General features: G+C 47.8%; 1 protein-coding gene across 8 annotated transcripts; it reads left to right on the top strand.

Annotated features, from left to right (window-relative positions):
* The first annotated feature begins 26,710 nt into the window (after nucleotides 1-26,710).
* Nucleotides 26,711-218,513, top strand: LOC119953177 (zinc finger protein 462-like). Of its 8 annotated transcripts, none has more exons than XM_038777146.1 (15): nucleotides 26,711-26,846; nucleotides 29,076-29,232; nucleotides 29,339-29,405; nucleotides 47,856-48,008; nucleotides 49,311-49,537; nucleotides 67,280-70,569; nucleotides 98,089-98,291; nucleotides 108,462-108,508; nucleotides 110,053-110,226; nucleotides 129,800-130,028; nucleotides 192,511-192,767; nucleotides 198,955-199,178; nucleotides 207,928-208,042; nucleotides 209,441-209,559; nucleotides 216,626-218,512. In XM_038777146.1, exons 5-15 carry the CDS (start codon nucleotides 49,348-49,350, stop codon nucleotides 216,635-216,637), a joined length of 4,860 nt encoding a protein of 1,619 aa, XP_038633074.1. In that variant the 5' UTR covers nucleotides 26,711-26,846; nucleotides 29,076-29,232; nucleotides 29,339-29,405; nucleotides 47,856-48,008; nucleotides 49,311-49,347; the 3' UTR covers nucleotides 216,638-218,512. The 8 variants fall into 8 exon arrangements, with proteins under 8 accessions (XP_038633074.1, XP_038633073.1, XP_038633071.1 ...); XM_038777145.1 differs by having other exon boundaries at nucleotides 26,711-26,857; nucleotides 29,076-29,213; XM_038777143.1 differs by having other exon boundaries at nucleotides 26,711-26,857.
* Nucleotides 218,514-245,751: the final 27,238 nt, after the last annotated feature.

Below are 245,751 nucleotides of genomic sequence, written 5' to 3'. Positions count from 1 at the left end.
GGGCTTTTCACCCACGCTGGAGACGCAGGGGGCGGGGTCGGTATTGGGGGAATGGGTGTGTATCACTGGGGAGAGTAATTGAGGTGGCGGGAGCAGCCGGGGTCAGCAGGAGTCGGCTGACTTACGGAAGTACAATGACTGGAGTTACGCAGCTAGGGGGAGGGGTGGGAAGGTTTTGGGGGGGGGCAAAGAGGGGGGAATACCGGGTTGCTGCTGGAATGGCCAAGAAGGAGCTGGAGCGTGTAGAGGGGGTCGGGATGGGGGTCTGTCGCTGTGGGGAACAGGCTGAGCGGGGGGCGCGGGCACGTGGCGGATTACGGAAGGGTGATGGCTAGTCGACGGGGGAGGGGGGCAGGTGGCCCTCCAATCCGACTGATCACCTCGAATGTGAGGGGACTGAATGGGCCGGTCAAACGGTCCCGCGTGTTCGCGCACCTGAGGGGTCTGAAGGCGGACGTGGCTATACTTCTGGAGACGCACCTGGGGGTGGCGGATCAGGTTAGGTTGAGGAAGGAGTGGGTGGGCCAAGTGTTTCATTCGGGGCTGGATGCGAAAAACCGGGGGGTGGCGATCCTGGTGGGGAAGAGGGTGTCGTTTGAGGCGTCGAGTGTGCTGGCAGACAGCGGCGGGAGGTACATGATGGTGAGCGGCAAGCTACAAGGGGAGCGGGTGGTGCTGGTCAATGTATACGCCCCGAATTGGGATGATGCGGGTTTCATGCGGCGCATGTTGGGCCGGATTCCAGATTTGGAGGCGGGGGGCCTGGTAAATGGGGGGGGGATTTCAACACGGTGCTGGATCCGCCACTGGATCGATCCAGTTCCAGGACGGGTAGGAGGCCTGCGGCGGCTAAGGAGCTGAGGGGGTTTATGGACCAGTTGGGAGGGGTGGATCCATGGAGGTTTGCGAGGCCGAGGGCCAGGGAATTTTCATACTTCTCCCATGTGCATAAGGCCTACTCCCGGATCAATTTTTTTTGTTTTGAGTAGGGCGCTGATTGCGAGGGTAGTAGACGCTGAGTGCTCGGCGATAGCCATTTCTGACCATGCCCCGCATTGGATGGACCTCGAGCTGGGGGAGGAGAGGGACCAGGGCCCATTGTGGCGCTTGGAGGTGGGGCTGCTGGCGGACGAGGCGGTGAGGGGGCGGGTTCGAGGATGTATCGAGAGGTATCTAGAGGCGAACGATAATGGGGAGGTCTGAGTGGGGACGATCTGGGAGGCGCTGAAGGCAGTGGTTCGGGGAGAGGGGAGCAGAGAGAAAGGGAGAGATTGGTGAGGGTGGACAGGAGGTACGCGGGGGCCCCGGCGGAGGGATTGCTGAGGGAGCGGCGCAGCCTTCATGCTGAGTTCGACTTGTTGACCACCAGAAAGGCGGAGGCTCAATGGAGAAAGGGTCAGGGTGCGGTGTACGAGTGTGGGGAGAAGGCAAGTAGGATGCTGGCACACCAGCTCCGTAAGCGGGATGCGGCTAGGGAGATTGGTGGTGTTAAGGATCAGGGAGGAAATGTGGTGCGGAGGGGGGTAGACATTAATGGGGTCTTCAGGGATTTTTATGAGAGACTATATCGGTCCGAACCTCCGGCGGAGGAGGGCGGGATGGGGCGCTTTTTAGACCGGCTGAGATTTCCGAGGGTGGAGGAGGGACGGGTGGAGGGTCGGGGGGCGCCAGTTGAGCTCGAGGAGCTGGTTAAAGGGATAGGGAACATGCAGTCGGGGAAGGCACCGGGCCGGATGGGTTCCCGGTTGAATTTTACAAGACGTATGCAGACCTGCTGGGCCCCCTGTTGGTTAGGACCTTTAACGAGGCAAGGGGGGGGGGGGGGGCTTTGCTCCCGACAATGTCTCGGGCACTGATCTCCTTGATTCTTAAGTGAGACAAGGATCCCATGCAGTGTGGGTCATACAGGCCGAATGTGGACGCCAAGTTGTTGGCAAAGATCTTAGCCACGAGGATTGAGAACTGTGTGCCGCAGGTTATTCACGAGGATCAAACAGGGTTTGTGAAGGGGAGGCAGCTGAACACTAATATACGGAGGTTCTTGAACGTTATAATGATGCCAGCGGTGGAAGGGAAGGCGAAGATAGTGGTGGCGCTAGATGCGGAGAAGGCCTTTGATAGGGTCGAGTGGGGGTACTTGTGGGAGGTGCTGGAAAGGTTCGGGTTTGGGGAGGGGTTTGTCAGTTGGGTGAGGCTGTTGTATGAGGCCCCGATGACGAGTGTGGCCACAAATAAGAGGAGGTCGGAGTATTTTCGACTATACCGAGGGTCGAAGCAGGGGTGTCCCCTGTCCCCCCTACTTTTTGCGCTGGCAATTGAACCCCTGGCTATGGCGCTGAGGGAGCCTCGGGGGATTGGAGGTGGCTGATCCGGGGTGGGGAGGAGCACCGAGTGTCGCTCTATGCGGACGACCTATTGTTGTATGTGGCGGACCCGGTGGAGGGAATGCCGGTGGTGATGGGGATTCTCCGGGAATTTCTCAGGGTATAAGCTTAACTTTGGGAAAAGCAAGCTGTTTGTGGTCCACTCGGGGGACCAGGAGGGGGGGATTGGGAGGCTCCCGCTGAAAAGGGCAGGGGGGAGCTTCAGGTACTTGGGGGTCCAGGTGGCCAGGAGCTGGGGGGCCTTGCACAAGCTTAACCTCACAAGGCTGGTGGAGCAAATGGAGGAGGAGTTTAAGAGGTGGGACATGCTGCCGCTGTCTCTGGCGGGTAGGGTGCAGTCAGTCAAGGTGACGGTGCTCCCGAGGTTTCTATTCCTGTTCCAGTGCCTCCCCATCCTTATCGTGAAGGCCTTTTTCAGGCGGGTTAACAGGAGCATTACGGGATTTGTGTGGGCGCACGGGACCCCGAGGGTGAGAAGGGTGTTTCTGGAGCGGGCAGGAATGGGGGGGGGGGGGGGGGGCTGGTGCTGCCCAACCTCTGTGGGTATTATTGGGCTGCCAACGCAGCGATGGTGCGTAAATGGGTAATGGACAGGTAGGGGGCAGCATGGAAGAGGATGGAGATGGCATCCTGTGTGGGCACGGACCTAGGAGCGCTGGTAACGGAACCGCTGCCGCTCCCTCCAACGAGGTATACCACGAGCCTGGTGGTGGCAGCTACCCTCAAGATTTAGGGGCAATGGAGGCGGCACAGGGGGGAGGTGGGGGCCTCGATGGGGTCCCCGATACGGGGGAACCACCGGTTTGTTCCGGGGAGAATTGATGGCGGGTTCCTGATTTGGCACAGGGCAGGCGTCAGGAGGCTTGGGGACCTGTTCATAGATGGGAAGTTCGCGAGTCTGGGTGAGCTGGAAGGGAAGTTTGGGCTCCCCCCGGGAACACCTTTAGGTACATGCAAGTAAGGGTGTTTGTCAGGCGGCAGATGGCGGGGTTCCCTATGCTACCGCCGCGTGGGGTTCAGGACAGGGTGCTCTCGGGGGTGTGGGTTGGAGAGGGGAGGATCTCGGAAGCATACCAGGTGATGCAGGTGGTAGATGAGGCCTCGGTGGAGGAGCTGAAAGGTAAATGGGAGGATGAGCTGGGTGAGGAGATTGAGGAGGGGACATGGGCGGATGCCCTGGAAAGGGTGAACTCCTCCTCTTCATGTGTGAGGCTTAGCCTCATACAGTTTAAGGTGCTGCATAGGGCTCATATGACCGGGACAAGGATGAGTCGGTTTTTTGGGAGTGAGGACAGGTGTGTTAAATGCTCTGGGGGCCCAGCAAACCATGTCCATATGTTCTGGGCATGCCCAGTGCTGGGGGAATTTTGGAAGGGTGTGGCAAGGACGGTATCGAGGGTGGTAGGATCCAGGGTCAATCCAGGCTGGGGACTCGCAATATTTGGGGTTGCAGTGGAGCCAGGAGTGCAGGAGGCGAAAGAGGCCGGTGTTCTGGCCTTTGCGTCCCTAGTAGCTTGGCGGAGGATTCTTCTTCAGTGGAAGGATGCGAGGCCCCCAAGCGTGGAGGCCTGGGTCAACGATATGGCGCGGTTTTATTGAATTGGAGAAGGTGAAATTTGCCCTAAGGGGGTCAGTGCAGGGGTTTTTCAGGAGATGGCAACCATTCCTAGATCTCCTGGCAGAACGGTAAAATCAAAAGGTCAGCAGCAGCAGCAACCCGGCGGGGGGGGGGCTCTTTGTTTTTGTTTTGGGTTGAATCTTCGCTAACGACGGGCGTTTATTTTTGTTTCTCTTTTGTGAAATAAATTTTGGCCTGAAGCCAAACCGCCCAAGGATCTCAAAGAGGTACCTCCACTCAACCTTATCAAAAGCCTTCTCTGCGTCCATCGGTCCCAATTCCATCAAACTACACCAATTTCCTCCAAAGCAATCACCCATAATCTGGGCAAAAAGGGCCAAAAACAAAGCACCCTGGCAGGAACCACCGTGTGTGCAACTGCTCACCACATAGCCACACCGTAAATCCTTGTCTTAGTTAATGAGCCTCTAATTGCAACACCACGCAATGCAGAAATACTCCAGGGGGGGTCTGTTGTAATTTCTCTGTGGTAGGATCTTCTATTAGCTGTTCGACTACAGTAGGTATCACTACCATCTGGGATCCTGCAATATCATTCCCTTGAATGCCTGCAATGGGAAAGGTTTCTACTACGTCTACCACTAGCTCCCTTCAAGCTACTCTGTAAACTTATTTTTACTGAAGGAATTTCTTTCCTTTCTCCGAGAATGTTGCTGCTCAGCACCGATTCTTTTACTATCCTTTTGGACAATAAATGTCTTTATCCCAAAAGCACAAAAAAAATCTCGGCTTCTCATTGAATTTTGGTAGAGCTTGTACACATTTGAAACATCTCCCCACTAGGTTCCCTTCTAAAACCACCATCCTCCTCCTACTGCTGCCTGTGTGTGAAGTTGGAAGTCTCTCTCTTTCCTCCCGTGATGCTTTCTCCACTTCCCCTTTAAACTCCCTCTCTTCCCGTTCCGTTGAAACACTCCTTTTTCCTCCATCTTTAATTTATTTTCTATGTAACATCGTAATTGAAGCTTTGCTAATTCAAAATCCTCACTTCTCTAAATTTTTGGTCCAGCTTTTTGGGCTCGCCGCTACAGGGTGTGTTTAGTTTTGTTTTAGATTTGGAGAAGCTGCAGTCACAACAAGATGTGTATGAATCTCTGCAAGCTTATGAATGTTCGTTTGGTGATTTCAACGTGGTAACTGTTCTTAGTAGTGAAGTTAAACCTGATGTCTTTCTGTACAAAGGATTATTTCTGTCTTATGGATGTTGCAAGGCAAGATTAAGAGTTACTTAGAGAGTAGTGTATTCTTTGGGGGATTTATTGGTGTTGATAGTTGATAAGATGTTTACTGTGGGTTTATAAAGTGTTAACTGGTTTCATAAATAAACATTGTTTTAATTTAAAAGTACTGTAGATTTCTGTTGCATCACACTTGCAGAGTGGGACCGTGTGCTCCCCATAACGACAATGTATTAAAAGTTGTGGGTCAGGTGAACTCCATGATACACTTTGGGGTTTTCTAAACCCTGGCCCAGAACAAATTGGGGGCTCGAGTGGGATAAAAGTCTATCTATTAGGTTGGCTTTGTGAACTTAAAGACAGTGAGGGGTGAGCATATTGTGGTTACTTTTCAGGTGCGGTATCCAGTTTAAGTAGGGAGTGTGTTGTGGACAATGGCTCTTTCAGAGGCTCTGATGTTTTTGGGGGTGGAGACGGTCACATGCAGTGTCTTACAGACAGAGACTAAAAACAGGCTTTTAGATTGGGCAAAAACATTGCATTTAACATTACCTGATAAAATGCGAAAGGATGAGGTAATTATGGAAGTGGTTAAGCGTTTAAAATTGCCTGAGATACAGTCTGACTCTTTAGAAATGGCAAAAATTCAGTTACAAATTAAACACAAGGAACATGAGAAAGAATTAAAGCAGCTTGAATACAAAAGAGATAGAGAGGAAAAAGAGAAAGAAAGCAGAACAAAAAGAAAGAGAAAGGGAGATACACTTCAGGGAAAAAGAAATAGAGAGAAAGAGAGAGAGAGGAAAAAGAGAGTTTGAACTTCGGAAAATGGCCATGAAACATGACAGTCAGTTAAAATTTGCGGATGTAAAGGGAAACGTACAGTTTGAGGACAGTGATGACGATAAAAAGAAACAGCGTCAAAGTCGAAGGCTTGATGGGGATCTATTTAAATATGTCCAAGTATTGCCAAGGTTTGATGAGAAGGAGGTAGAAGCCTCTTTCATTTCATTTGAGAAGATAGCTAAACAAATGAAATGGCTACTGGAGATGTGGGTATTACTGATTCAAACAAAGTTGGTCGGTAGAGCTAGTGAAGTGTTTGCATCACTATCAGAGGAGGTATCGGAGTTGTATGAGGAGGTGAAAAAAATCCATCTTAGGTGCCTGAAGCCTACAGGCAAAGGTTTAGAAATTTAAGAAAATAATTTGGTTAAACATAGATGCAGTTTGAAAGGATCAAACAGAATTATTTTGATAGGTGGATAAGGGCCTTGAAAATAGACCAAACGAATGAAGCTCTCAGAGAAATTATACTTTTGGAGGAGTTTAAAAATTCACTTCCTGATGTAGTGAGAACTCATGTGGAAGAGCAAAAGGGTTAAAACTGCGAGGTTAGCAGCAGAAATGGCAGATGATTATGAATTAGTACATAAATCAAAGCTTGTTTTCCAACATCAGTTTCAGCCTGTGAGGGATAGAAACTGGGTAAAGAGAAATACTCAAGTGGTAGAGGCAAAGGTGATCTGATGGGAGATAATAAGGAGAGTGTACCTCAGATTAAAAAAAGAAATCCAGGAGGGTGGAAAAGAAATGAAAAGTTTCAAATGTTTTCACTGTAATAAACTAGGCCATGTAAAGTCACTGTGTTGGTGGTTGAAGAAAAGCACTGGGAAGGCTGATGTGGTGAAACAGGATAAGACAGTGGGGTTTGTTAAAGTGGTAAATGAAAGCCCAAGTGAGGCGAAGGAGGTGCAAAAGATTGTACATCCTGATCAAGAGGTGATTGAGAAGAAGGTGCCAGATCTCTTTAAAGAATTTACTTGTGAGGGCAAAGTTTACTTATGTGTACCAGAAGGAGCAGGTTAAGAAGTCACAATTTTAAGAGATACGGGACCTAGTCAATCTTTAATGGTAAGAGATGACGAGTTATGTGGTTTGGGAAGAATGTTGCCAGAAAAGATGGGAATATGTGGAATTCAGGGTGAGAAGAGTAGTATTTCATTATATAAGGTAAGGTTAGAAATTCCAGTGACGAGTGGTGAAGTGGTAGTAGGAGTAATAGAGAAGCTATCTTGTCCAGGAATACAGTTTATCTTGGGTAATGATACAGCTGGATCGCAGGTGGGAGCGATGCCTACTGTGGTTGTTAAGCCAGTGGAAAATCAGACAACTGAAGTGTTGAAAGACGAATATCCTGGGATTTTTCCGGATTGTGTAGTAACAAGGTCGCAAAGTCACAGGTTAAGACAAGAGGAGAAATCAAAGAGTGAAGATGAAGTTGAAGTGCAATTATCAGAAACCATTTTTGATCAGATGGTTGAAAAAGAACAAGAACAGGTGGAGGATGAGGCGGATAGTTTTAGTTCAGGAAAATTGGCGTAGATACAACAGAAAGATATAGAAATAAAACAGATGTATCAAAAAGCATACACGGAAGAGGAATCCGTGTGTATACCGGAGTGTTATTACCGTAAAAATGATGAATTGATGAGGAAATGGAGACCTTTACATATGCAGGCGGATGAAAAGTGGGCAGAAGTTCATCAAGTAGTATTGCTTGCCGGTAGGGTATAGAAAGGAGGTGTTGCGAGTTGCACACGAGGTACCAGTGGGAAGTCATTTGGGAGTAAGGAAAACTCAAGCTAAAATACAAAAACATTTTTATTGGCTGGCCTGGACTACATAAAGATATAGTTAAATTTTGTCTATCATGTCACATGTCAAGCAGTGATAAAACCAGCGCCCTTAATACCCATTTCAGCATTTGAGGAACCTTTTACAAGGTCTTAATTGATTGCGTAGGATCGCTTCCTAAAACGAAAAGTGGGAATCAATATATTTGACTATAATGGATGTGTCTTCTAGGTTTCCAGAGGCCATTCCAGTACGTAATATTACAGCTAAAAAGATTGTGGAGGAGTTACTTAAATTCTTTACTAGATATGGACTACCCACAGAAATACAAATCGGATCAAGGATCAAATTATACCTTCAGGTTACTCAAAGAAGTTATGAATAGCTTAGGAATAAAACAATTTAAATCAACTGCGTACCACCCAGGATCGCAGGGAGCATTAGAAAGGTGGCATCAGACATTAAAGACAATGTTGAGGGCTTGTTGTCACGATTATCCAGAGGATTGGGATAAAGGAATTCCATTCATACTGTTTGCAATTAGGGATGCACCTAATGAGTCAACCAAATTCAGTCCTTTTGAACTAATTTTTGGCCATGAGGTAAGAGGACCACTTAAATTGATTAAGGAAAAATTGGTGAGTGAGAAATCGGAATTACATTTTTGGAATACGTGTCAAATTTTAGGGAACGATTAACTGGAGCAGGTGAATTGGCTAGACAACATTTAAAAGTTGCACAAAATGTGATGAAATGGGTAGCGGACAAGAAATCTAAAGTTCGTAGTTTTGCCAGTGGAGATAAAGTTTTAGTATTGTTACAGTGGTAGATGAACCTTTAAAAGCAAGGTTTTTCATAGGATTTACAGTGCAGAAGGAGGCCATTCGGCCCATCGAGTCTGCACCGGCTCTTGGAAGAGCACCCTACCCAAGCCCATACCTCCACCCTATCCCTATAACCCAGTAACCCCACCTAACACTAAGGGCAATTTGGACCCTGAGGGCAATTTAGCCTGGCCAATTCACCTAACCTGCACATCTTTGGACTGTGGGAGGAAACCGGAGCACCCGGTGGAAACCCACGCACACACGGGGAGAACGTGCAGACTCCACACAGACAGTGACCCAAGCCGGGATTCGAACCTGGGACCCTGGAGCTGTGAAGCATTTGTGCTAACCACTAAAGGAAATTAAGTGAGGTGAATTATGTGGTAAAAACGCCAGACAGAAGGAAAACTCACCGAGAGTGTCATGTGAATATGCTTAAAAGGTACTTTGAAAGGGAAGGAGAGCAAAAGGGGGAGGTTTTAATGATTCTAACTCAAAGTGACGAACCAAATCCAGATTTGAATTTGACACGAAATGAAATGAAAATCGCTTATTGTCACGAGTAAGCTTCAATGAAGTTACTGTGAAAAGCCCCTATACCTCAAATGAAAGTGAAAAATGAAAATACCTCAAATTAAATTGGAAAACGAGGATGTTCTTAAAAATTAGGATAAATTGTTGAGTTATCTTCCAGAGGAAAAACGGACTGACCTGAAAGAGTTATTGATATCACATGGGCAAGTTTGTGGAGATAAGTTGGGAAGCACTAAAATGGCTATACATGATGTAGATAATGCTATTCCAATCAAACAACATCTATGTAGACTTAACCCTTTAAAATTGGCACAGGTTAACAAAGAGATTGCAAACATGCTTAAAAATGGCATAATTGAAGTGGGTTGCAGCCAATGGAGCTCAGCCATAGTGATGGTACCAAAACCAGACGGTACCCAACAGTTGTATGTAGACGATAGAAAGGTGAATGCAGTTACAAGAATTGGCTCTTATCCTATGCCACATTTGGAGGATTGCATTGAGAAAGTGGGACAATCAGCTTTTATTACCAAACTGGATTTCCTTAAAGCTACTGCAGGTACCTTTCTCCGAAAGGGCGAAGGGGATTTCAGCTTTTGTGAATCCAGATGGATTCTACCAATTCAAAGTTATGCCATTTGGCATGAAAAACGCCCCAGCCACATTTCAATGGTTAACTAACAAAGTCATTTCATGATTACCCAATTGTGCCAGACATGGAAAGAACATTTAAAAGTTATTCGATCGATTTTAGGAGGCGGGTTTGGTGGTAAACCTAGCCAAAAGTGAATTTGGAAAAGCCCAAGTCACTTTCCTTGGCCATACAATCGGAGAGGGTTGAATGGTCCCACGGGATGTGAAAACAAAAGTTATTGGGGAGTTTCCAATACCCTCAACACGAAGTGAAGTAATTCGATTTCTTGGCATGAGTGGATTTAATCGAACATTTGTACCAAATTTTAGCAGTGTGGTTGCTCCACTGATGGACTTGCTGAAGAAACGTTGAAAATTTAAGTGGACAGCGGAGTGTCACCAGGCATTTGACTGCTTGAAAGTTGTGATAACCAATGCTCCTGTGTTGGAGAATTACAAGGGACTCTGTGATCAGATTGAACTAAAGTATCTGACTTTAACATGAGATGCAGAGGCGTAGAGAAATGGATGGATCGAGCAGAGACCTTCTTAGCCAAAGAGACTGTCAATCGAGAAGGATTCCAGCTGGAGGAAGAAGAACAAGAATGGACTATGTTATTATTAAATGTTTGCGTGTTTTGTTCTGTTAAAAAAAAATGTATATTCATTGTCCATATTTCTTAAAGGAAAATGAAAAAGTGAAAAATGAAACCATCTTGAAGTTGATGGTATATCTTTTTTCCTTGGGGGGTGTCATGTGAGAGTACCTTTAAGAAATGGGGGTTTATAAAATAGCTGTAGTGGATGTACCTTTAAGAAATGGGTGATTATCAGTGATGTTAGAGTGTGGGTGGAGCTGGGCTGTCTGTCTGCTTTTACTTTCACTTTGGGCTCGCAGCTACAGGGTGTGTTTAGTTTCGTTTTAGATTTGGAGAAGCTGCAGTCACAGCAAGATGTGTATGAATCTCTGCAAGCTTATGAATGTTCATTTGGTGATTTCAACGTGGTAACTGTTCTTAGTAGTGAAGTTAAACCTGATGTCTTTCTGTACAAAGGATTATTTCTGTCTTATGGATGTTGCAAGGCAAGATTAAGAGTTACTTAGAGAGTAGTGTATTCTTTGGGGGATTTATTGGTGTTGATAGTTGTTATGGTATCTACTGTGGGTTTATAAAGTGTTAACTGGTTTCATAAATAAACATTGTTTTAATTTAAAAGTACTGTAGATTTCTGTTGCATCACACCTGCAGAGTGGGCCCGTGTGCTCCCCAGAACCACAATCTATTAAAGGTTGTGGGTCAGGTGAACTCCATGATACACTTTGGGGTTCTCTAAACCCTGGCACACATTTAAACTTGCTGAAGTAGAAGTAAAGTCGCCGTAGTCCCAGATAACCACAGGGGGACCTTTGAGGGGGAGAGCGGTCTGGTGGTGGTTGAACCCGATGGTCACCACACCTCAGGAAGGGGCAAGGTTGAGAAGGCAGGGCCTCTATGAATATCCTCAGCTGGTACAGGAATTGAACGTGTGCTGTTGGCCTCACTTTGCATCACAAACCAGTAGTCCAGCCAACTGAGCTAAACTTGATCAAGCTAGATCAAGAGCCACTGTCTGTAGCCTCTTACTTAATATAACACATTCTTACTTGGATCCATTTGCTTCTCACTCTTGTTGCATTCAAAGTCAAAAATACTCTACAGCAAAGGAACAAAACCTTTATTTAATTTTTTGAAGATTTTTATTCAACGCTTTTTCAACATTTTCACAATACAACACCCAAACAGCCCCAAGCAACCCCCAAACAAACAAGACATTCCCCCCACCTCTCTCCCCTCCAACAATCAACAGTAACCAATTCCCGAAAATGCATAATAAACAAACTCCAACAATTGTTGAACCCCTCCTTCATCCCCCTCAGTTTGAACATTACCTTCTCTTGGGTCAAAACCTCCAGTAAATCCTCCCGCCATGCCGAGGCGCAGGGTGGAAAGGCTGACCCCCACCCCAACAAAACCAGCTTTTGAGCAATCAATCAGGCGAAGGCTAAGATATCTGCCCTGGCACCCGCCTGCAGCTCGAGAAGGTCTGACACCCGAATATGGCTTCTCGGGGACCAGACTTCACATCCACATGGAAGACCCCTGAAATTGTCCTGAATACCGACCTCAAAAATTTTTCTAGTTTTGGATAGGACCAAAACATGTGAATATGATTCGCAGGACCCCTCCCACAACGCTCACGCTCCACCCTCTCGAACAGCCGGCTCAACTTTGATTTAGTGAGGTGTGCCTGTACACTACCTTCAGCTGCATCAGCCCCAACCTCGCACAAGAAGTCTAGGCAGTCACCCTTGGTAGCACCTCACACCACAGTCCCTCTTCTAGGACCATCCCCAGCTACTCTTCCCATTTCATCTTAATCCCCATCCTCTTCCAGGATCCTCCTGTAAATTGCTGATAAGATTCCCTTCTCCAGTCCCCCCGCTGACAACACTTCCTCCAAAAACGAAGGGGCCAGCGCCACCGGGAACATTGGGAATACCTTCCTTGCGCAGTCCCGCACCTGCAAGTACCTAACCTCTCTCTCTATCAATCCATATTTCTTTCCCAACTCTCCTAGACTCATGAATCGTCCCCCAAGGAACAAATCCTTCATTTCACTGATACCCTTCTCTTCCCAACCCCCAAACCATCCATCCTTCCTGGCCTGAACCTGCAATTGTCCCTAATCGGCATCCCTCCTGACCCAGTCCTCAATTTAAAGTGTAGCCTAAACTGTCCCCAAATCATCAGTGTGGTCACCACCACCCGACTCCCTCAAGTACTTTCCTGGGGCTCAGGAGCGGTGCCATTGCCAACGCCTACAAACCCGACCCCCTGCAAGAGCCCGCTCCCATCCTTACCCACGGAGTCCTCTCCTCTTTGCACCATCCTCTCACCTTCTCAGCATTTGCCACACAGTAATAGTAAAGTACGTTCAGGAGGCCTAGTCCCCCTTACACCTTCCCCTCTGTAATATCACCTTTCTAATCCTGGGAACCCCCCCACCCCAAACATACATACACACACACACACACAATGAACGAGGGCATCAACTTATCCCTTCCCTTGAGGAACGATTTAGGTAGAAAGACCGGCAGACACTGGAACAGAAACAGAAACCGCGGTAAAACATTCATTTTGACAGCCTGTACCCGGCCTGCCAATGATAAAGGGAATCTCCCACCATGCAAAATCAGCCTTCACCCTCCCAATCAAACTGGTAAAATTAAACTTCCTAAGCCCTGCCCAGTCCTGAGCCACTTGCACCTCCAGATACTTAAAGTGAGACGTCGCCAAGCGGAATGACAATCCTCCCACCACCATTCACACTCCCAGTGGGGAGACTATGAAACCCTCACTTTTCCCTAGGTTTAACCTGTTCCCCAAGAACTTCCCAAACCAGCAAAGCAGCTCCATTATACCCCTCATTGATACCTTCAGCTCCGAGACGTATAGGAGCAGATCATCTGCATATAGGGACACCCTATGTTCTACCCCGCTTCTCGCCATCCCCTTCCACAACCCCAAGTTCCGTGGAGCAATGGCCAAGGGTTCTATATCCAATGCAAACAGAAAGGGGGGATCGTAGGGCACCCTGCCTCGTATCCCGATGCAACGCAAAGTATCTCGAGTTTGAATTATTCGTACGCACACTTGCCTTTGATTCCTTACATAGCAGCCGCACCTATGGCCCAAGCCCAAACCTCTCCAGTACCGCCATCAGATAACCCCATTCTAACCGATTGAATGCCTTCTCTGCATCCAGAGCCACCACCACTTACATATATATCGCTTTCCTCTGTTGGGGAGAGGACCAGATTCAGCAGCTTCTTCACAGTCAAAAACAACTGCCTTCCCTTAATGAACCCTGTCTGGTCCTCTCTCAACCTCGGGTACTCTAACCCATCCAAGAACTCCCTCACCTCCCGTTCAAATACTTAATTGATCTGTCCGGAGCCGCCACCAACTTCCCTGCCTTATTCCGTATCCACAATATCTCCCTATCCGCTGCCTTCCTTCGAAGTTGACCAGCCACTGCCCTTTTTACTTTCTTAGCTGAAGTACCGCTTTCCCCGTAGACAGCTTATCGAACCTCGCTTTAAAAAAATATTTAGATTAGCCAATTATTTTTTCCAATTAAGGGGCAATTTAGTGTGGCCAATCCACCTACTCTGCACATTTTTTTTTTGAGTTGTGGGGGCGAAACTCACGCAGACACGGGGAGAATGTGCAAACTCCACACGGACAGTGACCCAGAGCCGGGATCGAACCTGGGACCTCAGCGCCGTGAGGCGGTTGTGCTAATCACTAGGCCACCGTGCTGCCCTCAGGACATACCACTTATTACAAAATATATCCACGACCGGGTTTATCAAAGTGCGGGTCGCAACTTGTGTGGGTTGCATGTGGATGATGGGAGGGTCGCGGAGCGATTGGTTGCGTCGTTCCCACAGTGGTCTCGATCGTGGGAGAAGCATCCAATAGCCACTACCTTTTAAATTGGGAATGCCGCTGCTGCCAGAAGCAACAGCAGTGAGCGGGTCTCACACCCTGCAGCCACATTTGCCATCAAGCCCCCTCTATGTACGCACGTTTGACACCAAATCATGGAGGAGAGCCGTCTCAATTTCCTAGCTGCGAGCAAGCAAGGCAAGAGGACTGTGAAGATAAATTGCATCCTTAAAAGTAAGAGACAGCCAGAGACTCAAATAGCCAGTGCACGTTCTGGACAGGATCTCACAACAGAATCTGCTGGAGAGAGTTGCTCAGGAGTGTCCAGGGCAGGACAGCAGTGCTTGTGTTAGTTACATACAGAGCTCCAGGGCCTCTGGTTAACAGCCTACAAAGAAGAAACCTAACTTGGGAACAAAGCAGTGCAAAGATGATTTCTTGAGGTACAGTTTTGTCAACTGTGCCAATGCAAATCAGGATGTAAAGCCCATGTGTGTTATATGCAGACAAGTACTGGCAAATGGGAGGAGAAATTTCAAATTTTGAAAGAGAAGTGGTTGGTGAAAAATGACTTTTGAGGTCGAGACCCCAGACTCAATTATTAACTTACAGCTGACTCCAAATTAAAGGACTACGGTGCTGAAGCTGGCATTTTATACAAAATTCAAGGAAATGTTGGCACTGCTGATGTTTGAGGACTTGATGGTAAGGGGAGGTTTGTCAGAGACAATGAGGCAGGCATCCATCTCATTGTTACTCAAAAAGGAGAAGAATCCGGTGGAGTGTGGGTCGTACAGGCCCATTTCTCTTAGTGATCATGGACGTTAAGGTACTGCCAAAGGTGTTGGAGGTGAGGTTGGAGGAGAGCCTACAAAGGTGGTGAGGGAGGATCAGATGGGGTAAGTCAAGGGCAGGCAGCTGTCATCGAACTTGTGGCGGCTGCTCAATATGGTGCATTATCCGGCAGAGGGAAGGGAGCTGGAGGTAGCATTAGGTGCAGAGAAGCGTTTGAAAGTGGAGTGGTTATTTGTTTGCGGTGCATGGACCCAACAGCATGTGTGCGGATGAATGATACGAATTTGGGGTACATTCACTATTTTGGGGAACAAGGCAGGGATGCCCCATGTCCCTTCCGCTGTTCGCATTGGCAATTGAGCCCTTGGTTATTGCGCTGGGTAGTTCAAATTTATGGAAGGGGATAACTGGGGGGGGGGTTGGAGCACAGATGTCTCTGTACGCGGACGATCTGCTGCTGTACATCTCGGACCCGGACCCGTTGGTGAGGGACATAATGGGGTTGCTAGGGGCGGCACGGCGGTTAGCACTGCTACCTCACAGCACTGAGGACCCGGCCCCGGTCCCAGGTCATTGTCCTTGTGGAGTTTGCACATTGTCCTCATGATTGCATGGGTTTCACCCCCACACCACAAAAAGATGTGCAAGTTGGTGGATTGTCCATGCTAAATTGCCCCTTAATTGGAGAAAAAAATATTTGGTATTCTAAATTTATAAAACAAAATAATGGGTTGCTCAGGAAATTTGGGGTGTTTTCAGGGTATAAGCTAAATTTAGAGAAGAGTTTTGTGGTGTCTTCTCCAGGTGCAGGGGCAGGAGTGGAAGGGTTGCAATTCCGGGTGGTGACAACTCATTTTAAGTATTTGGGGGTGCAGGTGGCATGGGACTGGGGACAACTTTTTAAGCTTAATTTCATGAGCCTGGTGGGGTGGGTGAAGGAGGACGTGGTGCTGGCAGGTCGGGTGCAGGCAGGTCAGGTGCAGGCAGTAAAGTTGAATATTTTTCCATGGTCCCAGTTTCTGTTTCAGTGTCTGCCAGTCTTTTCGCCAAAGTATTTATTTCAGGGCGTGGCCAGGCTGGTTTTGCTGTTTGTGTGTAGAGGTAAGGTAGCCAGGATAAGGAAGGCGGTGCTCAACATTCTGGTTCCAGCCATTCTGATTCAGGAATGGAACATTTACTTCCTGAATATGTTGATGTTGCTTTTTGTAGTACAAGGGTCTGGCACATAGAGGGCGCGAGTCTCTGGGAAGATTCCAAGTGTGCTAGCGAGTGGTAAACGGCACGGGTTTCCCGGCGCTCGGCCCAGCGAGGCTGGCCACGCTATTCAACATTAATTGATCCACTTAACGAGGTCGCATGGGCTTCTTGCCCCAAATGACAGCTTGCCAGCTGATACGCCGGGACCTCGCTCGCTAGCCTCCCGCTAACAATTTCGAGCAGCACTTAAGCTGCACTTGCTCAGCCAACCCCAGCCAGCCCGCAACAATGGTGCCGAGGGGACCAGTCCCAAGATTCGGGGATGCTGACCTGGGGAGACCCCTGGATGCGGTGGAGGCCAGGAAGGATGTCCTGTTCCCCCGAGAGTCCCGGAGGGTGAGCCACAAGGCAGCCAGTGCTGCCTGGGACGAGGTGGCAGCAGCAGTCAGCTCGAGCAGTCTGATCAGGACTGGCCTCCAGACGTGGAATAAGGTTAACAATCTAGATCAGGCAGCACGAGTGAGTAGATACCAACGCCCCCCCCCCCCCCAAACAAGCATCCACCCCCAACCCGGTCACCCACGTGGAGGCTGGCAGATGCCGCAGAGGTGAGGAACCACCAGGCTTCACCCAGAGGACCTGTCAAACACAAGTACTGATTGTCTTACTGACTGACCCATCCCTCCCACTGACCAGATGTCCATTCTCCTGCAGGTCCTCCAGCCGACAGTGCCAGCCCTCCTGGGTGGCACCCTCTCCTGACTCCGAGGAGAACACTTCCATGGCAGCACGTACCAGGCTGACCTTGATGCGGTTCTGCGGGACATGTGCTGCTCTCAAATGGGCATGGCTGAGCTTGTCCCCAGTCGCAGGTGGGCATTGCTGAGACGCTACAGAGAATGTGCGAGTCACTGAGGAGCATCGCTGAGGGCGTCCACACGATGGTGCAGACATTGGGGAACCATCGGGGCTGGCAGAGCCACATGATCCAGGGCCAGCTGGGGATCAAACCCCTGCCCTTCTGTCCCAAGGTGAACCTAGGGCCCTATGGAACCGATGGGGAGGAGGGGGTGCTGAGTGCCAACCAGCTCTCCCGGGTTTCATCCCTCTGATGAGGCCGTGTCTCAGGGTCAGCACACAGGACAGAGCAGCATGGCTGTGCATGTGCCGTCAACAGTTGAGCCAGGGCCCTCTGGCACCAGAGCCCCCAGAGGTCGCCTACCAGAGGCACTGAAGGCCACGGGACGAGGTTAGCAGCTGGCTGCCTCCTCCTCAGATCTGCATCCTGAGGAGACACCTAGATGTAGTGGTAGAGCTAGGAAGGCCAAGCACATCGAAGATCACTGAGGGCACCGGGGGAGGGGGGGACCTGTATTAAACAATAAACACCTGTGCACAACCAATAGGAAACCTTTGTCACTTTTGTCCGCAATATATCACCATGTGCAGGTGATGGGTGTGAGCGAGCACTCAGCAGACAGGAAAGGGTCAGACTATGGCACAGATTGAGGAGCACCAACGCCCAGAACCCTGGAGTGATGTGGCACATACCCTGAGAAGGTGGGAAATGGGGGTGGTGGGGAGATAAGGATGCCACGTCCTAGATGAAGTGGGCGAGTATGAGGGCCTCCCTGGCCCTCCAGGCTTGCCGGACGCTCACTGCTTCCGCCTGTCCTGCAGCCTCCAGCAGTGCATCAGGTTTCTCCCCGGCCTCATGCTCCAGTCCCTGCTGGTCTCACATCTCCTCACCTTCTCGTCCTCCTGCTCGGAGGTGGCTACATGTCACCAACCTCCACCATCTCGCCCCGCAGCTGTGCGAGGTTGTGGAGAGCACAGCAGACCACAACAAATTGGGAGCGGTCGAGGCATCGGAACCGCATCTTGAGGAGTCCGATGCACCGCTCTTCACAGCCCAGGTGGCCACATGGGCCTCGTTGAACCGGATCTCCACTGCCGTCTCCGGCCTCAGTACTGGCGTCATTAGCCATGTCCTCAGCGGATACCCCTTATCCCCAAGAGCCAGCCGCCCATCCTGGGATGCTCCTCGAAAAGGGCAGGGATGACCGATTGCCCCAGGATGTAGCCGTTGTGCACATTCCCCGGAAAGTGTGCACACACATGCATTATCTTCACCTGGTGGTTACAGACGAGTTGTATTTTCAGGGAGTGGAACCCCTTTCTGTTAACATAGGGCACCCCCAGATGGCCCGGTGAGCGCAGGGAAACATGCGTGGCATCTATGACCCCCTGGACCTGGGGCATCCCGGTGATGGTGGAGAAACCTGCTGCCCGGGCATCTTGCTGGGCTTGATCCACGTCAAAGATGATGTAGTTTTCCGCCGGGCATACAAAGGTATCCGTGACCTGTCGGATGCACCTGTGGGCTGTGGCCTGCGAGATACCACACAGGTCCCCGCCCGAGCCCTGGAATGATCCCGTGGCGTAAACGTCCAGGGCTGCAGTCACATCGACGCCTTGCTCCTCCACGTGGTAACAAGTCCCCGAGGTTATGGCACAGGTGCCGCACCATCTCCTTGTTGGGGCGGAGCCTCCTTCGGCACGTGCTGTCCATCATTTGTTCAAAGGACCAACGACGCCTGTACAGCCTAGGCCGTCGCGGATCTCCTCCTCTGGGTCCCTCCCTCACCTGATGTGCGGCCGGGTCCTCAGGAGTGAAGCGGGGTCCGGTATATGGGCCGCTGCCTCGACCATCTGCAAACGCTGCTGTTGTCTCCTTCTCCGGCGCCTGGCCGCATTGCGTAGCACCAGCATCAGGTAGCGACCTCTGCATCCAACATCCCTGCCATAGCGGTCAATATCTATAAGGAATTGGGAGAGGGTGAAAGGGCTGACAAACAGCAGTGGCTCCCACACTGGACTCTCCAGTCCTCTACTGATCCCCAACCCGAAACTGCCTGCTCACCTACTCCCGGCCACAGCCGGCCCCCCTCACCGGGCCCCAGACCCTTTATTCTGGACACCCGTTCACAAGGTCAACCTGACCGGGCGCTGGACCCCTCCCCGTGGCACTTACCCACTCCGGCTGTGGACATATGCCCCGGAGCTGTGTCCCATCACTTGGGTGTTTGGATGTTGGCTGTTGCGTGTGTGGGGTTGCCTCCTGCAGTGTTCAGGTGCACTGTCCAGACATTGCGGACTGATTGGGATGCTAGGCAATGACTCCCGTATGCTACATGGCCCGCTCACCTACGGGTATACACTTGGGTTGTGCGAAGTGCTCACTTAACCATGATTGCCAATTCCCTCGAGGCTATAGCCTTCAGCTGCACGGCCAGAAGCCTCGGCAGTCGGTGGGGGTTATGGATGGTCGGTGGAACAGACGGGCAGGGACAAGGGTTGCCCCTGGAATAGGTGCACATGATCCAGGGGGGTTGGCATGGTGGTGCCGCGTGCAGTTGTCACCCCCAGGTAAGGCGCCACAGGTAAGGTGGAAGGACAATTTAGGAGGGTAAAGGGGGCAGTCTATGAATATAGGGAAAAAAACAGCAGGATGAGGAAACTGGAGGCAGCGAGAGAGGTTGGGAAAGTAAGAGATAGAGGGGGGAAAGTGGTTTTGGATCTGGTGGGGGGTGAATGATGTGTTTCGGGAATTTTACAGTGGATTGTAGAAATCGGAATCCCCAGCTGGGGAGGAGGGTATGAAGCGATTTCTGGGGGGGGGGCTGGAGTTTCCGAGGATTGATGAGGAGTTGGTGGACGGTTTGGGAGACCCAATTGGGTTGGGGGGAGTTTATAGATGGATTGGGGGTGATGCAATCGGGTAAGGCCCTGGGGCATGATGGATACCCGGTTGAGTTCTATAAAAAGTTTTCCGGGCTGTTGAGGCCGCTCCTGGTAAAGGCTTTTAATGAGTCCAAGGAGCTGGGAGTACTCCCCCCAACGCTATCGCAGGCATCAATTTCCTTTATTTTGAAGCGGGATAAGGATCCGGAGAGTTGTGGGTTGTTTAGGCCAATCTCCCTGTTGAATGTGGATGCGAAATTGCTGGCAAAGATCTTGGCCATGCGCATAGAGGATTGTGTTCCGGGGGTAATAGGGGAGGACCAGATGGGATTTGTGAAGGGCCGACACCTGACATCCAACATTAGGCGGCTCCTAAATGTAATAATGATGCCTGCGGAGATGCGCGAGGTCGAGGTGGTGGTGGCCATGGACACAGAAAAGGCCTTTGATCGGGTGGAGTGGAAGTACCTGTGGGATGTCTTGGGAAGATTTGGGATCGGGCAGGGGTTTGTGGATTGGGTCTGGTTGTTATATCAGGCACCTGGGGTGAATGTAAGAACATAAGAACTAGGAGCAGGAGTAGGCCATCTGGCCCCTCGAGCCTGCTCCGCCATTCAATTAGATCATGGCTGATCTTTTGTGGACTCAGCTCCACTTTCCAGCCCGAACACCATAACCCTTAATCCCTTTATTCTTCAAAAAACTATCTATCTTTACCTTAAAAACATGTAATGAAGGAGCCTCAACTGCTTCACTGGGCAAGGAATTCCATAGATTCACAACCCTTTGGGTGAAGAAGTTCCTCCTAAACTCAGTCCTAAATCTACTTCCCCTTATTTTAAGGCTATGTCCCCTAGTTCTGCTGTCACCCGCCAGTGGAAACAACCTGCCCGCATCTATCCTATCTATTCCCTTCATAATTTTAAATGTTTCTATAAGATCCCCCCTCATCCTTCTAAATTCCAACGAGTACAGTCCCAGTCTACTCAACCTCTCCTCATAATCCAACCCCTTCAGCTCTGGGATTAACCTAGTGAATCTCCTCTGCACACCCTCCAGTGCCAGTACGTCCTTTCTCAAGTAAGGAGACCAAAACTGAACACAATACTCCAGGTGTGGCTGCACTAACACCTTATACAATTGCAACATAACCTCCCTAGTCTTAAACTCCATCCCTCTAGCAATGAAGGACAAAATTCCATTTGCCTTCTTAATCACCTGTTGCACTTGTAAACCAATCTTCTGTGACTCATGCACTAGCACACCCAAGTCTCTCTGAACAGCGGCATGCTTTAATATTTTATCGTTTAAATAATAATCCCGTTTGCTGTTATTCCTACCAAAATGGATAACCTCACATTTGTCAACATTGTATTCCATCTGCCAGACCCTAGCCCATTCACTTAACCTATCCAAATCCCTCTGCAGACTTCCAGTATCCTCTGCACTTTTCGCTTTACCACTCATCTTAGTGTCATCTGCAAACTTGGACACATTGCCCTTGGTCCCCAACTCCAAATCATCTATGTAAATTGTGAACAATTGTGGGCCCAACACGGATCCCTGAGGGACACCACTAGCTACTGATTGCCAACCAGAGAAACACCCATTTATCCCAACTCTTTGCTTTCTATTAATTAACCAATCCTCTATCCATGCTTTACCCTTAATGCCATGCATCTTTATCTTATGCAGCAACCTTTTGTGTGGCACCTTGTCAAAGGCTTTCTGGAAATACAGATATACCACATCCATCGGCTCCCCGTTATCTACTGCACTGGTAATGTCCTCAAAAAATTCCACTAAATTAGTTAGGCATGACCTGCCCTTTACGAACCCATGCTGCGTCTGCCCAATGGGACAATTTCTATCCAGATGCCTCGCAATTTCTTCCTTGATGATAGATTCCAGCATCTTCCCTACTACTGAAGTTAAGCTCACTGGCCTATAATTTCCTGCTTTCTGCCTGCCTCCTTTTTTAAACAGTGGCGTCATGTTTGCTAATTTCCAATCCACTGGGACCACCCCAGAGTCTAGTGAAGGACGTCTAAGGACGGAGTGGGTTCAATCAGAGTATTTTAGTCTGTGTCAGGGGATGCCACTCACCCCACCACTGTTTGCTCTGGCCATAGAGCCTCTGGCTATGGCGCTGAGGGCATCGAACATTTGGCGGGGGATAGTGAGGGGGTGGGGGGTGGAACATAGAGTCTCACTCAATGCAGAAATGCAGATGATTTACTCCTTTATATAACAGATGGGAATACTGAAGGAATTTGGCCGGTTCTCAGGTTACAAACTGAATATGGGCAAGAGTGAGGTTTTTGCGATCCAGGCAAGGGGCAGGAGAGGAGACTGAGGGAGATTCTGTTCAAAGTGGTGGGTTTTAGGTACCTGGGGATTCAGCTGGCAAGGGACTGGTGTCAGCTGCATAAACTAAATTTGGGCAGGGTGATTTGAGCAAATGAAAGGGGGCCTCAATAGGTGGGACGTGCTCCCGTGGTCATTGGCGGGGAGGGGACAGTCTGTGAAAATGACAGTCCTCCCGAGATTGCTGTTTGTGTTTCAGTGACTCCCAATCTTCATCCTCAAGGCATTTTTTTGGAAGATGAACGCAGTGATCTCGGATTTTAATTGGGCCGGGAAATCTCCGAGGGTGAAGAAGGTCCTTCTTGAGCGGGGGCGCGGGGAGGCGGGGCTTGGCCTTATCAACTATTACTGGGCGGCCAATATTTCGCTGATCAGGAAATGGGTAGTGGGGGAGGGGTCAGTGTGGGAGCGAGTGGGGGGGGGGGCGGCATCTTGCAAGGGCACGAGTCTGAAGGCTCTGTTAACGGCACCTCTGCTGTTCCCGCTGGCTCTGTACTCCACTAGCCCTGAAAATGTTGGGGCAATGGAGGCAACACATGAGACAGGAGGTATGGTCACCAATCTGTGATAATCACACGTTTGCTCCAGGGCGGCTGGACGGGGGGTTTAGGAGGTGTCAGCAGGCAGGGATCGAGAAATTTGGGGATCTCTTCATTCAGGAGGGTTTCCCAAGCCTGGCGGAGTTTCAGTTACCGGGTGGGAACGGATTCTGGTACCTGCTGTACGGGATTTTGTCCGGAGGCAAGTTTAAAGCTTCCCTTGCCTCCTTCTAAGGAGACCACAGGATAAGGTGATGTCTAAAACAGGGGTTGGGCAGGGGAGGGTCTCGGAAATATATAAGGAACTGATGGAGTGGGAAGGGGTCCAAATCGGGGAGGTGAAGAGGAAGTGAGAGGAAGAGTTGGGAGAGGAGTTGGAAGTCGGGCTATGAGAGAAGGCCCCGAGGAGAGTTAATGCATCTTCATCGTGTGCCAGGCTCAGCCTGATCCAGTTCAAGGTCTGCAGGGCTCATATGACTGTGACCCGGATGAGTAGGTTTTTTGAGGAGGTGGAGAACAGGTGTCGGCGAAGTGGGGGAAGTCCTGCGAACCATGTACGTATGTTTTGGGCTTGTCCGAAGCCGAGGGGATTTTGGTAGGGATTCTCAGAAGTCACGTCAGAACTGAGGGTGAGTCCGAGTCTAGAGGTGGCAATATTTGGAGTGTCGGAAGATCCGGGAGCCCGGGGTTGGGGGGGGGGAGGGGGGGAAAGAGAGGCCGATGTTTTGGCCTTTGCCTCCCTGGTGGCCCGGAGAAAGATTTTGCTGGGATGGAGGGACTCGGAGCCTCCAAAGTCGGGGGTGTGGGTCAGAGACATGTCAGGATTTCTTAGGCTAGAGAAGATAATGTCTGCTTTAAAGGGGTTCATTACAGGGGTTCGCTCGGAGGTGGCAGCTGCACATCGACTTCTTTGAGGAAAACTGACCGTCAGCGGCGGGGGGGGGGATATTTTCTAACAAAAAATTGGAGAACATGTCCCCAACTTGCCACATGCGCACCCACTGCCATTTATTCCAAGGCATTGAGAAAAATGACAATATTTACATCAGGATCCCAATGTCCAAAACTCCCGAGAGAAAGAAAAGACAGGAAACTACAAGCCAATTATCCTGATATCAGTTAACATAAAAATACTGGAATTTATTGTTAAGGAAGACTCAACAATGAACTTATAAAGCAATAGTATGATCAGACAAAATCACAAGATTTTATGAAAGGGAAATTCTGTTTTATAAATTTACTAGGGTTTTCTGAATATTTGACAGGTAGAATATATAAAGGGGAACCAGCAGAACATAGAAAATACAGCACAGGCCTTCGGCCCACGATGTTGTGCCGAACTTTTGTACTAGATTAAGAACAAATCAATCTACACCCCAGCATTCTACCGTAATCCATGTACCTATTCAATAGCCTAACTGTACTTCAGTACATGTGACAATAAATATCAATCAAACAATCAATTATCAAGACACCGCAACCACTCAGCCAATCTCAGGCAGCATTCTCAGAAGTCTGAAGCCGAAGCAATGTCACCAGAGTTTTGGTCTACATATAACCCATATTAAACTTGAATCGAACACCTGATTTCCAGTTTAATTTCAACTTTGTAACTGCCAGCATGGAAATGTCTCATATTTACCAACACCCAGAAAATTACACCAATACAGAGTACGTAACAGTGTGGCAGATGTTATATGTTGTGAGTGTGAGATTATTAACTTTGATATTAAGAATAAAAAACAGAATCTTTTTTGATGTGTCTCCTACTTGTGGATTTGGCATTCATCGCTCTCAGAGATAAGTTGGCACGCTGCAAAGATGATGTTGTATGTGTTGCTCCTGGTGCTGTCGGAGTTGTGCTTGATGCTGCTAATTTTGTTTCGCTTGCGTTGCACTGCTTGTTAGTGATTCTGCTCATGTTGTCTCTCTGGTTAGTGATGTTGCTGGTTTTGTGATGATGATTTTTTTCTGCTATCCAACAGGTCGAATGCAAACTCTGTTCTTTTTCATTTTCTTACCAGTTTCTCAAGGATGTATGTATAACCTTGGAATCTAAGCTTCACCAACAATTTTTGCTGGGTTCTAGGTTTTCATGATTGGATCCTTTACATGTAGTTTGTCCTTTCAACCATCAGGCAGGGATTTAGTGTACTTGTTGGAGATGTTGTTTTACTTCCTTGTGGTCACTTGGAGAGAGTATTTTGCTTGGCTGAGTTGTATTGTGCTTTCTTCCATTCATCAAATCTGCAAGTGATTTCATGTCATCCCCGAGAGATGCTATCGGAGTGACAATAATCAAGGTTTGGGTCTTCCTTTGTTTCCCGGAATTTTGCGAGGGTTCTCTTGATCGTCTGCACATGTCTTTCCATAAACAAGTGTCCCAGTGAGTAATATTGTGACAAGATGTTGAATCCATACTGTTCAGCAAATTCCTTAAATTCCCTGAAGGTGAATTGGGTTCCGTTGTCACATATTATTCTTTCAGGAATCTTTCTTTCAGGAAATAGAACTCATGTTGCTGAGATGATTGCTGTAGCTCTCAAAACTTTCAACGTTTGAATACAAGGGCATTTTGAGTAGTAGTCTGCAACCATGAGATAATATTTTTGATTGTGTGTGAATAAACCGGCTCGCTCAGTATGCCATGGTCTGGGTGGTACTTCAGTAGCTATAATCTCCTCTTTCTGCTGTATATTTCTGTGGTTCTGGCATACATTGGATGTAGACATCATTATTTCAATGGCATTGTAGATGCCTATCCAGTTATACACATCTGATCTAGCTGAACTTGCACTTCTCTAGTCCAATGTTGCCTTCCTGTATCTTTTCGAGAAGTTCTTCTTGAAAGTTGTTCTTGCATTGTTTTGGGTATTATTATTATGGATCCAGTTAGCAGAACACCATCTTCATTGGTGCTACAATGGACCAATGCTACATTGCTGTCCTAGGACCACTTGCGAAGTGTATTTATAAATTTTCATTGCTGGTTTCATCTCTAATTTGACTCAGTTTTGGTGTTTCTGTCGTTCGATCCATGCAAGAGATATTTCCTTCTGTCTGTAAACTCATCAACAGCTCTTGCACATCTTTCTCTCTATCCAGTGTGCATTATTTTGTGCAGTTTAAACTCTGCTGCCTTCCTCATGATTCAACTTAAGGCTAACTGTATGGTCAATGTCTTCATCTGTCTACTCATGGCTTCATATGCCCTGGTAGTGTCTATAGTCTATGATATTGTGAGCTTGTCCTTTCAAAACAGTTATGTTTGTACTTCAGAGTGTGTAGAACTCCAGATGAGCTGATCTAGCAGCCTTTCATCGGTGTTGTTGTACCCATGTTTTCCGGCTGCATTTTTCAGTCTTGTTATGAAATTGTCAACAGACTCACCTGATTCCTGCCTCAGGCCTTGAAAATCCTGTCAATAGATCTGATGATTTGTCTTTAGCTGGAGATGTAGAGTCAGAGCAAGTTTACAAATGGCACAAAGAGTTAATTTGGCCCATCCTGTCTCTGCCAGCTGAAAAACGACCTACCCAGTCTAATCCCACGTTCTAGGAGTTGGTCAGGAGCCCTGCGGAATTTCATGAGTTTAAATGGTTTAAACAGTAATTACAACCATCATGTACCAATTGCCTCTCACTGAACTTTCCCGCCTTCCAACCCCGCTGAGTCCCGCCCACAATACTAATTGGCGCAGTGCCCTGACAGAGCCCCAGCTCTGCCAGCCCCGATTGGCCAAGGCGTCTGTCAATCTTGGTGGGAGGCAGCGAGGGAGCAACGGCAGTTTGTGTCCTCGAGAGGAAAATTCGTGGTGAAGGCCCGAGAGGAAATGTGCCGAGTGCCCAGGAGCTAAATGTCGATACTCCTGAGCTGACTGTAAGTCTGAGGTAAAAAAAAATTGCAGGAAGGGGTCAGGCGGGCTTTCAGCAGCACGGCCACCCTCAACAGTTGAGTTTTAACCCGGAGTTCTCGTGGCGGCGGTGGTGGGATGAACCTTCCAGAAGGTTGGCTGCACCCTCTATTTGTTTAATTGTTAAATCAGTGTCTGATAACGCACCTATTTCCACCCACCAACTTCCACCCCATCTAGAATAAAGTTTGTCGCGGTCGGCGCGGGGGGAGTAAATTGGACAACATTGAGTTATACTCTGCCTTTTTTTTGTACCTGACTTTTATTTAAACCGACCTTCCATGGTTAAGTCAAGATTCTACTGCGGTCAATTGACCGCAACGTCTGGGTCACGAGCAATGTTGGAGAGTTTGTTGGAGGAATTACCACCTAGCACTCAGGTGGAGCTACACTAACACTGAAACATGTCAACAATCGCCAGCTGACTGGGGTTCGGTCACTTTCTGAGCAGGTTGCTCCAACAGCGGGACAGACCGACACAAAACAAGTGAGCGAGGAAGGAAGAAACTGGAATAATTAAAAGCGGAACAGGGGTCATTTGAAAATACAATCAAAGAGCTGGAAGACCAGAATACACTCATTAAGTTAACAATAATCATGCACCCTAGCAGAAAGCGCACTCTCTGTTATTTTATATGTTCAAAGTGGACAGAATGCAGAGCCACTTTAATTTGATGCCTTACAGTGCAAGTCTGTAATTTTAAATTTTTCGAAGTTGGTGAGATTACAGAAGTAGGCACAATCCTACATTTCAACAATCAAATTGCGTATCATATGTTGTCTGTCCTCCAAAGATTTAACCATTCAATTATTTGACCTAAACAACATCAAGCATGTTCACAGGGTACCCATATTTATAGTTTATGCAGGCAGTAGATGGCAGATATGAACTTATTCTCAATAGGTGGAAACAGTTGATCCCACAAATAATATTAAAAGGGTATTTGGCAGGTGCTTTAGGATGAGGCTCTAAAACCAAGGGCATTGGACAAAGTGCTGCTTCTATTTCAAAGCTGACAAAGTAAAAGAAGATTTAATTTTTTTTGAAATTCTAATGATCGAATTTCTTCTGCTCAAAATATTAAACCTAAAAATGTTTAACACCATGATGCAAGCTATTTACTGCTTGGATTAATTGCCCACGTTATTTGATTAGGATAGAACGTGCAATACCTATTTTCAAATGGCTACGCTCAGCTCATGGGCATATTCTCTCAAAGAAATAATGATATTGTGATTTAATGGAAAAAGTTCGAAGTTATTTTGGGCATGATTGGCGGGGTATTTCCCAGTGGCCGTGTTGGTACGATTGCGGCCTGCATTTAACGGCACTTTGTGTCGAAAATGAACCCCTTTGGGCAGCACGGTAGCATTGTGGATAGTACAATCGCTTCACAGCTCCAGGGTCCCAGGTTCGATTCCGGCTTGGGTCACTATCTGCGGAGTCTGCACATCCTCCCCTTGTGTGCGTGGGTTTCCTCCGGGTGCTCCGGTTTCCTCCCACAGTCCAAAGATGTGCAGGTTAGGTGGATTGGACATGATAAATTGCCCTTAGTGTCCAAAATTGCCCTTAGTGTTGGGTGGGGTTACTGGGTTATGGGGATAGGGTGGAGGTGTTAACCTTGGGTAGGGTGCTCTTTCCAGGAGCCGGTACAGACTTGATGGGCCGAATGGCCTCCTTCTGCACTGTAAATTCTATGATCTATGAACATGACTGGATGTCTTGCCATCTGATTCGCCAGTTCATGGCTCAGCAACTCGCCACTAACGAGGGGAGCTGTGTTTAAACGTTCCCACACATTCCCAGTCAACACACGATTGCCAGTGTGTAGACCTGCTCCTCGCTTCGGTGATGCTGACTTGGCAAGGCTTCTGGATGCTGTGGATGTGAGACGAGACATCCTGTTCCCCTGAGGTGGTCGGAAGGCCAGCTGCAGGGCCACTAATATCGCATGGGAGGCAATGGCAGCGGCTGTCAGTGTGGGCAGCTTGACCAGGAGGACCGCTGTATACTGTATAAGAAGTATAAGAATTGATGTCCACATCCCGGTCTTCGTGCTTGTTCCTCAGCAACCCTAGTACTCACCAGCACAACCTCTTCATGTCCAGTTCCCGTGTCCGTACATGTCATCTGCCATGGACCACCCTGATTCATCAAGCGTGCAGCTCATAATACCCTCTCTCTGTTCCCACAGGATAAGTTGGCCCATAATAGGTGTGAAAGGGCCAAGACTGGTGGAGGAGTACCACAGACCAGAGTCATCACACCTTCTGAGGAGCAGACCCTGGAGATTACGGGGTTGACCAGGCAGAGAGCCGTCAGCGACTGCGAGGTTGGGCTGCGCTGCAGAGGTGAGGATCCACTGGCCGCCCAGCCAGATGACCTGTCTCCAGTGAGTTGTTCATGTCAGACAAAATATCATGCCTTCTCACTGACTACATGTCTGTTTTCTCGCAGAATCTCCATCTGATGGGGCTGGACCACCCAGAGTCATCTTGTCCCCTTGCCACCCAAGATACCACTGGTGAGGCATCACAGCTATCACCCCTACATAGATGCTCACTTCGATGGATGACATTAATGGACAGGTGTCTGGGCACAATCTGGTGAACACCACACAGTAACTGATTCACATCGGGTGGAGGCAGGAACAGCCAAGGGAGTCAGCAGTTATGGGTCTGCTGGAACCCAGGACTGAGTGGAATCTCGGTCAGATGCCAAGCCTCTGGACAAGGTTATTCCAGAGTTGAAGCAGATGCTTGGGCACGGCCATGAGATTTAGGAAGGGATGTCAGTGACATTATTGGAAGAGTCGCAAAGGCTTCGCATCCAGGAGATGATGCCAACGATGCGTGATACTGAGGCCAATACTGCTAGAATGGCAATTGCAGTTGAACGTCTGCAGCACAATGTCAGTGTCTTGAGTGGTGGTGACCAAGGTGTGGCTCAGTTTGTGATTTTTGAGCAAAGTTATAGAGTAGGCAGTCAGGCTTTTTTTTAACCTTCTCAAATCTGATTTTCTTTAATCTGAATCTTTCTTTGCCTCATTGACTCAGTTTATACTTTCATGAAAGCCCCCATATAATATGTTATTTAAATTTTCTTTAGTTTATTTTCTTAGTCCTGGCTTTGTCACAACACTCTGAGGTGAGAGGACACATAGGCCACTTTGGTTTGGGAGGTAGGGTGGCTGGGCAGGCCAGGACCACTTGGAAGGGTGTTTTGGGTTGAGAAGGGGAGAGAACTGTGCAGTTCAAGCATATGTCGCCTTTGTCTGGAGAGACTGTGTTGAGTCGAAGAGCAGAGCATGTTGAGACCATGTTGCCTTTGTGAGGCAAGATTTGGGTTGAGCCCAGGAAAGATATGAGCAGAACTGATGGGTGTGTGGCTCAGCTTGGCGGCACAGTGGTTAGCACTGCTGCCTCACAGTGCCAGGGACCTGGGTTCGATTTTGGCCTAGGTGTGTGTGAATTTAGCATTTTCTCCCAGTGTCTGCATGGGTTTCCTCTGGGTGCTTCGATTTCCTCCCTTCGATTTCCAAAGATGTGCAGGTTAGGTGGATTGGCCATGATAAATTGCCCTTTAGTGTGCAGGGATGTGCAGGTTTAGGTGGGGTTATGGGGAGGGGGCGTAGGTAAGGTTCTCTTTTGGAAGGTCGGTAGGCTGAATGGCTTCCTACACTGTAGGGATGCTACGGTTCAATGGAATGAAATTTGGGATTGGAAAAATAATGAGAAGCCTGGAATCTGTGACCATGGGAGAACGTAAAACAGTAAAAATAAGTAGGATAAAGGAAGTATGGACAAAAGATCATTTAAAATGGTTATATAGGAAAGCAGTAATTGTCCCTTCTGCTGATGAACACATGGTTTTTCAAACATTGGTGGTTGGTTCACATCGATCAGTCAGAAGTGCTGAAAACACCCACTAGATCTAAACTTCATTGGTGCTGTTGTGTTGCATGTAGATTCAATGCTGTTTAAATTTTGAAAAGAGAGCATGTAATGTTTGTTGCATTATTCTTTTATAATAATAATCTTTATTAGTGTCACAAGTAGGCTTACATTAACACTGCAATGAGGTTACTCTGAAAATCCCCCAGTTGCCACACCCTGATGCCTGTTCAGGTACACTGAGGGAGAATTCAGGATGTCCAATTCACCAAGCAAGCACGTCTTTCGGGATTTGTGGGAGAAAACCAGAGCACCCGGAGGAAACCCACGCAGGCACGGGGAGAATATGTAGACTCCGCACAGCCAGTGACCCAAGTTGGGAATCGAACCTGGGATCTTGCCGCTGTTAAACAACAGTGCTAACCACCATGCTACCATACTTTGTGGGACTGTCACTTAAAGATCATCATGTTAATTTTTAGGCATATAAAGCAGTGAAAGGCAATCTGAAGGAGGGGGGGTTGTGGATGAGCAATAAGTGCAAGGCCAACTAATGAAGCCCACACCCCATGAATGAATTTTTCAGGAAAATGTGGTCAGTAAGGGGCTGAAGACTGGGCAGGCATGATGAGTGCTGGTAGTCTAAAGGAGCAGCCATGAGAGTGGGGAAAGCATGGGGGTATTTTGGTGTGGAGTGCAGCATCTTGATATTTGGGGATGGTTGGGGAAGGATTGTTGACAAGTGGTCATGTGCTTTTATTTCAAAAATAATCTTAGTAGCTGTGCAAATATGATGGGCATTTCAATAACACCTGGTAGGACCGTTTAATTGGCAAAGATTTTAATATTGAAACATCATCTAATAGTGCCCCAGGGAATCGTTCGAGAACTATTTATTATTACACTGGAATTAGCATTCGAAATGGCATTGTTTTCAATGGAATCTGGACTGTGCGCAAGACTTTTAATTTGCTGGTGGGCTTCTTCTGGCACATGGTAATTTGAAGGCTTCACTTTCTCATGCTTTTCATTATCCTATTTTTTTTTTTGACTGTGTATGCTTCTGTTTCTTCTTCCCAAACTTTTTTCCAAATTAATTTTATTTCCCTTTTAATGAAGGACAGTGGGTAGCAGGGTGTGGCAATTAAATTAGTTTTTTTTTGAGTTTTTTATTTAACACAAATTTGTAACATTTACAGAGAGAAAAATGGCCCTGTGCAAAGAGCCTTAACATAGTGAAAACGAACAGTGGGAAAGAATAAACATGTTAATAAGGCACTTCCCCTGCCAGCTCTGTTTGCCCATGCCACACGTGTTCAACTAAACTAACGTGGCCCTAACCCTCTTTTTCCTGCCCCCCCGAGGCCTGACCTGCCAGGTCAGCCCTGCGCTTGGCCCTAGCCCGCCCCGCCCCACCTCCGAGGCTCCCTGACCTACGCTAGCTACGCTGACCCCTGCCCTTGGCGCCTGCCTGTCTCATGTCCGAGCGCTCGGGCCCTCCCCCCACACACCAGCGACCCATTAACCTAATTGTATCCCACCGTGCCCTTTCAAGTCCCTTAACCAGCCCCTAGCCCACCCCCCTATCAGAGGCCCCGATCTCCCGCCAAAAGGTACCAAGTGCAGGGCCCCCTTTGCAGGGCCCCCCCCCCTCCCCCTCCCCCCTCCCCCCTCCCCCCTCCCCCTGTTGCAATCCCCCCAAAACACCCTAAACAGTGCGCCCTCCAGCCCCCACTCTCTGTCCAGGCTGAAAACAATCTTGAATAAAACATTACAGTACAGGATAGTTTAACAAACCGCCGCCACACAAAAGCTCTGAGAGCCCAGAGTCATTTAGTTCCAGTCCAGCTTCTTTTAATAAAAGTCCACACCTAATCAGAGCAAATTAGGTTAACAGACCGCCGCCACTGTACAGCACTGAAAGAACTAAGTGCCCATTAGTTCAAATCCAGTTTCTTATCTTTAATAAAAGTCCAAATCTGTTCTGGTGTCTCAAAGTAGTAGTGGAGTTCCTCAAACGTAACCCAAAGCTTTGCAGGATACAGCATTCAAAACCTCACCACCTTTTTGTAGAGGGCTGCCTTTACCTTGATGAATCCTGCACGCCTCTTGGCCAGCTCTGTTCCCAAGTCCTGATAAATGCGCACCTCTAAGTTCTCCCATCTGCTGCTCCTCTCCGCCTTGGCCCATCGCAGCACACGTTCCCTGTCAGCAAGCCGGTGAAAGCGGACCATCAAGGCCCTTGGTCGGTCGCCCGTCCTGGGCTTCCTTGCGGGGGCTCTATGTGCCCCATCCAACTCCAGGGGTTGAGGGAAGGCCTCTGGTCCCATCACTGCCTCAAGCATACCCGTCACGTATGCACCCACATCCGACCCCTCGCAGCCCTCAGGGAGGCCAATGATCCTTAAATTCTGCTTCCTGGCTCTGTTCCCCAGCTCTTCAAGCTGCTCCTGCATCCTCCTCTGTCGGGCATTCAGCTCCTCCACTTCGTGCTTCAGCTCCGTTATCGTGCCCGCCTGGCTGGAGAGCTTCGCCTCGACCTCCCTGAGCGCCTTCCCTTGGGCCGCCTGTGTCTCGGCCATTCGGTCCATCACCGCTCTCATCGGGTCCAGCGTGTCCCTCCTCAGCTCGGCGAAGCAGTTCTTGAAGAACTCCATCTGTTCCTCACTTGGCCAGTGAGCCTCCGCTCCCCGGTCCCTGCCGTCCGTCATGCTTGGCCGCCCGGTCTGGGGTCCCCGCTGCTCCCGCTTCGATCCTTGCTGCTCCACACCACCACTTCTAGTCCAGCTGCCCATACCCCGGAAAGGAAGCCTCTTCCCTATCGTCTCCTCCACCGATTCAGGCTGCCAGGTCCCAAAAAAGTCTGTTTAAAAAAGGTCCGTTTGCCCATCGCGGGCGGGAGCGATCCGACCTGCGACCTGCCTCCTCGAGGGCGCCACCGGAAGACCTCATTAAATTAGAAGATTAATAGTTGACCAAGAGATTGGAAAGTTAAGGATTTCTAAAGACAAAAGAGAGGAATTGAAGTATGAGAGAAAACTGGCACAAAATATAAAAGCAGACAATAAAAGCTTCTACAAGTACATCAAAAGGAAGAGTAATGACAGCGAGGTTGGTCCCTTAATAATGGGAAATAAGGAAATAGTTGAGACTTTGAGCAAGTATTTTGTATCTATTTTCACATCCAGAAGAGAGACACAACATCCAAAGAATAGTAGAAAAGCAGGGCGCAAAAGGGAGAGAAAGTTAAAGCAAACAAAATCACTATATTAAAAAGTACTGGGAAAACTAATGGGACGAAAGGCTGACAAGACCCTGGACCTAATGAACTGCATCCTGGAGTCTGAAAGGAAATAGTTCTGGAGAGAATGGATGCAGCACGGTAGGATAAGTGGATAGCACTGTGGCTTCACAGCGCCAGGGTCCCAGGTTCAATTCCCTGCTGGATCACTCTGTGCGGAGTATGCACGTTCTGCCCGTGTCTGCGTGGGTTTCCTGAGTGCTCTGGTTTCCTCCCACTGTCCAAAGACATGCAGGTTAGGTCGATTGGCCATGATAAATTGCCCTTAGAGACCAAAAAGGTTAGATGGGGATAGGGTGGAAGTGAGGGCTTAAGTGGGTCAGTGCAGATTTGATGGGCCGAATGGTCTCCTTCTGCACATATAGACTGTCTATATGTGTGTAATCTTCCAAAATTCTCAATTTTGAAAAGATCCCTGCAGTTTGGAAAGCTGCAAATGTGCCATGACTATTGAAGAGTGGAGGGAGGGGCCTGGAACAAAATGGCACTGTAAGCAACCACCTCGAACAAGCCCTGGGCGAAGGCATCTCCTGCGTGGCAGGTGCACAGGTGGCAGCCATGTTGGATGCCCCCTAGATGAAGGGAAACTCCAGAGCGCAGGGGCCTGACCGCATGGGGAGAGCAGTAACCATTTTTAATGACCCGCTAACAAAGAGAAACCTAGATTGCAGGGGTGTGCCCACCAGGTGAGTATGGTTAAGCCCACTGGAGCGGAGGGACAAACTCCCCAACCCCAACAGGATAGGCACCTGGAATGTCAGAGGACTTAACGGCAGGGGACTCTGAGATGAAGCAGTTCCTCAATGGACTGGACCTGCCAGTTGTGGGGGAAGACGGGAAACGGAGCCTGGAAGCACCGCTAGAATTGGGAGAGGTCATGAGAGTATTGGCTCCATGCAGCCGGGGAAGGTGCTGGGACTGGACGGTTTCCCGGCAGACCTCTACAAACAATTTGCGACAGCACTGGCCCCGCACCTGTGGGAGATGTTCAGACTCGCTGGCAAGGGGCACACTGCTGCCTACGCAGGCACAAGTATCAATCTCGCTAATACCTAAAAAAAAAAAATGACAAAGACCCAACAGAGTGTGTTTCATACAGGCCCATCTTGCGACTAAATGTAGACGCCAAAATATTGGCCAAAATCTAGTTAAGAGGCTAGAGAACTGTGTACCAGAGGTGGTCGCAGAAGACCAAACGGGCTTTGTCAAAGGTAGACAACTAACATCAAATATGATCATGGATCTGAGTAGGAAGAGGTACTGGGTAGTCGGTGATCATGACCCCATCTGGGGAGAGAACACCTGAGGTGATCGTCTCCCTAGATGCAGAAAAGACCTTCGACAGAGTCAAATGGAAGTACCTCATAGAGGTGCTGGAACGGTTCGGGCTTGGAACAGAATTCACCGCCTGGGTGAAACAACTGTATAACGCCCCCATGGCAAGCGTACAGACAAATACCACCAGCTCCCAAGTACTTCCAGCTGCACAGGGGCAAGAAAGAGGGCTGCCCGTTATCCCCGCTGCTGCTTGTCCTAGCGATTGAGCCGCTAGCGATCATGTTCAGTTCAGAACAGCAGAGAACTGGAAGGAGATCTGAAGATGAGGCAGAGAGCATAGAGTCTCGCTGTATGCGGATGGTCTGCTCCGCTACATCTCGGACCCACAAAGCAGTGTGAAAGGAATCATCACGCTCCTGAAAGAGTTTGGTGCCTTCTCAGGCTACAAACTCAACATGAGCCAAAGCGAGATCTTCCTGGTGGACCCGCAAGGGGGAGGGGCAGAGCTGATCCGGCCCAAATTCCGCTACCTGGGGATCCAAATCGCCCATGACTGGACAGGTGTCCACAAATGGAACCTGACCAGTCTGACGGAGGAAGTGAAAAAGGATTTGCAGAGATGGAACACACTCCCACTCTCCCTGGTGGGGAGAGTGCAGATGATCAAAATGAACTTACTGTCCAGGTACTTCCAACTCTGATCTATTCCGATCTATATCCCCAAGCCCTTTTTCACCTCGCTGGACGAACTCATTATGGCGTTCATGTGGGTGGGCTGAGGGAGAACGCAAGGATCCCAAAGAAGGTCCTATAGAAAAGAAAACAAAATCCAGGGAGGAGGGGACTAGCCCACCCAAACCTGTGATGCTACCACCGGGCAGCCACAGCAGAAAGAATCTTGTGAAAGTTGGGGAGGGCCCGGGGAAAGAAGAGCAAAACCAAACCCAGCGGGAGAGATGGGGGCAGCAGGGAGTGGAGGGTGGGAACAACAATGGGGGGAACCAAGAGGAAGAAAACAAAGGGGAACACAGACGGGAAAGGAAACAAGGAGCCACAGCAAACGCAGCAAGGAGGAAAGAAAGCAAGAACGAAAAGAAGAAACTCTAAACTCGTGTAAATAACAAAAAGACGACCAAAATGTAAATAACATTAGGGACCCCCCCTTGCAAAAGTCTTACCATTTTGTATTTATATTGTACTATGTATAACAAAAGCCCAATAAAAAAACATTTAAAAAATGGAGGGAGGAAGCAGATATTTATAGGAAAACACTATTCATGATTTAGGAAGTAGTAGCAGGGTCCTTAAAAAAAATTACAATACCATCGGCAGAGTCAGCATGGTTTTGTGAAAGCCAAATCATGTTTGACAAATTTGTTAGAGTTCTTAGGATTTAACAAGTGCAGGGTTGATAAAGAGGAACCAATGGACGTTGTGTATTTGGATTTCTAAAAGGCATTTTATAAAGTGCCAGATAAAAGTTTACCACAAGATAAGGGTGACGTATTAGCATGTAGAGGATTGGATACTAACGGATAAAAATGGGTAATTTTCATATTGGCAAACTAACTAGTGGAGTGCTGCATGATCATCAGTGCTGGGGCCTCATCTGTTAATGACTTGGTTATTGTAGCTGTTACAATACAAAGATAGGTAGGAAAACGTGAGGAAGGTGCAAGGAGTCTGCATATATGGGTAGGTTACTAGAGTAGGCAAACATTTGACATAGAGTATAATGGGTGAAATGTGAGGTGAACTTTGGGACGAATACAAAAGCAAAATATATGATTTGAATGGAGCGACACTGTTGACTGCATTACTGAGGGATCTGGGTGTCCTTGTACATGAATGACAAAACATTAGCAGGCAGGTATAGAAGGGAATTATGAAGGCAAATGGAATGGCACAACAGTACATGAGATTGGTGAGGTTGCACCTGGACAGTTTTTGGTCTCCCTAATTAAAGAAGGATGTAGTTTTGCTGGAGGAAGTTCAGAGAGGGTGGGGGGTGGGGGGGTCTAGAACTGGGGGTGCTGTTTCAAAACAAAGGGTCTCCCATTTGAAATGGAAATGAGGAATTTCTTTTCTCAGGGTGGTGGTTGGAATTCTCTTGGGACCACAAGTCGTAGGAGCAGGAGTAGGCCAATTGGTCTATTGAGCCTGCTCCGCAATTCAGTGAGATCATGACTGATCTGATGTGATCTGCATCAAATCCACTTTTCCCGCCTTGTATTCATAACCTTTGATTCGCATACTAAGCGGCAGCGGCCAGGACCGAAGCGGGGCCCAGCCTGCGGAACGGAGGGCGAGGAGGAGCGACCAGCGACCTAACCACCCCCACCGGGATAGCCCGACAGTTTCGTTTGGGGTGGGGGGGGGGGGGGGGGCTTCCCTCCTCTTGCCGCTGCGGAGAGAAAGGCCCCGACTTCATTACCCTGTGGGAGCCCCCCTCCATGCAACCGCTCCACTCGCCGACCGGAAGCTCTCCTCTGGAGGTATTTTCTTATGAGAGATTGAGGAATTGGCGCCTGTGCTCATTGGAGTTTAGAAGAATGAGAGATTACCTTCTCAAGACAAATAGGATTTGACAGAGTAGTTGCGAGAAGTGATTTTCCCTTGTGGGAGTGTGTACCCGAGGTGGTCACAGAGGACCAGACTGGCTTTGTGACAGCTTACCTCGAACATTAGGTGCCTGCTGAACGTGATAATGACCCCCTCCGGGGAGAGAACACAAGAGGTGATCGTCTCCCTGGACGCAGAAAAGGCCTTTGACAGAGTTGAATGGAAATACCTCATAGAGGTACTGGAGCGGTTCGGGCTTGGAACAGGGTTCACCTCTTGGGTAAAGCTCCTATACAACGCTCCCATGGCGAACGTACGGACCAACAATACCAACTCCCAATACTTCCAGCTGCACAGGGGCACCAGACAAGGATGCCCACTGTCCCCGCTGCTGTTCGCACTAGCAATCGAACCGCTAGCATTCGCGCTCAGGGCAGCAAAACATTGGAGGGGGATCCGAAGGGGAGGCAGAGAGCACAGAGTCTCACTCTATGCAGATGATCTGCTCCTCTACATCTCGGACCCACAGAGCAGCATGGATGGAATCATTGCGTTCTGAAAGAGTTTGGAGCCTTCTCGGGCTACAAACTCAACATGAGCAAAAGCGAGATCTTCCCAGTACACCCGCAAGAGGGGGAGGGGGCAGCACTAAAGGGGCTGCCGTTCAAACAAGCTCGACACAAATTCTGCTACCTGGGGGATCCAAATAGCCCATGACTGGAAAGGGATCCACAAATGGAACCTCACCAGTCTGACGGAGGAAGTAAAAAAAGGACCTGCAAAGATGGAACACACTCCCACACTCCCTCGCGGGGAGAGTCCAGATGATCAAAATGAATGTATTGCCCAGGTTCCTGATCCATTCCGATCTACATCCCCAAGGCCTTTTTCAAAGCGCTGGACAAACTAATCATGGTGTTCGTATGGGGGGGGTAAAAATGCTAGGATCCCAAAGAAGGTCCTACAAAAAACAGGGCCCCAAAAAACTAGGCCCCCCAAACCTACAATTCTACCACTGGGCGGCAACAGCCGAGCGAGTAATGGGATGGATCCAGGAGCCAGAGGCCGAGTGGGTGCGCGCGGAGGAGGCCTCCTGCGTGGGGACCTCCCTCCGGGCCCTCGTCACGGCAGCACTCCCATCCCCACCCAAAAAACACTCCAGCAGCCCAGTGGTGACAGCCGCCCTCCAATCCTGGAACCAACTGCGGCAGCAATTTGGCCTGACCAAAATGTCGGACAAGGCTCCCATCTGCAACAACCATAGGTTCACACCAGCACTGACTGACGCCACCTTCAAAAGGTGGAGGCAGGACGGAGGGACACTGACAGTCAGGGACCTATACACGGACGGCAGGATCGCAACACTGGACGAACTGACAGAGAAATTTCGGCTAGCCAGGGGGAACGAGCTACGGTATCTGCAGCTCAAAAACTTCTTACGAAAGGAGACAAGGACGTACCCACAACCGCCACGACAGACACTACTGGAAGACCTACTGGATGCAAGTATCCTAGATTAAAGGGAACTGTAGCGACATGTATGGCCGACTGGTAGAAAGGGCCGACACCGTACTGGACGCAACAAGAAAGAAATGGGAGGAGGACCTGGGGATTGAGATAGGGTGGGGACTCTGGAGCGAGGCACTGCATAGGGTCAACTCCACTGCCGCGTGCGCAAGGCTCAGCCTGACGCAACTAAAAGTGGCACATAGAGCCCACTTAACAAGAACCCGTATGAGTAGGTTCTTCCCGGAGGTGGAGGACAGATGTGAACGGTGCCAAAGAGGCCCGGCCAAACACGCCCACATGTTCTGGTCTTGCCCCAGACTGTACAGCCTTGTGGAGTACTGTACAGCCTTCTTCGAGGCTATGTCCAAAGTGGTGGGAGTGAGGGTGGAGCCATGCCCGATCGTGGCGGTCTTCGGGGTTTCAGACCAGCCAGATCTATTCCTGGGGAGGAGGGTGGACGCCCTTGCCTTTGCCTCCCTGATCGCCCGCCGTAGAATCCTGTTTGGCTGGCTGTCAGCAGCACCACCCAGGAGCTTCGTTCCTGACCGGTGTGACGGGTGAAAGGGGGCGCAGGAAACCTGTAAGCGCAGGGCGTGGAGTGTCGGGTGTGGTGTGAGGGGTACCTCGACAGTAGTGGTGGTGGTAGATCCTGCAGGCGCCAGGTGCAGGAGGGAAATGGTGTCCTGCCGGCCGTCGGGGTGCTCGATAAATGCGTAGTGGGGGTTTGAATGTAGTAGTAGGACCCTCTGTACCAGCGGGTCCATTTTATGTGTCCGGACGTGCTTCCAGAGGAGAACAGGGCCTGGTGTCCTCAACCAGGATGGAAGCGAGGCCCCCGTGGTAGTGCCCCTGGGGAACAAACAATCACTCGTGAGGAGTCTGATTGGTGGCCATACACAGGAGGGACTTAATTGCATGGAGCGCGTCGGGGAGGACCTCCTGCCAGTGGGAGTTCATGAGATTCCTGGACCGTAGGGTCAGTAGGACGGTCTTCCAGACCGTCGTGTTCTCCCTCTCCACCTGCCTGTTACCCCTGAGGTTATAGCTGGTAGTCCTGCTCGAGGCGATGCCCTTGTCGGGCAGGTACTGACGCAGCTCGTCACTCATGAAGGACGAACCCCTGTCGCTGTGGACATAGTTAGGGAAACCGAACAGGGTGAAGACACTGTGCAGTGCTCTGATGACTGTATGGGAGGTCATATCGGGGCACGGGATGGCAAACGGGAAGCGAGAGAATTTGTCTATGTTAAGGAAGTACATATTACGGTTGGTCGAGGGAAGGGGCCCTTTGAAATCGATACTCAGTCGTTCAAAGGGCAGTGCGGTTTACACTCCGCGCAGATCGGGCAATTCCTGGTGACAGCTTTTACCTCCTCGGTGGCGAAAGGCAGATTGCGGGCCTTGATGCAGTGGGCGAGCCGGGTGACCCCCGGGTGGCAGAGGTCATTGTGGATAGCCTGTAATCGGTCGTCTTGCGCACTGGGGGCTCGTTGAGCTTCCCCGGACGGTATACAATGTCATAATTATAGGAGGAGAGTTCAATCCTCCACCTCAAGATTTTGTCATTTTTCATTTTGCCCCGTTGCAAGTTGTCGAATATAAAGGCAACCGATCTCTGGTCGGTGATGAGGTAAACCTCCTACCTGCGAGGTAGTGCCTCCACTGCCCTCCATGCCCTTGTCGAGCAGGTACTGACGCAGCTCGTCACTCATGAAGGACAAGTACGAGCTCCTGAGGTTACACTGAAAATCGAGTCCGAGTAGGAGAGGGGCGCAGCCGTCTAGGAGGACATACAATTGGAAGTTGGACTAGTTGGCGCCCTGTATCGTTAGTGTCGCAACCGTGCGCCCTTTTATCTGAACCGAGTGCGACTCTGAGGCGAGGGAGATAGTTTGCCGTGCTGGAAATATAGGGAGCGAACAGCGTCTTACCAGGTCTGGTAATCAAGCCATCCACAATGGCTTGAGCTTCTTATTCGACTGAGGAGTGTCGACGTTCCGAAGCGGAGAGGGTTCAGGAGAAGAAAGCTACTGGCCTCCCTGCCTGGTTCAGAGTGGCGGCGAGAGCGACCTCTGAGGCATCGCTGTGCGGAAAACGCATTTCTCCTTATTGTATGTGAGGTTGAGTTTTTGGGCGGTTTGGAGAAATCGGTGGATGTTGGCGTCGTGGTCCTGCTGGTCATGGCCGCAGATGGTGACGTTATCCAAGTACGGAAACGTGGACCGCAGCCAATACTGGTCCACCATTCGGTCCATTGCTCGTTGGAACACCGAGACCCCATTCGTGACGCCAAAGGGGACCCGGAGGAAATGGAAGAGCCAGCCGTCTGCCTCGAACGCCGTGTAGTGGCGGTCCTCCGGGCGGATTGGGAGCTGGTGGTATGCAGACTTCCGATCCACCGTGGAGACGATGCAGTACTGGCCGATCTGATTGACCATGTCTGGTATGCGGGGGAGGGGGTACGCATCGAGGTGTGTGAAATGGTTAATGGTCTGCCTGTAATCAACCACCATCAGGAACTTTTCTCCGGTCTTGACGACCACCACCTGAGCTCTCCAGGGGCTATTACTGGCCTCTATGACTTGCTCACGTAAGAGACGCTGGACTTCGGATCTAATAAATACCCTGTCCTGCAGGCTATACAGCCTGCTGCGAGTGGCCACAGGTTTGCAGTTAGCAGTGAGGTTAGCGAAGAGTGGAGGGGGGTTGATTTTTAGAGTTGCTAAACTGCATATAGTGAGAGGGGGCAGGGGTCCGCCGAAGCTGAGTGTTAGGCTCCTGAGGTTACACTGAAAATCGAGTCCGGGTAGGAGTGGGGCGCAGCCGTCTAGGAGGACATACAGTTGGAACTTGGAGTAGTTGGCGCCCTGTATCGTTAGTGTCGCAACCGTGCGCCCTTGTATCTGGACCGAGTGCGACTCCGAGGCGAGGGAGATAGTTTGCTGTGCTGGAAATATAGGGAGCGAACAGCGTCTTACCAGGTCTGGATGAACGAAGCTCTCGGTGCTCCCGGAGTCGAAGAGGCACGGTGTCTTGTATCCGTTGACTTGAACGGACATTATGGAGCTTCTGAGGTGCAAAGTGACTGCGTTGAGTTGCGGGTAGTCGGTGGCTTGATCAGCGGTGCTGGAGCAGCCCTGTGATGTCCGCGGAGGTCGTAGTCGTCGATTTGCATATCGGGTGATGGCCAAGATGGCGGTCCCCGTTGATCGCACGTGGCGGGCGGCGAGGAAGCTGGCATCCAAGATGGCCGCCCCGTTGATCGCACGTGGCGAGCGGCGAGGAAGATGGCGCCCAAGATGGCGGCCTCATGAATCGCACATGGCCGGCCACGTGGGGGAGGATTGCCAAGACGGCGGCCCCCATGAGTCGCACATGTCGTGTGGAGGCGGAGTCGGCAGACACGCTGCCACATTGCGGGGTCTGCGGGCCTGTGAGTTGGAGGGGCGATTGTTCTGGATAGCGTTCGAGTTTGAGGATTTGGTTTTAGCCAGGCATACCTTCGCAAAGTGTCCTTTTCGTCCGTAAGTCGATTAAATTGATGCGACCATCAATTCACTCAAGATACGAGTAGAAGTAAACTGTGGCTTTAATCGACTTACAACTGAGCCTGCCTGCGACCAGATGAACTGAGGGTAGGCTCGCAAGATCGCAGCACTTTATACTTCCGGTTGTGGGAGGAGCCATGGGCGGAGCCAAGGGTGGAGCCCTGTATATGCTCATCATCTCCCCCTGTGGGCAGAGCCGCGCAACGGCTCACAGATGGAGCCCACAGGGACACTGATACACAGTGTGAATTATACATTCACATTATTACATTAACACTGCAGTGAAGTTACTGTCAAAATCCCATAGTCGCCACATTCCGGCGCCTGCTCGGGTACACGAAGGAGAATTCAGAATGTCCAAATTACCTAATAGCATGTCTTTCGGCACATGTGGGAGGAAACCGGAGTACCCGTGTGAAACCCATGCAAACATGGGGAGAACTTTCAGACTCCGCGCAGACAGTGACCCAAGCCGGGAATCGAACCTGGGAACCTGGCGCTGTCAGTCATAGAATTTATGATGCAGAAGGAGGCCATTCGGCCCATCGAGTCTGCACCGGCCCTTGCCTCCACCCCACCCCAGTAACCCCCAACTAACCTTTTTGGACACTTAAGGGTAATTTAGCATGGCCAGTCCATCTAACCTGCACATCTTTGTACTGTGGGAGGAAACCGGAGCACCCGGAGGAAACCCATGCAGACACGGTGTTTGGTGTAAAGAAATCCTGTGGCACAGAGCAGAGACTGGAAGAATTCCCACAATACCGGGTCAAAGTCAAAAGGTCCACCCAGAATCACCAGTCTCCAGAGCACAGCTCCCCCACCAGGCGAGTGATGAAGTGATCACCTGATGAAGGAGGTGCACTCTAAAAGCCAGTGACTCCAAACAAACCCGCTGGACTCCAACCCGGCGCTGCAAGACCTATGGCCAGAGCCGGCTCAAGGTACCGGCAACTCGGGCAGTCGCCTGGGGCGCCATGTGCTAGGGGGCGCCATTCAGTGGCCGAAAGGTTGTAAGATTCTAAGGACGATCTGCGCATTTGCAACATGTTGCCTCCGCTTGATGGCAGCTACGTATGCTCAGTAGCTGCCCACGCGCAGCCCGGAGTCACGTGGAGTGCTCCTTCAGCCACGGCCCCGCCCCCTGTGCGGCCGCCTGCCGGTCTGGTTCAGCCGCTGGCGGCTGCTCAGTGTCTGTGTGAGGCAGTGGCTGCACGGAGGGTCCTCGGCGGGAGGAGGGCCGCCGAGGGGAGCAGGAAAAGGCTATCCGCAGCGGGGAAAGGTGATGGAGCGCAGCGCTGGAGGCCTTTAAAATTGGCACTTGTAAGGGCGCCGAAGTTCAGCTTGCCCGGGGCGCCAGCAACCCTAGGGCCGCTACTGCCTATGGCTTCTCTATGGTGAAGCCATAGTGCTAACCACTATGATACAGTGCTGCCCCATGGCGGTATCAGTAGAAGTGACCACTGAACAGTCCTTGTGGGGACAAGGTTCCATCTTCAGATTGAAGATCTACCCTCCATCGTGTTGTGTGGCACTACCCCCATGCTAAATGGGATAGATTTCGAACAGACTGGGCATCCCTGAGGTGCTGTGGGCCATCAGCAGCAGGATTGTATTCCACCACAATCTGCAACCTCGTGGCCCAACATATTCCCCACTCTACTATTACCACCAAGCCAGGGGATCAACTCTAGTTCAATGAAGTGTGAAAGAGAGCATGCAGGAGCAACATCAGGCACACAGAAAAATGAGGTGTCAACCTGGTAAAGCTACAACACAGGACTACTTGTGTGCCAAACAACATAAGCAGCAAGTAATAGACTAAGAGTTAAGCGATTCCACAACGTATGCATCAGATCTAACCTATGTAGTCCTGCCACATCCAGCCGTGAATGGTGGTGGACAATTAAACAAGTCCTTGAAAGAGACGTTCCACAAATATCCCCATCCTCAATGATGGAGGAGCCCGGCACGTTTGTGCAAAAGACAAGGCTGAGGCATTTGCAACAATCTTCAGCCAGAAGTGCTGAGTGATCTACAGTGGCCAGCACTGTTGCTTCACAGCGCCAGGGTCCCACGTTCAATTCCTGGCTTGGGTCACTGTCTTGGGGGGGGGGGGAGAGAAAGAGAGAGTCTGCACATTCTCCCCATGTCTGCGTGTGTTTCTTCCGGGTACTCTGGTTTCCTCCCACAAGTCACAAAAAACGTGCTTGTTTGGTGAATTGGACATTCTGAATTCTCCCTTTGTGTACCCGAACAGGCGGCGGAGCGTGGTGACTAGGGGATTTTCACAGTAATTTCATTGCAGTGTTAATGTAAGCCTACTTGTAACACTAATAAAGATATATATTATCTTGGTCTCCTCCAGAGGTCCCAGCATCACAGATGTCAGCCTTCGGCCAATATGATTCACTCCACGTGAAATGATCATGCCCAAAGCCTGTCCACCATCTGCAAAGCACAAGTCAGGAGTGTAATGGAATATTCACCACTTGCCTGGATGAGTGGAGCTCCAACAACGCTCTAAGCTCAACACCATCCAGGACAAAGCAGCCCCTTCCACAAACATTCAAATCCTCCACCACCATTGAACAGTGGCAGCCATGTGTACCATCTACAAGATGTACGGCAATAATTCACCAAGGTTCCTCAGAAACACCTTCTAAACCCACAACCATCTAGAAGGGCAAGAGCAGCAGATACCTGGGATCCCCACCACGAGGAGGTTCCCCTCCAAGTCACCCACCAACCTGACTTGGAAATATATTGCCGTTTCTTCATTGTCACTAGGTAAACATCCTGGAACACCCTAACAGCACAGTGGGTGTACCTAAAACCTCAGGGACGGCAGCGGTTCAAGAAGGCAAGTCGCCACCATCTTCTGTAGGGCAACTAGGGATGGGCAATAAATACTGGTCTAAGCAGCGACACACACATCCCGTAAATTAATTTAAAAAAATTTAAGACCTGAAGAATTCTCGCAGAGGGTGATTAATTTGTGGAACTCGCTGCCCCATTGTGGTGGAGTCTGAATCATTAATTTTTTTCAAAAGGAGATACATACATTTATGATTTTTTAAAAAGGCTTAAAGGGACTTGGGGAACAGATAGGAAAGTGGATTTGAGATCAGCAAGAGATCAGCCATGATCTGACAGAATGGTGGAACAGGCTCAAAGGGTTGAATTACCTAATTCCTATTTTCAAATTATCTGCAAACAGCCTGTTTTCTTTCCTTCTAGCTACTTCACATGCCCTGTTTATTTTTAAACTTTGTGACCGGTTATATCTAGACATTGAAGGAGTGTTCTAACCCCTAGTAAAAGACTACATTTGACGACCTCTGCCATGTGGAGACCCATTTAATCAATTTATCTGAATTGACCGGCAGCTTAACTGTTCTGAATTACTAACCCTTTCAACGTTTTTTGTATCATCTATGATATATGGTTCATTTAAACTCTTGTGTAGATAATGATGAAGTGAACAGAACCAGTAAAGACCCCTTGCACAATTCTGCTTTTAACTAGGCATCCATTAAATTTGGGTCGTTAGTAACAATCCTGTATCGATGATTTCAGTTGGCTATATATCCAGCCTAGCAACTGGAATAATTTAATGAGTACACATTTTTGAATAGACATTTGATATTTTATTAAAAATGCGGAAACCACTGGACAGCACAGTGGCGCAGTGGGTTGCCGCACAGCGCCGAGGTCCCAGGTTCGATCCCGGCTCTGGGTCACTGTCCGTGTGGAGTTTGCACATTCTCCCCGTGTTTGCGTGGGTTTCGCCCCACAACACAAAAGATGTGCAAGTAGGTGGATTGGCCACACTAAATTGCCCCTTAATTGGGAAAAAATGAATTGGGCACTCTAAATTTATTCAAAAAACCAAGACATGCAATGTGAACTGTTCCATTTTCATCATTATTCCAGCCACTTCCTGAAATTATCCTTAAATTATTGAAGCAGGACCGACTTCTCATAAAATGATGGTCCAATTCTTTCGATCTCCAGATTGTCGTACCCTGGAGGTACACCCCAATGTGCACTGGGGACCCCTCTGAAGCCTGCAAACATTCACTACACTGAAATAGCCAATGAAATTTGGACATCAGTGGGCTTATGGAACCCTTTGAAACTCTTAAATTGAAATAAAAAACTTTGGATTATTCCGCCACATTTAGCAGAATAGTTATCCAGGAAGGTTAGAAGGATTAAAACCAGTTCTAGCTTCTTGTTAACCATACTATTGACCCTCTTGACTTCCCACTGTACTTCTCTTTCTTCTCTCTCCCCCCCCCCCCCCGCGTGCCAACCACATGACTAACCCACCTTACCCCCTCACCCACTTTCCTTTCACACCTACTTTACCTTCTCAAAAAAGTAACAGTACATCTGTTTTAACTGTTGCTGTTTTCAGCGCTTCCTGTTGGATTGTTTTTCTTTATTTAAGGATTGCCATGCAATTATTTAGATTATATGTTTCACATAGTAATTTTCTGATGCAGTGTGTCAGCTCCAGGGTCCCAGGTTCGATTCCCGGCTGGGTCACTGTCTGTGCGGAGTCTGCACGTCCTCCCCGTGTGTGCGTGGGTTTCCTCCGGGTGCTCCGGTTTCCTCCCACAGTCCAAAGATGCGCGGGTTAGGTCGATTGGCCATGCTAAATTGCCCGTAGTGTCCTAAAAAGTAAGGTTAAGGGGGGGGGGGTTGTTGGGCTACGGGTCTAGGGTGGATACGTGGGTTTAAGTAGGGTGATCATTGCTCGGCACAACATCGAGGGCCGAAGGGCCTGTTCTGTGCTGTACTGTTCTATGTTCTAAATGTCCCTTGTAGTACTGCTAAATGTTTGATTTTGTTTCTCCCTCCCTGACTTTGCTTAGGTCCCACAGTTTGCTGCATTTAGCTTGTAGAAACTGGCTGCTTTCCATGACAATGGAGACACAAAAGATGGTACAGGAAAATGTCTGTTATCCTGCATGTACCGGGAATGAGAGGTGCCAGTTAAGCAAATATGCTGGTTATCTGAAATCAAGGTGAGTTCTGTGCCTTCATCCAATGGGAAAGTGCTCTCTGTTCATCTTGGAGCTGAGGGGCACGATCGAATGGCCTCGTCATGCCTGACCCTGTGATGCAATAAGGTTGTTAAATTGCACTAGAGGCCTCTTGTGAGATCCGCGATGGTCAGAACGCCCCGTGAAATCTAACGAGATCTCTCAAGATGTTGAGGCGCAATCCAGATTTACATATCTAAGTAAGCAGTTCGGCTCACTTAAATATGTCTGCGGCCAATTCTCCCAGTGCCAGGGAACTAATGCCCGCGCCTCGGAGACCTTGCCATGGTATCATTAGCACTGGTCCACAGAAGCATGGACCAGGCTTAACAGCAACTGGGAGGGTCCGGGTGGCCAGATCTGGGCAGGTGGTACCTTGGCAAAATGCCATCTGGGCACTGCGGCAGTGCCACCCTGGCACTTCCAGTGGACGGGTGGCGCTGGCAGGGGCACTGCCTGGGGATGCCCTGCCCTTATGAGGTAGGGTGAGAGAGGGCAAGGTGGGGTGAGGGGGGACAAGAGGATCTTCTAACCAGTAAGTTGGGGCGTTGGGATGTCAGGAGACTGGTGGGGGGGGGTCGAGATATCGGGGTGGCATTTAAAAATGGAAATTAATGTAAGTGCAGACTTGTTAGGTTCTTAATTTACATCCTTTTTGCCAATAGCACAAAACAATTTATCTTTTGCCATGACAGACTCAAGGTTACAGGAAGGGATAAAAATGGCAAAATTGCATCCTCCTCTGCTAATGTGTACTCTTTTACAGTTCGGCTGAAATATTTCACTGCATCAGAAACGGGAAGCTTTTAAGCTTCATGCCTCAGCTGGGACTAGCACTGATACTAGCACTGGGTGCCCAAAGTGAAAGGGCCTCCACTCGGCATCCCTCAAGTTGAGCATAGAATTCACAAAACAGGAGAATTATCCTCAGCATGTCCTTGCATTCCCCATAAGAGTCCATACCCAGAGCTATAATGCTCTCCTGCGTTTAATCTACTGCAAGGGTATAGAATTAATTTTCTTGTTTATTCCATTCTTTGGTTCCTCGTTGCTTGTTAAGGCACTTATCAAAGTGCTACAATGCTGGTTGGCATGGCCTAGTGACTATCTACCATTGGATTTTTCACTCCTTTTCACTACACCAATGGCATGGCTGAGGTTGGAAATTTATGGGCAAGTATTGAATTTGCATCAGGCACTTCGGTATCCTGCTGCCTCATCTGTGTGTTGCCTCAATGTACATATTTAAAGGAATAGAAGGGTAACGTTGATTTTCTCTTTCAGAATTATTTTCTCTAAACGCTGATCAATTGCAATAGAGATGTTCCATTGTAATTACTGTGACTTATGGACTATGTGTGTTGATGAGCTAGACATTCATATTCTGGAGACTCATGCTGACTTTCAGTCTTCTAACAGTCCTGCAAAATCATCTAATCAGATTTTTCCAGTTTTATCATGCCCTGACTTGCAGTCGACTCAGCCTGACATGCAAACATCTGTGAATTCTGGTAAGAGTTAATGTAAAAATGTTGATATTTTGTTTTTATGGCCAGTTTCTGCATGTAGCTGTACATCTTTTGTGGAATTGTAACTGCTACTGTGTATGCAAGCAGTGAAATCCATAGCGCTCTTTAGGCAACACTGCTCAATAGATACATTTGATTCATCTATAGTTGACTGTTACAATGGAGTGCTTAATTTGCACCCAAATAAAAGAGAACACTTGGAGATGACCAACAGAATGGAAATTGGGTGAAAACAGACACTGACCTATCTTCAGAATGTTGGAAGAGTAGCTATGTGATTATTCTAGTATACCAAAGCAGTCAATAACAAAGAGGATTTTTAATAATAATTCAGGTGAAGTAACAACCATGTTCATTTTTTGAATGCATTGGAGAACGACTTCTTCCTTGGCAGTGGTTTTCCTTCGATACCTTGGACACTATTCAAATATGAATCTTGAAATCGTCTGAATGCAGGCTTTAAAAAAAAAAAATTATTGGATTACCCAATTCATTTTTTCCAATTAAGGGGAAATTTAGCGTGTTCAAGCTACCTACCTTGCACATCTTTGGGTTGTGAGGGCGAAAGCCACGCAAACACAGGGAGAATGTGCAAACTCCACACGGACAGTGACCCAGAGCCGGGATCGAACCTGGCACCTTGGCACTGTGAGACAGCAGTGCTACCACTGCGCCACCGTGCTACCCTTAATGCAGGCTTTTTGACAGTGTGGAAAATATTATGCCTCAGCACAAAATTGTCCTGATCTGACATTTGCGCTTGTTTTTCCATTCTTTTACATCGATTCAGGAACGTGAATTTTGGTGAACTAAAGGGTCTAAGCCTGTTCTTTTGGCCCCTTCATGCTGGTTTGCTGAGATCAGCTAGTTTACCAGAAACTGGGGTTTGAAAACATATTCTTACCTGGGTAACTTAATCATTGGTTAACTCAGCTGAGCCATTGAGGAGCATTTGATGATTAATAGAAGAACATTTGAAGAGCAGAATCATCCCCAGAAATTATTTTTATACCATGTAATTTGATAACTAAACATTATATTCCAAGAATCTCCCGAGTTTAGTTCATAAATCCGCTGAGTTAATTGGACACTGGTGGTAGAATTACAGGTGACGTTGTGTTTGGGATGCAAAAGGAAAATTGACCAAGATGCTGATTGTTACCAAAATTAAGGCAAAATATTGTGGATGCTGGACGTCTGAAAAAGAAACAAATGCTGGAAAAGTTCAGCAGATCTGGCAGCATCTGTAGAGAGAGAAACAGAGTCAGTGTTTTGACTCCAATATGATTTCACTTCCAAAGAAGCACTTTTGTTTTTATAATGCTGATTGTTACCTTCTGCCTGTTGTTAAGAAATGCATGCATGTATCTGGCTCTGACACTCGTGTCATGGGCCAGGGTTTAGAGAACCCTAAAGTGTATCATGGAGTTCACCTGACCCACAACCTTTAATAGATTGTGGTTCTGGGGAGCACACGGGCCCACTCGGCAGGTGTGATGCAACAGAAATCTACAGTACTTTTAAATTAAAACAATGTTTATTTATGAAACTAGTTAACACTTTATAAACCCACAGTAAACATCTTCACAACTATCAACACCAATAAATCCCCCACAGAATACAGTACTCTCTAAGTAACTCTTAACATTTCCTTGCAACATCCATAAGACAAAAATAATCCTTTGTACAGAAAGACATCAGGTTTAACTTCACTACTAAGAACAGTTACCAGTTTGAAATCACCAAATGAACATTCATAAGCTTGCAGAGATTCATACACATCTTGCTGTGACTGCAGCTTCTCCAAATCTAAAATGAAACTAAACACACCCTGTAGCTGCAAGCCCAAAGTAAAAATAAGATAGCCCAGCTCCACCCACACTCTGACATCACTGATAAACACTCATTTCTTAAAGGTACACCCACTACAGCTATTTTATAACCCCCATTTCTTAAAGGTACTCTCACATGACACTCGCCACATTCAATAAAGCATTGCCCTGACTAATTCATTCATACAAAATGGTCAGGAATGAGCTGCTGGCATGTGTGAAAATATTTCCCAGTAGAAGGCACTGTTTTGGAGATGAACAAAGATACTTAGAAATGAGAATTTGTGTGAGCATTTGGGTTACTTAAAAATTTTAAATTTTATATTGCCTTACTCAAATTAGTTGGAGAAAAATAAATGTTATTTCAATCGATTTGGTTGGTTTATGCCTTCTGTAGCTAGATGGCTCCTAATATAGTCTGCAATCCAGACATAACTACCTCATATTGTAGAGCAAATTCTTTGAGTAATCTCAGCTAGGCCAACTAAGGAGAAATAAACCTAAAATGAACCAAGAAAGTAAGATTTTATTTTCTAATTTCTAGTAAAGTCATTGGAAACATATTGTCAATTCAGTTAATACTGGTGAGTGTCTTCAGGTTTTAGTTTTTAACCAAAAAATCTCCTACATCTATAACATAATCCTTTGAGCCCTATTTTATAAGAGAAATCTTAAGGTGAAAAGCCACGTGTTTCTGGCTATGTTCATGGAGTATTTGGATTGGAATGACTTTCATGGCGAAGGGCAAAAATAAAACCCAAATGAAAATAAACACTTTTACCCTGTTAAAAACAGTTCAACCAAGAAATTCTACAATATCCATTTGGCTCACAGTACTTAGATCACATTAGAAATGTTATAATGAGATGAGCTCAGTGTCTTGTTGTTTTCTTGGGTCATGAAACAGTTGTGTATTATGTTTTGTAATCCTGCTTTTGAACACCTGTGTTTTCTCAGTTTGTATAATCACAAATTGTACAGCACAGAAGGAGACCACCTGGTTTATCATGTCTATGCTGGCTCTCAGTAGGTGCAATTTACCTGCCGTCTCCCTATAGCCCTGTGCATTCTTCCTTTTTGGATAATCCGGTTTTCTCTTCAGTTCCTCAATTAAACCCTCTTTCCTTGATCTTTCCTCCAATGGCAACTGTTTTTCCCTATCTACTCTGTCCAGAACCCTCATGATTTTGAATACCTCTATCAAATCTATCTCAAAACAGTTCCAGCCTTTCCAATCCATCTACATAACTGATGTTCCTCATCCCCGGTAACGTTCTCGTGAATTTTTTCTGCACTCTCTGCAATACCTTCACAATGGTGGAAGGACAAAAATCAAGGATTGGCTAGATCCCAGAATCCGAGGAATGCAGAAATCTCACCGGCTACTGGGTTGAAAGAGGCTACAGAGACAGGAAAGGGCAAGATGATGTAGGTGGAATAGGGACTTCTTTCATCTACTTTATGCATCAATTTGTATCTCTGGGAATGGTGCACCTCCCTTTCAATAAATTTTAAAATGGCTTAATTAACACGTTGCTTTATTTGCTCCATGTTCCAGAAATCAATTTAATTTTTGGCACCCAGAACATAATGGTAATGCTATTGTTTTTGATACTATTGCTCAGACTTTAGCTGGTGTCAAGTACTGAATAAAATACAAAGACTGTCAATTTGGAATAATTTTTCAACTCGAGTGAAAGGAATAATTTACAGCTGTTGCCCCAATTTGTAACATGAGCCCTCTTCTTCACCAACATTGTACTCTCTCTTCCCCCACCCGTATTACCTTGTATGCTCCCCAGAACCAAATGAGCCCTCACCTATCAACTGAAAGGGGTTGTACTCCTCCAACATTCAATTGGTTTTCTGTACCGATTCTCTGTGCCTCTTTTATTCTGGCCAAGATCTTGAGTTACAGGCAGACACGGGTTGTTCCCACAAACTGTGGCTCACAAATTCTATGATGATTCCAGGTATGGCTGCAAATCTAGTGTGCGACAATAGCCATGTTGCTGCTAGAAACGTCAAGAGATAATTGAAGTAATGCTTCTGCTGCCTGGACTGTGCTGGCAAAGTTTGCAGTGCAGTCCTGAACGGGTTCTCCAAGTTTGTGAAAACTGAATATATACCTATTGCAATTCAAAGAAAGCTGTCCTAAATACGGATTTTAAAATCTGCCTGTAGAATCCCACATCCTGGCTGGTGCTTCTGAAACTTTTTTTCTCCCCCAGCTTTGTATTTGGTTTTGTATTGTTATTGGTCTGGCTGTGTCTTGTTTCTTTCTCTTCTACTCCCACTCCCTTCCCAGAACCATGACAGAATCAACCTTCCCCATAACTTACACCCCATGAGTCTTCACATACAATGGGTCATCCTCCGCCACTACTGCTGCCACCAAAAACAGTTTCATGTCACTGTTTACCTCTGTTCAATCAGTAAGGGTAACGTAAACCAAACAGATCCTTGCTATTTTAATGTTGACACCCCACTCACTATGACCTGGTCATGTTCCTCCTATACTGTTCTAATGTAGTTCAATGCAAGCTAGAAGAAGAGCATCTCATCTTTTGATATAGGCACTTTACAGCTCTCCAGCCTTAGCATTGAGCTTAATGGTTAGATGTCTATAACCATTTACCTCCTCTGGACCCACATTTTGTTTCCGTGTTTGTCCTGTTATCAACTCCTTTGTCTTGCACAATCATCCCTCTTGCCAGTTAATCACTTCCTGCTTCCACCCTATTACAGACATTTTCTTTTTATTATTTCTCCATCCTATTTTCCTGTAACTATTTGTTTAAAAACTGTTCTATGCCAGAACCTTCCACTTTTGCTGAAAGATCAACAACCTTTAAAAATGTTTCTAATTAAGGGGCAATTTAGCGTGGCAATCCACCTACATCTTTGGGCTGTGGGACTGAGACGCGCGTGAAAAATCAAAAACCTCAAAAGATTAATTCATTTTTTTCTCCAGACTGTTCCTAACCTATCAAATGTTCCAACATGTTCTTATAATTTCAGATTTCCAACATCTGTGGTATTTTACTTTTTATGTTAGTGTGTGTGTGTGTGTGTGTGTGTGTGTGTGTGTGTGTCTCCTTCCTAGAATTAGATTTACACTAATTTCTGCTGCCGACTGGAGAGGCATCGGGAACAGTTCATACGCATTCAGCTTGGACTGTGACTGCCACCGTGTGTGCAATTGTTCTTGATGCCTTTCTGACTGGCAGGAGTTGGTGATTTTAAAATATTTAAGAGGGGTCGCTCATGGAGCTGTCTTTAGGGACGACACGGTGCAGCATAGATGGATTGGCCATGTTAAATTGCCCCTTAATTGGGAACAAAAAATAATTGGGTACTCTAAATTTACTTTTTTTAAAAGGTGCTGTCTTTAGACCCAATGTCACCTTTACTGCTTTGTTAAAAGGATGAAGTTAATTGAACAAGTTGGGAAAGTGCAGGTTTTTCCTATATAATTCAGCTAGCTCAGTTGATTGATAATACAATTCTTAATCACAGGGTAATGGTTTCAAGCCCCACAATGGGTTTCTTTTCTTAATTCTTAATTCTCCTAAGACTTATTCTTATTTTTTCCTCCAGGAACCTGTTAAATATGTATTTTATTCCCAGCATCTTGCATTTGCTTACAGAATACTATTTAGAAAGCAGTGTTGCTTTTCTTAATAGTTTACAAGACTTACTTGAATTAAAACTCTTCATCGTAAAGCTCCAAAATGAGGTCTATGATAATTTGTTAAATTTTGACCACTGAAGAAAAATATATTAGAATGCACAGTTACTGAATGAAATACATTAGTTCTTTCACTGAAGGGTAAAAACTATTTGTTGCGTTTTGATAGTCCCTCAATTTTAGGTAAGTAAGTAAACTTATCTAACAATCTGATAAAATTTCACGGTGAAGCAATTTTGAAATAAACATTAAGAAAATTAACAATTACCTCACGGTAGCATGGTGGTTAGCATCAATGCTTCACAGCTCCAGGGTCCCAGGTTCGATTCCCGGCTGGGTCACTGTCTGTGTGGAGTCTGCACGTCCTCCCCGTGTGTGCGTGGGTTTCCTCCGGGTGCTCCGGTTTCCTCCCACAGTCCAAAGATGTGCGGGTTAGGTGGATTGGCCATGCTAAATTGCCCGTAGTGTAAGGTTAATGGGGGGATTGTTGGGTTACGGGTATACGGGTTACGTGGGTTTAAGTGGGGTGATCATTGTTCGGCACAACATCGAGGGCCGAAGGGCCTGTTCTGTGCTGTACTGTTCTATGTTCTATGTTCTATGTTAATTGGGTGTAAATAGAGATGGGTGTCAATTACAAGGGGTCACTATTTCAAGGTGAGAGGGGGAAAGTTTAAGGGAGATGTGCGTGGCACTTTTTTACGCAGAGGGTGGTGGGTGCCTGGAACGCTTTGCCAGTGGATGTGGTAGAGGCGGGCACGATAGCATCATTTAAGATGCATCTGGACAGATATATGAATGGGCGGGGAACAGAGGGAAGTAGATCCTTGGAAAATAGGCGACAGGTTTAGATAAAGGATCTGGATCAACGCAGGCTGGGAGGGCCGAAGGGCCTCTTCCTGTGCTGTAATTTTCTTTGTTCTTCTATTTAATGGTCGCGTTGCGCTTAAGTGAGAGCACAACGAGGGCGTTAAATCGTAAGACAGGCCAAAATAGAGAAACTTGCCAGGCAGCGATCTGTTTGCGATCTAACTAGCCTGCTCCCGTTGGCGAAATCAGGATCCCACCGCAGCGTGTTGAGAAACTAATAACCACTACTTAAGCCCAATCTCCATACAATTAACGGAAGCGATCCCCTAATCTAAGCTCTCTTTCTCCAGCAAAGGGGACCAGCAACGTTGCGTGCAGGTGCCTGGTGTACACGGTCTGGGGTCCGGTGAGCATGGGTGTGTGTGCCGGGGGTTTGGGGGGAGGAGCAGTGGGGGGGACTGGCGGGTCCCTCTGGTTGTCAGCCTCTCACCCCCTCCAATTCCTTACTGTTATTGCATGGGATGGAGGTTATCTTGGACCCCGCAGAACGTGCCCAAGTGGTACCGGCCAGGTGGCCAGATGCCGGAGGAGGCAGCAGCATTGACAGAGGCTTGTGGCAGTGCCCCATGTGTAGGGCCCCACCCCATAACCTGAGGACCCAACGCCCATTAGGCCAGGAGGGACGCTGCGGGGGGCGGCCTGCATTGGCCCACGGTGCACAGGCATCACTGGTCTTTCGAACCGATGACGGACAGGCTGCAGGAGGCTCTGTCTCAAACCAATGACGATGCAGCACCTGTGCCATGTCCTCGCAGACAAGGCACCACGTGGAGAAGGAGTATACCCGCTCCCGATGGGTGTAAAGGTCATCGCAGCTCTGAACTTCTATGCCTCAGGATCATTCCAAAGCTCGAACGGGGACTTGTGCAGCATTTCACAACCTGCAGCCCACCAGTGCATCCATGAAATGATGGAAGCCCTGTTTGTCAAGGCAGAAAACTAAACTTTGACATGGACCAGGCCCAACAAGATGTCTGGGCAGCAGGAGGCCCTCATTCTTGCCTATTTCACATAAGACATGGCTTGGTCCGTCATTCCCCCGATTTGTCACTACTCCCCCCCCCCCCCCCCCAGAATCTGTGTGACATTACTCCATGGCACTATCAGCGGATCATGGCCGAGAGCAGAAGATGATGATAACCCACAGAGAGCTGAGCACTGCTCCTCAATCAATGCCATCGTCTGAGCCCTGCCTGTCTGCTGAGTGCTTGCTCACATCTATCACCTGCACATGTTGAGAGGGGTCTGGGGAGGAGGGAGGGGAGGCGGGGAGAAAAGAGGAGTCCAGGAACAGATTTTAATGATTTACAGAAGTGCCCCACTGCCCCACCCCGGTGCCCATTCGGTGATCCTCAACGTGCTTAGTCTTCCTTGCGTGTCCCCAGGATGCACATCAGAGGCAGCCTGCTGCTTACCTATCCCATAGCATACAATGCCAGTGGCTGGTGTCCTCTGGGCCAGAGGGCCCCAGCACAATTTCAGGCAGCACATGCTCTGCCATACCACGCTGTACCGAGTGCTGACTGCGAGAAGCACTGTTGTCAAGGGGGTGGAACTCTGGGGAGCTGGTGGCCACCATAGCCACACGATAGGATCGCACCAGGTTGACACATGCAGTTCCTCGGCTATGCCCACCTGGGACTGGGACATGCTCCACAGCGCCCCATCAAGGACCACCTGGTACTGGGTGACGTCCGCCAGCGACTAGGACATGCTGTTGAAGCGCTCAGCAATGGCCACCACTGACTGAACCCACGCCGTAGACACCTGCACTCATGCTACCAACGTGCACCAGACTCTCGACTGTGGTCGCCACCCCAGCAGTGTTGGGCACAGTGCCACGCTACAATCGGCAATGGACCTGCTGGAGTGTCGATGGCGTCCCCCTCTGAATCTCATGGCTGCACCCTATCATCTGCACCAGCTCTGGCGAAACCTGTTCCAGAGGCTCCGCTCTGACTGGGACACAGCTGAGTCCTGGGATCCAGCATATTGCTGTCTTGCCTCCGCCGTTGGAAAATCAGCAGCTGTGTGGTGCTCACCAGAATGTGCCCCAGATTCCTGACCACTACTGTTGACCACCGAGGTGTGTGTCTCTGTACTGGTGGAGGGTGGGGATAATAATCTTTATTAGTGTCACAAGTCAGCTTACATTAACACTGCAAAAAAGTTACTGTGAAATTCCCTTGTCGCCACATTCCGGCGCCTGTTCGGGTATACTGAGGGAGAATTCGGAATGTGCAATTCACGTAACAAGCACGTCTTTCGGGACTTGTGGGGGGAAATCGGAGCACCCGGAGGAAACCCACGCAGACACTGGGAGAACGTGCAGACTCCGCATAGGCAGTGACCCAAGCCGGGAATCGAATCCGGTTCCTGGCGCCGTGAAGCAACAGTGCTGCCCTGATAGCTGTGTCATGAGAACGGTGGCGTCCTGGGAGCTCTGCTCCAGAGGTGTTCTCTTGGGGGGGGGGGGGGGGGGGGGTCAGAGGGCTGTGCTGGTTTCTCAATCACATAGGAGCATCAGTGCCAGTGTTAGAGATGGATTCTAATCGAAAATATGAATGGGGCTGGTTTAGCGCAGTGACCTAAATAGCTGGCTTGTAATGCAGAACAAGGCAGCAGCGCGGGTTTAGTTCTCATATTGGCCTCCCCGAACAGGTGCCGGAATGTGGCGACTAGGGGCTTTTCAGAGTAACTTCATTGCAGTGTCAATGTAAGCCTACTTGTGACAATAAAGATTATTATTGTAACATCCAGTGCAGATCCATGAGTATCCCTCACTCCTATGCAACCACATCCTGTTCATAGAAAATAGGAATAGGAGGCCATTTGGCCCTTCAAGCCTACTCTGCCATTCATTACGATCATGGATGATCATCCAACTCAGCAGCCTGATCCTACCTTCCCCCATTTCCTTTAATCCCCTTCACCCCAACTGCTATATCTAACTGCTGCTTAATATTTTGACCCCAACTACTTACTGCGGCACCAAATTCCACAGGTTGACCACTCTCTGGGTGAAGAAATTTCTCCTCGTCTCTGTCTTAAGTGGTCTCAGACTGGTCTCAGACAATCCTCAGACTTTGACTTCTGGTTCTGGACACTTCACCATCGGGGACATCCTTCTTGCATCTACCCTGTCTAGCCAGTGCCAACAGCTGCAAAGCCTGTGGATTAATGGACATGTGGTCAGTGGGAGGGATGTATCAGTCTGAATGGCATTAACAATTTCGGTTTGACAGGCCATCTGGTTGAGGGCCGGTGAAGCATCACCTCAGCACCATGTGCCAGTCTCTACGGTGGTCAGTGCTCTGTCCTTGGCCACCAAGATAAGTGGAAGAAAGTGTAGAGGGGGCAGTGGGAGTCTGGAATTTGCTGCCCAGGTTGGTGATGGAGGCAGAAACCCAAAACTCTTGTTAAAAAGTACCTGGATCTGCACCTTAAATGCTGTAAGCTACAGGGCTATGGACTGGTGCAACAGGTGGTATTAGAAAGGGCACCTGGGTGCCCTAGGGCTGGCATGGAAAAGATGAGCTGAATGGCCTCCTTTGCTGCAAAATTTCTATGCTTCTAAAAGCATCTCCCACTTTAAAAAGTCATGAGCTCTGACATTGCTTCTTGGCATTTCAAGGAGTGTTCTCCCTATAGTGTTGTGGCATAAATAAATGCAACCAGATTTAACTGTTGACAAGAACAAAGAACAGCATCGGAGCAGGCTCTTCGGCCCTCCAAGCCTGAGCCCATCACGATGCCTCTCTGAACTAAAACCTTTTGCACTACCGGGGACCGTATCCCTCTATCCCCATCCTATTCATGTATTCGTCATGACATCGCTATTGTATCTGCTTCCACCCCCACCCCCCAACTCCGTAGCAGTGCATTTGAGGCACTCGCCACCCTCTGTGTAAAAAAATATTTGAATCGCGCATCCCCTCTAAACTTCCCACTCGCACCTTAGACCTATGTCCCTGAGTAATCGACTTTTGCACCCTGGGGGAAATAGTGTCTGTCTGTCTAATCTGTCCATGTCACTCATAATTTTGTAAACCTCGATCAGGTCACCCCTTAACTTCTGTAGTTCCAGTGAAAAAAGTCCGAGTCCCAGCTCTGATCCCTGTGGAACACCACTAGACACAGCGTTCTAGTCAGAAGAGCACCCTTCCACCTCTACCCTCTCTTCTATGACCTAGCCAGTTTTTTATCCATCTTGCCAGCTCACCTCTGATCCCGTGTGACTTCACCTTTTGTACCATTCTGCCATGAGGGATCTTGTCAAGGCTTTACTGAAGTCCATGTAGAACAACAGGGCAGCACGGTAGCATGGTGGTTAGCATAAATGCTTCACAGCTCCAGGGTCCCAAGTTCAGTTCCCGGCTGGGTCACTGTCTGTGCGGAGTCTGCACGTCCTCCCCGTGTGTGCGTGGGTTTCCTCCGGGTGCTCCGGTTTCCTCCCACAGTCCAAAGATGTGCGGGTTAGGTGGATTGGCCATGCTAAATTGCCCGTAGTGTCCTAAAAAGTAAGGTTAAGGGCGGGGGGGGGGGGGGGGGGGGGGGGGTTGGGTTACGGGTATAGGGTGGATACGTGGGTTTGAGTAGGGTGATCATTGCTCGGCACAACATCGAGGGCCGAAGGGCCTGTTCTGTGCTGTACTGTTCTATGTTCTAACATCCACTGCCCTAGCCTCATCAATCATCTTTGCAACTTCCTCAAATAACTCAAAAGAAACAACAAAGAAAATTACACCACAGGAACAGTCCCTTCGGTCCTCCAAGCCTGCACCAACCAAGCTGCCTTTCTGAACTAAAACACCCTACCCTTCCGGCGACCATTTCCCTCTACTCCCATCCTATTCATTTATTTGTCAAGACATCCCTTAAAAGTCATTATCATATCTGCTTCCACTACCTTCCCCGGCAGCGAGTTCCAGACTTCCACCACCCTTTAAACCTTGCCCCTCGCACCTTAAACCTATGCCTCCTATTAATTTACTCTTCCACCCTGGGAAAAAGCTTCTGACTATCTACTCTGTTCATGCCCCTCATTATCTTGTACACTTCTGTCGGGTCGCCCCTCAACCTCTGTCATTCCAGTGCGAACCAACCAAGTTTCTCCAACCTCTCTTCATAGCTAATGCACTTCATACCAGGCTACATCCTGGTCAACCTTTTCTGTACCCTCTCCAAAGCCTCCACATCCTGCTGGTAGTGTGGCGACCAAGATTTAACATTCTGGCTTCAACTAATTGATAATTCACTCAATTCGGCCAAACTGTCTATCAATTTTAAGAGATATATGCATTTAAATATCTTGGTTCCACTTTCCCATAGCATTGCTTGCCAATTTTCCAAATTAGCCACACCTGCATCTATCATTAATTAGAAAAACACAGTATTCGCTAAGAAATTATATCTCTAGACTGGCTGTTTCCATAGAAAACTGCCCAGTTTTTACCATACAATGTGGCCTTTTAGCTAGTTGACGTCAATGATCTCGCAGTCTCAAGCGGCCTGCAAAATGTGAAACCTTAAGAAAGAAATTAAAGACTGTTATCTGGATTAACTCTTAGTGGGTTCCCAGCTATTTGTTGCACTGAAGTAATGAAATGAAAATCGCTTATTGTCACAAGTAGGCTTCAAATGAAGTTACTGTGAAAAGCCCCTAGTCGCCACATTCCGGCGCCTGTTCGGGGAGGCTGTTACGGGAATCGAACCATGTTGCTGGCCTGCCTTGGTCTTCTTTCAAAGCCAGCGATTTAGCCCTGTGCTTAATATGATTATAGTTAATTATTCTTAATGAGTTCTCAATTAAACCTCTATCATCTCCCCTTACTTTTATGGTTATAGCTGATTAGAAAATTCAATTTCTATCACCCTCATAATCTTGTACACTTCTATCAGGTCACCCCTCAACCTCTCATTCCAGTGAGAACCAACCAAGTTTCTCCAACCTCTCTTCATAACTAATGCCCTTCATACCAGGCTACATCCTGGTAATTCTTTTCTGTACCTTCTCCAAAGCCTCCACATCCTGCTGCCAGTGTGGTGACCAGAATTGAACACTCTATTCCAAGTGCGGCCTAGCTAAGGTTGTATAATGCTGCAACATGACTTGCCAATTTTTAAATTCAATACCCTGGCCAATGAAGGCAAGCATGCTGTATACCTTCTTGACTACCTTCTCCACCTGCGTTGCCACTTTCAGTGACCTCTGTATCTGTACAGCCAGATTCCTCTGCCTAGCAATACTCTTGAGAGTTCTGCCATTTATTATTTCCCATCTGTATTAGACCTTCCAAAGTGCATTACCTCACATTTGTCCGGATTAAACGTCATCTACCATCTCTCCGCCCAAGTTTCCAACCAATCTATATCCTGCTGTGTCCATGGTCCTCATCGCTATCTGCAATTCCACCAACCTTTGTGTCGTCTGCAAATTTTCTAATCAAACGAGTTACATTTTCCTCCAAATTATTTATATATTAGAAACAGCAAATGTCCCAGCACTGATCCTTGAGGAACGCCACTAGTCACAGCCCTCCATTCAGAAACACGCCCTTCCACTCTTCTATGACCGAACCAGTTCTGTATCCATCTTGCCAGCTCACCTCTGATCCCGTGCGACTTCACCTTCTGTACCAGTCTGCCATGAGGGAGCTTGTCAAAGGTTTTACTGAAGTCCATGTAGACAACGTCCACTATCCTTCCCTCATCAATCATCTTTGTCACTTCCTCTCAAAACTTGATCAAGTTAGTGAAGCAAGACCTCCCCTTCTCAAAACCATGTTGCCTCTCGCTTATACGTCCACTTATTTCCAAATGGGAGTAAGTCCTGTCTCGAAGAATCCTCTCCAATAATTTCCCTGCCACTGACGTAAGACTCACCGGCCTGTAATTACCTGGATTATCCTTGCTATCCTTCTTAAATAAAGGAACAACATTGGCTATTCTCCAATCCTCTGGGACCTCCTGTAGCCAGTGAGGATACAAAGATTTCTCTCAAGGCCCCAGCAATTTCCTTCCTTGCCTCTCAGTATTCTGGGGAATATCCCATCAGGTCCTGGGGACTTGTCGATCTTAATGTTTTTCAAGACCCCCAATACCTCCTTTTTGATCTCAACATGACCCAAACTATCTATACAGCCTTCCCCAGACTCATCATCCACCAAATCCTTCTCGTTGGTGAATACTGATGCAAAGTACTCATTTAATACCTTGCTCGTTTCCTCTGGCTTCATGCATAGATTACCTCCCCTGTCCTTGTGTGGGCCAACCCTCTCGCTCTTTATATATGTATAAAAAGCCTTGGGAATTTTCCTTCATCCTGCCGGCCAATTACTTTTCATGACCCCTTTTAGCCCTCCTGACTCCTTGCTTAAGTTTCTTTCTACTTTCCTTGTATTCCACACTTTCTTTGTGTGTTCCCAGCCTCCTAGCCTTGACAAATGCTTCAATTTTTCTTTTTGACTGGGCTTACAATATCTCCCAATATCCCCCCCACCCCCCCCCCCCAAATACCCGGTCCAGTACGGCCCCTTCCCTAGTTGGAATATCTACATACTTTTTCAAGAAGCCCTCCTGGGTGCTCCTTACAATGCCCCATCCACATCCCTAGCACTAAGTGAGTCCCAGTCAATATAGGGGAAGTTAAAATCACCCACCACAGCAGCCCTGTTACTTTTACAACATACCAAAATCTGCCTAATAAAATATATTGACTTAATTTCAGAGCAAAATAATAATTTGATCTCTGAGTCTGTAGGTTGACTACATTCCAGACGGGATTTAATGTTGGTTTGACCTGCAGTAAACTTAATTGCACTGTTTCTTTTATCGAAATGTGTGCATGGGATGTGGGCTTTGCTGGCTCGGCCAGCATTTGTTCCCCTAAATGCCCTTGGGAAGGTGGTGGTGAGCTGCCTTTTTGAGCTGCTGCAGGAACTCCCTCGTGCTGTTGGGAAGGGTGTTCAGGAATTTGCCCCAGTGACAATAAAGGAATACAATATATTTCCAAATCAGGATGGTGTTGACTTGGAGGGCAACTTGCAGTAGTGGTGTTCCCATGAATCTGCTGCCCCTAGCTTGTAGAGATCACTGGTTTGGAATGTGCTGTTGAAGGAGCCTTGGTGAGTTGCTTCAGTGCATCTTATAGATGTTACACACTGCTGCTACTGTGCCTCGGTGGTGGAGGTAGTGGATGCAGAAGGTGCTGGAAAGGGTGGCAAACAAGCTGGCTGCATTGTCCTTCGTTGTATTGAGCTTCTTGTGTTGTTGGGGCAGCATTCATCCAGGAGAGTGGAAGGTATTCTATCACAATCCTGACTAGACCATTGTAAATAGTGGTCAGACTTTGTGGAGTCAGGATGCTGAGATTGGAAGAATTGAGCAATGCTAATGCCATTGAATGTGAAACAAAAATGGTTAGATTCTCTCTTGTTGCAGATGGCCATTGCCTGGCACTTGTGTGGCGCAGATGTTACCTGCCACTTATCTGCAGGTCTTGCTGCGTATAGGCATGGACTATTTCGATGTCTGAGTTGCGGTGAATGTGCGAACATCCCCACTTCTGACCTCCTGGAGGGAAGGTCATTGAAGCAGCTGAAGATGGTTGGGCGTAAGACACTACACTGAGGAACTCCTGCAGTGATGTCCTAGGACTGAGATGATTGGAGTCCAACAACCACAGCCATCTCCTTTGTGGTAGCTATGACTCCAATGAGTGGAGAAACGTTCCAATGATTCCCATAGACTCCAGACTTGCTAAGTTGTCTTGGTATTGCGCTCTGTCAAAAGTTACCTTGATATCAAAGTCTGTCACTCTCCCCTTTTCTCTTCAGTTGTTTTGCCCATGTTTGGACCAAGGTTATAGTCCGACCATGCGCTGAGAGTCCTTGGCAGGACCCAAACTGAGCGTTATTGCTGAGTAAGTGCTCCTTCACAATACTGTTGATTATATCTTCCATCACTTTGTTGATGATTGAGAGTAGACTGAGAGGGCAGTACTTGACCACATTGGATTTATCCTGCTTTTTGTGTATAGGATGTACCTGGATAATTTTCCACATTGCTGGATAGGTGCCAGTGTTGTAGTTGTACTGGACCTTGGCTGTAATGCTGGTGTCTGGACATGGTATGGAATGATTCATTGAATATAACGTTGTCAGGCAGCTGCTTGACTAGTCTGTGGGACTACTCTCCGAAGTTTGGCATCAATCCTCAGATGGTAATAAGGAGGTCAATGGGCTGGGATTGCTGTTGTTTCCATTGCCTAGTCAGTGCTGGTTTCATTCCTTTTACACTTTATATTGGTTTGATACAACTGAGTGGCCTTTAAGAGGATATTTAGAGTCAAACACATGGGCCGGGATTCTCCCTTCTGGGGACTAAGTCCCCACGCCGGCAGGAAAAGCGGGGCCAACCACTCCGGCGTCAACAATCTCCAAAAGTAAGGAATTCTCCTTACTTTCGGAGGCTAGGTGGACGCTGGAGATGTTTGGCGCCGCTCCAGTCGGCGCCGAAGTTCGCGCATGCACGGACCGGCCGGTGTATTTCTGTGCATGCGTGGGGTTCTCTTGTCTGCGCTGGCCCCTGGGCAATATGGCGGAGCCCTACAGGGGCCTGGTGCGGAGGAAAGAAGTGCCCCCATGAAACAAGCCCACCCGCAGATCGGTGGGCCCCGAACGCGGGCCAGGCCACCATGGGGGTGCCCCCTGAGGACCGCCGCCCCCCGCGCGCGAGCGCCCCCACCCCCCACCCCCCACCCCCCACACTCACCTGCCAGGTCCCGCTGTGTGTGAGGTGAGTAATTCACGCCGGCGGGACTGGCCAAAAATGGACTGCCGCTCGGCCCATCGAGACCTGGAGAATCGCCGGGCCGGGGGGGGGGGGGGGGCTGCAAAAAAGCGCTGGAGAATAGGGCAGCCGGTGGCGGGGCAGGATTCGCGCCTCCCCTGGGAATTCTCCAACCCGGCAGGGGGTCGGAGAATCCCAGCCATGTTGTCGGTTTGGGATCATGTGTAGGCCAAACGAGTTAAAGATGTCAGATTTCCTTTCCTCTGGGAAATGAATGAACCAGATGGGTTTTTGCAATAATCAACAATAGTTATGTGGTCACTATTACGAGCTTTTAATTCTGGTTCCACAGTCCAAAGATGTGCAGGTTAGGTGGATTGGCCATGATAAATTCCCCTTAGTGTCCAAAATTGCCCTTCGTGTTGGGTGGGGTTGCTGGGTTATGGGGATAGGGTGGAGGTGTTAACCTTGGGTAGGGTGCTCTTTCCGGGGGCTGGTGCAGACTCGATGGGCCGAATGGCCTCCTTCTGCACTGTAAATTCTATGTAAATCTATGTAAGAGCCAAGCGGGCCCAAAATATTAACTCTGTCCTTACAATGCTGCCAGACTAGCTATGTTTTTCCAGCATCCTTTGTTGTTTCCCAGAACATTAGCCTGAGCTTCTTTATTAATAGCCTTGTGGCATTTCTACAACGCAACTGCCTCCACCTTAAGGCCATTATATCAAAAAGAATCCAAATCCTGTCACAATAAAGGAGAAAAGTCTCTGTTCTCTCTGCTCCATGATACACCTACTAATTTAAAATCCTTTGTTTTTTATTACACATTTGTTTGCAAGGATGTTACAGAATTGAGGCATTACACATCACTGGAAAGATTGTACAATTTAGAGCTGTTCTTTTTAGAAAAGAGAAGTCTTCGAAGCAATCTTATGAATCGGTAGAAAAGGGTATATGATGTGGAGAGAATATTTTAACTTAAGGGAGATTCCAAAACTAGTCCATAAATAGAAGATACTAATAAATCTAGTAGGGAAAAAGGCGAAATTACTTGGAGGTGCTGAAGGTGTTCATTACCCCAGGAAGTGGTTGAAGCATATGCTTCAAAAGTAAGGTGGAGCAGTACATGAGAAAAACAAAGTAGACAAATTGAAAGGCTGAAATGGGAAGAGAGTCAGGCGGAGTATAAACACCAGTTAATACGGTAGAGTCGCCAAAGGTTGCTTTCCTCTTTGAGGGGGCGAGCTGACTGGTGGTGATTTAACCTGAGGATCATCACACCTCAGGCAAGGTTGAGACCTCAACCGATATGGAAATTGAACACGCACTGCTGAGCTCGCTCTGCCAGCTGTCTAACCAACTGAGCTAAAATGGTCCTGGTTTACTGGAACTATAGCCCCCATCACAGAAGCTACTTGCTCTTGTCCAGGGGACATGACTCGTCAGTGTCATGTTTGTATAGACTGATTGAACCAACTGCTCTGTTTATGTGCTGTACATTCTATATAGTTTATTGTGACATTTCTCCTCTGTGTGCAGGACAAGACTTAAGATTTCAGAATGAGAATGCCTTCAATGAGGATTTGATCCCCAGCAGTCACCATGTTCAATTGCTTGACCATTTGCAGATCAGTGATGAGAATTGCTGTGATCAGTATGGATACAAAACGTTCAAGGAAAGTATGAGTCCCTTTTGTGAAACTATTGAGAAATTAGGAATAACAGAAGAATCAAATAAACAAGTTGCCCTTTCCAATTGTAATTTAAATGCCAATGTGAAATTTGCCAGCAAGCAGGTGGTTGATGTGTATGATATTGCACATGATAACGAATGCAATAAACACCAGTTTTCCACCAAGAAGTCAGAATTGGATCATCACCTGCTAATGGACACCATGAACACTGCTTCATACAGTGCTGAGGAACTGGAAATTAAAGGCCTGGGACCTGAAAAACTTAACAAAACTATTTTAGGAGTAAGTAAAGAAACTAAATTAGCTGAAGATTTGTTGTTTCTTACTTCAGATGGAGGTCAGAATAATATATCAAAACAGATCAATTCTTATAGACAAACCAAAGATGGGACAGAACTAGAAGTAGATGGAAAATTAGTTACAAAGACTGATAAAATGTCAAGCTTGTGGTGTGAATATCACACGTTTAGTAAACAGTGCTTTGAAGATCACACACAAAAACTGCACAGTGACTATGAATTTGCCAAACAAACTCCAACCACAGTGGGGCTGCCGTACTCAGGATGTGATGCAAATGATGTGAATTTTCAAGTTGATTCAACTAATTATGATCCTCTGATCAGAGAGACAATAGTGGGAAAAAGTGATCCAATTAGACCTGAATGTGAAAATCCTGTCACAAATATCACAGGCATCCCAAAAATAGCTGGTTGCGAGTCTTCAGAGAACGCGCCACAGGAATCTGGCCAAAAAATGAGAAGAACATTAAAACTTAAAAAAAGGAGAACTGTATTCTATATAAAACGACTATGTCTGTTTCATTGTATTATTTGTCCATTTCACACTTTGTATCATCGTTGTGTCTTACGCCATGTCAGAAATGTGCACCTCCACCCGAGTGGAAGACGTAAAGTTAAACGTTGTGTTAGTTTTTCCAGTGACTTAAGAACATTGAAACTTTGTAAAGGGGAATACACTTTTAAAAAGTTCAATTTGAACAACAGTGTGTTGCCTTTAAAAATAAATTACTTTCCTACAGTAAAACCAGATACTGGTGTAAGAAGTGAAGATGTAAATTTGGTACCCTCTATTACAAAACCATTGTTCTGCTTTAGTCAATTGGATATTACTGAATCAGAAAGTTGCTTAAGCAAGCAACACATCGATTCACACTGTGAAGCATCATTGGTACAGCAGATTAGTGATCAAATCCAATTGTCAGTCCCTTGTCTTCTGGTTAATGACTCAAATACTAATGCAAGTTCAAAAATGTTTAAAGAGACGATTGGTGTCTCTTCATGTTTCTCAACCTTAATGACTCCTTACAAGAAGGCAGCTTACGGTGATCTGAATATTAAAGCTCTGCCGCCTTCTAGTAAATGCCTATCATTGGAAGCCATTGTGAAAAACCTGAAAAGTCGCATGATATCGGCAATCAAATGCAGGCCAGCAGTTGCTTTGCTCAACGATCGAACTGCAAAGCCTAAACGAAGCATTCCATTTTGTAGAACAACAGAGGAGCAGCGTACTAAGTGGGCGATGGAGGCATATAGCTTCTTAAAACAGCAGAAGATTGAAAGAGCAGCAGAGTTTTCCTTGTGTGGTGGTGATGATTCTCTCCTTGGTGCGATTGCTGAAATTGAGGTGGTGCTATCTGATACAGATGATGATAACTATTCACAGGTTTACAGAAATTATGGTACTTTGTATGAAAACTTGGCAAAAGCAGCAGAAGACAAAAGCAAAATTCTGTGTCCGACATCAAGTGCAAGAAAGAAACCACAAATTGTTTGTACTGGGGTGTATAGATGTGATTTGTGTCCTTTTTCAAATGCTAACATTATGTCTGTCCTTTCACACTACCACAGACAACACCCTGAAGAGAATATGTCATGCAACAGGATCAGGAAATACAGCCAAAATATGAACTTGCATAGAGAGATAGATTTGCCTTCGCCCATACGCACCTTGTTTTTGTTTGATTCTGAATCTACTGATCCAGTTGTACCTTGCTTTGGTGAATCTAATGAAATGTGTTTCTGTGAATATTGTTCATACAGCGGAGACTGGGTTTCTTTATTTGAGCATTGCCAAAAAACTCATGCATCTATAAAAATAGACGAAACTTGTGACCAGAAAAAATCACCGAGGAAAATTTTCAACAATATGCAAGTCAGGGCACCACTAGAATCCACTTCCACTTCAACCTTCAGTAGTGAACCACAGGTGGTGTTTCAGTGCCAGGTCTGTAATTTTACCTGCTCATCAAGACGAGTTATTTGTAGACATTATTGCATCAGGCAGAGCATTACTTGTGCGCAAGTTGAAGACTCCGATATTGTTTACAAATGTGCCTTGTGTATGTTTACTCATTTAACTCAGCAAGGACTCATTAATCACTATCTCATCTACCATGATATTGAACCGCCGTGTAGCTCGCATGGCATGAAGACAGGCCATAATGAACTTGTTTCACTAGCATCCAACGATGATGATCTGAAAGCTGGTATGGAAAAACAGAAATGCATGCTTTGTTCATTTAAGGCTATTACTCAAAAAGAACTTTTGTTCCATTATAAATTGCGACATCCCAGATTTTATTCCCAAAATAGGTGCACTATTGAGTGTAAAAATAATGCCAACTTGCATGTAACTAACCTAGACCCGCAATTTTATGAAATAAAAAAATTCAGAGAGAATGGAAGTGAATGTGTAAATGCTATGTTGGAGTGGGGAGTGAGTACAGCAAGTGTGGTTAATACAAAGGAACCGTTAACCTTTAATGACAGCAATGAACTGGAATTCATCATCTGTAAAGGAAATCAAAGCTCAGTAACAGCTATGCCAGTCAGACAGCACTTGAGAAATCAGAACAACAGCCCAAACTATTGTGAACGGAAAATGAACAATTCTTTCACCATGGCTATAAATTCAATAAATGTAACAAGTTTGCCACACAAACAATTTTCTCTGTCGACAAGTGGTAGTCGGTGCTTGGAATATAACCTCATAATGCCAGAAAAGCAAAATGTTGACAACAGTGACTTTTTCTGTGAATTTGGCGACCCTTTGAATACAAGGACAGACCAGGAATGTATATTCAGTGCTGAAGATGACTGGCATCAAGGAGACCTGGTATGGTTGGCTGATTCTTAATTTCACTTTTTTGTTGTAACATAGAGATTGGAGATAGTGAGGAATAAATTTATTCTGTTTGAAACTTAAAAGTAACTCCCTCTACTTAATGCTCCCATTTAGTGCCTTGCCTAAGTCAAGCTTAGCTTCAATGTTTTAGTCCATTTTTGATTAATTTTGTTTGTATGAAAAATATTATGATCGGGGCAATTTGATGTGAAATATTTATTTCTTCAGATAATGTAAAAGACCTTGTTAACTTTGGATGATATTAATTCAGGATATATGTGTAATTTAACTTGTTTCGGACAAAGTAAATTTCCAAAGTTATTTCTCCTTTATGTTTTTGTTGTAACTGCAATTGTTTATTTTGCATAAGCCAAATTGTTTTAATTCCAGATTTCTGCAGAAATTTGTTAATTAAACAAATTAACTTGAATTTTTTACATTCCATATATGGTACGTTATGCAGGCAGCAAAATCTAAGGTGGCATCCGCTCAAAAAAAATTTCTTAATTTGAATCATTCTGATCTCATGGAAAATCTTTTCCACGTGAATTATGTTCTTTATACACCTCATCACTGGAATCTGACGCAGGTGTCACAAACCACGCTGATGTTGTGCGAGGGTATCCCAACTCGGAATATCAGTTTGTGGGGATGTATAGTTTTGTTTTTGCAATGGTGTGCAGAGTCAAGTGAAACCCCCTTTGAGAATAAGCAGCCCAATTGTGTAAGAATTAATAACTGCTATTTATTAAATTATAGAAAAGACAAATACACATGAACAGGACTATACTACACTAAGACAATTAAGTATATGAATTACTAAAACACACAGATTATGTAGAATGTACCCTTTGTTCCAAAATATACCTATGATCCCTAAACTCCTTAAGTTCTCCCCTTTCCTTAAATAACATCCAAATCAAATAGATATATTTGTCAAAACCAGCTTATAGTTACCATACATTACAGGGTATAATCAAGTGTGGGACATGTCTTGTCCTGGTCCAGCGAAGATATTTAAATCACCTTTACAATGGTTCCTGCACCACCTCGGTTCTAAGACTTCAAGCTGTTGGATGTAAAACTGGCCTCCAGGCTGCTATATGTAAAATGGCACCCCTGCTTCTGAGGGTGCTGACAATTATACCATCATTCCCTTTTGATTCTGCATTCTGTGTATTTGGCTGTCTGCCCCTCTCACAAAAGCAATAAATTAACTTTGTGCATACCTTTTAAAAAAAAATGAAATAAATAAATAAATAAATTTGAGTACCCAATTGTTTTTTTCCAATGAAGAGGCAATTTAGCATGGCCAATCTACCTGCCCTGCACATCTTTGGGTTGTAGGAGTGAGACCCACAGACACGGGAGAATTGTGCAAATGCCACACAGACAGTGACCCGGGGGATGTGATCAAACCCGTGTCCTCGGCGCTGTGAGGCAGCAGTGCTGACCAAACTTGTGCATACCTAAATGATCTCCCAATTTCTAAATAAGTTGTTTCTACTAATAGGCGATTCACACCTGATTCTAGCTAGATGTCTGCTAATCTTGTTACTGGTAAAGACTCCTCTCAGCCGGTCTTTTGAATACTGGCTACTGTTGTCACTAGGAAGATTTCTACTTGTTTCTGGGACGATTGCATCCTATTATGTCTTGTTAAATTCACGTTACTGCTGTTAAGAGGCAAATTCATTACATGGCAGATTGCACAATAAAGCTCGGATACTTGTAGATTAACATTTTATTTACTGAATTTTTAAAAAATTCTAACCTTTAATGACATTTTTTTGGGAATTTAACTCCTTTTATCAGTCTGCTTTGTCAGTGCATGTTTAACATTGACAGCGAACATCAAGCCGTTGTGTGGAGATGCTACTTGCTCCTTCTGTAAGTAGTGCTGTAACATATTTGCTGTGTTAAAGATGGCAAACTGATGCTGAATGGTTACTGTTTTAAATGATAGTCATGACTTTAGAGTTTGGCCATTGATTGCCCTTAAATCTTTAAAAATGTTTTCTGATTTTGCTTTGTTTTTCAAATATAGCATATGGTGATCTCCGGTAAGACCAGCCTTTATTGCCCATCCCTCATTACTCTTGGGGTGTTGGTGAGCCACCTTGAATAGCTGCAGTCCGTATGGTGTAGGTGCACCTCTGTGCTGTTTGGAGGGACTCCCAGAATGTACTCTGGCATGGTAAAGGAATGGCAATATATTTACAAGTCAGAATGGTGTGTGACTTGGAGGGGAACTTGCAAGTGTCGTGCTTCTCATGTGCCTGTTGCCCTTGGCCTTCTAGGTGGTACAGGTTATGGGATTAGAAGGTGATGTTGATGAAGCTTGAGTGAGTTGCTGCAGTACATCGCATAAATAATAGACATTGCCAAACTGTGGTGGAGGGAATGAATGTTAAAAGTGATGGGTGGGGTGTAAATCAAGCAGGCTGCTTTGTGTTAGGTGATATCAACTTTCTTGAGCTTTGATGGAGCTGCACTCATTCAGGCAAGCGGGGAGTATTTGATCACACTCTTGACTTGGTAAGAAGTCTTACAACACCAGGTTAAAGTCCAACAGGTTTGTTTCAAACACGAGCTTTCGGAGCACGGCTCCTTCTTCAGGTGACCTGAAGAAGGAGCCGTGCTCCGAAAGCTCGTGTTTGAAACAAACCTGTTGGACTTTAACCTGGTGTTGTAAGACTTCTTACTGTGCTCACCCCAGTCCAACGCCGGCATCTCCACATCATGACTCTTGACTTGAACCTTGGAGATGATGAACAAGTTTTGGAGTCGGGATGGATTACTTATTGAAAAATTCTCAGCCTCTGACCTGCTCTTGTAGCCACAGTATTTATATCACTGGCCCAATTTCTGGATGTTTTTGGTGAGGGAATCAGCAATGGTAATATGCTTGACTGTCAAGGGCAGTATATTAGATTCTATCTTGTTGGTGATGATCATTGCCTGACAGTTCTGTGGTGCAAACCTTACTTGCTACTCATCAGCCCAAGCCTGAATGTTGTCCAGGTTTTGCTATATATATGCTGGCAAGGACTGGATTGGGAAAATCAAATTGGCAGAGCTAGCCACGAGGAAGAATTCGTAGTGTATTTGGGGCAGTTTCCTAGAACAATATGCTGTGAACCCAAACGAGGATCAGCCTATTTTGGATAATTTAATGTGTAATGAAGCAGGTTTAATAAAAAATCAGTAACAAATCCCCTAGGAAACAGTAACCATAACGTGGTAGAATTTAGCATTCAGTTTGACAGTGAGAAACTTGGGTCAGAAACGATTGTGCTATATTTAAATAAGGGCAATTACAAAAGAATGAGGGCAGAGTTGGCTGGAGTGGCCTGGGAAAGGAGTTTAGCAAAAAAAAGGCGGTTGATCAGCAATGGGAGACGTTTGTGAAAATGGTTTATGACTTCAACAAACAGATATCCCAGTGAAGAAGAAGGATTCTAGAAAGGGGATAAATTAATCATGGTTAACTAAGGACGTTGAGGATAGTATTAAACTGAAAGAAAAAAACGTACAAAGTGGTAAACCAGAAGGCTTGGAAAGTTTTAAAAAGCAACAAAATATGACCAAAAAATAATAGAATATAAAACTATGATTGTAAATAATATAAAAACAAACAGCAAGAGCTTCTTTAAATATATAAAAAAGGAAGCGAGAGGCCAAATTGAACATAGGCTCCTTAGAGAATGAGAAGAGGAAAATAATAATGGGAAACCAGGAAATGGCAGAGGAGTTAAATAAATATCTCTGATCTTTGTGGTGGAAGACACTAACAACATTCCAAAATGCTAAATAATCAAAGGGCAAAAGGAAGGAAAAAATAAATACAATAACTATCACTAGAGGAAAAAGGCCTCGAGGAAAATGGGGCTAAAGGCCAATAAGTCCCCTGGACCTGATGGGTTACATCCTGGGAAATTAAAGGAAGTAGCTACAGAGAAATTGGATGCACTGGTAGTAATCTTCCAAGAATCCTTAAATTCTGGAAAAGTGCCAGAGGATTGGAAAAGTGCTGAAGTGATTCGCTTATTCAAAAAGGAAGGGAGGCAAACTGGTAACCATAGGCCAGTAGCTTAACTCCTGTCGTTGGGAAAATGTTAGAATTGATTATAAAGGATGTAATAGTAGAGCATGAGAACTGCAAAATATAAGCAGGCAGATTCCGCATAGTTTCATACATGGCAAATAATACCTGACAATTTATTAGAATTCTTTGAGGTGGCGGCGTTATGTAAAGACACCAGTCTGGGAGCATTGGTAACGACGTCTCTGCCGTTCTCGCCGGCCCGATACTCCATAAGCCAGGTGGTAGTGGCGGCTCTGAGGATCTGGGGGCAATGGAGGAGATAAAAGAGTGGAGGGAGCATCGATTTGGACACAGATTTATAACAACCACAGATTTGTACCGGGTAGGCTAGTTGGCGGGCTCCAGAGGTGGCAGGGCGCAGGAATCAGAAGGATGGGAGTTTCTCAGCTTGAAAGCTTTGGAGGATAAATTTAAATTGCCAGCAGGGAATGGTTTTAGGTATTTGCAGGTGCGAGACTTCCTGAGAAAGCAGGTGCCGGCCTTTCTGCTGCTGCCGCCACGGGGGATAGAGGATAGAGTAATTTCCAGTACTTGGGTGGGGAAGGGCATGGTATCGGATATTTATCAGGAGCTTTCGGAGGCAGAGGAAACTCCGGTGGAGTTTGCCTTAAGGGCAAGTGGGAGGACGAGCTAGGTGGAGAGATAGAGGAGGGTCTATGGGCGGATGTCCTAAGCAGGGTGATGCACGATCAATTGCACGAAAGACTCGGATTGGTACAACTGTGGCTTTATTACAGTCAGATGCGTGGCCTCCTACTGGAGAAGGACACGCATGTTTATACGGCTCCTTGTGGGCGGAGCTAGCCGGCAGGGGCTACCGGCAAACCTGTAGTGCAGGTCCTACCGTACATCCCCTAATGCAGGTGCACAGTGGTTCACCGCATTCACCCCCTGTTAAAAATGAGTCCGGCGGGGGTGGCATGGAACTATATACAGATTTACAAATAATTTACAGTGGGGAGGTGAAAAAAATATGTCCATTTTGGTAGTCCGGTGCCCGCCCGAGGTTAAGTCGGTCCGGTGGTTTGACGGTTCGCTGGGAGTGACGTAATGGTGGTGGCGATGACGGTGCTGGTGTCACCGACATCGGTACTGGCAGTGTTGGTGCTGGCCAGTAGTCTGATGACTCCGGGAGTGTGCCGAAATCTTCCTCGTCCTCTAGCGTGGGCAGGGGAAGGAGGGATGGACCTGGTGGGGCTAATGTTGGGAGCACCAGGAGAGGGGAGGGTGGCGCGTGGGTGGGGAAGTGTGTGGGAGTGGAACCTGAGGGAGCCAGGTCCCTGAGTGAGACCATATCCTGGCAGCCGTCGGGCAACTCCACATAGGCATACTGGGGGTTGGCGTGGAGTAAGTGTACCCTGTTCATCAAGGGATCCGCCTTGTGGAGTCAGACATGCCTACGTAGAAGGACCGGTCCTGGAGCTGCGAGCCAAGTTGGGAGCGACACCCCGGATGTGGACTTCCTGGGGAAGGTAAAAACACGTTCATGGGGTGTGTTATTTGTGCCGGTGCACAGTAGAGACCAAATGGAGTGTAGTGCATCAGGCAGGACCTCCTGCCAGCGAGAGGCTGGGAGGTTCTGGACTGTAGGGCCAGCTGGACGGCCCTCCAAACAGTTCCGTTCTCCCTCTCTACCTGCCCGTTTCCCAGGGGGTTGTAGCTAGTCGTCCTGCTGGAGGCGATACCCCTGCTGAGCAGGAACTGACAGCTCATCGCTCATGAATGAGGATCCCATGTCACTGTGGATGTAGTTGGGGAAACGAAACTAAGCGAAGATGGTGTTGAGAGCCTTGATGACGGTGGCAGATGTCATATCGGGCATGGAATGGCGAAGGGGAACCTGGAGAATTCATCGACCACACTGAGGATATATGTGTTGCGGTCGGTGGAGGGGAGGAACCCTTTGAAATCCACGCTGAGGCGTTCAAAGGGGCGGGACGCTTTCACCAGGCGTGTGCGGTCCGGCTGGTAGAAGTGCGGCTTGCACTCCGCAGAGACCTGGCAGTCTCTGGTGACTGTCCGTACGTCCTCGATGGAGGAGGGCAGATTGCGGGCTTTGACGAGGTGGCACAATCGAGTGACCCCTGGGTGACAAAGGCTGTCGTGCAGGGTCCGGAGTTGGTCTACTTGTGCGCTGGCACATGTACCTCGCGAGTGGGCGTCTGGGGGCTCATTGAGCTTGCCGGGGCGATACAAAATCTCGTAATTATAGGTGGAGAGCTCTATTCTCCACCGCAAGATTTTATCATTTTTGATCTTGCCCCGCTGCGTGTTGTTGAACATGAAAGCTACTGACCGTTGGTCAGTGAGGAGAGTGAATCTCCTGTCAGCCAGGTAATGCCTCCAGTGCCGCACAGCTTCAAAGATAGCCTGGGCCTCTTTTTCAACGGTTGAGTGCCGAATTTCAGAGGTATGAAGGGTGTGGGAAAAGAATGCCACGGGTCTGCCTGCCTGGTTTAGAGTGGCGGCGAGGGCGACATCTGAAGCGTCGCTTTCTACTTGAAAGGGCAGTGTCTCATCTACTGCGTGCATCCCGGCCTTGGCTATGTCTGCTCTAATACGGGCAAATGCATGTTGTGCCTCGGCCGTGTGGGGAAATTGGGTGGACTGTATGAGTGGGCGGGCCTTGTCTGCGTAGTTTGGGACCCACTGGGCGTAGTAGGAGAAGAACCCAAGGCAGCGTTTGAGGGCCTTGGGGCAGTGGGGGAGGGGGAGCTCCATGAGGGGACGCATGCGGTCGGGATCGGGCCCCAGGAGTCCATTTTGGACTACATAGCCGAGGATGGCTAGAAGGGTCGTGCGGAACACACACTTGTTGTATGTAAGATTGAGGAGAGTGGTGGTCCGGAGAAATTTAGAGAGGTTGGCGTCGTGGTCCTGCTGGTCATGGTCGCAGATGGTGACGTTGTCCAGGTACGGAAACGTGGCCTGCAGACCGTACCGGTCGACCATTCGGTCCATCTCCCTTTGGAAGACCGAGACCCCGTTAGTGACGCCAAAGGGAACCCTAAGAAATTGATAGAGCAGACCGTCCGCCTCGAAGGCAGTGTATGGACGGTCCGATTTACAAATGGGGAGCTGGTGGCAGATGGATTTTGGGTCAATTGTTGAGAAGACTGCAATCTGATTGACCATATCAGATATGCATGGGAGGGGGTACGCGTCAAGCTGCGTGTACCGATTGATGGTCTGGCTGCAGTCCACAACCATTCTGTGTTTCTCCCCAGTTTTAAGCACTACCAATTGGGCTCTCCAGGGGCTATTGCTGGCCTCGATGATACCCTCCCGAAACAGCTGCTGGACCTAGGACCTGATGAAGGCCTTGTCCTGGGCGCTGTACCGTCTGCTCCTGGTGGCGACGGGCTTGCAATCCGCAGTTAGATTGGCAAAGACGGAGGGGGGGTCAACCTTGAGGGTCGTGAGGCTGCAAACGGTGAGTGGAGGTAGGGGCCTGCCGAATTTGAGGATGAGGCTCTGGAGATTACACTGAAATTCCAGACCCAGCAATAGTGCAGCGCAGGGGTTGGGGAGGACGTAGAGGTGGAAACCGCTGAATTGTACGCCCTGGACAGTGAGACTGACACAGAACCCTCGGATCAAGACAGAATGGGATCCGGAGGCCAGGGAGATTTGTTGATTGGCGGGGTGGACCGCGAGGGAGCAGCGCCTTACCGTGTCTGGGTGAATTAAGCTTTCGGTGCTCCCGGAGTCCATCAGGCAAGAGGTTGCGTGGCCGTTGATTTTCACAACCTGGCCACCGCTTCGACAACAGTGAGGAAGGGACTGGTCCAGTGTCATTGAGGCGAGTTGCAGGTGGTCATACGAGGATTCAGATGGGGAGCGCGGCGACCCGGATCCAGCGTTCCAATCCCGTGGGGGAGACAAAATGGCGGCGTCCGGAGAACCTGTTGGGAACAAGATGGCGGCGACCATGGAGCGCATGTTGTGGGGCGGGGCAAGATGGCGTCGCCGACGGGCCGCACATGGACCTGGAGGGAGAAGATGGCGGTGCCCACTGGTCACACGTGGCCCCGGGGGGAGAAGATGGCGGCGGCCATTGTGCGTTCGGCCGGGGGGATTACGGGCGCGATAGCAGCGACTGCGCGGGCCTGGCACACAGCTGCGAAGTGGCCCTTTTTACCACAGGATGTGCAAGTGGCGGGGCGGGCTGGGCAGCGTTGGCGGGGGTGCTTCTGCTGGCCGCAGAAGTTGCAGCGGGGACCCCCAGGGTGCGTGGCGTGGCGGGCAGCACAGGTGTATTGATAAGGACGGGCCCCAACCGGGGGGGTCATTTGCGGGGTGCAGGAGGGGTGGGCCGCGCGGCGAGCCGGGGAGGCTTGGACGTTTCGAGATGCGACCGTCACGGAGAGCGCTAAAGTTTTCGTCTCCGTTAGGTCGGGCGTGGCCCTTTCCAACAGTCGTCGGATGGGGTCCGACGCAATCCCCGTTACGAATGCGTCACGCATGAGGAGATTGGAATGTTCAGTGGCTGTGACGGCCTGACAGTCACAGTCCCGTACGAGTGGGATAAGAGCCTGCCAGAAGTCTTCGATCGACTCACCAGGTAGTTGTACGTGAGTGGCGAGTACATGCCTTGCGAAGAGTGTGTTGTCTTCTGAGCGTAGTTCTCTTAGTGGCATTGCTTCCGCGTAACTTGGGGCGTCCTGGATCAACGGGAACATGCTGGAGATCAGTCTGGAGTATAGAACTTGGATTTTCTGAGCTTCCGTCGGCGTGGGGGTTGCAGCATTGATGTAGGCCTCAAAACAAGCCAGCCAGTGATTAATGTCCTTTCTGGCGTCGGGTGAGTGTGGATCCAGCTGCAGGCGATCTGGTTTGATCCTGATGTCAATAATGTAGAAAAATCTGACTGTAATAAATTGATGCACGATCAATTGCACGAAAGACTCAGATTGGTACAACTGTGGCTTTATTACAGTCAGATGCGTGGCCTCCTGTGGTGAATTATAAACACTAATAATCCACACTGTATTGTATAACCTGTGTTGAGCCTGTACCTTGTATTAGATCATGTGAGGTTGCGCGGCTCTACCCATAGGGGGAGATGAGGAGCTTGTACTGGGCTCCGCCCATGGCTCCTCCCCCACAATGGTTGTATAAAGCTTGGTAGTCGGAGCCTGCCTGCCAGTTCATCTAGAGTTCATCTCGTCACAGGCAGGCTCTGTTGTAAGACGATTAAAACCACTGTTCGCTTCTAACCACGTGTCGTGTGAATTGATGGTCTCATCAATTTAATCGTCTTAAGAAACAGTAAGGATTGACCATGGAATCAGGCCTCAAACCTGATCGACTGGAACTCAACACACAGGATGCAGAGGCGAAATAAATCTTTTCACACTGGCTCCGATGTTTTAAGGCCTACCTGGCTGAAGCAAGCACTACAGAAACTAAGGAGGAGCAGAAACTCAGCCTACTGCACGCAAGGGTGAGCCATCGTATATCTACTCAGTTAAATTGTACCGCCTCATGTACAGAGGCCCTGGCCCTACTCGACAGAATGTACGTGAGGCCCGTCAAGGAGGTCTAGGCGCGCCACATTTTTACTACTCGCCGCTAGCGCCCCACAGAATCGCATGAAGAATTCCTAAGAGACTTAAAAACCTTATCCCGGGACTGTAATTACTAAGCTGTAAATGCTGCAGAACATAGGGAACTCTTCTGTCCGCGATGTATTTGTTGCAGGCTTCAGATCCAATTACGTGCGCCAGTGGTTGCTTGAGAAGGGGGCCCAAAACTTAGAAGACACTGTAGAACTCGCCACTACTATGGAGGTCTCGTTCCGCAGCCTCACCTCGTTCCCGCGGACTCCGCGACCCTGTCATGGGCCCCCGACCAGTGACTATCCCAGGCCTGCGCCGCGCGGCCACCCAGCCACTATGCTACTCCAGCCTGCCACTTTTGTAGCCAGCCCCAGCACCCGCAGCAGCACTGCCCGTCCCGCAACGCGACCTGCAGCAGCTGCGGTCGCAAAGGACACCATGCCAGAGTATGTCTGGCGAAGAAAGGTCCAGCCTCGAACCCTCCCGCAGCCCAGAGCACTTGCTCCCTGAATTCGCAGGCCCCGTAACGCTGCGGCTTGTACGCCGACTCCACCCCCAACCGCCACGTGCGACCCATGGGGGCCGCCATCTTGGAAAACCCCCACCACGCGGCCGGCCACGTGCGACTCATGGGGGATGCCATCTTGGATGCCATCTTCCTCGCCGCCCACCATGTGTGATCCGCGGGGGCGGCCATCTTGGGCTTCATCCTCTCCAAACTCAGCAACCCAAATCGAAGACTGCGACCTCAGCGGGCATTCATCACGGGGCCACTTCAGCACAGCTGATCGAGCCGCCGACTACCCACAACTCAGCGCGGTCACGTTGGACCAGTCGCGTCCGAAACACCTCCGCAACTCCATGATGACCGTTAAAATCAACGGGTACAGTACACCGTGCCTCTTCGACTCCGGGAGCACCGAGAGCTTCGTACACCCAGATCTGGTAAGACGCTGTTCGCTCCCTGTTTTTCCTGCACGGCAAACTATCTCCCTCGCTTCAGGTTCCCACTCTGTCCATATCCAAGGATGCTTCGTCGCGACTTTAACGATCCAAGGCGCGAGTTACTCTAATTTTCAACTATACGTCCTGCCCGAACTCTGCGCCCCATTCTTACTGGGACTCGACTTCCAGTGTAACCTCAAAAGTCTCATCCTCAGCTTTGGCGGACCCCTACCCCCACTCACCATCTGCAGCCTAGCCACGCTGCGAATCTCCCCCCCTCCACTCTTTGCCAATCTCACTCCGGACTGCAAACCTGTAGCCACTCGCAGCAGGCGGTACAGCCTGCAGGACAGGGTGTTTATCAGAACCGAGGTCCGGAGGCTCCTCCGTGAGGGGATCATAGAGGCCAGTAACAGCCCTTGGAGAGCTCAGGTGGTGGTCGTCAAGACCGGGGAAAAATTCCGCATGGTCGTGGACTATAGTCAGACCATTAATCGGTTTACGCTCCTCGATGCCTACCCCCTCCCCAGGATTGCAGACATGGTGAATCAGATCGCCCACTATCGTATTTTCTCCACGGTGGATCTGAAGTCTGCATACCACCAGCTCCCAATCCGCCCGGTGGACTGCCACTACACGGCGTTCAAGGCCGATGGCCGCCTCTTCCATTTCCTCCGGGTTCCCTTTGGCGTCACGAACGGGGTCTCGGTGTTCCAACGAGCAATGGACCGAATGGTGCACCAGTACGGGCTGCGGGCCACGTTTCCGTATTTGGATAACGTTACCATCTGTGGCTATGAACAGCAGGACCACGATGCCAACCTCCATCCATTTCTCCAGACGGCCCAAAAACTCAACCTCACTTACATAATGGAGAAATGCGTTTTCCGCACGACCAGGCTAGCCATCCTCAGCTATGTCGTGGAAAACCGTATGTGCCCCCTCTTCGAACTCCCTCATTGTCCCAGAGCCCTCAAACTGTGCCTGGCATTCTTTTCATATCATGCAGGGTGAGGGGCAGCAGGGTAGCAAAGGGGCAGCAGGGTAGCATGGTGGTTAGCATAAATGCTTCACAGCTCCAGGGTCCCAGGTTCGATTCCCGGCTGGGTCACTGTCTGTGTGGAGTCTGCACGTCCTCCCCCTGTGTGCGTGGGTTTCCTCCGGGTGCTCCGGTTTCCTCCCACAGTCCAAAGATGTGCGGGTTAGGTGGATTGGCCATGCTAAATTGCCCGTAGTGTCCTAATAAAAGTAAGGTTAGGGGGGGGGGGGGGGGGGGGGGGGGGGGTTGTTGGGTTACGGGTATAGGGTGGATACGTGGGTTTGAGTAGGGTGATCATGGCTCGGCACAACATTGAGGGCCGAAGGGCCTGTTCTGTGCTGTACTGTTCTATGTTCTATGCCCAGTGGGTCCTTCAATATGCGGACAAAGCCCGCCCACTATTTAAGGCCACACTTTTCCCCCCTGTCGGCTGAGGCTCGCCAGGCCTTCAACTGCATCAAGGAGGACATTGCCAAAGCGGCCATGCGGGCGGTGGATGAATCCGTCCCTTTTCAGGTTGAGAGCAATGCCTCAGAGGTCGCTCTTGCAGCCACATTGAATCAGGCAGGGAGACCAGTCGCATTTTTCTCCCGAATCCTCTCCGCTTCAGAACTTCGACACTCCTCGGTCGAAAAGGAAACACAAGCCATTGTGGAGGCTGTCCGTCACTGGAGGCACTACCTCGCAGGTAGAAGGTTCACCCTCATCACCGACCAAAGATTGGTTGCCTTCATGTTTGACAACACTCAAAGGGGCAAAATTAAAAATGATAAAATCCTGAGGTGGAGGATCGAACTCTCCACCTACAAATACGATATCATGTATTGACCGGGGAAGCTCAAAGAGCCCCCAGATGCCCTGTCCCGCGGCACGTGCGCCAGCAAGCAGAGCGACCGCCTGAAAGCCATCCACAGGGGCTGGTTTAGCTCACTGAGCTAAATCGCTGGCTTTTAAAGCAGGCCAGCACTGTTCGATTCCCGTACAAGCCTCCCCGAACAGGCGCCGGCATGTGGCGACTAGGGGCTTTTCACAGTAACTTCATTGAAGCCTACTCGTGACAATAAGCGATTTTCATTTTTTTCAATGACCTCTGCCACCCGGGGGTCACCCGGCTCGCCCACTACGTCAAAGCCCGAAATCTACCTTTCTCCACTGAGGAGGTAAAAGCCATCACCAAGGATTGCCCGATCTGTGCGGAGTGCAAACCGAACTTCTATAGACCAGACAGGGCCCACCTGGTCAAGGCTTCTCGGCCCTTTGAACGCCTTGCCATCGATTTCAAAGGGCCACTTCCCTCGAATAATCGGAATATGTACTTCCTGAATGTCATCGACGAGTTCTCCCGCTTCCCTTTTGCTATCCCGTGCCCCGATATGACCTCCCACACAGTCATTAGGGCCCTGCATAGTATCTTCACCCTGTTTGGTTTCCCCAGCTACGTACACAGCGACCGGGGTTCGTCCTTCATGAGTGACGAGCTGCATCAGTACCTGCTCGACAAGGGCATCGCCTCGAGCAGGACTGCCAGCTATAACCCCAGGGGGAACGGGCAGGTGGAGAGGGAGAATGCGACGGTCTGGAGGACCGTGCTACTGACCCTCCGGTCCAGGGATCTCCCAGTTTCCCATTGGCACAAAGTCCTCCCCGAATCGCTCCACGCTATTAGGTCCCTCCTATGTACCGCCACCAACCAGACCCCTCACGAGCGGCTCTTTGTTTTTCCCAGGGGCACTACCACGGGGGCTTCGTTCCCAGCATGGTTGAAGACACCGGAAGCATGTCAGGGCACGCAAAACTGACCCACTCATAGAGAAAGTGCTTCTACTACACTCAAACCCCCAATACGCCTTCGTAGAGTACCCTGATGTTGTCAGGACACTGTATCCCTCCGGGACCTAGCGCCGGCAGGATCGAATCCCACCAATACCACCGCCGAGGTACCCCTCACACTACATCCCACCCAACTCGTCGCGTCCCGCACTTAACGGGTCGCTACACTTGTTCCGCGCACCCGCGCCCACAAGCTTCCAGCGCCCCCAGTCGAACCAGACGGGCACGAAGCTCGGACAAATTCGCCCCCGGAGTCTACCATCGTACCCCAACCAACCGTGATCGTCCAGCCACCAGAAGAGGCTGCATCCCCGGTGCTCCACCGATCACAACGGACAACTCGACAACCGGACAGACTCAATTTGTAAGCCATCACCCCCACCGGACTTGATTTTTTCACAGGGGGTGAATGTGGTGAATTATAAACACTAATAATCCACACTGTATTGTACAACATGTGTTGAGCCTGTACCTTGTACTAGATCATGTGTAGTTGCGCGGCTCTACCCATAGGGGGAGATGAGGAGCTTGAACTGGGCTCCACCCTTGGCTCCATCCATGGCTCCTCCCCCTAACCGGAGGTATAAAGGTTGCTGTTGTGAGCCTGCCTGCCAGTTCATCTAGAGTTCATCTCGTCACAGGCAGGCTCTGTTGTAAGACGATTAAAACCACTTTGCTTCTAACCACGTGTCGCACGAATTGATGGTCTCATCACCTCCTACTACAGCTGGCTAAATGGCTGATCAGGAGAAGGACACACATATTTATATGGCTCCTTGTGGGCGGAGCCAGCTGTCAGGGTCTACCGGCGAACCTGTAGTGCAGGTCCTACCGTACATTCCTTAATACAGGTGCACAGTTGTTCACCACACAGGGTTAATACCTCCTCATTGTGCGCCAGGCTTAGCCTGATACAATTTAAGGTAGTCTACCGGGCACACATGACAGTGGCTCGGATGAGCAAGTTTTTCGGGGAGAGGATAGGTGCGCAGGAAGCCCAGTAAATCTTGTCCACATGTTTTGGGCATGTCCGAAGCTTAAAGGGTTTTGGCAGGGTTTTGCTAAGGCAATTCCCACGGTGCTAAAACCACGGGTGGTGCCGAGTCTGGAGGTGGCGATCTTTGGAGTGTCGGAAGATCTGGGAATGTAAGGGGGCGAAAGAGGCCGACGCTCTGACCTTTGCCTCCCTGGTAGCCCAGAGACGGATCTTGTTCATGTGGAGGGACTCGAAGCCCCTGAGTGTAGAGACCTGGGTTAGTGATATGGCTGGGTTTCTCAGTCTCTGGAAAATAAAATTCGCATTAAGACGGTCAATGTTGCCGTTCTCCCAGAGGTGGCAGCCGTTCGTCGAGTTTCGCGGGGAAAATTAAAATGTCAGCAGATGCAGTATTCCAAGGAGTGGGGGGGGGGGTGGGGGGAGGATTGCTGTTGTTCGGTTGACGTGTGTGAAGATTGGCCTTTTTGGGGGGGGGGGGGGAGGAATGTTCAGTTTGCCATGTGGATGTTTTTGTTAATGTTGTAAAAAATTTCAAATACCTCAATACAAATATTGTTTAAAAAAAAAAAGAATTTGAGGTGCCATCAAGCAAGATAGCTGAAGGGAAACCAGCAGATGCAATATACTTGATTTTCAAAAAAGCTTTCCATAAGGTACTGCACAAAAGGCTACTTAATAAGATAAGAGTCCATGGTGTTGGGGCTAGTATATTTGCATGGACAGAGGATTTGCTAACTGATAGAATCATATAATTTACAGTGCAGAAGGAGGCCATTCGGCCCATCGAGTCTGCACCGGCCCTTAAAAAGAGCAACCCACTCAAGTCCAAGTGTCTACCCTATTCCTGCAACCCAGCAACCCCCACTTAACCTTTTTGGACACTTAAGGGCAATTTAGCTTGGCCAATCCACCTAACCCGCACATCTTTGGATTGTGGGAGGAAACCTGTAATTAGTGGCGTGCCACAGTGATCTGTGCTGGGGCAACATATATTATTTACAACATATATCAATGACTTTGATGCGAATGTGTTCTTGCTAAGTTTGCAGATGGCGCACAAGGGTGGCACAGTGGCTAGCATTGCTGCCTCAGCGCCAGGGACCTGGGTTCAATTCCGACCTCTGGTGATTCCGTGGAGTTTGCAAATTCTCCCATGTGTGTGAGGGTTCCCTCCGAATGCTCCGGTTTCCTCCCACAGTCCAAAGATGTGCAGGTTAGGTGAATTGGCCATGCTAAATTGCCCCTCCCTGTGTCTGTGTGGTTTCCTCCGGGTGTTCTTTCCTCTCACAGTCCAAAGATGTGCAGGTTACATGGATTGGTCATGCTAAAATGCCCCTAAGTGTCCAATTGTTCGGTGGGGTTTAGGGGATAGGGTGGGGATTAGACCTCTTTCGGAGGGTTGGTGCAGACCCGATGGGCTGAATGGCGTTGTGCACTGTAGGGATTCTATGATTGACACAGCAAGAGGTGAGGATAACAGAAGGGGACATAGACCAGGTTAAAAACTTGTCAGGTGGCATATAATGTAAGAAATTGTAAAGTTATGGACTTTGGTCGGAAGAATAAAGAGCTGAATATTATTTAAACAGAGGAAGATTGCAGCACCGAGGAATTTGGGAGTCCTTGTGCATAAATCACAAAAAGCTAGCATACAAGTTCAGGTAATCGGGAAGGCAAATTGAATGTTGGCCTTTATTTCAAACGGGATGGAGTATAAAAATAGGCAAGTCTATACAAGGCACTAGTTAGATCCCACCTGGTCCCAATATCTAAAGAAAGACATACTGGCATTGGAGACAGTCCAGAGAACGTTCACGAGGTTGACCCTGGGCACGGAGGTATTTTCAGATGATGAGTGGTTAAGTAGGTTGGACTTGTGCTTATTGGGAGTTTGGAAGAATGAGAGGCGACCTTGAGACGGGACTTGACAGGGTAGATGCTGGGGATTGTTTCCCATTTGAGGAGCATCTCAGACCATTTAAAACAGGGATGAGAAGGAATTTCTTCTCTGATGGAAGTACATCTGGAATTATTTATCAGAGCTGTAGAGGCTGGGCAGTTGAGTATGGTCAAGGCGGAGTTAGGCAGAATCAGTAAGGGAATCGAGGGTTATGGGAATAAAGTAGGAAAGTGAAGTTAAGGATTATATGATATCAGTCATAATCTCATTGAATGGCGCAGTAGACTCAATGGGCTGAATTACCTACATCTGCTCCTATGCCTTCTGGTCTTATTGTTAGGACACAGTCTGGATCACAGTCCACAAACTAATAGCTTCAGTCTTCCCAATATTTAATTGGAGGAAATTTCTGCTCACCCAAGACTTAATTTCGTGGAGGTGACGAGAGAGAGGTGTTGGTGAGTCAGAGCTGGGTGTTGTCAGTGTAGATGTGAAAATAACACATTTTTTCAGATGATGTCAGTGAGGCGTAGTACATAAAGGAGGGGCCCAAGGATAGATCTGGGGTGGAGGGGGACGACGACGACAGCACCAATGGTATGGAAGCAGGAAGAGAAGCCATTGCATGTGATTTTCTGACTATGATTGGATATATAAGGATGGAACCAGGTGATGTAGTATAAGGTGTTAACTGTCTGCTATGCTAATGGATGCAGTGTACATCATTGCAGGAAATGTTGAAATGTCACATGATCTTGTTCTCGCTTGATGAACCTTTGACAAGATGAAGGTGAAGTAAGTAATTTCTTAATGAAGTTAACGTTTTCCTTACCGCAACAAGACCAAGAATATTATATGGTGGCAGTGAGTGTAAGAACAAGCATGAAAAAGTCTCCATCTTTACTGGAAAATTGTCCTGCATACCCTACAGGAAGCAGGACTTGCACTTGACCACAAATGTGAATTCTCACAGCCAACTGGAAGTTTCTTTGAGCATATTGTGGATGCATCCTGTGTCAGAGTTGATCCATAGAAGGCAAGAGCGATCAATCAGCTTTCAGCTCCTCCGAATGTGACTTGAGTTCAGAAATTCCTGGGTTCTTGTCCAACCTAGCTGTCATCAATGAACCTCTGTATATCAACAGGTCAACGTATGGAGCTGGGAGGAGGTTGAGTAAAAGGTTGAGGCTTTTAGAAAAAAGATCTATATCTTATAATGAATCCTTCATTATCTGAGGGGCCGCAAGTTGTACTGAACGCACTAGAATCATAAGTTAACAACTCCATGTCTTGAGATGGAGAAAAGGATATTGATGAAGTAGCTGAAGATATTTGGACTGTAGATACTGCCCTGAGGAACACCAGCGTGCTGGGGCTGAAGTAGTTGACCTCCAACATTTACAACCGTCTTCCTTTATGTGAGGTAAACTTCCATATGGTGGCTCTGGTAACCATTGACTTCAATTTTACTAAAGCTCTTATGGGGAGGCAATGGCATAGTGGTATGGTCGCTGGACTACTAATCCAGAGACCCAGAGTCGTGCTCTGGGGACCTGGGTTCGAATCCCACCATGGCAGATGGTGAAATTTGAATTCAGTAAAAAGACATCTGGAATCCAAAGATGATTGTTGATTGTCGTTAAAACCCACCTGGTTCATTAATGTCCTTTAGGGAACAAATCTGTCGTCCTTTCATGGTCTGTCATCCTTACCTGGTCTGGACATGACTCTGGGATGGGTCCAAACATCTCATGAATAAATTAGAAAAAAAGGCACCCATGTTGGTATTCAATTCTACATGTTTGGAACAAGGCTGCAATGGCTCCAGGAGCCAAGAGGTTTGGTGGTTGCAACCATTTCAGTCTTGTCTTTTGCATTGACACTCAAGACCCATCATTGAGGATAAGGAAGTTTATGTAATTTCCTCTTCCTCGAGTTATTGTAGGTTGTGGCTGGTTTAGCACCGGGCTAAATTGCTGGCTTTTAAAGCAGACCAGCAGCACGGTTCAATTCCCATACCAGCCTCCCCGAACAGGTGCCGGAATGTGGCGACTAGGGGCTTTTCACAGTAACTTCATTTGAAGCCTACTTGTGCCAAGTGATTTTCATTTTCAAATCTATCTGGATGAAGTGACATTAGAACAAGAGGGGGAAGTGAGGCTTTCATGGACCATCCAAGAGGAAGAAGTAACCAATGATGGCAGCTGGGTGGTGTCATAATATACACACAAGTATATGATGGTGCATAGACACACACTGACTGACACACAGAAAGACCAGTCAACACACAGAATACAGCAGCCAATCACCAGACAGGGCACGGTCACCATAAAGCCAGAGGGCACTAGTTTTCCCGCTCATTCGGGATGCAATCTCTGAGACGGACAGCCCGCAGTCAGTAGCACGAACATCTACCATGTGCTAGCAGTATAGGCTGGTCAGGTTAGCCATAGGTCTTCAATCAACCTAACATAGTGTCGACCCACAGTGCAAGTATGTCTAACAGCTCATAGTTAAATAAAATAGAGTTATACTATTACAAGTGTTGGTAGTCTGTCTCTTCTACTGCTCTGGTAAAGGTAGTCATCACAGACCCAGCATACCCAACACATCAGGTGGGTTCGGGGATAGGTAGTGGGGACTGCTGCAGTGGAAAAATAAGTCACAAAACAGCAGGCTATGTTTGGAATGGGCTTGGGGCACTCAAATGACAGAGCAAACGAAGCTTGTGTGATTGGAGCAGAGGAGCCATTGAGAGCCGCGTTTTTCTTACAGTTTCCAGCCCAAATACAGCCTGAAGACACCTTCACTCTGATTTCCGCCAAACCAATGGTGAAAAATGAACAGATCGGAGAGCGTATAGAGTTAAGGATAGAGAGTGGGAAGGAAAGACAGAGTATTAACAATATGAAGGAGGCTGAAAGGTGAGGGAGTAATTGTTTCCTTTGACAATTCCACCTCAGATTGGCTGGTGCTTAATTTAAAAGAAACAGAGTTCAGTGAGTTGCAGCCTCCTGCAGACAAAGCCAGTTTGAAGAGAACCTTTGGAACCTTGCGGTCACAATTGAGTAATCAAGTGGCTGGAATAGGATCTTAGTTTCTGCCAGAGAAAGTATTTGCTCTTAATTTAATCATGGATTCTTGCCACTTGTCAAGGGTAAACTCTGTCACAGACATTCGGCATACAAACTGCTAGTGGTCCTATGGAACCCTAAAATTGAATGCTTCATCAAGGTTTATCAAGATGAAATCAATTACAAGAGGATTGAGAGAAAAACAAGTAATATCTTGGCAGGAATCAAATTAGATTGCATAGAGCATGTTTGAACCAGTAAAATGATTGAGATGTTGAGAGTTCTATATGAGAGGAGTAAAGAACATTTTCTTTGTAGATTCTGAGTAGGCCATTTGACCCTTCGAGCCTGCTTGGAAATTCATTGTGATCATGGCTGATCGTTCAATTTAGTAACCTATTCCGACTTTCACCCTCCCCCATATCATTTGATCCCTTTCGACCCAAGAGATACATCTAATTCCTTGAAACCATACAATGTTTTGGTCTCAACTGCTTTCTGTGGTGAAGAATTCCACAGGCCCACTATTCTCTGGTTGAAGAAATTTCTCATCTCAGTCCTAAGTAGCTACCCTGTATCCTCAAATATGACCCCTGGTTCTGGACCCACACCTGCCATCGGGGACATCCTGCATCTACCCTGTCTAGTTTCTATGTGATTTTTCCCCACCCCCCTTCATTCTTCTAAACTCAAGTGAATGTACTAACACAGGGGCAGGAATGGTTGTTAGATGCTCCGGGGTTTAGATATTTTAAGAAGAATAGGAAGGGAGGTAAAAGAGGAGGGGGAGAGACACTGTTAATTAGTGAGTGCGTCACAGCTGCAGAAAAGGAGGGAATTGAGGCGGGTTTGTCTACTGAGTCAGTAAGGGTGGAAGTCAGAATCAAGAAAGGAGCAGTCACTTTATTGGGAGTTTTCTATAGACCCCCCCCATTAGCAGCAGAGAGATACAGAAACAGATTGGGCGACAGATCTTGGAAAAGTGCAGAAGTAACAGAGTTGTTGTCATGGGTGACTTCAGCTTCCCTAATATTGACTGGAACCTCCTTAGTGCAAATGGTTTGGATGGAGCAGATTTTGCCAGGTGTGTACAGGAAGGATTCTTGACTCAATATGTAGATAGGCTGACTAGGGTGGAGGCCATATTGGACTTGGTGCTCGGCAACGAACCAGGCCAGGTGTCAGATGTCTCGATGGGAGAGCATTTTGGTGACAGTGACCACAACTCCTTGACCTTTACCATAGTCATGGAGAGGGATAGGAACACACCGTGTGGGAAGGTATTTAATTGGGGAGCGGAAATTATGCTGCTATTAGACAGGAGCTGAGGAGCATAAAGTGGGAACAATTATTTTTGGGGAAATGCACAACAGCAATGTGGGGATTGTTTAAGGAGCACATGCTGCGAGTGCTGGATAGTTTTGTCCCACTGAGACTAGGAAGGAATGGTAAGGTGAAGTAGCCTTGGATGACGAGAAATGGAGCTTCTAGTCAAGAGGAAGAAGGAAGGTTGCGGAAGCAAGGATCTGACTCAGCTCTAGAGGGTTACAAGGTAGCCAAGAAGGAACTCAGAAATGGACTGAGGAGAGCTAGATGGGGGCATGAAAAAGCCCTGGCGGGAAGGATTAGGGAAAACCCCAAGGCGTTCAACACTGATGTGAGAAATAAGAGGATGATCAGAGTGAGAGTAGGGCCGATCAGGGACAGTGGAGGGAACTTGTGCCTAGAGTCTGAGGAGATGGGGGAGGCCCTAAATGAATATGTTGCTTCAGTATTCACTAGAAAGAGGGACCTTGTTGCTCATGAGAACAGCGTGAACCAGGTTAATAGACTCGAACAGGTTGATATTAAGAAGGAGGATGTGCTGGAAATTTTGAAAAGCATCAGGATAGATAAGTCCCCTGGGCCTGACAGGATATACCCAAAGTTACTACGGGAAGCGAGGGAGGAGATTGCTGCGCTGTTGGTGATGATCTTTGCGTCCTCACTCTCCACTCTAGTAGTATCGAATGGAGGCGAATGTTGTTCCCCTGTTCAAGAAAGGGAATTGGGAAATCCCTGGGAATTACAAACCCATCATTCTTCCATCTGTGGTGAGCAAAATATTGGAAAGGATTCTGAGAGATAGGATTTATGATTATTTAGAAAAACATAGTTTGATTAATGATAGTCAGCATGGCTTTGTGAGGGGCAGGTCATGCCTCACAAGCCTCATTGAATTCTTTGAGAATGTTATGAGACACATTGATGAAGGTCGGGCAGCGGATGTGATGTATATGGATTTCAGTAAGGCATTTGATAAGGTTCCCCATGGTAGACTCATTCAGAAAGTTAGGGGGCATGGGATACAGGGAGATTTGGCTGTCTGGATACAGAATTGGCTGGCTGAAAAAAGACAGCGAGTGGTAGTGGATGGAAAGCATTCTGCCTGGAGGTAGTTGACCAGTGGTGTCCCGCAGGGATCTGTTCTGGGACCTCTGCTCTTTGTTTTTTTATAAATGACTTGGATGAGGAAGTGGAAGGGTGGGTTAGTAAGTTTACCGATGACACAAAGGCTGGGCGAGTTATAGATAGTGTTGAGGGTTGTTGCAGGTTACAACAGGACATTGACAGGATGCAGAGCTGGGCTGAGAAGTGGCGGATGGAGTTCAACCTTGATAAATGTAAAGTGATTCATTTTGGAAGGTCGAATTTGAATGCTGAATACAGGATTAAGGGCAGGATTCTTTTTTTTTTAAATTTAGATTACCCAATTATTTTTTCCAATTAAGGGGCAATTTAGCGTGGCCAATCCACCTACTCTGCACATTTTTGGGTTGTGGGGGCGAAACCCACGCAGACACGGGGAGAATGTACAAACTCCACACAGACAGTGACCCAGAGCCGGGATCGAACCTGGGACCTCAGTGCCGTGAGGCGGTTGTGCTAACCACTAGGCCACCGTGCTGTAGGGAAGGATTCTTGGGAAGTATGGAGGAACAGAGGGTTCTTGAGGTCCACATACATAGATCCCTGAAAGTTGCCACCCAGGTTGATAGGGTTGTTAAGGCATATGGTGTGTTGGCTTTCATTAACAGGGCCGCGAGGTTTTGCTGCAGCTTTATAAAACGCTAGTTAGACCACACTTAGAATATTGGGTGAGAATCCCCGGATGGGGGGGGTGGTGTAAATCCCGCTCCTACACAGGCTGCCGTATTCTCCGGTGCCGGTTTTCGGGAGGCCGTTGGCAGCGCCCCCACCCCCTGGCAATTCTCCGGGCCCCGATGGGCCGAACGGCCGTCGGTTCCTGGCCAGTCCCGCCGGCGTGAAATGGACATGGTCCATCACGGCTGGACCTGGATTGTAGGCCAGCTACTGAAGTCCTCATGGGGGGGGGGGGGGGGGGGGGTTATCCGGCCCCCAGGGGGAGCACCTATGGTGTCCTGGCCTGCGATCTGGGCCCACCGATCTGTGGGCGGGACTGTGCCATGGAGGCACTCCTTCCTTCCGTGCCGGCCTCTAGGGCTCTGCCATGGCTGGCGCGGAGAAGAACCCCCCCTGCGCATGCGCAGGAAACACTCAGGCCGGTCTGCTCATGCGCCGGGCCTTTGGCGCCGGCTGGCGTGGTGCAAACCCCTCCGCCGCCGGCCTAGCCCCGGAAGTGCGGAGGATTACGCAACTTCCGGTTGGCCCGACACCAGAGTGGTTCGCGCCATTCTTGGCGTCGGGCCATCCCGCCAATTGTGGGAAAATCTCGCACATTGTGTCCAGTTCTGATTGCCTCATTATGGGAAAGATGTGGATGCTGTGGCGAGGGTACAGAGAAGATTTACCAGGATGCTGCCTGGACTGGAGGGCATGTCATATGAAGAAAGGATGAGGGAGCTAGGGCTTTTCTCACTGGAGCGAAGAAGGCAGAGAGGTGACTTGATAGAGGTGTACAAGGTGATGAGAGGCATGGATAGAGTGGATAGCCAGAAACTTTTCCCCTGGGCGTAAATGGCTGTCACGAGGGGACATAATTTTAAGGAGGAAGATATAGGGGAGATATCACAGGTAGGTTCTTTACACAGAGAGTGGTGGGTGCGTGGAATGTAGTGCTAGTAGAGGTGGTGGTGTCAGAGTCATTGGAGACATTAAAGCAATTCTTAGACAGGCACATGGACAGCAGTAAATTGAAGGGGTGTAGGTTAGGTTGATCTTCGATTTGGATAAGTAGTCAGCACAACATCGTGGACTGAAGGGCCTGTACTGTGCCGTACTGTTCTATGTTCTAACAGACTCGATCTCTGGTAAGCCTGCCACTTGCCTTCCTAACTGCTTGCTGTACATGTTTGTTTTCAATAACGGGTGCACTGGGGCACCCAGGTCCCTTTGTTCGTTAACGTTTCCCACTTTATCACCGTTTAAATAATACTTCTATTTCTTCGTCTGAAATGGATAACTTCACATATAGCCACATTAGGGCGGCACGGTGCCGAAGACCTGGGTTCAATCCCGGCTCTGGGTCACTGTCTGTGTGGACTTTGCACATTCCCCCCGTGTCTGCTTGGGTTTCACCCTCGCAACCCAAAGATTTGCAGGTTAGGTGGATTGGCCATGCTAAATTGCCCCGTAATTGAAAAAAAATATTGGATGCTCTTTTTTAAAAATAAAAACCACTTTATACTGCATCCATCATGCATTTTCCCACTCACTTAACGTGTCTAAATCACCTTGCAGTCTCTACATCCTCCTCACCACTTACTTTTCTCAAGTTTCATATCAGGAAACTTGGAAATATTACTTCTGGTTTCCTCATCCAAATCATTGTATATTGTGAATAGCTGAGGCCCAAGCACTGATCCCTGCAGGACCCCACAAATCACTACCTACTACTTGGACAACAGAGAGTAGGAATAAATGGGTCTGTTTCCAATATTTTTCCTGTCTGCTAACCAATTCTCAATCCATGCTAATAAATTACCCCAATTCCATGTGCTTTAATTTTCCACACTAACCTCTTGTGTGGAACTTATGCTTTTGGAAAATCCAAATAGACAACATTTATCCTTATCTATTCTACTTGTTACATCGTCAAGAAAAACTATAGTAGATTTATCAAACATGATTTTCCTTTCGGGAATCTATGTTGACTGTGTCTAATCCCATTGATATTTTCTAAGTGTCCTGTTATCACATCCTTTATAATAAACTATAGCATTTTCCCTACTACTGATGTTTTTTGTAATCTTTATTAGTGTCTGCAATGAAGTTACTGTGAAAATCCCCTAGTCGCTACACTATGGTGCCTGTTCGGGTACACTTGAGGGAGAATTCAGAATGTCCAATTCACCTAACAAGCACGTCTTTCAGGACTCTGGGAAGTAAGCAGAGCGCCCAAGGAAACCCATGCAGACACTGGAGAATGTGCAGACTCCGCACAGACAGTGATCCAAGCCGGGAATCGAACCCAGGTCTCTGGAGCTGTGAAGCAACAGGGCTAACCACTGTGCTACCGTGCCGCCCGTTAGGCTAACCAGTTAGTAATTCCTTGTTTTCTTTCCCTTTTTCCTTTTTTAAATAGTGGGGTAGCCACTCTGGCTAGCCTGTTGTAGAATCTATTGAATTTTGGAAGATGACAACCAACACATCCACTATTTCTATGGCCGCCACCTTTAGTACCCTGGGATGTAGATTATCAGGCCCATTAATTGCTCACAACACTATTTTTCTAATAATACGAATTTCCTTCATCTCTCCTCACTAGACCTTTGATTCCCTAGCATTTATGGCACGTTATTTGTGCTTTCCTCTGTGAAGACAACTAATATAGTTGTTTGATTGCTCTGCTATACCCTTGTTATCTATTATAAATTCTGTTTCGGACTGTTTTCACGATTCTTTTTAAACCTTTTACAGTCTATTTTCAATCTCTTTGTCCTCCTTTATTGAATACTGAACTTCTCCCCATCCTCACATTTGCTACTTTTTCTAGCAACTTTATATGACTCCTCTGGATCTAATAGTATCTTTAATTTGTTTTGTAAGCCGTGGTTGGGCCATTTTTCTTGTGATTTTGCACCAGAAAGGAATATATGTAATTATTGCAGTGCATACATTTATTCCTTTAAATATTAGCCATTGCCTGTCCACAGTCATGCCTTTTAATGAAGTTTCCTAATCTATCTTGTTCGATAGATCCATCGCCCTGCCATTCTAGTTTAAACCCTCCCCAAGAACAATAACAAATGCCCCTCTAATGATAATGGTCTGGTCCTGTTGGGATGCAACCCGTCCGGCTTGTACAGGTCCCACCTTCTGCTGAATTGGTTTCAATGCCTCAGGAAACCAAATTTCTCCCTCCACCATCTTTGCAGCCAAGCATTCTATTCTATTCCTGCTCTTGCTAGCACATGGCACTGGAAATAATCGTGAGATTACTACCTTGAGGTCCTGTTTTTTAATTTATTTCATAGCTCCCTATATTGACCTTTCAGGATCTCCTCCCTCTTGCCTATGTTGTTCATACCAATATGGACCACAACTTCGGCTCCCCTTCAATATGTCCTGCAGCAAGGAGGTGAAAATTATAGGAGGTAGGTGGCAATTTGGAGTTGAACTTACAGCCATGACTTTATTAAATGACGGAACAGCTTGAGTAGCCGAGTGGCTTGCACCTGCTCCTGATACATGTAGTTGTACGCTCATAAGTAAGAAGTTTTTCTGGGATAATTAGGAAATAGCATAAGATACTGGGCAGGACACATTGTAAGAGAAAACTGACAGATTAGAGAGGTTATAACGGGAAGATTTCAAGGAAAAATTGAAAGGGAATGTCCGAGCTAGGCAGCTTGAAAATTGAAAGAAGTTACTGGGAAATGAAAAAGCTGGCACAGGTCAGAGAGACATACAGAAGGCTATTTGGCAAAGACTGGTAAGGACTTTGCTTTTGGGTTAAGCAGTCATGATGATGAGTATTTTTATTCTCTTATGGGATAGGGCCATCGCTGACCAGATCTGCTTTTGTCCATTCCTAATTGCCATTGAAAAGTTGGTGGTGAGCTGCTTTATTGAGTTACTGCATCCCTTGTGGTGTAAGTACATAGACGTTGCTGTTAGGTCATCAGTTTGAAGATTTTGACCCAGCCGACAGTGAAGGAATGGTGATATTGTTCCAAGTCAGGATGATGCGTAGTTGGGAGACGGGGGTGGCGGGAGAGGGGGATTGGGGTGGGGGGTTTGCTTGCACGTGATGGTGTTCTCTGCTGCTCTTGGCCTTGCTGAGCTCACGGGCTAGGAAGGTTATGTTGAAGGAGGTGTGGTGAGTTTCTGCCATGCACCTTGTATGTGGTACAGACTGTTGCCACTGCATTGGTGGATGGGGTGCCAATCATTTGGGCTGCTTTGAACTTGATGGTATCATGCTACTTGAGTTTCATATTACTTGAGTTTTGTTGGAGCTACACTCATCCAGATAAGTGGAGTGTTCCATCACCACCCCAGGATGTCAGTACTGCATAATTCCACTTTGGTAATGCTGTTGAATGTCAGCGGGACCTATTTGGATTGTTGGAGATGATCATTGCCTGGCATTTGGGTGCTGCCAAAGTTACTTGTCACATATCTGTCGAAGTCTGCATGTTGTCCTCGTCTTTCTGCATATGGACACAGACTACTTCAGTATCTGCGGAGTCATTAATCCTACTGACCATTGCGCAATCATCAAGGATACTGATGAAGCAGCTGAAAAATGTTGGGCCTAGAATTACCCTGAGGAACTCCTGCAACGATGTCCTGGTACTGAGATGATTGACTTCCAACACCCGCAATAATCTTCCTTTTGCTAGGCATGAGCCCAGTCAATGGACTAGTGCCCCCTATACCCATTGACTTCAGTTTTTCTTGGGTTCTTTGATGCCATGATGAGTCAAATGCTGCATTGATGTCAAGTGCAGGCACTCGTGCCTCACCTGAGAAATCTGTGGGTATTAGGAACATCAAACTGCAGGTTTTTAATATTTAAAAAGTGCAATATTAACATCCCTTTTGGCGGTTGGCTGAAAAATTAATGGATTTTTTTTTTGGACACTTTAAGATCCCAGGAAATGTGGTGTCGAGCAGAGCTCCAGTTACAAGTGTGAAAGAAACCTATTCGGAGAGTACTGTGCACAGTACTGCATTGGAAGGATATCGTTGTAGACATTGTGCACGACTTTTTAAAGCACTGGGAGGACTTCGCAATCATGAAAAGACTCATTGTACATCCAAAATGCGCAACCGCTCAGTTACCAAGAGCAGGTAATACTAATTTACTTACTGAAACATTTTTGCTTAAGTTCATAATGCCTTAAGTACAAATGATCCTTCACTTCATGAAAGTATTTAATATCGTTGATGCTACATTCTCTATTGGGTGTATAACCTAACTTGATAGTTTTTCGATGAACTATGAGTGGGATTTTCCAGCCTTGCCCACTGCTGGGATCATCCAGCCTTGCTGAAAGACTTGGCTGGGCCACCAAATCTCTGTGGCAGGTCACTATGCCAGTTTGTTTACAAAGAACAATACAGCTCAGGAACAGGCCCTTTAGCCCTCCCTTCAGCCTGTGCCGGTCATGATGCCAACCTTGGCCAAAACCCTCAGCACTTCCTAGTGCCGTATCCCTCTATACACATCCTATCTATATATTTGTTGAGATGTCTTTTGAATGCTGTTAACGTATCTGCTTTCACAACCTCCCCTGGCAGTGGGTTCCAGGCACTCGCCACCCTCAGTGATTAATTTTTTTTTAAAAACCTGCCTTGCACATCTTCTCTAAACTTTGTCCCATGGACCGTAAACATATAAGACCATAAGACATAGGAGTGGAAGTAAGGCCATTCGGCCCATCGAGTCCACTCCGCCATTCAATCATTGCTGATGGGCATTTCAACTCCACCTACCAGCATTCTCCCCGTAGCCCTTAATTCCTCGCGACATCAAGAATTTATCTATCTCTGACTTGAAGCCATTTAGCGTCCCGGCCTCCACTGCACTCTGCGGTAATGAATTCCACAGGCCCACCACTCTCTGGCTGAAGAAATGTCTCCGCATTTCTGTTCTGAATTTACCCCCTCTAATTCTAAGGCTGTGCCCACGGGTCCTCGTCTCCTCGCCTAACGGAAACAGTTTCTTTGCGTCCACCCTTTCTAAGCCATGTATTATCTTGTAAGTTTCTATTAGATCTCCCCTTAACCTTCTAAACTCCAATGAATACAATCCCAGGATCCTCAGCCATTCCTCATATGTTAGACCCGCCATTCCAGGGATCATCCGTGTGAATCTCCGCTGGACACGCTCCAGTGCCAGTATGTCCTTCCTGAGATGTGGGGCCCAAAACTGGACACAGTGCTCCAAATGGGGCCTAACCAGAGCCTTATAAAGGCTCAGTAGCACATCGCTGCTTTTATATTCCAACCCTCTTGAGATAAATGACAACATTGCATTCGCTTTCTTAATCACGGATTCAACCTGCATGTTTACCTTTAGGGAATCCTCGACTAGCACTCGCAGATCCCTTTGTACTTTGGCATTATGAATTTTCTCACCGTTTAGAAAGTAGTCTATGCTTGGATTCTTTTTTCCAAAGTGCAAGACCTCACATTTTCTCACGTTGAATTGCATCAGCCATTTCCTGCACCACTCTCCCAAACTGTCTAGATCCTTCTGCAGCCTCCCCACTATGCCCCCTCGAGACTGACCCCTCCACCCTGGGAAAGAGTGCTTGCCCATCCACTCTATCCATGCCCCTCATAATCCTGTAGATCTAGGTAAAGATTTTTTTGAATTTCGGTTAGCTGTATACTTCCAAAAATCTGGGGCAGAATCATCAGCCTTGCCGTGGTACTAGGTTTCATTAGTCATTTAGATATCGTATCCAGTTAATTTGTTCTTCTGTTTTCTCATGAGCCTAAAAAGTTTGAACAGGGTGATAAACCTTTAAAACCATCATTCAGTGCTGTTCAGCTCAGACAAAGAATACAAAAATAAGGATACCCCACAATCTTTTAACAAAGCAAGCAATCAAATTGGGATATTACATTCTGCACAGTCTGTGTGCTCTACTTGAAGAATAAATGTATTGTCTGCCCTTTCACAACAGCATGATACATTATCTACACCAAAACACATTGCCTGCATATTCGGTGCAACATGTCTGCATTAACATCTGTCAAATATTTAACATTCCTTGCAAAATCCAGTAGTCAATTTATAATTGTTGGTGTTTGCAATTGTATAGAAGATTTGTCATCTAGATGTAATACGGTGACTGACATCAACTTTATTAAATACACCCATCAAGAATAGCGCACTGAACAGGTAAATTGAACACACTCGGTGCTGGGAACATACTGACATTGCATGATTCTGAGGATTTGCCAACCAGATGTCGAGATATGTTGGTACAAGATGAATGGTGACTTGAACTGGTGTCACGTTCTGTGTTCATGGGCTATATATGGCTCCTCCAAGGAGGCAGTATCTAATAATCTGGGGCGCCTATGTGGCAGAGATCCCTGAGCTCCGAGATTTTGCTTAAAGGTTGGATGATACCAAAGCACATGATTCAATCATAGCCTTTTTGTTTCAACACCTGAAATTCCTGATTGTTCACATTCGGAGCTATCACTGGGGATTATCCCATTAGTGACTATAGATCTTTCCTTTCTGCCTGGCGGCCATGGTGGACATTTCGGACAGACTGAAGTGTTGTCTCAGTTGGTTCCAGAGTGTGGCTACCACCACAGGGCTTGTTCAGTGTTTGGCTGGTGGGAATGGAAGTGCAGTTGTGGCGAGGGCTTGGAGATGTTGCGCGGGGGACACACAGCTTGTTTTCCAGGTCGCTGGTCTCCCTCACTCAGGTGTGGCTGGCGATCCCTCATCTTGTGGGTCCACCGATCTGCTCGCTCGCTTCTCCTGTCTCTGGAGCTACTGCTTCCCGGCATTTCTCCTTGTCCGTGTGTTGTAGAGGGTAAGGGGATGCTTTTGTCAAATCTTTGCAGGCTAATTTCGATTGAGAGTGCCCATTTTCGAATTCTTCATAGGAGAACCACCTTGTGTGCGTCCGCTCAGCATGTCCCCGTCGCCAGAACTCCACTCTATGCCATGCTAACTTTAAGATCGATTGAGAGCTATGTGTTTCTTGTTTGTTAATGGGAAATGAAGTTTTCCAGAATGTAAAACAAACAAACCCCATCTCTGGTGGAACCCTCATCCGTCCCTCTCCGAGCACATTTCACTGTCTCCAAATACAGAAACACAATTAGATTCCCCAACCACGTCGAGGCACTGGAGGCAGAAGCTGACCTCCACCCCAACAGAATTCAAAGAGATGAAGGCTAAAGCATCTGCCCCGCTCCTGTCTGCAGTTGTGGCAGATCTGACACCCTGAATATGGTCTCCAGGGGACCCGGCTCCAATTCCACTGACATGGTGTGAAAAATGACCCCCAATATTTCTCCAACTTCGGGCAGGACCAAAACATATGGACATGATTGGCTGGGCTGCTCCCACACTGCTTGCAAGTATTCTCCACCCCCTCAAACAGCCGGCTCATCCTCGCCTGTTTTTAAAATAAATTTAAAATTCATTTCTTCCAATTAAGGGGCAATTTAGTGTGGTCAATCCACCTACCCTGCACATCTTTGGGTTGTGGTGGCGAAACCCATGCAAACACTGAGAGAATGTGCAAACTCCACACGGACAGTGACCCAGAGCTGGGATCGAACCTGGGACCTCAACGCCGTGAGGCAGCAATCCTCACCACCATGCTGCCCCTCATCCTCGCCTTCGTTAAGTGCACTCTATAGACCAGTTTTAACTGAATCAACCCAAGCCTTACACGTGAGGTCAAGGCATTAGCACTGCACATCATAATCCTTCTTCCAGCTCCATCCCCAACTCTTCCTTCCACTTAGCCTTAATCCCTTCCATGGACTCCTTATCCTTCTCCATAATCCTGCTGTAGATCAACAAAATGACACCACTCTCCAACCACCCCACCAACAGCACCTCACCTAACAACAAGGAGGATGATGCCACCGGGAAACTTGGAAAAACCTTTCTTGCATAATTCCACACCTGCATATACCTGAAGCCCCCTTCCCGCTAAAACCCCTGCCTCACCTCCAGCTCCTCCAAACTTGCAAATCGTCCCTCTAGAAACAGATCCTTCACCTCTTTTACCCCTTTCTCCTCCCATCCCAGAAACCTCGCATCCATCCTCCCTGGCTGAAACCCGTGATTCCCTCTCAGCGGCATCATCCTCGACCTTGCCCTCAACCTGAAGGGAGGCAGTGAGAGACCTTTGAACCCAAGTCCACAGGTCGCTGAAGGTTGCAGGAAAGGTAGTAATGGTAGTAAAGAAGGCATATGGAATTGGAATCTTGTAAGGGGTCTAGTTTGAGGGCTATGGTGACGGCAGTGTTGCCAATGGCTCCGAATAGGTATTCAGAGAGCCCAGTGGTGCAGTCCACGGTGAAGATATGGAATCAGCTGAGTATGAATTTAAGGATGGAAGGGATGTTGGTGCTAACGTTGCTGTGTGAGAGTCGTGGGTTTGAGCCGGAGGGGGGATGGATAGTGTATACAGGAGATGGAGGGAAGTAGGGCTGGGCAAGGCGAGTGATTTGTATTTGGAGGAAGGATTCGCAGTCTGGAGGAGCTAAGGGAGAGGGTAGAGCTGCCGAGGGGTAGTGAGTTCAGGTATCTGCAGGTTAGGGACTTTGCGCGAAAGGTTTGGAGGGGGTTCCCTAGGTTGCCAGGATACACTCTGGCTGGAGCGACTGCTGCTTACGAATGTGGAAGGGGAGGGAAGAATTGGGAATATGTACAAATGGCTGGGGGAGCCAGGGTGAGCGGGTGGTGAAGATCAGGGACAAATGAGAAGCTGATTTGGATGGGGATACCAATTGGAGAGTATGGAGTGAGGCACGGTGTAGGGTAAACAGGACCTCTCCTTGTGCAAGGATGAGCCTGATACAGTTTAAGGTGGTGCACAGGGTGCCTATGACTTGGGCGAGAATGAGTGGGTTCTTTCAGAGGGTAGCAGATGAGTGTGAAAGATGTGGGCAGGGGCCAGCGAATCACGCGCATATGTTTTGGGGTTGCGAAAAATTGGGAAGATTTTGGGCGGTCTTAGCCAGAGTAGTGGAGGAGGAGGTGGACCCGGACCCTTTTGCTGATATTTGGGGTTTCAGAGAAGCCGGAGCTCATGGAGAGGAGGAAGGCTGATGTCATGGCCTCGCCTCTCTGATTGCACGGTGGAGAATTTTGCTGGAGTGGTGGTCGGTATCGCCACCGGGGGTAGTGGCTTGGTTGGGTGACCTGTACAACTTCCTGTGGTTGGAGAAGGTGAAGTATGACTTAAGGGGCTCAGCAGGGGAGTTTGAGAAAAGGTGGGGGGTGTTTGTGACCGTGTTTGAGGAGTTGTTTGTCGGTGGGGTGTGGGTGAAAAAGGGGAAAAATCTGTACAGACTGTATAATTGTTTGTTGGGAAGTATGTTTATTGGCTGTAACCTGCTTTGAAACATTTTTATTTTAAAAATACGGCATATGGAATGCTTTCCTTTATTGCACAAGGCCACAGCTGGAGTTTTGTGTACAATTATGGTCACAGGAAGGGTAAACTTTGAGAGTATAAGAGAGATGTTCAAGATTGTTGCCAGAGCTGGAAAATAGCTCTGGCAAGATAATCCTTATCTTAACTCTGTAGCCCTTAATATCCTTTCCCAACTAAAATATATCAATTTCCGGTTTGAAATTTTCAATTAACCAAGCTACAGAAGCATTTTTGTTCCAGATTCCCACTGCCCTTTGTGAAGAAATGCTTTGTAATGTCATCCAGAACAGCCTTGCTCTAATCTTAAGGATGCTCCTAGTTCTGGACTATCGCATCAGAGGAAATAATTTTTAATTTTGTCTCATCAAATCCTTTAATCATAACTTCTACATTAGATCATCCCATAGTCTTCTATATTCAAATACATTGAAAAATTACATAAGATTCACAGCACAAAAAAGGTAATTTGACCCAACATATCTATGCTACTGTTTATGCTTTGTGAAAGGCTCTTTCCATCTCCATTTATTTAACTCGGTTGGCATAACATTTATTTAACTCGGTTGGCATAACTTATTTCTTTCTCCTTTTTTGTAATTACTTAGTTTCGCCTTCAATGTATTTATGCTATTTGCCTGAATTACTTCCATGTGCATGCCTGATCTGTACAACTGATCCTCATAATTTACTCCTTTTGCTAAGCTTTTTGCTGCAATTCTCTTGGCTGGATTGTGAGCAAGTGCCATGGAGCCTTTTAAATGCAGCGTCCCTTGGTGGAATTGCTCAGTTGACCCGGGGCAGCCGATTCAGACTCGCAGCACCATGGGCATGGTGTTATTACTGTGAACAAAGTTTTTTTTTTCCAAGTATTGGTAAGAATTCCGATCTAGACTTCCGGTTGCGGCAATGCGGAGCTAAGCCGCACGTTCGGTAGCTCCCGCTATTTTTGGACTTTAGGGCTCTTTTAAGGGCCCGCAGCTGCGCTGATTCGACTTTTCCCTGGGTGGGAACACAGCCTTTGTGCTCAGCGGCCGGTGGTGGATGGGCTGGACTCGCAGTGGAGCGGTTAAAAAGTCGACTTTGCAGCAGAAGAAGGTGCGAGGCAAAAGAAACAAGATGGCGGCGGGCAGGGAATCGGCAGCGTGGTGGCAGTGGGCGCGGGAGCAGCAGGAGCTGCTTCAGCGCTCCTTCAAGGAGCTGAAAGCCGAGATTCTGGAGTCGTTTAAGGCCTCGCTGGACAAGCTTTTGCCGACTCAGACAGCAGAGATTCGTAAGCTGCAGCAAAAGGCCTCGGAGAACGAGATCGAGCTCTTCGGCCTGGCAGTGAAGGTGGAGTCGCACAAGGCGCTTCATAGGAAATGGTTGGCGAGGATGGAGGAGATGGAGAACCGCTCCTGCCGGAAGAACCTGCGGATTTTGGGCCTCCCGGAGGGGCTGGAAGGTTCGGATTTGGGGTCCTACGTGGTTGTGATGTTGAACTCTTTAATGGGCGCGGGGTCGTCCCAAGGACCCTTGGAGCTGGAGGGGGCCCATCGAGTGCTGCTGCGGAAGCCCAGGCCAAACGAGCCGCCCAGGGCGGTGCTGGTCCGCTTTCATCGCTTGGTCGACCGCGAGTGCGTGTTGAGGTGGGCAAAGAAGGAACGGAGCAGCAGGTGGGAGAATGCGGACATTAGGATTTACCAGGACTGGAGCGCGGAGGTGGCGAAGAGAAGGGCTGGCTTCAATCGAACGAAAGGAGTGCTTCACAGGAAGGGGGTGAAGTTTGGCCTGTTACAACCGGCTCACCTCTGGGTCACTTGCAAGGACCGCCAGCTGTACTTTGACTCTCCGGAGGAGGCCTGGGCTTTCGTCCAGGCAGAGAAATTGGACTCTGACTGAGAACTGGGGGAAGATGTACATTGTTTGGAGGCTCTGTCCTCCTTGATATCCTTTTGCATATATTGGCTGTGTTGGATATTGCCTTTTCGTTGTTCTGATTTTTCGTCTTCTGGGGCTGTTATTTATTCACCGTGGTGCTTTTTAGTTTTCTTTCCACCGGTGGGGGGTTGGGGAGCAGTTTGAGGTCCCTTGGGGTCATGTGCCCATCTTTTTCCCGCGTGTGGGGTTGGGGGGCGGGTTTGGGGATGGAAGTGCGGGCTTTCTTCCCGCGCCGGAGGCGTGGGGGGCGGGGCCGGCATTGGGAGGGGGGGGATTGGTTGTTGTGTTGCATTCGGGGGGGGGGGGGGGGGGTCGGTGGTCGGTGGTACGGCGGGAATAGCCGGGGTCAGCAGGAGTCGGCTGACTTACGGAAGTACAATGTTAGGGGTGGCGCAGCTAGGGGGGCCCTAGCTTGGGGGGGTGCAGGGGGGGGAGGAGAGGGGCGGGGGGGGGGGGGGGCACCGGGTTGCTGCTGCAGGGGCTGTATGGAAACGGCTGGGGAGGGGGGGGGGTCTGCCACCGTGGGAAAATGGCTTGGGGGGTTCCCTGAGCGCGGGGTGAGCTGAGGGAGAGCTATGGCTGATCGGCGCAGAGGAAGGGGGAAGACCCCTCCCCCCCCAGATTCGGCTGGTCACATGGAACGTGAGGGGGCTGAATGGTCCGGTGAAGCGGTCCCGGATCTTGGCACACTTGAGGGGGCTGGGGGCGGATGTGGCTATGCTCCAGGAGACGCATCTCAAGGTTACGATCAGGTGCGGCTAAGGAAAGGCTGGGTGGGACAGGTGTTTCACTCGGGGTTTGATGCGAAGAACCGAGGGGTGGCAATTTTGGTAGGTAAGAGCTTGTCGTTCTTCGTGTCCAATGTGGTGATGGACAGTGCTGGTAGATATGTTATGGTGAGTGGTAGACTTCAGGGGGAGCGAGTGGTCCTGGTCAATGTGTACGCCCCCAACTGGGACGATGCGGGCTTAATGAGGCGAATGCTGGGTCTGAACCCGGACCTGGAGGCGGGGGGTTTGATCCTGGGTGGGGACTTTAATACGGTGCTGGATCCGGCTCTTGATCGCTCAAAGTCTAGGACGGGCAAGAGGCCGGTGGCGGCCTCGGTGCTGAGGGGGTTCATGGATCAGATGGGAGGGGTGGACCCGTGGAGGTTCTTGAAGCCGTGGGGTAGGGAGTTCTCCTTTTTCTCCCATGTTCACAAGGCTTACTCCTGGATTGACTTTTTTGTCCTTAGTAAGGCGCTGATCCCGAGAGTGGTGGGGGCGGAGTATTCAGCGATAGCCTTTTTTGACCATGCTCCGCACCTGGTGGATCTGGAGCTGGGGGAGGGGAAGGATCAACGCCCGCTATGGAGGTTGGATGTGGGGCTTTTGGCAGAGGAGGAAGTGTGTGGGCGGGTCCATAGGGGCATAGAGGGGTATCTGGAAGCAGATCAGGGCATTTGTTAAGCGGCAGGTGGCGGAGTTTCTGCGGCTGCCGCCAAGGGAGGTGCAGGATAGGGTGCTCTCAGGGACGTGGGTCGGGGAGGGGAGGATCTCGGCAATCTATCAGTTGATGCAGGAGGAGGTGGAGGCCTCAGTAGAGGAGCTTAAAGCGAAGTGGGAGGAAGAGTTAGGGGAAGAGATTGAGGATGGAACGTGTATGGAAAGGGTGAACTCATCCTCTTCTTGCGCACGGCTCAGCTTAATCCAGCTGAAGGTGCTGCATAGGGCGCACAGGACAGGGACCAGGATGAGCCGGTTCTTTGGCGGGGAAGACAGGTGCGTGAGGTGTTCGGGAGGTCCGGCGAACCACACCCATATGTTTTGGGCATGTCCGGCCTTGGAGGGGTTTTGGAAGGGGGTGGCGGGGACTTTGTCTGAAGTGGTTGGGTCTAGGGTCGGACCGAGCTGGGGGCTCACGATCTTTGGGGTAACTTCGGAGCCGGGAGTGCGGGAGGCGAGAGGGCCTTTGCGTCTCTAGTAGCCCGGCGCAGGATTCTGTTACAGTGGGGGATACGCGGCCCCCGAGTTCGGAGGCCTGGATCAACGACAATGCTGGGTTTATCAAGCTGGAGAAGATTAAGTTTGCCCTGAGGGGGTCGGTACAGGGGTTCTTTCGGCAGTGGCAGCCCTTTCTCGATTTCCTGGCGAAGGGGTAGAGAGTGGTCAGTTTCAGCAGCAACCTGGTGGGGGTTAGGTCCGGGGCTGGTTAAGGTGGCTTGTGTTTGCGACGGTGGGTCTGCTATTTTCTTCTTTCTTGTACTGTTGTTTGTTATAATTTATTATTTCGTTTTGGGGGGGGGGGGGGGGGAGGAGAGTTCTTTTTCTGTCTTGGTGCAGAACCACACTTTCTTTGTTTTAACTATGAGGAGAAAATATGTTGTTGAAAAAATTTGAATAAAAATTATTTAAAAAAAAAGAATTCCAATCTAGATCACACTGAGTCGGAGGGATTTACTCTGGTCTTCGTGCCAAAAATGACTCTCAGCCAGAATTTAGGAAGATTCCGCCCAATGTTTTCAACATTGCATGGCTACATTGGCATTTATAACCCCAATGATTTACATCTTCAATATATTTTTTTTAATGTATATCTTCAGCCAATTTAATAAAATAAAGACTAGATGTACTCATGTAAAGATGTACAATTTCTGGACATGGGAAATGTTCTGTGCTTAGTCTGCTTGCATTCATTAATCTGGAAACAACATGAATAACCAATTCTGATAAGGGAGAGTGGTTTGTTGCACCTCTGAAGGTGTGAAATTTCAAATCTTTTTCAGACAAAACCAAATCTGGAGATCAAACTAAAACATATCATACTTAATTACAAGCAGTAAACTAAAGACATCTGAAAGACTTTCGAATAAAACTAATCAACTTTATATGTTTAAAGCAGCATGGTAATGAAGAAGGGCCTTGAATTGTATGTCTAAAGCTAACATTTTTTCTTTTTGTCCTTTTAGAAAAAGAAAGAGCAGCTTGAAAAATGGCATGCAGACTGCTAGCTCAGGTATTCGGACGTTTTGTTTAGGTTTGTCATAAAATTTTGGTTGGACTAATTTTGAAGACTACGGGCTTGATTCTCCCAAAAGGGAACAAAATACCCTAGCGAGCACGTTCAGCTGGTTGTTTCCTTGCGCTCTCAGTGCCAGGAAACACATGACTATTCAATGTGACTCGCGTTGTGTAAGGGGTCTGAATGAGGAACGCGGTGGCCGAGGCTGCACATAGCCCTGTTTTGTACAGTGCAGAGCGCCACTCACCAGAACTCTGAGGTCCCCAAAATTATGCCCAACCTCTTCCCTCAACCTGAATGCACTATGGGAGGGTCCCTGGCCCAGTCACGTGCATGCAAATAAATGCCAGCTTGGCACTGTGACAGTGCCAACCAGGCACCCTGTCAGGTCCCACACAGCTCACAAAGCCACCTGGAAACCTTGGGAGGCTGGAATCCAGATGGTGCTGGCACTACCAGTATGCCCAGGTGGCACCAGCAGTGCCAGAGCACCATCCTGCCCAAAGGGCATGAAGCTGGGGGCCTCCAATCCCCTTGGAGACCCCCACGAGTGCCATTCTGTCTGCTCTCTATTTGTGGGGATCAGTGCTGAACATTGCTCGCCTGAGGACTCTGAGATGATGGGGATAAAATCCCAAAGCCTCAGGTACCTTGGGAATCTGCACATTAGAGTCAGACTAGCTGTTTCGCTCTAATATGCAGATTTGCCAAAAAGTGATCATGACCATCGTGGATGGGATTTACATAGCAACATTTTGCAAGATTGTGTTAGATCTTGCAAAACGTTGCGAGCTGGGTAGGTCCCGGGGGCAGGTTCTCCTAGCTTTTCTTGGCCGCAGAGAGCTGCTTTTCCAACGCAGCATGGCCATAGGATGATCCAATGTCATGAGAGCTACTCCAACTGAGGAATGTAACGTAAATAATTTCTGTATTTAATGAAGATTGCATTGTTTGCCTTTTTGTCCTTCATGTTATAGATCTTTTCTGTTAGATTGTTGTTGATGTTGGTGAATTCTGCCGGATCTGGCAGATTCAGCTTGATATTGACGCTGAATGTTACTACATAGAATTACCTGTGCGAATAGTGTGTATTGATAATCAATAGATACGTTTTCTTGAGGGTTATTTCTCTAGGTGACAGTGATGTTTTGTGGTACATAAACATTGCCAAGTTCAACTTTATTGAGGGTTGGAGTTAGAGAAAGGAGTGGGGCATTATTTCTTATCAAATTACAAAACATGCTTATCAAAAAACAGTCCAAAGATGTGCGGGTTAGGTGGATTGGCCATGCTAAATTGCCCATAGTGTCCTAAAAAAGTAAGGTTAGGGGGGGGGGGGGGGGGGGTTGTTGGGTTACGGGTATAGGGTGGATACGTGGGTTTGAGTAGGGTGATCATGCCTCGGCACAACATCGAGGGCCGAAGGGCCTGTTCTGTGCTGTACTGTTCTATGTTCTAAATTAGTTGAACTTGAAAATATCATTGTAAATAAACTGATGCACCAATGTGTTAATAGGTTAATGCATTTTTCTATAAAGATGTTACAGAAGGTGGAAACTACAGATGTCCCAGGTGTTCGTATTCTACCCCGATGATTGAACAGTTAAGGTCTCATTCACTTAAAGTACATGGAAGGTTTCTAATGCCGAAACTACGTGCTGCAGTTTCTGATGCTGAAAAGAGTGAAGGATATGTGTATCAAGCATTAAATGGTAAGACTGGCTGTTAGCCAATTTCTGACCATTTTTCAAGGTAGAGATTGTGCTGAGTAAGAGGAAGGCTGATTGTCTTGAGGTCAAGCCATACTTGTGCTTTAGCTAGTCATCATAAAGATACGTGAATATCTTCAGTAAATATAGTCAGATGAAATATCTAATATATTTAGGGATGTTGCCCACTATGATGTATAAATGTTAATTTCTATATTTAATGAAGTTGGATTGTTTGCCTTTTTGTCCTTCATGTTTTAGGTCCTTTCTGTTAGCTTGTTGTTGATGATGGTGAATTCTGCCAGATCTAACAGATCCAGCTTTATATTGACACTCCTGGGTGAATTGTTTAATTTATCATTTTAGTTGCAGGCCCAATCCACAGAAAGGAAAATTGATAAATGTATAGATTTGGCTTAATTTTTGTTCTATCTCTGAATTGACTCAACCTTCGGAAACATTTTTGTTCAGGCACAATGTGTGAGATATCAGCACAGTAAATATGGTAGATGAAGAGATAACTGTGGAAAGCCAAAGCAGTTTTCATTCTCTTCCTATGTCTGGCTTATGAAACCATTCACTGTGTCATTAGAATAATGGATAGTGAATTCACATGTAACTTACTACATGTAGTAAGTTTTTAAAAAAGTTTTTTTTTCTTTTTTTGTACATTTACATTTATATTATATTATATTTACGTTATAGCTTACATTTCAATTTTGTTTTAGAAAAATGATTTGACCGGTGCCCAGTGCATTGATTACCTTTATTCGCTTGTATGAAGGTCCATGAAATGATAACATCATAAATGGTTAAAATGGAAAGGAATTAATTGTTACGAGTTGAAGCAGCGAAACTGTATAATAAAAGGTCTTAAAATGAAGTCACTAACCACAAACTACGTTGATTTGGGACTCTTACCTGATTCTAAATATTTATTTGCAGGAGCTAGTTACTTGACATTATAATGGACTTTATTCATCATCTGTGCAGGAAAAGTTTAAGAACATTCCATCAGAATGTTTCCTCCTCTCCTCCTCCTTTCCTCCTCAGCTGTCCTCCAGTGGACTGGTCTACCAGGAACCATTGCTGTTCAGTTGCTTTAACTAACTTTGCTGGAGCACATTAGCAAAATTGCAGCCCAAATATAGGGGCTGGACCAAAGACAAATTCTTGGGGCAGGAAGCTTGATGGATCAAGGATAATAAAGTATAATTTGAATCCTTTCTTCTCCCCCCAAGTCCCCAAAATAGGTAATCAAATATCTTGTGAGCAATGAAGTATAGATACCTAGCCAAGAGATTAAACAAATTCTAACCAAATGGGAGGAGCTAAAGTGAGACATGAGATGACTTAAGTAGATATATAATGAAGATATTGCAGTTAGAAATTCATACGTACATATGCATCATCAATAGCTAAAATGAGCAATGGGGCACAGAGAAAGAACCCAGAGTGCCTCTCATGTCTTCGGGCCGTCGCAATGGCTTCAGAAAAGTATTTTTGAAGTGTAGTCAATGTTGCAATATAGGCAAATGCCCGTTGATGTCGACTCGCTAATTAATGAACATAGGGCGCGATTCTCCCGAGTTACGAAAACTCGGGAAGCTGGCGTCAAAAACGGGCGCGTTTGACGCCAGCCTCCGCCCCCCCGACCGGGAACCGATTCAGCTCCCCGGTTGGGGCCGTGAACTCCGGCATCGCAGGCTTAACGATTTTCGTTAAGCCCGCTAGCCAGAGTTAGCGACGGCTGATGCGTCAGATGATGTCAGCTGCGCATGCGCGGATTGGACGACTCCAACCCGCGTATGCGCGGATGACGTCATCACGCATATGCGTGAAACCCGCGCATGCGCGGGCCGGTATGCCCCTCAGCCGCCCCGCAAATGGATCCAGCGGGGCGGCGGAGGGAGAAAGAGTGCGCGGGTTAAGTACTCGGTGCCCACCGATCGCGGGCCCATGGCGGAGGGAGAAAGAGTGCGCGGGTTAAGTACTCGGTGCCCACCGATCGCGGGCCCTTGGCACGGCCGTGGTACTGCCGTGCCAATCGGTGCCATGGTTCCCCAGATCGGGACTTTACGGCCGTTTTTACGAACGGTCAGACCAGGTGTGTTTTACTTTCATAAAAACGGCCGTTAAGGCCTTGGGTGAATAGCTGCTCGCCGTAAAAAAACGGCGAGCAGCGATTCGTGTCGGGGGGCGGGCGTGGGGGGGGGGGGAGAATAGCGGGAGGGCATCGGACCAGCGTGTCCGTAAAAATTTACGTCGCCCGCTATTCTCCGAATTTTCGTGAGCGTGGAGAATTGCGCCCATAGTTTCCCCAAGCCCATCCTAGATCGATGCATTTCTAACTCTTTTTCCAGAGAACAGAGCCTAACATTTCCTGACAGTTGTAATCTTTAAATTCTGTCAACATCTGTATTTTTTTTCTGTACTTTTTCCGATGTTTCAATATCCTTTTTTTAGTATGGAGACTAGAAAATACAAGATGTTATCCAGAGATCCGGGCTAATAATGGAAGGAATAAGAGTTCTGATCCTGCTATTATGATTTGGGAATTTGCATTAAGTTTTTAAAAAGGGGGGTGGTGGAGAGAAGGGAATTATTGATAAAAATTACCTGTGAGCATACAAGGTGCAGGTGGATAGGCAAGCAAGGGAGGAACGTGGTGGTTGGTGAGTGAGATATTGGAGGTGGTTTGAGTATTTGGAGGCTCCTACTCCAGAACTCTTGGCCAGTGGAAAGCTGTTGCAGGTAGTTTGATTTGGTGTCCACGGATAAGGAGGTGCAGCAGTTGAGACAGGTGAAGGAGGCAGTTTGAGTGTGGAGAGAAAGCCAGCTGAGGAGGCAGGCGGCTTCCTGGGAAATTATCCAGTTTCGCGTGTGGGGGATGGGGGGGGGGGGTGGAGTGTTCCAGGGTGGAGGAGGAAGATGGAGAAGAGTTGGAGGAGCTGTCGGGGGTGGCGGAGGTTGGGAAGGCACTGGGGCCGGATGAGCTTCCCGTGGAATTTTATAAACAGTTTGCAGATCAATTGGTTCTGTTACTGTTGGAAGTGTTTGAAGACTCGGTGGCCCAGAGGTTGCTCCCAGAGACTGATTTGGGCATCCAATTCACTTTTTCTTGAAAGGACCCCAAGGAGTGTGGGTCATACTGGCCAATTGCAGGTTGGAGGGGTGTCTCCCACAGGTGGTCAGGGAGGATCAAACTGGTTTTGTGAAGGGTAGGCACATCTTCCAACGTGCAGTGCCTACTGAATGTGGTCCTCTCTCGGGGAGGTGGGGGGAAACAATAGGTATCAGTGGCATTAGATGCAGAGAAGGCTTTTGATACAGCTGAGTGGGGGTACTTGTTTACGGTATTGGAGTGGTTCGGCATAAATTTGGGTTGTGGGTCTAATTGTTGTACAAGAAACGAAGAAGGGCCAGTGTGAAGACGAATAATATTAGCTCGGGTTATTTTCGGTTGTATTGGGGAACGAGGCACGGGTACCCTTTGTGTGTCCCTCTTCCCCCTTCCTATTTGAATTGGCAATTGAGCCATTGGCCATCACTTTGAGAAGTTCGGATAAGTGGAGGGGGATATTGGGGGGTGGAGGCGCATAGGGTTTTGCTTTATGCCGCTTCATGTACATTACTGACCGGGTTCCTGATGCACTATCAATTACGCAAAGACGAGAGGTAGGATGTAATCGAGGCTTTATTACACTGAGATGTGTGGACTCCTACAGCAGCTGACGAAATGGCTGCTGTACGGGGAGCACACATATTTATACTCTGCCTACTGGGCGGAGCCAGCAGGCAGGGATCTACCCCCCTACCTGTAGTACAGGGGCCTTACCGTAAAGCACCTATATCAACATCCTATATATACACTATATACATCAGTGGTGACTACCACATTCACCCCCTGTTAAAAATTAGTCCGGCGGGGGTGGTGGAGAACTATATACAGAAATTGGGTTTTAAAAGTACAGATAATATTACAAATTCAGGCGGTCCGGTGCCTTCATCTGTCGTCAAGAGCGCCGTAGTGCTGGTGCCGACTCCGGTGGCGGCTTGGTCTTCGGTGACTCCAGGTGCGTGTCGAAATCTTCTTCATCCCCGGGTATGGGCAAGGGGAGGACGGATTGTCCCGGAGCGGGGGCTGCGGTGGGGTGCGCCGGGGGAAGGGAGGGTGGCGCCGGGTCGGGGTGGGGGGGGGGGGGGGGGGGGGGGGGGGGGGGGAGAAAGAGGAGATGTGTGGGGAACCAGCTGGTGCCAGGTCCCTGAGGGAGACTGTCTTGGTGGCCGTCGGGGTACGCTACGTAAGTGTACTGCGGGTTGACGTGAAGTAGCTGTACCCTCTCAATCAATGGGTCCGTCTTGTGGAGTTGAACGTGTCTATGGAGGAGAATGGGTCCTTGAGCTGCCAGCCATGTCGGGAACGAAACCCCAGAGGTGGACTTCCTAGGGAAGGCAAAGAGACATTCATGGGGGGGGTTTCATTAGTCGCAGTGCACAGGAGCGACCGAATGGAGTGAAGTGCGTCGGGGAGGTCCTCCTGCCAGCGGGAGGCCGGGAGATTTCTGGACCCTAGGGCCAGCTAGACGGCCCTCCAGACCGTCCCATTCTCCCTCTCCACCTACCCGTTTCCCCTGGGGTTGTAGCTGGTCGTCCTGCTCTAGGCATTGCTCCTGTTGAACAGGTACTGGCGCTGCTCATCGCTCATGCATGAGGATCCCCGGTCGCTGTGGACGTAAGCGGGGAAACCGAACAGAGCAAAGATGGTATTGAGGGCTTTGATGACGGTGGCAGACGTCATGTCGGGGCATGGGGCGGCAAAGGTGAATCGGGAATACTCATCGACCACATTGAGAAAGTACGTGTTGCGGTCGGTGGAGGGGAGGGACCCTTTGAAGTCTACGCTGAGGCGTTCAAAGGGGCGGGGGGCCTTCACCAGGCGCACACAGTCTGGCCGGTAGAAGTGCGGTTTACACTCCGCGCAGACCTGGCAGTCTCTGGTGATCGCCCTGACTTCCTCGATGGAGTAGGGCAGGTTGTGGGCCTTGGTGAAATGGTAAAAACGTGTGACCCCTGGGTGACAGAGGTTGTCGTACAGGGTCCGGTGTCGGTCCACTTGTGCGCTGGCACATGTAACTCGGATAGGGCATCCTTGAGCTTACTGGGGCAATACGAAATCTCGTACTTGTAGGTGGAGAGCTCGATCCTCCACCTCAAGATTTTATCGTTTTTGATCTTGCCCCGATGTGTTATTAAACATGAAGGCAACCGACCGTTGGTCAGTGAGGAGAGTGAATCTCCTGCCGGCCAGGTGATGCCTCCAATGCCGCACAGCTTCAATGATGGCTTGGGCCTCTTTTTCGACAGAGGAGTGCCGGATTTCGGAGGCATGGAGGGTGCGGGAAAAGAATGCTACGGGCCTGCCTGCCTCGTTGAGGGTGGCGGCCAGAGTGACGTCTGATGCATTGCTGTCCACTTGGAATGTTAATGTCTCGTCGACCGCGATGTCGGCCTTGATACGGTTAAAGGCCTGGTGAGCCTCGGCCATCAGAGGAAAAACAGTGGATTGAATGAATGGGTGGGCCTTGTCCGCATAGTTTGGGACCCACTGGGCGTAATACGAAAAGAACCCCAGGCACCGTTTGAGAGCCTTGGGGCAGTGGGGGAGGGGGAGTTCCATGAGGGGGCGCATGCGATCGGGGTCGGGCCCCAGAACTCCGTTCTGGACCACATAGCTGGCTTCGATGATGCCTTCCCGAAGCAGCCGCTGGACTTTAGACCTGATGAAGGTCCTGTCCTGGGCTCTGTACCGTCTGCTCCTGGTGGCAATGGGTTTGCAATCCGGGGTTAGGTTTTCAAAAAGGGAAGGTGGGTCAACCTTAAGGGTCGCGAGGCTGCACACAGTGCAAGGTGGTTGAGGGATGGTAGGGGCCTGCCGAATTTCAGGGTTAGGCTCTGGAGGTTGCACTGGAAGTCCAGGCAGAGCAGCAATGCAGCGCAGAGGTTGGGGAGGACGTAGAGGCAGAAGGCGCTGAACGCCACGCCCTGGACAGTGAGAGTGGCGATGCAGTACCCCCGGAGCGCCACAGAGTGGGATCAGGAGGCCAGGGAGATTCTCTGGTTGGCGGGGTGTACCGCGAGGGAGCAGCGTCTTACCGTATCAGGGTGAATGATGATCTGTGCTCCCGGAGTCCAGCAGGCAGGAGATCTCGTGTCCGCTGACCTTCACTTTAGTTGAAGCGGTCGCGAGGTTGTGTATTCGAGACTGGTCAATCGTGACCGAGGCGAGACGCAGCTGGTCGTCGTCGGTTGCTGGCGATAAGCGGCCGGATGAGGTGGCCGACGGGCAGGGGTCCTGAGTCGGGTAATATGGCGGCACCCACGAGCCACACGCGTCGTGGGGGAGGCAAGATGGCGGCGCACTGTGGCTCCACGTGTCGTGAGGAAGGCAAGAAGGCACGTTGGTCCTGGGAGGAACAAGATGGCGGCGCCCACGGGCCGCACGTGTTGCGAGTCGAGCAAGATGGCGACGTCCACTGGCCGCACGTGGTCCGGGGAGGGGAAGATGGCCGCAGGTGGGGCGTGCCGGGACAATAGCGGCGATTGAGCGGGCCTGGCCCACTGCAGCGAAATGTCCCTTCTTGCCACAGGGCCTTGCAGAGGGCGCTCCGCACCGGGCAGCGCTGTCGGGGGTGTTTTGACTGCCCACAGAAGTAGCATTTGGGCCCCCCTGGGGTCGGTTGGCTACCGCGGGGCACAGGCATGGGGTTGGCCGAGGGCGGTCGCTGCTGGAGTCCACAATGAGGCGGCCGTCTGAGGAGTCCACGATGCACAGGGGGGGGATGGGCCGCGCAGTCAGGGTCATACGCCTGAATGTTGTGTGATGCGACTGTGAGAACGCTAGGTTTTTGGTCGCCATGAGGTTGAGCTTGGCCCCCTCTTAGAGGTGCTGGCAATGTAGTCAGACCCTATGCCTGTAACAAATGCGTCTGTCATTAGTAAATTTGAGTGTTCCGTGGCCGAAACGGCCTGACAGTCACAGTCTCCAACTAGGGCGAGCAGGACGCGCCAGAAATCTTCCACCGACTCACCGGGAAGTTGGCGCTGCGTGGAGAGGATGTGTCTGGCGTAGATTTTGTTAGTCTGCTGAACGTAGTTTTCCTTCAGCAGTAGCGCCATGGCCTCTGCGTAGGTCGGCGTGTCCTGGACGAGTGGAAAGACGTTGGAGCTCAGCCGCGTGTAAAGGATCTGGAGCCTCTGGAATAGTGTCTGGCGCAGACCCGATGTATGCTTCAAAACAGGCTAGCCAATGTTCAAATTCCTTTTTGGCGTTGTTTGCTTGAGGATGCAGCTGCAAGCGATCCGGCTTGATGCGGAGGTCCATCTCTGAAAAATCTCAGTGTAATAAATTGATGCAAAATCAATTGCGCAAAGACGAGAGTAGGATGTAATCGAGGCTTTATTACAGAGATGTGTGGCCTCCTACAGCAGCTGATGAAATGGCTGCTGTACGGGGAGCACACATATTTATACTCTGCCTACTGGGCGGAGCCAGCAGGCAGGGATCTACCCCCGTACCTGTAGTACAGGGGCCTTACCGTAAAGCACCTATAACAACATCCTATATATACATCAGTGGTGACGACCACAGTTCCCACGATGGGGGACATAATGGGACCGTGAAGGCGGTTTGGGGCTTTCTCCTGGTGCAAATTCAATTTGGAATAAAGCATGGTGTCCGGTTACTTCAACGGGGAAGAGGGTTGACTTGGGAGTACTGCTGATTCGTTTAACAATATCTAATTTTACGGGGGTGCAGGCACTCAGGATTGGGGGTGGCTCTGGCAGTTAAATTTTACGACTTTAGTGAGTAAAGTTAAGGTGGATTTACAGGGCTGCACAGTGGCGCAGTGGTTAACACTACTGCCTCGCCCTGTTGGGTCATGTGCCTGTCTTCCCGCGTTTTGGGTCCGGGGGGGGCGCGGGATTGGGGGCGCGGGCCTCTCTCCCGCGCTAGAGAAGCAGGGTGCAGGGGTTGGCATTGGGGGAATGGTTGGGGGACACTGGGGAGGGTAATTGGGGTGGCGGGAGCAGCCGGGGTCAGCAGGAGTCGGCTGACTTACGGAAGTACAATGACCGGAGTTGCGCAGCTAGGGGGGGCCCTAGCTTTGTGGGGGGGGGGGGGGGGGGGGGGGATACCGGGTTGCTGCTGGAATGGCCAAGAAGGAGCTGGAGCGTGCAGAGGGGGTCGGGATGGGGATCTGTCGCTGTGGGGAACAGGCTGAGCGGGGGGCGCGGGCACGTGGCGGATTACGGAAGGGTGATGGCTAGTCGACGGGGGAGGGGGCAGGTGGCCCTCCGATCCGGCTGATCACCTTGAATGTGAGGGGATTGAATGGGCCGGTCAAACGGTCCCGCGTGTTCGCGCACCTGAGGGGGCTGAAGACGGACGTGGCTATGCTTCAGGAGACACACCTGAAGGTGGCGGATCAGGTTAGGTTGAGGAAGGGGTGGGTGGGCCAAGTCTTTCTTTTGGGGCTGGATGCAAAAAACAGGGGGGTGGCGATCCTGGTGGGGAAGAGGGTGTCGTTTGAGGCGTCGAGTGTGGTGGCAGACAGCGGCGGGAGGTACGTGATGGTGAGCGGCAAGCTGCAAGGGAGTGGGTGGTGCTGGTCAATGTATACGCCCCGAATTCCAGATTTGGAGGTGGGGGGCCTGATAATGGGGGGGGGGATTTCAACACGGTGCTGGATCTGCCACTGGATCGATCCAGTTCCAGAACGGGTAGGAGGCCTGCGGCGGCTAAGGTGCTGAGGGGGTTTATGGACCAGATGGGAGGGGTGGATCCCTGGGGGTTCGCGAGGCCGAGGGCCAGGGAATTTTCATACTTCTCCCATGTGCATAAGGCCTACTCCCGGATCGATTTCTTTGTTTTGAGTAGGGCGCTGATTGCGGGGGTAGTAGACGCTGAGTACTCGGCGATAGCCATTTCTGACCATTCCCCGCATTGGGTGGACTTAGAGCTGGGGGAGGAGAGGGACCAGCGCCCGTTGTGGCGCTTGGAGGTGGGGCTGCTGGCGGACGAGGATGTGAGGGGGCGGGTTCGAGGATGCATCGAGAGGTACCTGGAGGCCAACGATAATGGGGAGGTCCGAGTGGGGACAGTCTGGGAGGCGCTGAAGGGGGGAGTTGATCTCCATTCGGGCCCACAGGGAGAGAGGGGAGCAGAGCGAAAGGGAGAGATTGGTGGGGGAGATGGTGAGGGTGGATAGGAGGTACGCGAAGGCCCCGGAGGAGGGATTGCTGAGGGAGCGGCGCAGCCTTCGGGCTGAGTTCGACTTGTTGACCACCAGAAAGGCGGAGGCTCAATGGAGAAAGGCTCAGGGTGCGGTGTACGAGTATGGGGAGAAGGCGAGTTGGATGCTGGCACACCAGCTCTGTAAGCGGGATGTGGCCAGGGAGATTGGTGGAGTTAAGGATAGGGGAGGGAATGTGGTGCGAAGGGGGGGTAGACATTAATGGGGCCTTCAGGGACTTTTATGAGAGACTATATCGGTCCGAACCTCCGGCGGAGAAGGGGGGGGTGGGGCGCTTTTTGGACCGGCTGAGAGTCCCGAGAGTGGAGGAGGAACGGGTGGAGGGTCTGGGGGCGCCAGTTGACGCTTGAGGAGCTGGTTAAAGGGACAGGGAACATGCAGTCGGGGAAGGTGCCGGGGCCGGATGTGTTCCCGGTTGAATTTTACAAGGCGTATGCAGACCTGCTGGGCCCCCTGTTGGTTAGGACCTTCAACGAGGCGAGGGGGGGGGGGGGGCTTTGCCCCTGACGATGTCTCGTGCGCTGATCTCCTTGACCCTTAAGCGAGACAAGGATCCCCTGCAGTGTGGGTCATACAGGCAAATCTCACTCCTGAATGTGGACGCCAAGTTGTTGGCAAAGATCTTAGCCACGAGGATAGAAGATTGTGTGCCGCAGGTTATCCACGAGGATCAAACGGGGTTTGTGAAGGGGAGACAGCTGAACACTAATATACGGAGGCTCTTGAACGTTATTATGATGCCGGCGGTGGAAGGGGAGGCGGAGATAGTGGTGGCGCTAGATGCGGAGTAGGCCTTTGATAGGGTTGAGTGGGGGTACTTGTGGGAGATGCTGGAAAGCTTTGGGAAGTGGTTTGTCAGTTGGGTGAGGCTGTTGTATGAGGCGCCGATGGCGAGTGTGGCCACAAATAAGAGGAGGTCGGAGTATTTTCGACTATACCGAGGGACGAGGCAGGGGTGTCCCCCGTTCCCCCCCCCCCCTACTTTTTGCGCTGGCAATTGAACCCCTGGCTATGGCACTGAGGGAGTCGGGGGATTGGAGGTGGCTGATCCGGGGTGGGGAGGAGCACCGAGTGTCGCTCTATGTGGACGACCTATTGTTGTATGTGGCGGACCCGGTGGGGGGAATGCCGGTGGTGATGGGGATTCTCCGGGGATTTGGGGATTTCTCAGGGTATAAGCTTAACTTTGGGAAAAGCGAGATGTTTGTGGTTCACCCGGGGGACCAGGAGGGAGGGATTGGGAGGCTCCCACTGAAAAGGGCGGAGAGGAGCTTCAGGTACTTGGGGGTTCAGGTGGCCAGGAGCTGGGGGGCCTTGCATAAGCTAAACCTCACAAGGCTGATGGAGCAAATGGAGGAGGAGTTTAAGAGGTGGGACATGCTGCCGCTGTCTTTGGCGGGTAGGGTGCAGTCAGTCAAGGTGACGGTGCTCCCGAGGTTCCTGTTCCAGTGCCTCCCCATCCTTATCCCGAAGGCCTTTTTCAGGTGGGTTAACAGGAGCATTACGGGGTTTGTGTGGGCACATGGGACTCCCAAGGGTGAGACAGGTGTTCTTGGAGCGGGGCAGGGATGTGGGGGGGCTGGCGTTGCCCAACCTCTGTGGGTATTATTGGGCTGCCAACGCAGCGATGGTGCGTAAGTGGGTAATGGACTGGGAGGGGGCAGCATGGAAGAGGATGAAGATGGCGTCTTGTTTGGGCACGTGCCTGGAATCGCTGGCAAAGGCGCCGCTGCTGCTCCCTCTGACGAGGTATACCACGAGCCCGGTGGTGGCAGCTACCCTCAAGATTTGGGAGCAATGGAGGCGGCACAGGGGGAGGTGGGGGCCTTGATGGGGTCCCCGATACGGGGGAACCACCGGTTTGTTCCGGGGAGAATTGATGGTGGGTTTCTGAGTTGGCACAGGGCAGGTGTCAGGAGGCTGGGGGACCTGTTCATAGACAGGAAATTTGCGAGCCTGGGTGAGCTGGAGGGGAAGTTTGAGCTTCCCCCGGGAACACCTTTAGGTACATGTAAGTAAGGGCGTTTGTCAGGCGGCATGTGGCGGGGTTCCCTCTGCTGCCGCCACGTGGGGTTCAGGACAGGGTGCTCTCGGGGGTATGGGTTGGAGAGGTGAGGATCTCGGACGTGTACCAGGTGATGCAGGAAGTAGACGAGGCCTCGGTGGAGGAGCTGAAAGATAAATGGGAGGAGGAGCTGGGTGAGGAGATTGAGGAGGGGACGTGGGCGGATGCCCTAGAAAGGGTGAACTCCTCCTCTTCGTGTGCGAGGCTTAGCCTCATACAGTTTAAGGTACTGCATAGGGCTCATATGACCGTGACAAGGATGAGCTGGTTTTTTGGGACCGAGGACAGGTGTATTAAGTGCTCAGGGAGCCCAGCAAACCATGTCCACATGTTCTGGGCATGCCCAGCGCTGGGGGAATTTTGGAAGGCTGCAGCAAGGACGGTATCGAGGGTGGTAGGATCCAGGGTCAATCCAGGCTGGGGACTCGCAATATTTGGGGTTGCAGTGGAGCCGGGAGTGCAGGAGGCGAAAGAGGCCGGTGTTCTGGCCTTTGCGTCCCTAGTAGCCCGGCGGAGATTCTTCAGTGGAAGGATGCGAGGCCCCCAAGCGTGGAGGCCTGGGTCAACGATATGGCGGGGTTTATTAAATTGGAGAGGGTTAAATTTGCCCTAAGGGGGTCAGTGCAGAGGTTTTTTCAGGAGATGGCAACCATTCCTAGATCTCCTGGCAGAACGGTAAAAACAAAAGGTCAGCAGCAGCAGCAACCCGGGTGGGAGGGGGGCTGTCTCTTTGTTTTTGTTTTCGGTTGAATATCTGTTTTTTGCCAACGACGGGCGTTAATTTATTGTTTCTCTTTTGTATATCCGGGGGGGGGGGGGGGGGGGGGATGCTATATGAAGATTAATATTTTGCCACAGTTTTTGTTTTTATTCTAATGTGTGCTGGTGTTTCTACCAGAGGCATTTTTGGGAGGGTGAAGGTTGGTTTATCTGGGTGGGCAAGGTGGCAAGGATTTGGAATAGGGTCCTACAGAGGAACCGGCAGTCTGGGGGATTAGCGCTGGCAAACCTGATGTGCTATTACTGGGTGGCAAATGCAGGAGAAGGTGTAGGGCTGATGCGGGGATCAGGAGGCAGTCTGGGTGAGGATGGAGTCTAGGCCATGTAAGGGGACAGGGCTGCGGGCATTAGTGACGGCTCCGGTGCTGTTTATTGCTGGAAAATATTCAGGGAATCTGGTGGGTGGTGGTGGTGTCTATTAAAAATATGGAGGCAATTATGGCAGCATTTTAAGGTTGGGGAGGGTGGAAGATAACTCTGATTAGGGGCAATCACATTTGAACAAGGTAGATTGGAAGCTTGGTTTAGAGGTTGGGAGGATAAGGGGGTGGATTTATTCCTGGAGGGGTGGTTTGCGAGTCTGGGGAAGTTAGCAGAGAAGTATGGGTGAGCGCAGTTGGAGACGTTCAGATGCTTGCAGTTTCGGAATTTTGCTAGGAAGATTTTCCGAACTTCCCAGTGTTGCCGCCGTTGTTGGTGGAGAGGGTGCAGGTGTTGCCGAGGGCGGAAGAGCGGAGTACTTCTGGAATTTATGGGAGGATTCTGGCAGAGGATACAACAACGCTGGAGGGCATTAAGGCCAAGTGGGAGGAAGAACTAGGTGAGGAAATGGAGGAGGAGGATATGGTGTGAAACCCTGTGGAGGGTGAAAGCCACCTTGTCGTGTGCAAGGCTCTGGCTCATACAGCTAAAGGTGGTATTGGGCACATTTCACAACGGCTATGATGAGTCGAGTGTTTGAGGGGTAGAAGATAGGTGTGAGCAGTGTGGGAGGAGCCCAGTGAATCGTGTACATATGTTCTGGGCATGTCCTGAGCTGGTGAACTTTTGGGGTTCCTTCTTCAGGGGCTGGTTTAGCATAGGCTTGTAATGCAGAACAAGGCCAGCAGGGCGGGTTCAATTCCTGTACCAGCCTCCCCGAACAGGCACTGAAATGTGGCGACGAGGGGCTTTTAACAGTAACTTCATTGAAACCTACTTGTGACAAAAAGTGATTATTATTATCAGCACCATGTCGGTGATTTTACAAAGGGAATTGGTGCCTGGTCCCCCAGCGGCCATTTTCGAGGTGTCGGACCTTCTGGAGCTGCAGATGGGTGTGGGGATAAATGTATTAGCCTTCACCTTGCTGATTGCTCGCAGGCGGGTTCTGTTGGAGCTGAGGTCAGCTTCTCCACCCAGTGCCTTGGCGTGGCTGGGGGATCTTGTGGGGTTTTTGTGCCTTGGGAATATTGAATACACATCGAGAGGTTCAATTGAGAGGTTTTTCACAAGATGGCAGCCATTAGTCAAAAGGGGGGGGGGGGGGGGGTTATTTGTTTTGGATTTTTGTATTTGTATATTCAAAAAATGTTCAATAAAAAATTTCAAAATAAAAAGGAATGGTCAGCAGTGCTGTCAAGTGGCATTTACTCACCAATAACCTGCTCACTGATGCTCAGTTTCATCTCCACCAGGACCACTTGGCTCCACACCTCATTAAAGCTTTGGACACAAGCGAGTTTCAACGGTGAGGTGAGTGACATTAAGGGAGCATTTACCAAATGTGGCATGAAGGAACCCTTGTAAAATTGAAATCAATGAGACCCGGGAGAACTCTCTAGTGGCTGGAGTCAAACCTGACACAAGAAGACTGTGTATGTCGAGTCTGATAATCCCGACCCAGGATATCGCTGCAGGGTCGTGTGGGCATGGCCCCAGATGCTCTATTTTGAGCTAATGTATCAATGATATTCCCTTCCACACCCTCTTCATATTAGATAAGTAGTGGGGCTATTAGTGTGCAAAATGCCCAATATCTTGGGGCATCACCATTGACCAGAATCTCAACAGTCACATAAATGTCATGGCAAGTAGAGCAGGGCTTTGTATTCTGCAGTGAACAGCTCGCCTGACCCCAAAGGCACTCTACCAGCTATAAAGCGTTAATTGGTAGTATGATGGAATACGCTTTGGGGGGACGACAACCAAACCAAACTGGTTATGAACTGAACAGACTCTGGTTTCCAGCAGCAAGGTGGGTGCATTGGACAAGGACTTTTTTAAAAAAATAAATAGAAAACACCGACTTTTATAAATTATACCCCTTATATGCTGAGGTCTGTATATGTACACTCTAGTCATATCCCTGATGGTAGCTTGCTGTCTGTTATTGGTAAGTGTCTTGTTTTTGTTCTGATACTCTGGCTTCCAGAAAGTGCTGGCTCTGGACCTTTATTTGATCCCAACATCAGTGTGCCAAAGGCTATGGGAAAAATCCAGAAGTGTGGATAATCCTGGTGTTGGAACTGATCAGAATTTCATCTCTGGATCAAATGTGACTACGCCTCTCCAGGATCTGAGTCTTGATGAAAGGTTATTGACCTGAAACATTAACTCTTAATGTTAAAATACTGTTGGGAACTGTCAACATTTAAAGAGAAATCAGAACATCTTAATAATAATAATAATCTTTATTGTCACAAGTAGACATACATTAACACTGCAATGAAGTTACTGTGAAAAGCCCCAAGTCGTCACATTCCGGCGCCGGGTACACGGAGGGAGAATTCAGGATGTCCAAATGACCTAACAGCACGTCTTTTGGGACTTGTGAGAGGAAACCGAAGCACCCGGAGGAAACCCACGCAGACACTGGGAGAACGTGCAGACTCCCCACAGACAGTGACCAAAGCCGGGAATCGAACCTGGGACCTTGGAGCTGTGAAGCAACTGTTCTACCAAGCCGCCATGCCATGCTGCTTGTTTTGACCAATAGAACTGGCCACAAGATTTTAGGTTTTTAAACAAAACCTAACTATTGTATATAAAATACTTAACTAAAACAAGCACTTTTAACTTAGCATAAAGTTTGCTTCTTACTCCCCAAAAATTCACTTGTATTTCAAAATTTAATTGTACTTTGATATCTTGAGAATTACTTGCTTTTGGGTCATCTGCCAATCCTCTGAAAACTGCTTTTAAATCTCCCCAGTTCCATCTAATCACAGTGACAGAACTTGCATTTACCACCTCTTGCCTGTGAGCACCTCAGTCCCTTGTCCTGGTTACCTACTCAATACTTTCAAGCTAATCTGAGTGGACTGCATCTCCGATTGATCCCATTGCAATCCCACTGTTGGATTGTTACTCCGCTCCTTATTACATATCTTGTTCTGCAGCTACACGTTTTTTATCTGGACTTCCAACCTGGGCCTACTGATAAATGTGTGTCTCTACATTGCAGGGGAAGTGAGTTCACATTCCCTTCTAATGGCATTAGCTGCTGAAAATCAGTAGGTAAAGGTCCAAGCCACTTCGACAGGAGAGAAAGTAAATGGGTGAGTAGTATGCTGGTGGGGGTGCGGATGTCAGGGTTGCGGTTGCTGATAGTTGGACTGAGGGTTAGTTGGGATGTAGCTGTGGGCTGTCAGGTTCTATTGGAGGGGATGGGTGATCGGGCAGTTCATAGAATCATAGAATTTACAGTGCGGAAGGAGGCTATTCGGCCCATCGAGTCTGCACTGGCCCTTGAAAAGAGTACCCTACCCAAACCCACAGCTCCACCCTATCCCCGTAACCCAATAACCCCTCCTAACCTTTTTGACACTAGAGCAATTTAGCATGGCCAATCCACCTAACCGCATTTTTGGACTGTGGGAAGAAACCGGAGCACCCGGAGGCAACCCACGCAGACACGGGGAGAACGTGCAGACTCCGCACAGACAGTGATGCAAGCTGGGAATCTAACCTGTGACCCTGGAGTTGTGAAGCAACTGTGCTGCCGTGTTGGGGGTTCGGGGAGCAGTAATCGGATTCGGGTGATCATCAGTGGGGGTGGGGCTTGTCAGAGAGTGTGGTCATGGGGTTGTCTTTGGTGGAATAGTTACCCAGATGATTTCAAAGTGATTTTATCCTTCTAACCTTTCCTGTATAACCATTCTGAGCGTTGAAACCTTCCAGAGTCTCCAAATTGCTGAACTAAATGACATCTGTTGTGATGGTGACTGTGGTGCATTATTTCTCAACTACTCTGGAACCTTTGACTCATGCGATCCTCCTCCTGTAACTTTCCTCCAGTGTCCAGCTTGGTATAACTGTCTTTGCTTGGTTGCATTCTTGCTTATCCAATCCTAGTTAATGCATCTCTTGTTATAATACTAGCTTCCATATTTGTGCTGATGACACCAGATCCTCCTCTGTACCACTTCTCTTAAACCCTAGTACCTCTGTTTTCAGACAACTTTCCAACATCCAGTTTTGGATGTTCTGCAATTTCCTCGTAAAATATTAGCAAAACCAAAAGTTGGCCATCATTTGTGCTTCTCACATGGTGACCAGAGAGAGCATAAAAAAGCTGGTTGGGGGGGAATCACAAATCACAGAATAATACAGCTTTGAATGAGGCCATTCTGCATATTATGCTAGTGCTAGCTTTTTGATGTTTTATGACCAGCCCCAAGTGAGGTTCTAGAAGTTGTTCCAGGCGAAACCCCTCGATTTGTCTGCATCCAGATGGAATGCCGCCAGATTGTACAAACCCAAGTGAGGAAGGATGCCTGGGTCATTGGCCACCAGACAACCAGTCAAACCAAATCCCTCTGATCTCTCGCGTGCCAAAAAATCTGAATTTTTCTATTCAGAAGCTAAACCTCCATAGCACAGTGCACTATTTTGCAACTTTGAGTTCCTCTGCTCAACGTAAAGGTATATGTCCACTAAATATCCACGGATCAAAATAATGGCGACATAGTAAAAGAAATGGAAAATAACGGAAATCTTACAATATGAATTAGAAGTCAATAATGAGTCCAATATTAAAGTTACACAGAACAGGCCTTGAGTTGCGAGGAGTAGATGATCATTTCAGCCGATACTGTTTGATTCCAGTAGTTGAGTTCTGCTGGTGAATAGTTGATTCTTTGATTCAGGCATTCTGTGGTTTGGTAGAAAGATTTCAGCTGTTTTTCTAGCTGCAATCCTTCTGCTGGCTGATTGACTTTCACAGTCAGAGAGAATTCTCAATGTTCCTGCATGAGCTGGTTATTTTCAGGGGGACCTGCCTCGGTTACTGTATCGTCTTCAGTGTGGCAGAACTCTTAACTGCTCTTCTCACAGCGCACACACACACCCAGACGGATAGACACTACGCAGCTCCCTCGGCTAGATTCTAACCCCTATCAATGTGTTTTTGATGTGGAAGTCTACTAGTTGATCTGGGCAATTATGCCCTGGGTCTTTGGATGAGGTAGCTGTATTGTGTTCCTTTGTCTTTACCAGAGATGGTTATCTGTCTTTGGATTATTTTACAATACCTTGTCTGTACAACAGGGAAGGGCTATGTTCTTTAGGGCAGTGCATCTCAAACTATCTGATGTGGCGTACCGGCAGTTTTTTTTTTCAATGTGCCAGGGACCGGTGAGCGAAAAAAACCAATCCAGGATTACTGTCTCTTTCTTTTCTGGAAACACTCCAAGTACCGGCAGACGATGGCTCGTGTACCGGCACCGGTACGCGTACCACACTTTGAGAAGCACTGCTTTAGGGAAACCCCTTGCAGCCATTCCATTCAATGGTTAACTGTACATTCTCAGCCATCTTTCGGGGTCCATGTCCATTAAAAAAAAATCTAAAACTGGTCTCTTTAAAGTTCAACAGTTCCGAGTATAATTCCAGAATTTATTCTCCATGATTGTAACAATTAGTCCTACTTCCCTGCTCTTTCCCCACAGCAATGGTAGCATGGTGGTTAGCATAAATGCTTCACAGCTCCAGGGTCCCAGGTTCGATTCCCGGCTGGGTCACTGTCTGTGCGGAGTCTGCACGTCCTCCCCGTGTGTGCGTGGGTTTCCTCCGGGTGCTCCGGTTTCCTCCCACAGTCCAAAGATGTGCGGGTTAGGTGGATTGGCCATGCTAAATTGCCCGTAGTGTCTTAAAAAGTAAGGTTAAGAGGGGGGTTGTTGGGTTACGGGTATAGGGTGGATACGTGGGTTTGAGTAGGGTGATCATTGCTCGGCACAACATTGAGGGCCGAAGGGCCTGTTCTGTGCTGTACTGTTCTAAGTTCTAAGCAATGTAAATATTTTAAATTCCCTTTTGAAAGTTGCAATTGAATCGGCTTCCACCAACCTTTCAGACTATGTATTCCAGATCACCTGAGCTTGTACTTCCAAAAAAAATTATAATTTTGTCACCTCTGGGGCAGCACGGTGGCATAGTGGTTAGCATTGTTGCCTACGGCGCTGAGGACCCGGGTTCGAATCCCGGCCCTGGGCCACTGTCCGTGTGGAGTTTGCACATTCTCCCCGTGTCTGCGTGGATTTCACCCCCACAACCCAAAAAAGATGTGCAGGATAGGTGGATTGGCCACACTAAATTGCCCCTTAATTGGAAAAAATAATTGGGTACGCTAAATTTAAGAAAAAAAAAAAAAAATTTTGTCACCTCTGGTTCTGGCCCTTCGATTACTAGAACAGTTCCACATTATTTTCTCTACTGATGTTGAACAAATCTTCTCTTGACTTTCACTGCTTGAAGAACAATTTCAGCTTTTCTATTCTCTCCACATAACTAAATAGGATCAAATTCTAGCCATCGACATCACTACATATAAACAAGAAACATATATATTTTTGAATGACTAATTTTGTGTTTTTCAAAACGAACCCTAAGAAATTGGATGGATGTTTGAGAGAAATAAACGTGCAGGGCTGCGGGATAAAGTGAGGGAATAGGACTGATTGGATTGTTTGACAAGGAGCTGGCATAGACCCGATGGGCCAAATGTTGTCTTCCTCTGCCTTTCCCTCATTCCTGGTATAATTCTAGTACATTTCTTCACCCTCTCTAAGGCTGTAAAATATGTTTATTTTCTCCCAAAGGCGTTTAAAAAAAAAATCCCATGGCACACTTGGATTAGGGTTGTTTATTTTTCCACAGTGATCGGCAGAACAAAAAAAATCATAAAACTAGATTATTTATGGTGAGTTATCTCATTGATATTTATGGGACCTGACTAGGTACAAATTGGCTGCTGCTTCTGCTTGCACAGCAGTGACTACACTGCAAAAGTACTACTTATGGCTGAAATGTGTGATGTAAATGCAAGCTATTTTCATTCTTCCTTACTGAACCCTCAATTCAATATCTCGTCTGTATTTTGAGTTTCTGTTCCTGTAGATTAAGGCTATTGAGTGGAAGTGCTTTGTCATTTCAGAAAATGTCTTTCTGGAGTTTCCACACAGTGAATATCAGGAGTGTGATGTTCAGACTTCTGACTCGGGAATGAAAGCCATACCGAAGCCTGCCAAAGTCCAGAACTACACGTGTGAATTCTGCACCTTCACCACTTGCCAGTTTCAGAATGTGAAGAAGCATTATCGTAAAGTACATCGTGAAAACCTGTACTTCGAATGCAGAAAATGTTTATTTTTTAGTGGGAAGAAGTAAGTTTTATTGAAAGCTTCGGTGAAACGATGGGGTTTTAGGCATTTAATTGTCCCCATGGTGTTACAATCTGAAATTGTTTTTCAGTATGCACTTTAAATTTTGGAAAAACGTAAATTTACTCGTTATTTTTTGTAGCCTATTGTTGGAAATGAATGTTGGTGAGGAAAGGTAGTAGACAGGACTAAAATGGTAATGGTTATTCACATTATCTAAATTAATCAAAGTGATAATATTCTCGCCAGCAACATCACCACATGTAATTAATTGGCAATCATATATTTTTGAATAACAGGGTAAATATGTTTTCAAAAGGAACCCCAACAAATTGGATGGATATTTGAGAGAAATAAACTTGCAGGACTGTGTGATAGAGGGAATGGGACTGATTGGATTGCCCGACCGAGCTGGCATGGACTTGATGGGGCAAATGCCACCCTCCTGTGCCATTATGATTAACATTGAAATTTCCTCAACACTAGAATTAAACCCAGAGATGGTTTGTGTAAGTATTTATGCAGAACAAAATTAATTAAAAACAGAAGCTAATCATAGTACTGAATAAGGCTGTTCAACCCATTGCTTCTGTGCCATCTCTTTCCAAGAGCAATCCAGTTGGTCCTACTCGTTTGCTTTTTGTCTCTTTCTCTGCAGGTAAATGTCCAAATCTCATTTGAAAGCTACTTTTGAGTCTTGTTTCCACTTATCAGAGTGTATTTCAGATCATCCTAACTTGCGGCGTACAAAGAATTTACCCCATGTCACCTCTGATTTACATAGAAGCATACAAAGAAAATAAAAGCAAAGGGAGCCCAATTGGCCCTTCAGTATGATCATGGCAGACCATAAAGTTCAGTACCCTGATCAAGCCCCACCCTTCCCGATATCCCTTAATCCCTTTAGCCCCTAGAGCTATATCTAATTCCTTCTTTAAATTGCACAACGCTTAGGCCACAACTACTTTTTGTGGTAGTGAATTCCACAAATTTACATAGAAACATACATAGTAAATGAAAGCATTTATTTTTGGCAAGTACCTTAAATCTGTGTCATCTGGTTATCAGCCCTTTCTCTAGACATTGGAAATGGTTTCTCTTTATTTACTCTTACCTAAATCCTTCATTATTTTAAACATATCTATCAAATCTCCTATTTGCATTCTCTGCTTCAGGGGTATAATCACAGCTTCCCTCCCAGCTAAATTGTTTTTGAAGTTTGCCACTCATGTATAGACTTTTTTTAAAAAAAAGAAAATTCCAAATGTTCCCCAAGTAGCTTCTGAAAACATGTGCATTGAATTTGAGAAAATCGAAAACTCTTACCTACTTTCCCCTCTCAAAAAAATGTTGGCTGTTAGTAGCAAATAGAATTGGGAAAACAAGAGAAGTTGGACATTCTTCCTCATTCATTGTGTTGGCACACATAGATAATTGTTCTCACCTTATAGGGAAAATTATCTGGGACACTTAAGGAAACTGCGTATCAAGTGAGCAGATGATTTTTCTTCGCACCAGTACACAAGTTATTGTTTTGCACTTTTTGGCAGCAGGTCTTGCTGCCTTCCAAGGTTTTCTTTTGGGAGGAAACGCATTTGAATTTTACCTAGTCAGGACCAATAATTTGATATTTTACCGTTGCGATTATGGTTCTGGTTAGCAACAAGAGTTTGTGACGATTTATGAAACTTTGTAAATAAATCTAATTTGTGGTTATCAGCCAGTGTGACAACGAATCTCGTTTTGGAACTGGTTGATATCATTTACTAGTCAGGTTATTGTAGGCTTCAGCTATTGGTTATCTTTTTTCTTTCTTTCTGAAATCTTGGACCATATTGTTGCCTGAAATCGGTGATCTAAGTGCTCCCTACTCAAAGCCATCAAGACTGGTGTCCCTAAGAGTATTGAAACCAAAGTTGGCATGTTACTGTGAATACAGCTCACTATATTATCTCTATTTTTGATCCTTTGATGCTGTTAACGCTTTCATCTCCGTAGCAAGGCTTGTGTCCGTGCAAATTGCATCATCTCAACTAGTTTCTCCTACTATGTTTTATCGTAACAATCTTATCTTAACCGTTGAATTACATGTTGGTTTTGGGCAATGTTATCAGAAAACATCAGGTCAGTTTTTACCTGTATGTTGATAACATCTAACATGTTGCACTCTGTTCCAGTGATCACAGTTGCTATTGTCTCTAACTGTCCAGCTACATTAAGATCTGGATGAGCCAAAGCTTTCTCTGGTGTCAGGGTCTTCAAACTCACATCCTGAAAGGGGGGCTGGAGGCGTATTTAAAAGTACTTGGATGTCCACATTCACCACATTTAAAAGTACTTGGATGTCCACTTGAAGAGGCATGACCTGCAATGTTACAGACCTCATGCAGGAAGGCAAGGATTAGGATTGGTAGCTCCTCACCAACCATGATGGGCTGAATGGATTCCTGTGTTGTAAATTTTCTATGATTCATGTCACCCAATTCCGGCTAAATGTAAGCCATCTTCTTTGACTCCTTATACCTACACACACTGACTCAGGATAGATGTAACAACTTAAAATTGGCCATCAACAATAACAGAATTGTAATCAACCATAATCTGTAACCCCGTTCCCAGCAAACCTCTCACTTTTCCATTCCCATTGAGCCAGGGAATCAACCGTGGTTCAATGGAAAGTGTAAGAGAACATCCTAGAGCAACAATAGACATGTCTAAAACTGAGATGCCGCTATGGTGACGAAGTTACAACGCAGGACAACATGCATATTAAAGAACAAAATCAGAAATTTGGCCAGGGTGGTGGAGCAAATGAAGGGAGAGTTTCGGAGATGGGATGCACTCCCGCTGGCAGGGAGGGTGCAGACTGTAAGGATGACAATCCTCCCTCGATTTTTGTTTATTTTTCAGTGCCTCCCGATCTTTATCCCACAGTCCTTCTTCAAAAGAGTTAACGGGCTGATCATGAGCTTTGTCTGGGCGGGAAAATCCCCGCGGGTGAAGAAGGCGATGTTGGAGAGGAACCGCAGCGAGGGAGGGCTGGCTTTGCCAAGTCTGATCAATTATTACTGGGCGGCCAACATCGCTATGATAAGAAAGTGAATGGTGGGTACGGGGTCTATTTGGGAGCGGGTGGAGGCGGCTTCGTGCAGGGGCTCCAGCTTGGAAGCCCTGGTCACGGCTCCTCTACCGCTGCCGCCGGCCAAGTACACCACCAGCCCGGTAGTGGTGGCGACCCTGCGGATATGGGGCCAGTGGAGGAGGCATGTGGGGGAGATGGGGGCGTCTGTCTGGGTGCCAATCTGCGACAACCATCGGTTTGCCCCCGGCAGTATGGATGGGGGGTTCCAAGTATGGCGGCGAGCGGGGGCGGGAAGGGTGGGTGATATGTTCCTGGAAGGGAACTTTGCGAGTTTGAGGAGCTTGGAGGAGAAATTTGGGTTGGTAAGGGGAAATGATTTTAGATACCTACAGTTGCGGGACTTTGTTCGTAGACAGGTCCCATCTTTCCCACGCCTCCCGCCAATGGGGATCCTCGACAGAATAGTCTCTAGGAGGGAAGAAGGGGAGGGCAGAGTCTCGGGTATATATAAGGTGCTCATGAGGGAGGAAGGGTCCCAGACAGAGGAACTGAAACTTAAATGGGAGGAGGAGCTAGGCGGGGAAATGGAGGATGGGCTATGGGCAGAAGCCCTGAGTAGGTTAAATTCGACCGCGACATGTGCTAGGCTCAGGCTGATCCAATTTAAGGTCGTTCACCGGGCCCATATGACGGTGGCTCGGGTGAGCAAATTTTTCGGGATAGAGGACAAATGCGCTAGGTGCGCGGGAGGACCAGCGAACCATGTTCACATGTTTTGGGCATGCCCTAAGCTGAGGGGTTACTGGGAGGGATTTGCGGGGGTCATGTCCCAGGTGCGAAAAACAAGGGTGGTGATGAGTCCAGGGGTGGCAATTTTTGGGGTTTCGGAAGACCCGGGCGTCCAGGGGGAGAAAGGGGCCAATGTTTTGGCCTTTGCTTCCCTGATAGCCCGGCGACGAATATTATTGGCGTGGAGGGACTCAAAGCCCCCGAAGACTGAGTGGTGGCTTGCGGACATGTCGAGTTTCCTGGGGATGGAAAAAATTAAGTTCGCCTTGAGGGGATCTGTGCAGGGGTTCACCCGGAGGTGGCAACCATTTATTGACTTCTTTGCGGGAGAGTGAATGTCAGCAGGGGGGTGGGGGGAAGGGGAAGGGGAGGGGGGGTAGAGTAGAGTAGGATGAAAATATGGCGGGTAGTACCGGTGGGAGGGGAGCGGGCTTGTACAATATGTTACGATGGAAGTATTGAAAGTACGTGGATGTTTGCACATTTTTGCCTTTTTTGCTTTCTTTCTGATGATGTCTGTAACTGTTTATAAAGCCAAAAACTACCTCAATAAAATTGTTTATTTAAAAAAAAAGAACAAAATCAGCATGCTATAAACAGAACTAAGTGATCCGTAACCAACTAATCAGATCAAAGCTCTGCAGTCCTGCTGCATCCAGTCTTGAATTGTGATGGACAGTTAAACAACAAACAAGAGGCGGAGGTTTGCGGCAATAATATTGTAGAATTTTTCATCAAGATGGAGAGCGAAGTAGTTGATTCCAGAGCAAAGTAGTTGATTCTGAGACTAGGGCCCCGAATCTTAATAAAGGAAACTACGATGATATGCGGCTTGAGTTGGTTTTGCTCAATTGGGCAACGTTACTTAAAGGGGTGACAGTGGATGGGCAATGGCAAACATTCAAGGAGCACATGGGGGAACTACATCAATTGTGTGTTCCTCTCTGGCACAAAGGGAAGAGGTAAAGGTGGCCAATCCATGGCTTGCAAGGGAAATTAGAGATAGTATTTGATCCAAGGAAGAAGCATACAAATTGACCAAGAAAAACAGCTGGTCTGAGGATTGGGAGCAGTTTAGAATTCAGCAAAGAATAGCCATGGGGAAAATAGAGTACGAGAGTAAGCCTGCGGGGAACACAAAAATTGACTAAAGGTTTCTATAGATACATGAAACGAAAAAGATTGGTGAAAACAAATTACAGTCAGAAACAGGGAATGTCTAATAGGAGACAAAGAAATGGTTCAATAACTAAATAACATACTTCTTCACAAACGAGGCCACAAATTGAATACCAGAAATGTTCTGAAACACAGGCTTTAGTAAGAGGGAAGAATTGAAGGAGATCAATATTAGGAGAGAAATGGACTTGGGGGAATTGGTGGTATTGAAGCCTGATAAAACCCCAGGGCCTGATAATCTACGTCCCAGAGAATTTAAGGAAGTGGCTTCAGAAATAGTGGATGCATTGGTGGTCATCTTCCTAGATTCTGGAACAGTTCCTGCAGATCAGAAGGTAGCTAATGTAATTCCACTATTTAAAATAGGAGGTAGAGAGAAAAAGGAATTATAGACCAGTAAGCCTGACGTTGGTAGTAGGGAAAATTCATTATCAAATATTTTATAGCAGTGCACTTAAAAACCAGTGGCAGCATTGGACAGAGTCAGCATGGATTTATGAAGGGGAAATCATGTTTGACAAACCTTGAATTTCTCGAGGATGTGACTAGTAAGTTGACGAGGAGGAGCCAGTGGATGTGGTATATTGGGACTTTAGAAGGCTTTTGACACAGTCCCATTTAAGAGATTAGCATGTAAAATTAAAGCACATGGGATTAGGAGTACTGTATTGAGATGATGGAGAGAAAACTGGTTGGCAGGCAGGAAACAGAGTAGGTATTAATGGGTCTTTTTCAAATTGGCAGGCAGTGACTAGTGGAGTACCACAGGGATCAGTGCTGGGACCCGAGCTATTCACAATAAATATTAATGATTTAGATGAGGCACTAAGTTGGGTGAGAGGATGAGCTGTGAGGAGGATGCAGAGATCCATTAGTGTGAGTTGGACAACTTAAGTAAGTGGGCAAATGAATGGTAGATGCAGTATAATTGGGTAAACGCGAGATTATCCACTTTGGGAGCAAAACATGAGGCAGATTATTATCTGAATGGCCAGGAGACAGGAATGTGCAACAAGACCTCATACACCAGTCACGGAAGGTAAGCATACAGGTACAACAGGCAGAAAAGAAGGTGAGGCACCCTCAATTACGACGCGATAGCGAGGTCGGTAATCAAAAGGCTTTAATCTACAGAGAACTGAACAGCATCCGAGAGAAGTGTGCTCCCCACATGGAGCCTTCTCCTATATACCGTTTCCTGGGGGCGTAGCCAGAGGCGGAGTCCCCCTGGGTTCCAAGCATCTTAAAGGGGCACGGTATTAAAGGTCAGGTACCGTTTACAGCAGTTAGTAATAGTGTTCATCACATTCACCCCATTTTCAAAAAGCACATAGTCCGTCGGGGGTGAAGTGGAATTATAAATTCACTCTGTGGTGGTCTGATCGTCCGTGCTGACTTTCGCTTCTCCGGTGGTGGCGCTGTGGATGCGGTCAGTTCCGATGGTGGTCTATCCGGGAGCACGGTTGACAGCCTTTGCCCGCCTGGGGGGGGGGGGGGGGGGGGTGATTAGGGTGATCGGCGCGGGCAGGGGGCGCTGTCGGGGTGGGGTGCGTCGATAGAAAGGGGGGGGTCGGTGGCAGAGCCAGCGGGTGCCAGGTCTCGCAAGGAGACCGTATCCTGCCTGCCGTCGGGGTGCTCGACGTAGGCGTCTTGAGGGTTTGCGTGCAGCAGGTGGACGCTCTCGACTAATGGATCCGTTTTATGGCTCCTCGCGTGTCTCCGGAGTAGGACTGGACCCGGAGTCGTCAGCTAGGGTGGAAGCTAGACCCCAGAGATGGACTTCCTGGGGTAGGCACAAACAATTGTGAGGGATCTCGTTCGTGGCCATACAGAGGAGCGACCTAATGGAGTGCAGGGCATCTGGTAGGACCTCCTGCCAGCGGGCGATTGGGAGACTCATTGTCTGTATGGTTAGGAGGACAGCCTTCCAAACTGTCGCGTTCTCCCTCTCCACTTGCCCGTTTCCCCGCGGGTTATCTGCTCGAGGCGATGCCATAGATGAGCAGGTAACGACGCAGCTCATTGCTCATGAACGATGTACCCCGGTCGCTGTGGATATAAGCAGGGAAACCAAACAGTGTGAAGATGCTGCGCATTGCCTTGATCACGGAGGCCGAGGTCATATCGGGGCAGGGGACAGCAAAAGGGAAGCGGGAGAACTCATCGATGACGGTGAGGAAATAGATGTTGCGGTTGGTGGACGGGAGGGGCCCTTTGAAGTCCACACTTAGTCGCTCAAAGTGCCCAGAGGCCTTATCAGGCGGGCCTTGTCTGGTCGATAGAATTGCGGTTTGCATTCCGCACAGATCTGATATGCCTTAGTCATGGCCTTGACCTCCCCTGTGGAGTAGGGTAGGTTGCGGGACATGATGAAGTGGGCAAGCCGGGTGACCCCCGGGTGGCAGAGGTCATCATGGATGGATCTCAGGCGGTCCAATTGCGTGTTGGCACACGTGCCGTGGGACAGGGCATCTGGGGACTCGTTGAGCTTCCCCGGACGATATTTAATATCGTACGTATAGGTGGAGAGCTCTATTCTCCACCTCAGAATTTTTTCATTCTTTATTTTGCCCCGTTGTGCGTTATCGAACATAAAGGCGACCGACCATTGGTCGGTGACGAGGGTGAACCTCCTACCGGCTAGGTAGTGCCTCCAGTGTCGCACGGCCTCCACTATGGCTTGTGCCTCCTTCTCGACTGCAGAGTGCCGGATTTCCGAGGCGTTGAGGGTTCGGGAGAAGAACGCTACTGGTCTGCCCGCCTGGTTGAGGGTAGCAGCCAGGGTGACGTCTGATGCGTCGCTTTCTACTTGGAAGGGATGGCTTCGTCCACCACGTGCATGGCGGCCTTTATGATGTCGGCCTTCATACGGCTGAAAGCCGACTGGGCCTCAGCCGTCAGGGGAAAAAACGTGGTCTTAATGAGTGGTCGGGCTTTGTCCGCATATCTGGGGACCCACTGGCGTAATAGGAGAAAAGCCCCAAGTACCGTTTGAGTGCCTTGAGGCTACGGGGAAGGGGAAGTTCCTTAAGGGGACGCATGCGGTCTGGGCCTAGGACCCCATTGTCCACGACGTAGCCGAGGATGGCTAGCCGGGTTGTGTGAAACACGCATTTCTCTTTGTTGTACGTGAGGTTGAGGGCCCGAGCAGTCTGGAGGAACTTCCTCAGGTTTGCGTTGTGGTCCTGCTGATGGTGATGTTGTCCAAGTACGGGAAGGTAGCCTGTAAGATGTACTGGTCCACCATTTAATCCATCGCCCTCTGGAAAACGGAGACTCCGTTTGTGACACCAAAGGGGACCCTGAGGAAGTGAAACAGCCAACCAGCTGCTTCAAAAGCCGTGTAGGGGCGGTCCTCTGGGCGGATAAGGAGTTGATGATAGGCCGATTTTAGGTCGACCGTGGAGAATACCCGATACTGGGAGATGTGAGTCACCATTTCTGCTATGCGAGGAAGTGGGTAAACATCGAGTTGCGTAAAGTGGTTTATGGTCTGGCTATAATCCACTACCATTCGTTGCTTTTCCCCGGAGCGGACTACCAATACTTGAGCCCTCCAAGGGCTGTTGCTGGCCACTATGACCCCCTCTTTTAGTAGCTGCTGAACCTCTGACTTGATGAATGTCATGATTTGGGTACTGTACCGGCGACTCCTGGTGGCGACGGGCTTACAGTCGGGAGTGAGGGGGGGTGACGCAAGGCTGCATACCGTGAGTGGGGGCCGGGGTCCGCTGAACTTCAGTGTCAGGCTCCGGTGGCTGCACTGAAAGTCCAGACCGAGCAGCAGGGGGCGCAGAGTTGAGGAAAGATGTAAAGTTTAAAACTGGTGTATTCAGCACCTTGAATTGCGAGGTCAGCGACACAATACCCCGTGATTTGAACCAAATGGGACCCTGAGGCGAGGGCGATAGTTTGGGAGGCGGGGTGGGTGTTTAGGGAGCAGCGCCTTACCGTGTCTGGATGGATAAAGCTCTCCGTGCTTCCGGAGTCGAATAGGCAGGGAGTGTCGTGGCCGTTGATTTGCACCCGCATCATTGAGTTTCGCAGGTGTTTCGGCCGCGATTGATCGAGTGTGATCGCTCCTAGTTGCGGGCTGTCAGAATCGAACTCACAAAATGGCCACCGCCACCGGTCGAACGTGACGGGTTTCGAAGATGGCCGCTGCCAAGATGGCCGCTCCCATGACTCGCACGAGGTCGATGACGCGTCAAAAGTGGGCGTGCCCGGCCGCAGTGCGGCCGCGTTGCGGGGTCTGTGTGTGGGCCTGGTGAGGGTTTCGTTTGTGGCCTTTAGCGATGTGCCCTTTCTTCCCGCAGTCGTTGCAGATCGCAGGCCGGGCAACGCTGATGTGGGTGCTGGCCTTGCTCACAGAAATAGCATGGGGAACCCCCGGAGTGAGCGGATTGCCGCGCGGCACAGGCCTGTAGCGTGGCCGAGTCTGGAGGGGATCGAGAGGGGTTCGCAAGGTACGCGGAGTACGTACGGAGGTTACTGTGGGCCGTTTCGAGAGAAGAGGCGAGCGTTACCGTGCCCTGGAGATCCTTTGCCCCGTCTTCTAGGAGCCGGTGCCAGATGTACGAGGACCTGATACCGGACGCAAGGGCATCGCGAATATGCAAGTTCCTGTGGTCTTCTGCCGTCACTGCTTTGTGGTTGCAGTTCCTCGCGAGCGCAGTGAGTCTTTCCACGAACTCGTCCAGTGTTTCCCCGGAACGCTGGCTGCAGGTTGAGAGCAAATGTCTGGCGTGTACCTCGTTAGTAGGCTTTATGAAGCGTTTCTTCAGTACTTCGGCCGCCACATCGTAGGTCGTAGCGTTCTCGATCACGGCGGAGAGTCGGTGGGCCACCCGGCCTTGTAGTAAACACAGCTTGCGAGTGCTGTCGACATCAGTCGTTGAGGAGTCCAGATAGTCCTCGAAACACCGGAGCCAATATTTTAAAACTTCCGGGGATTCCGGCGACCTGGCGTCCAGGTTGGGTTTCTCCGGTTTTAGAGCGCTGTCCATCTTGATGTGTCTGTAGATTAAATTGAGGCACCCTCAATTACGACGCGATAGCGAGGTCGGTAATCAAAAGGCTTTAATCTACAGAGAACTGAACAGCATCCGAGAGAAGTGTGCTCCCCACGTGGAGCCTTATCCGATATACCGTTTCCTGGGGGCGTAGCCAGAGGCGGAGTCCCCCAGGGTTCCAAGCATCCTAAAGGGGCAAGGTATTAAAGGTCAGGTACCGTTTACAGCAGTTATTAATACTGTTCATCACAGAAGGTATGCTAGCTTTCATTGCGAGAGGATTTGAGTACAGGAGCAGGAAAGTCTTGCTGTAATTATACAGGCCCTTGGTAAGGCCTGAAGTTGAAAACTCACCACTATTCTTAGAATTCCCCCTATACCAAAAAGGTTGAACATTCTAAATGGTGAACAGGGATTCTCACTCCCTGACTCCTATGCAGGCTTAGGTGGGTGCTATTCAGGTCAAAATATTTTCAAGTTATCCCCCGGTATAACCCATACCGTCACAGAAGAATTTTTATCTACTTACCACTTAGTAGCATCGATCCTGGGTCCCGCATTGCTAAGTAAGTAAATTAGACTTTGTAATAACTACTGTTTCATGTTAAAACTTTAAGTTATTTTGTTATTATATTTTTTCTTTTAAAAGATGCAATCACTGTCTTTACAGAAAAGTAAAAAGATCTTGCTTCTGGATTCTCCTGGTTGGTTGAAGAGACCTTCAGGTCCACCTTGACAATCACTCTTCTTTAAATTCTGGTCTTCCTTGGATGTATTCGCTGTTCCACTCGGTTGCTATGCTCTATTCTTCCCATAACTGAGCTATGAGAGCTGACTCTGAGCTGACCATGCTGGCTGTCCTCTTTCTTTGGGTTTATATCCCCCTTCTAGCAGTTATTAAGTTTTTATGACATTATTGTAAAGTAACTTTATTTTACTTCTGATTGTAAAAGGTACGTTTAATCTGAATTATTCTAACACGACTAAGTATTCATTTTGAGCATGACTTCATCTCATAGATCTGATTTTTATCCTTTGTGATGTTCAAAAATGCTTTGTTTCAAAGTGGTGTGACTTTTGATTCCTGTCATTTATATAGTTTTATTATCAAATTGTATCCCCCAGCTCATAATTTTGACTTTGATTTGGGTCTAATTTGTGTTCTCGTAGACAGGTTGTCTCCAGCTTTCTTTAATTGACCTGATGTCAACAGAACGTCACACCTATTCATTTGTCACCTAATTCAACCGAAAATCTCATCCATTCTTTTCCATTTGCTTACTTAACTTCAATGAAGGTGTGAAATATTGCTTTTAGCTTTATACTAAAAATTCAATCGGTTGTGAATTAAAAGACTTGCCTCACATTTAAACATTTGTCATCTAATTCAACTGAAAACCTTATCCATTCTGTTCCATCTGCTTACCTAACTTCAAAAGGAGGTGTGAAACATTGCCTTTAGCTGTATACTAAAATTCATTTGATTGTGTCTTGAAAAACCTGCTTGTTTTGTTTCCTAAGCCTGCTTGACTAAGGCGATCTGCATTTTACAATCCTCTCCTGCAGCTGCTGTTAACCCTTTGTGGGATTTTCCCCTACATTCTCTCATGCACTCTTAGATCAGGTATTGCCAGACTTCCATGTTTCAAATGACATATCTTTCCATATTTTCAATTACAGGCCACACCTGGAATATTGTGTGCAGTTTTGGTCTCCTCATCTGAGGAATGATGTTCTTGCTCCAGAGGGAGTGCAACAAAGGTTTACCAGTCTGATTTCTAGGATGGCGGGACTGACAAGGAGAATTTGAATCGGTTTGGATTGCTTTCGCTGGAGTTCAGAAGAATGGGGGGGGGGGGGGGGGGGTCTTGTAGAAACCTATAAAATTCTAACAGGATTAGACCCGGTAGATGCAGGAAGGATGTTCCTGATGGTGGTTGTCCAAAACCAGGGGTCACAGTCAGGATACGGGGAAACCATTGAGGACACAGATGACAAGAAATTTCTTCACCCAGCGAGTGGTGAGCCTGTGGAATCCGTTACCACAGGAAATAGTTGAGGCCAAGAAGCAGTTAGATATAGCACTTAGGATATGGGGGAAAGTGGGATTAGGCTATTGGATGATCAGCCATGATAATAATGAATGGCAGAGCAGGCTTGAAGGGCCGAATGGCCTGCTCCTATTTTCTATGTTTCACTAATGGCCTCATTCTGAATGATGGAAGAATCTTAACTAGTCAGTGCAAAATTAAAGACTGATGGATTTCCAACCATTTTCAGCCAGAAATACCTAATGGATGATCCATCTCTGCATTCTACGAGATTCCCAGCATCACAGAAATTAGTCTTCGGCCAATTTGATTCTCACCTGGAGCTGGATTCTCCGATTCTGAGGCTATATCCCCACGTCGGCTTGGAAACAGTGGCGTTTTACGCCAGACAAAATGGTGTTTAACGGCCACCGATCCTTTGATTGGCTGGGGACTAGCATGCTGGCAGTGTAGAGCACCCGGCTCTAGCTGCCAATACCACCTAGAAAATCGCCGTGGCTGCGCATGTGCACGGTGGTGGCCTGCAGCAGCCGTGCCATGCTACATGGCGGAAGCCGCTCACGCACCCCGGACAATCGCCCCACAGTGCCCCAGCCCCTAATGAAGCCCCCCCCCTGCCTGCAGATCGGCCCATCCCCGATTGGTGGCGCTGGACTGAGTTCGCAGCCGCCATGCTGAGTTCTTGACGGATGAGACCACACGCAACCGACACCGGTTGGGGCGGATCATCAGGGGCGGGCCTCGGGCAATGTCCTGAGGCCATCATTACGTGGCGCGCTGTATTCTCAGAGTACGCCGCTTAGGAGGGGGTGGAGCATTGCAAAAGCGTCGCCGCCCCCGATTTGGTCGGGAACTTTGATTCTCTGGCTGATCGCCGAACACGATTACAGCGCCTGTGACTGGAGAATCCAGCCCCTGATCTCAGGAAATGGCTGAAGGCACTGGCTACAGAAAAGACTATGGGCCCTCGCAATCCATCTGTAAACTTGTGCTCGAGAACTAGCTGTGCCCCTCGTCAATCTGTTACAATACAACACTATGACAATGTGGGAAACGTACTCCGGTACATCTGATCCACAGAAATTATGCAAATCCAATCCAATCTACTCTCAATCGTTAGCAAAGCCGATAGTGTTATCAAGTGGCACTTACCCAGAAATGCTCTATAGGTTCCACCAAGGCCACGTCTCTCCAGACCCCATTACAGCCTCCGCTCTGTTGCCCTTGTTTAGACTAAATTCCAAATGTTAGATGGGATTGGCTGTACAGAAGACATAGGAGCAGAGTTAGGCCACTCAGCCCATCGAGTGGCTGATATTTTTCTCATCCCTATTCTCTTGCCTTCTCCACATAACCCTTGATCCCCTTATTAATCAAGAACTTCCAATCTCTGTCTTAAAGACACTGTGATTTGGCCTCCACAGCCTTCTGCTGCAAAGAGTTCCACAGATTCACCACCCTCTTACTGAAGACATTCTTCTTCTCTGTTTTGAAGAATCGTTGCTTTAGTCTGCGATTGCGTCCTCTGGTTCTAGTTTTTCCTATGAGTGGAAACATCCTTTCCACATCCATTTTATCCAGCAGTATCCTTAAAAGTTTCAGTAAGATCCCCCCCCCCCCCCCATCCTTCTAAACTCGAATATGTACAGACCCAGAGTCCTCATGTGACAAGCTCTTCATTCCACGGATCATTCTTGGAAAGGGTCCAGAAGAGGTTCACAAGGCCAGTACATACTTCCTTAGATATGGGCCCTTGGCATCAAGGCAGCATTTGGCAGTGTAGCATTAACACGCCCTACAACAAAGGGAGGTTGTTGTGTTTTTTTTGGAGGCCAATCACCTAAGCCCAAGGATGGTGTTGCAGGAGTTCTCAGGGTACAGTCCGAGGTCTCACGTCTTCAGCTGTTTAATTGATGATCAAGCCTCCATCAGATCAGAAATGGCGATGTACAAAACACGGTCACAAATCAGGAGTGCGATTGAAAACTCTCCACATGTCTGGAATAGTGCAGCTCCAATAGCACTCAAGAAGCTCATCACTGAAGGAAAAAGCAGCCTGCTTGATCACTATCCCATCAACCACTGGTACTGAGTGGCAGCACTGCATCAGCTCACCAAAGCTCTTTTGACAGCACCTTCCGAAGACGTGACCTCTATCACAGAGAAGGACAAGGGCTTTGAACTCATGGGAACACCACCACATGCAAGTTCCCCACACTATCCTGACTTGGAACTATATCGTTGTTCCTTCACTTGTTGCTAGGACAAAAGCCTGGAACTCCCTTCATAACAACAGTGTAAGTGTACCTTCACTGTCTCTGGGCTAAAATCCTGAATTCCTTAATGTGATAACAAAGTGTGACATCACAGGTAAGTCCTAAGGCTGGTGAGTATTGAACATAAGAACTAGTAGCAGGAGTAGGCCATCTGGCCCCTCGAGCCTGCTCCGCCATTCAATGAGATCATGGCTGATCTTTTGTGGACTCGGCTCCACTTTCCAGCCCGAACACCCTTAATCCCTTTATTCTTCAAAAAACTATCTATCTCTATCTTAAAAACATTTAATGAAGGACCTTGCTTGGGGATTTAACAAATGGCAAATTAAAAATGATGAGTATTAATAAGTAACAGGTGGTAGCTGGTGAATATTGTTTATTTTTAAGTAACGTTTGTTCCTACTAAGTATTAATAGGCTTTATTAATATTAAAGTTTATTAATAGAAGTAATGCCTATTAATAGTAGTAAGGTTTATTAGTTTCGGAACTTGAGTGCAATTGACATCACTGCCACACGTCTATGAGGTTCAGAGATTTATGGATAGCAGGTTTATAGACCTGAATTAAGAGTATGCAGGAAGAGAAGGAATGGGTGACCACCAGCTATTTAAAAGCGTGTGCAGGTAGTGCAGCAATTACCTGGAGTGTATCCTACACTCCAACCAGTAATCCGATCTGAAAACCGATGGAAGTGATGGTTCATCTGGGGAGTGCAGCCAGAGCCAGGTCAATGGCACCATGGATGGATCAGCTGTATATGGGGGTACAAGGAAAAGGGTCCAAAGATGTGCGGGTTAGGTGGATTGGCCATGCTAAATTGCCCGTAGTGTCCTAAAAAGTAAGGTTAAGGGGGGGGGGGGGGGGGGGGGGGGTCGGGTTACGGGTATAGGGTGCATACGTGGGTTTGAGTAGGGTGATCATTGCTCGGCACAATATTGAGGGCCAAAGGGCCTGTTCTGTGCTGTACTGTTCTATGTTCTATGTAATAGTGATAGATGATTTGATAATTAGGGGAATAGATGGACATTTCTGTGTGAATCCAAAGTGGTGTATTGCACCCTGGTTCAGGGTCAGGAACATCACTGAGCAGCTGCAGAGTACCCTGAGGGGAGAGGGTGAACAACCTGCAGTCGTGGTCTGCATTGGTATGAATGACATAGGCAGACAGAAAGAAGGATGTGGTCCTGCAGTCAGAATTTAGAGAGCTAGGTAGGAAATTAACAAGTCTGACTTCAAAAATAGTAAACTTTGTTTTACTCCCAGTATTGTGCACAATTGAGTATAGAAATGGGAAGATAAAACAGATGAATATGTGGCTGGAAAGATGGTACAGGAAAGGAGAGTTTGTGATGGTTAGGACATTGGGGCTGACTCTTGAAGTGATGGGACCCTGTAGATAGGTTGCACTTAAATAGAGCTGGGACAGAGTTTTGCTCATGACATTGGGGGTAGCTTTAAACTAACTTGGCAGGGTTGTGGGAGCCAGGCGATAACCTCCGAGACAAAGGCTAAGGTGCACAGAATACTTGGAAAGGTGAATGCACTAGAATAAGCAATAGCCAGTTAATAGTTGGAGTTTTAAAAAGTCAATATTTTTATTCATAAAATATTTTCATTAAAACAAAGTAACAACAAAACGCAAACCCCAGCACGAGCTATACCCCCAAACGCCAGTTCCCCTCCCCCCTCAACCATCCTAAAGAAAGCAAAACATTAACAAAAAGACAACCCCCACCCACCCCACCTCAACAGCTGATGGTAACCAGTTCCCTGAAAAAGGAGATAAAAGGCTGCCACCTTGAGTAGAACCCTTCAACCGATTCCCTCATAGATCTTAAGATGCAAAAATTTGATCAGCTCCCCCAGTCAAGCCGAGGCCCTAGGCAGCACCGAAGCAGAACCCATCTCTGGACTATTAATGAAGCGAAGGCTAGGACATCTGCCTTCATCCCCATCTGCAGCACCTGCGAGTTGGATACTCCAAACATAGCCACCATCGGGAACGGCCCCAGCTGAACACCCAAAATCCCCGATTTTGTGTTGAAAAAGGTGACCCAGAGGCATGCAAGCTTGGGCAAGACCAAAACATGTGCATATGATTTGCTAGCCCTCTAGAGCACCTTCCACAGTTATCCTTCACCCCTGAGAAGAACCCATTCATACGTGCCCTGGTCAGGTGCACCACTTGAACTGGATCAAATTTAACCCTGCACATGAGGAAGTGAAGTTGACCCTGTGAAGAACCTCACTCCACTCCTACCCACCCCCAAAGTCAAAACCAGTTTACCCTCCCATTTCACCATTGCTTCTTCCAACGAAGCGTGCTCCGTCGACTACATCTACCCATAACTATCCAAAATCTTGCTTTCTCCTAACTCGGCCAAAGATAAGACCCTATACAAGAGCGAGAGCAACGGTGCCAGAGGAAATGAAGGAAGCTCCTTAAGTAGAAAGTCACGAAAGTACCTAAATACGTTCACTCTGGGGAGCTAGAACCTCTATAAGCTCATCCAAACCGGCAAACCTTCCAAGCACATGCGCCTGAACCTCTCTAACCCCTCCCTCTCCCACGCCCTGAATAATCAATCCAAGCTAGACAGCACAAACCTATGGTTCCTGCAAATCGTGGCCAATAGTGAAATGGAGCCCAGTTTAAAATGCTGCTTAAATTGATTCAAAATTCTGAAAAGTGGCTATCTCCACCGGGCTTGAAGTGAGTACTGCAGGGGAAAACGGGAGTGGGTAGTAATCAGGGCCCTCAGACTTGTCCCTATGCACGAACCCTCCTCCATCTGCCCCTATATAGAGTCTAGGTCCATCAATATTTGTCGCCCAATAAAAACATAACAGATGAGGTAGTGCTGAACCACCACCACCACCAACTGCCTATCCTTTTGCAGAAACATCCTACAAACCCAAGGGGTCTCACCAACCCAAACAAAAGTAGATATCAATTTATTGGCTCTGTAAATGAAAAAACCTTGGGAAGGAAGACTGGGAGATACTGGAACTAAAACAAAAGTCTTGGCAGAATATTCTTCACCGTTTTCAACCTTCCTGCTAAGGTCACCACTATCCACTCTGCCCATGCCACTCACAATCTTGTAGACCTCTATCAGGCCGTCTCTCAATCTCTGTTGTTCCAGTGAGAACAGACCGAGTTTATCTAACCTCTTACAGCTAATGCCCTCCATCCTAGTAAACCACTTCTGTACACTCTCCAAAGCACCCACATCCTTCTGGTAGTGTGGCGACCAGAATTGTACACAATATTCCAAATGAGGCCTAACTAAGGTCGTGTACAGCTGCAACATGACTTGTCAATTTTTATATTCAATGCCACAACCGATAAAGGCCAGCATGCCGTATGCCAGGGGTGGGCAAACTTTTCCGTGCAAGGGCCACATTCAGAAATTCACAATTTTAAAGGGCCGCATAGTATATTAATTAATAGTCCCGGTTGTAACCAATTAGCGTGCGACATTTACCTCAGCGCTTCCCCCGGCGGCATCCTGCATTTAGCCCTCTTTTTCTCTACTTTTCAAAAATGGCGCCTCACCCGGTTTTGATCCTGGGAGCCTCATATAGAACATAGAACAGTACAGCACAGAACAGGCCCTTCGGCCCTCGATGTTGTGCCGAGCAATGATCACCCTACTAAAGTCAACGTATCCACCCCATATCAGTAACCCAACAGCCCCCCCCCCCCCCCCATTAACCTTATTTTTTAAAAAAAGGAAATATATATATATATTTTTTTTTTTTTTAATTTTTATGACTTGGATTGGATTGCATTGGATTGGATTTGTTTATTGTCACGTGTACCGAGGTACAGTGAAAAGTATTTTTCTGCAAGCAGCTCAACAGATCATTCAGTACATGGGAAGAAAAGGGAATTAAACAGAATTCAAGAAAATACATGAGAATACATAATAGGGCAACACAATATATACAATGTACTACATAAGCATTGGCATCGGATGAAGCAGACATGGGTGTAGTGTTAATGAGGTCAGTCCATAAGAGGGTCATTTAGGAGTCTGGTGACAGTGGGGAGAAGCTGTTTTTGAGTCTGTTCGTCCGTGTTCTCAGACTTCTGAATCTCCTGCCCGATGGAAGAAGTTGGAAAAGTGAGTAAGCCGGGTGGGAGGGATCCTTGATTATGCCGCCTGCTTTCCCCCGGCAGCGGGAGGTGTAGATGGAATCAATGAATGGGAGGCAGGTTCGTGTGATGGACTGGGCGGTATTCACGACTCTCTGAAGTTCCTTGCGGTCCTGGGCCGAGCAGTTGCCATACCAGGCTGTGATGCAGCCCGAGAGGATGCTCTCTATAGTGCATCTGTAAAAGTTGGTAAGGGTTAATGTGGACATGCCGAATTTCCTTAGTTTCCTGAGGAAGTAAAGGCGCTGTTGTGCTTTCTTGGTGATAGCGTCGACATGAGTGGAGCAGGATAGATTTTTGGTGATGTGCACCCCTAGGAATTTGAAACTGCTCACCATCTCTACCTCGGCTCCGTTGATGCTGACAGGGGTGTGTACAGTACTTTGCTTGATCTTGGTGGGCCGCATAAAGACCTTTGGCTGGCCGCATGCGGCCCGCGGGCCGTAGTTTGCCCACCCCTGCCGTATGCCTTCTTGACCACCTTACCCACATGCGTTGCCACTTTCAGTGGACGTGCACACCCAGATCTCTTTGCCTGTCAGTACTCGCAAGAGTGCCTCCATTTATTGTGTAATTCCTACGTTCATTGGACCTCACAAAGTGGATTACCTCACACTTGTCCGGATTAAACTCCACCCAAGACTCCAATCAGTTTATACCCTGCTGTATCATTTGACAATCCTCTTTACTACCCGCAACTCCACCAATTTTTGTGTCGTCTGTGAACTTCGTAATCAGATGAGCTACATTTTCTTCCAAATTACTGATGGACACCATGACCAACAAAGGCCCCAGAACTGATCCCTTTGGAGTGCCACTAGTCACAGCCTTCCATTGGAAAAAAGCACCCTTCTACTACTGCCCTCTGTCTTCTGTGCCCAAGACAGTTCTGTATCTAACTTGCCAGCTCTCCTCTGATCCCATGTGACTTCACCTTTTGTACCAGTCTACCATGAGGTACCTTGTCAGAGTCCATGTATACAACATTTACTGCCTTTCCCTCATCTATCATCTTTGTCACTTGAAAAATTCGATCAAATTAGTTAGGCACGACCTCCCCTTCACAAAACATGCTGTCCATCACTAAGAAGTCCATTTGTTTCCAAATGTGAGTAAATCCTGTCTCTAAGAATCTTTTCCAATAATTTCCCGACCACTGACTTACGGTTCACCGACCTATAATTTCCTGGATTATCCCTGCTGCCAATCTTAAACAATGGAACAACATTGGCCACAGGTGAAGTTCCAGAGGACCGGAGAGTAGCCAATGAGGATACAAAGATTACTGTCAAAGCCCCAGCTATTTCCTCCTTTGCCTCCCTCAATATTCTGGAGTAGATCCCAGCAGGTCCTGGGGACTTATCTACTTTAATGCTTTTTAAGATGCCCAACACCTCTTTATAAATATCAACATGACTCCGAATATTGACACACTCTACCCTATAACTCCTCATGCACCAAGTCCTCCTCTTTAGTGAATACTGAGGCAAAGTATTCATTTAGTATCTCTCCCATTTCCTCTGGTTCCATACATAGATTCCCTCCAATATCCTTGAATGGACCAACCCTTTCTCTGGCTACCCTCTTGCTCTTTACATATGTATAAACACCTTGGGATTTTCCTTGATCCTGTTTGCCAATGACATTTCATGACCCCTTTTAGCCTTCCTAACTCCTACTTTAAGTTCCTTCCTACTTGCTTTATATTCTTCACCTGTCCTAAGCCTTTTAGAAGTTATGAAGTGGAGATGCCGGCGTTGGACTGGGGTGAGCACAGTAAGAAGTCTTACAACACCAGGTTAAAGTCCAACAGGTTTGTTTCAAACACGAGCTTTCGGAGCACGGCTCACCTGAAGAAGGAGCCGTGCTCCGAAAGCACGTTTTAGAAGTTATGAATGCTTCCATTTTCTTTTTGACAAGAGTTCCCGAGATTTGCTGTCCTTACTTTCGTCCTCACTGGTGCCTTTAAATATTTCCCCCCTTTAAAACTCTTCGTGAATTCAGATTGGAGGGGATGGATGCTAGGGCAGTTGCATGCTCCTCCTGTAGGATGTGGGTGGTGAGGGATACCACCGGGAAGTGCACCCAACTCCAGCTCCTCTGAGACCGCGTTAGGGAATTGGAGCGGGGTGAACTTCGGATCATCCAAGAGCCAGAGGGGGTGATAGAGAGGAGTTACAGAGAGGTAGCCACACCCAAGGTACTGAACAAGAATAGCTGGGTTACAGTCAGGGGAAAGAAAAAGAAACGGGCAGACAGTGCAGGGATCCCTCATGGCTGTTCCTCTTCAAAACAAGTATACCGTTTTGGATGCTGTTGGGGGGGATGACCTACTCGGGGAAGGCCCAAGCAGCCAGGTCTCTGGTACTGAGTCTGGCTCTGTGGCTCAGAAGGGAAGGGGGAGAATAGAAAAGCAATAGTGATAGGAGACTCAATGGTTAGGGGAATGGATAGGAGATTCTGTGGTCGTGAGCACGACTCGCGGGTGCCAGGGCCAGGGATGTCTCGGATCAAGTCTACAGAATTCTTAAGGGGGAGGGTGAGCAACCAGAAGTTGTGGTGCACATAGGCATCAACGACATAGCTAAGAAAAGGGATGAGTATCTGATGAGTATCTAAAAAGTGATTTTAGAGAGTTAGGTTGGAAGCTAAAGAGCAGGACAAGCAGAGTAGTGATCTCAGGATTGCTACCTGTGCCACATGTAAGTGAGGCAAAGAACAGAGAGCGTGTGCAGCTGAACACGTGGCTACAGGGCTGGTGCAGGAGGGAAGACTTCAGATATGTGGATCATTCGAATATCCTCTGGGGAAGGTGGGACCTGTACATAAAGAACGGATTGCAACTAAACTGGAGGGGCACCAATATCCTTGGTGGGAGCATTGCTAGAGCTCTTCGGGAGGGTTTACACTAGTTTGGCAGGGGTGTGGGAACCAGAGCTATGGACTAGAGGATAGGGTAGCTGTTGAACAGAAGAAATAGTATGCAGCAAGTCTGTGAAGAAGGATAGACAGTTGATAGGACAAAGTTACACTCAGTGGAATGGCTTAAAGTGTGCCTGTTTCAATGCAAGGAGTGTCAGGAATAAGGGCGATTAACTTAGAGCATCGGTCAGTACTTGGAACTACGATGTTGTGGCCATTACGGAGACATGGATTTCATCGGAGCAGGAATGGTTGTTAGATTCCCTAATATTGAATGGAACCTCCTTAGTGCAAATGGTTTGGATGGAGCAGATTTTGTCAGGTGTGTACAGGAAGGATTCCTGACTCAATATGTAGATAGGCCGACTAGGGGAGAGGCCATATTGGACTTGGTGCTCGGCAACAAACCAGGCCAGGTGTCAGCTGTCTCGGTGGGAGAGCATTTCGGTGACAGTGACCACAACTCCTTAACCTTTACCTTCGTCATGGAGAGGGATAGGGACATACAGTATGGGAAGGTATTTAATTGGGGAAGGGGAAATTATACTGCTGTTGTTGCCAATCGACACCGGAGTCATCAATAATCTTTTTAATGAGTGGAATACTATCCTACCAATCGGCACCAATAATGTTGCCAAATTAACTAGATATGGCAGTTATTAATGATAATATTGCTTTTCAGAGTCGCCAAGTAGCAAATAATACCTCAACAAGGCTTCACCGGATATCGATCGAAGGACCAAACAACAAGTTAGTCAGTTCAAGTTCAAAGATAGTTTATTTACACACGAGGATTACTTCGACATGCAACATAAAACACTACACGTTAAACTATACCTAACAACTACAATAACCTATACTAACTTCAGGGCAACCGGCTCTTTGCACATGAACAAGGCCTTTGTTCGGATCTTGAGTGGCTGGGCAGAAGAAGTGGCTTCGTTTCTGCTGGGCTCATCCGTCTGGTAGCAATTGTTGGTCTTGAGCTTGTCTTCTGGTCGTAATGCTACACTTGGTTTTAGGCGTAGGCCGGGGTCAAGAGAGCCCGAACACATGGCTGTGTCGTTTTTTATCCTTCTGGGATTTTGCGCTCTTTGGGGCAGTCCTTAGCTTTGGACCCAATAATTCGACAGGCTTCGATCACTGCCTTCGATTTTGGCCAATAAAGGGGCGGGTGCCTTGATGGCTGGGAGTGTCTTGAACAGTCATTGACCTTGGCTGTTTGAGCTTTCTTAGCAAAGGGGAGTGGCGCCGGTTGGTCTGCATCTGTATCGGTTACCTGAGTACAGTCTTTTTGTTCTGGGGGAAATGGGCCTTTAGAATGCAAACGAATGGGGGTTTCGATCGCGTCTAGCTATCTGGGTTGCAAATACACACAAGCTCGGAGTGTGTCCGAGTCCTGGTTTGGCCATAATTCTCATAATTTCGTGGCCATCTGAGACGGCTACATCCCGTCCTCTTGATCCTGAACGTGAAGCGTGGTGGATCACACTGTTAATCCCTCATCCATCCTTGGTGTGCCGGTTACCCTTGGTCAAGGACAGGTTCTACACTACTCTGTCCTATGTTTTGGAGCATGTACCTAAGTTTTATGAACACATCATTGATTCATAATCTCTAAGGGGTCACTATAAACATTCAACTATTACACATTTAACTTAATCGCACAAGGGAACATCTAAATATTACTATCTAAGCTACTCTCATGCTGCTGGCAAATATAAAAAGGAACTTATGCACAATACAAAAGTTTGAAACCAACAGCAGAATCACATTCTACTTAACTTATCAAGGTTACAGAGGTGAACAATCTTTATTTTTATCGGTGGTTACATTGTTTGTTGGGTTGGGTGAATTTCGAAGAAGGGGGTTGGGAGTGTATATATCGGGGAGCGGGAGTCTCTTTTTCGCCATTGTGGAATCTGTGTCTGGATGACACTGCTGATTATTGCTATCACCAGAAGGGCCTCTACTGTGTAGGAAATGGAATACATTTAACAATGTTTTCGCACCAAGTTGTAGTATCAGTGTTTATCTCTGTGTGGTGTCTGGGCTAGGGGTATCATGTTATGTGGTCATGTTCGGGTCTGGTGTGGTGTAGGGTACAGAGACTTGTAACGTACGCAGTTGTAGGAGTCCAGCGATGATCACAATGTAGGTCATCAGTCTTGTCTTCTGTCTTCCCGTTCTTCGTATATTCCTGGGGGTGCAAGCATAATATCTGTTATTATCTTTGGTTAACATCTCGTTTTGTTTGTCTTCCTCTGTTTAAATTCAATTACCCATTAGAATCGTCACCATGTGTGACTCCCTCATTTTAAAAAAAATAACCTTTTTTAGAGACAAAATTCCTTTTTAAACGCAGAGAATTTTGCAGCTTGTGGTCAATGCGGGGAGTGGGCGGACAATTTCACCATCCAGTCTTTTCTTTACTACAACCATTGATGATTAAGGCTCATTCTTAACTAGCCGAATTTTAGGGCAACCGGTTTGATACGGTTTCTTCGTCCCAGGGTCCAGCATATATGTGGCAACCAAGTATGTCAAACATGTAAATAGCAGGGGGGGAAAGCAACCAAAAAGTTGAGTGTACAGACTGTGGCAAATGTAAACCACAATAAGAGTAGAGAAGGGGAAACTAAGACCTGCCAAGGACAGTGTAGAATGTAGGGAACCATTCCAGAGTACTCAAAGTGACGGGATCATGAGGTGCATGTGGACTGCGGCAGGGCAAGAATGGGTAGTATTCCCGGGTAGGGCGATGATCAGTGAAATTGGTCCACTACCCGAGCTTAGCTGACTAGATGCATTTGGGGTCCTTGGGAAGGGCGGGGGTAGTGCTGTCATTCCCTACCTGGGTGACCTAAACAAGCGGAAAGAATGTGTAACACACGTGAGATCCAACAATTGTCCTTTTAACGGCTATTGGTCAGTAAATGGCGTCGGAAGTGTAGCTATGATTGTATCAAGAAATTGGGTGTCAGGCGAACTTTAATTAAAACCATGTAGCAATAAGAAAGGAAGGTAAAAATAAACAGCAGGCAGGCTCCATCAGTAAATAGGACACCAAAATTCTTATGTGGCTCCTTTTTCTCATAATTTGGACACCTCAGGGTTCTGTATCAAAAAGAGTTGTAAAATGGCTTCCATAACGGGAGTCAGACTCTGAATCGTCACCATTTCCCTGTTGCCAGATTCGTGTCTGCTGTTTTTCTGCCATGGCCGTGTGGGCTGTTGTTAATTGTGTTCTCTCTTTAATTGGCTCTGTTTATGGCGGTTAATATGGTCACCTTCCTTAATTCTAATTACGTTTGCTCAAGAGTCACCAGGTATCTTTCGATACTGCCACAAGGTTCAAAACCGAATACTGATCAAACTCGATACACCAGTTAGTAAGTTCGAAATAAATGCTCATTTATTTACACACATAGTCAAATATACTCATGCACAAAACTCTACCAACTAAACTATCACTACTACTAAAGCCTATACTTAGCTTCGGGTGCCCACTCAGTCAGAGGAACAATTACCGTTGTCCGGTTCTGAAGCTGCTGGGGTTGAGCTGGTACGGAATAGCAGATAAGAGTGTCTGTCTCGTAGCGTGCGTTGACTTTGGACTTACTTGTTCTGGTGCAGCTGCTTGGCAGGTCTCTCCTCGCTGAGAGCCAAGGCCAAGAGATAGATTCTCTCTTGGGGGCTTCTTATACCTGAAGGGGGCTTCGCGCGCTTTTGGGCGGGCCTTGAACTTGGCCCCAATTAATTGGACCGCATCTTGATTTTTCCTATAGATTTCCTCCAATAAAGGGGTGGGTGCCCTGATTGCTGGGCGTGTCCTAGGTGGCCGTTGGCCTGCTTTGTTCTAGTCTCCTCTGGTGCCGGGGTGTCTGCCTTAGTATCAGTTACTTAAATGTTACCCTATTGTCCCCGGAGATAGCTCATTAGTATGGTAATGGCTTTGCAGTATCGGTCTTGTCTGGGAGCTACGGCTCCAATCAACAGACAAACCTTGCACCTGCTTGTAAAGTGTCCATTTTGTAATCGGGACGTGGCAATCCCAGATGGCTACACTCTATCCTTGTGATCCTCAACGCAAAGCGTGAAGGATCACATTACCGCGTCGTCTTTGTTCTCGGACCAAGCGGGGCACCCATAAGCAGGCTCTACCTTATGAAACACAATTTTACCTAAAATCATTTTAAATACATTATCATAAAACTCTACGGGGCGCTATGACATTCAGGCATGCACTACAAAATAAAAAAAATTGGAACCTCTAACTATCCTCAATAAACTCTCCTCACTCAAACAATCCAAAAATAATATATAACATCTTAAACTGTACTAATAGCAGCACACAAATGTCTCTGGCTTGGCAGTCAAGCACAGAAGTTTACATTTCTTTATTGAACAAAACACACAAAGAAAAACGGATGCACTTTAATTCATGTCAAGGGGTTTGGTGAAGTCCGAGAATAGGGGACCTAAACGTGTATGCCGGGGTGCGAGAGCAGTAGGCTCTCCTTCGCCATTTCCTGACTCTAAGTGTCTGCATGACACTGCAAAGTATCGCTAGTACTAAGAGGGCTTCTACTACATACGATAGTGAATACCAGGTGATAAACTTATCACACCAGGTCTGGGTATTGTTAACTGTCGCGGGGCTAACTATCTCGGGGTTCTGTGTATTGCAGGGGTGGGAATCATTCACGGCTTGTGTGGTAGGGGTCAGGGGGGTAGCATCCGCGCGCAATTGTAGGGATCCCGGTAAGATCCAGGTGAAGAAGATGGAGGTCATCTTCATCTTTCCTGTTGTAGGTCTTCTTTCTCTTCCTCTGGGGTTCCTGAGTTTCCGGAGTTCTGTGAACACAAGCATAATATCTGTTATTATCTTGCTTAAGATCTCGTATGTCTGTCTGTCCTTAATTGCCAATTACCCTTTATAATTGGTCACCATCTGTGACTCCCTCATTTTTGTTTAAACCGAATATCGGGACAAGACAGCCAAGAAAAATACTGACACAGTGCTTGCCGTCTCGCAGCCTGTGCGATTTAACATCCCAGTGTTTGAGGATGTAAATAGCATACGGAAGCAACCTAAGGGTCGCCATAAACAAACAAAAAAATTTTGAACTAAAAGTGCCAAAATGGGGTGCGTATGGGCCGCAGCGGATAAGAAATGGGTGGAATCCCCAGGTAGGACGGTGATCAGTGCCGTTTGTGCTCTACCCGAGCATAGCTGACCAGAGGGGGGGGTCCTCAGGCAGGGCGGGGACCAGTGCTATTTCTCCACTACCTGAGCAACCGGCAAGAACGGGTAAGAATGTGGTCGTCATGGGGGTTGTCTTGGCATCTGCTGACAAACCTGTACCTCTAAACAGGTTTCTGTTGACAAACTAGTTCTTCTGAATGGTAGTCTGTGGACAAACTTGTTCCATTAACTGCCAGTGGGCGTTAAAAGAGTGGTGGCGTGGGGCTGTGCAAAATGTGCAAATTTACAACCAACACTTAACATTAACACTAACGAACAAACATACAACAAACATGGTGCAGGTTCCATCAGAAAGGACACCGTGTCTCTCCATCGGTTCCTTTTTACCATCTTTTGGACACCTCATTGCTCAATAGCGAACAGAGTCACGAAGGGATTCGTTTGGTGGGAGTCAGACTCTTAAGTCATCATCTTCTCCCGGCTGTCATACTCTTGACTGGAGTAATTTTGCTAAAGCTGCTTGGGGCGAATTGGGGTCCATCTCATCATTCCGGATGAGCCTGAATGAATTGTCTCGGTGCCAGAATCGTGTGTCGAGGTTGGAGCTACTAGGGTTCAATCCGTAATTGTTGGGTGGTAGGTCTGGGTCAGGGACTTTGATGTACGTAATTTTGAAGGGGTCACTGGAATCATGCTCTGATTCGCTGGGAGTGGGGCCTGGTACAGGGGGATAATCATAACGTGGTGTGCTGTTGCTGTCGTCACTGTTATCGCTATCACCGTCGCTGTCGCTGCTGGTTGAAGGAAGGAGAGGCCTTCTGGGGGTGGAGTTGAAGTTGTGTCTAAGGATGGGCTGGACTGGCTGGGGGAGGTTAGGAATGTGTCATCTGTGGGTGGGACATGTTCGTCTGCTGCTGCAAGCAAGATGTGTGTATAGTTATTCTGCGAGCCATAAACCTTGAGCCTGTTTATGTGAAACCACGCAGACTTTTCATTGGGATATGTAATCTTGTATACCGAGGTGCTGACTTTGTTTGAAATGGAGTACGGTCTGGAAAATTTAGGGGAAAGGAATGAACTGGGGTTGTATAGGGAAAGCATCACTTGCTGCCTACTGCAAACTCAGTGGTGTGTACTGTTTTGTCAAAACACGCCTTGCTCTGTTTCCTCCGTGTCTCAAGTCTCACAGCTGCTGCAAGTTGGGTTGCCTTAATCTTCTCTATTAGCTGCTGTACAGTGTTTTCATGTGTGAAGGCTGGCCAAATCCAGTCCAAATAAATACTCTGTCCCTTTCATGGGGCCTCTGGTCATGAGTGTGGGGGGTGTATCCTGTGGGTGTGGATACCGTGCTCCGTAAAAACATTAAAGCAAATGGGAGAACTGAATCCCAGATGCTGTTATTCTGCTGCACCATTTTCCTGAGGGTGGCTTTTAATGTCCTGTTCATCCTCTCTACTATACCACTTGACTGGGGGTGGTATGCTATGTGAAACTTTTGTCTAATGCCGAAAATTGTGAGGACGTTTTTCATTACGCGTCCTGTAAAATGGGAGCCTTGATCGGACTCTATACTGTGGGGGAGGCCCCATCTTGTGAAGATGTGCTGGTTAGGATTTTAGCTTTTGTTTTTGCCGTATTTGTTCTTGATGGAAAATCTTCCACCCATTTTGTGAAGGTGTCGATGACCACCAACACATAATTATATCCGTTTCTGCAAGGGGGTAGGGGTCCTATGTAGTTTATCTGCAGATTCGTCCAGGGACCATTAACGGGGCGGTTATGACTAAGTTGAGCCTTTTTCGCATATCTGTCCGGATTGTTCTGGGCACAGATCAAGCAATTCTCAATGTAGTGGGTTAGATCGGCTTTTAAATCAGGCCACCAGCAGAGCGGTCTGAGGTTGGCTAAGGTGGGTTCAATTCCTTGATGTCCATGATTGTCATGGAACTGACAAATGATCTGGTTCCTGTCCTGGCTGGGAACTACATAAATGCCTTCTTTCAAAATCACACTGCCATGTGTGGTTATTGCATTTTTAAACTTATCATATGGGGCTGTGAATGTTCCCTTTAAAACTTCCCTGAGTTTTTCATCTTCCTTCTGTGCTCTCGCTAGATCCTGACTGTTGGTCTGTTAGACCTGAACTGCGTGTACTGGGGTGCTTTTGGGGGGGGGGTTCCAAAAATAACCATGCCTGGAACCTGCCTTCGCTAGGGCATCTGCTTTAATGTTACCGGGGGGGGGGGGGGGAAGAACGGTGATGACTGCGAACCTTAATGATACCGTATTTTCTATCTTTCGCTGTCTCTAAGATATGTCGGAGTAATCGGGCTGAGGGTAGGGGTTTTCCATCTGCAGAAACAAATCCTCTCGTTTCCCATAGGGGTAGGAATTCTGTTAAACTATTACAGACATACAAGCTGTCCGAATAGATGTCTGCTGGGGTCGGGAACGAGGCGGGGTGGTCTACAATATAAGCAATTGCTGCCAGTTCTGCTGCCTGCGAGCCTAAGTGTCCTGGCAACTTTAGTGAAATCTCATCTAGGGCGCGTCCTTGTGCGTCCTCTACATAAATGCTGCAACCGGTGATTCTCTTTCCATTTAAAACTGTGGAGGAGCCATCCACATAAATTTTCAGGGGTGCGCACGTGTCTGTGGGCTGGGGTCTCTGGGGTGTACTACCTGCTTTCCTGGGAGATGTCTTGGGTATAAATGGGCCTGTGTTGTGTTTTGCGGTGATGACCTCACACTCGTGAGGGGTGCCTGCATACTGCAAATTATCGGCAAGGAAGGTCTGCGTCTTTGTTCTTTTTACTGTAATGTCCCGTTCCTGTAAAAGAAGGGTCCAACGGGCTGCACGGATTTGGCTGACTGTGCTATCTTTAAGTCGGCCGTCCAACAGTAGCTGTGTTGGGGTGTGTTCAGTGAGAATGGTGATGGGGTTGAGTCCTGTAATGTAGGCGAAGTACTGTACTGCCCAAAAAACTGCGAGCAGGTGCCTTTCATAGGCAGAAAATCCTTGCTCGACAGGATCTAAAACGCGTGAGGCGTATGCTACGGGGCGTAATTGGTCATGGCGTTCCTGGAGGAGCCCGGCTGAAAGGGTTCAGTCGGTGATTGCTACTTCGATAGCGAATGGGGAAAGTGGATCTGGGACCTGTAGTGCTGCTGAGTGCTCTTTTTAAAGCATCCACGGCATCCGTATGCTGTGGAAGCCATTCCCAAGGTGCCTGCTTCTTGAGAAGTTCAGATAGGGGCGCTGCTTTAGTGGCAACACCGGCAATATGGTTTCGGCAGTAGCCAAACAGTCCTAGTAATGACCGGAGGCCTGAGACATTGTGGGGAAGGGGCAATTTGACGATCAAGTCAATTCTCTTTTGCTCGATCTCGCGTTTACCATGAGTGATTACTGTACCCACGTAAATCACTTTTTCTTTCAAAATCTGGGCCTTCTTGGGGTTGACTTTACATCCAATTTCTTTTAGGAGTTCTAGGAGTTTGGCGAGTAGCAAAATGTGCTCTCCCTTTGTGTCTGTTTGTAGTAGCAAGTCATCTACATACTGGTCCAGACAATCGGGGCAGGAAAATTTTGCTAGCTGTCGATGGAAAATGGAGGGGGAGTTGTGGATGGCACGTCCACATATATTGTTGTCCCTGGAATGTAAAGGCGAATTTGTACTGGCACGCTTTATCCAATGGAATGGACCAAAAGCTGTTGCTAATGTCCAAAACCAAAGAAAATTTTGACTGGAGTCCCTGTTTGAGCATGGTCTCGGGACTCGTAGCTATGGTGGGGGCTGCTGCTGGGGTTACTTTGTTCAGTTTTCGGTAATCAATGGTCAGTCGCCATGATCCATCCGGTTTCCTGACGGGTCAAATGGGTGCGTTGTTTGTGGAGGCTACTGATCTGAGTACGCCTTGGTCAAGTAAACTCTGTTACCTTTTGAGATTTCTCCCTCTGCTTCCTGGGGAAATCCGTACTGCGTCTGGGGTCGGGATCTGTAATATGCACAAAGCCAGCCAATTTGCCACAGTCTTGCTTGTGCTGTGCAAATGCTGCTTTGTGTTCCTGCAGGACTGTCCTAACCTGTTTGTCTGGACTAATGGCTCGAGGGTTGAACCAGAAGTCCCCAACTGAGCTAATCCTGTTCTCATACTCTCCAACTGTGAGCGTGGCGGGGGCTCGTGCTGCCTTTGCCATTTTTGAAACACATTTGTTTACCGGATCAAAAGGAAGGTTGTGGGAGCTCATAAAATCGATCCCTAGGATAAGTTCAGCTGTTTGGGGCAGATCAACCAAAACTATGGGGTGCTTAGTTATAATGATACCTATTTGTATTGCTACAGGGGCTGTGATGGTGTCCCTGTTGCAAATGACCTGTAAAACCGCTGAGTGTGATGGTGTCTGTTGTGGGCCATGTGTCTCGTTGAAACATCGTGGAGGAATTGAGTGTGGTGCGGGACCCTCCTGTGTCCCAAAGAAATTCTACGGGATGTCCCCGGACTTTGCCTGCTACTACCGGTCTACCGGACTTATCCCAAGTTGGGGAGCCCGAACACCGTCAGTCGGTGCCGTTCATGTCTGCATTCTCTGAACGGGCACTAACGCTGTGGATCGGCTTTGCCCTATTCCGATTTAGGGTGCTTGTCTGTTGGTTTCTCTGCTGCTTTTGGAGCGCGTTGCACTCTTGTGCAAAGTATCCTAACTGTCCACAATTGTAACATTCTTGGGATTTGGGCTGGGTTGGGCTGTTCTGCCCTCGTTTACCCATGCGGGGTTCTGGTGCGCTTTAACTGGATTAATGTCTGCCTGTTCTTCATCTGGTTTTATAAATGCAGTTTTGCCTTGGACTGATTGCTCCCAAGCGCGGGACAACCTTTTCAAAACCCATTTTTCATTGTGGGCCTCGTCTGAGGGGTCATAATTTGCGCAAGCTCTTTCCTGCATCTGTCGTGTGAGAGACCTGGATTCTAGTCCATTTGGCCATATTATCTGCGGACAAATGGCTAACTCTCCGAAAACTGCTGTGAAGTGTATCAACAAGCGTCAAGCAAACGCTGTGGGGTGCTCTGTTTTCTTTTGCCTACACTTGTTTAGGCCTTCTACCGGGTCTCCTCTGTTATAGCCGATCACATCCAGGATCGCTGTGTGCATTTCTTGGAGTGTGCCTCCTCCTACATTCCGTGGGTCGGGAAGGGCTGCCACGACTGAAGGGTCGAGGCTTAAAACCGTGAGCTTCACTTGCTCCTTCTCGTCCAGGCCGTACATGGTGGCCTGCTGTTTAACTCTAGCAAAAAACTGGTGGTGGTCTGATGTGGGAAGGAACGGTGTAATTTTTCCACACGTGTCCCGTAATTGGGTTATGGTTAACGGGGTTGTATAAAGGAAATCTGCGTCTCCTTCTGCTGCGGCCCTGTGGTGTGTGGTTACAGGGTTCATGGGGGTATGTTCGGCCTGTTCATTTGGGGGTTGGGGTACTCCTTTTCTGGGGTTTTTCCTGCGTACGTGTCCCATGCACGTATCTATGGGCAGTTCCATTCAATTCCTGCCAAACGGGGCCGTTCTCCTGATCTAACTGGGGTCCTAATATACTTTGAAACCCATTCTGAACGGAAAGCAGAGATTGCAATTCTGCAATTTGCTTCCGGCACTTTGCGTGGTCTACGGAGCTCTGCCTTTGTTCCGTCGTGGAAGTGTGGAGTGCTCGTAGGGCTGCTTTTAAATCATTGCTCTGTTTCTGCAATTTCTCAACTTTTTGCTCAGTCTCCTGTCTTACCAAGACTGCACGTTGCGTGTCCTGGTAGGCCTTATCATATTGCGTTTGGAAACTACTCAAATGCGCGAGACAAGACTGGTGTGCCCTCTTGGTATCATCCACCTCTCTGTCCCTCGCTGCTAACTTCTCTCTTAAATCCTTATTCTCCTTCTCAACTTCGCTCGCATCTACCTCACTATTTCTATCTCTCTCCTCAATCTCTCTATGGAGTGTCCTAACGACCTCCTTTGTGCCAAGCAGGACACGATTGCCATTGGCTGCGAGCTTTCCCTAAGCTCTTCTTGTGGATCTCTGACAGGTTCTCCCACCAAGTATGTCCTATACTCCCGGGACCTGTTTCGTCATTGGCGCAAAATTCACTCCAAAGGGGCCATCCTTTCCCTTTGAGATATTTTCTGATCTCATCTTTCCATACAGGACACTGTCCTACTCTACTGGCCGCTGCGACCTCGAATTCCTGGGGGTTCATAAGGCGTTCCATTGCCATCTTCTCTATCTAGGTTCTCTACTGAATTTGGAACAGGGGGTGATAAAGTGGTGATGTAAACACGGGTACGGCTTACGCTATTTTCCGGCCTACAAAACTGTTTTACGCAACAAAATCTCTCAGGTTTACCTTAGATCCCTGTTAGTACGCATGCATTAACACACTTCCAAATCTCGGAGGCTTGATCAGTATTGTTCTTCCGCCTGTGGTTTTTCTGTTCCTAATTGGATTCTCAATTCAAATTTGGGTTCTCTCGGAGTGGTGAGGCCACTTCTAAATCGAGTCCCGTCAGAGGTCGCCAGTAAATGTTGCTAATTGTGTTCTCTTTAATTGGTTCTGTTTATGGCGGTTAATATGGTCACCTTCCTTAATTCTAATTAAGTTTGCTCAAGAGTCACCAGGTATCTTTCGATACTGCCACAAGGTTCAAAACCGAATACTGATCAAAGACTCCATACACCAGTTAGTAAGTTCGAAATCAATGCTCATTTATTTACACACACAGTCAAATATACTCATGCACTAAACTCTACTAACTAAACTATCACTACTGCTAAAGCCTATACTTAGCTTCGGGCGCCCCCTCAGTCAGAGGAACAATGGCCGTTGTCCGGTTCTGAGGCTGCTGGGGTTGAGCTGGTATGGAATAGCAGATAAGAGCGTCTCTCTTGCAGCGTGCGTTGACTTTGGACTTACTTATTCTGGCACAGGTGCTAGGCAGGTGTCTCCTCGCTGAGAGCCAAGGCCAAGAGAGCGATTCTCTCTTAGGGGGGGCTTCTTATACCTGAAGGGGGCTTCGCGCACATTTGGGCGGGCCTTGAACTTGGCCCCAATTAATTGGACCGCATCATGATCATTCCTATCGATTTCCTCCAATAAAGGGGTGGGTGCCCTGATTGCTGAGCATGTCCTAGGTGGCCGTTGTCCTGCGCCGGGGTGTCTGCCTTAGTATCAGTTACTTAAATGTTACCCTTTTGTCCCCGGAGATGGCTTATTAGTATGGTAATAGCTTTGCAGTATCGGTCTTGTCTGGGAGCTACGGCTCCAATCAACAGACAAATCTTGCACCTGCTTGCTTTCTCAGTATTGTCCATTTTCCCTGTATTCTTTACAAAGTGTCAATTTTGTAATCGGGACGTGGCCATCCCAGGTGGCTACAGGGCCGTTGTGGGATCCGAATCGTCATGTCTTACCAATCTACAAGAGTTGTCGTGGTGCCAAAAAGGAGTTTGTCATGAGGTGTATGGGCGGTGGCAGTGAAGGGCAAATTACTGTTGTTGGGCGGCTCTGGCTGTGGCTGTGCAAAGGGGGTATAGGGGGCCAAACATGTCTTAGTCGTGGTACCAGGGGCTGGAGTGACTGGGGCCGGGGAGGTTGTACCAGGGTCAGTGATCGTGGTCAATTCGGGATGGCTGGCGCTATCGTCTGAATCAAGCTCAAGGTGAAAAGTCGTACTTGTGGGTGGAGACAAGGTCAGGTCAGTGGGCGTGGACGTGCTGTCATGGCTGGGAGGACTGTATCCCATGTGGTGTTATGCTGTTGCACCATTTTTCTAATGGTCGCTTTCCAGGTGCGATTCATTTGTTCAACAATGCCGCTGGATTGGGGGTGATACGCTATGTGAAATTTTTGCTTGATTCCAAAAATCGTTCGGACATTTTGCATGACAGCCGGTGAAGTGGGAACCTTTGACTCAATGCTGCGGGGAATACCCCAGCATGTAAATATCTGTTTGGTCAAAATCTTAGCTGTGGTTTTTGCTGTGTTCGTCCGGGAGGGAAATGCTTCTACCCATTTTGTAAAGGTGTCGATTACTACTAATGGTGTCGATTACTACTAATACAGATTTAAAACCATTTCTGCAGGGGGGAGGGGGACCAGGGGACCAATGTAGTCGAGCTGTAAATTTGTCCATGGGCCATTAACAGGTCGGGTGTATCTCAATTGTCCTTTCTTGGAGTTCCTTTCAGGACCGTTCTGTGCACAGATTAAACAATTTGCAACATAATACGTGACGTCTGCTTTCAAATCGGGCCACCAGCACAAGTGGATAGCACTGAGGCTTCACAGCGCCAGGGTCCCAGGTTCGATTCCCCGTTGGGTCACTGTCTGTGCGGAGTCTGCACATTCTCCCCGTGTCTGCGTGGGTTTCCTCCGGGTGCTCCGATTTCCTCTCACAGTCCAAAGACGTGCAGGTTAGGTGGATTGGCCTTGATAAATTGCCCTTAGTGACCAAAAAGGTTAGGAGGGGTTATTGGGTTATGGGGATAGGGTGGAAGTGAGGGCTTAAGTGGGTCGGTGCAGACTCGATGGGCCAAATGGCCTCCTTCTGCACTGTATGTTCTCTGTTCTGGCGCAAAGGTCTTAAATGGGCAATGGTATTGTCTATCCCTTGATGTCTGTGTCCGTCATGAAACTGGTAAATTATCTGGTTTCAGTCCTGGGTGAGGACCATATAAATTCCATTTTTCAATACTATACCGTCCTGTACGGTCAGTGAGTCCTTGCATTTGTCGTAGGGAGCTGGGGACCGTCTAAAACTCGTTTGAGAGTTCCATCTGCCTTTTGGGCCTGGGCTAAATCTTTGACATTGGTCTGTGAAACCTGGACTGCGTGTATCGGTTCACTTTCGGGGGGGGGGGGGGGGGTTGCCGAAAGTGACCGTCTCGTGATCCTAACTTGGCTAAGGCGTCCGCCTTTACGTTACCGGTGGGGAGGAACGATAATGGCTTCTCACTTTGATTATGCCATATGTGCGGTCTTTTGCTGTCTTAAGAATATGCTTCAAAAATGGGGCTGAGGGTTGAATTTTACCATCAGCGGTTATGAATCCTCGAGATTCCCACAGGGGCAGGAATTCTGTCAAACGATTGCAGCCATATAAACTGTCTGAATGTATGTCCGCTGGGGTCTGAAAGGAATCTGGGTGCTGCACTACATATGCTATAGCTGCTAATTTGGCTGCTTGTGACCCTAGGTGGCCGGGCAATTTTAAAGATATTTCCTCTAATGCGCGTCCCTGTACATCTTCCACATAAATTCTACAACCAGTTATTCTCTTTCCATTCACAATGGTGGAGGAACCGTCTACATACATTTTTTAAATGTTGTCCGTGGTCTGGGGATTCTGTGTTCTGATGCTTGCTCCTGTGTGTAGTGACTTTGGAATAAAGGGTCCTGTGTGGTGTTTGGCTGCAATGATCTGGCACTCAAGTTGGGTCCCTGCATACTGAAGGTTGTCTGCTAAAAATGTGTGTGTCTTTGTACGTTTGACTGTGATGTCCCTTCCTTGTAACAAGTGTCCAGCGAGCTACTCTAATCTGGCTGACTGAACTGTCCTTTAACCTACCATCTAACAGTAGCTGCATTGGGGTGTGCTCAGTTAAAATCGTTACTGGGTTAAGGCCTGCGATACATGCAAAATACTGCACTGCCTAAAAGACTGCGAGCAAGTGCCGTTTGCAGGCTGAAAATCCTTGCTCTACAGGATCCAAAATTCGTAAGGCATAGGCTACGGGTCCTAAACGGTCAGTCTTTCCTGTAGTAGTATTGCTGATAGGGTTCGGTTGGTGGTTGCTACTTCTATGGTGTAGGGAGAGTGTGGGTCTGGAACTTGCAAAGCGGGGGCGGTGCCTCGGGCGCGTTTTAATTCCTCAATGGTGTCCATGTGCTTAGGAAGCCATTCCCATGGGGCGTTCTTTTTTAGGAGCTCTGAAAGTGGGCTGCTTTTGTGGCAAAACCATCTATATGGTTCCTATAATATCCAACTAATCCTAAGAATGACCGGAGTGCAGTGACATTGTGGGGCAGGGGCAATTTAACTATTGACTCAATTTGTTTGTGTTCAATCTCTCTCTTCTCGTGGGTGATAATGATGCCTAAATAAAGGACCTTTTCTTATAGGATCTGGGCTTTTTTCGGGTTAACCTTGCATCCAATTGATTGTAAGAGACCTAGCAATTCTGGAAGAAGCTTAACATGCTCTTCCTTTGTCTGTAGGAGTAAGTCGTCCACATACTGAATAAGGCATGCGAGGCGGGAAAAGTTGGGAAGTCCATTGGCCAATTGTCGGTGAAAAATTGAGGGAGGGTTGTGGAAACCTTGCGGGAGGCATGTCCATGTATGTGAACGCGAACTTATATTGACAGGCCTTATCTAAGGGAATATACCAGAAGCCATTGCTAATGTCCAGCACTGTAAAGTACTTTGCTTGCACTCCCTGTTTGAGCATGGTTTCGGGACTTGTGGCAACAGTGGGGGCTGCTATTGTGTGACCTTGTTGAGCTCTCGGTAGTCAATGGTTAATCTCCACGAACCATCGGGTTTCTTTACGGGCCAAATTGGGGCATTGTTTGTTGAGGCTATGGGCCGAATTACTCCTTCATCTCGTAAGCTATCGATAACTTTTGAGATCTCACCCTCAGCTTGCTGTGGGAAACTGTATTGCTTCTGGGGCTTGGGATCGGGACCAGACATTGTGACCATGCCTGGGATCTTCCCACAATCGTGTTTGTGTTGGGCAAAGGCTGTTTTATGTTTTCTGAGGGCCTCTCTAATTATCTGGTCTGTACTAATTGTTTGCAGATCAAACCAATAGGCTCCTACTGAAAACCAATAGTCTCCTACTTAGCAAATCATATGTTCGCAGTCCCCTACTGTGAGCACAGCGGGGGCTCTCGCTGGGTTGGCCATTTTCCATACACACCTATTCACCGGGTCAAAGGAAAGGTTGTGGGAGCTCATAAAGTCGATTCCTAGAATGTACTCAGCAGTTTGGGGCAAGTTGACTAAAACAACGGAGTGCCTGGTGTTTATAATTCCTATCTGAATATCTACGGGGGCTGTAACGTATCCCTGCTGTACATGTCCTGTAAATCCACTAAGGGTGATGGTGTCTGTTGTGGGCCATTTGTCGTGCTGAAACATTGTGGAGTAGTTTAAAGTGGTGCTGGACCCTCCTGTGTCCCAAAGGAACTCTACTGAATGTCCCCGGACTGTGCCTGGTACTACTGGTCTGCCTGATTTGTCCCAGAGTGTGTCGCAGACCCACGTTGGGGAGTCCGAACACCATCAATCTGTGGTGTTGATTACTGCGTTATCTGTTCGGGCGCTAATGCTATGTATGGGCCTAACATTGTTCCTAGGTGGGATGTTCGATTGCTGGTGCCGTTGCTGGTTCGGGGGGTTTTGTCTGCATTCGCAGGCGTAATGTCCCATGTGCCCACAATTATAGCAACCTCTTGGTGCCTGTGCTCTGGGGTACTGTCCTTCATGTCTGCCCTCATTTACCCATGCTGGGTCCTGATTAGTCCTGACTGGGTGCATATTCGCCTCTGCCTTTTCCTGATCTGCCTTCCTATGTAGGGATTGTTCCCAAGCTCTGGAGAATCGCTTTAAAACCCAAACTTCATTATTTGTGGCGTCTGCGGGGTCGTAATTTACACAAGCCTTTTGACCTGCTTCTGTGGCGTGGGACTAAAGTGCGGGACCATTTAGTTGTGTTGTTGTTTAAGTGTGCGCGGTTCAAATCCCCAAATACTGCCTTAAAATTGATCCAAAGGCGACCTGCAAATGCGGTCGGGTGCTCTCCCTTTTGCCTACAACGGTTCAAACCTTCTACGGGGTCTCCCTTGTTGTATCCAATCGCATCTAAAATAGCCGTTTTCATTTCTTATAGGCTTCCTCCTACATTCTGCGATTCTGGTAAAGTTGAGCTAACGGACGGGTCAAGGCTCATGACTATTAGCTTAACTTCCTCCCTTTCGTCTAGACCGTACATAACTGTTTGCTGTCGTACTCTCTCAAAGAAATTATGTGGGCCTGCGGTGGGTTCGAATGGTTTAATTTGACGCAGGCATTTGTCAATTGGGTGATGGTTAGTGGGATGGTGTAAACAAAATCAGGCTCATCCCAATCCGATGACTTGCGCTGTGTGGTGACTGGAGGTGTGGGGTGTGTGCTGCCTGTGCCGGTGCTTTCCTTTTCGGGGCACGGGGGCTCTATTGTGATTTTCTGTGTTCTCCACAATCTATGGGTGGTTTCATTTAGTTCTTGCCAATTGGGGCCATTCTCCTCATCTAAATCTTTTCCAAAGGTATCGCTGAATCCGTTTTGCACTGACAGCAGTGACTGCAACTTCTCTATTTGTCGTCTACATTTCGCGTGATCTACTGTGCTCTGTCTTTGTTCTGTAGCGGAGCTATGGAGCACTCGTAAATCTGCGCATTGTCTTGTTAACTGTGCTACCTGCTGTTCTGTCTCTTCTCGTACCAAAATTGCGCGCTGTGTATCTTGGTAGGCTTTATCGTACTGGGTCTGAAAGCTGCTAAGGTGAACTAAACAAGATTGATGTGCCCGTTTGACATCAGCCATCTCTTTATCTTTAGCTACCAACTGTTCCCGGAGTTGCTCATTAATCTTTTCACATTCTCTACAGTTTCCCTCATTCTTCTCCCCTTTCTCAACTAGCTGTCTACGGAGCATCCTCACAACCTCTTCTGTGCCGAACAGGACACTATTGCCATCGGCTTACAAACTTTTGCTGCATTCTTCTTATGTACCTCAGTTAGGTTGTCCCACCAAGTTTGTCCTATGCCTCCTGGACCTGACTCATCATTTGAACAAAACTCGGACCAAAGGGGCCACCCTTTTCCCTTCAAATACTTCCTCAACTTGTGGCCATTGCTACTATTATCTCTGTTTTTCCTACCGTTAATCTCTGTTTTCCTACTTCTATGTTCTGTTTTGCTCTGCTTCTAACTTCTCTTTTCCTACCGTTAATTTGGGACGGGGGAATAAGGCAGTGATTCAAACAGCAGGTATGGCCGAGGCTCTTTTCCGGTTCACAATACTCCCGATAGTTTTACGCAAAATCTAACGTGTTTACCTTTTATCCCTGTTAGTACGCATGCAATCTGAATCTTGGTGATTTGCTGGATACGGGCCTTACATTTGTGGTTTCATTCACTTTTCCTCAATTGGATTTCTAATGCAAAGTTTTGTGGGTTCTCTCGGAGTGACAAAATCACTTCTAGGTCGAGTCCCGTCAGATGTTGCCAATAATGTTGCCAATCGGCATTGGAATCACCAATAATGTTGCTCTTTTTAATGAGTGGAATACTATCCCTCCAACCAGCACAAATAATGTTGCTAAATTAGATATGGCAGTTATTAATGATAATATTGCTTTTCGGAGTCGCCAGGTATCAGTGATACCACCACAAGGCATTACCGGATAGCGATCAAAGGACCAAACAACCAGTTGGTCAGTTCAAGTTCAAAGATAGTTTATTTACACACGAGGATTACTTTGACATGCAACATAAAACACTACAAGTTAAACTACACCTAACAACTACAATAACCTATACTTAACATCAGGACAACAGGCTCTTTGCAGATGAACAAGGCCTTTGTTTGGATCTTGCGTGGCTGGGTAGAAGCAGTGGCTTAGTTTCTGCTGGCTCATCCATCTGGTAGCGATCATTGGTCTTGAACTTGTCTTCTGGTCGTAATGCTACACTTGGTTTTAGGCGTAGTCCGGGGTCAAGAGAGCCCGAACACATGGCTGTGTCTCTTTTTATCCCTCTGGGATTTTGCGCTCTTTGGAGCGGTCCTTAGCTTTGGACCCAATAATTCGACAGGCTTCGATCACTGCCTTTGATATTGGCCAATAAAGAGGTGGGTGCCTTGATGGCTGGGTGTGTCCTGATCGGTCATTGACGCCAGTTAGTCTGCATCTGTATTGGTTACCTGAGTACAGTCCTTTTGTTCTGCGGAAACGGGCCATTATAATGCAAACGAGCGGGGGTTTCAATCGCGTCGAGCTATCTGGGTTGCAAATGCACACACAAGCTCCGAGTGTGTCTGAGTCCTGGCTTGGCCATAATTCCCATGGTCCTTTTCAGGTGGCCATCTGAGATAGATACACTATTAGACAGGAGCTGAGGGGCATAAAGTGGGAACAATTGTTCTTGGGGAAATACACAACAGTAATGTGGGGATTGTTTAAGGAGCACTTGCTGTGAGTGTTGAATTGTTTTGTCCCACTGAGACGAGGAAGGAATGCTAAATGAAGGAGCCTTGGATGACAAGAGAAGTGGAGCTTCTAGTCGAGAGGAAGAAGGAAGCTTGCATAAGGTTGAGGAAGCAAGGATCTGACACGGCTCTAGAGGGTTACAAGGTAGCCAGGAAGGAACTCAAAAATGGACTGAGGAGAGGTAGAAGGGGGCATGAAAAAGCCCTGCGGGAAGGATTCGGGAAAACCCCAAAGCATTCTACACTTGCGTGAGAAATAAGAGGATGATCAGAGTGAGAGTAGGGCCGATCAAGGATAGTGGAGGGAACTTGTGCCTAGAGTCTGAGGAGATGGGGGAGGCCCAAAATGAATACTTTGCTTCCGTATTCACCGGAGAGACGGACCTTGTTGTTCATGAGAACAGTGTGAACCAGGTTAATAGACTCAAACAGTTTGATATTAAAAATGAGGATGTGCTGCAAATTTTGAAAAGCATCAGGATAGGTAAGTCCCCTGGGCCTGACAGGATATGCCCAAGGTTACTATGGGAAGCGAGGGAGGAGATTGCTGCGCCATTGGCGATGACCTTTGTGTCCTCACTCTCCACTAGAGTAGTACCAGATGATTGGAGGGAGGCGAATGTTGTTCCCCTGTTCAAGAAAGGGAATAGGGAACTCCCTGGGAATTACAGACCCATCAGTCTTAGGTCTGTGGTGAGCAAAATATTGGAAAGGATTCTGAGAGATAGGATTTATGATTATTTAGAAAAACATAATTTGATTAAAGATAGTCAGCATGGCTTTGTGAGGGGTTGGTCATGCCTCACAAGCCTCATTGAATTCTTTGAGGATGTGACGAGACACATTGATGAAGGTCGGGCAGTGGATGTGGTGTATATGGATTTCAGTAAGGCATTTGATAAGGTTCCCCATGGTAGGCTCATTCAGAAAGTTAGGGGGCATGGGATACAGGGAAATTTGGCTGTCTGGATACAGAATTGGCTGGCCGAAAGAAGACAGCAAGTGGTAATGGATTGAAAGTACTCCGCCTAGAGGTCGGTGACCAGTAGTGTCCCGCAAGGATCTGTTCTGGGACCTCTACTCTTTGTGGTTCGGGAGCTAGGGCTTTTCTCACTGGAGCGAAGAAGGTAGAGACGTGACTTGATAGAGGTGTATGAGCTGTTGAGAGACATGGATGGAGTGGATAGCCAGAGACTTTTCCCCAGGATGGAAATGGCTGTCACGAGGGGACATAATTTTAAGGTGATTGGAGGAAGGTATGGGGAGATGTCAGAGTAGGTTCTTTACGCAGAGAGTGGTGGGTGTGTGGAATGCACTGCCAGCAGAGGTGGTGGAGTCAGAGTCATTAGGGACATTTAAGCGACTCTTAGACAGGCACATGGACAGCAGTGAATTGAAGGGGTGTAGGTTAGGTTGATCTTAGATTAGGATAAATGGCCACCACGTCGTGGGCTGAAGACCTGCACTGTGCTGTACTGTTCAATGTTCTATGCCAGTCCTGAATTCTAATCAACTGGCCAGTGGCTCAATTGCTCAGGCAACCAAAAACAGGGACAATGGACACCCCTGCTTTGTTTCCCTATTCAGTTGAAAATAACCCAAGCTCAGGGCATTAGATGCACTCTCAGCGGTGGGGACCCTATACAAAAGCCAATCCATTATATCAATTTTGGCCCAAAGCCCAACCTTCCAAGGATTTCAAAGAGGTACCCTCACTTGACCCTATCAAACTCTTTCTCTGAATCCATCAAAATAATCACCTCTGGCTCGTGCCCTCAGAAGGGTGACAACACATTTAACAATCTCCTAATGTTGGCCAACAACTGCCGGCTCTTAAAGTTCCTCAAAAATCACCCCAGTGAGGCAGGGTTTCAAATGCATTGCCAAAACTTTAGCCAATTCTTGGCATCCGTGTTTAACAATTAAATGGGTCGAAACGATCCACAGTCCGTGGAATCCTTGTCCTCCTTCAGGATCAAGGTAATCGATGCCTGCGCCACAATGGCTGGCAAAACCTCCTGGGACACGGAATCATTAAACATATCGAGCAGAATTATGCTGACTTTGTCTGATTATAAGGTGGGACCAACTGACCAACAAACTGTTTGGAAAATTCAATAGAAAATCCATCTTAACCCGGTGCTTTGCCCGTCTGCATTATCCTAAAACAATTCATGACCTCTGGCCCAATCAACCCCTCCAATTTATGCCTCCTCCGGGAAGGTCAACCCACCCAAAAAGTGCATCAACAACAAGATGTCCAGTTACCTATGATCATTGTCGAAGGACATTGACCAAGTCTGATGGGGTGGAATTGATTGCACCAAATCAAGTTGAACTGGTTACAATTTTTTTAAATCTTGGATAACGTCTTTCAGGAAGTTCCAGAACGAGTTGGGTCGAATAAGAGGAGTAAAGGCCAAGGTTTATGTCGACCCAGACTCAATAGCCAAGTTTTTTTAATAACAAGTCCAGTCCCTTGCACCTTGCACCAAAAGCTGAAAACCGAACTGAAATGGACTATTTACCATAAAATATGAAAATCAATAAAAATATTTTTAAAAAACCTTTTTGAGACAAAGGCAATTGAAGTCTCAGCCTCCTGCATCGCATACAACAATGTCAGAATAATGGGAAGAACTGGGAATTATTACACCCGTGCAGTTTTCAGAGTGGGCAGCCCCCACCATTCCTGTAGCTGGACTGCTGCATTAGGATATGCAGGGACTATAAGTTCATAGAATTTACAGTGTAGAAGAAGGCCATTCGGTCAATCGAGTCTGCACCAGCCCTTGTAAAGAGCACCCTACTTAAGCCCACGCTCAACCCTATCCCCGTAACCCCACCTAACCTTTTGGACACTAAGGATCAATTTAGCACAGCCAATCCACCTAACCTGCACATCGTTGATCTGTGGGAGGAAACAGGAGCAAATGAAACCCATACAGACACAAGGAGAACTTGTAAACTCTGCACAGTCACCCAAGGCTGGAATGGAACCCAGGTCCCTGGCGCTGTGAGGCAGCAGTGCGAACTGCTGTGCCACCATGCCACCTTAACGTTCTAAGTGGACTCAAAGGACCCACACTCACCTGAAGATCAGATGAGAGCCATAAGAGAAGTCCTAGCAGCTAAGAGCGTGGTACTGGTGAACTATTATGGTTGTTTTATTCCCAACCTCACAATGATGTTGGCGACATTGCATTTGCTGTTGAGGAAACACCAGCATTGGAAGGAACCACAGGAGCAAGCCTTCCAAAACGTTAAGCGCATCTTCTAATCTTCGAGCCTGCTGGTTCACATTGACCCAAGAAAACCCATTATTCTGACCTCACCGTATGGGATTGGAGCAGTTCTATGCAATGTGGGATGGCTTAGAGAGGTTAATTGTTCACATGTGTCCTCCACTTCCGGGAAGAACCTGTTCATTCAGGTTCTGTTTAGGTGCGCACTGAGTGCCACCTTTAGCTGCATTAGGCTCAGCCCTGTTCATGTGGAGGTACAGTTCGCCCTGTTTAGTGCTTCGATCCAGAGCCTTTCCATCCCCTACCCCCATGCCTAGTTCTCTCTAATCGCGTCAAGAAGGGAGCATGCCTCCCCCAAAAATCGTCCTTGCAGTTCCATTTCCCCAAGTCGCCCGTGTTCATAAGAACATAAGAACTAGGAGCAGAAGTAGGCCACCTTGCCCTTTGAGCCCGTTCCGCCATTCAGTGAGATCATGGCTGATCTTTTGTGGACTCAGCTCCACTTTCCCACCCGAACACCTTTATTCCTTTATTCTTCAAAAAATGATCTATCTTTATCTTGAAAACATTTAATGAAGGAGCCTCAAATGCTGCACTGGGCTGGGAATTCCATAGATTCACAACCCTTCGGGTGAAGACGTTCTTCTTCAGCTCAGCTCTAAATAAATTTCCCTTTATTTTGAGGTTATGCCACATGAGTTCTGCTTTCACCCGCCAGTGGAAACAATCTCCCTGCATCTATCCTATCTATTCCCTTCATAATTTTATATGTTTCTATAAGATGCCCCCTCATCCTTCTAAATTCCAACGAGTACAGTCCCAGTCAACTCGACCTTTCCTCGTAATCCAACCCCCTCAACTCTCGGATTAACCTAGTGAATCTCCTCTGCACACCCTCAAACGCCAGTATGTCCTTTCTCAGGTAAGGAGACCAAAACTGAACACAATGCTCCAGGTGTGGCCTCACTTACACCTTATACAGTTGCAGCATAACCTCTCTAGTCTTAAACTCTATCCCTCTAGTAATGAAGGACAAAACTCCATTTGCCTTCTTAATCACCTGCCATCTGTAAACCAACTTTTTGTGACTCATGCACTGAGGCACCCAGGTCCCTCTGCACAGCAGCATGTTTTAATATTTTATCATTTAAATAATAATCCCTTTTCCTGTTATTCCTACCAAAATGGATAACCTACATTTGTCAACATTGTATTCCATCTGCCAAACCCTAGCCCATTCACTGAAACTATCCAAATCACTCTGCAGACTTCCAGTATCCTCTGCACTGTTTGCTTTACCACTCATCTTAGTGTCATCTGCAAACTAGGACACATTGCACTTGGTCCCCAACTCAAAATCATCTATGTAAATTGTGAACAATTGTGGGCCCAACACTGAACCCTGAGGGACACCACTAGCTACTGATTGCCAACCAGAGAAACACCCATTAATCCCCACTCTTTGCTTTCTATTAATTAACCAATCCTCAATCCATGCTACTACTTTACCTTTAATGCCATGCATCTTTATCTTATGCAGCAACCTTTTGTGTGGCACCTTGTCAAAGGCTTTCTGGAAGAGACTTCCGGTGGTGGCCATGGAGTGAAAGGTCACACATTTGGCAGCTCCTGCTCATGGTGGTCTTTTTGTGGCTTTTAAGCCGGATTGTTGTAGGAATTTTGTGAAATAAGGGTGTAGAAGGAGGTGATCCCTAGTTTACGGAGCTGCACCCCAGGAAAAATCTGAAAAGTAGGAATCAGAAGTTGGTGGCGAGTGAGGACCAGATTTCGCGAGTGGTAATGGCGGATGCGCAGGGTCCGGCCCCGCCAGCTCAGTGATTGACGCACCAGTTCGTGAGCTTCCTGAATGAGAAGTTCACTCAACAACGTAAGGGGTGTGCGGAGCACCTGGCCTGGGCGGTGGACTCGATTAGGGCGGTGGTTGACCGCATGGAAGTGAGACTGACGATCCACGGACAGGCGATCCACAGGTTGGAGAAGCAGGCGGTGGAGCAGTCCACCTCGATGGCAGCGGAGATTGGGATGCTGCAGGACCAGCAGAAGCGATTGTTGGGGAAGGTGGAGGACCTGGAGAACCGTTCTTGGAGACAGAGCATCCGGATCGTGGATCTGCCAGAGGGGAATGAAGGATCGGATGCTGGTGCGTATGTGGGGAAGATGCTGGAGAAGCTGATGAGGGAAGGTTCGTTCGCCAAGCTGTCGGAGGTGGACCAGGCCCACAGGGCACTTATGCGTAAGCCCAGGGGCATGAGCCCCCGAGGGCGATGGTCGTACAACCGCATCGGTTCCAAGACAAGGAAGACATATGAGATGGGCCAGGCAGACGAGGCGGTGTATGTGGGAAGATGCCAAGATCCGGGTGTACCAGGTCTTGGGAGCAGAACTCGCAAAGAGGAGGGCGAGTTTCAACAAGGTCAAGTCAACCCTGTATGCAAAAGGATAAAGTTTGGACTGTTTTACCCGACCCGTCTATGGGTGAACAATGAGGGTCGGGAACTGTACTTTGGCTCGCCAGAGGACGTGGTGGACTTCATGAAAGACAATAAGCTGATGGGAGAATGAAGACCTTGAGCTTTGACTGTGGGGAACTGAGCTATGAGCTATGTTTTGAAAAACTTTAAACTTTCAATGTTCAATTTGCGATGTTCTGAATGACGTTTGAGGCGTTGTATATATATTTTATTTTTCCGTTTTTCATTCGGTTCTGTTTGGGGTTAGCTGAATAGATAATACTTTGTTAAGGGAGGAGAGGTGGCCTTTGTGCTCGGACCTTGGAGGGATTGTTTGTTCTTCTTGCCATTGTTTTGAGAGTTTGCATGAAGAGCAGGGGGCAGGAGAACCAGTGGGTAGTAGGGTGCCAGGGGCCGGGGCTGCCAGGCTAGCTGGGAGGGCTAGTTCACGGAAGCAAAGTGGGGGTGAGCTGAAGACCATCATAAGGGGGGAGGGTTAGACTGCTGACGGGGAGAGGACTTTTCAGGTGGGGGAGGAGAAGAGTTGATGATAGTAGCTGCCAGAGGGAAGGTCAGGTGAGGTGCGGGGCATGGGCCAAGGTCTGGCCTAGGAGAGACTATGGCTGATTGCCAGGGGAGGGGGGGGTAGGGTGCCCCCGACCAGGTTGGTCACTTGAAACGTTCGTGGAGTGAATGGGCCGGTCAAAAGAGCCCGTGTGTTCGCACATTTGAGGCAGCTGAAGGCGGACGTGGCCATGTTGTAGATGACTCACTTGAAGTTGGGAGACCAGGTTAGACTGAGGAAGGGATGGGTTGGACAGGTGTTCCATTCGGATTGGACTTTAAAACGAGGGGGGTGACAATTCTGGTTAACAAAAAAAGGTGGCATTCAAGGTGGGGAAGATAGAGGCAGACTTGGGGGGTAAATTTATTATGGTTAGCGGGAAGCTGGAGCAAGTGGCTGTGGTGCTGGTGAACATATATCCCCCAAACTGGGATGATGTCGAGTTTGTTGGGAGGGTGTTCGGGAAGATTCCGGACCTGGACTTGCACTGACTGATTATGGGGGGGGAAATTTCAATACGGTCCTGGATTTGAGATGGACTGATCGAGTCCCAGGTCTGGAAAGGTGTCAGCAATGGCAAAAGAGCTACGGGGGTTTATGGAGCGTTTGGGAGGGTTGGATCCATGGAGATTCAGGAGGCCAAGGAGTAAGGAGTTTCCATTCTACTCTCGTGAACAAGGTGTACTCCAGGATAGACTTCTTTGTGCTGGGCAAAACGCTGCTGGTGGAGGTGGTGGATACTGAATACTCAGCAATTGTGATGTCAGACCACGCCCCACACTGGAGCAAACACATCATTCACCCACTCCAGGTCCACAACCTGGAGCAAAGGAAAGGCCCAGCGGCCGCAATGGAGATTTGATGTAAGGCTGCTAGCGGAGGATGAGGTGTGTGAGCGGGTGAGGGATATATTCAGGGATATATAAAGATTAATGATGTGGGTGAGATCTCGGCAGGGGTGGTATGGGAGGCACTGAAGGCGGTTATTAGGGGGCAATTCATCTCGATTCGGGACCATAGGGAGAAGACTGAATGGGTGGAGTTGGACAGGCTGATAGGTGAAATTTTACACGTGGACAAGAGCTATGCGGAATCTCCGGATGAGGGACTCCTGAAGGAGTGTCAGAGACTACAGCTGGAATTTGGGCTCCTGTCCACAGGTAAGGCGGAGGGACAGCTGAGGAGGATAAAGGGGGCGGTGTATGAATATGGGGAAAAAGCCAGCAGGATGTTGCCGCATCAGCTGAGGAAACGGGAGGTGGCGAGAGAAATTGGGAAATTAAAGGATATAAAGGGCAGCAGGGTAGCATGGTGGTTAGCATAAATGCTTCACAGCTCCAGGATCCCAGGTTCAATCCCTGGCTTGGGTCACTGTGCGGAGTCTGCACGTTCTCCCCGTGTGTGCGTGGGTTTCCTCCGGGTGCTCCGGTTTCCTCCCACAGTCCAAAGATGTGCAGGTTAGGTGGATTGGCCATGTTAAATTGCCCTTAGTGTTCAAAATTGCCTTTAGTGTTGGGGGGGTTACTGGGTTATGGGGATAGGGTGGAGGTGTGATGTTGGGTAGGGTGCTCTTTTCAAACGCCGGTGCAGACTCGATGGGCCGAATGACCTCCTTCTGCACTGTAAATTCTATAAGGAGCTGTATAGTGTTTGTGGACCCAGAGTGGGTGAATGATGTGTGTCGGGAATTTTATAGCTGACTATAATTCGGAACCCCCAGCCAGGGAGGAGGGTATGACGCGATTCGTTTGGTGGGTGGGTGGAGTTCCCGAGGGTAGACGAGGAGCTGGTAGAAGGCTTGGGAGGCCCAATCGGGCTTGGGGAGGTGAAAGACGGACTGGGGTAATGCAATTGGGTAAAGCTAAGGCTCCGGGACCTGATGGATACCCGGTAGAGTTTTATGAAAAGTTCTCCGGGTGCTGGGGCCGCTCCTGGTAAAGGTTTTGAGTCCAAGGAGTTGGGGGATGCTATCGCAGGCTTCGATTTCCCTTATTTTGAAGCGGGATAAGGATCCAGAGAGCTGTGGATCGTATAACCCAATCTCTCTTCTAAATGTAGAAGCAAAGTTGTTGGCAAAGATCTTTGACACACATATAGAGGACTGTGACCCGGGGTAATAGGGGAGGACCAGACGGAATTTGTGAAGAGACGGCACTTAACGTCCAACATTATACAGCTCCTAAATGTTATAATGATGCCAGCGGAGGGGCGCGAGGTAGAGGTGGTAGTTGCCATGGATGCAGAAAAGGCCTTTGATTGGGTGGAGTTGAAATACTTGTGGGATATCATAGGAAGGTTTGGGTTCGGGCAGGGGTTTGTGGATTGGGTCCGGTTGCTATACCAGGCTCCGGTGGCGAATGTGTAGACCAATCGGGTCCGGTCAGAATGCTTTAGTTTGTGTAGGGGAACAAGACAGGGATGTGCGCTCCCCCCACTACTGTTTGCCCTGGATGTAGAGCCTTGGCAATGACCTTTAGGTCATCGAATGTCTGGTGGGGGATAGTTTGGGGGGAGGGGGTTGAGCACAGGGTCTCGCTCTACACGGAGAATTTTCTCCTTTACATAACAGACCCGTTTGGGGGGGGGGGGGGGGGGGGGGTGCCTGGAATTATGGAGATATTGGAAGAATTTGATTGGTTGTCAGGCTATATTAAATATGGATAAGAATGAGGTGTTCGCGATCCAGATACGAGGGCAAGAGAGGAGACTGAGGGAGTTACCGTTTAAAGTGGTGGGCAAGAGTTATAGGTACCTGGGAATACAAGCTCCTAGGGACTGGGGTCAGCTCCATAAGTTAAATCTGGGCAGGGTAGTCGAGCAAATGAAAGGTGTCATGTAGGTGGGGTGTGCTCCCCCTGTCATTGGCGGGGAGGGTACAGAATATGAAGATGGCAGTCCTCCCGAGGTTGCTGTTTGTTTTTCAATGTCTTCCAATTTTTATCCCTAAAAGCTTTTTCCAGGAAGATGAACGCGGCGATCTCAGGTTTTGTATGGGCTTGTAAGACCCCGAGGGTGAAGAAGGTAATTTTGGAATGGGAGCGCGGAGTGGAGGGCTTGGCCTTGCTGAATTTTATTAACTATTCCTGGGGACGCCAACATATCGATTGTTAGGAAGTGGGTAGTGAAGGCAAGATCAGTGTGGGAGTGAGTGGAGGCGGCATCTTGCAAGGATATGTGTTTGGAGGCTTTACTAACGGCGCCCCTACCGTTCTCGCTGGCTCAGTACTCCACAAGCCCGGTGGTGGTGGAAACCCTGAGGGGGTGGGGACAATGCAGACACCACATGAGACTGGAGGGGGCGTTACTGTGGTCACCGATCTGTGATAATCACCGGTTTGTCCGGGGGGACTGGATGGGGGCTTTAGGAGGTGGCAGTAGGCAGGGATTGAGAGATTTGGGGATCTCTTCATTGAGCTGGACTTCCCGAGCCTGGAGGCATTAGAGGAGGAGCTTGGGTTGCCGGGTGGGAACGGGTCTCGGTACCTGCACACACGGGACTTTGTCCGGAGGCAGGTTCCAAGCAGTCCTCCCCTCCCCCTAATGGGGCTACAGGATAAGGTGATGTCAAAAACTGGGGGAGGGGAGGGTTTCAGAGATCTACAAGGAGTTGATGGAGTGGGAAGGGGTCCCTATCGGGGAGGTGAAGAGGGAGGAGGAGTTGGGAGTCGGACTATGGGAAAAGACCTTGAAGAGAATCAATTCATCCTCGTTGTGTGCCAGGCTTAGCCTGATCCAGTTCAAGGTGGTCCATAGGGCTCATATGACTGTGGCCCGGATGAGTAGGTTTTTTGAGGAAGTGGAGGATAGGTGCAGGCGGTAACCCGGCGAACCACGTACACATGTTCTGGGCATGTCCGAAATTGAGGGGATTCTGGCAGGGATTTGCGGGCGTCATGTCAGAGGTCCTGGAAGGGAAGATATCCCGAGTCAGAAATGGCAATATTTGGGGTTTCGGAGGATCCGGGGGCCCGGGGGGTGTGAGAAGCTGATGTTTTAGACTTTTTCTCCTGGCGGCCTAGAGACAGATTTTGCTGGGATGGAGGGACTCGGAGCCTCGAAAGTCAGGAGTGTGGATTAGTGACATGGCAGGGTTTCTCAGACTGGAAAAGTTTAAGTTCGCCTTGAGAGGTTTAATTCAGGGGTTTGCTCGGAGCTGGCAACCGTTCATCGACTTTTTTAAGGAAAACTGAACGTCAGCAGAAAGAAAGGGGGAGACAGTAATGGCAGTGTAAAATAATAGACAGGGAATCTAATATACGGGTAGTTAGGAGCTAGGGCAGGGGAGTAGTTGGTTATGTTATAATATTGTTGCATGTGTCGGGCTGCTAGGCTGTTTAGAATGTTAATTACTGAAAATTCCAAAAGCTTCAATAAAATGTTTTGTTTAAAAATCAGCTTTCTGGAAATCCAGATATACTACATCCATTGGCTCCCCGTTATCTACCGCACTGGTAACGTCCTAAAAAAATTCACTAAATTAGTTAGGCACGACCTGCCCTTTATGAACCCATGCTGCGTCTGCCTAATGGGACAATTTCCATCCAGATGTCTCGCTATTTCTTCCTTGATGATAGATTTCAGCATCTTCCTTGCTACTGAAGTTAAACTCATTGGCCTATAATTGCCCGCTTTCTGCCTACCTCCTTTTTTAAGAGTGGTGTCATGTTTGCTAATTTCCAATCCACCGGGACCATCCTAGAGTCTAGTGAATTTTGGTAAATTATCACAAGTGCATTTGTAATTTCCCTAGCCATCTCTCTTAGTACCCTGGGATGCAAGTCTCCATGCCAGGAGACTTGTCTACCTTTAGCCCCATTAGCTTGCCCACCACTACCTCCTTAGTGATAACAATCGTCTCAAGGTCCTCACCTGTCATAGCCTCATTTATATCAGTCGCTGGCATGTTATTTGTGTCTTCCACTGTGAAGATCGATCCAAAAAACCTGTTCAGTTCCTCAGCCATTTCTTCATTTCCCATTAAGTCTCCCTTCTCATCCTCCTACAGGTCCAATATTTACCTTAGCCACTCTTTTTTTGTTTTATATATTTGTAGAAACTTTTACTATCTGTTTTTATATTCTGAGCAAGTTTACTCTCAATCTATCTGATTCTTTATAGCTTTTTTAGTAGCTTTCTGTTGCCCCCTAAAGATTTCCTAATCCTCTAGTCTCCCACTAATCTTTGCCACTTTGTATGCTTTTTCCTTCAATTTGATACTCTCCCTTATTTCTTTAGATATCCATGGTTGATTTTCTCTCTTTCTACCGTCCTTCCTTTTTGTTGGTATAACCTTTGCTGAGCACTGTGAAAAATCGCTTGGAAGGTTCTCCCCTGTTCCTCAACTGTTTCACCATGAAGTCTTTGCTCCCAGTCTACCTTAGCCAGCTCTTCTTTCATCCCTTTGTCATCTCCTTTGTTTAAGCACGAAACACTAGTGTTTGATTTTACCTTCTCACCCTCCATCTGTATTTAAAATTCCACCATATTGTGATCGCTCCTTCCGAGAGGATCCCTAACTGTGAGATCATTAATCAATCCTGTCTCATTGCACAGGACCAGATCTAGGATCACTTGTCCCTCGGAGGTTCCATTACATACTGTTCGAGGAAACTATCACGGATACATTCGATACACTCCTCCTCAAGGCTGCCTTGACCGACCTGGTTAAACCAATCGACGTAGACTAAAATCCCTCATGATAACTGCTATACCATTTCTACATGCATCAGTTATTTCTTTGTTTATTGCCTCCCCCAGCATAATGTTACTATTTGGTAGCCTATAGACTACTCCTATCAGTGACTTTTTTGCCTTACTATTCCTGATTTCCATCAAAATGGATTCAACCTTAACCTCCATAGCACCAATGTCATCCCTCACTACTGTCTGGATGTCATCCTTAAATAACAGAGCTACACCACCTCCTTTACCATCCACTCTGTCCTTCCGAATAGTTTGATACCCTTGGATATATAACTCCCAGTCGTGACCATCCTTTAACCATGTTTCAGTAATGGCCACTAAGTCATAGTCATTCACATTGATTTGTGCCATTTACCTTATTCCGAATACTACAAGCATTCAGGTAAAGTACGCTTAAGTTGCCTTTTATACCTCCCGTTTTGAATCTTGACACCTCTATCAGTAACCTCTTCTAAGTTATTTTTCCTTTTAACTTTTTTCCTAATTTTCCTTCTTGTTTAAACTATATCTTCATGCAATAACCTGCTGCTTTGCTTTCCATTTATGTTTTTACTTCCCGTTTTATTCCTTTTAGTATTACTGGGCCTATTCACAGCTCTCTTCAGTCACTACTCTGTACTGTAGCTCTTGATTTTTGACTATGGCTTCTCTGCCTTACACTTGCCCCTTACTGCCTTTTGTTTCTGCCCCCGTTTTACTTCCCTCCAACTTCCTACATCTGTTCCCATCTCCCTGCCACATTAGTTTAAACCCTCCCCAACAGCACTAGCGAACACCCACTCAGGACATTGTTTCCAGTCCCGCCTATATGCAGACTGTCCGGTTTGTACTGGGCCCACCTCCCCCAGAACCGATTCCAATGCCCCAAGAATTTGAATCCCTTCTTGAACCATCTCTCGAGCCACGCATTCATCCCATCTATCCTGGCATTCCTACTCTGACTAACTTGTGGCACTGGTAACAATCCTGCGATTACTACCTTTTTGAGGTCCTACTTTTTAGTTTGAACTCCTAACTCCCTGAATTAAGCTTGTAGGACCTCTACCAGTGAGTGTCGCATCGCCCATGGGTGTGTCATCATTTCGCTATGGAGGAAGTTTTTTGATATGTAGTGTAATTAGGGGAGGTGGTGGTATAGTGCTATTGTTGCTGGACTAGTATTCCAGAGACCCAGGATAATGATCTGGCGACCCAGGTTCGAATCCAACTATGGCAGGTGATGGAATTTAAATTCAGTAAAATATCTGGAACTAAAATTTTTATGATGACCATAAAACCATTGTCGATTGTTGTAAAAGCCCATCTGGTTCACTAATGTCCTTTGGAAAGGAAATCTGCCATCCTTACCTGCTCTGGCCTACACGTGACTCCAAACCCACCGCAATGTGGTTGACTCTTAACTGCCCCCTCAAGGGGAATTAGGGATGGACAATAAATGCTGGCACAGCCTGCACATCCCATGAATACATTATTAAAAATCTATTCTCTTTGGGCAACTAGAACCTCTGTCAGTTCCTCGAGCCTCTCGTCTGAGTACATGTCGCTAACTGTCGGTGTCCCTGTCGTCCTTTTGAAGGTGGCAAAGATTGTGGTTATTACAGATGAGGGCCATGTGGACGTTTCGGTCAGGCCGAAATGTTGCCTCCACAGGTACCGTGTTCAGAGTGTGGCTACTACACCACGACCCCCACCACACTTGCAAACGGCATTCTCAGGTTATCTACCGTGTTGGTGAAGGCCTTGGGGACGTAGATCAGTAGAGATCTGAATAGGAAGAGGTCTCTCTGCAGGTCCCTTTTCACTTCCTCCACCATACCCTTCGGGTTCCATTTCTCGATCCATGTCCAGCCATGGGCAATTTGGATTCCCAGGTAGCGGAATTTGTTTTGGGCTTGTTTGAATGGTACTCCCTCCAGCTCTGTTCCCCTCCCATGCGAGTTCACCAGGATCATTTCACTTTTGCTCAAGTTGATTTTGTAGCCCAAAAAGGCTCCAAACTCAGAGCTTCATGATACCTTCAATACTGGCTTGGGGGTCCGAGATGTAGAGGAGCAGGTCATCCGCATAGAGTGAGACTCTATGCTCTCTGCCCCCTTTCTGGATACCACTCCAGCCTTTCGCCGTTCTGAGGGCAATTGCCAGTGGCTCGATTGACAGTACAGCTGGAGGTGTTTAGAACTGGTGATGTTAGTCCGCACGCTCACAATGGGAGCGACGTACAGAAGTTTTACCCAGGCGGTGACCCCGATCCAAGCTCAAACCGCTTCAGTGCCTCTGAGGTATTTCTACTCCACTCTGTCGAAGGCCTTTTCTGCATCCAGGGAGCTGATCACTTCTGGTATTTTTCCCCGGATCGATTCATTATCAAGTTCAGCAGGAGCCTGATGTTCGATGTTAGCTGCCTGCCCTTGACAAAACTCATTTGGTCCTCTGTCAAAGCCTCTGGTACGCAATTCTCAGCCGCCTAGCCAAGATTTTGCTAAAATGTTCCCAGCAGCGCGATGGGTCTGTAGGACCCGCACTCAGTCGGGTTTTGGTCTTTCTTTGGTATCAGCGATATTGAGCCTTGCACCAGTATTGGTGGCAGGGAGCCCCTCATCAGCGAGTCTGTGAACATCTCCCACAATTGCAGGGCGAGTGCTGGTGCAAATTCTTTTTTAGAAGTCCACCGGGACTCCATTTGGCCCTGGCGCCTTCCCCGCCTGCATGGAGTTGATACGCTCCATGACGTCCACAATTCTAATGGTGTCTCCAGGCCATGTCTCTTATCTTCTTTCACGACTGACATTTCCAGTCCGCAGAGGAACTTCTCTAGAGATGACCTGCTCCTCTACATCTCGGACCCCCAAGTCAGTATGGAAGGTATCATGAAGCTCTGAAAAAAGTTTGGAACCTTCTCGGGCTACAAACTCAACTTGAGCATAACTGATCTGAGAGTCCCGTTTGAGGGGGGCTTCGAGGTGTACAGTCCCCAGTCGCAGGCCTCCAATGCTTCGTTGACCTTTTCCGGTTCGGCTACCAGCCTACTGCTGTTGTCTCTAACCTGCGCTATTTCCCTCGTAGCTGCCTGCTTTCTCAGCTGGTGAGCCAGTCGGTGGATGGCTTTGTTTTTGTGTTCATAGCAGGTTCCCCGTGTCTGACGGAATTGGTGCACTGCTTTCTTCATGGAGAGCATATCAAAGTCCATTTGTAGCTTTTTCCTCTCCATCAGAAGCTCTAGGGTCGGGGCCGGGGAGTACGGTTGGAGCCGCAGAGTATCGTCGGTCCACCTCCAATATGGAGTCAACCACTCTCTTCCCTGTCTCTGAATGCTTTGTAAGCAATAATCTCTCATCTGATCAGAGCCTTCAGCCCCTCCCAGAACGTAGAGGGTGAGACCTCCCATTCTGGATATTGGTAATGTGTCCATCTATGGCCTGTGATATTGTTTCGCAAAAAGCCTTATTGGCAAGGAGGGTCTAACCTACATGGGTGACAGTGGGCCTGGCCCATCTCCAGCCTCACATCCATGTAGTATGGAGCATGGTCGAATATTACGTTTGCGGAGTATTCTACCCTTACCATTATTATGGGCCAGGGTTTAGAGAACACCAAAGTATATCATGGAGTTCACCTGACCCACAACTTTGAATAGATTTTGGTTATGGGGAGCACAAGGGCCCACTTTACAGGTGTGATGCAACAGAGAACTAAAAGTATTTATAAAACAAAACAATGTTTATTCTATGAATCCAGTTAACATTTTATAAACACACAGTAGACATCTTATCAACTACCAACCCTGATAACCCCCAAAAAGATACAGTACTCTATAGAAATCCCTTAATAACTTTCTAAACAACATCCATAAGTCAAAAAAACCTTTTTAACAAAGGCAGTAGTTTGCATTCCTTACAGAAAGAGGTATTACATTGAAATCATCAAGTGATCTGGAGACATTCTTTAGATTGCAGAGAGAGCGATCAATACATCAATACTGCTTGCTTTGAATGCAGCTCTCCAACTGAAAACAAAACTAAACACCGAGCCAAAACAGTTTTCAGCACATAACAAAAGTATAAAGCAGAGCAGAGCCCAGCTCCACCCACACAATTACATCACTGCAGCCATTTGATAAAGCATACTTTTCTTAAAGGGACATTCACATGATACCTCCCCCAAGAAAAAAAAAACCCATCAACTTGAAGATGGTTTCATTTTTCACCTTTTCACTTTCCTTTAAGAAATATTAACAGTGAATGTAGGTTTTTTAAAACTAAACAAAACAAAACATGCAAACATTTATAATGACATAGTCCATTTTAGTTCTTCTTCCTCCAACTGGAATCCCTTTTCATTGACAGTCTCTTTCGACAAGATGGCAGATGGAGTTCAACCTTGATAAATGTGAAGTAATTCATTTTGGAAGGTCGAATTTGAATGCTGAATAAAGGGTTAAAGGATGGATTCTTGGAAGTGTGGAGGAACAGAGGGATCTTGGGGTCCACGTACATAGATCTCTCAAAGTTGCCACCCAGGTTGATAGGGTTGTGAAGAAGGCGTATGGTGTGTTGGCTTTCATTAACAGGGGGATTGAGTTTAAGAGCTGCGAGGTTTTGCTGCAGCTTTATAAAACCCCAGTTAGACCACACTTGGAATAGTGGGAGGGATTCTCCGACCCTGCCGGGGGGCAGCGTGAATCCCGCCCCGCCGCTCGGACGCAGGCTGCCATATTTCTCCGGCTTTCGGGCAGGGGCAGGGATCACGCCGTGCTGATCGGGGGCTGTTGGCAGCGACTCCCCTGCAACGCTCCGGGCCCCGATGGGCCGAGCGGGCGTCGGTTCCTGGCCAGCCCTACCGGCGTGAAATGGACATGGTCCATCACGGTGGGACCTGGCTTGTAGGCCGGCTACTGAAGTCCTCGGGGGAGGGGGAGGTGGGGTTAGCTGGCCCTGGGAGGGATCCCCACGGTGGCCTGGCCCGTGATCAGGGCCCACTGATCTGCAGGGGGGCCTGTGCCGTGGGGGAACTCCTTCCTTACTCGCCGGCATCTGTAGTGCTCCGCCATGGCCGGCGCGGAGAAGGGGTCTTGGGGTCCACATACATAGATCCCTCAAAGTTGCCACCCAGGTTGATAGGGTTGTTAAGAAGGTGTATGGTGTGTTGTCTTTCATTAACAGGAGGATTGAGTTTAAGAGCCGCAAGGTTTTACTGCAGCTTTATTAAACTCTAGTTAGACCAAACTTGGAATATTGTGTCCAGTTCTGATCACCTCATTATAGAAAGGATGTGGATGCTTTGGAGAGGGTACAGAGGGAGATTTGCCAGGATGCTGCCTGGACTGGAGGGCATGTCTTGTGAAGAAAGGTTGAGGGTGCTAAGACTTTTCTCACTGGAGCGAAGAAGGCAGAGAGGTGACTTGATAGAGGTGTACAAGGTGATGCGAGGCATGGATAGAGTGGATAGCCAGAGACCTTTCCCCAGGGCGGAAATGGCTGTCATGATGGGACATAATTTTAAGGTGATTGGAGGAAGGTATAGGGGAGATGTCAGAGGTAGGTTCTATGTCAGAGTGGTGGGTGCGTGAAATGTAGTGCTAGCAGAGGTGGTGGAGTCAGAGTCATTAGGGACATTTAAGCGACTCTTAGACAGGCACATGGACAGCAATAAATTGAAGGGGTGTAGGTTAGGTTGATCTTAGAAAAGGATAAATGGTCGGCACAATGTCGTGGGCTGAAAGGCCTGTACTGTGCTGTACTGTTCTGTTTTCCTCCTCTGCTGGGCACATTTCTTATGAAGGAAGCCCACTAGCTGCAGGCAGGATCGATCCCTGACCCTCCACCATCTTCCCCTGTGTCGCAAGCACCACACCAACTTTCGACAATTGTTCCCTCCTTTTTCGACCATTTCTGGTCCACGAATCCATACACCGGTGGGACACTCTCTCCCTTCACCCCTCCTGCACCTTTTACACTCTTCATAGCCTAGCCATTAGCCCGGGAAAAGGCACAAAAAGACAATCACTAGTGGGAGCTACCAAATGTACGATCACACACCATGGCCGCCACTGGAAGCCGGAGCGTACACATTAACAAGGACGCCACTAACCAAGACGTACTGCCCCCCTGCTTCCGCAACTGTCCTCGTTGTTGTAAACATCGTCCTTCTACTGAACAGTATGGCCACCAGCCTAGCTCTCGTCCCATAGAATGAATGGTATGTCTGTCCCACCCAGCCCTTTCTTACCCGTAGTCGGTTCCTCTCACTCAGGTGCATTTCTTGGAGGAAGGCTATGTCGACCTTCATACTGTTCAGGTGGGCTAAATTCCGGTTCTTTTTACTGGGCCATCACTTACTTTGTGGATGAACCCCTGTGCTCCGAGGTTTCTCTTTGGTCATGGGCCACCCAAAAAGACTGCCAACTATGTGTATGCCATGTGGGTGAGCCCCTGCACTCCAGGATTTCTGTTTGTTTGGGGACCCTCCTTTTTTCAGTGCCTTGTATTCCTTGCTGCCATGTGCAATCTGTCGCACCAAGTTTAGAGAACCGCCTGCCTCCCTTTGTCTTCCCTTCAGATCTGTTTCTTCCCACCCTCCCCCCCCCCCCCAAAATTCATCCTCCTTACTACCTCCCCTTGGTGGTGTTCACCCCCCTGTTGCCAGGTCCCCTCTCCCCGACGGGACATGCGCCTCCTCCCCCCTTCACCCGTACCTCCTGACGCTAGCTTTGCCATTAGTGTGATGGACCCGCCGTCCTGGAATCGGCCTAAACCACAATTTTACCCGCTGCATGTCTTCCCTCTTCCTTAGCTCTTACATTCAAACCGAGGCAGTGCAGTCCTGTGCAAATAATCTTTTACAGACTGCTGGGGCTCCTTTGTGAGGATGAGCCAATTCTACCAACGGCCTCTGCCCGAGTACAACGGTGCCTTGTTGCTGGCGGCCTATGACTACATTTTTCAGTATAGGCCAGATACTCAGATTTTGAATATTGATCCATTGAGTCGGCTCATGCATCTAAAGGACCTTGCACCCCTACCAGTACCTTGAAGTTGTCTTAGCTTTGAACTTTTTGGACACCCTGCCAGTTTCAGCCAGCCAACATAAAGAATTGGACACAATGGAATGCAGTCCTGTCCAAGATGAAACGCATGATTTTAACTGGGAGGCGCCATAATAATTCTAACAAGTTAAGACAGTCCCTTGCTCTTAAGGACAAACTCGGTTGTGAGGATGGAGCCATTCTTTGGGGTTCCCAAGTGTAGTGTCGCCCCACCTCAAGAGCGCGTGTTGCAAGAGTTACATAGTGTCCATCTCGACCAGACAATAATGAAAATGCTCACTTATGGCTACATCTGGTGGTGTGGCATAGATGAGGACACTGAAATATGTTATGCCAGTGCAGCGCTTGCCCGACACAGTAGACCCTGCCCCCTATATCAAACCTCCATCTTGGGAGTTCCTGGATGCCCTTGGATGAGGGTACATGTGGCCTTTGCTGGTCCTTTGATGAGCAAGATGTCTCTTGTCTTGGCAACGCTCATTCAAATTGGTTGGAGGTTCAAGAGATGGGAAAAATGACCTCGCTGGTCACGATAGAGGCTTCACAGTGGATGTTTGCCGTGTTTTCTTAGAATGAGTGGCATTAGAACAGCCCCCTATCACCCTACCTCAAACAGTTAACGAAAAGAGATGTACAAACTTCCAAAGTAGCTGTGAAGAACATAAGAACTAGGAGCAGGAGTAGGCCATCTGGCCCCTCGAGCCTGTTCCGCCATTCAATGAGATCATGGCTGATCTTTTGTGGACTCAGCTCCACTTTCCGGCCCGAACACCATAACCCTTAACCCTTTATTCTTCAAAAAACTATCTATCTTTACCTTAAAATCATTTAATGAAGGAGCCTCTACTGCTTCACTGGGCAAGGAATTCCATAGATTCACAACCCTTTGGGTGAAGAAGTTCCGCCTAAACTCAGCCCTAAATCTACTTCCCCTTATTTTGAGGCTATGTCCCCTAGTTCTGCTTTCACCCGCCAGTGGAAACAACTTGCCTGCATCTATCCTATCTATTCCCTTCATGATTTAAAATGTTTCTATAAGAATACCCCTCATCCTTCTGAATTCCAATGAGTACAGTCCCAGTCTACTCAAGAAGCAATCCAGCCGACCACCACGTCTTAGCTAGGCTAACTTTCTTTTTGTTTTACAATACCGCAGAATTACCGATGGGCTGCCGTTTATGGACCCGGTTGTACTTGGTCTTCCCAATTCTGGTTGGGGTGTGGAGGCACGGCAGACCTTCCAGAAGAAGCAACACATTTGTGAAAAGGGGACAGATCTTTCCAAGGAAGTGACCTGGTCCTTGTCAGAAACTTGCCTCAGGTCCGCTATGGTTACCAGGCCAAATCGTGTCCCATCCGGGTCCAGTTTCTTATGTAGTGGACTTGGGTGGCAAGACTATAAGGAAACACTTGGATCATGTGAGAAGACGGGGGACCACAACCCCAATTTCTGAACAGTTTGAGCCGGCGGCCAGCACCAGTGCTCCTGTGATGGAGCCAGGGCAGCGGGGGTTCAGAAGCCTTGAGAAGACTCCATGTTATCCAGGTTGACTGAGGAAAGTTCTGCTGAAAGTGATGATGTTGTTACCCCAGAGTTGGAAGAGCCAGTTGGGGGATTAAGATGGTCCTTACCCAAGAATTCTCTTGCTAGATTTATACTCTAATGGACTGCTTGGGCTCTCTTCTCTCTTGTTTTCTTGGCCTTGTATTATAGAATCATCATAGAATTTACAGTGCAGAGGGAGTTCGTTCAGCCCATCGAGTCTGCACCGGCCCTTATAAAGAGCACTCTACTGAAGCCCACGTATCTACCCTATCCCCGTAACCCAGTCACCCCTATTTAACATTTATTGGACACTAAGGGAAATTTAGCATGGCCAATCCACCTAACCCGCACACCTTTGGACTGTGGAAGGAAACCGGAGCACCCGGAGGAAACCCACGCACACACGGGAAGAACGTGCAGACTCCGACCGACAGTGACCCAGCCGGGAATCGAACCTGGGACCATGGAGTGTGAAGCAACTGTGCTAACCACGATGCTACCATGCTGCCCATTATATTGTATATAATTTTTGTACATAGCTTGTTTATATATGTTAATTGAGGGACTGGGTGGGGGAGGGTGTGGCATTGCAGCCCTTTTAAAGGCTGTGCACTCCCGATCCATGTGACTGGCTCGGGGTCTATCGCGCGGGACTTCAGGAACCCCAACCAAGTGCAGATCCACTCAGAGTGAACTTGGGAGCCAGAGTGTTAACCCCAATATTAGCGACTCTGTGCCTGTACAAAAGTTATCCTTGTTAGTTGCCAATCAACATTTCGTTCTTCATTACCATCTACGTAGTACTGTCTCAAGCCACCACAAACACCAATCTAGCAAAAAATAAAATTGGAACTTTAAAAAAAATATATAATTAGGGCCTCCAGTATTATTTACCAACACAATCTTTATTTCCTCTGAATTATTTTCAGGAATGCTCTTTCTCAGCATGCGGAAGTATGTGAACTCACTGTCGGTGATAAGAATTGCTCTACAAGGATGATCGATAAAATTCCATTTGAAGAAAGTAGTGCTATGGCAGGAAGTGAAAAGAAGAGTGCACTTTTCTTTAAGGAAGACTTTGGCCTGACTTCAACTGAGAGAGAATCTGGCATGTTGCGTTGTCCTTTGTGCCTTTATTACACCAAACACAAAAGACGAATGGTTGATCATATTCTGCAACACAAAGGTAAAGTATTTATATTTAAACCACGTATGACTAGGCTTTGCAGAGTACTGTCTGTGCTGTGAATTCAAACTTCATGGACAGCAAATGTGTTTAACCAGATAATTTGTTTGAATTTTTGTATTTTAAGTGAAAAGGTTATTACATTTAAAGTTGTATATAAAATATGCATGAAGGGAATATAATTTTTATATTACCATTAGATAAAGTAATATATTTAACATAAATCTACCTTTTAAGAATTTTGTATTGCTTATAGCATCTGTAATTACCTTAAAATACAGGGTGCAGAGTTGTGATCTGAAACTGAAGGGGGCATTCCAATTTGCTAAATTTCCTGACCAAACTACAATTTTGCACTATTTAGAAGTTTTAGACTTCAAGGAATGCTATTATATCTCAGCAGAATAATGGTGTGCATAACACGATATGGCACTCCTGTTCTTGCAAAGAAACACGTTATCCGATGTGCTTTAAAGGATGGAATATTTGCCACTGTTCATAAATGCGTTTAATTTGATATATTTTTATTCAGCACCTGGCGGCACGGTAGCGCAGTGGTTAGCACTGTTGCTTCACAGTGCCAGGGTCCCAGGTTTGATTCCGGCTTGGGTCATTGTGTGCGGAGTCTGCATGTTCTTCCCATGTCTGCGTGGGTTTCCTCCGGGTGCTCCGGTTTCCTCCCAAAAGACGTGCTATTAGGTGAATTGGACATTCTGAATTCTCCCTCTATGTACCCGAACAGGGGCTGGAATGTGGTGACTAGGGGATTTTCACAGTAACTTCATTGCAGTGTTAATGTAAGCCTACTTGTGACACAAATAAAGTTTATTATTATTAATCTACATGAATATGCACAAATACGACCTACACAGAAGTATCTAATAGAATGCAGCCATCACATTTGGAGTGATCCATTCCTACGGTTCTCTTGCACTTTGGCAACCTTTTCAGATTTACTAGAATGAGACTGATGCTAGAAGTTGAAATTAATCCCATTTTGAAGTTATGATTCAGGGACATTGCTAAAAGTGAAAATATCTGCCTTGGCACTTAGCAGGGGAACAGCAAATCCAAAACCTGTTCAACTAGTGTCTTCATCAGAATATGAATTCAAAAGTTCTTGCAACCAAGAAAAAGGGAGTACTCATTTTTCTCACTGGTGCACAACGTGTATTTGAGAAGAGACTTTTTTTGTGATGGGAAAGGTGCTGTTGGGTGGGGGTGAAGCAGGCGGAGTATTCAGCGATGTTATCTCGGACCATGCTTTACATTGGAGATGGGGACCTCGAGGAGATCGGCCTGGAGGCTGGATGTGGGGCTGTTGCCAGACCCAAACACTTGCACCAAAATGGGCCGGGGAATTTGGGAATTATTTGGGTTTAACAGGGCTGGGGAGATGTTCCCGATTGTGGTATGGGAAGAGTTGAAAACGGTAGTGAGGGGTGAGGTTATCTTGTTCAAGGCATAAGTGGAAGGAAGGTAAGAGAGGAGCGGAAACTGTTGATAGAGGAAACCTTTTTTAAAAATGTAGTGTACCCAATTCATTTTTTTTCCAATTAAGGGGCAATTTAGCGTGTTCAATCCACCTACCTTGCGCATCTTTGGGTTGTGGGGGCGAAACCCACGCAAACACTGGGAGAATGTGCAAACTCCACACGGACAGTGACCTAGAGCCGGGGTCAAACTTGGGGCCTCAGCGCCATGAGGCAGCAGGTCTAACCCACTGCGCCACCCTGCTGCCCTGATAGAGGAAACTTTGAATGTGAATGGAAGGCATACAGGGGAAGGAGCTGCAGGCGAGGTTTGACTTTGTCCATGGGAAAGGCGATTCAGCAGTAGATGCGGGCGAAGGGGGTTGTATATGAGTATGGAGAAAAGGCCAGTTGCTTGTTGGTGGGATAGCTCCGCCGGCATGTGGCCACGAGAGAGATTGTTTGGGTTAAGGATAGGATGGGGGAGATGGTGGCATCTCCAAGTGAATAAGGTTTTTGAGGAGTTTTACAGGAAGTTGTATAAGGTGGAGCCTCTGGAGGATGAGACAAACATGAGGGAGTGTCTGGGCCAGCCGGAGTGTCCCCTAGTGCAAGAGGAGGAGAAGGCAGGCCTGGATGAAACCGTGGGGGTGAAGGAAGTGTGGGGTTGCGATCAGAAAGATGCAAACAGGGTAGGCACCGAGGCTGGATGGTTTCCTGATGGAGTTTTACAAGAAATTCTTGGATAAGTTGGCGCCGCTGTTGGTGGATATGTTTGAGGATGCGGTGGCAAAGGGGGTACTGCCAGAGACGATGGGACAGGCATCCATCTCTTTGCTGTTTTGAAAAAAAGACAAGGACCCAATAGAATGTGGATTGTACAGGCCAATTTTGTTATTAAACGTGGATGCCAAGATTTTAGCAACGGTGTTGGCAGTTAGGTTGGTGGGGTACCTCCCGAAGGTGATCAGGGAGGAGCAGCCGGGGTTTGTGAAGGGAAGACCATTGTCGCCTAATGTACGGCGCCTGTTGAATGTGGTGCTCTCTCTGGCGGAAGGCAAGGAGGTGGTGGTGGCGGAAGGCAAGGAGGTGGTGGTGGCGTTGAATGCAGAGAAGGTGTTTGACCACGTGGAGTGGAGCTATTTGAGCTATTGGAGAGGTTTGGGATTAGGCCTAGGTTTGTGACATGGGTGAGGTTTTTGTACAAGGACCCAAGGCTGAGTGAGTGTACAAACGAAATGAACACTGGGTACTTTCTTTTGCTTAGGGGAACAAGACAGGGATGGCGTGAACGAGGCAGGGCTGACCTTGGATGATTTCACTTCTGATTCTCAATTTAAAGAATCATAGAATTTACAGTGCAGAAAGAGGCCATTCGGCTCATCGGGTCTGCACCGGCTCTTGGAAAGATCACCCTACATATGCCCACACCTCCACTCTATCCCGTAACCCAGCAACCCGAACTAACCTAACCTAAGGGCAATTTAGCATGGCCAATCCACCTAACCTGCACATCTTTGGACTGTGGGAGGAAACCGGAGCTCCCGGAGGAAACCCACGCAGACACGGGGACAACGTGCAGACTCCGCACAGACAGTGACCCAAGCCGGGAATCGAACCTGGGACCCTGGAGCTGTGAAGCAATTCTGCTAACCACTGTGCTACCGTGCCGCCTATGTGTCTCTTTCTGTTTGCGCTGGCAATTGAGCCTTTGGCCATAGACCTCTTGGCCATAGTGCTGAGGTGCTCAGAAAAACAGAAGGGGTTAAGGTTGGGGGGGGGGGGGGGGGGGGGGGGGCGGCTGTGGAGCATAGGATGTCCCTGTATGCGGTGATTTGTTGCTGTATGATTCCAAACTGGGTGCTTCGGTGGAGGATATAATGGGGGGTTGCTTAAGAGATTCTGGGCTTTTTCAGGGTATAAGCTAAATTTGGGGAAAAGTGAGTACTTTGTTGTGTCCCCTCTGGGGTTGGGAGAGGGGTGGGTGTTGCCATTTTGGGTAGCGCCAACCCATTTTAGGTATTTTGGAGTGCAGGTGGCATGGGACTGGTCTCGCCTCTGCAAGCTGAACTTTACAAGTTTTGTGAGCAGGGTTGTGGAGGATTTGCTGAGGTGGGACAGTCTCCCCTTATCGTTGGCTAGCTGGTCAAGAGGAACATTTTACCACGGTTCTTATTCTTATTCTGCCGGTCTTTACCAAAGTAATTTTATATGGAGGTGGAGCATTTGAATTTGGCATTTATGTGGGCGGGCAAAGTGGCAAGGATTAGGAGGACGGTGCTGCAGAGAGGGCGACAGTCAGGAGGTTTGGCCCTTCTGAACTTGCTATATTATTGGGCAATGAGCACCAAGAAGGTGCAGGGTTGGAGTAGGCAGTCGGAGCCGTCATGGGTGAAGTTGAAGGCTTTTGCTGTAAGGGGTTGGGATTGTGGGTGCTGGCAATGGCACCTCTCCCATTTACTCCAGAGATCTATACAGGTAGCCAAGTGGTTATGGCCAGTTTGAAAATTTGGAGGCAATTTCGGCAGCACTTTAAATTAGGGACGGAGCCGATCCGGGAGAACCATGGATTCAAGCCTGGGAGGATGGATGCAAGGTTTCTGGATTGGGAGAAATGATGGCTGGTGAAAGTAAAGGATTTGTTTTCAGAAGGTTGGTTTGCAATCTTGGACGAGCTGGAGACGAGTATGAGTGCCCCGGGAGAGGGCATATGCAGGTGATAGGCTGGGGCTGCTTCAGTCAAGGATGAGCTGGTTGTTTGAAGGGGTGGAGGATGTGAGTGAACAGTGTGGGACGGGCCCAGCCAATCATGTTATATATGTTCTTGCCCTGCCTGAAGTTGGAAAAGTTGCCAGGGTCCCAGGTTCGATTCCCAGCTTGAGTCACTGTCTGTGCGGAGTCTGCACGTTCTCCCCGTGTCTGCGTGGGTTTCCTCCGGGTGCTCCGGTTTCCTCCCACAGTCCAAAGACGTGCAGGTTAGGTGGATTGGCCATGCTAAATTTCCCTAATGTGTCCAAAAAGGTTAGGTGGGGTTACTGGGTTACGGCGATCGGGTGGAGGTGTGGGACTTAAGTGGGGTGCTCTTTCCAAAGGCCATGCAGATTCGATGGGCCGAATGGCCCCCTTCTGCACTGTAAATTTTATGTTCTTTACCTCCATGTCAGCGATCTTGCATATGGACATGGAGCCCAACTCCCTGGGGGCCAGATTTGGGGAGTGTCGAATTTGCCGTAGTTGCAGACGATTGGGTGGGGGTGGGCTGATGTTAGTCTTCTGCTGGAGGTCAGCTTCTCCATCCTCTGCCTCGTTGTGGCTGGGTGATTTAATGGAGTGCCTGTATTTGGAAAAGATGAAATTTGCCTTGAAGGAGACAAGTGAGGGGATCCATGAGATGGGGATCTGTTTATATTACATTTTGGAGAGCTCGTTGTCGCAAACGGTGGGCGGCGGGGGGGGGGGGGGGGGGGGGGGGGGGGGGTTTGTTGGGTTGCTTCTGTTGCCTTTTCTGTGGCTCTGCTGTGACTATGGCAATCAATGAGGTTGCCCTTCTTTCTTTTGACATCTATATTCTAATGCTCAGTCGCCAGGTATCAAATGATACCACCACAAGGTTCAACCAACTATCGATCAAAGAGCCAAACACCAGTTAGTTAATTCAAGGTTATTTACACACACAATTAGTCATGCAACATAAACACTACTAATTAACTACACCTATCGACTAAGACAACCTGTACTTAACTTCAGGCATCCGCTTAGGTCAGAGGAACAGTGGCCGTTGTTTGATTCTGGAGAAGTAACTGCTACTCAGCTAGGCTCATCCATCTGGTAGCAGGAGTTGAACTTGGACTTGCTTCTGGTGGTGCTGCGATTGGAGATGGTTGGTACCAGGTCCAAAAGAGGATGAACACATGGTGAACTCTGTTCTTGTGGTTTGGGGTTTTTGCGCTCTTTTGGGCGGTCCTTCAGTTTGGACCCCTGTAATTGGGTGATCCCTGATCACCCAGTTCGATTCCTAACCAATAAATGGGCGGGTGCCTGGATGGCTGGGCGTGTCCCAAGTGGTCACTGACCCTGTTGTTTACGCTTCCCTAGCACAGGGAGTTGCGCCGAAATGTCTGGGACTGTACCGGTCGCTCAATACCAGCCCTTTGTCTTGGTGGAGATGGGCCATCAAATGCTAATCGGCCCATCAAAATGTTAATTGGTCGGAGTTTAGATACTGTCTGGACTCCTCACTTACAAATATACATTTCAGGCTTTGAGCCTGCCTGAATCTTGCTTTGTCCATTTTACCCGCTATGTTTTGCGAGCTTCTCTGTTCCTGGTTGTAAGTGGCCATCCCAGATGGCTACACTTCGTGGTTATTTTATTTGTAAATGTTGTGTTGTGTGATTAATAAAATTTGAATACAAATATTTTTTTTATAAGATATATTTCTGATAAACGAGTTAAAGGGATATGGGGAACAGGTAGGTTCTTTTTAAAAAATTTATGCTTTTAACACCGGTTCGTGAGGTGTAGTAAAATTAAGCATTTCCTGTACAATTACTTCGGCAATGATAGTTCATGACTTGTTGAACAAGATGTGCCAACATAAAAGCAAGAGAAACAAATATCTGGATATTTCTATTTTCATTACAAGTCAGGTAATTATCATTCCTTTGAGTGTTAAAAATGTAATATCTAACATTTGCTTATACTTTGGTCTTTAGATGGACAGATGACTGATGTGGAAGAGTGTCAACTTGAACTGATGCATTTCTTTCCTGAGGAAGTATTCTGTTGTGATTGGTGTACATTTGTTACACTTAGTCAGGACATCCTAATACATCACATGGACACCCACAGCCCAGTGAAACCGTACAAGTGTCGCCTCTGTTTTTTTGAAGCTCGACTGCAGACAGAGTTGGAGACTCACCTGCAGGAGCAACACAAGGTACTTTCATGTGATAGAGGAGATGGCAACGGACATGAATGACATGGTTGCCTGTTTTGCATTTGCAAAATACGGTAATTTACAAGGAACTTATGCCTATATTAGCAGAATTTACACATGCATGTATTTGCTTGACATCCATTGTTAATTCTGTTTGTTACATTTGTGTGAAAATAACATTAAGCAGAATCTTCTGCTCTCACCAGCAGTGGGAATTGTGGCGGGCAGAGGCAGTAAATGTGGCAGGATGGTAGAAGCCAGTTTCTCACTGGTGGGAAATTAGTTTGAAATGTTTTTCTCCTGAATTTGGCAGGTTAAAAGTGACTCACGTTTCCTGCACATGTACATATGAATGCTCATGAAAAGGCCAAATCGCTTGAATTACCTCTCTTTCTCTTCCCCCCCCCCCCCCCCCCCCCCCCCACAAAAAAAAGGTGTCCCACCAGTGGATTATTAAAATGGTCTGTTTCCCAAAGTTAATGGGCTGCACCTCGTGAGCTCCACTTCCAACATCCTCTAGGTGCGTTTGTGCTGTTTACTCCTGCTTTTAAGAGTGTCGCTGTGAAATTTTGGGGGCTTGTATCATAAGCCAACAGTGGACAGGGGAGGCAGGCTTACAAGGGGAGTGTGTCTGGGGAAGGTGAGAGGAGGAGGGTTTCAGAGGACAGGATCCTAGAAGGAGAACTCTGGGTACTGTTGGTAGGAGGGAACAGTCACAGTCGGAGAGAGAAGTGGGATGTGGTACTATGTCAGATTCATGGTGAGCATTTTGTAGGTGAAGGCCTCATTGCGTGGGTCACAATGAGGACAGGATAGATGATCCGGTTAACCGGAGGAGGCAGGGCCATGGCGACCATAACAGGTGTTGGCTCTGAGAGGAGGAAATGTATGTGGAGATAGATTATTATAGGGTCCGAGGATATCTACCCTGTCAACCCCCTTTTAGCATCATGTATACCTCAATTGGATCTCCTCTCATTCTTCTAAACTCTAGAAAATATAGACCTAAACCGCTCAATCTTTCTTCATAAGATAAGTCCTTCATCCCTGTAATTGATCTAGTGAATCTTCACTGAAGTGCCTCGAATGCATTTACGGCCTTCCTCAAGTAAGGGTGTTGGTCGTTCTGGGTGAGTGTGCTTAACACTCACTTGGCTCTGTTTCTCGTTCTAAGCTCTGGAGTCGCCAGGTGCCGTAAAGACACCGCCACAGGTTTCAAGGTGAAGTTCAAAACAATAAAGCTGTACACCAATTAGTAAGTCCAAAACAATTAGAGTTTATTATAACACAATTATAATAACACTCATGCACACGCTAAAGATTAAACTTACTTCTACCACTAAATAGCTAATACTTAGCTAAGAAGGAACTGCGAGGTCAGGGAACAAGGCCTTTGTTCTGTTCTGGTCTGCAGGCTTCGAATCGCTATCAGTTGGCAAGGGTGTCAGTAATGCCGGTTTCAGGTAGCGGTCGTCGTTTAGGCACTTACGTTTTGGTGGCTGCTGCTCAACTGCTGGTGTCGAAGACAGGGGTCTGGAGGCTGGAGCCGGAGACAGGAGACTGAACCATGTGTGGGACCTTTCTTTTATAGGTCCCAGGGGGTCCGCGCCCCTTTGGGCAGACTCCCTTACCTGCTTGGGATCGATTGGGCCTCTTCCCAATCGATATGTTTTGAACCCCCCAATCATAGGGCCGTTCCTTGGTTGCTGGGGCGGTTCTTAGGACTTATTGTCCTGGACTTCTCTGGCGCCACTGGATCTGGTCTCCTATTGAATGTATCGATTAATACTTAATTTGTGTCCATTGTATCTGGGACTTGCCCGGTATCACCTCATTAGTATGCTAATGACTTCTCTTTCACAGCGCTGCCTGGTCTCTGCAGCAGTCAGAAACCGGTTTCTGCAGTTGTCCCAATACATAATTGCTCTGCAAGGTGTTTGCTTTTTAACATGTCCGTTTTCCCTGCATTCTTTGCAGTCTTCCATTTTGTGTTCGTTAGTGGCTACAAGGGGACCAAAACTGTGTACAGTACTCTCGATGCAGTCTCACCAATGCCCTATTCAGCTGCATCACTTCCCAACTTTTATACTCTATTCCGTAAGAAATGAATGCCAGAATTATATTGTCTTCCTTATTACCTGCAGCACCTGCAAACTAACTTTCTGAGATTCATGCATGAAGACCCCCAGATCCCTCTGCACCAAAGCATCTTGAAGTTTCTCTCCATTTAGATAATAAGTTGTTTTTTGATTCCTCCGACCAAAGTGGAAAACCTCGCACTTATCCCTGTTAAATTCAATCTGCAAAATTTTGGCCCACTCACCTAACTTATCATCCATTCCATTGGTAAATTTCTTATTTTCTCGTTACCATCTTAGTCCATGTACCTGGACTGTCCCTTTTTTCCAGCTTTTCACCAATTAGAAAGTACCATGTCCTTTTTTTTGGGTCCAAAGTGGATGAACTGACACTTGAAATCTGTTAGCTGTTTTTTCTATTCACTTAATTGATCAATACATATTTATAATTTTGCACGCCACGTACAGTGCAACCGACCCGTGTCATTGATAAATTTTGATTTGGTTATGTAACTTCTAGTTTAGATACTTCCGTAGTTATATTTTTCTTGTATTCTTCTTCAATATCAACTTTGTGATAGTGTATTACAGTGCAACAAATCCCAATCTTGCCATTATTTTATAGGCTTTCATTAGCAAGTTCTATTCCAACATGGGCCATCTATGATGAAAGACCTCATTTGATGCATTTAGTTTCTAGGCTGTTAAGTTTCCATGGGTACTCGGAGCTACAGTTTGGAACAAAGTGCCACAAGTCTTGTGGCCATCTTAGTAACCCAATGAAGTCAAACTTTATTGCTCTATTGAGTTTAAAATCCGTGTTTTGAAATTGATAACTAGTTGTAAACAACATTTTACTTGAATAGTTCAATCTGGAATAACGTGCATGCAAGATAACATTAAAAGTCTAATACAGAGAATATCAAAGAATATCATTAGATTACCAGTAAAGTTTTAGATAATTCACATTATTAAATTATTAGGCTATTTTAGCATTAGAGTGCATAAACTGAAATACAAAAAGCTAGCCCAAGGACACTTGTGTTCAAGAGCAGTGAGCAGTATTTTAACCATGCTTGTACTAGTTTTGACACCGGATAATGAAGATATTATTGTTTTATTGTTTTGGTTGAAATCAGATTTTATAAAAGTTGTTTTATTCAGTAGTTCCCCCCCCCCCCCCCCCCCCCCCCACACACACACACACACACACACACACACACACACACACAAAATTAGACTAAGATTCATCATCTGTGTAGCTTCAAGCCTGCCCACATGAAATATTTTATTTTCAAAGTCATCTTAATTAATTTTCTAATTAAGATACGAGTACTTTAAATGATGTGTTGGGTACTCTGGATCCATGGAGACTGCGTTTACCTCAGCAGTAACACATACAGGCTACCAACACTTGAAATAGTACTATTTTATTAAGCTAGAAACTGTTGAACATACTGTCACTGTGGGTTAACACGATGTTAGATTAAACTAAAGACCTATGCCTATCCTAACCAGTCTATGCACTCAGCACATGGTGAAGATCTGTGCTGCAAGCTGTGAGCTCTGTCCTTCTGAGAGGCTGCATCCTGAATGAGCGGGAAAACTGATGCCCTCTGTCTTTATAGTGAGTGTACTCTAACTGGTGATTGGCTGCTGTGTTGTGTGTTGATTGGTCTTGCTGTGTGTTAATCAGTGTGTGTGTCTGCACCATCATGTACTGGTGTATATTACAACATCCCCCTTTTATTAAAAAAATGTATGTTTGTGGGAATAAATAATGTGTGGTGAGAATGTTCCTAACTACGTGTGGAGTACGAAGACATATTTACAAGACTATGTACATAAGAACTAAGCTATTTACATGGGAAGGTGTCTGGTGTAGATAAACAGTATGCAACAAAAGAGTAACTAGAGCAACATTATATACACACCAGGGAATTGATCAAACAAAGCAACAAAACAGTTCAGAGAGTCCATAAATTCGATAAGTTCATAAATTTAGTCTCTGAGGTGGGCGACGAATTCTGGTTGACCGCCTCAAGGGTGGGTCGAGAGCTGCCGGTTCAGGAGCGGGCTGGACTGCGTCAGAGTCAGGGGGAGGCAGAGCGACAGCGAGCTCTGCATAGTCCATGGCAGGGTCGACATGACGGCGAAGTGAGACCTGAAGATCACATGGTGAGCGTGGATTGAGACGAAGGGCACGTCGATTGCGGCGCAGAAGAGAGCCATCCGGTAGACGAACTAGGAACGAGCAGGGGGCTACCTGCCGGAGGACAACAGCGGTTGCAGACCAGCCACCACCCGCAAGATGGACGTGGATGTTGTCATCGGGAGCCAGAGCAGGGAGATCAGCTGCACGGGAGTCATAAGCCGCCTTGTGCTGGGCACGAGACAGTTGCATCCGGCGAAGGACCGGAACGTGGTCGAGGTCTGGGACATGGATGGACGGCACTGTCGTCCTCGGGGTGCGATTCATGAGTAGTTGGGCTGGCGACAGGCCAGTGGGCAGGGGAGAGGAGCGGTAGGCCAGCAAGGCAAGGTAAAAATCAGAACCCGCATCGGCAGCTTTGCATAGGAGCCTTTTGACGATATGTACTCCCTTCTCTGCTTTGCCGTTGGATTGGGAGTACAAGGGACTGGACGTTACATGGGCAAAATTGTACCGCCTGGCAAAGTTGGACCATTCTTGGCTGGCGAAGCAGGGGCCATTGTCGGACATTTTTTTTTTAAATTAAGGGGCAATTTAGTGTGGCCAATCCACCTATCCTGCACATCTTTTGGGTTGTGGGGGCGAAACCCACGCAGACACGGGGAGAATGTGTAAACTCCACACGGACAGTGACCCAGGGCCGGGATTCGAACCCGGGTCCTCAGCGCCGTAGGCAACAATGCTAACCACTGCGCCACCGTGCTGCCCTCCATTGTCGGACATAACCGTGAGCGGGATGCCGTGTCGAACAAAGGTTTCTTTACATGCACGAATGACTGCAGACGAGGTGAGGTCGTGTAACCGTATCACCTCTGGGTAATTCAAAGTAGTCCACGATTAGGACGTAGTCTCTACCCAGTGCGTGGAACAGGTCGATACCCACCTTGGTCCAGGGTGACGTGACCAACTCGTGGGGCTGCAGGGTTTCACGTGGTTGAGCCGGCTGGAATCGCTGACAAGAGGGGCAGTTGAGCATGGTGTTGGCTATGTCCTCATTAATGCCAGGCCAGTACACTGCCTCTCGGTCCCGTCGGTGGCACTTCTCCACCCTATGCTGGCCCTCGTGTCGCTGTTCCAGGACAAGCTGGCACATACTGTGCGGGCTGACAATGTGGTCCAGTTTTAGAAGAACCCCATCTACTACCGCCAGATCATCTCTGACATTATAAATTGAGGGCATTGGCCCTTGAGCCACCCGTCCGTTAGGTGGCGCATGACACGCTGGAGCAAGGGGTCGGCAGCCGTCTCGCAACTAATTTGGACGAGGCGTTCATCCGAGGCAGGTAGATTGGAGGCCGTGAATGCCACATGGGCGTCAACCTGGCAGACAAATCCCGCTGGGTCACATGGAGTGGTGACTGACCTGGAGAGAGCGTCAGCAACGATGAGTTCCTTGCTTGGGGTGTATACCAGCTGGACGTCGTATCGCCGGAGCTTGAGAAGAATACACTGGAGGCGAGGCGTCATGTCGTTCAGGTCTTTTTGTATGATATTGACCAGCGGTCGATGGTCTGTCTCGACGGTGAACTGAGGACATAATCGTGTCCGTAGACATAATCGTGAAATTTAACGACTCCGGTCAGAAGGCCCAGGCAATCCTTTTCAATCTGCGCGTAGCGCTGCTCGGTGGGGGTCATCCACGTGACGCGTATGCAACGGGGGCCCATGACGAGGCCTCATCACGTTGAAGGAGCACTGCTCCAATGCCGGATTGACTGGCATCCGTAGAGATTATGGTCTCCTTGGTTGGATCAAAAAAAGCTAAGACCGGGGCCATGGTCAGTTTTGCCTTGAGTTCCCTCCATTCGTCTTCCTGACCAGGTTCCTGAGAGCTGTGGTATGAGAGGCGAGGTTAGGGATAAATTTCCCTAAGAAGTTGACCATGCCCAAAAAGCGGAGGACCGTCTTCTTGTCCTCCGGTGTCTTCATAGCCTTGATGGCAGCTACCTTGTCCGCATCCGGCTGCACGTCCAATTGGGAGATGTGGTCTCCGAGGAATTTGATTTCTGTCTGCCCAAAGGAGCATTTGGCCCTGTTGAGGCGGAGGCCATGCTCAAGTATCCGTCTGAAGACGCGCTGGAGGCGATTAATATGCTCCTGTGGAGTGGTGGACCAGATTATTATGTCATCGACATAGACGCGAACGCCTTCAATACCTTCCATCATCTGTTCCATAATTCTGTGGAACACTTCTGATGCAGAGATGATCCCAAATGGCATCCTGTTGTAGCAATATCTTCCAAAGGGGGTATTAAACTTGCAGAGTTTCCTGCTGGATTCATTGAGCTGGATTTGCCAGAATCCCTTTGAGGCGTCGAGTTTGGTAAAGAATTTGGCGCGAGCCATCTCACATGTGAACTCTTCGCACTTGTGAATGGGATAGTGCTCTCTCATAATATTGCAGTAGAGATCCTTGGGATCAATGCATATTCTCAGTTTGCTGGAAGGTTTTTTTACACATACCATGGAACTGACCCAGTCGGTCGGTTCTGTGACTCTGGAAATCACTCCTTGGTCCTGGAGGTCCTGCAGCTGCTGCTTGAGGCGGTCCTTAAGGGGTGCTGGGACCCTGTGAGGTGCGTGCACCACAGGCGTGGCATTTGGTTTCAGTAAAATCTTGTAGGTGTACGGGAGTGTGCCCATGCCCTCGAAGAAGTCGTGGTATTGGTTAATCATGGGGTCGAGCTGCGCCCTAAAATCAGTGTCCTGAAGGCAGACGCGTCAGCAGGAGAGAGGGAGTGAACCCTCTGAACTAGGTTCAACTGCTTGCATGCCTGCACACCAAACAGGGAGGCTTTCGAGGATCCCATGATTTCAAAGGGAAGGATGGCTTTGCGTGACCTGTGCGTCACTTCAAGTTGGCATGAGCCACTGGCAGAAATGGCATTGCCCTTATAATCTAATAGCTGGCAGGCTGATGGCAGGATGGCTGGTTTGACACGAAGGCTTTGGAGATCAGACTGCGCGATGAGGTTGGCGGATGCACCAGTGTCCAGACAGAATTGGATTTGGGACCGGTTGACCGTAAGGCTGGCACACCATCGTCCGGATCGATGCTGTATACCGGTAGCGGCTGGACTTTTTGCTTCGGAGGCACCCTGTTTTTGGTAATGATACCGACTCGAAAAGGCGCCTTCGGATCCTCGGTGTCAATATGGGGCAGCAGGTCAGAATCGGGTTCGGTGACCATGGGTTGAATGGCACGGACATCCCTGCGAGGCTGGCTGGAGCGACGAGATTTGGAAGGCTGAGCAGACCTGCATAAAGCAGTATAATGGCCAAGTTTTCCACATTGTAGGCAGCTGCTGGCGTAGGGGGTCCGACTGAACACCGAAAACGATCTGGTCGCGTATCATGGAGTCGGAGGTGGACCCGTAGTTACAGGACTGCGCCAGGATGCGGAGGTGGGTGAGAAAGGACTGAAAAGGTTCATCCTTACCCTGCAAACGCTGTTGGAAGACATAGCGCTCGAAACTTTCATTCACCTCGATGTCGCAGTGACTGTCAAATTTGAGGAGGACCTTCTTGAATTTTGATTTGTCTTCACCATCAGCAAAGATGAGAGAGTTGAAGATGTGGATGGCGTTGTCCCCGGCCGTGGAGAGGAAGAGAGCGATCTTCCTGGCGAATGAAGCAGTTTCCAGGTCTGTGGCTTCAAGGTAGAGCTGGAAGCGTTGTTTGAAGATCTTCCAGTTGGCCCCTAGGTTACCGGTGATGCGGAGCGGCGGTGGCGGGCGGACGCTGTCCATGTTGCAGGATGGCTGGTGGAAGGCAGTTCACTTGCAGGTAAGCCTAAGAAGTTCCAACATCAACAACTGGTACCATGATGTGTTGGGTACTCTGGATCCGTGGAGACTGCATTTACCTCAGCAGTAACACATACAGGCTACCAACACTTGAAATAGTACAACACTATTTTCTTAAGCTAGAAACTGTTGAACATACTTTCGCTGTGGGTCGACACTATGTTAGATTAAACTAAAGACTATCCTAACCAGTCTGTGCACACGACACATGGTGAAGATCTGTGCTGCAAGCTGTGAGCTCTGTCCTTCTGAGAGACTGCATCTCGAATGAGCGGAAAAACTGATGCCCTCTGTCTTTATAGTGAGTGTGCTCTAACTGGTGATTGGCTGCTGTGTTGTGTGTGTTGATTGGACTTGCTGTGTGTCAATCAGTGTGTGCGTCTGCACCATCATATACTGGTGTATATTATGACATTAAACATAAGTATTTTATCTATTTTTCATTGACTTATACATTTATTCATTAACTTAATTTTTAATAACTCAAGATTCCTATTTATAATGCTGTTCAAACAGATGATGAATATGATTTCAAATATTTGCTTGAAATTTTATTAAACCTTTTTGCAATGTGCATGAATCTATCATGTCATTAATCTGTGAATCATCTGTTTTACAATAAACATGTTAATGTGCATGTGCTTATTAAATAGGTAAAATGCAACTTTGATCTGGTTGGTGAGGTTAACCTAAGTGAAGCAGACCTATGTATTGAAATTGAAGAGTTCCAAAGGAAGAGGCTCAAGAAAAGCGATGGTGAAAAGAAAAGTGAGCAGTACTATCTTACTGAAAAATATTAGATTGTTTGAATTTTTTATTGGGTGTAGTGGAGCTGATTGTTTCGCATGTGAATTAATAGATTAAGCAGCTTCATCAAATTCCGAAGAACCATTATGGCATACAATATGGTGTGTACATATCAAGGGACTGCAGCATGCAATATTTACACTAACTGACAGTCACAAATATTTATCTGTACATATTTCCTGTCCTCAGAACCTTGCTTCTTGTCAAACTTTCGTATCAAATTTTTCAATTATAAATTCCTATGGCCATTTTTACAATGGAGGTAATTCATGTAAGCTTGCTGCACTGTATTTACTCTCCCACCTGTGATATTGTGTTGATGCTCCTGTTATGCAACTCCCAGCTCTTTAACCTGTACTGTAGTGATACTACTATATTGCAACCAACTATTTTTTTTGTTCTCCAAATTGTCTCAAGTTTTGCTCTACAGCACAAATGTTTTACTAAAACATAAGGAAATAAGAATGACTTCAAAATAGCGATTGGATTTTATTTGTATAAGGATGGCATGGTAGCACAGTGGTTAGCACTGTTGCTTCACAGCTCCAGGGTCCCAGATTAGATTCCTGACTTGGGTCACTCTCTGTGCGGAGTCTGCACGTTCTCCCCATGTCTGCGTGGGTTTCCTCCAGGTGCTCCGATTTCCTCCCACAGTCCAAAGGTGTGCAGGTTAGATGCATTGGCCATGCTAAATTGCCCTTAGTGTCCAAAAAGGTTAGGTGAGGTTATTGGGTTACAGCGATAGGTGGAGGTGTGGGCTTAGGTAGGGTGCTCTTTACAAGGGCTGATGCGAACTTGATGGGCCAAATGGTCTCCTGCACTGTAAATTCTATGATTTAGTATCACTCCCATTTCCTCTGGTTTCATACATAGATTCCCTCCAATATCCTTCAATGGACCAACCCTTTCTCTGATAATGTCAGCCAAGCATGCACAGTGAGGACTTGTGGCACAAACTCTTTTCAGTAGAAATAGATGGCCTCATTTCCATTATTTTATCTGATGATTGTTTTATCTGATGATTGTAAGAAGATCCTACCTGGTAGAAACCTTCTAATATGATGGAAAAAATATTTTAAGCAGTGAAAACAGGGCATGAGTTTACAACAGCAGGAATTGGAAAATACCTTGATACTTACATTAAGCTTTGGGTATAATGGCTTCAAAATAAGTATAACATTAGGTCATGTAATCTTCTCCAAAATGGCCATTATAATTAAGGGAATGTACTGTGATTAGGTTTTGTGGGCTCACCACCACCACTCGAGGGCAATTGTCCTCATCAGTGGTGCCCACATTCTGTAGAAGAGAATAGAACAAAACATTGTGTTAAGACCCCTTTCCTTTCTGTCCTTCAAGAAATTCAAAGATACATAAGACGTAACCGTTCAACTAAAACAACACGGTTTCCCTGTGAGTTTTGTGGCCGGAGGTTTCTGGATCACTCGGAATGGGTATGCCACGTTCAGAGACACTCTGTAAGTTGCACTGTTTTGTACAATAACTGTCAGTAACAAACATGACAATGATTTGATCACATATTCCACAGAAGTGAAGCTGGGATATTTTTTAAGTCGGATGGCTTATTTATATGGAGGTTTTGTAACACTGTTGAAATTGAGGGCTGAATTTTCTTTTCTAAGGCAGATAGCTTGAGTTGGGAGATCTCCTGGTTCACTGCACTCATCTCAGGACAATGTGCCCAGAGGGCGACTGTGCGATGGAATTGGGCCCAGTTGTAGATCAAAAGTGGACACGGCAGCTGTTGAGTGCCAAGGCAGACTGGTTAAATGGCCTACCTAAATTCTCTAGGGCTTTGTCCTGGTGGTTTTGCTAAACATTAGGCTCGCACCCACTCATCTCCCACCACTCGCCGTGTCTGTACATGCCAATCCATGCCTCCACACCAATCAGTAACCCCTTGGCCCCTTATGATCCTGGCGCCAATTCATGCTAACCTACGCTCACTACCCTTTACATTTACACTCTCCATGCCAACTCACCCAATGTCCACCATAAGCAAACCTTGGGGGCCATGCTGAGATAAAATAAAGTTCTAAATAATCTATTACAGAATTCACTATATAAAAAAACAGTCCCATTGCTGGAACCCATCAAATACACCATAGAATTTCAAGTACTTAATCTCCTTTAAAAACAAACATTTATATTCACAACCCCACATCAAAGACAGCTGATCCTTGACTTTTTTGAGCTATGAGTCAAACTGTGAACTTGGAGCCTCCTGCTGTGATAATGATAGGCCGTGTAAAGCAGTAATAATGCTTATAATGATAGAGTTATGTACAACTGGAACAGACATGACACAGGCAAGCAGTTTTTCCCCCAAATTTAATGGGTAGGGTATTTAAATAACTTGACAGCTCTACGTATTCTATCCAACCTTCAAGAGCATTTGTGTATCCATCATAAAGTTGTGAAAAACACTCTGCGGGTTGAGGCCATTCCAGGAGTGCAAATCTGATCTGCTTGTCTTGTGTGCGGAGTTTAAAAAGCCCACCTGATTCCAAATTTGGGCTTCATGTTCTACCCTCTTTCCCCTACCGGCAAAAGCGTGTCCTACAGGAAATGGGGGCAGGACTTGTGGATCCTAGTCCAGTCCACCATTTTGAAAGGTTCACTGAGTCTCCATGACTCCACAAAAGCTTTACTCGAAATATTTGGAGGCCAGCCTTCTAGCAGCTCTGTTCTTGTGCACCCCAACTTATCAATGAAATTCACAAAACTCGTCAATGGATGTTTCACATAATTTGGGCCAGGTTGACTACATCGTCACCTGTTTAATATGCAATGCTGTCATGTGTTTTAACTACAAGCAAAGACATTGTCAATTTGTTTAGAGATAGTAAAAGGATTAGCATAAATGTAGTATTCTTCTTGTTTCTGCCTTTAATGCAGGCAGCAAGCACAATTTCAGACAATTAAAACCTAAGGGACTAAAATCCAACAAATCCCAGGACCTGATAGCCTACATGCAGAGTTTGTAAAAGAGGTAGCTGCAGAGATAGTGGATGCACTAAACCTAAGATCAGCCATGATCCCATACTGAATGTTGGAGCAGGGTAGACCAGCTTTTTGATCTCCTGATCTTCAGATTTTGAATGTTCTTATGAAAATGTTATTACAAAAAGGACTTGTTTCCTTCTGTGACCTCTGATGTCTGTTTACCTCAAGTTTAAAGAATTGAAAAAAAACCTTTGAAGTTGGCAGGGAAAGGTGGAGGGTGGGTGGGGAATGGGGGTTGGTCAAAAGAGATAATGTTGCTTGATATTTTATTTCATTCAACAACAATCTCAGTCCCACGACTCACTGCAGGAGTTCCTCAGGACAGTGGCCTAGGTTCAGCCATCTTCAACAGTGACTTTCCCTCAAGGTCACAGGTGAAGATATTAATTTGATAATTGCAGGGTTCAGTGCCATTCAAAAATTAAACACTGAAGCAGTACATGTCCACACCCAGCAAAACTTGGACAACATTAGGCTTGGACTGATAAATGGCAAGTAACATTTTCAAAAAGAGAGAATGGAATCATCTGACGTTGACAACAAATGTCATTATATTGTTGAATGGCCCACTATCAACATCCTGTGTATTGCCAAAAACCTAACAGGACCAGCCATATAAGTACAGAGTACAAGAGCAAGAAAGAGGCTGGGAATCTGCATTATATATTCCCCTCTTGACTTCTGTCCACATTTACAAGGCACAAGTGATGGAATACTCTGGAAGAGTCCATCTTCAACAATCTCAAGAGCCTCAACTCCATCCAGAACAAATCGGCCTACTTGATTTGCACCTCCAACCACCACTTTAAACAGTCTCCCCTCCACCACCAATGCACAGAGGTAACAGTGTATACCACCTGCAAAGATGCACTTCAACTTCCTTAGGCAGCATCTTCTAAATCCACACTTAGAAGGGCAGCAGATACATAAGAACATCACCACCCAGAGGAGCCCATGCAAGCGACACACCATTCTGCCGTGGGACTATATCACCATTGCTTCATTGTTGCTGAATCAAAATCCTGTAACTCCCTCCCTAATAGGGCTGTGGGTGTTCCTGCACCACATAGACAATAGTTCACCTTCACCACCTTCTCAAGGGCATTTAGCGATGGGCAACAAATAGTGGCCTAGCCAACGATACCCTCATCCCATGAATGAACTAAAAAGAACTTGCATTCATATGAATCAAATTGCTGCCTTTGTGATAACGAAACAATGAGACTAAATTGTCTCTTTAATGTGCAAAAATGTTTTTACTCTAATCGCAGCATTATGACAAAAGAAAAGATGCCAAGCCCAGGTAAATATTAGGGGGTGACCAATAGTTTAGCCAAAGAGGGGTGTTTTTTATAATAAATTTAGAGTACCCAATTCATTTTTTCCAATTAAGGGGCAATTTAGCATGGCCAGTCCACCTAGCCAGCACATCTTTGGGTTGTGGGGGCAAAACCCATGCAGACACTGGGAGAATGTGCAAACTCCACACGAACAGTGACCCAGAGCTGGGATCGAACCTGGGACCTCGAGGCCGTGAGACAGCAGGGCTAACCCACTGCGCTACCGTGCTGCCCTTAAAGAGGGGGGGTTTTAATGGGATTCACTGAATTTACTCAAATTATGTAGAATGTGCATGGTGATCAGGTTAGTACAGTAGGAATAAACTGCATTTGAACCTGGCACAATCAAGAGTAGGATCAATATAAAGGAATTGAGATTCATTTAAACTGTGAGGAAGGGAGGAAGAGTCAAGATATTTAAATATAATTAAATCAGGGGCGGCATGTGGCGCAGTGCATAGCACTGGGACTGCGGTGCTGAGGACCCGGATTCGAATCCTGGCCCTGGGTCAATGTCCATGTGGAGTTTGCACATTCTCCCTGTGTTTCACCCCACAACCCAAAGATGTGTGCAGGTTAGGTAGATTGGCCACACAAAATTGCCCCTTAATTGGAAAACAAATAATTATATAGGTACTCTAAATTTATTTATAAATATATATATACATAATTAAATCGATTATAAGAAGGAAGGTGAGGGCAACACAATAAGTATATTGATACAAAATAAACTAATACAAACAGATTAAACTAACTAATTTAGTTAAGGACTTGGACTCAAAACATAGAACAGCACAGAACAGGCCCTTCGGCCCTCGATGTTGTGCCGAGCAATGATCACCCTACTCAAACCCACGTATCCACCCTATACCCGTAACCCAACAACCCCCCCCCCCCTTAACCTTTACTTTTTAGGACACTACGGGCAATTTAGCATGGCCAATCCACCTAACCCGCACATCTTTGGACTGGGGGAGGAAACCGGAGCACCCGGAGGAAACCCATGCACACACGGGGAGGACGTGCAGACTCCACACAGACAGTGACCCAGCCGGGAATCGAACCTGGGACCCTGGAGCTGTGAAGCATTTATGCTAACCACCATGCTACCGTGCTGCCTAGAAACATGAACCAGCAAGAACTAGATACTTGCGTTGTAGGCCTATTTTCCAGCAAGACATGGGCCGGGATTCTCCCCTACCCGGTGGGGCGGGGGTCCCGGCGTGTCGGAGTGTTGTGAACCACTCCGGCGTCGGGCCGCCCCAAAAGGTGCGGAATTCTCCGCACCTTTAGGGGCCAAGCCCTCACATTGAAGGGCTAGGCCCACACCGGAGTGGTTCCCACTCCGCCGGCTGGCATGAATGGCCTTTGGCGCCATGCCAGCCGGGGCCGAAAGGACTTCGCCGGCCGGCGTAAGTCCGCGCATACGCCGGAGCGTCTGCGGCTGCTGACGTCATACCAGCACATGCGCAGGGGAGGGTGTCTCTTCCGCCTCCGCCATGGTGAAAGCCATGGCGGAGGCGGAAGAAACCGAGTGCCCCCACGGCACAGGCCTGCCCACCGATTGGGCCCCAATCGCGGGCCAGGCCACCGTGGGGTGGGGGCACCCCCTCCGGGGTCAGAGAGCCCCAAGGACCCCAGAGCCTGCCTGCGCCACCAATCCCACTGGTCAGGTAGGTGGTTTAAACCACGCCGGCAGGAGAGGCCTGTCAGCGGAGGGCCGAAGAATGGCCGTGGGGGGCCCGCCTACTGGCGCCACCCCCGGGCGATTCTCTGACCCCCCGAGGAGTCGGAGAATTCCGCCCATGATGTAGGGATTTCAGAAACCTGGTTTGTCCCAGCAGATGAGTGTAAACTCAAAATATAAAGATACAGCAGAAACTGAAACGACAGGCAAAGAAGAAAGTACTGTATTTTTCAAAGCAGCTTGCAAGTGAAAGTCATTTAATGATGATGCAAAGACGTGCAACATTCTCTTTAAAATTTAGTTGTGTGTGACCCATTTTTTTCAGTGTATGGTACATTTAAATTAATTTGCGCAGTCACGCACATGGGTTATCTCTCACTGAACAAGACTTGATCCAGACAGTTAATTAAAAGATCTGTCACAGACCCTAGAACAGAATAAAGAATGTTTTTGATCCAAAATGTTAGTCTTTGTGAGCAGTGCTTTCGGCTCTGGTGGGGCTAGGATAGAAGTGTTGAGTGATGCAAGAGTTGGAGCTCAGACCTTTATTGTTTCAATTCTATAAATTACTTGAATATTGTAACCAAATTTAAAACTCGCTTTTGACACTAAAGTTGGGAGGTTTAGATCTGTTCTTTAGTAAGAAAATGTAATTTTGACATAATTTAATTTAAAGTTTTTGCATTTAGTTTCAAAATGCGCAGCATGAGTGTAAAATTAATTGTTTTAACTTGTCAAAAAGGTTAGAAAAGAACATGGGGGTTCTTTCTGGCAGACTCAACTCTATCTGAACGATGGTAGAATATATTTTTGAATGCAAGTGAAGTATTAGGATATATATCATTGGTAAGATATGGTGGGAATCTAGTGACTGCCTAAGACAAAATAAATCACGGCAATTTGATTGAAGTTAAAACTTCACATGCTCCTCCCAAATCATCATTATTGTAGGTTAGAGGGCAGCACGGTGGCACAGTGGTTAGCATTGCTGCCTACGGCGCTGAGGACCCGAGTTCGAATCCCGGCCCTGGGTCACTGTCCGTGTGGAGTTTGCACATTCTCCCTGTGTCTGCGTGGGTTTCACCCCCACAACCCAAAGATGTGCAGGGTAGGTAGATTGGCACTCTAAATTGCCCCTTAATTGGAAAAAATAATTGGGTACTCTAAATTTATTTTTTTAAATGAAAAAATTATTGTAGGTTAGAATATAAAAGAATAAAGGGAAACAGCTGACACATGTAGTCACAAATAGACCTCTGGGAAGAACTTTTCATTGCTGTCTTGATGGCATTTCCTTGGCCAACTTCAAAATGGTACTTGCTATTCAATATGACCTTATTCTTCCAAAACAGTATGCTGAGACTTCCGCAATACACTGGCAAAATCATACTGAGTGAACCCTAGTCACAAATGCTGCAAAAATCTATAATACAGTGGAGAAGTTGTAACAAAGACTGATTCAAGTGGTAAAGAGATCATGTGAAGATGGATTTGCGAAACTTAAGTTCATTTGTTTAGAAACTAGGGACGAAATTCTCCGACCCCCACGACGGGTCGGAGAATAGCGGGAGGGCCTTCCCGACATTTTTCCCGCCCTCCCGCTATTCTCCCCCACCCCCCGCCCAACTCCCGACCCGAATCGCTGCCGCCGTTTTTTTACGGCCGGCAGCGATTCACAGCTGTTCGATGGGCCGAAGTCCCAGCCCTTTACGCCGTTTTTACGAACGGCAAACATACCTGGTCTGGCCGTTCGTAAAAACGGCGTCACAAACTCGCTTTTTATAACCATGGCACCGATTAGCACGGCAGTACCACGGCCGTGCCAAGGGTGCCATGGGCCCGCGATCGGTGCCCACCGATCGCGGGCAGCGGGCCCGATGCCCGCGCACTCTTTCTCCTTCCGCTGCCCCGCAGTATCCATTCGCGGGGCGGCTGAGGGGCAACCCGGCCCGCGCATGCGCGGGTTTTGCGCAAATACGCGATGACGTCATCCGCGCATGCGCGGGTTGGAGTCTTCCAATCCGCGCATGCGCGGCTGACGTCATATGACGCGTCAGCCGGCGCTAACTCCGGCAAGCGGGCTTAACGATATTCGTTAAGCCCGTCATGCCGGAGCCTACGGCGTCGGGCTGCTAGCCCCGACCGGGGACCAGAATCGGTTCCCGGTCGGGAAGGGGCGCGCTGGCGTCAAACCCGCCCGGGTTTGACGCCAGCCTTACGATTTCTCCCGTTTTGGGAGAATCTCGCCCTAGGTGTTTGTGGGTGACCCCCATTGAATTATATTTTAAAAATACACAAGAATAAACTTCATACAAAGATCGATTTGTGTTCTCTAAATCAGCTTGAAATCCACAAAAAGAGGGTTGAGATTAGATAGCCTTTTCTGATCCTTGTCATGCTAATTTATTCTGGGACAAGTCGCACTGAATCTAGCAGTTTTTAAATTAGTTTATGTTGTTGACCATTGCTGATGACGTTTTTAATAACCAGATTGGGAGCTGAGGAAACCAGAAAGAACAATCTGTGAATGAAGACCAGAATATTGAATGTCTTCAGACAGATGAGGCCCTTTTCCTCCGAAAACACTTCCTGAATCTTTGATGATCACTGTTGGGTTCAAGTTGGAATAAAAGCAAAATTTTGTTTATGTTCTTTTGCATTTTGTTTTATTTAAATCCAGGTATGAAATGGTGAACAGTAACTCTAAAAGGGCATAGAAATGCTAAATGAAGGTTGTATAATTTTATGTTTAAAGCAGGCAAGTATATTTTTTAACAAAGCAATGTTTTTCTCAATGTAAACAGCAATCTGTTGTCTATAATTTGCCTTTATTGTGAAATTAATTTCAACATCTGCGGCATATCCAACCCTGTGGTTTATTATAACTGGGAAGACTACATTCCTATTATAACCTGATCTTTATGGTGGGAATATGTAATGTCCGTGTGATGAGATATATTTGTTCACTGAATTTGCATATTTGACTTCTGATTGTCCAGTAATAATTGCAATTATTGTTGCATGCCTATGCTCTGTTCCTAGCAGTTTTTCTTTTAAAATTGATCAAATACAGCCATTATAAATTGATCTAAATTTCACGTCAACACTATTCTTCAAATGTTTTTTTGCTGAAGCTCGCAAGTTGTTTATGTAGTGTTGAGCATACACCTGTACATGCTTTATTTTTCCACCCATTTCAGATTATTGAAGCATTAAAGTACACTGCAGAAATCACAGCAAATTCTCAACTAAATAATGCTTTTAAACACACAAGAGGTATTTTGATATGGAAAATATGCAAACGTATCCTCCTTCAGTTTGCCGTTGAGACCAGGGCCATGTTTTTATCCATCTCTTTTCGCCCATCTCTACTAAATTTTCTTCTTTCCTTCTACTGTCTCAGGAGAGAAGATTCAATTTTCAAACCATCATCTGTATCTGAGAAACTAAGACATTGTTGACCAAGTGCAATAGATAACATTCCTTTCACTATTTTTTTTTCAAAATCTAGAAGGTGAACTTGGGTTCCAGAAAACATTTCCTAAAGGTGTACCCAGAAAATATTAAAGAGCATTCCATTTTTCCTCTTTCTCCATCCCATGCAAACGCATGCAATACACATTTCTAAATTAAATATACATTTGATGTTTTGTTATATTCTTGTATGTATTTGGTTTTCAATTAATTTCTTTATAAATGCACTTTTACATGTTACTTTCTGATGTGCTGCCTCACAGCCTTCCAAAGAAATATGAATCAAATTAAATGGTGAGCCTATACTGTAGAATCTGAGAGCCATTTGCTATGTTCTTGTTTGTAATCTCCTGATTTAAATTACATTTTGAATTCGAGTTTCTTGCCAAATGCTCTGTTTAAAAATGTTGGCAAAATGACACTTAAACGTTCTTGGAGATGGATGTGTTAGTTTTGCTGAAAGTTTTCTTGTTCTGTAAATCCAAAGAATCCCAGTGTTTGGGGAAAAAAGAAATATCAGTTTAAAGCTGCTGTTAGCTTGGATTTATCTTTTGATTAAATAAATTGTTTGTGTTCAAATTTTAGTCTTTCAATGTTCATGCCATCATTATGCCTGTTTGTAAAAGTATTAATCTTCCTTTTGGTTAATAGGTATTGAGTGTATTCGATTTGTTTGAGTGGTTGCATCATTTTCAGGTTTTGGATTTAAAATTGCAAATTCTCTATGTCAAAACTTCTTGAGGTCCCCAGCATCACAGATACCAGTCTGCAGCCAACTGATTACATGGAGTGAATTATTGAGAAATGGTTGACCCCATTAGATCAAAGGTTTTGGTTCCTGATAACAAACCGGAAATAGCACTGAAGGCTGGTGTTCCTGAACTAGCCGTGCACTAGTCACGTTATTCAAGTACAGCTACAATGATACAATGTGGCTGTGGTAAACCACTGTTGCACCTGTATTAGGTGATGTACGGTAGGACCTGTATTACAGGTTCGCCGGTAGTCTCTGTCTGCTGTATAAATATGCGTGTCCTCCAGCTAGCAGCCATTTCGCAGCTGCTGTGGGAGGTCACACATCTTATAGCAATAAAGCCTCAGTTGGATTCAACTATCGTCTTTGTCCAATTGATCGTGCCTCAATTTATTGCTATAAGATTTTCTAAAAGATGGACCTCCGAATCAAACCACATCGCCTGCAGCTGGATCCGCAATCAAGCGACGCCAAAAAGGACTTTAATCACTGGCTGGCTTGCTTCAAGGCCGACATCAACTCAGCGACCTCGGAGACTCAGAAGATACAGATTCTATATTCAAGGTTGAGCTCCAACGTGTTACCGCTGATCCAGGACGCCCCGAATCGCCGACGCCATGGCGCTCCTCAAAGAAAACTACGCACAGAAAACGAACACGCTCTTCGCCAGGCACCTACTCGCCACTCGCTCTCAACTCCCTGGTGAGTCCATAGAACACTTCTGGCGGGCCCTAATCACATTCATCCGGGACTGAGACTGTCAGGCCCATACGGCCACCGAACATTCCAACCTTCTTATGCGCGATGCATTCGTAACGGGGATTGGGTTGGACCTCATACGCCAGAGACTGTTAGAAGGGGCCACGCTTGACCTAGCTGAGACAAAGAAGCTAGCACTCCCCATGACGGTTGCCTCACGTAACATTCAGGCCGTCAGCCGCGCGGCCCACCCCTTCTACCCCTCATTGGCCCCACAGATGCCCGCCCCAGCGGGGGCCTCACCCAGCCAGTACGTCTGCGCCACACGCCAGCCCGCGCATCCCGGGGGTCCCCGATGTTACTTTTGCAGCCAGCAGAAACGCCAACACTGCCCGGCCCGCGCTGCCCTTTGTAAGGCTTGCGGCAAGAAGGGGCACTTCGCCATGTTGTGCCAGGCCCGCGCAGTCGCCGCTATCGTCCCCACCCCCTTCGTTTATGGAAAATGGGCGATGCCATCTTCCCCTCCGAGCAACACGTGCGGCCCATGGGCGCGCCATCTTGTTCAACCCCCGCTACGTGCGGCCCATGGGCGCCGCCATTTTGTCCTCAGGATCTTCAGGCGCCGCCATCTTGTCTCCCCATGGCGCCATCTTGTCTCCCCCAGCGTTCCAGGACCTGTGCCCCCCCCGGGGTCCCCATCATCCAACACCAGCGACGACTGACCACGACTTGCCTCAGTGACCATCGACCAGTCTCGTCCGCACAACCTGGCCACCGCATCGACCAGCGTTAAAATCAAGGGACACGTGTCCTCCTGTCTGCTGGACTCCGGGAGCACCGAAAGCTTCATCTACCCGGATACGGTAAGGCGCTGCTCCCTCACGGTACACCCTGCCAACCAAAAAACCTCCCTGGCCTCCGGATCCCATTCCGTGGCGATCCGGGGGTACTGTACGGTCACACTCACAGTCCAGGGCTTAGAATTCAGTGGCTTCCGCCTCTAAGTCCTCCCTAACCTCTGCGCTGCCCTACTACTCGGCCTGGACTTCCAGTGCAACCTCCAGAGCCTAACCCTGAAATTCGGCGGGCCCCTACCACCCCTCACTGTGTGCGGCCTCACGATCCTAAAGGTCGATCCGCCTTCCCTCTTCACAAATCTAACCCTGGATTGCAAACCCGTTGCCACCAGGAGCAGACGGGACAGCACCCAGGACAGGACCTTAATCAGGTCCGAAGTCCAGCAGCTGCTTCGGGAAGGCATCATCAAGGCCAGCAACAGCCCCTGGAGAGCCCAAGTGGTAGTAGTTAAAACTGGGGAGAAACACAGAGTGGTAGTGGACTACAGCCAGACCATCAATCGGTACACGCAGCTCGACGCGTACCCCCTCCCACGCATATCTGATATGGTCAATCAGATTGCACAGTACCGGGTCTTCTCAACGGTAGGCCTCAAATCTGCCTACCACCAGCTCCCCTTTCGCCTCCCATCACTTCCTCAGGGTTCCCTTCGGCGTCACCAACGGGGTCTCGGTCTTCCAAACGGAGATGGACCGAATGGTCGACCGGTATGGTTTACGGGCCACCTTTCCGTACCTAGACACCGTCACCATCTGCGGCCATGATCAGCAGGACCACGACGCCAACCTTGCCAAATTTCTCTACACTGCCACTCTCCTAAACCTCACCTACAACAAGGAGAAGTGCATGTTTAGCACGACCCGCTTAGCCATCCTTGGTTATGTGGTCCAGAAAGGAGTTCTGGGGCCCGATCCCGACCGCGAGCTCCCACTGCCCCAAGGCCCTCAAACGCTGCCTGGGGTTCTTTTCCTACTACGCTCAGTGGGTCCCAAACTATGCGGACAGGGCCCTCCCACTCAACCCATTTTCCCCTGACGGCCGAGGCACAACAGGCCTTCGCCCGTATCAGAGCTGATATCGGCAAGGCTGGGATGCACGTAGTAGACGGGACACTGCCCTTTCAAGTAGAGAGCGACATATCAGACGTCACCCGAGCCGCCACGCTCAATCAGGCAGGCAGGCAGACCCGTGGCATTCTTTTCTCGCACCCTTTATGCCTCAGAAATCGGCACTTATCCGTCGAAAAAGAGGCCCAAGCTATCGTTGAAGCTGTGCGGCATTGGAGGCATTATCTGGCTGGCAGGAGATACACTCTCCTCACTTTTTAAAAAATAATTTTTATTCAGATTTTCACAAAATATCAATAACAGAAAATATTAACAAAAAATATTAACAACTAAGAAAAACAAGAAAGAGCAAATCCCCCCCCCCCGCCTCCCCGGTAAATACAAAAACGAAGAAATAGATTAACACCCGTCATAAACAAAGAACACATGTACACGTCCCTTCAACCCAACCCACCGAAACGACCCCCCCCCCCCCCCCCACCTCGGGCTGCTGCTGGCCTTTTCCTCTACCGTTCTGCCAGGAAATCTAGGAAAGAAAATCTAGGGCAGCATGGTAGTTAGCATAAATGCTTCACAGCTCCAGGGTCCCAGGTTCGATTCCCGGCTGGGTCACTGTCTGTGCGGAGTCTGCACGTCCTCCCCGTGTGTGCGTGGGTTTCCTCCGGGTGCTCCGGTTTCCTCCCACAGTCCAAAGATGTGCGGGTTTGGTGGATTGGCCATGCTAAATTGCCCGTAATGTCCTAAAAAGTAAGGTTAAAGGGGGGGGGGGGGGGTTTGTTGGGTTACGGGTATAGGGTGGATACGTGGGTTTGAGTAGGGTGATCATGGCTCGGCACAACATCGAGGGCCGAAGGGCCTGTTCTGTGCTGTATTGTTCTATGTTCTAAAGGTTGCCACCGCCTGAAAAACCCCTGTACTGATCCCCTCGGGGCAAATTTCACTCTCTCCAATTTGATGAGCCCTGCCATATCATTGATCCAGGCCTCCATGCTTGGGGGCCTCGCATCCTTCCACTGAAGAAGAATCCTCCGCCGGGCTACTAGGGACACAAAGGCCAGAACACCGGCCTCTTTCGCCTCCTGCACTCCCAGCTCCACTGCAACCCCAAATATTGCGAATCCCCAGCCTGGCTTGACCCTGGATCCTACCACCCTCGACACCGTGCTTGCTACCCCCTTCCAAAATTCCCCCAGCGCTGGGTATGCCCAGAACATATGGGCATGGTTCGCTGGGCTCCCCGAGCACCTAGTACACCTGTCTTCGCCCCCAAAGAACCTACTCATCGCCCTTCCTTGCATATACCTAAAATTGTTCCCCGGGGGAGCCCGAATTTCCCTTCTAACTCACCTAGGCTCGCAAACTTCCTGTCTACAAACAGGTCCCTCAACCTCCTAACACCTGCCCTGTGCCAACTCAGGAACCCACCATCGATTCTCCCTGGAACAAACCGGTGGTTCCCCCGTATCGGGACCCCATTGAGACCCCCACCTCCCCCCTGTGTCGTCTCCATTGCCCCCAAATTTTGGGGGTAGCCGCCACCACCGGGCTCGTGGTATACCTCGTTGGAGGGAGCGGCAACGGCGCCGTTACCAGCGCCACCAGGCTCGTGTCCACACAGGACGCCATCTCCATCCTCTTCCATGCTGCCCCTTCCCCGTCCATTACCCACGTACGCACCCTCGCTGCATTGGCAGCCCAATCGTACCCACAGAGGTTGGGCAGCACCAGCCCCCCCCCATGCCCCGCTCCAAAAACACCCTTCTCACCCTCGGGGTCCCGTGCGCCCACTCAAATTCCGTAATACTCCTGTTGACCCTCCTAAAAAAGGCCTTCAGGATAAGGATGGGGAGGCACTGGAACAGGAACAAAAGCCTCGGGAGCACCGTCATCTTGACTGACTGCACCCTGCCCGCCAGCGACAGCAGCAGCATGTCCCATCTTTTAAAATCCTCCTCCATTTGCTCCACCAGCCTTGTAAGGTTAAGTTTGTGTAGGGCCCCCCAGCTCCTGGACTCCCAGGTACCTAAAGCTCCTCTCCGCCCTTTTTAGTGGGAGCCTACAAATCCCCTCCTCCTGATCCCCCGGGTGCACGACGAACAGCTCGTTCTTACCCAGGTTGAGCTTGTACCCTGAGAAGTCCCCAAATTCCCTGAGAATCTTCATCACCTCCGGCATTCTCCCCACTGGGTCCGCCACATATAGCAATAAGTCATCTGCATAAAGCGACACTCGGTGCTCCTCCCCACCCCGCACCAGTCCCCTCCAGTTCCTCGACTCCCTCAACCCCATGGCCAGGGGTTCGATTGCCAACGCAAAGAGCAAGGGGGACAAGAGACACCCCGTCTCGTCCCTCGGTATAACCAAAAGTACTCCGATCTCCTCCTACTAGTGGCCACGCTTGCCATCGGGGCCTCATATAACAACCTCACCCATCTGACAAACCCCTCCCCAAACCCAAACCTTTCCAGCACCTCCCACAAGTACCCCCACTCAACCCTATCAAAGGCCTCCGCGTCTAGCGTCACCACAATCTCCGCTTCCCCCGCTACCGCCGGCATCATTATAACATTCAAGAGCCTCCGTATGTTGGTATTCAGCTGCCTTCCCTTCACGAACCCCGTCTGATCCTCGTGGATGACCCATGGCACACAGTCCTCTAAGCTTGTGGCCAAGATCTTCGCCAACAGCTTGGCGTCTACATTTAACAGCGAAATCGGCCTGTATGATCCACACTGCAGGGGGCCCTTGTCCCGCTTAAGGATCAAGGAAATCAGCGCCCGGGACATAGTCGGGGGCAAAGCCCCCCCCCTCCCTTGCCTCGTTGAAGGCCCTAACCAACAGGGGGCCCAGCAGGTCTGCATACATTTTATAGAATTCGACCGGGAACCCATCCGGCCCCAGCGCCTTTCCCGACTGCATGCTCCCTATCCCTTTGACCAACTCCTCCAACCCAACCGGCGCCCCCAATCCCGCCACCTGCCCCTCCTCCACCTTCGGGAATATCAGCCGGTCCAAGAAGCGCCCCATTCCCCCCCCCTCCACTGGGGGTTCAGACCAATACAATTCCCCGTAAAAGTCCCTGAAGACCCCATTGGTGTCTGCCCCCCTTCACACCACATTCCCTCCCCTATCCTTAACTCCACCAATCTCCTTGGCCGCATCCCGCTTACGGAGCTGATGCGCCAGCATCCTACTCTCCTCCCCATATTCATACACCGCTCCCTGTGCCTTCCTCCACTGAGCTTCCGCCTTTCTGGTGGTCAGTAAGTCGAACTTGGCCTGAAGACTACACCGCTCCCCCACCAGCCGCCCCCCCCCCCCTCCCCCCCTCTGCTCTCTCCTCTCCCTATGGGCTCAGATGGAGATCAACTCCCCTCTAATCACCGCCTTCAATGTGTCCCAGACCGTCCCGACTCGGACCTCCCCATTATCATTGGCCTCCAGGTACCTCTTGATACATCCTCGAACCCGCCCGCCCACCTCCTCATCTGCCAGCAGACCCACCTTCCAAGCGCCAAAGCGGGCGCTGGTCTCTCTCCTCCCCCAGTTCGAAGTCCACCTAGTGCGGGGCATGATCCAAAATGACTATCGCCGAATATATGGCATTCTCCACCCTCTAAATCAGCCCCCTACTCATAATTTAAAAATCGATCCGGGAATAGGCCTTATGCACATGGGAGAAGAATGAAAACTCCCTGGCCCTCTGCCTCGCAAACCTCCAAGGATCCACCCCTCCCATCTGGTCCATAAACCCCCTCAACACCTTAGTCGCTGCTGGCCTCCTACCCGTCCTCGTCCTGGATCGATCCAATGGGGGATCCAGCACTGTATTGAAGTCCCTCCCCATTATCAGGCCCCCCGTCTCCAGATCTGGAATGCGGCCCAACATGCACTGCATAAAACCCGCATCGTCCCAGTTTGGGGCGTATAGGTTCACCAGCACCACCCGCTCCCTCTGCAGCTTGCCGCGCACCATCACATACCTCCCGCCGCTGTCCGCCACCACATTTGACACCTCAAACGACACCCTCTTTCCCACCAGGATCGCCACCACCTGATTTTTCGCATCCAGCCCTTCCTCAGTCTAACCTGGTCCACCAACTTCAGGTGCGTCTACTGAAGCATGGCCACGTCCGCCTTCAGCCCCTTCGGGTGCGTAAACACACTGGCCCGTTTGACCGGCCCATTCAGCCCCCTCACATTCCAAGTTATAAGCCGGATCAGGGGGCTCCCTGCCCCCTCCCCCGCCGACTAGCCATAACCCTTCCCCTGCCCGCCACTGGCCAACGCCCCCCACTTGGCCCGTTCCCCACGGCGGCAAGCCCCCCTCTCGACCCCCCCCTGCATACTCCAGCTCCTTCCTGGCCATTCCAGAAGCATCCCGGTACCCTCCCCCCCCCCCCCCCCCCCCAGCTAGGACCCCTCCTAGCCGCGTTACTCCCTCCATAGTACCCCCGTAAGCCTGCTGACCCCGGCAACTCCCGCCACTCCTCCGACCCCTCCCAGCGTGGGGCTACCCCTCCTCCCCAGTGCCCACCAGCAGGCTCTACTCCTCCCGCTCTCACGCAGGAAAAAAAGCCCGCGCTTCTCAGCTCCGTCCCCGCCCCCATCAACCCTTAGCGTGAGAAAAAGCCAGCGCTTTCCACCTACCCGACCCTGCCTCCTCTAAGGCAGCTCCCATTGTCAGCGCCAGACCCCTTCCCACCATCAGCTCCCCACACTGCAAGTCTACCCCCCGCCTCAAGCCCATCCACCGAACCCACGCAAAAAGACAGTACCCACCCCGCCCTGAAAACAACACAGAGCCAGCAGTAAACAGAAAGCCCCCCCTCAGAAAATAACACAGTTACATACAGACCCCCGCACCCAACCCTCAGTCTGAGTCCAACTTCTCCGCCTGCTCAAAGGCCTACGCCTCCTCCGGGGACTCAAAGTAAAAGTGACGGTCCGTGTAGGTGACCCACCAACGCGCCGGCTGCAACATGCCAAACTTCACTCCTTTTCTGTGTAGCACTGCCTTCGTCCGATTGTACCCAGCCCTCCGCTTAGCCACCTCCGCACTCCAGTCCTGGTAGATCCGCACCACCGCGTTCTCCCACCTGCTACTCTGCTCCTTCTTGGCCCACCTGAGCACACACTCCCGGTCAATGAACCGGTGGAACCACACCAGCACCGCCCGTGGCGGCTCATTCGGCTTGGGCCTCCTTGGAGGACCCAGCTCCCATCAGCGAATTCAGCAGGATGACCACGTAGGCCCCCAGGTCTGACTCCTCCAGCCCCGCCGGGAGGCCTAGGATCCACAAATTTTTCTGCCTCGACCGGTTCTCCATGTCCTCGAACCACTCCTGCCACTTTTTATGGAGCGCCTCATGCATCTCCACCTTTGCCGTGAGGGCTGAGGCCTCATCCTCTCTTTCAGAGGCCTGCTGTTGGATCTCCCGGATTGCCACCCCCTGGGCTGTCTGAGTCTCCAGCAGCTTGTCAATGGAAGCCTTCAACGGCTCTAGCAGCTCCGCTTTGAGCTCCCGAAATCAGCGCTGGAGGGTCTCCTGCTGCTCCTGCGCCCACTGCCTCCATTCCTCTAGGTCTCCGCCGGCCGCCATCTTGTGCTTCTTCCCTCGCTTTTTCTTTGGCGCTGCCACCGCTATCTTGCTCTCCCCACTCCTGGTCCAGGCCATATACCGATGGGGAACTGCTGCTGACTCCTTCCCATGTCGGGAATCGTTGAATAAGTACCGCTGGGGGCCCTAAAAAGAGACCAAAAAGTCCGTTCCTGGCGGGAGCTGCCGAACGTGCGGCTTAGATCCGCATAGCCGCAACCGGAAGTCCACTCTCCTCACTGACCAACACTTCACTTCACAGTAGCCTTCACTTTCAATAACACACAGTGGGGCAAGATCAAGAATGATAAGATCTTGAGGTTGAGGTGGAGGTTCGAGCTCTCTACCTACAATTACGAGATTTTGTATCGCCCCAGTAAGCTCAACGAGCCCCCAGAAGCCCTATCCCGAGGTACATGTGGCAGCACACAAGTAGACTGACTCCGGACCCTGTACGACAGCCTTTGTTACCCGGGAGTCACACAGTTGTACCATTTCATAAAGGCCCACAATCTGCCCTACTCTGTCGTGGAAGTACGGACAATCACCAGGGACTGCCAGGTCTGTGCGGAGTGCAAGCCGCACTTCTACCGGCCGGACTGTGCGCGCCTGGTGAAGGCCTCCCGTCCCTTTGAGCACCTCAGCGTGGATTTCAAAGGGCCCCTCCCCTCCACCGACCATAACACGTATTTTCTCAGTGTGGTCGATGAGTACTCCAGATTCCCCTTCACCATCCCATGACCCGATATGACGTCTGCCACCGTCATCAAAGCCCTCAACATGATCTTCGCTCTGTTCGGGTTTCCTGCCTACATCCACAGTGACAGGGGATCCTCCTTCATGAGTGATGAGCTGCGCCAGTTCCTGCTCAGCAGGGGTATTGCCTCCAGCAGAACGACAAGCTACAACCCCCGGGGAAACGGACTGGTCGAGAGGGAGAACGGGATGGTATGGAGGGCTGTCCAACTGGCCCTAAGGGCCAGGAACCTCCCGGCCTCCCGCTGGCAGGAGGTCCTCCCTGATGCACTACACTCCATTCGGTCACTACTGTGCACCGCCACTAACAATACACCCCATGAGGGCAGCACGGTGGCCAAGTGGTTAGCACAACCGCCTCACGGCACTGAGGTCCCAGGTTCGATCCCGGCTCTGGGTCACTGTCCGTGTGGAGTTTGCACATTCTCCCCGTGTCTGCGTGGGTTTCGCCCCCACAACCCAAAAATGTGCAGAGTAGGTGGATTGGCCACGCTAAATTGCCCCTTAATTGGAAAAAATAATTGGGTAATCTAAATTTTAAAAAAAATAAAAATAAAAAAACAATACACCCCATGAACGTCTTTTTGCCTTCCCCAGGAAGTCCACATCCGGGGTGTCGCTCCCGACTTGGCTCGCAGCTCCAGGACCTGTCCTGCTCCATAGGCACTTCCGACTCCACAAGGTGGACCCGTTGATGGAGAGGGTGCAATTGCTCCATGCAAACCCCCAGTATGCCTACGTGGCATACCCCGATGGCCGCCAAGATACTGTCTCCCTCAGGGACCTGGCACCAGCAGGTTCCACACACACTACCCAGCCAGGCGCCGCTCCCAGCAGCAACCCCCCCAGGACCATCCGTCCTCCCCCTGCCCATGCCCGGGGATGAAGAGGATTTTGGCACGCTCCCGGAGTCACCGGATATCAGACCAGTATCAGCATCGCCGCCACCACTATGTCGCTTACAGTGGCACATCAAGGCCCCGGACCGGTTAAACCTCTAACTGGTCCACTGAACTTCAAAAGACACTTTTTTTTCTCTCTAACGAATATTGTAAATGTAAAAACCATTTGTTGTATATAGTTCTCCACCACCCCTGCTGGACTCAATTTTAACAGGGGGTGAATGTGGTAAACCACTGTTGCACCTATATTAGAGGTTGTATGGTCGGACCTGTACTACAGGCATGTTGGTAGTCCCTGCCTGCTGGTTAGTGTGTCCTCCATGTGGTAGCCATTTTGCCAGCTGCTGTGCGAGGCTACACATCTTAGAGCAATAAAGCCTCAGTTGTACCCAATGCAAGTCTTTCTGCAATTGATCGTGCATCACCCTTTATTCCTTTATTCTTCAAAAAACTATATCTTTATCTTGAAAATATTTAATGAAGGAGCCTCAACTGCTTCACTGGGTAGGGAATTCCATAGATTCACAACCCTTTGGGTGAAGAAGTTCCTCCTAAGCTCAGTCCTAAATCTACTTTCTCTTATTTGAGCCTAGTTCTGTTTTTACCTGCCAGTGGAAACAACCTGCCCGCATCTATCCTATGTATTCCCTTCATCATTTTACATGATTCTATAAGAGCTCCCCGCATCCTTCTAAATTCTAATGAGTACAGCCCCAGTCTACTCAACCTCTCCTCCTAATCCAACCCCTTCAGCTCTGGGATTAACCTAGTGAATCTCCTCTGCACACCCTCCAGTGCCAGTACGTCCTTTCTCAGGTACGGAGACCAAAACTGAACAACTCCAGGCCTCACTAACACCAACAACAGTTGCAGCATAACCTCCCTTGTCTTAAATACCACCCTCCAGCAATGAAGGACAAAACTCCATTCGGCTTCTTAATCACCTGTTGCACCTGGAAACCAACTTTTTGTGACTCATGCATTAGCACACCCAGGTCTCTCTGCACAGCAGCATGTCTTAATATTTTAGCATTTAAATAATAATCCCGTTTGCTTTTATTCCTATCAAAATGGATAACCTCACATTTGTCAACATTGTATTCCATCTGCCAGTCCCTAGCCCATTCACTTAACCTATCCAAATCCCTCTGCAGACTTCCAGTATCCTCTGCACTTTTTGCTTTACCACTCATCTTAGTGTCGTCTGCAAACTTGGACACATTGCACTTGGTCCCCAACTCCAAATCATCTATGTAAATTGTGAACAATTGTGGGCCCAACACTGATCCCTGAGGGACCCACTAGCTACTAATTGCCAACCAGAGAAACACCCATTAATCCCCACTCTTTGCTTTCTATTCATTAACCAACCTTCTATCCATGCTACTACTTTACCCTTAAAGGCATGCATCTTTATCTTATGCAGCAACCTTTTGTGTGGCACCTTGTCAAAAGCTTTCTGGAAATCCAGATATACCACATCGATTGGCTCTTCATTGTCTCCCGCACTGGTAATGGCCTCAAAAAATTCCACTAAATTAGTTAGGCGCGGCCTGCCCTTTATGAACCCATGCTGCGTCTGCCCAATGGGACAATTTCCATCCAGATGCCTCACTATTTCTTCCTTGATGATAGATTCCAGCATCTTCCCTACTACCGGAGTCAAGCTAACTGGCCTATAATTACCCACTTTCTGCCTGCCTCCTTTTTTAAACAGTGGTGTCACATTTGCTAATTTCCAATCCGCCGGGACCACCCCAGAATCTAGTGAATTTTGGTAAATTATCACTAGTGCATTTGCAATTTCCCATGCCATCTCTTTTCACACTCTGGGATGCATTCCATCATGGCCAGGAGACTTGTCACCTTTAGCCCCATTAGCTTGCCCATCACTACTTCCTTAGTGATAACAATCATCTCAAGGTCCTCACCTGTCATAGCCTCATTTCTATCAGTCTCTGGCATGTTATATGTGTCTTCCACTGTGACGACTAACCCAAAAAACCTGTTCAGTTCCTCAGCCATTTCCTCATCTCCCATTATTAAATCTCCCTTCTCATCCTCTAAAGGACCAATATTTACCTTAGCCACTCTTTTTTTATTACATATATTTGTAGAAACTTTTACTGTCTGTTTTTATATTCTGAGCAAGTTTACTCTCATAACCTATCTTACTCTTCTTTATAGCTTTTTTAGTAGCTTTCTGTTGCCCCCGAAAGATTTTGCAGTCCTCTAGTTCCCCTCTAACCTTTGCCACTTTGTATGCTTTTTCCTTCAATTTGATCAGAATTTCCTTAGATATCCATCGTCGATTTTCCCTCTTTCGACCATCCTTCCTTTTTGTTGGTATAAACATTTGCTGAGCACTGTGAAAAATTGCTTGGAAGGTTCTCCACTGTTCCTCAACCCTTTCACCATAAAGTCTTTGCTCCCAGTCTACCTTAGCTAACTCTTCTCTCATCCCATTGTAATCTCCTTTGTTTAAACACAAAACACTAGTGTTTGATTTTACCTTCTCACCCTCCATCTGTATTTTAAATTCCACCATATTATGATCGCTCCTTGCAAGAGGATCCCTAACTATGAGATCATTAATCAATCCTGTCTCATTACAAAGGACCAGATCTAGTACCGCTTGTTCCCTCGTAGGTTCCATTACATACTGTTCGAGGAAACTATCGTGGATACATTCTATAAACTCCTCCTCAAGGCTGCCTTGACCGACCTGGGTTAAACCAATCGACATGTAGATTAAAATCCCCCATGATAATTGCTGTACAATTTCTGCATACATCAGTTATTTCTTTGGTTTGCCTGCCCCACCATGATGTTACTATTTGGTGGCCTATAGACTACTACTATCAGTGACTTTTTCGCCTTACTATTCCTGATTTCCACCCAAATGGATTCAACCTTATCCTCCATAGCACTGATGTCATCCCTTACTATTGCCCGGATGTCATCCTTAAATAACAGAGCTACACCACCTCCTTTACCATCCATTCTGTCCTTCCGAATAGTTTGATACCCTTGGATATTTAACTCCCAGTCGTGACCATCCTTTAACCATGTTTCAGTAATGGCCACTAAGGGGCAGCACGGTAGCATGGTGGTTAGCATAAATGCTTCACAGCTCCAGGGTCCCAGGTTCGGTTCCCGGCTGGGTCACTGTCTGTGCGGAGTCTGCACGTCATCCCCCTGTGTGCGTGTGTTTCTTCCGGGTGCTCCGGTTTCCTCCCACAGTCCAAAGATGTGTGGGTTAGGTGGATTGGCCATGCTAAATTGCCCGTAGTGTCCTAAAAGTAAGGTTAAGGGGGTGTTGTTGGGTTACGGGTATGGGGTGGATACGTGGGTTTGAGTGGGGTGATCATTGCTCGGCACGGCATCGAGGGCCGAAGGGCCTGTTCTGTGCTGTACTGTTCTATGTTCTATGTTCTAAATTATAGTCATTCACGATGATTTGCGCCATCAACTCATTTACCTTATTCCGAATACTACGAGCATTCAGGTGAAGTACACTTTTGTTGGCTTTTATACCTCTGTTTTGAATCTTAACACCTTGATCAGTAACCTCTCCTACGTTATTTTTCCTTTTAACGTTTCTCATAATTTTCCTTGTCGTTGAACCCATATCTTCATGTAACAACCTGCTGCATCGCTTTCCATTTATGTTTTTAACTCTCCATTTTATTCCTTTTAGTATTACTGGGCCTATTCACTGAGCTCCCCTCAGTCACTGTACCTTGTACTGTCATCCTTTTTGATTTTTGACTATGGCTTCTCTGCCTTACATTTTCCCCCTTACTGCCTTTTATCTGCCCCTGTTTTACTACCTTCCGACTTCGTTCATTGGTTCCCATCCCCCACCACATTAGTTTAAACACTCCCGAACCGTTCTAGCAAATAGCCCCCCTCGGACATCAGTTCCAGTCCTGCTCAGGTGTAACCCGTCCGGTTTGTACAGGTCCCACCTCCCCCAGACCCGGTTCCAATGCCCCAGGAATCTGAAACGCTCCCCCTGACACCATCCCTTAAGCCACATATTCATCCTATATCTCCTGGCATTTCTACTCTGACTAGCACGTGGCACCGGTAGTAATCCTGAGATCACTATCTTCAAGGTCCGATTTCTTAACTTCCTTCCTGGCTCCCTGTATTCTGCTTTCAGGACCTCATCCCTTTTTTTACCTGTGTCGTTTGTACCAATGTGTACCACGACCACTGGCTGTTTACCCTCCCCCTCCAGAATGTCCTGTACCTGCTCTGAATCATCCTTGACCCTAGCACCAGGGAGGCAACATACCATCCTGGAGACTCGTTTGCGGCCACAGAAACGCCTCTCTATTCCCCTTACAATTGAATCCCCTATAACTATTGCACTGTCATACTTATTACCCCTCCCCTCTGCAGCAGAACCAACCGTGGTGCCACAAGTTTGGCTGTTGCTGTTTTCCCCTGAGAGGCCATTCCCCTCAACAGTATCCAAAGCGGTATATCTGTACTGCAGGGGAATGGCCACAGGAGATTCCTGCACTACCTGCCTCGCTCTCTTGCTCTGTCTGGTGGTCACCCATTCCCTTCCTGCCTGCAGAGCCTGAGCCTGCGGTGTGACCACCTCTCTATACGTGCTATCCATGATGCTCTCCGACTCGCGGATGCTCCACAGAGTCTCCAGCCGCCGCTCCAGCTCTGAAACTCGAGCTTCCAGGAACTGTAACTGGAGACACTTCCTGCACACATGTTGACCCTGGGGACTGGAACTGTCCCCAGCATGCCGCATAAAGCAAGAGGAGCAGACCACGCCTTGGAGCTGTCCTGCCATGAATATTTCCTTTAAATTAAACCTTTAAAATTAAACTTAAATTGTTTTTGTGTCAGATTAAATCTAATCCCCGTGTACTATTTAATTAGCTTTATCCTTGAGTATTTATCTTGCTTGATCTTACAACAAATTAAATAGTTATTTAATTGAAATTTAAAAAGTTATTTCATTAAAATTTAAAATGTTATTTAAATCAACTTAAAAATAGTAATTTAAATCAACCCAAAATAGTTATTTAAATGAGATTTAAAATTTAAGAAATAGTAATTCAAATAAACTTTAAAATAGTAATCTAAGTCAAATTTAAAAAATAATAATTCCAATCAACTTAAATAATAATTTGAATCAAATTAAAATGAGTAACTCCACAATTATTCAAATTTAGCCCAGTCTGCTTTTCAGCCAATCAGGTCACAGTCTCCTGTGACGTCACTTAACCGGGTTTTTTTTTTTCAATTTTGCAGCTGTCGTACCTGTAGCACAGTGTCCCGATCAGGTCCGCTCCTCTCTGCTCCTGGAAGGAGCTACGCTCTAAAGCTTATGATTCCAAATAAACCTGTTGGATTTTAACCTGATTCTTAACAACATCAAGGCAGCATTTGACCAAGTGTGGATTTTGTTTCTTTTATAAATTTAGAGTGCCCAATTAATTTTTTCCAATTAAGAGTAATTTAGCATGGTACCCCTACCCTGCACATCTTTGGGTTGTGGGGGCAAAACCCACGCAAACACAGGGAGAATGTGCAAACTCCACACAGATAGTGACCCAGAGCCAGGATCGAACCTCAGACCTCGACGCCGTGAGGCAGCAATGCTAACCACTGCGTCACCGTGCTGACCAAGTGTGGATTAAGGAGCTCTAGCAATATTGAAACCAGTGGCATTGGAGGGAAACATTTATACTGGTTGGAGTCGTAACTAGCACAAAGAAAGGTTGTTATAACCTGCAGGAGACCCGTGTGGTTGGAGCATTGTGTTTCCCTGTGGGTCATAAGACTCATAGAATTATACAGCACAGAAAAAGCCCTTTGGTACATCGCGTCAGTGCCAGTCAAACACAACCACCTAACCATTCTCATCCCATTTTACAGCACTTGGCCTATAGCCTTGTATGCCCTGGGATTGCAAGTGCAAAACTAAATACTCCTTAAATATTCTGAGGGTCTCTGCCTCCACCAACCTTTCAGGCAGCGAATTCCAAACTTCCATCATCTTCTGGGTAAAAATGTTTTTTCTCACATCCCTCTAAACCTCCCACCCCGTACCTTAAATCTATGCCCCGAGATCATTGACCCCTATACGAAATGAAATGAAAATCGCTTATTGTCACGAGTCGGCTTCGAATGAAGTTACTGTGCAAAAGCCCCTAGTCGCCACATTCCGGCACCTGTTCGGGGAGGCTGTTACGGGAATTGAACCGTGCTGCTGGCTTGCCTTGGTCTGCTTTCAAAGCCAGCGATTATCCCTGTGAGCTAAACAGCCCCAAGGGAAAGGTTTGTTCCTGCCTACTCTGTGTATGCCCCGCAATTTTATACATCTCAATCATGTCCCCCCTCAGTCTCCCCTGCTCCAAGGAAAACATTGCCAAGTCTATTGCATTTGCTGCTCCTAATTATTGGATCCCTGTGTCTTTTCATATACCTGTAACACCATACCATATACCAAATAACAGATATTCTAGATTGGCTTCTTGGGTTAAAATTTGCCACTTTTATTTTGTCAGCTTCTGGTGTCTATTGGCAAGTTTCAATTTTCACACAAGTACAGAATTTAGGATGTTCCGACTAGCTCTGCAGCAAGCTAATCAATGATTGTCTTTCACAAATACTTCAAATCAAGATACACAGTACAAAAGGACTGTGCAGTTTAAAAGAGAATAAACTAGCGATTTTGCAAAGCAAGAGGATAGAATCGGTTTCGGAGGACAGGTTGATTGAATTGATCCTAGAATGGTTTTCCATCCTGATACCTGAATTTTAAGAAGATTACTATCTATAAAGTTCTGGCCCCTTTACAACTGTGATTGGGTTTAAATAATTTATAATTCATCTAATTCGACCAAAGTGTCTATCTGTCAATTAAGACAGCCAATATTTCTGTAATTTTCCAGTCAATGAAAAGCTTTCTCAGCAAAGATTCTTTCCATGGGGTGATTTGTGGTTACCATTGATACAGAACTGGATCTTATCCCAGCTCTCTAACACAAAGGTCTTTCTGTCAGTTCGGCCTTGCAAACTCTTGCAGTTTTCTGATCTGATCCTTTCACAAGTAGTCAATACTTTCTGCTATCATGGTTAATATATGACTTTTAATGGTATAATGTCACTAAATCATTTCTTACTTTAAACTTTATTACCTATAGGAAAAGTAGATTTCTATCAATGCCCCTCAATTTTATACATCGCAATCATGTCCCCCCTCAGTCTCCTCTGCTCCAAGGAAAACAATGCCAAGGCTATTGCATTTGGTGCTCCCAATGCGGTCTACTCAACATTGGAGAGACTAAACACAGACTGGGTGACCGCTTTGCAGAACACCTTCAGTCTGTCCGCAAGCAGGGCCCAGACCTTCCTGTCGCTGCCGTTTCAACTCGCCGTCCTGCTCTCATGTCCACATGTACTTGGGCTACTACAGTGATCCAGTGAAGCCCAGCGCAAACTGGAGGGACAGTAACTCATCTTCTGATTCGACATGTTACAGCCTTCCGGACTTAACATTGAGTTCAACAATTTCAGATTGTGAACTCTCTCCTCCGCCTTCACCCTATTTCTATCAATTTATTGTAATCCATTGATCTGTTTTTCCCTCACCATTGTTCCTACTCCCCCCCCACTGTACTTGGGCCAAAGTTGGTCTTTAACACGCTGCACACCTTTGTTCTGCCATTCACACATTCTAATCTCTTTCGGGGCAATTAGCAGCACCTTTCTTAGCCTTAATCACCCTCAATTTGCATTCCCTTTGTCTTCTGTCCAATACATCTTTGTCAATCTCCACCTATCGCTGGCCCCCTATCCAGCTCCACCCCACACCGCCTCACCACAGTATAAATCTGATCCTATCTCCACTTCTCTCCAGCTTTGACAAAGAGTCATCCAGACCCGAAACGTTCGCTTTCTTCACTCTCCACAGAGGCTGACAGACCTGCTGAGATTGTCCAGTATTTTCTGTTTTTGTTTCAGATTCCAGCATCTGCAGTAATTTGCTTTTATCTAACCAATCACTCTTCATAACTAAAACTTTCCAGCCAGGTAACATCCTGGTAAATCTCCTCTGCACCTTTTCCAGTGCTATCACATCCCACCTATAATGTGGATTCCAAAGCTGCACACAATACTCTCATTGTGGCCTAACCACATTTTGTACAATTCCAGCATAACCTCTCTACTCTTAAACTCTATGCCTCTGCTAATAAAGGCAAATATACCATATGCCTTCTTAACCATGGCATCTACCTACTCTGCTACCTTGAAGGTCAGGTGTATACGCAAAGTAAAATCCCTCTGATCCTCGGTGCATCCCAGGGTCCTGCCGTGTATCTCACATTCCCTTCCCTTCTTTATCCTGCCCAAGTGCATCACCTCACATTTATCCGGGTTGAATTCCATTTTCCACTGACCAGCCCATCTATATCTTCCTATAATTGAAGGCTATCCTCCTCACTATTCACCACCTATTCAATCTCACCGAATACGAGCTCCCCCCGCTAAGGGGGCGGGGAGCCCTAGAGCATGCATGGTTAAGTTCTTTCTAATGTCGGTCAGGTATGGAACCGACAGAGCAGACCTGACTGGGATCTGATGTATATTGTAAATACTTTTACATTCCAGTACACCAAGTTTTCTTTTTTGTTATCTTGGTTCGGACTTGTTTGTGGTCTACAAAACTGGTGACGAGGATACAACTGGATTACTGTTGACGCTGCTACACCATTTTTTTCAATATGCCTTTGGAAGATTGGACATGTTTGATGCAAGTTTAGCTAGAGGATTGGACACAGAATGCATGCGTTACTTTTTCCGGGCGAGGATTAGTTCCGATGATGATCGACAGACAGTAATATTACTGACTTGCTGTGGGGCACATACTAATAGAGTGATTAAAAGCTTAAAAGGGGCTGGTTTAGCTCACAAGGCTAAATCGCTGGCTTTTAAAGCAGACCAAGCAGGCCAGCAGCACGGTTCGATTCCCGTACCAGCCTCCCCGGACAGGCGCCGGAATGTGGCGACTAGGGGCTTTTCACAGTAACTTCATTGAAGCCTACTCGTGACAATAAGTAATTTTCATTTCATTTCATTTCATTTCATTTCAAAAGCCTAACATATCCTGCAGCTCCAGGCAATTGAAGACTTTTGAACAATTGGTAACCCTAGTGGCGCAACACTTCAATCCTCAACTGTCCGTAATAGTGCTGAGAAACAGCTTCTATACGGAAGAGTCCGTTGGAGACGTCTGTAACCGTATTTTTGACAAGGCTTTGAAAAATAGCCACATTATGTGAATACGGAACTTCCCTTTCTGTATGGTCTGTGGTGTAAAAAACATGGTTACACAAAGGACGTTGCTAGCTGAACCGTCTCTCGACTTTCAAATTTCTCTTTTCCGCTAAAGCACTGAGAGAGGCACGCAGGAGATCGAGGAGATAGAGGTTAACACCCTAGGGTGTGCCCTCTCCCGGCAAACGCCCCCTCCTCCCCTCCCAGGACTGATACCCTGCCCTGGACCAAGTACTGTAGAGGTTAGGATTGTTGGCCAAAGACCGAGTTGCTCCAGTGGGGTACCTTCCTGGAGTTTCTCGAGGGGGAGCCAGGACGTTGTGGGAATCAAAGGGAGCGTAAGACACAAGTCAGCCAGAGATCCAGACGACCCCAGTCAAGGCAGGCGCGAGCTACAGGCTCACGCTTTCTACCTGGACCAGCCAGAGGAGGAGTGTGTGCAGCTGAATTATGTCAATCCGAGTGGCCCCCATTAAGATAACTGTGCAGGTTATCCGTCAGACATTAGAGCTAGACACGGGAGCTGCAGTTTCCATTGCTGGAAAGCAAACTTTTGACATGATTAACTGTAGGATCTGAGGGACACTGAGGCAAGATTAGCAACGTTAACTGGTGAACCATTGGCCATTGCGGGAACCACTATGACTCTGATGGTTTATTGACAACATTCAGTGCATCTCCCATTGATCATAGTCAAAGGACACAACCCCAGCCTATTATTTGCTAGGGAAAATAAAGGGTGCGTGCAAAAATTTAGGTTGATTCAGATGAACAACCACGATATTTCAGAGCCCGCCCAGTCCCTTGCGCTTTATTAGTGAAAGGTGAGGTGGAACCTAGGATCATCAGGCCGATTGAGTGGCGCCAGCGGTCCCGGTTCTCAAACCTGATAAGATGGTCAGATTGTGTGGGGACTATAAAGTAGTGGCCAGAGAATGACATTTCTGTACAAGATAGAATCTAACCATTTCCTCTTGACATCCAACAATGTTACAATCACTGAATCATGTACCATCAACACCCTGGGGGTTACCATTGACCAGAAACTGAACTGGAGCTGCCATATAAATACTGTGGTTAAGGAGCAGGTCAGAGGCTGGGAAATCTGAGGTGAGTAACTCACTTCCTGACTCCCTAAAGCCATCTGCAAGATACAAGTCAGGATTGTGGTGAAATGCTCTTCACTTGCCTGGATAAGTGCAACTCCAGCAACACTGAAGAAACTTGACACTGTTGTACCTGTAAAACCTCAGATACGTTCGACCAGTTTACTTACTCAAAGTTTTACCCAGGTGCCCTTATTTGCAAGATGAACAAAGAACAAAACAGATTCACCGTTTAATATAATTTTATTCACTATTCTCTTATTCAACAAAATATGACTCAAACTCACAGCTGAGCTTCAGGTTTTCCTCGCACTTAGTGAAGGAGGCTGGCCAGACTACGATCACGCAATGAGGTTATTTTCTCTGGGCTTCGAAACCCAGGGTCCTGTCTTCCTGTGATGGATGTGCCTGGGGGACTACCAGGTTATTGCTGAAGATTTGTTCGATGTTCCATTCTTTGTACTGGTCTGCTAGCATTGAGTCATAGGTATACGCCCACAACTGGCCATTGTCCCATCCAGACCCCAACTCGTTAATGGGAAAGACAGATACTCCTGTTTATCCAGGGTGATTCAATCAAGACCCATTGTCCTCTGAAACACCCCCGTTTGACCAGCTAAAAGTCCATTATTAATTCTGATGGCTTTTATCTGTTCGTCCTGCTGCAAAGTTGATCACCTGTATCTGGAAGTTTGTTACATATTTGTAGCATGGTCTTTTTCTTTGGAGTGGGTAATCACAGAGTCCATATAACGATAACATGTTTATGCATTGACTTGAGTGCTCTTGCATCAAGTATCGATTCCAGCGAGGGCATAATGAGACAGTTTCTGTTCCTTGTCTATGTCTATCTCCTCAGCTTGTTTTCAGTACCACAACATCATCCAAGCTTAAATAGTCTGTTTGATCGGCATACCATCCACTGTCATAAACATTCACTTTCTTCACCACCAATGCACATTGGCTGCAATGTGTACCATCTAGCAGATGCACTGCGGCAACTCATCAAGACTCCTACTTTCCAAACCCATGACCTCATTCATCGAGAAGGACAAGAGCAACTGATGAATGGGAACACCACCAACTGCAAGTTCCCCTCCAAACCATACCATTCTGACTTTGTCCCATATCACCGTTCATCCATTGTCGCTGGGTCAAACCCCTTCCTATTAGCACAGTGGATAAGTCTACGCAATTTGGACTGCAACAGTTCAAGAAGGTGGCCCACTACTGTACCATCTTCTCAAGGGCAATCAAGAATGAGCATCAAATGCTCGTCCTGCCAACGACGCGCTCATCCCATGAAAGAAGAAAAAATCTACATGTAAAGGTGAATTTAAAATATAATTTGTTCACATCACAACAGTTGATACTTTCCAGCTAAATGTTGTGCTGTAAACTTTCAGCCTCAGTACAGAACATTCGCAAGTTGTACCAAAGTGAAGTCCCCAAGCAGCTGACCACTACTATCCTACCTGATACTGCTGAACACCAGATATCTAATTCTACCCTTGGTATCCTGTATTCTAGTTTAAAACTAGAACCAAAAATTCAGTCTAAAAACAATTGAAATGCTACTTATTTGTGTTTTACTGTGAAATAGTTAGGCAACTTGAACCTAAAAGCATGTGAAAAGCATCACAAATACCATTTAATACAAATAGAATTTGAGTGACATCAATAAATGTGATCAGTGGGCTCCATGTTATCCAGACATGGTATAAATACTGCTATTATTAAACATAAATAGCCAAAATAGGCTACTACAAGTCATGTTAAAGCCTGTTAAGACAATATCATCTCAATTTTGTTGTGCTTTTGTATCTATTTAACTATATATTTATAGTGTGAATTCGGTATAGAGTTGTCTAACTTGGCTTTGCTCCCTGGTACAAATGCTTGTGGTTTCTTTGAGTTACTCTTATTTGTTCTTCCGTCTCTTTATTAGCTCTTTGTGAAATGTTCACTGTAATATTTCATAGATTTCATAGAATTTACAGTGCAGAAGGAGGCCATTCGGCCCATCGAGTCTGCACCGGCTCTTGGAAAGAGCACCCTACCCAAGATCAACACCCTATCCCCATAACCCAGTAACCCCACCCAACGCTAAGGGCAATTTTGGACACTAAGGGCAATTTATCATGGCCAATCCACCTAACCTGCACATCTTTGGACTGTGGGAGGAAACCGGAGCACCCGGAGGAAACCCACGCACACACGGGGAGGATGTGCAGACTCCGCACAGACAGTGACCCAAGCCGGAATCGAACCTGGGACCCTGGAGCTGCGAAGCATTTGTGCTATCCACAATGCTACCGTGCTGCCCTTTTCATGAACATTTATGAATGTTATAGTTTTGCCGAGTCCAGGTCACCCATTTGCATCACTTGCCTGCCTCATTCCCCACTTACTACCTTGTTGACCTCTGTCACATTCATTCCATCCAACAAAGTTCCTTGGTCTCTCTGCCTCTTGTGCTCTGCCTCCCTCTAGCTAGTCTCCTCTTCCCTATGTAAGTGGTACAACTCCCAGCAATCTTGTGCACTTCTGTTCCAAGTTCTCCCTGGCTACACTTTTGTAAACCCCCCCCCCCCCCCCCCCACCTCCCCCCCCCCCCCCCCCCCCCCCCCCGGTATCTCTGCTGAGTGCCACTCCCCCAGCACTGCCTGTGTCTTGACTACCCATCTCCTGCCTCAATGTTGCTGTTGATTCTGCCTTTCACTCTCTGCTTCATTGTTTGTGGTTGCTAGTTTTGTTGTTTGTTGCCTATTAATGTTTATGTGAATAAATATATCAGGCCTATTCCCATTTTGTCCATGGGGGATGTTTGTGAACGTGTTTGAAGGGCTGTTCGTCACGGGGGAGGGGGAGGTGAAAAAGAGGAAAAATCTGTACAGACTGTATAATTCATTATAGGAAAGCATGTTTCCTGGGGTCGCTGTAACCTGTTTTGATGCATGTTTGTAATAAAATACATTTTTTTTTAAAAAGGAATGTTCCCTTCCAATCGGGGAACACTTCAGCAGTCAAGAGCATTCAGCCTCTGATCTCCGGGTAAGCGTTCTCCAAGGCGGCCTTCAGGACGTGCGACAACGCAGAATCGCCGAGCAGAAATTTATAGCCAAGTTTCACACACACGAGTACAGCCTCAACCAGGACCTTGGATTCATTTTTTTTTTTTTTTTTTTAATTTAGATTAGCCAATTTTTTTTTCCAATTAAGGGGCAATTTAGCGTGGCCAATCCACCTACTCTGCACATTTTGGGTTGTGGGGGCGAAACCCACGCAGACACGGGGAGAATGTGCAAACTCCACACGGACAGTGACCCAGAGCCGGGATCGAACCTGGGACCTCAGCGTCGTGAAGCGGTTGTGCTAACCACTAGGCCACCGTGCTGCCCCGGACCTTGGATTCATGTCGCATTATATTCACCCCCCACCATCTGGCCTGGGCTTGCGAAATCCTACCAACTGTCCTGGCTTGAGACAATTCACACCTCATTAACCTGTGATTATCCCTCTCTCCAGCTGCTCCAGCTGGATCTGGAAAGACTTAATTACTTGCAAAGACTCACATTCAAAGTATCGCCTTTGTCTATATATACGTTCCTGGAATGCACCTCTTCATTCACCTGAGGAAGGAGCAGTGCTCCGAAAGCTAGCGATTCGAAATAAACCTGTTGGACTTTAACCTGGTGTTGTAAGACTTCGTAAATGGGAACCCAGCTATTCACTATATATATTAATGATTTAGATAAGGTGTTAAATGTAATATCTCCAAATTTGCAGATGACAATAAAACTGGGTGAGATGGTGAACTGTGAGGAGGATGCAGAGATCCTTCAGTATGATTTGGACAAGTTGAGTGAGTAGGTGAATGAATGACAGATGCAGTATAATTGGATAAATGTGAGGTTATCCACTTTGGTCGCATAAACAGGAAGGCAATTATCTGAATGGTCATAAATTAGGAGAGGAGAATGCGCAATGCGATCTGGGTGTCCTCATACACCAGTTGCTGAAGATAAGCATGCAGGTACAGCAGGCAGTAAAGAAGGAAAGTGGTACGTTGGCCTTCATAGCGAGAGGATTTGAGTACAGGAGCCGGGATGTCTTGCTGCAATTATACAGGGCCTTGGTGAGGCCACACCTGTAATATTGTGTGTAGTTTTGGTCACCTTATCTGAGGAAGAATGTTCTTCCTCTAGAGGAAGTGCAGAGAAGGTTCACCAGACTGATTCCTGGGATGACGGGACTGACTTATGATGAGAGATTGAATGTATTCGCTGGAGTTCAGAAGAATGAGGGAGGATCTCCTAGAAACCTATAAAATTCTAACAGGGCTAGACAGGGTAGATACAAGAAGGATGTCCCTGATAGTGGGGTGTCCAGAACCAGAGGTCACAGTCTGAGGATACAGTAGACCAATTAAGACAGAGACGAGAAGAAATTTCTTCACCCAGAGAGTGGTCAACCTGTGGAATTCGCTGCTGCAGTAAGTAGTTGAGGTCAAAATATTAAGCAGCCGTTAGATATAGCAGTTGGGGTGAAGGAGATTAAAGGAAATGGGGGAAGGCAGGATCAGGCTGCTGAGTTGGATGATCATCCATGATCATAATGAATGGCAGAGTAGGCTTGAAGGGCCAAATGGCCTCCTATTCCTATTTTCTATGAACAGGATGTGGTTGCATAGGAGTGAGGGATACTCATGGATCTGCACTGGATGTTACAATGATAATCTTTATTGTCACAAGTAGGCTTACATTAACACTGCAATGAAGTTACTGTGAAAAATCCCTAGTCGCCACATTCCGGCATCTGTACAGGTGCATTGAGGGAGAATTCAGAATGTCCAAATTACCTATGTTCTGTTGGTATTGGCACTTCTGGTCATTCCTGTAAGCAGATGTGTCCTTTGTGATCTGCAGTGTTCCTTCACTGTCCAGTAGTTGGTTAAAGCCATTGTGACACCCAGGGATAATAGCTTTGGACTCTGCACTGGATACTGTGATATTACGTGCCCCACCATTTGCATTTTCTTGTCTTCAGGCAAAGTGAACTGGAGCAATCCAGTGAGACAAAGCATGAGTTTAACCCAACAAACGAGTTTATTTCACGTGATCAAACAGAATACAGGTTTCACATTAAGATTAAATTTCTTTCCTCCTACTACTCGTACCATAATAATAAAATGCAAATTCTGCTGCAGTCTAGTCTAAACCTGCTTTCAAGCTTGCTAACCCTAAGGCAGCATGGTAGCACAAGTGGATAGACTGTGGCTTCTCAGCGCCAGAGTCCCAGGTTCAATTTCCTGCTAGGTCACTGTCTGTGCGGAGTCTGCATGTTCTCCCTGTGTCTGTGTGGGTTTCCTCCGGGTTCTCCAGTTTCTTCCCACAGTCCAAAGAAGAGCAGGATGGGTGGATTGGCCATGCTAAATTGCCCTTTGTGACAAAAAAGGTGAGGAGTTATTGGGTTACGGTGATAGGGTGAAAGTGAGGGTTTAAGAGGGTCGGTGCAGACTCGATGGGCTGAATGGCCTCCTTCTGCACTGTATGTTCTATATGTTATAGCATCATTACATCCTCCTCTCTGTGCTATTATTTAATAATAATATAATAGCTTATTGTCACAAGTAGGCTTCAATGAAGTTACTGTGAAAAGCCCCTAGTTGCCACATTCCGGCGCCTGTTCAGGGAGGCCGGTACAGGAATTTAACCCGCGCTGCTGCCTTGTTCTGCATTACAAGCCAGCTATTTAGCCCACTGTGCTAAACCATTCATGTTTTGGATTAGATCTATCTCTTAACTGGCGCTGATGCTCCCATGTGATTGAGAAAGTAGCACACCCCTCTGACACCTCCCCAACTTTGGCACACCATGTTGCTAATCAAAGTTATTACCTTAAATTGCTACTCTGTTGGTATCAGAGCTCATGGCACCTATATATCTTTTTGGACCAGGGAAGTGAGTGAACACCATTCTGTTATGGGGAGAAATATTAAGAACTAAGCCTAATGAACTGCATTGCCTTAAAGTTTGGTTTTTAAAAATAATTTTTATTGAAAAATTTTGTATTTATACAACAACAACGAACCGTAATAAAATACCATCATTACATCCTAATTTATGATGATTTTAATCCAACAAACGAGTTTATTTCACGTGATCAAACAGAATACAGGTTTCATATTAAGATTAAATTTCTTTCCTCCTACTACTCGTACCATACTCGTACTCGTACTGGCATCAGCGCCAGTAATGATAGCAATCATAGCCCATCCTCAATGAACAACAAAACATATTAACAACTTAAATTAACACAATGTTAAGTTACATAACCATAGAGAAAAAAAATAGAAACAATAATAAGGAACACCCTATCCCCCCCCCCCCCCCCCCCCCCCCCCCCAGAAAAGGCTGCCACCGTTTATAGAACCCTTGTATTGATCCTCTCAGGGCAAATTTGACCCTCTCCAATTTTATAAATCCAGCCATGTCACTGATCCAGGTCTCCACACTTGGGGGCCTCGCATCCTTCCACTGCAGCAAGATCCTCCGCCGGGCTACTAGAGACGCAAAGGCCAGGACACCGGCCTCTTTCGCCTCCTGCACTCCCGGCTCCACCGCAACTCTAAAAATCGCGAGTCCCCACCCTGGTTTGACCCTGGATCCAACCACCCTCGACACCGTCCCCGCCACCCCCTTCCAGAATTCTTCCAGTGCCAGGCATGCCCAGAACATATGGGCATGATTCGCTGGACTCCCCGAACACCTGGTGCACCTGTCCTCACCCCCAAAGAACCTACTCATCCTAGTCCCGGACATGTGGGCCCGGTGCAGCACCTTGAATTGGATGAGACTAAGCCTCGCACATGAAGAGGAAGAGTTGACTCTCTCCAAGGCATCCGCCCAAGTCCTCTATCTGCTCCCCAAGTTCCCTCTCCCATTTAGCCTTCAGCTCCTCCACTGACGACTCCTCTACCTCCTGCATTACCTTATAAATGTCAGACACCTTCCCCTCTCCAACCCACACCCCCGGAAGCACTCTGTCCATCGTCCCCCGCGAGGGCAGCAAAGGGAACT

This window comes from Scyliorhinus canicula, chromosome 18 (genome assembly GCF_902713615.1).
Source record: "Scyliorhinus canicula chromosome 18, sScyCan1.1, whole genome shotgun sequence".
NCBI lineage: Eukaryota > Metazoa > Chordata > Chondrichthyes > Carcharhiniformes > Scyliorhinidae > Scyliorhinus > Scyliorhinus canicula.
Note: the sequence above shows the minus strand (reverse complement) of the source record. Positions and strands in the feature narration are given on the sequence as shown.

Coding starts and splice junctions, on each gene's coding strand:
- LOC119953177 (XM_038777142.1), top strand. CDS start 49,348: ATGTTCCATTGTAATTACTGTGACTTATGGACTATGTGTGTTGATGAG. Junction 70,570..98,088: donor ACTGGCATCAAGGAGACCTG/GTATGGTTGGCT, acceptor GGACACTTTAAG/ATCCCAGGAAATGTGGTGTC. Junction 130,029..192,510: donor TTATTTTTTAGTGGGAAGAA/GTAAGTTTTATT, acceptor AATTATTTTCAG/GAATGCTCTTTCTCAGCATG.